This window comes from Taudactylus pleione, unplaced genomic scaffold (assembly GCF_031769625.1).
Source record: "Taudactylus pleione unplaced genomic scaffold, aTauple2 ptg000632l, whole genome shotgun sequence".
NCBI lineage: Eukaryota > Metazoa > Chordata > Amphibia > Anura > Myobatrachidae > Taudactylus > Taudactylus pleione.
Window position 1 is genome coordinate 1,263,172 of NW_028285034.1, and position 210,517 is coordinate 1,473,688.

A 210,517-nucleotide genomic window follows, 5' to 3' on the forward strand; every position below is an offset into this window, starting at 1 on the left:
AGTGATGTGTCAGTGAGGACAGGGCTGCATGTGACAGGGGCAGTGACATGATGTGAGGAGGGGAATGGAGGCAGCAGGAAGCCACAAACTGAGAGTTATATAGTGGGAGGAGCAGGGTACCCAGCAGCACAGAGTATATCAGGAGATGAGTGATGTGTGAGGACAGGGCTGCATGTGACAGGGGCAGTGACATGATGTGATGAGGGGAATGGAAGCAGCAGGAAGTCACAGACTGAGAGTTATATAGTGGGAGGAGCAGGGTCCCCAGCAGCACAGAGTATATCAGGAGATGAGTGATGTGTTAGTGAGGACAGGGCTGCATGTGACAGGGGCTGTGACATGATGTGAGGAGGGGAATGGAGGCAGCAGGAAGCCACAAACTGAGAGTTATATAGTGGGAGGAGCATGGTCCCCAGCAGCACAGAGTATATCAGGAGATGAATGATGTGTTAGTGAGAACAGGACTGCATGTGACAGGGGCAGTGACATGATGTGAGGAGGGGAATGGGGGCAGCAGGAAGCCACAGGCTGAGAGTTATATAGTGGGAGGAGCAGGGTCCCCAGCAGCACAGAGTATATCAGGAGATGAGTGATGTGTTAGTGAGGACAGGGATGCATGTGACAGGGGCAGTGACATGATGTGAGGAGGGGAAAGGAGGCAGCAGGAAGCCACAGACTGAGAGTTATATAGTGGGAGGAGCAGGGTCCCCAGCAGCACAGAGTATATCAGGAGATGAGTGATGTGTCAGTGAGGACAGGGCTGCATGTGACAGGGGCAGTGACATGATGTGAGGAGGGGAATGGAGGCAGCAGGAAGCCACAAACTGAGAGTTATATAGTGGGAGGAGCAGGGTCCCCAGCAGCACAGAGTATATCAGGAGATGAGTGATGTGTCAGTGAGGACAGGGCTGCATGTGACAGGGGCAGTGACATGATGTGAGGAGGGGAATGGAAGCAGGAGGAAGTCACAGACTGAGAGTTATATAGTGGGAGGAGCAGGGTCCCCAGCAGCACAGAGTATATCAGGAGATGAGTGATGTGTCAATGAGGACAGGGCTGCATGTGACAGGGTCAGTGACATGATGTGAGGAGGGGAATGGAAGCAGCCGGAAGCCACAGACTGAGAGTTATATAGTGGGAGGAGCAGGGTCCCCAGCAGCACAGAGTATATCAGGAGATGAGTGATGTGTCAGTGAGGACAGGGCTGCATGTGACAGGGGCAGTGACATGATGTGAGGAGGGGAATGGAGGCAGCAGGAAGCCACAAACTGAGAGTTATATAGTGGGAGGAGCAGGGTCCCCAGCAGCACAGAGTATATCAGGAGATGAGTGATGTGTCAGTGAGGACAGGGCTGCATGTGACAGGGGCAGTGACATGATGTGAGGAGGGGAATGGAAGCAGGAGGAAGTCACAGACTGAGAGTTATATAGTGGGAGGAGCAGGGTCCCCAGCAGCACAGAGTATATCAGGAGATGAGTGATGTGTCAGTGAGGACAGGGCTGCATGTGACAGGGTCAGTGACATGATGTGAGGAGGGGAATGGAAGCAGCAGGAAGCCACAGACTGAGAGTTATATAGTGGGAGGAGCAGGGTCCCAGCAGCACTGAGCAGTGTTCTGAGGCTTTTGTATCACTGCGGCAGATAATCATTCTAGGTGGGAGATTTATGAAATCTTGGGGATAATGTACCAATCAATCAGCTTGTAACTGTCATTTTTCTAGCAAAGCCTTGAAAATGCTAGTTGGAAGCTGATTTGTTGATACATTGAGAGGTATTCAATGACATACGAAAAGTCGGAACATTTTCTCCTGTCCGACTTTTCGCCTCATTCGCCTGTTTCAGACGCGAAATCATTCCATGCACATCCTCGCTTTTTGCCTAATTCAATTGCAAAACAGGCGAAAATGGAACAGGCGAAAAGTACTGAAAGAATTGGGGAAATCAGTCTGTACCCCAGAAAAAGATACACTAACATAGGAAATCAATATAGATATAGATGTGTACTAATAGCCCTAATAACATAGGAAATCAGTATAGATGTGTACTAATAGCCCTAATAAAACTATTTTGGGTACTTAAGTTGTGTAAATTGCTTGCTATTAGCGTCCTTGTAAAAGTGGTGAAGAATGGCATTAAGCTGTATTTTGTGGTGAAATAAGTAGTCCAGGCAAATTTGGGGCACTTGACAATGGGTGCAAGTATGTTTTTATGTCTCTAAAGTGAACTTTTTAAAAACATGAAAAATCCACCTGCTACATGCACCTGCAATCCCAAAAACACCTGACCCATCCTTGGGGACCCCCAAGAAGTCTATTTCGCTAGTTTTTATGCTCGTCCCCCACTTTTTGCATTTTTACACCAAAAATGACATGTCTATCTTGGGGTGTTCTTAGTTTTTTTTTTTTTTTTTGCAGATTTGTCTTTTGGGGGGCTGTCCCAAGGTTTCTGAGTCGTTTCACCACGTTTGCACCCCAAAATAAAGATTTTGCACTTCTTTTCACCTGCTATTGATTGGAGAACCTTTTTTGAAAAATTCAATGCATCGAGTGTCCGCTTAGGCAAAATTTTCTCATAAAAACAGGCAAAAAAAGGCTTTTCGCCTCTAATTGAATATGGCCCTTTATCTCTCACTTTTTTATCTCTCTCCAAGATCTGATAACTCTCCCTTTCTATAAAAGAGGCTTTATACATCCAATATATGATATACTGTAAATGTACTTCTTTGTGTCATCTTGATGTGTTACAAGATGTGGAGACATAAAAAACAACGGTGTCACATTGTAAGCTTCTCATTCTGTGTATACTGTATCATATACTATTATTAAATAACTAAAATAGATCTTACATTAAGCAGCGTAGGAAGCTGGTATGTCACATGCACTATAGTAGTAATAAATGACTGTATATATTATATATATACTCTGTACTGCCAGTCTCCCTACATCTCTCTCACTGCTCAGACCTGTTCTTTATACTAGGTATCTCCCATCCCCCTGTACATGGCCGTTCTCAGGGACTCCTGTCAGACAGTATCACCCCCTGCACAAAATCCCTGGGTATTCCTAATACAATCCATATTATTATAGGATCCCTGGGTCTCCCCAGCACAATCCATATTACTATAGGATCCCTGGGTTTCTCCGACACCGTCATCTCATGCCTGGATCCAGCAGACTGAGCTTGTGGGTGAGTAGGGAGGGGGTCCCTGTGGTTGCTGCAGTGATACAGAGCTATGTATTATAGTATCACAGACCAGGAATAGACAGGAAGCCATCAGGCTGAATTCTCTACACTCGCTTTGTTGATTAAATATTCACAATGAAAGTGATGGGGACAGGGGGTGTTACTCAATCCAGGGCTGTATATTACATAGGGATGTAGCTGTATATTATATAGGAGTGCCTCTGTTTATTATATGGGGATGTCTCTGTATATTATATGGGGGAGTTGCTATATATTATATAGGGGTGCCTCTCTATATTATATTGCTGTATATCTGTATATTATATGGAGGTGACTCTGTATATTATGTTGAAGAGGTTTCTGTATCATATATCTCTATATTACGTGGGAGAGGTTTCTGAATTTTATATAGCGGTGTCTGTATATTACAGTATATGGGGATAACTCTGTATGTATATTATATAGGATGTACCTTAATATTTTATAGGGATGTCTCTGTATATTATATAGGGGTGTCTGTTTATTATATAGGGTGTCTGTTTTTTTATGGAGGACGCTTATATATTACATAGGAGTCTATCTATATTAAATGGGGGTGTCTGTATACTATATAGGGTTGTCTTTGTATATTATATAGTGGATGTAATAGTGTGCCGTAGTCAGGTATGCTTTCCTGGCACCACAGTGTAATAGCGTGCTGTACTCAGGTACGCTTTCCTGACACCTCAGTGTAATAGTGTGCTGTAGTTAGGTAAGTCTTCCTGCACCGCAGTGTAATAGTGTGCTATAGTCATGCTTTCCTGACACCTCAATGTAATAGTGTGCTGTAGTTAGGTACGCTTTCCTGGCACCTCCGTGTAATAGTGTGCTGTAGTCAGGTACACTTTCCTGGCACCGCAGTGTAATAGTGTGCTGTAGTCAGGTAAGCTTTCCTGGCACCTCAGTGTAATAGTGTGCTGTAGTCAGGTACGCTTTCCTGGCACCTCAGTGTAATAGTGTGCTGTAGTTAGGTACGCTTTCCTGGCACCTCAGTGTAATAGTGTGCTGTAATTAGGTACGCTTTCCTGGCACCTCAGTGTAATAGTGTGCTGTAGTCAGGTACACTTTCATGGCACCTCAGTGTAATAGTGTGCTGTAGTCGGGTACGCTTTCCTGGCACCTCAGTGTAATAGTGTGCTGTAGTCAGGTACGCTTTCCTGGCACAACAGTGTAATAGTGTGCTGCAGTCAGGTAAGTCTTCCTGCACCGCAGTGTAATAGTGTGCTGTAGTCGGGTACGCTTTCCTGGCACCTCAGTGTAATAGTGTGCTGTAGTCGGGTAAGCTTTCCTGACACCTCAGTGTAATAGTGTGCTGTAGTTAGGTACGCTTCCCTGGCACCTCAGTGTAATAGTGTGCTGTAGTCAGGTACGCTTTCCTGGCACCTCAGTGTAATAGTGTGCTGTAATTAGGTACTCTTTCCTGGCACCTCAGTGTAATAGTGTGCTGTATTCAGGTAAGCTTTCCTGGCACCTCAGTGTAAAAGTGTGCTGTAGTCAGGTACGCTTTCCTGGCACCTCAGTGTAATAGTGTGCTGTAGTCAGGTACGCTTTCCTGGCACCTCAGTGTAATAGTGTGCTGTAGTCAGGTACGCTTTCCTGGCACCACAGTGTAATAGTGTGCTGTAGTCGGGTACGCTTTCCTGACACCTCAGTGTAATAGTGTGCTGCAGTCAGGTAAGTCTTCCTGCACCGCAGTGTAATAGTGTGCTGTAGTCAGGTACGCTTTCCTGGTACCTCAGTGTAATAGTGTGCTGTAGTCAGGTACGCTTTCCTGGCACCTCAGTGTAATAGTGTACTGTAGTCAGGTATGCTTTCCTGGTACCTCAGTGTAATAGTGTGCTGTAGTCAGGTACGCTTTCCTGACACCTCAGTGTAATAGTGTGCTGTAGTCAGGTACGCTTTCCTGGCACTGCAGTGTAATAGTGTGCTGTAGTCAGGTACACTTTCCTGGCACCGCAGTGTAATAGTGTACTGTAGTCAGGTACACTATCCTGGCACCTCAGTGTAATAGTGTGCTGTAGTCAGGTACGCTTTCCTGGCACAGCAGTGTAATAGTGTGCTGTAGTCAGGAACACTTTCCTGGCACCTCAGTGTAATAGAGTGCTGTAGTCAGGTATGCTTTCCTGGCACCTCAGTGTAATATTGTGCTGTAGCCAGGTATGCTTTCCTGGCACCACAGTGTAACAGTGTGCTGTAGTTAGGTACGCTTTCCTGGCACAACAGTGTAACAGTGTGCTGTTGTTAGGTACGCTTTCATGGCACCGCAGTGTAATAGTGTGCTGTAGTCAGGTAGGCTTTCCTGGCACCTCAGTGTAATAGTGTGCTGTAGTTAGGTACGATTTCCTGGCACCTTAATGTAATAGTGTGCTGTACTCAGGTACGCTTTCCTGGCACCTCGGTGTAATAGTGTACTGTAGTCAGGTACGCTTTCCTGGCACCTCAGTGTAATAGTGTGCTGTAGTCGGGTATGCTTTCCTGGCACCTCAGTGTAACAGTGTGCTGTAGTCAGGCACGCTTTCCTGGCACCACAGTATAATAGTGTGCTGTAGTCAGGTATGCTTTCCTGGGACCTCAGTGTAATAGTGTGCTGTAGTCAGGTACGCTTTCCTGGCACCTCAGTGTAATAGTGTGCTGTAGTCAGGTACGCTTTCCTGGCACCTCAGTGTATTAGTGTGCTATAGTCATGCTTTCCTGGCACCTCAGTGTAATAGTGTGCTGTAGTTGAGAATGCTTTCTTGGCACCTCAATGTAATAGTGTGCTATAGTCATGCTTTCCTGGCACCTCAGTGTAATAGTGTGCTGTAGTCAGGTAAGCTTTCCTGGCACCTCAGTGTAATAGTGTGCTGTAGTCAGGTACGCTTTCCTGGCACCACAGTGTAATAGTGTGCTGTAGTCAGGTAAGCTTTCCTGGCACCTCAGTGTAATAGTGTGCTGTAGTCAGGTACGCTTTCCTGGCACCTCAGTGTAATACTGTGCTGTAGTTGAGAACGCTTTCTTGGCACCTCAGTGTAATAGTGTGCTGTAGTCAGGTACGCTTTCCTGGCACCTCATTATAATAGTGTGCTGTAGCCAGGTACGCTTTCCTGGCACCACAGTGTAATAGTGTGCTGTAGTCGGGTATGCTTTCCTGGCACCTCAGTGTAATAGTGTGCTGTAGTCAGGTATGCTTTCCAGGCACCTCAGTGTAATAGTGTGCTGTAGTCAGGTACGCTTTCCTGGCACCTCAGTGTAATAGTGTGCTGTAGTCAGGTACGCTTTCCTGGCACCTCAGTGTAATAGTGTGCTGTAGTCAGGTACGCTTTCCTGACACCTCAGTGTAATAGTGTGCTGTAGTCAGGTATGCTTTCCTGGCACCTCATTATAATAGTGTGCTGTAGTCAGGTACGCTTTCCTGACACCTCAGTGTAATAGTGTGCTGTAGTCAGGTACGCTTTCCTGGCACCTCAGTGTAATAGTGTGCTGTAGTCAGGTATGCTTTTCCTGGCACCTCAGTGTAATAGTGTGCTGTAGTCAGGTAAGCTATCCTGGCACCGCAGTGTAATAGTGTGCTGTAGTCAGGTACGCTTTCCTGGCACCTCAGTGTAATAGTGTGCTGTAGTCAGGTACGCTTTCCTGGCACCTCAGTGTAATAGTGTGCTGTAGTTGAGAACGCTTTCTTGGCACCTCAGTGTAATAGTGTGCTGTAGTCAGGTACACTATCCTGGCACCTCAGTGTAATAGTGTGCTGTAGTCAGGTACGCTTTCCTGGCACCTCAGTGTAATAGTGTGCTGTAGTCAGGTACACTTTCCTGGCACCTCAGTGTAATAGTGTGCTGTAGTCAGGTACGCTTTCCTGGCACCTCAGTGTAATAGTGTGCTATAGTCAGGTACGCTTTCCTGGCACCTCAGTGTAATAGTGTGCTGTAGTCAGGTACGCTTTCCTGACACCTCAGTGTAATAGTGTGCTGTAGTCAGGTATGCTTTCCTGGCACCTCATTATAATAGTGTGCTGTAGTCAGGTATGCTTTCCTGACACCTCAGTGTAATAGTGTGCTGTAGTCAGGTACGCTTTCCTGGCACCTCAGTGTAATAGTGTGCTGTAGTCAGGTACGCTTTCCTGGCACCTCAGTGTAATAGTGTGCTGTAGTCAGGTACGCTTTCCTGACACCTCAGTGTAATAGTGTGCTGTAGTCAGGTATGGTTTCCTGGCACCTCATTATAATAGTGTGCTATAGTCATGCTTTCCTGGCACCTCAGTGTAATAGTGTGCTGTAGTCAGGTAAGCTTTCCTGGCACCTCAGTGTAATAGTGTGCTGTAGTCAGGTACGCTTTCCTGGCACCACAGTGTAATAGTGTGCTGTAGTCAGGTAAGCTTTCCTGGCACCTCAGTGTAATAGTGTGCTGTAGTCAGGTACGCTTTCCTGGCACCTCAGTGCAATAGTGTGCTGTAGTTGAGAACGCTTTCTTGGCACCTCAGTGTAATAGTGTGCTGTAGTCAGGTACGCTTTCCTGGCACCTCATTATAATAGTGTGCTGTAGTCAGGTACGCTTTCCTGGCACCACAGTGTAATAGTGTGCTGTAGTCGGGTATGCTTTCCTGGCACCTCAGTGTAATAGTGTGCTGTAGTCAGGTATGCTTTCCTGGCACCTAAGTGTAATAGTGTGCTGTAGTCAGGTACGCTTTCCTGGCACCTCAGTGTAATAGTGTGCTGAAGTCAGGTACGCTTTCCTGGCACCTCAGTGTAATAGTGTGTTGTAGTCAGGTACGCTTTCCTGACACCTCAGTGTAATAGTGTGCTGTAGTCAGGTATGCTTTCCTGGCACCTCATTATAATAGTGTGCTGTAGTCAGGTACGCTTTCCTGACACCTCAGTGTAATAGTGTGCTGTAGTCAGGTACGCTTTCCTGGCACCTCAGTGTAATAGTGTGCTGTAGTCAGGTATGCTTTTCCTGGCACCTCAGTGTAATAGTGTGCTGTAGTCATGTAAGCTTTCCTGGCACCGCAGTGTAATAGTGTGCTGTAGTCAGGTACGCTTTCCTGGCACCTCAGTGTAATAGTGTGCTGTAGTCAGGTACGCTTTCCTGGCACCTCAGTGTAATAGTGTGCTGCAGTTGAGAACGCTTTCTTGGCACCTCAGTGTAATAGTGTGCTGTAGTCAGGTACGCTTTCCTGGCACCTCATTATAATAGTGTGCTGTAGTCAGGTACGCTTTCCAGGCACCACAGTGTAATAGTGTGCTGTAGTCAGGTATGCTTTCCTGGCACCTCAGTGTAATAGTGTGCTGTAGTCAGGTACACTTTCCTGGCACCTCAGTGTAATAGAGTGCTGTAGTCAGGTACGCTTTCCTGGCACCTCAGTGTAATAGTGTGCTGTAGTCAAGTACGCTTTCCTGGCACCTCAGTGTAATAGTGTGCTGTAGTCAGGTACGCTTTCCTGACACCTCAGTGTAATAGTGTGCTGTAGTCAGGTATGCTTTCCTGGCACCTCATTATAATAGTGTGCTGTAGTCAGGTACGCTTTCCAGGCACTGCAACGTAATAGTGTGCTGTAGTCAGGTAACCTTTCCTGCACTGCAGTGTAATAGTGTGCTGTAGTCAGGTACGCTTTCCTGGCACCTCAGTGTAATAGTGTGCTGTAGTCAGGTACGCTTTCCTGGCACCTCATTATAATAGTGTGCTGTAGTCAGGTACGCTTTCCTGGCACCACAGTGTAATAGAGTGCTGTAGTCAGGTACGCTTTCCTGGCACCTCAGTGTAATAGTGTGCTGTAGTCAGGTACGCTTTCCTGGCACCTCATTATAATAGTGTGCTGTAGTCAGGTACACTTTCCTGGCACCTCAGTGTAATAGAGTGCTGTAGTCAGGTACGCTTTCCTGGCACCTCAGTGTAATAGTGTGCTGTAGTCAAGTACGCTTTCCTGGCACCTCAGTGTAATAGTGTGCTGTAGTCAGGTACGCTTTCCTGACACCTCAGTGTAATAGTGTGCTGTAGTCAGGTATGCTTTCCTGGCACCTCATTATAATAGTGTGCTGTAGTCAGGTACGCTTTCCTGACACCTCAGTGTAATAGTGTGCTGTAGTCAGGTACGCTTTCCTGGCACCTCAGTGTAATAGTGTGCTGTAGTCAGGTATGCTTTTCCTGGCACCTCAGTGTAATAGTGTGCTGTAGTCAGGTACGCTTTCCTGCCCCACAGTGTAATAGTGTGCTGTAGTCAGGTACACTTTCCTGGCACCGCAGTGTAATAGTGTGCTGTAGTCAGGTATGCTTTCCTGGCACCTCAGTGTAATAGTGTGCTGTAGTCAGGTACGCTTTCCTGGCACCTCATTATAATAGTGTGCTGTAGTTAGGTACGCTTTCCTGGCACCGCTGTGTAATAGTGTGCTCTAGTCAGGTACGCTTTTCCAGGCATCTCAGTGTAGTAGTGTGCTGTAGTCAGGTACTCTTTTCCTGGCATCTCAGTGTAATAGTGTGCTGTAGTCAGGTATGCTTTCCTGGCACTGCAGTGTAATAGTGTGCCGTAGTCAGGTACACTTTCCTGGCACCGCAGTGTAATAGTGTGCTGTAGTTCGGTACACTTTCCTGGCACCGCAGTGTAATAGTGTGCTGTAGTTGAGAACGCTTTCTTTGCACCTCAGTGTAATAGTGTGCTGTAGTCAGGTACACTTTCCTGACACCTCAGTGTAATAGTGTGGTGTAGTCAGGTACGCTTTCCTGGCACCTCAGTGTAATAGTGTGCTGTAGTCAGGTACGCTTTCCTGGCACCTCAGTGTAATAGTGTGCTGTAGTCAGGTACGCTTTCCTGACACCTCAGTGTAATAGTGTGCTGTAGTCAGGTATGCTTTCCTGGCACCTCATTATAATAGTGTGCTGTAGTCAGGTACGCTTTCCTGACACCTCAGTGTAATAGTGTGCTGTAGTCAGGTACGCTTTCCTGGCACCTCAGTGTAATAGTGTGCTGTAGTCAGGTACGCTTTTCCTGGCACCTCAGTGTAATAGTGTGCTGTAGTCAGGTATGCTTTCCTGGCACCTCAATGTAATAGTGTGCTGTAGTCAGGTACGCTTTGCTGGCACCTCAGTGTAATAGTGTGCTGTAGTCAGGTACACTTTCCTGGCACCGCAGTGTAATAGTGTGCTGTAGTCAGGTACACTTTCCTGGCACCGCAGTGTAATAGTGTGCTGTAGTCAGGTATGCTTTCCTGGCACCTCAGTGTAATAGTGTGCTGTAGTAAGGTACGCTTTCCTGGCACCTCATTATAATAGTGTGCTGTAGTTAGGTACGCTTTCCTGGCACCGCAGTGTAATAGTGTGCTGTAGTCAGGTACGCTTTTCCTGGCATCTCAGTGTAATAGTGTGCTGTAGTCAGGTACCCTTTCCTGGCACCTCTGTGTAATAGTGTGCTGTAGTCAGGTACTCTTTTCCTGGCATCTCAGTGTAATAGTGTGCTGTTGTCAGGTACGCTTTCCTGGCACCTCAATGTAATAGTGTGCTGTAGTCAGGTACGCTTTCCTGGCACCTCATTATAATAGTGTGCTGTAGTCAGGTACGCTTTCCTGGCACCTCATTATAATAGTGTGCTGTAGTTAGGTACGCTTTCCTGGCACCGCAGTGTAATAGTGTGCTGTAGTCAGGTACACTTTCCTGGCACCGCAGTGTAATAGTGTGCCGTAGTCAGGTACCCTTTCCTGGCACCGCAGTGTAATAGTGTGCTGTAGTTCGGTACACTTTCCTGGCACCGCAGTGTAATAGTGTGCTGTAGTCAGGTATGCTTTCCTGGCACCTCAGTGTAATAGTGTGTTGTAGTCAGGTACACTTTCCTGGCACCTCAGTGTAATAGTGTGCTGTAGTCAGGTAACCTTTCCTGCACTGCAGTGTAATAGTGTGCTGCAGTCAGGTACGCTTTCCTGGCACCACAGTATAATAGTGTGCTGTAGTCAGTTAAGCTTTCCTGCATTGCAGTGTAATAGTGTGCTGTAGTCAGGTATGCTTTCCTGGCACCACAGTATAATAGTGTGCTGTAGTCAGGTACGCTTTCCAGGCACCGCAACGTAATAGTGTGCTGTAGTCAGGTACGCTTTCCTGCACTGCAGTGTAATAGTGTGCTGTAGTCAGGTATGCTTTCCTGGCACCTCAGTGTAATAGTGTGCTGTAGTCAGGTACGCTTTCCTTCCCCACAGTGTAATAGTGTGCTGTAGTCAGGTACGCTTTCCTGGCACCACAGTATAATAGTGTGCTGTAGTCAGGTAAGCTTTCCTGCACTGCAGTATAATAGTGTGCTGTAGTCAGGTACGCTTTCCTGGCACCTCAGTGTAACAGTGTGCTGTAGTCAGGTACACTTTCCTGGCACCTCAGTGTAATAGTGTGCTGTAGTCAGGTACGCTTTCCTGGCACCTCAGTGTAATAGTGTGCTGTAGTCAGGTACGCTTTCCTGGCACCTCAGTGTAATAGTGTGCTGTAGTCAGGTACGCTTTCTTGACACCTCAGTGTAATAGTGTGCTGTAGTCAGGTATGCTTTCCTGGCACCTCATTATAATAGTGTGCTGTAGTCAGGTACGCTTTCCTGACACCTCAGTGTAATAGTGTGCTGTAGTCAGGTACGCTTTCCTGGCACCTCATTATAATAGTGTGCTGTAGTCAGGTACGCTTTCCTGGCACCACAGTGTAATAGTGTGCTGTAGTCGGGTATGCTTTCCTGGCACCTCAGTGTAATAGTGTGCTGTAGTCAGGTACACTTTCCTGGCACCTCAGTGTAATAGTGTGCTGTAGTCAGGTACGCTTTCCTGGCACCTCAGTGTAATTTTGTGCTGTAGTCAGGTACGCTTTCCTGGCACCTCAGTGTAATAGTGTGCTGTAGTCAGGTACGCTTTCCTGACACCTCAGTGTAATAGTGTGCTGTAGTCAGGTATGCTTTCCTGGCACCTCAATGTAATAGTGTGCTGTAGTCAGGTACGCTTTTCTGGCACCGCAGTGTAATAGTGTGCTGTAGTCAGGTAGACTTTCCTGGCACCTCAGTGTAATAGTGTGCTGTAGTCAGGTACGCTTTCCTGGCACCTCCGTGTAATAGTGTGCTGTAGTCAGGTACGCTTTCCTGACACCTCACTGTAATAGTGTGCTGTAGTCAGGTATGGTTTCCTGGCATCTCATTATAATAGTGTGCTATTGTCATGCTTTCCTGGCACCTCAGTGTAATAGTGTGCTGTAGTCAGGTAAGCTTTCCTGGCACCTCAGTGTAATAGTGTGCTGTAGTCAGGTACGCTTTCCTGGCACCACAGTGTAATAGTGTGCTGTAGTCAGGTAAGCTTTCCTGGCACCTCAGTGTAATAGTGTGCTGTAGTTGAGAACGCTTTCTTTGCACCTCAGTGTAATAGTGTGCTGTAGTCAGGTACGCTTTCCTGGCACCTCATTATAATAGTGTGCTGTAGTCAGGTACGCTTTCCTGGCACCACAGTGTAATAGTGTGCTGTAGTCGGGTATGCTTTCCTGGCACCTCAGTGTAATAGTGTGCTGTAGTCAGGTACACTTTCCTGGCACCTCAGTGTAATAGTGTGCTGTAGTCAGGTACGCTTTCCTGGCACCTCAGTGTAATAGTGTGCTGTAGTCAGGTACGCTTTCCTGGCACCTCAGTGTAATAGTGTGCTGTAGTCAGGTACGCTTTCCTGACACCTCAGTGTAATAGTGTGCTGTAGTCAGGTATGCTTTCCTGGCACCTCATTATAATAGTGTGCTGTAGTCAGGTACGCTTTCCTGACACCTCAGTGTAATAGTGTGCTGTAGTCAGGTATGCTTTCCTGGCACCTCAGTGTAATAGTGTGCTGTAGTCAGGTACGCTTTTCCTGGCACCTCAGTGTAATAGTGTGCTGTAGTCAGGTATGCTTTCCTGGCACCTCAATGTAATAGTGTGCTGTAGTCAGGTACGCTTTGCTGGCACCTCAGTGTAATAGTGTGCTGTAGTCAGGTACACTTTCCTGGCACCTCAGTGTAATAGTGTGCTGTAGTCAGGTATGCTTTCCTGGCACCTCAGTGTAATAGTGTGCTGTAGTCAGGTACGCTTTCCTGGCACCTCAGTATAATAGTGTGCTGTAGTTAGGTACGCTTTCCTGGCACCGCAGTGTAATAGTGTGCTGTAGTCAGGTACACTTTTCCTGGCATCTCAGTGTAGTAGTGTGCTGTAGTCAGGTACTCTTTTCCTGGCATCTCAGTGTAATAGTGTGCTGTAGTCAGGTATGCTTTCCTGGCACTGCAGTGTAATAGTGTGCCGTAGTCAGGTACACTTTCCTGGCACCGCAGTGTAATAGTGTGCTGTAGTTAGGTACACTTTCCTGGCACCGCAGTGTAATAGTGTGCTGTAGTCAGGTATGCTTTCCTGGCACCTCAGTGTAATAGTGTGTTGTAGTCAGGTACACTTTCCTGGCACCTCAGTGTAATAGTGTGCTGTAGTCAGGTACGCTTTCCTGCACTGCAGTGTAATAGTGTGCTGCAGTCAGGTACGCTTTCCTGGCACCACAGTATAATAGTGTGCTGTAGTCAGTTAAGCTTTCCTGCACTGCAGTGTAATAGTGTGCTGTAGTCAGGTACGCTTTCCTGGCACCACAGTATAATAGTGTGCTGTAGTCAGGTACGCTTTCCAGGCACCGCAACGTAATAGTGTGCTGTAGTCAGGTAAGCTTTCCTGCACTGCAGTGTAATAGTGTGCTGTAGTCAGGTATGCTTTCCTGGCACCTCAGTGTAATAGTGTGCTGTAGTCAGGTACGCTTTCCTGCCCCACAGTGTAATAGTGTGCTCTAGTCAGGTACGCTTTCCAGGCACCACAGTGTAATAGTGTGCTGTAGTCAGGTAAGCTTTCCTGCACTGCAGTATAATAGTGTGCTGTAGTCAGGTACGCTTTCCTGGCACCTCAGTGTAACAGTGTGCTGTAGTCAGGTACGCTTTCCTGCCCCACAGTGTAATAGTGTGCTGTAGTCAGGTACGCTTTCCTGGCACCTCAGTGTAATAGTGTGCTGTAGTCAGGTACGCTTTCCTGGCACCTCATTATAATAGTGTGCTGTAGTCAGGTACGCTTTCCTGGCACCACAGTGTAATAGTGTGCTGTAGTCGGGTATGCTTTCCTAGCACCTCAGTGTAATAGTGTGCTGTATTCAGGTACGCTTTCCTGGCACCTCAGTGTAATAGTGTGCTGTAGTCAGGTACGCTTTCCTGGCACTTCAGTGTAATAGTGTGCTGTAGTCAGGTACGCTTTCCTGACACCTCAGTGTAATAGTGTGCTGTAGTCAGGTATGCTTTCCTGGCACCTCATTATAATAGTGTGCTGTAGTCAGGTACGCTTTCCTGACACCTCAGTGTAATAGTGTGCTGTAGTCAGGTACGCTTTCCTGGCACCTCAGTGTAATAGTGTGCTGTAGTCAGGTATGCTTTTCCTGGAACCTCAGTGTAATAGTGTGCTGTAGTCAGGTAAGCTTTCCTGGCACCGCAGTGTAATAGTGTGCTGTAGTCAGGTACGCTTTCCTGGCACCTCAGTGTAATAGTGTGCTGTAGTCAGGTACACTTTCCTGGCACCTCAGTGTAATAGTGTGCTGTAGTTGAGAACGCTGTCTTGGCACCTCAGTGTAATAGTGTGCTGTAGTCAGGTACGCTTTCCTGGCTCCTCATTATAATAGTGTGCTGTAGTCAGGTACGCTTTCCTGGCACCACAGTGTAATAGTGTGCTGTAGTCGGGTATGCTTTCCTGGCACCTCAGTGTAATAGTGTGCTGTAGTCAGGTACACTTTCCTGGCACCTCAGTGTAATAGTGTGCTGTAGTCAGGTACGCTTTCCTGGCACCTCAGTGTAATAGTGTGCTGTAGTCAGGTACGCTTTCCTGGCACCTCAGTGTAATAGTGTGCTGTAGTCAGGTACGCTTTCCTGACACCTCAGTGTAATAGTGTGCTGTAGTCAGGTATGCTTTCCTGGCACCTCATTATAATAGTGTGCTGTAGTCAGCTACGCTTTCCTGCCATCTCAGTGTAATAGTGTGCTGTAGTCAGGTACGCTTTCCTGGCACCTCAGTGTAATAGTGTGCTGTAGTCAGGTACGCTTTTCCTGGCACCTCAGTGTAATAGTGTGCTGCAGTCAGGTATGCTTTCCTGGCACCTCCATGTAATAGTGTGCTGTAGTCAGGTACGCTTTGCTGGCACCTCAGTGTAATAGTGTGCTGTAGTCAGGTACACTTTCCTGGCACCGCAGTGTAATAGTGTGCTGTAGTCAGGCACACTTTCCTGGCACCGCAGTGTAATAGTGTGCTGTAGTCAGGTATGCTTTCCTGGCACCTCAGTGTAATAGTGTGCTGTAGTAAGGTACGCTTTCCTGGCACCTCATTATAATAGTGTGCTGTAGTTAGGTACGCTTTCCTGGCACCGCAGTGTAATAGTGTGCTGTAGTCAGGTACGCTTTTTCTGGCATCTCAATGTAATAGTGTGCTGTAGTCAGGTACGCTTTCCTGGCACCTCTGTGTAATAGTGTGCTGTAGTCAGGTACTCTTTTCCTGGCATCTCAGTGTAATAGTGTGCTGTTGTCAGGTACGCTTTCCTGGCACCTCAATGTAATAGTGTGCTGTAGTCAGGTACGCTTTCCTGGAACCTCAGTGTACTAGTGTGCTGTAATTAGGTACGCTTTCCTGGCACCTCAGTGTAATAGTGTGCTGTAGTCAGGTAAGCTTTCCTGGCACCGCAGTGTAATAGTGTGCTGTAGTCAGGTACACTTTCCTGGCACTGCAGTGTAATAGTGTGCTGTAGTCAGGTACACTTTCCTGGCACCGCAGTGTAATAGTGTGCTGTAGTCAGGTATGCTTTCCTGGCACCTCAGTGTAATAGTGTGCTTTAGTCAGGTACGCTTTCCTGGCACCTCATTATAATAGTGTGCTGTAGTTAGGTACGCTTTCCTGGCACCGCAGTGTAATAGTGTGCTGTAGTCAGGTACGCTTTTCCTGGCATCTCAGTGTAGTAGTGTGCTGTAGTCAGGTACTCTTTTCCTGGCATCTCAGTGTAATAGTGTGCTGTAGTCAGGTATGCTTTCCTGGCACTGCAGTGTAATAGTGTGCCGTAGTCAGGTACACTTTCCTGGCACCGCAGTGTAATAGTGTGCTGTAGTTAGGTACTCTTTCCTGGCACCGCAGTGTAATAGTGTGCTGTAGTCAGGTATGCTTTCCTGGCACCTCAGTGTAATAGTGTGTTGTAGTCAGGTACACTTTCCTTGCACCTCAGTGTAATAGTGTGCTGTAGTCAGGTAAGCTTTCCTGCACTGCAGTGTAATAGTGTGCTGCAGTCAGGTACACTTTCCTGGCACCACAGTATAATAGTGTGCTGTAGTCAGGTACACTTTCCTGGCACCTCAGTGTAATAGTGTGCTGTAGTCAGGTACACTTTCCTGGTACCTCAGTGTAATAGTGTGCTGTAGTTGAGAATGCTGTCTTGGCACCTCAGTGTAATAGTGTGCTGTAGTCAGGTACGCTTTCCTGGCTCCTCATTATAATAGTGTGCTGTAGTCAGGTACGCTTTCCTGGCACCACAGTGTAATAGTGTGCTGTAGTCGGGTATGCTTTCCTGGCACCTCAGTGTAATAGTGTGCTGTAGTCAGGTACACTTTCCTGGCACCTCAGTGTAATAGTGTGCTGTAGTCAGGTACGCTTTCCTGGCACCTCAGTGTAATAGTGTGCTGTAGTCAGGTACGCTTTCCTGGCACCTCAGTGCAATAGTGTGCTGTAGTCAGGTACGCTTTCCTGACACCTCAGTGTAATAGTGTGCTGTAGTCAGGTATGCTTTCCTGGCACCTCATTATAATAGTGTGCTGTAGTCAGCTACGCTTTCCTGACACCTCAGTGTAATAGTGTGCTGTAGTCAGGTACACTTTCCTGGCACCTCAGTGTAATAGTGTGCTGTAGTCAGGTACGCTTTTCCTGGCACCTCAGTGTAATAGTGTGCTGCAGTCAGGTATGCTTTCCTGGCACCTCAATGTAATAGTGTGCTGTAGTCAGGTACGCTTTGCTGGCACCTCAGTGTAATAGTGTGCTGTAGTCAGGTACACTTTCCTGGCACCGCAGTGTAATAGTGTGCTGTAGTCAGGTACACTTTCCTGGCACCGCAGTGTAATAGTGTGCTGTAGTCAGGTATGCTTTCCTGGCACCTCAGTGTAATAGTGTGCTGTAGTCAGGTAAGCTTTCCTGCACTGCAGTATAATAGTGTGCTGTAGTCAGGTACGCTTTCCTGGCACCTCAGTGTAACAGTGTGCTGTAGTCAGGTACGCTTTCCTGCCCCACAGTGTAATAGTGTGCTGTAGTCAGGTACACTTTCCTGGCACCTCAGTGTAATAGTGTGCTGTAGTCAGGTACGCTTTCCTGGCACCTCATTATAATAGTGTGCTGTAGTCAGGTACGCTTTCCTGGCATCACAGTGTAATAGTGTGCTGTAGTCGGGTATGCTTTCCTAGCACCTCAGTGTAATAGTGTGCTGTAGTCAGGTATGCTTTCCTGGCACCTCAGTGTAATAGTGTGCTGTAGTAAGGTACGCTTTCCTGGCACCTCAGTGTAATAGTGTGCTGTAGTCAGGTACGCTTTCCTCACACCTCAGTGTAATAGTGTGCTGTAGTCAGGTATGCTTTCCTGGCACCTCAATGTAATAGTGTGCTGTAGTCAGGTACGCTTTTCTGGCACCGCAGTGTAATAGTGTGCTGTAGTCAGGTACACTTTCCTGGCACCTCAGTGTAATAGTGTGCTGTAGTCAGGTACGCTTTCTTGGCACCTCAGTGTAATAGTGTGCTGTAGTCAGGTACGCTTTCCTGACACCTCACTGTAATAGTGTGCTGTAGTCAGGTATGGTTTCCTGGCACCTCATTATAATAGTGTGCTATAGTCATGCTTTCCTGGCACCTCAGTGTAATAGTGTGCTGTAGTCAGGTACGTTTTCCTGGCACCTCAGTGTAATAGTGTGCTGTAGTCAGGTACGCTTTCCTGACACCTCAGTGTAATAGTGTGCTGTAGTCAGGTATGCTTTCCTGGCACCTCATTATAATAGTGTGCTGTAGTCAGGTACGCTTTCCTGACACCTCAGTGTAATAGTGTGCTGTAGTCAGGTACGCTTTCCTGGCACCTCAGTGTAATAGTGTGCTGTAGTCAGGTATGCTTTTCCTGGCACCTCAGTGTAATAGTGTGCTGTAGTCAGGTAAGCTTTCCTGGCACCGCAGTGTAATAGTGTGCTGTTGTCAGGTACGCTTTCCTGGCACCTCAGTGTAATAGTGTGCTGTAGTTGAGAACGCTTTCTTGGCACCTCAGTGTAATAGTGTGCTGTTGTCAGGTACGCTTTCCTGGCACCTCATTATAATAGTGTGCTGTAGTCAGGTACGCTTTCCTGGCACCACAGTGTAATAGTGTGCTGTAGTCGGGTATGCTTTCCTGGCACCTCAGTGTAATAGTGTGCTGTAGTCAGGTACACTTTCCTGGCACCTCAGTGTAATAGTGTGCTGTAGTCAGGTACGCTTTCCTGGCACCTCAGTGTAATAGTGTGCTGTAGTCAGGTACGCTTTCCTGGCACCTCAGTGTAATAGTGTGCTGTAGTCAGGTACGCTTTCCTGACACCTCAGTGTAATAGTGTGCTGTAGTCAGGTATGCTTTCCTGGCACCTCATTATAATAGTGTGCTGTAGTCAGGTATGCTTTCCTGACACCTCAGTGTAATAGTGTGCTGTAGTCAGGTACGCTTTCCTGGCACCTCAGTGTAATAGTGTGCTGTAGTCAGGTACGCTTTTCCTGGCACCTCAGTGTAATAGTGTGCTGTAGTCAGGTATGCTTTCCTGGCACCTCAATGTAATAGTGTGCTGTAGTCAGGTACGCTTTGCTGGCACCTCAGTGTAATAGTGTGCTGTAGTCAGGTACACTTTCCTGGCACCGCAGTGTAATAGTGTGCTGTAGTCAGGTACACTTTCCTGGCACCGCAGTGTAATAGTGTGCTGTAGTCAGGTATGCTTTTCTGGCACCTCAGTGTAATAGTGTGCTGTAGTAAGGTACGCTTTCCTGGCACCTCATTATAATAGTGTGCTGTAGTTAGGTACGCTTTCCTGGCACCGCAGTGTAATAGTGTGCTGTAGTCAGGTACGCTTTTCCTGGCATCTCAGTGTAATAGTGTGCTGTAGTCAGGTACGCTTTCCTGGCACCTCTGTGTCATAGTGTGCTGTAGTCAGGTACTCTTTTCCTGGCATCTCAGTGTAATAGTGTGCTGTTGTCAGGTACGCTTTCCTGGCACCTCAATGTAATAGTGTGCTGTAGTCAGGTACGCTTTCCTGGAACCTCAGTGTACTAGTGTGCTGTAATTAGGTACGCTTTCCTGGCACCTCAGTGTAATAGTGTGCTGTAGTCAGGTAAGCTTTCCTGGCACCGCAGTGTAATAGTGTGCTGTAGTCAGGTACACTTTCCTGGCACTGCAGTGTAATAGTGTGCTGTAGTCAGGTACACTTTCCTGGCACCGCAGTGTAATAGTGTGCTGTAGTCAGGTATGCTTTCCTGGCACCTCAGTGTAATAGTGTGCTGTAGTCAGGTACGCTTTCCTGGCACCTCAGTATAATAGTGTGCTGTAGTTAGGTACGCTTTCCTGGCACCGCAGTGTAATAGTGTGCTGTAGTCAGGTACACTTTTCCTGGCATCTCAGTGTAATAGTGTGCTGTAGTCAGGTATGCTTTCCTGGCACTGCAGTGTAATAGTGTGCCGTAGTCAGGTACACTTTCCTGGCACCGCAGTGTAATAGTGTGCTGTAGTTAGGTACACTTTCCTGGCACCGCAGTGTAATAGTGTGCTGTAGTCAGGTATGCTTTCCTGGCACCTCAGTGTAATAGTGTGTTGTAGTCAGGTACACTTTCCTGGCACCTCAGTGTAATAGTGTGCTGTAGTCAGGTACGCTTTCCTGCACTGCAGTGTAATAGTGTGCTGCAGTCAGGTACGCTTTCATGGCACCACAGTATAATAGTGTGCTGTAGTCAGTTAAGCTTTCCTGCACTGCAGTGTAATAGTGTGCTGTAGTCAGGTACGCTTTCCTGGCACCACAGTATAATAGTGTGCTGTAGTCAGGTACGCTTTCCAGGCACCGCAACGTAATAGTGTGCTGTAGTCAGGTAAGCTTTCCTGCACTGCAGTGTAATAGTGTGCTGTAGTCAGGTATGCTTTCCTGGCACCTCAGTGTAATAGTGTGCTGTAGTCAGGTACGCTTTCCTGCCCCACAGTGTAATAGTGTGCTCTAGTCAGGTATGCTTTCCAGGCACCACAGTGTAATAGTGTGCTGTAGTCAGGTAAGCTTTCCTGCACTGCAGTATAATAGTGTGCTGTAGTCAGGTACGCTTTCCTGGCACCTCAGTGTAACAGTGTGCTGTAGTCAGGTACGCTTTCCTGCCCCACAGTGTAATAGTGTGCTGTAGTCAGGTACGCTTTCCTGGCACCTCAGTGTAATAGTGTGCTGTAGTCAGGTACGCTTTCCTGGCACCTCATTATAATAGTGTGCTGTAGTCAGGTACGCTTTCCTGGCACCACAGTGTAATAGTGTGCTGTAGTCGGGTATGCTTTCCTAGCACCTCAGTGTAATAGTGTGCTGTAGTGAGGTACGCTTTCCTGGCACCTCAGTGTAATAGTGTGCTGTAGTCAGGTACGCTTTCCTGGCACCTCAGTGTAATAGTGTGCTGTAGTCAGGTACGCTTTCCTGACACCTCAGTGTAATAGTGTGCTGTAGTCAGGTACGCTTTCCTGGCACCTCAGTGTAATAGTGTGCTGTAGTCAGGTATGCTTTTCCTGGAACCTCAGTGTAATAGTGTGCTGTAGTCAGGTAAGCTTTCCTGGCACTGCAGTGTAATAGTGTGCTGTAGTCAGGTACGCTTTCCTGGCACCTCAGTGTAATAGTGTGCTGTAGTCAGGTACACTTTCCTGGCACCTCAGTGTAATAGTGTGCTGTAGTTGAGAACGCTGTCTTGGCACCTCAGTGTAATAGTGTGCTGTAGTCAGGTACGCTTTCCTGGCTCCTCATTATAATAGTGTGCTGTAGTCAGGTACGCTTTCCTGGCACCACAGTGTAATAGTGTGCTGTAGTCGGGTATGCTTTCCTGGCACCTCAGTGTAATAGTGTGCTGTAGTCAGGTACACTTTCCTGGCACCTCAGTGTAATAGTGTGCTGTAGTCAGGTACGCTTTCCTGGCACCTCAGTGTAATAGTGTGCTGTAGTCAGGTACGCTTTCCTGGCACCTCAGTGTAATAGTGTGCTGTAGTCAGGTATGCTTTCCTGACACCTCAGTGTAATAGTGTGCTGTAGTCAGGTATGCTTTCCTGGCACCTCATTATAATAGTGTGCTGTAGTCAGCTACGCTTTCCTGACACCTCAGTGTAATAGTGTGCTGTAGTCAGGTACGCTTTCCTGGCACCTCAGTGTAATAGTGTGCTGTAGTCAGGTACGCTTTTCCTGGCACCTCAGTGTAATAGTGTGCTGCAGTCAGGTATGCTTTCCTGGCACCTCAATGTAATAGTGTGCTGTAGTCAGGTACGCTTTGCTGGCACCTCAGTGTAATAGTGTGCTGTAGTCAGGTACACTTTCCTGGCACCGCAGTGTAATAGTGTGCTGTAGTCAGGTACACTTTCCTGGCACCGCAGTGTAATAGTGTGCTGTAGTCAGGTATGCTTTCCTGGCACCTCAGTGTAATAGTGTGCTGTAGTAAGGTACGCTTTCCTGGCACCTCATTATAATAGTGTGCTGTAGTTAGGTACGCTTTCCTGGCACCGCAGTGTAATAGTGTGCTGTAGTCAGGTACGCTTTTCCTGGCATCTCAGTGTAATAGTGTGCTGTAGTCAGGTACGCTTTCCTGGCACCTCTGTGTAATAGTGTGCTGTAGTCAGGTACTCTTTTCCTGGTATCTCAGTGTAATAGTGTGCTGTTGTCAGGTACGCTATCCTGGCACCTCAATGTAATAGTGTGCTGTAGTCAGGTACGCTTTCCTGGAACCTCAGTGTACTAGTGTGCTGTAATTAGGTACGCTTTCCTGGCACCTCAGTGTAATAGTGTGCTGTAGTCAGGTAAGCTTTCCTGGCACCGCAGTGTAATAGTGTGCTGTAGTCAGGTACACTTTCCTGGCACTGCAGTGTAATAGTGTGCTGTAGTCAGGTACACTTTCCTGGCACCGCAGTGTAATAGTGTGCTGTAGTCAGGTACGCTTTCCTGGCACCTCAGTGTAATAGTGTGCTGTAGTCAGGTACGCTTTCCTGCCCCACAGTGTAATAGTGTGCTGTAGTCAGGTACGCTTTCCTGGCACCACAGTGTAATAGTGTGCTGTAGTCGGGTATGCTTTCCTAGCACCTCAGTGTAATAGTGTGCTGTAGTCAGGTACGCTTTCCTGGCACCTCAGTGTAATAGTGTGCTGTAGTCAGGTACGCTTTCCTGGCACCTCAGTGTAATAGTGTGCTGTAGTCAGGTATGCTTTTCCTGGAACCTCAGTGTAATAGTGTGCTGTAGTCAGGTAAGCTTTCCTGGCACCGCAGTGTAATAGTGTGCTGTAGTCAGGTACGCTTTCCTGGCACCTCAGTGTAATAGTGTGCTGTAGTCAGGTACACTTTCCTGGCACCTCAGTGTAATAGTGTGCTGTAGTTGAGAACGCTGTCTTGGCACCTCAGTGTAATAGTGTGCTGTAGTCAGGTACGCTTTCCTGGCTCCTCATTATAATAGTGTGCTGTAGTCAGGTACGCTTTCCTGGCACCACAGTGTAATAGTGTGCTGTAGTCAGGTACTCTTTTCCTGGCATCTCAGTGTAATAGTGTGCTGTAGTCAGGTATGCTTTCCTGGCACTGCAGTGTAATAGTGTGCCGTAGTCAGGTACACTTTCCTGGCACCGCAGTGTAATAGTGTGCTGTAGTTAGGTACTCTTTCCTGGCACCGCAGTGTAATAGTGTGCTGTAGTCAGGTATGCTTTCCTGGCACCTCAGTGTAATAGTGTGTTGTAGTCAGGTACACTTTCCTGGCACCTCAGTGTAATAGTGTGCTGTAGTCAGGTAAGCTTTCCTGCACTGCAGTGTAATAGTGTGCTGCAGTCAGGTACACTTTCCTGGCACCTCAGTGTAATAGTGTGCTGTAGTCCGGTACGCTTTCCTGCCCCACACAGTAATAGTGTGCTGTAGTCAGGTACACTTTCCTGGCACCTCAGTGTAATAGTGTGCTGTAGTCAGGTACGCTTTCCTGGCACCTCATTATAATAGTGTGCTGTACTCAGGTACGCTTTTCTGGCACCACAGTGTAATAGTGTGCTGTAGTCGGGTATGCTTTCCTGGCATCTCAGTGTAATAGTGTGCTGTAGTCAGGTACGCTTTCCTGGCACCTCAGTGTAATAGTGTGCTGTAGTCAGGTACGCTTTCCTGGCACCTCAGTGTAATAGTGTGCTGTAGTCAGGTACGCTTTCCTGACACCTCAGTGTAATAGTGTGCTGTAGTCAGGTACGCTTTCCTGGCACCTCAGTGTAATAGTGTGCTGTAGTTGAGAACGCTTTCTTGGCACCTCAGTGTAATAGTGTGCTGTAGTCAGGTACGCTTTCCTGGCACCTCATTATAATAGTGTGCTGTAGTCAGGTACGCTTTCCTGGCACCACAGTGTAATAGTGTGCTGTAGTCGGGTATGCTTTCCTGGCACCTCAGTGTAATAGTGTGCTGTAGTCAGGTACACTTTCCTGGCACCTCAGTGTAATAGTGTGCTGTAGTCAGGTACGCTTTCCTGGCACCTCAGTGTAATAGTATGCTGTAGTCAGGTACGCTTTGCTGGCACCTCAGTGTAATAGTGTGCTGTAGTCAGGTATGCTTTCCTGACACCTCAGTGTAATAGTGTGCTGTAGTCAGGTATGCTTTCCTGGCACCTCATTATAATAGTGTGCTGTAGTCAGGTACGCTTTCCTGACACCTCAGTGTAATAGTGTGCTGTAGTCAGGTACGCTTTCCTGGCACCTCAGTGTAATAGTGTGCTGTAGTAAGGTACGCTTTTCCTGGCACCTCAGTGTAATAGTGTGCTGTAGTCAGGTATGCTTTCCTGGCACCTCAATGTAATAGTGTGCTGTAGTCAGGTACGCTTTTCTGGCACTGCAGTGTAATAGTGTGCTGTAGTCAGGTACACTTTCCTGGCACCGCAGTGTAATAGTGTGCTGTAGTCAGGTACACTTTCCTGGCACCGCAGTGTAATAGTGTGCTGTAGTCAGGTATGCTTTCCTGGCACCTCAGTGTAATAGTGTGCTGTAGTCAGGTACGCTTTCCTGGCACCGCAGTGTAATAGTGTGCTGTAGTCAGGTATGCTTTCCTGGCACCTCAGTGTAATAGTGTGCTGTAGTAAGGTACGCTTTCCTGGCACCTCATTATAATAGTGTGCTGTAGTTAGGTACGCTTTCCTGGCACCGCAGTGTAATAGTGTGCTGTAGTCAGGTACGCTTTTCCTGGCATCTCAGTGTAATAGTGTGCTGTAGTCAGGTACGCTTTCCTGGCACCTCTGTGTAATAGTGTGCTGTAGTCAGGTACTCTTTTCCTGGCATCTCAGTGTAATAGTGTGCTGTTGTCAGGTACGCTATCCTGGCACCTCAATGTAATAGTGTGCTGTAGTCAGGTACGCTTTCCTGGAACCTCAGTGTACTAGTGTGCTGTAATTAGGTACGCTTTCCTGGCACCTCAGTGTAATAGTGTGCTGTAGTCAGGTAAGCTTTCCTGGCACCGCAGTGTAATAGTGTGCTGTAGTCAGGTACACTTTCCTGGCACTGCAGTGTAATAGTGTGCTGTAGTCAGGTACACTTTCCTGGCACCGCAGTGTAATAGTGTGCTGTAGTCAGGTACGCTTTCCTGGCACCTCAGTGTAATAGTGTGCTGTAGTCAGGTACGCTTTCCTGCCCCACAGTGTAATAGTGTGCTGTAGTCAGGTACGCTTTCCTGGCACCACAGTGTAATAGTGTGCTGTAGTCGGGTATGCTTTCCTAGCACCTCAGTGTAATAGTGTGCTGTAGTCAGGTACGCTTTCCTGGCACCTCAGTGTAATAGTGTGCTGTAGTCAGGTACGCTTTCCTGGCACCTCAGTGTAATAGTGTGCTGTAGTCAGGTATGCTTTTCCTGGAACCTCAGTGTAATAGTGTGCTGTAGTCAGGTAAGCTTTCCTGGCACCGCAGTGTAATAGTGTGCTGTAGTCAGGTACGCTTTCCTGGCACCTCAGTGTAATAGTGTGCTGTAGTCAGGTACACTTTCCTGGCACCTCAGTGTAATAGTGTGCTGTAGTTGAGAACGCTGTCTTGGCACCTCAGTGTAATAGTGTGCTGTAGTCAGGTACGCTTTCCTGGCTCCTCATTATAATAGTGTGCTGTAGTCAGGTACGCTTTCCTGGCACCACAGTGTAATAGTGTGCTGTAGTCAGGTACGCTTTTCCTGGCATCTCAGTGTAGTAGTGTGCTGTAGTCAGGTACTCTTTTCCTGGCATCTCAGTGTAATAGTGTGCTGTAGTCAGGTATGCTTTCCTGGCACTGCAGTGTAATAGTGTGCCGTAGTCAGGTACACTTTCCTGGCACCGCAGTGTAATAGTGTGCTGTAGTTAGGTACTCTTTCCTGGCACCTCAGTGTAATAGTGTGCTGTAGTCAGGTACGCTTTCCTGGCACCTCAGTGTAATAGTGTGCTGTAGTCAGGTACGCTTTCCTGACACCTCAGTGTAATAGTGTGCTGTAGTCAGGTATGCTTTCCTGGCACCTCATTATAATAGTGTGCTGTAGTCAGCTACGCTTTCCTGACACCTCAGTGTAATAGTGTGCTGCAGTCAGGTATGCTTTCCTGGCACCTCAATGTAATAGTGTGCTGTAGTCAGGTACGCTTTCCTGGCACCGCAGTGTAATAGTGTGCTGTAGTCAGGTACGCTTTCCTGGCACCTCAGTGTAATAGTGTGCTGTAGTCAGGTACACTTTCCTGGCACCTCAGTGTAATAGTGTGCTGTAGTTGAGAACGCTGTCTTGGCACCTCAGTGTAATAGTGTGCTGTAGTCAGGTACGCTTTCCTGGCTCCTCATTATAATAGTGTGCTGTAGTCAGGTACGCTTTCCTGGCACCACAGTGTAATAGTGTGCTGTAGTCAGGTATGCTTTTCCTGGCATCTCAGTGTAGTAGTGTGCTGTAGTCAGGTACTCTTTTCCTGGCATCTCAGTGTAATAGTGTGCTGTAGTCAGGTATGCTTTCCTGGCACTGCAGTGTAATAGTGTGCCGTAGTCAGGTACACTTTCCTGGCACCGCAGTGTAATAGTGTGCTGTAGTTAGGTACTCTTTCCTGGCACCGCAGTGTAATAGTGTGCTGTAGTCAGGTATGCTTTCCTGGCACCTCAGTGTAATAGTGTGTTGTAGTCAGGTACACTTTCCTGGCACCTCAGTGTAATAGTGTGCTGTAGTCAGGTAAGCTTTCCTGCACTGCAGTGTAATAGTGTGCTGCAGTCAGGTACACTTTCCTGGCACCTCAGTGTAATAGTGTGCTGTAGTCCGGTACGCTTTCCTGCCCCACACAGTAATAGTGTGCTGTAGTCAGGTACGCTTTCCTGGCACCTCAGTGTAATAGTGTGCTGTAGTCAGGTACGCTTTCCTGGCACCTCATTATAATAGTGTGCTGTACTCAGGTACGCTTTCCTGGCACCACAGTGTAATAGTGTGCTGTAGTCGGGTATGCTTTCCTGGCATCTCAGTGTAATAGTGTGCTGTAGTCAGGTACGCTTTCCTGGCACCTCAGTGTAATAGTGTGCTGTAGTCAGGTACGCTTTCCTGGCACCTCAGTGTAATAGTGTGCTGTAGTCAGGTACGCTTTCCTGACACCTCAGTGTAATAGTGTGCTGTAGTCAGGTACGCTTTCCTGGCACCTCAGTGTAATAGTGTGCTGTAGTTGAGAACGCTTTCTTGGCACCTCAGTGTAATAGTGTGCTGTAGTCAGGTACGCTTTCCTGGCACCTCATTATAATAGTGTGCTGTAGTCAGGTACGCTTTCCTGGCACCACAGTGTAATAGTGTGCTGTAGTCGGGTATGCTTTCCTGGCACCTCAGTGTAATAGTGTGCTGTAGTCAGGTACACTTTCCTGGCACCTCAGTGTAATAGTGTGCTGTAGTCAGGTACGCTTTCCTGGCACCTCAGTGTAATAGTATGCTGTAGTCAGGTACGCTTTGCTGGCACCTCAGTGTAATAGTGTGCTGTAGTCAGGTATGCTTTCCTGACACCTCAGTGTAATAGTGTGCTGTAGTCAGGTATGCTTTCCTGGCACCTCATTATAATAGTGTGCTGTAGTCAGGTACGCTTTCCTGACACCTCAGTGTAATAGTGTGCTGTAGTCAGGTACGCTTTCCTGGCACCTCAGTGTAATAGTGTGCTGTAGTAAGGTACGCTTTTCCTGGCACCTCAGTGTAATAGTGTGCTGTAGTCAGGTATGCTTTCCTGGCACCTCAATGTAATAGTGTGCTGTAGTCAGGTACGCTTTTCTGGCACCGCAGTGTAATAGTGTGCTGTAGTCAGGTACACTTTCCTGGCACCGCAGTGTAATAGTGTGCTGTAGTCAGGTACACTTTCCTGGCACCGCAGTGTAATAGTGTGCTGTAGTCAGGTATGCTTTCCTGGCACCTCAGTGTAATAGTGTGCTGTAGTCAGGTACGCTTTCCTGGCATCTCAGTGTAATAGTGTGCTGTTGTCAGGTACGCTTTCCTGGCACCTCATTGTAATAGTGTGCTGTAGTCAGGTACGCTTTCCTGGCACCTCAGTGTACTAGTGTGCTGTAATCAGGTACGCTTTCCTGGCACCTCAGTGTAATAGTGTGCTGTAGTCAGGTATGCTTTCCTGGCACCGCAGTGTAATAGTGTGCTGTAGTCAGGTACACTTTCCTGGTACCGTAGTGTAATAGTGTGCTATAGTCAGGTATGCTTTCCTGGCACCACAGTGTAATAGTGTGCTGTAGTCAGGTACACTTTCCTGGCACCTCGGTGTAATAGTGTGCTGTAATCAGGTACACTTTCCTGGCACCGCAGTGTAATAGTGTGCTGTAGTCAGGTATGCTTTCCTGGCACCTCAGTGTAATAGTGTGCTGTAGTCAGGTACGCTTTCCTGGCACCTCATTATAATAGTGTGCTGTAGTTAGGTACGCTTTCCTGGCACCACAGTGTAATAGTGTGCTGTAGTCAGGTACGCTTTTCCTGGCATCTCAGTGTAGTAGTGTGCTGTAGTCAGGTACTCTTTTCCTGGCATCCCAGTGTAATAGTGTGCTGTAGTCAGGTACGCTTTCCTGGCACTGCAGTGTAATAGTGTGCCATAGTCAGGTACACTTTCCTGGCACCGCAGTGTAATAGTGTGCTGTAGTTAGGTACACTTTCCTGGCACCGCAGTGTAATAGTGTGCTGTAGTCAGGTATGTTTTCCTGGCATCTCAGTGTAATAGTGTGTTGTAGTCAGGTACACTTTCCTGGCACCGCAGTGTAATAGTGTGCTGTAGTCAGGTAAGCTTTCCTGCACTGCAGTGTAATAGTGTGCTGCAGTCAGGTACGCTTTCCTGGCACCACAGTTTAATAGTGTGCTGTAGTCAGTTAAGCTTTCCTGCACTGCAGTGTAATAGTGTGCTGTAGTCAGGTACGCTTTCCTGGCACCACAGTATTATAGTGTGCTGTAGTCAGGTACGCTTTCCTGGCACCGCAACGTAATAGTGTGCTGTAGTCAGGTAAGCTTTCCTGCACTGCAGTGTAATAGTGTGCTGTAGTCAGGTACGCTTTCCTTGCACCTCAGTGTAATAGTGTGCTGTAGTCAGGTACGCTTTCCTGCCCCACAGTGTAATAGTGTGCTGTAGTCAGGTACGCTTTCCTGGCACCACAGTGTAATAGTGTGCTGTAGTCAGGTACGCTTTCCTGCCCCACAGTGTAATAGTGTGCTGTAGTCAGGTTCGCTTTCCTGGCACCTCAGTGTAATAGTGTGCTGTAGTCGGGTACGCTTTCCTGGTACCTCAGTTTAATAGTGTGCTGTTGTCAGGCACGCTTTCCTGGTACCTCAGTGTAATAGTGTGCTGTAGTCAGTTACGCTTTCCTGGCACCTCAGTGTAATAGTGTACTGTAGTCAGGTATGCTTTCCTGGTACCTCAGTGTAATAGTGTGCTGTAGTCAGGTACGCTTTCTTGGCTACTCAGTATAATAGTGAGCAGTGAATATAATTTATTGACTAAAATGCCTGGTTTGCATTAGAGATGTGCGGTTCGGTTTTCAGAGAAACCGGCAGGAGTCCTCTTTTTACACAAGATGCCACCTGCAGCTTTTGCATATATTAGCATGTACGCAGCGAATGTTGCTAAAGAATTCACAGCAGTTTTAAAGGTGTTTTCAAAAGTTAGGAGAAGGATATCATAGTTGCCTACCCTTCTGCATCCCGCGGGAGACTCCTGGATCACTGTCTAGTTTTCTGTGGCCACGGATTGTAAGTTAAAAATCCTAGTTTCTTCACTGCTGCTCAACGCAGCCTGTTATGGGACCACCAAGGAGTTGCTGAGCAAAGACAGTGATTTCCTGCAGTCACTGCGACTGCTATTGTTGCTTAGACGACTCTGCTGTCCTTGCTCATCATTCCCTTGGTAGTGCCCCAGCAGGATGATCACAGTGTCTTCTTATCTCTTATATCTGTTTGGGGCCCATGTATTAATGATTGCATTTGCTATGGGAATTACTGCCCATGATCGCATTGGAAGATGCGATCATAACGCCGGGATATATCACCCGCTACATGCAGGGACAGGCATCATGAAAGCAGCCCATCCCTGCGCTGTGCCTGGAGTACAGCCGGCCAGTGCACATGCATGGACCCCATTGCCGGGGGAGGGTTCCACGGGACCCACTCACAGTAAGTTTTGCGGTGTGTAGCCGACTGGCTACAATGGGATAACGCCATCTTCAGATGGAGTTAGCTGCTGGGTTCAGACCCATTCGCAAGCAGCTGCTCGCTCGTATGCGGCTGATGTTATACATTTGCACATGCGTATGCATCGCAGTGCGCATGCGTGAACTAGTTTGAGCGATCGGTAGGTGCTCGCTTGCCAGCAAAGACAGTGGAATGAGTGACAGGAGAGGCCAGTTGTGGGTGGTAACAGGGTCAGGCCAGTAGTAACGGGAGAGTGGAGGTGGGAACGCAGGCATGCCTGAGTGTTTTAACGCCATTTCAGAGTCGTGTATAATTAACAGGCAGCGTCATAGTACATGTCACCTGGTTGATTTTTACACAGAACTGCTCGCAGTGCTTGCGGTAGGGTACAGTCAGCCACAAGCGTTGCGGTCGGATCCGACGGTTCCCGATGTACCGATGGTTGTATATACTTCCTGAAGATGATGTACGCTAGTGGGTGGGCGTCTATAAACAGTAAGTGATCGCTCGCCAAGACATAGTGGGCGTGCTTATGCCTTGCCGTGCTATCGTACAATGGAAAAAACAGAAATGATGTCTTACAGATAACCTGAAGATCTCAGTTCCCACCCGGCGCTCCCTAAATCATAAATATTGGTGAAAAGGTATATAAATAAATGGTATGATATTGAAGATCGCAATGCAGTTCAAACCAACAGTGGGTCTCTGTTACTACAAACAGCGCTGCACACCTTACTGTCAGTTACTAGTCTGACACACACATAGCGCTGCATACCTTACTGTCAGTTACTAGTCTGACACACACACACAGCGCTGCACACCTTACTGTCAGTTACTAGTCTGACACACACACAGCGCTGCATACCTTACTGTCAGTTACTAGTCTGACACACACACACAGCGCTGCATACCGTACTGTCAGTTACTAGTCTGGCACACACACACAGCGCTGCATACCGTACTGTCAGTTACTAGTCTGACACACACACAGCGCTGCATACCTTAATGTCAGTTACTAGTCTGACACACACACACAGCACTGCATACCTTAATGTCAGTTACTAGTCTGACACACACACACAGCGCTGCATACCTTACTGTCAGTTACTAGTCTGACACACACACACAGCGCTGCATACCTTACTGTCAGTTACTAGTCTGACACACACACAGCGCTGCATACCTTACTGTCAGTTACTAGTCTGATACACAGACAGCTCTGCATACCTTACTGTCAGTTACTAGTCTGACACACACACAGCGCTGCATACCTTACTGTCAGTTACTAGTCTGATACACAGACAGCTCTGCATACCATAATGTCAGTTACTAGTCTGACACACACACACAGCGCTGCATACCTTACTGTCAGTTACTAGTCTGAAACACACACACAGCGCTGCATACCTTACTGTCAGTTACTAGTCTGACACACACACAGCGCTGCATACCTTACTGTCAGTTACTAGTCTGACACACACACAGCGCTGCATACCTTACTGTCAGTTACTAGTCTGACACACACACACAGCGCTGCATGCCTTACTGTCAGTTACTAGTCTGACGCACACACAGCGCTGCATACCTTACTGTCAGTTACTAGTCTGATACACAAACAGCGCTGCATAACTTACTGTCAGTTACTAGTCTGACACACACACACAGCGCTGCATACCTTACTATCAGTTACTAGTCTGACACATACACACAGCGCTGCATACCTTACTGTCAGTTACTAGTCTGACACACACACACAGCGCTGCATACCTTACTGTCAGTTACTAGTCTGACACACACACACAGCGCTGCATACCTTACTGTCAGTTACTAGTCGGACACACACACACAGCGCTGCATACCTTACTGTCAGTTATGAGTCTGACACACACACACAGCGCTGCATACCTTACTGTCAGTTACTAGTCTGACACACACACACAGCGCTGCATACCTTACTGTCAGTTACTAGTCTGACACACACACAGTGCTGCATACCTTACTGTCAGTTACTAGTCTGATACACACACACAGCGCTGCATACCCTACTGTCAGTTACTAGTCTGACACACTCACAGCGCTGCATACCTTACTGTCAGTTACTAGTCTGACACACACACACAGCGCTGCATACCTTACTGTCAGTTACTAGTCTGACACACACACACAGCGCTGCATACCTTACTGTGAGTTACTAGTCTGACACACACACACAGCGCTGCATACCTTACTGTGAGTTACTAGTCTGACAAACACACAGCGCTGCATACCTTAATGTCAGTTACTAGTCTGACACACACACACAGCGCTGCATATCTTACTGTCAGATACTAGTCTGACACACACACAGCGCTGCATACCTTACTGTCAGTTACTAGTCTGACACACACACACAGCGCTGCATACCTTACTGTCAGTTACTAGTCTGACACACACACACACAGCGCTGCATACCTTACTGTCAGTTACTAGTCTGACACAGACACACAGCGCTGCATACCTTACTGTCAGTTACTAGTCTGACACACACACACAGCGCTGCATACCTTACTGTCAGTTACTTGTCTGACACACACACAGCGCTGCATACCTTACTGTCAGTTACTAGTTTGACACACACACAGCGCTGCATACCTTACTGTCAGTTACTAGTCTGACACACACACACAGCGCTGCATACCTTACTGTCAGTTACTAGTCTGACACACACACAGCGCTGCATATCTTACTGTCAGTTACTAGTCTGACACACACACACAGCGCTGCATACCTTACTGTCAGTTACTAGTCTGACACACACACACAGCGCTGCATACCTTACTGTCAGTTACTAGTCTGACACACACACACAGCGCTGCATTCCTTACTGTCAGTTACTAGTCTAACACACACACACAGCGCTGCATACCTTAATGTCAGTTACTAGTCTGACACACACACACAGCGCTGCATACCTTACTGTCAGTTACTAGTCTGACACACACACAGCGCTGCATACCTTACTGTCAGTTACTAGTCTGACAAACACACACAGCGCTGCATACCTTACTGTCAGTTACTAGTCTGACACACACACACACAGGGCTGCATACCTTACTGTCAGTTACTAGTCTGACACACACACAGCGCTGCATACCTTACTGTCAGTTACTAGTCTGACACACACACACAGCGCTGCATACCTTACTGTCAGTTACTAGTCTGACACACACACAGCGCTGCATACCTTACTATCAGTTACTAGTCTGACACACACACAGCGCTGCATACCTTACTGTCAGTTACTAGTCTGACACACACACACAGCGCTGCTTACCTTACTGTCAGTTACTAGTCTGACACACACACACAGCGCTGCATACCTTAATGTCAGTTACTAGTCTGACACACACACACAGCGCTGCATACCTTAACGTCAGTTACTAGTCTGACACACACACACAGCGCTGCATACCTTACTGTCAGTTACTAGTCTGACACACACACACAGCGCTGCATACCTTACTGTCAGTTACTAGTCTGACACACACACTGCGCTGCATACCTTACTGTCAGTTACTAGTCTGACACACACACAGCGCTGCATACCTTACTGTCAGTTACTAGTCTGACACACACAAACAGCGCTGCATACCTTACTGTCAGTTACTAGTCTGACACACACACAGCGCTGCATACCTTACTGTCAGTTACTAGTCTGACACACACACACACAGCGCTGCATACCTTACTGTCAGTTACTAAACTGACACACACACATAGCGCTGCATACCTTACTGTCAGTTACTAGTCTGACACACACACACAGCGCTGCATACCTTACTGTCAGTTACTAGTCTGACACACACACAGCGCTGCATACCTTACTGTCAGTTACTAGTCTGACACACACACAGCGCTGCATACCTTACTGTCAGTTACTAGTCTGACACACACACAGCGCTGCATACCTTACTGTCAGTTACTAGTCTGACACACACACATAGCGCTGCATACCTTACTGTCAGTTACTAGTCTGACACACACACAGCGCTGCATATCTTACTGTCAGTTACTAGTCTGACACACACACAGCGCTGCATACCTTACTGTCAGTTACTAGTCTGACACACACACACAGCGCTGCATACCTTAATGTCAGTTACTAGTCTGACACACACACACAGTGCTGCATACCTTACTGTCAGATACTAGTATGACACACACACACAGCGCTGCATACCTTACTGTCAGTTACTAGTCTGACACACACACACAGTGCTGCATACCTTACTGTCAGTTACTAGTCTGACACACACACACAGTGCTGCATACCTTACTGTCAGTTACTAGTCTGACACACACACAGCGCTGCATACCTTACTGTCAGTTACTAGTCTGACACACACACAGCGCTGCATACCTTACTGTCAGTTACTAGTCTGACACACACACAGCGCTGCATACCTTACTGTCAGTTACTAGTCTGACACACACACACAGCGCTGCATACCTTACTGTCAGTTACTAGTCTGACACACACACACAGCGCTGCATATCTTACTGTCAGATACTAGTATGACACACACACAGCGCTGCATACCTTACTGTCAGTTACTAGTCTTACACACACACACAGCGCTGCATACCTTACTGTCAGTTACTAGTCTGACACACACACAGCGCTGCATACCTTACTGTCAGTTACTAGTCTGACACACACACAGCGCTGCATACCTTACTGTCAGTTACTAGTCTGACACACACACACAGCGCTGCATACCTTACTGTCAGTTACTAGTCTGACACACACACACAGCGCTGCATACCTTACTGTCAGTTACTAGTCTGACACACACACAGCGCTGCATACCTCACTGTCAGTTACTAGTCTGACACACACAAACAGCGCTGCATACCTTACTGTCAGTTACTAGTCTGACACACACACACAGCGCTGCATACCTTACTCTTAGTTACTAGTCTGACACACACACACAGCGCTGCATACCATAATGTCAGTTACTAGTCTGACACACACACAGCGCTGCATACCTTACTGTCAGTTACTAGTCTGACACACACACACAGCGCTGCATACCTTACTGTCAGTTACTAGTCTGACACACACACACACAGCGCTGCATACCTTACTGTCAGTTACTAGTCTGACACACACACATAGCGCTGCATATCTTACTGTCAGTTACTAGTCTGACACACACACAGCGCTGCATACCTTACTGTCAGTTACTAGTCTGAAACACATACACACACCGCTGCATACCTTACTGTCAGTTACTAGTTTGACACACACACAGCGCTGCATACCTTACTGTCAGTTACTAGTCTGACACACACACACAGCGCTGCATACCTTACTGTCAGTTACTAGTCTGACACACACACAGCGCTGCATACCTTACTGTCAGTTACTAGTTTGACACACACACACAGCGCTGCATACCTTACTGTCAGTTACTAGTCTGACACACACACAGCGCTGCATACCTTACTGTCAGTTACAAGTCTGACACACACACACAGCGCTGCATACCTTAATGTCAGTTACTAGTCTGACACACACACACAGCGCTGCATACCTTACTGTCAGTTACTAGTCAGACACACACACACAGCGCTGCATACCTTACTGTCAGTTACTAGTCTGACACACACATACAGCGCTGCATACCTTACTGTCAGTTACTAGTCTGACACACTCACACAGCGCTGCATACCTTACTGTCAGTTACTAGTCTGACACACACACACAGCGCTGCATACCTTACTGTCAGTTACTAGTCTGACACACACACAGCGCTGCATACCTTACTGTCAGTTACTAGTCTGACACACTCACACAGCGCTGCATACCTTACTGTCAGTTACTAGTCTGACACACACATACAGCGCTGCATACCTTACTGTCAGTTACTAGTCTGACACACACACACAGCGCTGCATACCTTACTGTCAGTTACTTGTCTGACACACACACAGCGCTGCATACCTTACTGTCAGTTACTAGTTTGACACACACACAGCGCTGCATACCTTACTGTCAGTTACTAGTCTGACACACACACACAGCGCTGCATACCTTACTGTCAGTTACTAGTCTGACACACACACAGCGCTGCATATCTTACTGTCAGTTACCAATCTGACACACACACACAGCGCTGCATACCTTACTGTCAGTTACTAGTCTGACACACACACACAGCGCTGCATACCTTACTGTCAGTTACTAGTCTGACACACACACACAGCGCTGCATTCCTTACTGTCAGTTACTAGTCTGACACACACACACAGCGCTGCATACCTTAATGTCAGTTACTAGTCTGACACACACACACAGCGCTGCATACCTTACTGTCAGTTACTAGTCTGACACACACACAGCGCTGCATACCTTACTGTCAGTTACTAGTCTGACAAACACACACAGCGCTGCATACCTTACTGTCAGTTACTAGTCTGACACACACACACACAGGGCTGCATACCTTACTGTCAGTTACTAGTCTGACACACACACAGCGCTGCATACCTTACTGTCAGTTACTAGTCTGACACACACACACAGCGCTGCATACCTTACTATCAGTTACTAGTCTGACACACACACAGCGCTGCATACCTTACTGTCAGTTACTAGTCTGACACACACACACAGCGCTGCTTACCTTACTGTCAGTTACTAGTCTGACACACACACACAGCGCTGCATACCTTAATGTCAGTTACTAGTCTGACACACACACACAGCGCTGCATACCTTAACGTCAGTTACTAGTCTGACACACACACACAGCGCTGCATACCTTACTGTCAGTTACTAGTCTGACACACACACACAGCGCTGCATACCTTACTGTCAGTTACTAGTCTGACACACACACTGCGCTGCATACCTTACTGTCAGTTACTAGTCTGACACACACACAGCGCTGCATACCTTACTGTCAGTTACTAGTCTGACACACACAAACAGCGCTGCATACCTTACTGTCAGTTACTAGTCTGACACACACACACAGCGCTGCATACCTTACTGTCAGTTACTAGTCTGACACACACACACACACACAGCGCTGCATACCTTACTGTCAGTTACTAAACTGACACACACACATAGCGCTGCATACCTTACTGTCAGTTACTAGTCTGACACACACACACAGCGCTGCATACCTTACTGTCAGTTACTAGTATGACACACACACAGCGCTGCATACCTTACTGTCAGTTACTAGTCTGACACACACACAGCGCTGCATACCTTACTGTCAGTTACTAGTCTGACACACACACAGCGCTGCATACCTTACTGTCAGTTACTAGTCTGACACACACACACAGCGCTGCATACCTTACTGTCAGTTACTAGTCTGACACACACACAGCGCTGCATATCTTACTGTCAGTTACTAGTCTGACACACACACAGCGCTGCATACCTTACTGTCAGTTACTAGTCTGACACACACACACAGCGCTGCATACCTTAATGTCAGTTACTAGTCTGACACACACACACAGTGCTGCATACCTTACTGTCAGATACTAGTATGACACACACACACAGCGCTGCATACCTTACTGTCAGTTACTAGTCTGACACACACACACAGTGCTGCATACCTTACTGTCAGTTACTAGTCTGACACACACACACAGTGCTGCATACCTTACTGTCAGTTACTAGTCTGACACACACACAGCGCTGCATACCTTATTGTCAGTTACTAGTCTGACACACACACAGCGCTGCATACCTTACTGTCAGTTACTAGTCTGACACACACACAGCGCTGCATACCTTACTGTCAGTTACTAGTCTGACACACACACACAGCGCTGCATACCTTACTGTCAGTTACTAGTCTGACACACACACACAGCGCTGCATATCTTACTGTCAGATACTAGTATGACACACACACAGCGCTGCATACCTTACTGTCAGTTACTAGTCTTACACACACACACAGCGCTGCATACCTTACTGTCAGTTACTAGTCTGACACACACACAGCGCTGCATACCTTACTGTCAGTTACTAGTCTGACACACACACAGCGCTGCATACCTTACTGTCAGTTACTAGTCTGACACACACACACAGCGCTGCATACCTTACTGTCAGTTAGTAGTCTGACACACACACACAGCGCTGCATACCTTACTGTCAGTTACTAGTCTGACACACACAAACAGCGCTGCATACCTTACTGTCAGTTACTAGTCTGACACACACACACAGCGCTGCATACCTTACTGTTAGTTACTAGTCTGACACACACACAGAGCGCTGCATACCATAATGTCAGTTACTAGTCTGACACACACACAGCGCTGCATACCTTACTGTCAGTTACTAGTCTGACACACACACACACAGCGCTGCATACCTTACTGTCAGTTACTAGTCTGACACACACACATAGCGCTGCATATCTTACTGTCAGTTACTAGTCTGACACACACACAGCGCTGCATACCTCACTGTCAGTTACTAGTCTGACACACACAAACAGCGCTGCATACCTTACTGTCAGTTACTAGTCTGACACACACACACAGCGCTGCATACCTTACTGTTAGTTACTAGTCTGACACACACACAGAGCGCTGCATACCATAATGTCAGTTACTAGTCTGACACACACACAGCGCTGCATACCTTACTGTCAGTTACTAGTCTGACACACACACACACAGCGCTGCATACCTTACTGTCAGTTACTAGTCTGACACACACACATAGCGCTGCATATCTTACTGTCAGTTACTAGTCTGACACACACACAGCGCTGCATACCTTACTGTCAGTTACTAGTCTGACACACACACAGCGCTGCATACCTTACTGTCAGTTACTAGTCTGACACACACACACACCGCTGCATACCTTACTGTCAGTTACTAGTCTGACACACACACAGCGCTGCATACCTTACTGTCAATTACTAGTCTGACACACACACACAGCACTGCATACCTTACTGTCAGTTACTAGTCTGACACACACACAGCGCTGCATACCTTACTGTCAGTTACTAGTCTGACACACACACACAGCGCTGCATACCTTACTGTCAGTTACTAGTCTGACACACACACAGCGCTGCATACCTTACTGTCAGTTACTAGTCTGACACACACATAGTGCTGCATACCTTACTGTCAGTTACTAGTCTGACACACACACACAGCGCTGCATACCTTAATGTCAGTTACTAGTCTGACACACACACACAGCGCTGCATACCTTACTGTCAGTTACTAGTCTGACACACACACACAGCGCTGCATACCTTACTGTCAGTTACTAGTCTGACACACACACAGCGCTGCATACCTTACTGTCAGTTACAAGTCTGACACACACACACAGCGCTGCATACCTTAATGTCAGTTACTAGTTTGACACACACACACAGCGCTGCATACCTTACTGTCAGTTACTAGTCAGACACACACACACAGCGCTGCATACCTTACTGTCAGTTACTAGTCTGACACACACATACAGCGCTGCATACCTTACTGTCAGTTACTAGTCTGACACACTCACACAGCGCTGCATACCTTACTGTCAGTTACTAGTCTGACACACACACACAGCGCTGCATACCTTACTGTCAGTTACTAGTCTGACACACACACAGCGCTGCATACCTTACTGTCAGTTACTAGTCTGACACACTCACACAGCGCTGCATACCTTACTGTCAGTTACTAGTCTGACACACACATACAGCGCTGCATACCTTACTGTCAGTTACTAGTCTGACACACACACAGCGCTGCATACCTTACTGTCAGTTACTAGTCTGACACACACACACAGCGCTGCATACCTTACTGTCAGTTACTAGTCTGACACACACACAGCGCTGCATACCTTACTGTCAGTTACTAGTCTGACACACACATAGTGCTGCATACCTTACTGTCAGTTACTAGTCTGACACACACACACAGCGCTGCATACCTTAATGTCAGTTACTAGTCTGACACACACACACAGCGCTGCATACCTTACTGTCAGTTACTAGTCTGACACACACACACAGCGCTGCATACCTTACTGTCAGTTACTAGTCTGACACACACACAGCGCTGCATACCTTACTGTCAGTTACAAGTCTGACACACACACACAGCGCTGCATACCTTAATGTCAGTTACTAGTTTGACACACACACACAGCGCTGCATACCTTACTGTCAGTTACTAGTCAGACACACACACACAGCGCTGCATACCTTACTGTCAGTTACTAGTCTGACACACACATACAGCGCTGCATACCTTACTGTCAGTTACTAGTCTGACACACTCACACAGCGCTGCATACCTTACTGTCAGTTACTAGTCTGACACACACACACAGCGCTGCATACCTTACTGTCAGTTACTAGTCTGACACACACACAGCGCTGCATACCTTACTGTCAGTTACTAGTCTGACACACTCACACAGCGCTGCATACCTTACTGTCAGTTACTAGTCTGACACACACATACAGCGCTGCATACCTTACTGTCAGTTACTAGTCTGACACACACACACAGCGCTGCATACCTTACTGTCAGTTACTAGTCTGACACACACATAGCGCTGCATACCTTACTGTCAGTTACTAGTCTGATACACAGACAGCGCTGCATACCTTACTGTCAGTTACTAGTCTGACACACACACACAGCGCTGCATATCATAATGTCAGTTACTAGTCTGACACACACACACAGCGCTGCATATCTTACTGTCAGTTACTAGTCTGAAACACACACACAGCGCTGCATACCTTACTGTCAGTTACTAGTCTGACACACACACACAGCGCTGCATACCTTACTGTCAGTTACTAGTCTGACACACACACACAGCGCTGCATACCTTACTGTCAGTTACTAGTCTGACACACACACACAGCGCTGCATACGTTACTGTCAGTTACTAGTCTGACACACACACAGCGCTGCATACCTTACTATCAGTTACTAGTCTGACACACACACAGCGCTGCATACCTTACTGTCAGTTACTAGTCTGACACACACACACACAGCGCTGCTTACCTTACTGTCAGTTACTAGTCTGACACACACACACAGCGCTGCATACCTTACTGTCAGTTACTAGTCTGACACACACACACACAGCGCTGCATACCTTACTGTCAGTTACTAGTCTGACACACACACAGCGCTGCATACCTTACTGTCAGTTACAAGTCTGACACACACACACAGCGCTGCATACCTTAATGTCAGTTACTAGATTGACACACACACACAGCGCTGCACACCTTACTGTCAGTTACTAGTCAGACACACACACACAGCGCTGCATACCTTACTGTCAGTTACTAGTCTGACACACACATACAACGCTGCATACCTTACTGTCAGTTACTAGTCTGACACACTCACACAGCGCTGCATACCTTACTGTCAGTTACTAGTCTGACACACACACACAGCGCTGCATACCTTACTGTCAGTTACTAGTCTGACACACACACAGCGCTGCATACCTTACTGTCAGTTACTAGTCTGACACACTCACACAGCGCTGCATACCTTACTGTCAGTTACTAGTCTGACACACACATACAGCGCTGCATACCTTACTGTCAGTTACTAGTCTGACACACACACACAGCGCTGCATACCTTACTGTCAGTTACTAGTCTGACACACACATAGCGCTGCATACCTTACTGTCAGTTACTAGTCTGATACACAGACAGCGCTGCATACCTTACTGTCAGTTACTAGTCTGACACACACACACAGCGCTGCATATCATAATGTCAGTTACTAGTCTGACACACACACACAGCGCTGCATATCTTACTGTCAGTTACTAGTCTGAAACACACACACAGCGCTGCATACCTTACTGTCAGTTACTAGTCTGACACACACACACAGCGCTGCATACCTTACTGTCAGTTACTAGTCTGACACACACACACAGCGCTGCATACCTTACTGTCAGTTACTAGTCTGACACACACACACAGCGCTGCATACCTTACTGTCAGTTACTAGTCTGACACACACACAGCGCTGCATACCTTACTATCAGTTACTAGTCTGACACACACACAGCGCTGCATACCTTACTGTCAGTTACTAGTCTGACACACACACACACAGCGCTGCTTACCTTACTGTCAGTTACTAGTCTGACACACACACACAGCGCTGCATACCTTAATGTCAGTTACTAGTCTGACACACACACAGCGCTGCATACCTTACTGTCAGTTACTAGTCTGACACACACACACACAGCTCTGCATACCTTACTGTCAGTTACTAGTCTGACACACACACACAGCGCTGCATACCTTACTGTCAGTTACTAGTCTGACACACACACAGCACTGCATACCTTACTGTCAGTTACTAGTCTGACACACACACAGCGCTGCATACCTTACTGTCAGTTACTAGTCTGACACACACACACAGCGCTGCATACCTTACTGTCAGTTACTAGTCTGACACACACACACAGCGCTGCATAACTTACTGTCAGTTACTAGTCTGACACACAGATATAGCGCTGCATACCTTACTGTCAGTTACTAGTCTGACACACACACACAGCGCTGCATACCTTACTGTCAGTTACTAGTCTGACACACACACAGCGCTGCATACCTTACTGTCAGTTACTAGTCTGACACACACACAGCGCTGCATACCTTACTGTCAGTTACTAGTCTGACACACACACAGCACTGCATACCTTACTGTCAGTTACTAGTCTGACACACACACACAGCGCTGCATACCTTACTGTCAGTTACTAGTCTGACACACACACAGCGCTGCATACCTTACTGTCAGTTACTAGTCTGACACACACACACAGCGCTGCATACCTTACTGTCAGTTACTAGTCTGACACACACACAGCGCTGCATACCTTACTGTCAGTTACTAGTCTGACACACACACAGCGCTGCATACCTTACTGTCAGTTACTAGTCTGACACACACACACAGCGCTGCATACCTTACTGTCAGTTACTAGTCTGACACACACACAGCGCTGCATACCTCACTGTCAGTTACTAGTCTGACACACACACAGCGCTGCATACGTCACTGTCAGTTACTAGTCTGACACACACAAACAGCGCTGCATACCTTACTGTCAGTTACTAGTCTGACACACACACACAGCGCTGCATACCTTACTGTTGGTTACTAGTCTGACACACACACACAGCGCTGCATACCATAATGTCAGTTACTAGTCTGACACACACACAGCGCTGCATACCATAATGTCAGTTACTAGTCTGACACACACACAGCGCTGCATACCTTACTGTCAGTTACTACTCTGACACACACACACACAGCGCTGCATACCTTACTGTCAGTTACTAGTCTGACACACACACACAGCGCTGCATACCTTACTGTCAGTTACTAGTCTGACACACACACAGCGCTGCATACCTTACTGTCAGTTACTAGTCTGACACACACACAGCGCTGCATACCTTACTGTCAGTTACTAGTCTGACACACACACAGCGCTGCATACCTTACTGTCAGTTACTAGTCTGACACACACACACAGCGCTGCATACCTTACTGTCAGTTACTAGTCTGACACACACACACAGCGCTGCATACCTTACTGTTAGATACTAGTCTGACACACACACACAGCGCTGTACACCTTACTGTCAGTTACTAGTCTGACACACACACACAGCGCTGCATACCTTACTGTCAGTTACTAGTCTGACACACACACAGCGCTGCATACCTTACTGTCAGTTACTAGTCTGACACACACACAGCGCTGCATACCTTACTGTCAGTTACTAGTCTGACACACACACACAGCGCTGCATATCTTAATGCCAGTTACTAGTCTGACACACACACACAGCGCTGCATACCTTAATGTCAGTTACTAGTCTGACACACACACACACAGCGCTGCATACCTTACTGTCAGTTACTAGTCTGACACACACATACAGCGCTGCATACCTTACTGTCAGTTACTAGTCTGACACACACACACAGCGCTGCATACCTTACTGTCAGTTACTAGTCTGACACACACACAGCGCTGCATACCTTACTGTCAGTTACTAGTCTGACACACTCACACAGCGCTGCATACCTTACTGTCAGTTACTAGTCTGACACACACATACAGCGCTGCATACCTTACTGTCAGTTACTAGTCTGACACACACACACAGCGCTGCATACCTTACTGTCAGTTACTAGTCTGACACACACATAGCGCTGCATACCTTACTGTCAGTTACTAGTCTGATACACAGACAGCGCTGCATACCTTACTGTCAGTTACTAGTCTGACACACACACACAGCGCTGCATATCATAATGTCAGTTACTAGTCTGACACACACACACAGCGCTGCATATCTTACTGTCAGTTACTAGTCTGAAACACACACACAGCGCTGCATACCTTACTGTCAGTTACTAGTCTGACACACACACACAGCGCTGCATACCTTACTGTCAGTTACTAGTCTGACACACACACACAGCGCTGCATACCTTACTGTCAGTTACTAGTCTGACACACACACACAGCGCTGCATACCTTACTGTCAGTTACTAGTCTGACACACACACAGCGCTGCATACCTTACTATCAGTTACTAGTCTGACACACACACAGCGCTGCATACCTTACTGTCAGTTACTAGTCTGACACACACACACACAGCGCTGCTTACCTTACTGTCAGTTACTAGTCTGACACACACACACAGCGCTGCATACCTTACTGTCAGTTACTAGTCTGACACACACACAGCGCTGCATACCTTACTGTCAGTTACTAGTCTGACACACACACACACAGCTCTGCATACCTTACTGTCAGTTACTAGTCTGACACACACACACAGCGCTGCATACCTTACTGTCAGTTACTAGTCTGACACACACACAGCACTGCATACCTTACTGTCAGTTACTAGTCTGACACACACACAGCGCTGCATACCTTACTGTCAGTTACTAGTCTGACACACACACACAGCGCTGCATACCTTACTGTCAGTTACTAGTCTGACACACACACACAGCGCTGCATAACTTACTGTCAGTTACTAGTCTGACACACAGATATAGCGCTGCATACCTTACTGTCAGTTACTAGTCTGACACACACACACAGCGCTGCATACCTTACTGTCAGTTACTAGTCTGACACACACACAGCGCTGCATACCTTACTGTCAGTTACTAGTCTGACACACACACAGCGCTGCATACCTTACTGTCAGTTACTAGTCTGACACACACACAGCACTGCATACCTTACTGTCAGTTACTAGTCTGACACACACACACAGCGCTGCATACCTTACTGTCAGTTACTAGTCTGACACACACACAGCGCTGCATACCTTACTGTCAGTTACTAGTCTGACACACACACACAGCGCTGCATACCTTACTGTCAGTTACTAGTCTGACACACACACAGCGCTGCATACCTTACTGTCAGTTACTAGTCTGACACACACACAGCGCTGCATACCTTACTGTCAGTTACTAGTCTGACACACACACACAGCGCTGCATACCTTACTGTCAGTTACTAGTCTGACACACACACAGCGCTGCATACCTCACTGTCAGTTACTAGTCTGACACACACACAGCGCTGCATACGTCACTGTCAGTTACTAGTCTGACACACACAAACAGCGCTGCATACCTTACTGTCAGTTACTAGTCTGACACACACACACAGCGCTGCATACCTTACTGTTAGTTACTAGTCTGACACACACACACAGCGCTGCATACCATAATGTCAGTTACTAGTCTGACACACACACAGCGCTGCATACCATAATGTCAGTTACTAGTCTGACACACACACAGCGCTGCATACCTTACTGTCAGTTACTACTCTGACACACACACACACAGCGCTGCATACCTTACTGTCAGTTACTAGTCTGACACACACACACAGCGCTGCATACCTTACTGTCAGTTACTAGTCTGACACACACACAGCGCTGCATACCTTACTGTCAGTTACTAGTCTGACACACACACAGCGCTGCATACCTTACTGTCAGTTACTAGTCTGACACACACACAGCGCTGCATACCTTACTGTCAGTTACTAGTCTGACACACACACACAGCGCTGCATACCTTACTGTCAGTTACTAGTCTGACACACACACACAGCGCTGCATACCTTACTGTTAGATACTAGTCTGACACACACACACAGCGCTGTACACCTTACTGTCAGTTACTAGTCTGACACACACACACAGCGCTGCATACCTTACTGTCAGTTACTAGTCTGACACACACACAGCGCTGCATACCTTACTGTCAGTTACTAGTCTGACACACACACAGCGCTGCATACCTTACTGTCAGTTACTAGTCTGACACACACACACAGCGCTGCATATCTTAATGCCAGTTACTAGTCTGACACACACACACAGCGCTGCATACCTTAATGTCAGTTACTAGTCTGACACACACACACACAGCGCTGCATACCTTACTGTCAGTTACTAGTCTGACACACACATACAGCGCTGCATACCTTACTGTCAGTTACTAGTCTGACACACACACACAGCGCTGCATACCTTACTGTCAGTTACTAGTCTGACACACACACACACAGCGCTGCATACCTTACTGTCAGTTACTAGTCTGACACACACATACAGCGCTGCATACCTTACTGTCAGTTACTAGTCTGACACACACACACAGCGCTGCATACCTTACTGTCAGTTACTAGTCTGACACACACACAGCGCTGCATACCTTACTGTCAGTTACTAGTCTGACACACACACACAGCGCTGCATACCTTACTGTCAGTTACTAGTCTGACACACACACACAGCGCTGCATACCTTACTGTCAGTTACTAGTCTGACACACACACACAGCGCTGCATACCTTACTGTCAGTTACTAGTCTGACACACACACAGCGCTGCATACCTTACTGTCAGTTACTAGTCTGATACACAGACAGCTCTGCATACCTTACTGTCAGTTACTAGTCTGACACACACACAGCGCTGCATACCTTACTGTCAGTTACTAGTCTGATACACAGACAGCTCTGCATACCATAATGTCAGTTACTAGTCTGACACACACACACAGCGCTGCATACCTTACTGTCAGTTACTTGTCTGAAACACACACACAGCGCTGCATACCTTACTGTCAGTTACTAGTCTGACACACACACACAGCGCTGCATACCTTACTGTCAGTTACTAGTCTGACACACACACAGCGCTGCATACCTTACTGTCAGTTACTAGTCTGACACACTCACAGCACTGCATACCTTACTGTCAGTTACTAGTCTGACACACTCACACAGCGCTGCATACCTTACTGTCAGTTACTAGTTTGACACACACACAGCGCTGCTTACCTTACTGTCAGTTACTAGTCTGACACACACACAGCGCTGCATACCTTACTGTCAGTTACTAGTCTGACACACACACACAGCGCTGCATACCTTACTGTGAGTTACTAGTCTGACAAACACACAGCGCTGCATACCTTAATGTCAGTTACTAGTCTGACACACACACACAGCGCTGCATATCTTACTGTCAGTTACTAGTCTGACACACACACAGCGCTGCATACCTTACTGTCAGTTACTAGTCTGACACACACACACACAGCGCTGCATACCTTACTGTCAGTTACTAGTCTGACACACACACACACAGCGCTACATACCGTACTGTCAGTTACTAGTCTGACACACACACACAGCGCTGCATACCTTACTGTCAGTTACTAGTCTGACACACACACACAGCGCTGCACACCTTAATGTCAGTTACTAGTCTGACACACACACACAGCGCTGCATACCTTACTGTCAGTTACTAGTCTGACACACACACAGCGCTGCATACCTTACTGTCAGTTGCTAGTCTGACACACACACACAGCGCTGCATACCTTACTGTCAGTTACTAGTCTGACACACACACAGCGCTGCACACCTTACTGTCAGTTACTAGTCTGACACACACACACAGCGCTGCATACCTTACTGTCAGTTACAAGTCTGACACACACACACAGCGCTGCATACCTTACTGTCAGTTACTAGTCTGACACACACACAGCGCTGCATACCTTACTGTCAGTTACTAGTCTGACACACACACAGCGCTGTATACCTTACTGTCAGTTGCTAGTCTGACACACACACACACAGCGCTGCATACCTTACTGTCAGTTACTAGTCTGACACACACACAGCGCTGCATACCTTACTGTCAGTTACTAGTCTGACACACACACAGCGCTGCATACCTTACTGTCAGTTACTAGTCTGACACAATAGAAGAATAGGTTGCGCTGCTGCTGCTAGATAATTGGCTTGATTGATCCATGTGACAAACTTCTCTGAATCACAAAACATTTATTACACATAATAAAATAGACATATTGACAAATATAATATCTCTATAGAGAATAAATTCCAACAAATTAGTTGCAAATACTGTGACAGCTTAATATAACTGGAATGTATGTATCAATGTTAGGATACAGTTTGATTCAATTGCTCACCGCTCAGTCTTTCAACTGAGTTGTATCCAATGAGTTCATTGAAAGAACAGCATGTAGGCTGATATTTGCAATAATAAAAAGCTCTTAATATTGAATAAAAACTTTTGAATAGAGTCACCAAAAATCCACTGAGGCGACTCTTCCCACAATGGAATATAAAAATACCAATCTCCCTTCAGTGGAATGTCCGGCTTCACACGTATATCTGTGTCTGGCTAGGATCTGTGGTGCACCAGTGATGTTATGGGTAGATATGTAGCACTCGATTTGATAGACAATCACTGAAATGGTGTCCACGTAGTGACAACTAGTTTGGTAATGGTCAACTCTAGATGGCAAGGCAGAGTGGCGGCTGTGTGTAGGGCACGTACCTGACCGACACTGTGGTCTGGCAGTGGTCTTGTGTCCTCACTAGTGATGCGGATGATACCGCTTGTACTCACGGCCAGAGTAACAGCTGATTTGGATTGTGTAATAGCAGGGCAGGGTAGCGGCTGTGAGCAGCGTACGCACCTGACTGATGGTGCGGTCTGGTAAAGGTCTTGTGGTCCGCTGATGACGTGATTGCTGCCGCTCTCTTTACCGTCCTGGCTCCGAGCTGATTGAGCTCTGGGTGAGACAATGCAGTATTACAGGTAACAATCTATACCTCAGAGTAACTGATGTGAGGGATAAGTATGATGCAGTATTACAGATAACAATCTATTGCTCAGAGTAGCTCATGTGAGGGATAAGTGTGATGTAGTATTACAGGTAACAGTCTATTCCTCAGAGTAGCTCATGTGTGGGATAATTGTGATGTAGTATTACAGGTAACAATCTATTGCTCAGAGTAACTGATGTGAGGGATAAGTGTGATGCAGTATTACAGGTAACAGTCTATTCCTCAGAGTAGCTCATGTGTGGGATAAGTGTGATGTAGTATTACAGGTAACAATCTATTGCTCAGAGTAGCTCATGTGTGGGATAAGTGTGATGCAGTATTACAGGTAACAGTCTATTCCTCAGAGTAACTGATGTGAGGGATAAGTATGATGCAGTATTACAGATAACAATCTATTCCTCAGAGTAGCTCATGTGAGGGATAAGTGTGATGTAGTATTACAGGTAACAGTCTATTCCTCAGAGTAGCTCATGTGTGGGATAATTGTGATGTAGTATTACAGGTAACAATCTATTGCTCAGAGTAACTGATGTGAGGGATAAGTGTGATGCAGTATTACAGGTAACAGTCTATTCCTCAGAGTAGCTCATGTGTGGGATAAGTGTGATGTAGTATTACAGGTAACAATCTATTGCTCAGAGTAGCTCATGTGTGGGATAAGTGTGATGCAGTATTACAGGTAACAGTCTATTCCTCAGGGTAGCTCATGTGTGGGATAAGTGTGATGCAGTATTACAGGTAACAATCTATTCATCAGAGTAACTGATGTGTGGGATAAGTATGATGTAGTATTACAGGTAACAATCTATTCCTCAGAGTAGCTCATGTGTGGGATAAGTGTGATGCAGTATTACAGGTAACAGTCTATTCCTCAGAGTAACTGATGTGACGGATAAGTGTCATGTAGTATTACAGGTAACAATCTATTCCTCAGAGTAGCTCATGTGTGGGATAAGTGTGATGCAGTATTACAGGTAACAGTCTACTCCTCAGAGTAGCTCATGTGTGGGATAAGTGTGATGCAGTATTACAGGTAACAATCTATTGCTCAGAGTAACTGATGTGAGGGATAAGTGTGATGCAGTATTACAGGTAACAATCTATTCCTCAGAGAAACTGATGTGAGGGATAAGTATGATGCAGTATTACAGGTAACAGTCTATTCCTCAGAGTAATTGATGTGAGGGATAAATATGATGCAGTATTACAGGTAACAATCTATTCCTCAGAGTAACTCATCTGTGGGATAAGTGTGATACAGTATTACAGTTAACAATCTATTCCTCAGAGTAGCTCATGTGTGGGATAAGTGTGATGCAGTATTACAGGTAACAATCTATTCCTCAGAGTAGTTCATGTGTGGGATAAGTGTGATGTAGTATTACAGGTAACAGTCTATTCCTCAGAGTAACTCATCTGTGGGATAAGTGTGATGCAGTATTACAGGTAACAATCTATTCTTCAGAGTAGCTCATGTGTGGGATAAGTGTGATGCAGTATTACAGGTAACAGTCTATTCCTCAGAGTAGCTCATCTGTGGGATAAGTGTGATGCAGTATTACAGGTAACAATCTATTCCTCAGAGTAGTTCATGTGTGGGATAAGTGTGATGCAGAATAACAGGTAACAATCTATTCCTCAGAGTAGCTCATGTGTGGGATAAGTGTGATGCAGTATTACAGGTAACAATCTATTCCTCAGAGTAGTTCATGTGTGGGATAAGTGTGATGCAGAATTACAGGTAACAATCTATTCCTCAGAGTAGCTCATGTGTGGGATAAGTGTGATGCAGAATTACAGGTAAAAATCTATTCCTCAGAGTAGCTCATGTGTGGGATTAGTATGATGCAGTATTACAGGTAACAGTCTATTCCTCAGAGTAACTCATGTGAGGGATAAGTGTGATGCAGAATTACAGGTAACAATCTATTCCTCAGAGTAGCTCATGTGTGGGATAAGTGTGATGCAGTATTACAGGTAACAATCTATTCCTCAGAGTAGCTCATGTGTGGGATAAGTGTGATGCAGTATTACAGTTAACAATCTATTCCTCAGAGTAGCTCATGTGAGGGATAAGTGTGATGCAGTATTACAGGTAACAATCTATTCCTCAGAGTAGCTCATGTGTGGAATTAGTGTGATGCAGTATTACAGGTAACAATCTATTCCTCAGAGTAGCTCATGTGTGGGATAAGTATGATGTAGTATTACAGGTAACAGTCTATTCCTCAGAGTAGCTCATGTGTGGGATAAGGGTGATGCAGTATTACAGGTAACAGTCTATTCCTCAGAGTAGCTCATGTGAGGGATAAGTGTGATGCAGAATTACAGGTAACAATCTATTCCTCAGAGTAGCTCATGTGTGGGATAAGTGTGATGCAGTATTACAGGTAACAATCTATTCCTCAGAGTAGCTCATGTGTGGGATAAGTGTGATGCAGTATTACAGGTAACAATCTATTCCTCAGAGTAGTTCATGTGTGGGATAAGTGTGATGTAGTATTACAGGTAACAGTCTATTCCTCAGAGTAACTAATCTGTGGGATAAGTGTGATGCAGTATTACAGGTAACAATCTATTCTTCAGAGTAGCTCATGTGTGGGATAAGTGTGATGCAGTATTACAGGTAACAGTCTATTCCTCAGAGTAACTCATCTGTGGGATAAGTGTGATGCAGTATTACAGGTAACAATCTATTCCTCAGAGTAGTTCATGTGTGGGATAAGTGTGATGCAGAATAACAGGTAACAATCTATTCCTCAGAGTAGCTCATGTGTGGGATAAGTGTGATGCAGAATTACAGGTAAAAATCTATTCCTCAGAGTAGCTCATGTGTGGGATTAGTATGATGCAGTATTACAGGTAACAGTCTATTCCTCAGAGTAACTCATGTGAGGGATAAGTGTGATGCAGAATTACAGGTAACAATCTATTCCTCAGAGTAGCTCATGTGTGGGATAAGTGTGATGCAGTATTACAGGTAACAATCTATTCCTCAGAGTAGCTCATGTGTGGGATAAGTGTGATGCAGTATTACAGTTAACAATCTATTCCTCAGAGTAGCTCATGTGAGGGATAAGTGTGATGCAGTATTACAGGTAACAATCTATTCCTCAGAGTAGCTCATGTGTGGAATTAGTGTGATGCAGTATTACAGGTAACAATCTATTCCTCAGAGTAGCTCATGTGTGGGATAAGTATGATGTAGTATTACAGGTAACAGTCTATTCCTCAGAGTAGCTCATGTGTGGGATAAGGGTGATGCAGAATTACAGGTAACAGTCTATTCCTCAGAGTAACTGATGTGAGGGATAAGTATGATGCAGTATTACAGGTAACAATCTATTCCTCAGAGTAGCTCATGTGAGGGATAAGTGTGATGCAGTATTACAGGTAACAATCTATTTCTCAGAGTAGCTCATGTGAGGGATAACTGTGATGTAGTATTACAGGTAACAATCTATTCCTCAGAGTAGCTCATGTGTGGGATAAGTGTGATGCAGTATTACAGGTAACAATCTATTCCTCAGAGTAGCTCATGTGAGGGATAAGTGAGATGTAGTATTACAGGTAACAGTCTATTCCTCAGAGTAGCTCATGTGTAGGATAAGTGTGATGCAGCATTACAGGTAACAGTCTATTCCTCAGAGTAGCTCATGTGTGGGATAAGTGTGATGCAGTATTACAGGTAACAGTCTATTCCTCAGAGTAGCTCATGTGTGGGATAAGTATGATGTAGTATTACAGGTAACAGTCTATTCCTCAGAGTAACTCGTGTGGGATAAGTGTGATGCAGTATTACAGGTAACAATCTATTCCTCAGAGTAGCTCATGTGTAGAATAAGTGTGATGCAGTATTACAGATAACAATCTATTCCTCAGAGTAGCTCATGTGTGGAATAAGTGTGATGCAGAATTACAGGTAACAATCTATTCCTCAGAGTAGCTCATGTGAGGGATAAGTGTGATGTAGTATTACAGGTAACAGTCTATTCCTCAGAGTAGCTCATGTGTGGGATAAGTGTGATGTAGTATTACAGGTAACAGTCTATTCCTCAGAGTAGCTCATGTGTGGGATAAGTGTGATGTAGTATTACAGGTAACAATCTATTGCTCAGAGTAGCTCATGTGTGGGATAAGTGTGATGCAGTATTACAGGTAACAGTCTATTCCTCAGAGTAGCTCATGTGTGGGATTAGTGTGATGCAGTATTACAGGTAACAGTCTATTCCTCAGAGTAGCTCATGTGTGGGATAAGTGTGATGCAGTATTACAGGTAACAGTCTATTCCTCACAGTAGCTCATGTGTGGGACTGGTGTGATGCAGTATTACAGATAACAATCTATTCCTCAGAGTAGCTCATGTGAGGGATAAGTGTGATGTAGTATTACAGATTACAATCTATTCCTCAGAGTAGCTCATGTGAGGGATAAGTGTGATGCAGAATTACAGGTAACAATCTATTCCTCAGAGTAGCTCATGTGAGGGATAAGTATGATGCAGAATTACAAGTAACAATCTATACCTCAGAGTAGCTCATGTGTGAGATAACAATGATGTAGTATTACAGGTAACAGTCTATTCCTCAGAGTAGCTCATGTGTGGGATAAGTGTGATGCAGTATTACAGGTAACAGTCTATTCCTCAGAGTAACTGATGTGACGGATAAGTGTCATGTAGTATTACAGGTAACAATCTATTCCTCAGAGTAGCTCATGTGTGGGATAAGTGTGATGCAGTATTACAGGTAACAGTCTATTCCTCAGAGTAACTGATGTGACGGATAAGTGTCATGTAGTATTACAGGTAACAATCTATTCCTCAGAGTAGCTCATGTGTGGGATAAGTATGATGCAGTATTACAGGTAACAGTCTATTCCTCAGAGTAGCTCATGTGTGGGATAAGTGTGATGCAGTATTACAGGTAACAGTCTATTCCTCAGAGTAGCTCATGTGTGGGATAAGGGTGATGTAGTATTACAGGTAACAATCTATTCCTCAGAGTAGCTCATGTGTGGGATAAGTGTGATGCAGTATTACAGGTAACAGTCTATTCCTCAGAGTAACTGATGTGTGGGATAAGTATGATGCAGTATTACAGGTAACAGTCTATTCCTCAGAGTAACTGATGTGAGGGATAAGTGTGATGCAGTATTACAGGTAACAATCTATTCCTCAGAGAAACTCATGTGTGGGATTAGTGTGATGCAGTATTACAGATAACAATCTATTCCTTAGAGTAGCTCATGTGTGGGATAAGTATGATTTAGTATTACAGGTAACAGTCTATTCCTCAGAGTAGCTCATGTGTGGGATAAGTATGATGCAGTATTACAGGTAACAGTCTATTCCTCAGAGTAGCTCATGTGAGGGATAAGTGTGATGCAGTGTTACAGGTAACAATCTATTCCTCAGAGTAACTCATGTGTGGGATAAGTGTGATGTAGTATTACAGGTAACAGTGTGGGATAATTGTTATGCAGTATTACAGGTAACAATCTATTCCTCAGAGTAGCTCATGTGTGGGATAAGTGTGATGCAGTATTACAGGTAGCAATCTATTCCTCAGAGTAGCTCATGTGAGGGATAAGTGTGATGTAGTATTACAGTTAACAGTCTATTCCTCAGAGTAGCTCATGTGTGGGATAAGGGTGATGCAGTATTACAGGTAACAGTCTATTCCTCAGAGTAGCTCATGTGTGGGATAAGTATGATGTAGTATTACAGGTAACAATCTATTCCTCAGAGTAGGAATGAGGGATAAGTGTGAGGGATAAGTGTGATGCAGAATTACAGGTAACAGTCTATTCCTCAGAGTAGTTCATGTGTGGGATAAGGGTGATGCAGTATTACAGGTAACAATCTATTCCTCAGAGTAGCTCATGTGAGGGATAAGTGTGATGCAGTATTACAGGTAACAGTCTATTCCTCAGAGTAGCTCATGTGTGGGATAAGGGTGATGCAGTATTACAGGTAACAATCTATTCCTCAGAGTATCTCATGTGTGGGATAAGTGTGATGTAGTATTACAGGTAACAGTCTATTCCTCAGAGTAGCTCATGTGTGGGAAAAGTATGATGTAGTATTACAGGTAACAATCTATTCCTCAGAGTAGCTCATATGTTGGATAAGCGTGATGTAGTATTACAGGTAACAGTGTGGGATAAGTGTGATGCAGTTTTACAGGTAACAGTCTATTCCTCAGAGTAGCTCATGTGTGGGATAAGTGTGATGTAGTATTACAGGTAACAGTCTATTCCTCAGAGTAGCTCATGTGTGGGATAAGTGTGATGCAGTATTACAGGTAACAGTCTATTCCTCAGAGTAGCTCATGTGTGGGATAAGGGTGATGTAGTATTACAGGTAACAGTCTATTCCTCAGAGTAGCTCATGTGTGGGATAAGTGTGATGCAGTATTACAGGTAACAGTCTATTCCTCAGAGTAGCTCATGTGTGGGACAAGTGTAATGCAGTATTACAGGTAACAGTCTATTCCTCAAAGTAGCTCATGTGTTGGATAAGTGTGATGCAGTATTACAGGTAACAGTCTATTCCTCAGAGTAGCTCATGTGAGGGAAAAGTGTGATGCAGTATTACAGGTAACAGTCTATTCCTCAGAGTAGATCATGTGTGGGATAAGGGTGATGTAGTATTACAGGTAACAGTCTATTCCTCAGAGTAGCTCATGTGTGGGATAAGTGTCATGCAGTATTACAGGTAACAATCTATTCCTCAGAGTAGCTCATGTGTGGGATAAGTGTCATGCAGTATTACAGGTAACAATCTATTCCTCAGAGTAGCTCATGTGTGGGATAAGGGTGATGCAGTATTACAGGTAACAGTCTATTTCTCAGAGTAGCTCGTGTGAGGGATAATTGTGATGCAGTATTACAGGTAACAATCTATTCCTCAGAGTAGCTCATGTGAGGGATAAGTGTGGTGCAGTATTACAGGTAACAGTCTATTCCTCAGAGTAACTGATGTGTGGGATAAGTGTGATGCAGTATTACAGGTAACAATCTATTCCTCAGAGTAGCTCATGTGTGGGATAATTGTGATGTAGTATTACAGGTAACAGTCTATTCCTCAGAGTAGCTCATGTGTGGGATAAGTGTGATGTAGTATTACAGGTAACAGTCTATTCCTCAGAGTAGCTCATGTGTGGGATAAGTGTGAAGTAATATTACAGGTAACAATCTATTCCTCAGAGTAGCTCATGTGTGGGATAATTGTGATGTAGTATTACAGGTAACAGTCTATTCCTCAGAGTAGCTCATGTGTGGGATAAGTGTGATGCAGTATTACAGGTAACAGTCTATTCCTCAGAGTAGCTCATGTGTGGGATAATTGTGATGTAGTATTACAAGTAACAGTCTATTCCTCAGAGAAGCTCATGTGAGGGATAAGTGTGATGCAGTATTACAGGTAACAATCTATTCCTCAGAGTAGCTCATGTGTGGGATAAGTGTGATGCAGTATTACAGGTAACAGTCTATTCCTCAGAGTAGCTCATGTGAGGGATAAGTGTGATGCAGTATTACAGGTAACAATCTATTCCTCAGAGTAGCTCATGTGAGGGATAAGTGTGATGTAGTATTACAGGTAACAATCTATTCCTCAGAGTAACTGATGTGAGGGATAAGTGTGATGTAGTATTACAGGTAACAATTTATTCCTCAGAGTAACTGATGTGAGGGATAAGTGTGATGTAGTATTACAGGTAACAATCTATTCCTCAGAGTAACTGATGTGAGGGATAAGTGTGATGCAGTATTACAGGTAACAGTCTATTCCTCAGAGTAACTGATGTGACGGATAAGTGTCATGTAGTATTACAGGTAACAATCTATTCCTCAGAGTAGCTCATGTGTGGGATAAGTATGATGCAGTATTACAGGTAACAGTCTATTCCTCAGAGTAGCTCATGTGTGGGATAAGTGTGATGCAGTATTACAGGTAACAGTCTATTCCTCAGAGTAGCTCATGTGTGGGATAAGGGTGATGTAGTATTACAGGTAACAATCTATTCCTCAGAGTAGCTCATGTGTGGGATAAGTGTGATGCAGTATTACAGGTAACAGTCTATTCCTCAGAGTAACTGATGTGTGGGATAAGTATGATGCAGTATTACAGGTAACAGTCTATTCCTCAGAGTAACTGATGTGAGGGATAAGTGTGATGCAGTATTACAGGTAACAATCTATTCCTCAGAGAAACTCATGTGTGGGATTAGTGTGATGCAGTATTACAGATAACAATCTATTCCTTAGAGTAGCTCATGTGTGGGATAAGTATGATTTAGTATTACAGGTAACAGTCTATTCCTCAGAGTAGCTCATGTGTGGGATAAGTATGATGCAGTATTACAGGTAACAGTCTATTCCTCAGAGTAGCTCATGTGAGGGATAAGTGTGATGCAGTGTTACAGGTAACAATCTATTCCTCAGAGTAACTCATGTGTGGGATAAGTGTGATGTAGTATTACAGGTAACAGTGTGGGATAATTGTTATGCAGTATTACAGGTAACAATCTATTCCTCAGAGTAGCTCATGTGTGGGATAAGTGTGATGCAGTATTACAGGTAGCAATCTATTCCTCAGAGTAGCTCATGTGAGGGATAAGTGTGATGTAGTATTACAGTTAACAGTCTATTCCTCAGAGTAGCTCATGTGTGGGATAAGGGTGATGCAGTATTACAGGTAACAGTCTATTCCTCAGAGTAGCTCATGTGTGGGATAAGTATGATGTAGTATTACAGGTAACAATCTATTCCTCAGAGTAGGAATGAGGGATAAGTGTGAGGGATAAGTGTGATGCAGAATTACAGGTAACAGTCTATTCCTCAGAGTAGTTCATGTGTGGGATAAGGGTGATGCAGTATTACAGGTAACAATCTATTCCTCAGAGTAGCTCATGTGAGGGATAAGTGTGATGCAGTATTACAGGTAACAGTCTATTCCTCAGAGTAGCTCATGTGTGGGATAAGGGTGATGCAGTATTACAGGTAACAATCTATTCCTCAGAGTATCTCATGTGTGGGATAAGTGTGATGTAGTATTACAGGTAACAGTCTATTCCTCAGAGTAGCTCATGTGTGGGAAAAGTATGATGTAGTATTACAGGTAACAATCTATTCCTCAGAGTAGCTCATATGTTGGATAAGCGTGATGTAGTATTACAGGTAACAGTGTGGGATAAGTGTGATGCAGTTTTACAGGTAACAGTCTATTCCTCAGAGTAGCTCATGTGTGGGATAAGTGTGATGTAGTATTACAGGTAACAGTCTATTCCTCAGAGTAGCTCATGTGTGGGATAAGTGTGATGCAGTATTACAGGTAACAGTCTATTCCTCAGAGTAGCTCATGTGTGGGATAAGGGTGATGTAGTATTACAGGTAACAGTCTATTCCTCAGAGTAGCTCATGTGTGGGATAAGTGTGATGCAGTATTACAGGTAACAGTCTATTCCTCAGAGTAGCTCATGTGTGGGACAAGTGTAATGCAGTATTACAGGTAACAGTCTATTCCTCAAAGTAGCTCATGTGTTGGATAAGTGTGATGCAGTATTACAGGTAACAGTCTATTCCTCAGAGTAGCTCATGTGAGGGAAAAGTGTGATGCAGTATTACAGGTAACAGTCTATTCCTCAGAGTAGATCATGTGTGGGATAAGGGTGATGTAGTATTACAGGTAACAGTCTATTCCTCAGAGTAGCTCATGTGTGGGATAAGTGTCATGCAGTATTACAGGTAACAATCTATTCCTCAGAGTAGCTCATGTGTGGGATAAGTGTCATGCAGTATTACAGGTAACAATCTATTCCTCAGAGTAGCTCATGTGTGGGATAAGGGTGATGCAGTATTACAGGTAACAGTCTATTTCTCAGAGTAGCTCGTGTGAGGGATAATTGTGATGCAGTATTACAGGTAACAATCTATTCCTCAGAGTAGCTCATGTGAGGGATAAGTGTGGTGCAGTATTACAGGTAACAGTCTATTCCTCAGAGTAACTGATGTGTGGGATAAGTGTGATGCAGTATTACAGGTAACAATCTATTCCTCAGAGTAGCTCATGTGTGGGATAATTGTGATGTAGTATTACAGGTAACAGTCTATTCCTCAGAGTAGCTCATGTGTGGGATAAGTGTGATGTAGTATTACAGGTAACAGTCTATTCCTCAGAGTAGCTCATGTGTGGGATAAGTGTGAAGTAATATTACAGGTAACAATCTATTCCTCAGAGTAGCTCATGTGTGGGATAATTGTGATGTAGTATTACAGGTAACAGTCTATTCCTCAGAGTAGCTCATGTGTGGGATAAGTGTGATGCAGTATTACAGGTAACAGTCTATTCCTCAGAGTAGCTCATGTGTGGGATAATTGTGATGTAGTATTACAAGTAACAGTCTATTCCTCAGAGAAGCTCATGTGAGGGATAAGTGTGATGCAGTATTACAGGTAACAATCTATTCCTCAGAGTAGCTCATGTGTGGGATAAGTGTGATGCAGTATTACAGGTAACAGTCTATTCCTCAGAGTAGCTCATGTGAGGGATAAGTGTGATGCAGTATTACAGGTAACAATCTATTCCTCAGAGTAGCTCATGTGAGGGATAAGTGTGATGTAGTATTACAGGTAACAATCTATTCCTCAGAGTAACTGATGTGAGGGATAAGTGTGATGTAGTATTACAGGTAACAATTTATTCCTCAGAGTAACTGATGTGAGGGATAAGTGTGATGTAGTATTACAGGTAACAATCTATTCCTCAGAGTAACTGATGTGAGGGATAAGTGTGATGTAGTATTACAGGTAACAATCTATTCCTCAGAGTAACTGATGTGAGGGATAAGTGTGATGTAGTATTACAGGTAACAATCTATTCCTCAAAGTAGCTCATGTGTGGGATAATTGTGATGTAGTATTACAGGTAACAATCTATTCCTCAGAGTAGCTCATGTGTGGGATAAGTGTGATGCAGTATTACAGGTAACAATCTATTTCTCAGAGTAGCTCATGTGTGGGATAAGTGTGATGCAGTATTACAGGTAACAGTCTATTCCTCAGAGTAGCTCATGTGAGGGATAAGTCTGATGCAGTATTACAGGTATCAATCTATTCCTCAGAGTAGCTCATGTGTGGGATAAGTGTGATGCAGTATTACAGGTAACAATCTATTCCTCAGAGTAGCTCATGTGAGGGATAAGTGTGATGCAGTATTACAGGTAACAATCTATTCCTCAGAGTAGCTCATGTGTGGGATAAGTGTGATGCAGTATTACAGGTAACAGTCTATTCCTCAGAGTAACTGATGTGAGGGATAAGTGTGATGCAGTATTACAGGTAACAATCTATTCCTCAGAGTAGCTCATGTGTGGGATAAGTGTGATGCAGTATTACAGGTAACAGTCTATTCCTCAAAGTAGCTCATGTGAGGGATAAGTGTGATGCAGTATTACAGGTAACAATCTATTCCTCAGAGTAGCTCATGTGAGGGATAAGTGTGATGCAGTATTACAGGTAACAATCTATTCCTCAGAGTAGCTCATGTGTGGGATAAGTGTGATGCAGTATTACAGGTAACAATCTATTCCTCAGAGTAGCTCATGTGTGGGATAAGTGTGATGCAGTATTACAGGTAACAGTCTATTCCTCAGAGTAGCTCATGTGTGGGATAAGTGTGATGCAGTATTACAGGTAACAGTCTATTCCTCAGAGTAGCTCATGTGTGGGATAAGTATGATGTAGTATTACAGGTAACAGTCTATTCCTCAGAGTAACTCGTGTGGGATAAGTGTGATGCAGTATTACAGGTAACAATCTATTCCTCAGAGTAGCTCATGTGTAGGATAAGTGTGATGCAGTATTACAGATAACAATCTATTCCTCAGAGTAGCTCATGTGTGGAATAAGTGTGATGCAGAATTACAGGTAACAATCTATTCCTCAGAGTAGCTCATGTGAGGGATAAGTGTGATGTAGTATTACAGGTAACAGTCTATTCCTCAGAGTAGCTCATGTGTGGGATAAGTGTGATGTAGTATTACAGGTAACAGTCTATTCCTCAGAGTAGCTCATGTGTGGGATAAGTGTGATGTAGTATTACAGGTAACAGTCTATTCCTCAGAGTAGCTCATGTGTGGGATAAGTGTGATGCAGTATTACAGGTAACAGTCTATTCCTCAGAGTAGCTCATGTGTGGGATTAGTGTGATGCAGTATTACAGGTAACAGTCTATTCCTCAGAGTAGCTCATGTGTGGGATAAGTGTGATGCAGTATTACAGGTAACAGTCTATTCCTCACAGTAGCTCATGTGTGGGACTGGTGTGATGCAGTATTACAGATAACAATCTATTCCTCAGAGTAGCTCATGTGAGGGATAAGTGTGATGCAGAATTACAGGTAACAATCTATTCCTCAGAGTAGGAATGAGGGATAAGTGTGAGGGATAAGTGTGATGCAGAATTACAGGTAACAGTCTATTCCTCAGAGTAGTTCATGTGTGGGATAAGGGTGATGCAGTATTACAGGTAACAATCTATTCCTCAGAGTAGCTCATGTGAGGGATAAGTGTGATGCAGTATTACAGGTAACAGTCTATTCCTCAGAGTAGCTCATGTGTGGGATAAGGGTGATGCAGTATTACAGGTAACAATCTATTCCTCAGAGTATCTCATGTGTGGGATAAGTGTGATGTAGTATTACAGGTAACAGTCTATTCCTCAGAGTAGCTCATGTGTGGGAAAAGTATGATGTAGTATTACAGGTAACAATCTATTCCTCAGAGTAGCTCATATGTTGGATAAGCGTGATGTAGTATTACAGGTAACAGTGTGGGATAAGTGTGATGCAGTTTTACAGGTAACAGTCTATTCCTCAGAGTAGCTCATGTGTGGGATAAGTGTGATGTAGTATTACAGGTAACAGTCTATTCGTCAGAGTAGCTCATGTGTGGGATAAGTGTGATGCAGTATTACAGGTAACAGTCTATTCCTCAGAGTAGCTCATGTGTGGGATAAGGGTGATGTAGTATTACAGGTAACAGTCTATTCCTCAGAGTAGCTCATGTGTGGGATAAGTGTGATGCAGTATTACAGGTAACAGTCTATTCCTCAGAGTAGCTCATGTGTGGGACAAGTGTAATGCAGTATTACAGGTAACAGTCTATTCCTCAAAGTAGCTCATGTGTTGGATAAGTGTGATGCAGTATTACAGGTAACAGTCTATTCCTCAGAGTAGCTCATGTGAGGGAAAAGTGTGATGCAGTATTACAGGTAACAGTCTATTCCTCAGAGTAGATCATGTGTGGGATAAGGGTGATGTAGTATTACAGGTAACAGTCTATTCCTCAGAGTAGCTCATGTGTGGGATAAGTGTCATGCAGTATTACAGGTAACAATCTATTCCTCAGAGTAGCTCATGTGTGGGATAAGTGTCATGCAGTATTACAGGTAACAATCTATTCCTCAGAGTAGCTCATGTGTGGGATAAGGGTGATGCAGTATTACAGGTAACAGTCTATTTCTCAGAGTAGCTCGTGTGAGGGATAATTGTGATGCAGTATTACAGGTAACAATCTATTCCTCAGAGTAGCTCATGGTAGGGATAAGTGTGATGCAGTATTACAGGTAACAGTCTATTCCTCAGAGTAGCTCATGTGTGGGATAAGTGTGATGCAGTATTACAGGTAACAATCTATTCCTCAGAGTAGCTCATGTGAGGGATAAGTGTGATGCAGTATTACAGGTAACAATCTATTCCTCAGAGTAGCTCATGTGAGGGATAAGTGTGGTGCAGTATTACAGGTAACAGTCTATTCCTCAGAGTAACTGATGTGTGGGATAAGTGTGATGCAGTATTACAGGTAACAATCTATTCCTCAGAGTAGCTCATGTGTGGGATAATTGTGATGTAGTATTACAGGTAACAGTCTATTCCTCAGAGTAGCTCATGTGTGGGATAAGTGTGATGTAGTATTACAGGTAACAGTCTATTCCTCAGAGTAGCTCATGTGTGGGATAAGTGTGAAGTAGTATTACAGGTAACAATCTATTCCTCAGAGTAGCTCATGTGTGGGATAATTGTGATGTAGTATTACAGGTAACAGTCTATTCCTCAGAGTAGCTCATGTGTGGGATAAGTGTGATGCAGTATTACAGGTAACAGTCTATTCCTCAGAGTAGCTCATGTGTGGGATAATTGTGATGTAGTATTACAAGTAACAGTCTATTCCTCAGAGTAGCTCATGTGAGGGATAAGTGTGATGCAGTATTACAGGTAACAATCTATTCCTCAGAGTAGCTCATGTGTGGGATAAGTGTGATGCAGTATTACAGGTAACAGTCTATTCCTCAGAGTAGCTCATGTGAGGGATAAGTGTGATGCAGTATTACAGGTAACAATCTATTCCTCAGAGTAGCTCATGTGAGGGATAAGTGTGATGTAGTATTACAGGTAACAATCTATTCCTCAGAGTAACTGATGTGAGGGATAAGTGTGATGTAGTATTACAGGTAACAATTTATTCCTCAGAGTAACTGATGTGAGGGATAAGTGTGATGTAGTATTACAGGTAACAATCTATTCCTCAGAGTAACTGATGTGAGGGATAAGTGTGATGTAGTATTACAGGTAACAATCTATTCCTCAGAGTAACTGATGTGAGGGATAAGTGTGATGTAGTATTACAGGTAACAATCTATTCCTCAAAGTAGCTCATGTGTGGGATAATTGTGATGTAGTATTACAGGTAACAATCTATTCCTCAGAGTAGCTCATGTGTGGGATAAGTGTGATGCAGTATTACAGGTAACAATCTATTTCTCAGAGTAGCTCATGTGTGGGATAAGTGTGATGCAGTATTACAGGTAACAGTCTATTCCTCAGAGTAGCTCATGTGAGGGATAAGTCTGATGCAGTATTACAGGTATCAATCTATTCCTCAGAGTAGCTCATGTGTGGGATAAGTGTGATGCAGTATTACAGGTAACAATCTATTCCTCAGAGTAGCTCATGTGAGGGATAAGTGTGATGCAGTATTACAGGTAACAATCTATTCCTCAGAGTAGCTCATGTGTGGGATAAGTGTGATGCAGTATTACAGGTAACAGTCTATTCCTCAGAGTAACTGATGTGAGGGATAAGTGTGATGCAGTATTACAGGTAACAATCTATTCCTCAGAGTAGCTCATGTGTGGGATAAGTGTGATGCAGTATTACAGGTAACAGTCTATTCCTCAAAGTAGCTCATGTGAGGGATAAGTGTGATGCAGTATTACAGGTAACAATCTATTCCTCAGAGTAGCTCATGTGAGGGATAAGTGTGATGCAGTATTACAGGTAACAATCTATTCCTCAGAGTAGCTCATGTGTGGGATAAGTGTGATGCAGTATTACAGGTAACAATCTATTCCTCAGAGTAGCTCATGTGTGGGATAAGTGTGATGCAGTATTACAGGTAACAGTCTATTCCTCAGAGTAGCTCATGTGTGGGATAAGTGTGATGCAGTATTACAGGTAACAGTCTATTCCTCAGAGTAGCTCATGTGTGGGATAAGTATGATGTAGTATTACAGGTAACAGTCTATTCCTCAGAGTAACTCGTGTGGGATAAGTGTGATGCAGTATTACAGGTAACAATCTATTCCTCAGAGTAGCTCATGTGTAGGATAAGTGTGATGCAGTATTACAGATAACAATCTATTCCTCAGAGTAGCTCATGTGTGGAATAAGTGTGATGCAGAATTACAGGTAACAATCTATTCCTCAGAGTAGCTCATGTGAGGGATAAGTGTGATGTAGTATTACAGGTAACAGTCTATTCCTCAGAGTAGCTCATGTGTGGGATAAGTGTGATGTAGTATTACAGGTAACAGTCTATTCCTCAGAGTAGCTCATGTGTGGGATAAGTGTGATGTAGTATTACAGGTAACAGTCTATTCCTCAGAGTAGCTCATGTGTGGGATAAGTGTGATGCAGTATTACAGGTAACAGTCTATTCCTCAGAGTAGCTCATGTGTGGGATTAGTGTGATGCAGTATTACAGGTAACAGTCTATTCCTCAGAGTAGCTCATGTGTGGGATAAGTGTGATGCAGTATTACAGGTAACAGTCTATTCCTCACAGTAGCTCATGTGTGGGACTGGTGTGATGCAGTATTACAGATAACAATCTATTCCTCAGAGTAGCTCATGTGAGGGATAAGTGTGATGCAGAATTACAGGTAACAATCTATTCCTCAGAGTAGCTCATGTGAGGGATAAGTATGATGCAGAATTACAGGTAACAATCTATACCTCAGAGTAGCTCATGTGTGGGATAACTATGATGTAGTATTACAGGTAACAGTCTATTCCTCAGAGTAGCTCATGTGTGGGATAAGTGTGATGCAGTATTACAGGTAACAGTCTATTCCTCAGAGTAACTGATGTGACGGATAAGTGTCATGTAGTAATACAGGTAACAATCTATTCCTCAGAGTAGCTCATGTGTGGGATAAGTGTGATGCAGTATTACAGGTAACAGTCTATTCCTCAGAGTAACTGATGTGACGGATAAGTGTCATGTAGTATTACAGGTAACAATCTATTCCTCAGAGTAGCTCATGTGTGGGATAAGTATGATGCAGTATTACAGGTAACAGTCTATTCCTCAGAGTAGCTCATGTGTGGGATAAGTGTGATGCAGTATTACAGGTAACAGTCTATTCCTCAGAGTAGCTCATGTGTGGGATAAGGGTGATGTAGTATTACAGGAAACAATCTATTCCTCAGAGTAGCTCATGTGTGGGATAAGTGTGATGCAGTATTACAGGTAACAGTCTATTCCACAGAGTAACTGATGTGTGGGATAAGTATGATGCAGTATTACAGGTAACAGTCTATTCCTCAGAGTAACTGATGTGAGGGATAAGTGTGATGCAGTATTACAGGTAACAATCTATTCCTCAGAGAAACTCCTGTGTGGGATTAGTGTGATGCAGTATTACAGATAACAATCTATTCCTTAGAGTAGCTCATGTGTGGGATAAGTATGATTTAGTATTACAGGTAACAGTCTATTCCTCAGAGTAGCTCATGTGTGGGATAAGTATGATGCAGTATTACAGGTAACAGTCTATTCCTCAGAGTAGCTCATGTAAGGGATAAGTGTGATGCAGTGTTACAGGTAACAATCTATTCCTCAGAGTAGCTCATGTGTGGGATAAGTGTGATGTAGTATTACAGGTAACAGTGTGGGATAAGTGTTATGCAGTATTACAGGTAACAATCTATTCCTCAGAGTAGCTCATGTGTGGGATAAGTGTGATGCAGTATTACAGGTAGCAATCTATTCCTCAGAGTAGCTCATGTGAGGGATAAGTGTGATGTAGTATTACAGTTAACAGTCTATTCCTCAGAGTAGCTCATGTGTGGGATAAGGGTGATGCAGTATTACAGGTAACAATCTATTCCTCAGAGTAGCTCATGTGTGGGATAAGTATGATGTAGTATTACAGGTAACAATCTATTCCTCAGAGTAGGAATGAGGGATAAGTGTGAGGGATAAGTGTGATGCATAATTACAGGTAACAGTCTATTCCTCAGAGTAGTTCATGTGTGGGATAAGGGTGATGCAGTATTACAGGTAACAATCTATTCCTCAGAGTAGCTCATGTGAGGGATAAGTGTGATGCAGTATTACAGGTAACAGTCTATTCCTCAGAGTAGCTCATGTGTGGGATAAGGGTGATGCAGTATTACAGGTAACAATCTATTCCTCAGAGTATCTCATGTGTGGGATAAGTGTGATGTAGTATTACAGGTAACAGTCTATTCCTCAGAGTAGCTCATGTGTGGGAAAAGTATGATGTAGTATTACAGGTAACAATCTATTCCTCAGAGTAGCTCATATGTTGGATAAGCGTGATGTAGTATTACAGGTAACAGTGTGGGATAAGTGTGATGCAGTTTTACAGGTAACAGTCTATTCCTCAGAGTAGCTCATGTGTGGGATAAGTGTGATGTAGTATTACAGGTAACAGTCTATTCCTCAGAGTAGCTCATGTGTGGGATAAGTGTGATGCAGTATTACAGGTAACAGTCTATTCCTCAGAGTAGCTCATGTGTGGGATAAGGGTGATGTAGTATTACAGGTAACAGTCTATTCCTCAGAGTAGCTCATGTGTGGGATAAGTGTGATGCAGTATTACAGGTAACAGTCTATTCCTCAGAGTAGCTCATGTGTGGGACAAGTGTAATGCAGTATTACAGGTAACAGTCTATTCCTCAAAGTAGCTCATGTGTTGGATAAGTGTGATGCAGTATTACAGGTAACAGTCTATTCCTCAGAGTAGCTCATGTGAGGGAAAAGTGTGATGCAGTATTACAGGTAACAGTCTATTCCTCAGAGTAGCTCATGTGTGGGATAAGGTTGATGTAGTATTACAGGTAACAGTCTATTCCTCAGAGTAGCTCATGTGTGGGATAAGTGTCATGCAGTATTACAGGTAACAATCTATTCCTCAGAGTAGCTCATGTGTGGGATAAGTGTCATGCAGTATTACAGGTAACAATCTATTCCTCAGAGTAGCTCATGTGTGGGATAAGGGTGATGCAGTATTACAGGTAACAGTCTATTTCTCAGAGTAGCTCGTGTGAGGGATAATTGTGATGCAGTATTACAGGTAACAATCTATTCCTCAGAGTAGCTCATGGTAGGGATAAGTGTGATGCAGTATTACAGGTAACAGTCTATTCCTCAGAGTAGCTCATGTGTGGGATAAGTGTGATGCAGTATTACAGGTAACAATCTATTCCTCAGAGTAGCTCATGTGAGGGATAAGTGTGATGCAGTATTACAGGTAACAATCTATTCCTCAGAGTAGCTCATGTGAGGGATAAGTGTGGTGCAGTATTACAGGTAACAGTCTATTCCTCAGAGTAACTGATGTGTGGGATAAGTGTGATGTAGTATTACAGGTAACAATCTATTCCTCAGAGTAGCTCATGTGTGGGATAATTGTGATGTAGTATTACAGGTAACAGTCTATTCCTCAGAGTAGCTCATGTGTGGGATAAGTGTGATGTAGTATTACAGGTAACAGTCTATTCCTCAGAGTAGCTCATGTGTGGGATAAGTGTGAAGTAGTATTACAGGTAACAATCTATTCCTCAGAGTAGCTCATGTGTGGGATAATTGTGATGTAGTATTACAGGTAACAGTCTATTCCTCAGAGTAGCTCATGTGTGGGATAAGTGTGATGCAGTATTACAGGTAACAGTCTATTCCTCAGAGTAGCTCATGTGTGGGATAATTGTGATGTAGTATTACAAGTAACAGTCTATTCCTCAGAGTAGCTCATGTGAGGGATAAGTGTGATGCAGTATTACAGGTAACAATCTATTCCTCAGAGTAGCTCATGTGTGGGATAAGTGTGATGCAGTATTACAGGTAACAGTCTATTCCTCAGAGTAGCTCATGTGAGGGATAAGTGTGATGCAGTATTACAGGTAACAATCTATTCCTCAGAGTAGCTCATGTGAGGGATAAGTGTGATGCAGTATTACAGGTAACAATCTATTCCTCAGAGTAACTGATGTGAGGGATTAGTGTGATGTAGTATTACAGGTAACAATCTATTCCTCAGAGTAACTGATGTGAGGGATAAGTGTGATGTAGTATTACAGGTAACAATCTATTCCTCAGAGTAACTGATGTGAGGGATAAGTGTGATGTAGTATTACAGGTAACAATCTATTCCTCAGAGTAACTGATGTGAGGGATAAGTGTGATGTAGTATTACAGGTAACAATCTATTCCTCAAAGTAGCTCATGTTTGGGATAATTGTGATGTAGTATTACAGGTAACAATCTATTCCTCAAAGTAGCTCATGTTTGGGATAATTGTGATGTAGTATTACAGGTAACAATCTATTCCTCAGAGTAGCTCATGTGTGGGATAAGTGTGATGCAGTATTACAGGTAACAATCTATTTCTCAGAGTAGCTCATGTGAGGGATAAGTGTGATGTAGTATTACAGGTAACAGTCTATTCCTCAGAGTAGCTCATGTGAGGGATAAGTGTGATGCAGTATTACAGGTATCAATCTATTCCTCAGAGTAGCTCATGTGTGGGATAAGTGTGATGCAGTATTACAGGTAACAATCTATTCCTCAGAGTAGCTCATGTGAGGGATAAGTGTGATGCAGTATTACAGGTAACAATCTATTCCTCAGAGTAGCTCATGTGTGGGATAAGTGTGATGCAGTATTACAGGTAACAGTCTATTCCTCAGAGTAACTGATGTGAGGGATAAGTGTGATGCAGTATTACAGATAACAATCTATTCCTCAGAGTAGCTCATGTGTGGGATAAGTGTGATGCAGTATTACAGGTAACAGTCTATTCCTCAGAGTAGCTCATGTGTGGGATAAGTGTGATGCAGTATTACAGGTAACAATCTATTCCTCAGAGTAGCTCATGTGTGGGATAAGTGTGATGCAGTATTACAGGTAACAATCTATTCCTCAGAGTAGCTCATGTGTGGGATAAGTGTGATGCAGTATTACAGGTAACAATCTATTCCTCAGAGTAGCTCATGTGAGGGATAATTGTGATGTAGTATTACAGGTAACAATCTATTCCTCAGAGTAGCTCATGTGTGGGATAAGTGTGATGCAGTATTACAGGTAACAGTCTATTCCTCAGAGTAGTTCATGTGTGGGATAAGTGTGATGCAGTATTACAGGTAACAATCTATTCCTCAGAGTAGCTCATGTGTGGGATAAGTGTGATGCAGTATTACAGGTAACAATCTATTCCTCAGAGTAACTGATGTGAGGGATAAGTGTGATGCAGTATTACAGGTAACAATCTATTCCTCAGAGTAGCTCATGTGTGGGATAAGTGTGATGCAGTATTACAGGTAACAATCTATTCCTCAGAGTAGCTCATGTGTGGGATAAGTGTGATGCAGTATTACAGGTAACAATCTATTCCTCAGAGTAACTGATGTGAGGGATAAGTGTGATGCAGTATTACAGGTAACAATCTATTCCTCAGAGTAGCTCATGTGTGGGATAAGTGTGATGCAGTATTACAGGTAACAATCTATTCCTCAGAGTAGCTCATGTGTGGGATAAGTGTGATGTAGTATTACAGGTAACAATCTATTCCTCAGAGTAGCTCATGTGAGGGATAAGTGTGATGTAGTATTACAGGTAACAATCTATTCCTCGGATTGGAGTTAGTGGGGTTTAATTAGAGTATCTGGTGCATACTTCCCAAAAATCGGGTGCAGCTCCAGGCACCCTGGAAGAGTTGGCAAGTAGCCCGGAATGGCGGCCGCCCCCAATCACAGCAAAAGTGGGCGGTCCAGTGACGCGAGTCGTGCCGAATCGCGTCATCGTAGCCCACGCCGGCTGCTTTATAATGCTGTCAATATCGGCATTATAAAGCAGGGGGTGGGGCTGCGATGACACAATCGTGCCGGCAGGTCCCCGCTCTGTTCATGAGTCTCCCTTCTGCACCGACCTGGCAGTCCCCTCCCAGAAGGGGGTTCCAGAAAGTGTCTGTAATGATGTGGAGGATGCTATAAACATACTATAAATAAACATACTATAATCATACTATAAACATACTATAATCATGCTTTAAACATACTATAATCATACTATAAACATACTATAATCATACTATAAATAAACATGCTATTATCATACTGTAAACATACTATAATCATACTATAAACATACTATAATCATATTATAAACATACTATTATCATACTATAAAAATACTCTCTAAGCATGTATACTGTATGCCCCATGTATCACATGTATAATGTATATAGGCAGCTCCCCATGTATCACATGTATACTGTATATAGGCAGCTCTCCATGTATCACTTGTATACTGTATAGGCAGCTCCCCATGTATCACATGTATAATGTATATAGGTAGATCCCCGTGTATCACATGTATAATGTATATAGGCAGAGCCCCATGTATCACATGTATAATGTATATAGGTAGATCCCCATGTATCACATGTATAATGTATATAGGTAGATCCCAATGTATCACATGTATAATGTATATAGGCAGCTCCCCATGTATCACATGTATAATGTATATAGGCAGCTCCCCATGTATCACATGTATACTGTATATAGGCAGCTCCCTATGTATCACATGTATAATGTATATAGGTAGATCCCCATATATCACATGTATAATATATATATAGGCAGATCCCCATGTATCACATGTATAATGTATACAGGTAGATCCCCATGTATCACATGTATACTGTATATAGGCAGATCCCCATGTATCACATGTATAATGTATATAGGTAGATCCCCATGTATCACATGTATAATGTATACAGGCAGCTAACCAAGTATCACATGTATACTGTATATAGGTAGATCCCCATGTATCACATGTATAATGTATATAGGTAGATCCCCGTGTATCACATGTATAATGTCTATAGGCAGAGCCCCATGTATCACATGTATAATGTATATAGGTAGATCCCCATGTATCACATGTATAATGTATATAGGTAGATCCCAATGTATCACATGTATAATGTATATAGGCAGCTCCCCATGTATCACATGTATAAAGTATATAGGTAGATCCCCATGTATCACATGTATAATGTATATAGGTAGATCCCAATGTATCACATGTATAATGTATATAGGCAGCTCCCCATGTATCACATGTATACTGTATACAGGCAGCTCCCTATGTATCACATGTATAATGTATATAGGTAGATCCCCATGTATCACATGTATAATATATATAGGCAGATCCCCATGTATCACATGTATAATGTATACAGGTAGATCCCCATGTATCACATGTATACTGTATATAGGCAGATCCCCATGTATCACATGTATAATGTATATAGGTAGATCCCCATGTATCACATGTATAATGTATACAGGCAGCTAACCAAGTATCACATGTTTACTGTATATAGGTAGATCCCCATGTATTACATGTATAATATATATAGGAAGATCCCCATGTATCACATGTATACTGTATATAGGGCCTGATTCAGACCCACTCGCGAGCGGCTGTCCGCTCGCTAGTGGGTCGATGTTATGGACTGAGCATGCGCACGACGGAGGGAGCTCCGTCGTGCGCATGCGCCAGACGCGACGAGCGAAGGAAAGTCCTTCGCTCGTTGTGTCCGATCAAAGGGGGCGTGCTGTCAATGTTGATTGACAGCACGCCCCCTTTGGTGGGCGTGCCGGGGGCGTGCCACCCTGACGGGGGCGTTCCCACGGGAACGCCTCCCGTCAGAAGCCGGCCCACCGACATCACTAGTGATGTCAGTGGGAGTGATTTTGGCTCTGATAGAGCCAATATCACTCCGGAGCTTGCTGTTGAAAACCTCAACCGCAGGCTCCGGCTCGCAAATTCGATGGTCGCGATGGTCTCTACCATCGCGACCATCACAATGCACGCTCGTATAGCCTGTGGGTGGTGACAAACAGCTATACCAGCGTCCAGGAGGACGCTCCATGAAAATGGAGCCCGGCCCGCATTCAGAGCGTGCGCTCTGCTCAGAGCGTACGGCTCTGAATGAGGGCCATAGTCAGCTCACCATGCATCACATGTATACTGTATATAGGCAGCGCCCCAAGTGTCACATGTATACTGTATATAGGCAGCTCCCCATGTATCACATGTATAATGTATATAGGCAGCACCCCATGTATCACATTTATACTGTATATAGGTAGATCCCCATGTATCACATGTATAATGTATATAGGCAGCTCCCCATGTATCACATGTATACTGTATATAGGCAGATCCCCATGTATCACATGTATACTGTATATAGGCAGCTCCCCATGTATCACATGTATACTGTATATAGGCAGAGCCCCATGTATCACATGTATACTGTATATAGGCAGCTCCCTATGTATCACATATATAATGTATATAGGTAGATCCCCGTGTATCACATGTATAATGTATATAGGAAGATCCCCATGTATCACATGTATAATGTATATAGGCCCTGATTCAGAGCCAGATGCTCTGACCAGAGCGCTCGCTCTGAATCAGGGCCCATCTCCATAATTATGGAGCGTCCTCCTGGACTCTCATATAGCTGTGGGTCACCACTCACAGCCTATACGAGCGTGCAGGATGATGGTCGCGATGGTCTTGACCATCGTGACCATCGCCAGTGCGAGCCGGAGCCTGCGGTTGAGTTTCTCAACCGCAAGTCCAGGAGTGATTTTGGCTCTATCAGAGAAAAATCACTCCCACTGACATCACTAGTGATGTCAGTGGGGCCGGCTTCTGACGGTAGGCGTTCCCTTGGGAACGCCTCCGTCTGGCAGGCACGCCCCCGGCACGCCCACCAAAGGGGACGTCCTGTCAATCAACATCGACAGCACGCCCCCTTTGATCAGACACTACGAGCGAAGGAAAGTCCTTCGCTCGTCGCATCTCGCGCATGCGCACCATCGACCCACTTGCGAGCGGACAGCCGCTCGCGAGTGGGTCTGAATCAGGCCCATAGGCAGATCCCCATTTATCACATGTATACTGTATATAGGCAGCTCCCCATGTATCACATGTATACTGTATATAGGCAGCTCCCCATGTATCACATGTATACTGTATATAGGCAGATCCCCAAGTATCACATGTATACTGTATATAGGCAGCTCCCCATGTATCACATGTATAATGTATATAGGTAGATCCCCATGTATCACATGTATAATGTATATAGGCAGCTCCCCATGTATCACATGTATACTGTATATAGGCAGCTCCCCATGTATCACATGTATAATGTATATAGGCAGATTCCCATGTATCACATGTATATTGTATATAGGCAGATTTCCCCATGTATCACATGTATAATATATATAGGCAGATCCCCATGTATCACATGTATAATGTATATAGGCAGCTCCCCATGTATCACATGTACAATGTATATAGGCAGATCCCCATGTATCACATGTATAATGTATATAGGCAGCTCCCCATGTATCACATGTATACTGTATATAGGCAGCTCCCCATGTATCACATGTATAATGTATATAGGCAGATTCCCATGTATCACATGTATATTGTATATAGGCAGATTTCCCCATGTATCACATGTATAATATATATAGGCAGATCCCCATGTATCACATGTATAATGTATATAGGCAGCTCCCCATGTATCACATGTATACTGTATATAGGCAGATCCCCATGTATCACATGTATACTGTATATAGGCATATCCCCATGTATCACATGTATAATATATATAGGCAGATCCCCATGTATCACATGTATAATGTATATAGGCAGATCCCCATGTATCACATGTATACTGTATATAGGCAGCTCCCCATGTATCACATGTATAATGTATATAGGTAGATCCCCATGTATCACATGTATAATGTATATAGGCAGATTCCCATGTATCGCATGTATACTGTATGTAGGCAGCTCCCCATGTATCACATGTATACAGTATATAGGCAGCTCCCCATGTATCACATGTATAATGTATATAGGCAGCTCCCCATGTATCACATGTATAATGTATATAGGCAGATTCCGATGTATCACATGTATAATGTATATAGGCAGATTCCGATGTATCACATGTATAATGTATATAGGCAGATCCCCATGTATCACATGTATACTGTATATAGGCAGCTCCCCATGTATCACATGTATAATGTATATAGGTAGATCCCCATGTATCACATGTATAATGTATATAGGCAGATTCCCATGTATCGCATGTATACTGTATGTAGGCAGCTCCCCATGTATCACATGTATACAGTATATAGGCAGCTCCCCATGTATCACATGTATAATGTATATAGGCAGCTCCCCATGTATCACATGTATAATGTATATAGGCAGCTCCCCATGTATCACATGTATAATGTATATAGGCAGATTCCGATGTATCACATGTATAATGTATATAGGCAGATCCCCATGTATCACATGTATACTGTATATAGGCAGCTCCCCATGTATCACATGTATAATATATATAGTCAGCTCCCCATGTATCACATGTATACTGTATATAGGCAGCTCCCCATGTATCACATGTATAATGTATATAGTCAGCTCCCCATGTATCACATGTATACTGTATATAGGCAGATCCCCATGTATAACATGTATACTGTATATAGGCAGATCCCCATGTATCACATGTATAATGTTTATAGGCAGCTCCCCATGTATCACATGTATAATGTATATTGGCAGATCCCCATGTATCACATGTATACTGTATATAGGCAGATCCCCATGTATCACATGTATAATGTATATTGGCAGCTCCCCATGTATCACATGTATACTGTATGTAGGCAGCTCCCCATGTATCACATGTATAATGTATATAGGCAGATCCTCATGTATCACATGTATAATATATATAGGCAGCTCCCCATGTATCACATGTATAATATATATAGGCAGATCCCCATGTATCACATGTATAATATATATTGGCAGATCCCCATGTATCACATGTATAATGTATAGGCAGCTCCCCATGTATCACATGTATAATATATATACGCAGCTCCCCATGTATCAGATGTATAATGTATATAGGCAGCTCCCCATGTATCACATGTATACTGTATATAGGCAGATCCGCATGCATCACATGTATACTATATATAGGCAGCTCCCCATGTATCACATGTACAATGTATATAGGCAGCTCCCCATGTATCACATGTATAATGTATATAGGCAGCTCCCTATGTATCACATGTATAATGTATATAGGCAGATCCCCATGTATCACATGTATAATGTATATAGGCAGATCCCCATGTATCACATGTATAATGTATAGTCAGCTCCCCATGTATCACATGTATAATATATATAGGCAGATCCCCATGTATCACATATATACTGTATATAGGTAGCTCCCCATGTATCACATGTATACTGTATATAGGCAGCTCCCCATGTATCACATGTATACTGTATATAGGCAGATCCCCATGTATCACATGTATACTCTATATAGACAGCTCCCCATGTATCACATGTACAATATATATAGGCAGATCCCCATGTATAATGTATAGGCAGCTTCCCATGTATCACATATATAATTTATAGGCATATATCCCATGTATGACATGTATAATCATATAATGTATATAGGGAGACCCTCATGTATCACATGTATAATGTATATAGGCAGATCCTCGTGTATCACATGTATAATGTATAGGCAGCTTCCCATGTATCACATATATAATTTATAGGCATATATCCCATGTATCACATGTATACTGTATATAGGCAGCTCCCCATGTATCACATGTATAATATATAATGGCAGCTTCCCATGTATCACATATATAATTTATAGGCATATATCCCATGTATACATGTATATTGTATATAGGCAGATTTCCCCCATGAGGCAGGGAGACAAGGAGACCCCAGCTGGGGAGGCTGCAGTTTCCTGCCTGGGTGCTGGAGTTCTCACAGCTCCCAGTAAGTGCGGAGAGTGGGGAAGGGAAACTGGATAGGAGGCAGCAACTGATCTCACAGACTAAAAATAATCCGGTCACAGATTACTGTTCTCCATGTTACCGAGACCCCCAGAGACAGCCACCTGGAGCCTGGGCCCCACAAGGTAAGAGTGTGTTACTCTGTCTCCTGGGGGCCACATGGCACCAGCAGAGACTGCAGGATAAATGTTCTCTGATCAGTAACAGGGAGCCATGTGTCTGTATTATTCAGCTCTCTTATTTACCTACCCCCTCTACAGTCCCCATACTCTGCCCCTCTACAGTCCCTATACTCTGCCCCTCTATATTCCCCATATTCTGCCCCTCTATAGTCCCCATACGCTGCCCCTCTATAGTCCCCATACGCTGCCCCTCTATAGTCCCCATATTCTGCCCCTCTATAGTCCCCATACTCTGCCCCTCTACAGTCCCCATATTCTGCCCCTCTACAGTCCCCATATTCTGCCCCTCTGCAGTCCCCATATTCTGCCCCTCTATAGTCCCCATACTCTGCCCCTCTACAGTCCCCATATTCTGCCCCTGTATAGTCCCCAAACTCTGCCCCTGTATAGTCCCCATATTCTGCCCCTCTATAGTCCCCATACTCTGCCCCTCTATTGCCCCCATACTCTGCCCTTCTATAGTCCCCATACTCTGCCCCTCTATAGTCCCCATACTCTGCCCCTCTATTGCCCCCATACTCTGCCCCTCTATAGTCCCCATATTCTGCCCCTCTATAGTCCCCATACTCTGCCCCTCTACAGTCCCCATATTCTGCCCATCTGTAGTCCCCATTTTCTTCCCCTCTATAGTCCCCATACACTGCCACTCTATTGCCCCATACTCTGCCCCTCTATTGCCCCCATACTTTGCCCCTCTATTGCCCCCATTCTCTGCCCCTCTACAGCCCCCATAATCTGCCCCTCTATTGCCCCCATACTCTGCCCCTCTACAGTCCCCATATTCTGCCCCTACACAGTCCCCAAATTCTGCCCCTCTATAGTCCCCATACTCTGCCCCTCTATAGTCCCCATGCCCTGCTGTATACCATGTCTGCCTGTATATATATAGATAGATATACATCAAACATACAGATCTCCTATATACCTGCCAATTTCTAGCCCCCAAACTCTGCTTCACATCTTCCTGTCTGTATTGCATTATATTTCCTCTATATTGCATTATACTGTATCTGCTGTACATTGTATCCTCCTGCACTGGGTCACACGTTATATACATTGTATCCTCCTGCACTGGGTCACACGTTATATACATTGTATCCTCCTGCACTGGGACACACGTTATATACATTGTATCCTCCTGCACTGGGTCACACGTTATATACATTGTATCCTCCTGCACTGGGTCACACGTTATATACATTGTATCCTCCTTCACTGGGTCACACGTTATATACATTGTATCCTCCTGCACTGGGTCACACGTTATATACATTGTACCTTACTTGCTGCTGTCCTGAGAGCGTATTATCAGCTACTGGCCCATTATCATTGAAGTTACAGAAGTTGTTACACTGTAGCACTGATTGGGGAGATGTTACTGTCTATGAGCTGCAGCTGCTAAATGCTGGGAATGTGGAATATTCCGTTACATTCTGTCCTTAGGGTGACACATCCAGGACAGGTCTGTGTAAGGGAGCTGGTCACTGAGAGCCTGTCCTTATGGTGACACGTCCAGGACAGGCCTGTGTAAGGGAGCTGGTCAGTGAGAGTCTGTCCTTATGGTGACACGTCCAGGACAGGTCTGTGTAAGGGAGCTGGTCACTGAGAGCCTGTCCTTATGGTGACACGTCCAGGACAGGTCTGTGTAAGAGAGCTGGTCAGGGAGAGCCTGTCCTTATGGTGACACGTCCAGGACAGGTCTGTGTAAGGGAGCTGGTCACTGAGAGCCTGTCCTTATGGTGACACGTCCAGGACAGGTCTGTGTAAGGGAGCTGGTCACTGAGAGCCTGTCCTTAGGGTGACACATCCAGGACAGGTCTGTGTAGGAGCTGGTCAGTGAGAGCCTGTCCTTAGGGTGACACATCCAGGACAGGTCTGTGTAAGGGAGCTGGTCACTGATAGTCTGTCCTTATAGTGACACGTCCAGGACAGGTCTGTGTAAGGGAGCTGGTCACTGAGAGCCTGTCCTTAGGGTGACACATCCAGGACAGGTCTGTGTAGGAGCTGGTCAGTGAGAGCCTGTCCTTAGGGTGACACATCCCGGACAGGTCTGTGTAAGGGAGCAGGTCACTGATAGTCTGTCCTTAGGGTGACACAACCAGGACAGGTCTGTGTAAGGGAGCTGGTCACTTAGAGCCTGTCCTTATAGTGACACGTCCAGGACAGGTCTGTGTAAGGGAGCTGGTCAGTGAGAGCCTGTCCTTAGGGTGACACATCCAGGACTGGTCTGTGTAAGGGAGCTGGTCAGTGAGAGCCTGTCCTTAGGGTGACACATCCAGGACAGGTCTGTGTAAGGGAGCTGGTCACTGAGAGCCTGTCCTTATGGTGACACGTCCAGGACAGGTCTGTGTAATGGAGATGGTCAGTGAGAGTCTGTCCTTATGGAGACACGTCCAGGACAGGTCTGTGTAAGGGAGCTGGTCAGTGAGAGTCTGTTCTTAGGTCCTTAGGGTGACACATCCAGGACAGGTCTGTGTAAGGGAGCTGGTCACTGAGAGTCTGTCCTTAGGGTGACACATCCAGGACAGGTCTGTATAAGGGAGCTGGTCAGTGAGAGTCTGTCCTTAGGGTGACACATCCAGGACAGGCCTGTGTAAGGGAGCTGGTCAGTGAGAGCCTGTCCTTAGGGTCACACATCCAGGACAGTTCTGTGTAAGGTAGCTGGTCACTGAGAGCCTGTCCTTAGGGTGACACACCCAGTACAGGTCTGTGTAGGAGCTGGTCAGTGAGAGTCTATCCTATGGTAACACATCCAGGACAGGTCTGTGTAAGGGAGATGGTCAGTGAGAGTCTGTCCTTAGGGTGACACGTCCAGGACAGGTCTGTGTAAGGGAGCTGGTCACTGAGAGCCTGTCCTTAGGGTGACACATCCAGGACAGGTCTGTGTAAGGGAGCTGGTCACTGAGAGCCTGTCCTTAGGGTGACACATCAGGGACAGGTCTGTGTAAGGCAGCTGGTCAGTAAGATCCTGTCCTTAGCATGACACATCCAGGACAGATCTGTGTAACGGAGCTGGTCAGTGAGAGCCTGTCCTTAGGGTGACACATCCAGGATAGGACTGTGTAAGGCAGCTGGTCAGTAAGAGCCTGTCCTTAGAGTGACACATCCAGGACAGGTCTGTGTAACGGAGCTGGTCAGTGAGAGCCTGTCCTTAGGGTGACACATCCAGGACAGGTCTGTGTAAGGGAGCTGGTCACTGAGAGCCTGTCCTTAGGGTGACACATCCAGGACAGGTCTGTATAGGAGCTGGTCAGTGAGAGTCTATCCTTATGGTAACACATCCAGGACAGGTCTGTGTAAGGGAGATGGTCAGTGAGTGTCTGTCCTTAGGGTGACACGTCCAGGACAGGTCTGTGTAAGGGAGCTGGTCACTGAGAGCCTGTCCTTAGGGTGACACATCAGGGTCAGGTCTGTGTAAGGGAGATGGTCAGTGAGAGTCTGTCCTTAGAGTGACACGTCCAGGACAGGTCTGTGTAAGGGAGCTGGTCACTGAGAGCCTGTCCTTAGGGTGACACATCAGGGACAGGTCTGTGTAAGGGATCTGGTCAGTAAGAGCCTGTCCTTAGGGTGACACACCCAGTACAGGTCTGTGTAAGGGAGAAGGTCAGTGAGAGTCTGTCCTTAGGGTGACACATCCAGGACAGATCTGTGTATGGGAGCTGGTCACTGAGAGCCTGTCCTTAGGGTGACACATCCAGGACAGGTCTGTGTAAGGGAGCTGGTCACTGAGAGTCTGTCCTTATGGTAACACATCCAGGACAGGTCAGTGTAAGGGAGCTGGTCACTGAGAGTCTGTCCTTAGGGTGATACATGCAGGACAGGTCAGTGTAAGGGAGCTGGTCACTGAGAGCCTGTCGTTAGGGTGACACATCCCGGACAGGTCTGTGTAGGAGCTGGTCAGTGAGAACCTGTCCTTAGAGTGACACATCCATGACAGGTCTGTGTAAGGGATCTGGTCACTGAGAGTCTGTCCTTAGGGTGACACATACAGGAGAGGTCAGTGTAATAGTGTTACCGTATGAGGTGGGGGAAGGGTCGGTCTTGTTGCCATGACGCCGTAGCTGCTGTGTACGGCCATATTGTTACCGTGTGAGGTGGGGGAAGGGTGTGTCTTGCTGCTGTGTACGGCCATAGTGTTACCGTATAAGGTGGGGGAAGGGTGTGTCTTGCTGCTGTGTACGGCCATAGTGTTACCGTATGAGGTGGGGGAAGGGTGTGTCTTGCTGCTGTGTACGGCCATAGTGTTACCGTATGAGGTGGGGGAAGGGTGTGTCCTGCTGCTGTGTACGGCCATATTGTTACCGTGTGAGGTGGGGGAAGGGTGTGCCTTGCTGTTGTGTACGGCCATAGTGTTACCGTATGAGGTGGGGGAAGGGTGTGACTTGCTTCTGTGTACGGCCATAGTGTTACCGTGTGAGGTGGGGGAAGGGTGTGTCTTGCTGCTGTGTACGGCCATAGTGTTACCATATGAGGTGGGGGAAGGGTGTGACTTGCTTCTGTGTACGGCCATAGTGTTACCGTGTGAGGTGGGGGAAGGGTGTGACTTGCTCCTGTGTACGGCCATAGTGTTACCGTGTGAGGTGGGGGAAGGGTGTGTCTTGCTGCTGTGTACGGCCAAAGTGTTACCATATGAGGTGGGGGAAGGGTGTGACTTGCTCCTGTGTACGGCCATAGTGTTACCATATGAGGTGGGGGAAGGGTGTGACTTGCTTCTGTGTACGGCCATAGTGTTACCATATGAGGTGGGGGAAGGGTGTGACTTGCTTCTGTGTACGGCCATAGTGTTACCGTGTGAGGTGGGGGAAGGGTGTGACTTGCTTCTGTGTACGGCCATAGTGTTACCGTGTGAGGTGGGGGAAGGGTGTGACTTGCTCCTGTGTACGGCCATAGTGTTACCATATGAGGTGGGGGAAGGGTGTGACTTGCTGCTGTGTACGGCCATAGTGTTACCATATGAGGTGGGGGAAGGGTGTGACTTGCTTCTGTGTACGGCCATAGTGTTACCGTGTGAGGTGGGGGAAGGGTGTGTCTTGCTGCTGTGTACGGCCATAGTGTTACCATATGAGGTGGGGGAAGGGTGTGACTTGCTTCTGTGTACGGCCATAGTGTTACCGTGTGAGGTGGAGGAAGGGTGTGACTTGCTCCTGTGTACGGCCATAGTGTTACCATATGAGGTGGGGGAAGGGTGTGACTTGCTCCTGTGTACGGCCATAGTGTTACCATATGAGGTGGGGGAAGGGTGTGACTTGCTCCTGTTTACGGCCATAGTATTACCATATGAGGTGGGGGAAGGGTGTGACTTGCTCCTGTGTATGGCCATAGTGTTACCATATGAGGTGGGGGAAGGGTGTGACTTGCTCCTGTGTACGGCCATAGTGTTACCATATGAGGTGGGGGAAGGGTGTGACTTACTGCTGTGTACGGCCATAGTGTTACCATATGAGGTGGGGGAAGGGTCTGACTTGCTCCTGTGTACAGCCATAGTGTTACCATATGAGGTGGGGGAAGGTTGTGACTTGCTTCTGTGTACGGCCGTAGTTTTACCGTGTGAGGTGGGGGAAGGGTGTGACTTGCTCCTGTGTACGGCCATAGTGTTACTGTATGAGGTGGGGGAAGGGTGTGACTTGCTCCTGTGTACGGCCATAGTGTTACCGCATGAGGCGGGGAATGGGTGTGACTTACTGCCATGACGCCATATCTCCTGTGTACGGCCATAGTGTTACAGTATGAGGTGGGGGAAGGGTGTGACTTGCTCCTGTGTACGGCCATGGTGTTAGCGTGTGAGGTGGGGGAATGGTGTGACTTGCTGCTGTGTACGGCCATAGTGTTACCATATGAGGTGGGGGAAGGGTGTGACTTACTGCTGTGTACGGCCATAGTGTTACAGTATGAGGTGGGGAATGGGTGTGACTTACTGCCATGACGCCATAGCTCCTGTGTACGGCCATATTGTTACCATATGAGGTGGGGGAAGGGTGTGCCTTACTGCTGTGTACGGCCATAGTGTTACCATATGAGGTGGGGGAAGGGTGTGACTTGCTTCTGTGTACGGCCATAGTGTTACCGTGTGAGGTGGGGAAGGGTGTGACTTGCTCTTGTGTACGGCCATAGTGTTACCGTGTGAGGTGGGGGAAGGGTGTGACTTGCTCCTGTGTAAGGCCATAGTGTTACCGTGTGAGGTGGGGTAAGGGTGTGACTTGCTTCTGTGTACGGCCATAGTGTTACCGCATGAGGCGGGGAATGGGTGTGACTTACTGCCATGACGCCATAGCTCCTGTGCACGGCCATAGTGTTACCGTGTGAGGTGGGGGAAGGGTGTGACTTGCTGCTGTTTACGGCCATATTGTTACCGTGTGAGGTGGGGGAAGGGTGTGACTTGCTGCTGTGTACGGCCATAGTGTTACCGTATGAGGTGGGGGAAGGGTGTGACTTGCTCCTGTGTACGGCCATAGTGTTACCGCATGAGGCGGGGAATGGGTGAGACTTACTGCCATGACGCCATAGCTCCTGTGTACGGTCATAGTGTTACAGTATGAGGTGGGGGAAGGGTGTGACTTACTGCAGAATCGCCATAGCTGCTGTGTACGGCCATAGTGTTACCGTATGAGGTGGGGGAAGGGTGTGACTTACTGCTGTGTACGGCCATAGTGTTACCATATGAGGTGGGGGAAGGGTCTGACTTGCTCCTGTGTACAGCCATAGTGTTACCATATGAGGTGGGGGAAGGTTGTGACTTGCTTCTGTGTACGGCCGTAGTTTTACCGTGTGAGGTGGGGGAAGGGTGTGACTTGCTCCTGTGTACGGCCATAGTGTTACTGTATGAGGTGGGGGAAGGGTGTGACTTGCTCCTGTGTACGGCCATAGTGTTACCGCATGAGGCGGGGAATGGGTGTGACTTACTGCCATGACGCCATAGCTCCTGTGTACGGCCATAGTGTTACAGTATGAGGTGGGGGAAGGGTGTGACTTGCTCCTGTGTACGGCCATGGTGTTACCGTGTGAGGTGGGGGAATGGTGTGACTTGCTGCTGTGTACGGCCATAGTGTTACCATATGAGGTGGGGGAAGGGTGTGACTTACTGCTGTGTACGGCCATAGTGTTACAGTATGAGGTGGGGAATGGGTGTGACTTACTGCCATGACGCCATAGCTCCTGTGTACGGCCATATTGTTACCATATGAGGTGGGGGAAGGGTGTGCCTTACTGCTGTGTACGGCCATAGTGTTACCATATGAGGTGGGGGAAGGGTGTGACTTGCTTCTGTGTACGGCCATAGTGTTACCGTGTGAGGTGGGGAAGGGTGTGACTTGCTCCTGTGTACGGCCATAGTGTTACCGTGTGAGGTGGGGGAAGGGTGTGACTTGCTCCTGTGTAAGGCCATAGTGTTACCGTGTGAGCTGGGGTAAGGGTGTGACTTGCTTCTGTGTACGGCCATAGTGTTACCGCATGAGGCGGGGAATGGGTGTGACTTACTGCCATGATGCCATAGCTCCTGTGCACGGCCATAGTGTTACCGTGTGAGGTGGGGGAAGGGTGTGACTTGCTGCTGTTTACGGCCATATTGTTACCGTGTGAGGTGGGGGAAGGGTGTGACTTGCTGCTGTGTACGGCCATAGTGTTACCGTATGAGGTGGGGGAAGGGTGTGACTTGCTCCTGTGTACGGCCATAGTGTTACCGCATGAGGCGGGGAATGGGTGAGACTTACTGCCATGACGCCATAGCTCCTGTGTACGGTCATAGTGTTACAGTATGAGGTGGGGGAAGGGTGTGACTTACTGCAGAATCGCCATAGCTGCTGTGTACGGCCATAGTGTTACCGTATGAGGTGGGGGAAGGGTGTGACTTACTGCAGAATCGCCATAGCTGCTGTGTACGGCCATAGTGTTACAGTATGAGGTGGGGAATGGGTGTGACTTACTGCAGAATCGCCATAGCTGCTGTGTACGGTCATAATGTTACAGTATGAGGTGGGGGAAGGGTGTGACTTACTGCCACAACGCCATAGCTGCTGTGTACGGCCATAGTGTTACCGCATGAGGCGGGGAATGGGTGTGACTTACTGCAGAATCGCCATAGCTCCTGTGTACGGCCATAGTGTTACCGTGTGAGGTGGGGGAAGGGTGTGACTTACTGCAGAATCGCCATAGCTCCTGTGTACGGCCATAGTGTTACCGTGTGAGGTGGGGAATGGGTGTGACTTACTGCAGAATCGCCATAGCTGCTGTGTACGGCCATAGTGTTACCGCATGAGGCGAGGAATGGGTGTGACTTGCTGCAGCAATGCCATAGCTCCTGTGTACGGCCATAGTGTTACCGTGTGAGGTGGGGGAAGGGTGTGACTTGCTGCAGAATCGCCATAGCTGCTGTGTACGGCCATAGTGTTACCCTGTGAGGTGGGGGAAGGGTGTGACTTACTGCAGAATCGCCATAGCTCCTGTGTACGGCCATAGTGTTACCGTGTGAGGTGGGGGAAGGGTGTGACTTACTGCTGTGTACGGCCATAGTGTTACCATATGAGGTGGGGGAAGGGTGTGACTTGCTTCTGTGTACGGCCATAGTGTTACCGTGTGAGGTGGGGGAAGGGTGTGACTTGCTCCTGTGTACGGCCATAGTGTTACCATATGAGGTGGGGGAAGGGTGTGACTTGCTCCTGTGTACGGCCATGGTGTTACCGTGTGAGGTGGGGGAATGGTGTGACTTGCTGCTGTGTACGGCCATAGTGTTACCATATGAGGTGGGGGAAGGGTGTGTCTTACTGCTGTGTACGGCCATAGTGTTACCGTGTGAGGTGGGGGAAGGGTGTGACTTGCTCCTGTGTACGGCCATAGTGTTACCATATGAGGTGGGGGAAGGGTGTGACTTGCTTCTGTGTACGGCCATAGTGTTACCGTGTGAGGTGGGGGAAGGGTGTGACTTGCTCCTGTGTACGGCCATAGTGTTACAGTATGAGGTGGGGAATGGGTGTGACTTACTGCCATGACGCCATAGCTCCTGTGTACGGCCATAGTGTTACCATATGAGGTGGGGGAAGGGTGTGACTTACTGCTGTGTACGGCCATAGTGTTACCATATGAGGTGGGGGAAGGGTGTGACTTACTGCTGTGTACGGCCATAGTGTTACCATATGAGGTGGGGGAAGGGTGTGACTTGCTTCTGTGTACGGCCATAGTGTTACCGTGTGAGGTGGGGGAAGGGTGTGACTTGCTCCTGTGTACGGCCATAGTGTTACCGTGTGAGGTGGGGGAAGGGTGTGACTTGCTCCTGTGTACGGCCATAGTGTTACCGTGTGAGGTGGGGTAAGGGTGTGACTTGATTCTGTGTACGGCCATAGTGTTACCGTGTGAGGTGGGGGAAGGGTGTGACTTGCTCCTGTGTATGGCCATAGTGTTACAGTATGAGGTGGGGGAAGGGTGTGACTTACTGCCACGACGCCATAGCTCCTGTGTACGGCCATAGTGTTACCGCGTGAGGAGGGGAATGGGTGTGACTTACTGCAGAATCGCCATAGCTGCTGTGTACGGCCATAGTGTTACCGTGTGAGGTGGGGGAAGGGTGTGACTTACTGCAGAATTGCCATAGCTGCTGTGTACGGCCATAGTGTTACCGTGTGAGGTGGGGGAAGGGTGTGACTTACTGCTGTGTACGGCCATAGTGTTACCGTGTGAGGTGGGGGAAGGGTGTGACTTGCTCCTGTGTACGGCCATAGTGTTACCGTGTGAGGTGGGGGAAGGGTGTGACTTGCTTCTGTGTACGGCCATAGTGTTACCGTGTGAGGTGGGGGAAGGGTGTGACTTGCTCCTGTGTACGGCCATAGTGTTACCATATGAGGTGGGGGAAGGGTGTGACTTGCTCCTGTGTACGGCCATAGTGTTACCGTGTGAGGTGGGGGAAGGGTGTGACTTGCTCCTGTGTACGGCCATAGTGTTACCATATGAGGTGGGGGAAGGGTGTGACTTACTGCTGTGTACGGCCATAGTGTTACCGTGTGAGGTGGGGGAAGGGTGTGACTTGCTCCTGTGTACGGCCATAGTGTTACCATATGAGGTGGGGGAAGGGTGTGACTTGCTTCTGTGTACGGCCATAGTGTTACCGTGTGAGGTGGGGGAAGGGTGTGACTTGCTCCTGTGTATGGCCATAGTGTTACCATATGAGGTGGGGGAAGGGTGTGACTTGCTCCTGTGTACGGCCATAGTGTTACAGTATGAGGTGGGGAATGGGTGTGACTTACTGCCATGACGCCATAGCTCCTGTGTACGTCCATAGTGTTACCATATGAGGTGGGGGAAGGGTGTGACTTGCTTCTGTGTACGGCCATAGTGTTACCGTGTGAGGTGGGGGAAGGGTGTGACTTGCTTCTGTGTACGGCCATAGTGTTACCGTGTGAGGTGGGGGAAGGGTGTGACTTGCTCCTGTGTACGGCCATAGTGTTACAGTATGAGGTGGGGGAATGGGTGTGACTTACTGCAGAATCGCCATAGCTGCTGTGTACGGCCATAGTGTTACCGCATGAGGCGGGGAATGGGTGTGACTTGATGCAGAATCGCCATAGCTCCTGTGTACGGCCATAGTGTTACCGCATGAGGCGGGGAATGGGTGTGACTTGCTGCAGCAACGCCATAGCTCCTGTGTATGGCTGTTAGTAAGCTCTCTTGTCTGTGTGGGAAGGACGCTGCTGCTGCTGTTGTTGCTGATGACGGTGGCCTTGGGAATTTATCATCTAACTGTAAACTTGCGGTAGATAATCTTAACAGAACTGACCAGGAGGTAAATTTACTAAGAGGCGGGTTTACAAAAGGTGTCCCCTAGCAGCAACCAATCAGATTCTGGCTACATACTAGAAAATGATGGCCAGAATTCGATGCTTGCTATGGGAAATACATGCACTTTTGTAAACCCGCACCTTTAGTAAATGTACCCCATGAGCTGAAAACAGCAGGCATAGCGTTCCATTTACCATTTACAGACCACAGAGCACAATTTGGTGTTTGGGGCCACAGCTTACTATGGCCCTGATTCAGGCCCGCTCGCAGCTGCTGGCCGCTCGCTGGGTCTGTGGGCATTTTTTTTTTTTTTACTCCGGCCGCTCGCAAAGCTGTGGGAGACCACCCACAGCTTGTGCGAGTGGCCAGGAGACCATTGCGATAATCATGACCATCGGGCTTGCGACGAGACCCCGCGGTAGGGTCTAGTCTTCTGCAAGGCCGAGTGGACTCCCTGCTGTAATAGAGCAGGAAGTCCATTCCTGACATCAGTAGTGATATCAGTTTGGCCGCCCAACAAACGGCAGGCGTTCGTCCAGTCACCTCCCCTACCTGCCCACAAATCGTGGCGAGCTATCACTCACCATGGACAGCCGCCCCGTCTTGTTGCGAGCCCAGTAGCGACTGAACTTCAGTCGCTCAGCGTGGCTCACGCACGTGCATGCAGGGCCGGATTAAGGCCCATATGGGCCTGGAGCTGAAAATGTTCAAGGCCTATACTGAGAAGGGGAATACCTGTGATTGGCGCTGTGTGGGTGTGGTCAGAGTCACCTTGGTGTATACACCCCCTGCACTATGAGACACAATGTCTCCCTAACTACATAGAAATAGAAAAATTGCATAATATTTTTTAGGGGGAAAACTGGAAAAATTATTTCTGGCCAGTTAGGCAGCTGGTAATCATGCTGTCATGTTGATGGGCCTATTTTTATGTGGAGGCCTGTAGCTCCATCCGCCCCATTGTTAATCAGGCCCTGCGTGCATGCCGGACGCGGTGCATGTGCAGTGAGCAAACATCGGCCCGCTTGCGAGCGGCTCTGAATGAGCTTCTATATCCCCCGGTGGGAGGGGTCAGTTTAGCCCCAAATTGTCTTTCAGTTCCAGGAAACAAGAAGATGTCAGCTAAATCAGTGTTTGTGCCAGCAGTGGGACTGGACCGGTCCCTCAGGATCTGGAGATGTATTTGCTGCAGCAACAATCAGATTAGTTGGTGCTATAATAATGAAGCTGCGTCTGTAATGTGAATTTTTTTTTTAAAGTTGCTTTTAATTAGTTTTAAGCACTTGGGCAGGAAATTCTGAGGCCCTAGTGGACCTGTGTCCAATCGGTGGTAGGCCTCAGACCTTAGAGATGACAGGGACCACAAAGAGCTCATCAGGAGTAAGACGGGGGTCTAGGTGGGTTGTGTCTCGCTCCACATCTAGAGTATTTGAGGTTTCAGCAATGGATAATGTCTGACGTTCCTATATTCTGCCTAGCGTAGACCACAGCAGATAAGAAGCCCACCTGGCTCGGCTGAGAGCTACCCCCCACCTCGCATTAATCATTCTGATCTGTTATATATAACTGGCTTTCACATTAAATATTTGAGCCACTTTTCTGGGATACATATAAATATTAAGTATCTCCTGAATGTATTATGGAGGGATCTCTGATGTCTGCTGTGGTCCCTTCATACCTGATAGCAGCTGCAAAGCATCCCGGAGCTTGTCCCCCACAGCTAATGCCATCTGAAGATGGCATTGTGCCACTGTAACCTATGGGCTACACCTGGTAAAATGTAGCGGGAGAGGGTCCCTGTCCCTGCCTGCGCTATTTCATACATCTGGGCGGTATAATCGCATCCTGCAATCCGTTTTGGCCACTAATATTGCGCACATATCGCATTGCGAATGCGATTATTGATAAATGTGCCCCACAGTAATGTCTCTAGGAGGCTTTATTTTATCCCTAAGACGATACAGATGAGTTGACCTAATTTGCTGTAATATTTTGGATACACCTTCGGGGCCCAATGTGGCCATTTCTGGTCCATCTTAAACCCTGAGCATCCACAATGATATAATTTAGAAAGTTGTTGTTCTACAATCTTCATAGCAAATTACTTCCAGAAATGTGGGAGGATCATGGACTAAACGCAGCAGGGAGTCTCCCATCCCATCGATCGCTATAGACGTCCGCTATGAGCAGAGAACCAGGACAATTACCAGAAGTATAAACACAGAAATATCATCACTAATCCGCTCCTGACATTTACTCCTCCAATTAATACATTACATGCAATGAGAGGGAAAGCAAAGCTGCAACCGGAGCGTCGCCAAGAGGAGATTACTGTACATCAGCGACACCGTATTTCACTTGGATGAATGAGCTCAGCTGCGCGGTCTCTAAACAAAATAAATCTCAGTTTGTTCAATGGAGATTTTATCATCTGAATGGAAAATCTAACTGCACGTGGCTATGTAACAGCGGCTTCTGCTGCCATATATAAGGCAACGTGGAAATTCACAGGACTATTAGCTATATTACATTACTTATTATATAACACAAAAACGATCCATTGCCCTGACTCAAAAAATATTCATCTTAATGATTTAACGCTCCGCAGTGTCTAAACATAAATCCTCATTGTCATTATCCTCAGACGTTCCACAGACGCTTGCTCAGCGCACTATGACGTATACTTCTCGCACTATAAGATATACTTCTCGCACTATGACGTATACTTCTCGCACTATGACGTATACTTCTCGCAATATAACGTATACTTCTCGCACTATAACGTATACTTCTCGCACTATGACGTAAACTTCTCACACTATGACGTATACTTCTCGCACTATGATGTGTACTTCTCGCACTATAACATATACTTCTCGCACTATGACGTATACTTCTCGCACTATAACATATACTTCTCGCACTATGACGTATACTTCTCGCACTATAACATATACTTCTCACACTATGACGTATACTTCTCGCACTATGACGTATACTTCTCGCACTATAACATATACTTCTCGCACTATGACGTATACTTCTCGCACTATAACGTATACTTCTCGCACTAAGATGTATACTTCTCACACTATGAGGTATACTTCTCACACTATGATGTATACTTCTCGCACTATGACGTATACTTCTCGCACTATAAGATATACTTCTCGCACTATGACGTATACTTCTCGCACTATGACGTATACTTCTCGCAATATAACGTATACTTCTCGCACTATAACGTATACTTCTCGCACTATGACATAAACTTCTCACACTATGAGGTATACTTCTCACACTATGACGTATACTTCTCGCACTATGATGTGTACTTCTCGCACTATAACATATACTTCTCGCACTATGACGTATACTTCTCGCACTATGACGTATACTTCTCGCACTATAACATATACTTCTCGCACTATGACGTATACTTCTCGCACTATGACGTATACTTCTCGCACTAAGATGTATACTTCTCACACTATGAGGTATACTTCTCACACTATGATGTATACTTCTCGCACTATGACGTGTACTTCTCGCACTATAACATATACTTCTCGTACTATGACGTATACTTCTCGCACTATAACATATACTTCTCGCACTATGACTTATACTTCCCGCACTATAACATATACTTCTCGCACTATGACGTATACTTCTCGCACTATAACGTATACTTCTCGCACTATGATATATACTTCTCGCACTATGATGTGTACTTCTCGCACTATGATGTATACTTCTCGCACTATAACATATACTTCTCGCACTATAACATATACTTCTCGCACTATGACGTATACTTCTCGCACTATGACGTGTACTTCTCGCACTATGACGTATACTTCTCGCACTATGACGTATACTTCTCGCACTATAATGTATACGTCTCGCACTATAACGTATACTTCTCGCACTATAACATATACTTATCGCACTATGACGTGTACTTCTCGCACTATGACGTATACTTCTTGCACTATGACGTATACTTCTCGCACTATGACGTATACTTCTCGCACTATGACGTATACTTCTCGCACTATAATGTATACGTCTCGCACTATAACGTATACTTCTCGCACTATAACATATACTTCTCGCACTATGACGTATACTTCTCGCACTATGACATATACTTCTCGCACTATGGGCCGTATTCAATTAGTTTTGCCTCGGTGAAAAAGTTCCGCCTACTCGACTTTTCGCCTACATCGCGTATTTTGGACACGAAACCTTATCGTGCGTATCCCCACTTTTTGCTCTATTCAATTACTAACCAGGCAAAAACGGCAAGCGGCGAATGCAGAACAGGCGGAACGTACCGTCAGAATAGGGGAAATCAGTCTGAACCCCCCAAATAAATGCACTAACATTGGGGATGAATGTAGAAGTGTCCAATAGCCCTAATAAAACTATTTGGGGTACTGAAGTTGTTTCAAGTCCTTATTATTAGCGTATTAAAGTGGTGAAGAATGGCATTAAGCTGTGTTTTTTGGTGTAAATAAGTAGTCCTGTCAGATTTGGGGAACATGATAATGGGGGCTAGAATATTTTACATTCTCTAAAGTGAAGTATAAAAAAATGTGAAAAACGCACCTGTCACATACACCTGTAATCCTAAACCCCTGACCCCTCCTTGCAGACCCCTAAGAAGTCTATTTCACTAGTTTTTATGCTTGCCCCCCCACTTTGTACTTTTCGCCCCCAAAATGAAAGTACTTTTGGGGTGTACTTATGTTTTTTTTCACTGATTTTTTGACACAGTTGTCCTTTAGGGGGGCTGTCCCGAGGGTTCCAAGAGGTTTCCCCACGTTTTCACCCCAAAATAAAAATGTTGCGCTTTTTTTCTCCTGCTATTCAGAATCTTTTTCACATATTACATTGCACTGACTTTCCGCGTAGAGATAAGTTCCGACCACACGAAAAGCCGCGATTTGCGATACCTTTTATGCGGAAAATGGCTTTTCGCTTCTAATTGAATACGTCCTTATGACGTATACTCATACATGCCTACCCTCCCGGTTTTCGCGGGAGGCTCCCGATTTTTCGGCATTTCTCCTGCATTCTGCCCACTTCCTAGTGAAGTGGGCAGAATTAGGAGAATACCCGCGGCAATCGCGGGTTTCCGTGAAGGGGGCGGGGCTTAAGCTGTGATTCTGCATGAATCAGCATTTGGGGCTTAATGCCGTGAATCGTCAAGCCCCGCCCCCGTCGGCCCCCTGCTGCTTCTCTTACCCGGGCTTCTACCGGGAAGAGAATATTAAAGGTAGGCAACCCTGCATATACTTCTCACTTCATCATTTTATTTGGAATTTAGAAAACTGTAAAAGACCTTTAAGTAGAGATTTTCCCAGAATGAAGAGTTCAGACCACAGATAGATACTTAGGGGCCCATTTATCACCGATCACTAACTCAATGCGATCTGAGGGCCTGATTCAGACCCGGTCGCAAGCGCTGTGCGCTCGCAACCAGGTCGATGGTGGGCCAGTGCGCATGCGTACGACGGAGCCGGCTCCATCGTGCGCATGCGCGAGACCCGGATAGCGACGGGCACTCCGTCGCTCCGGGTCTTGTACCAAAGGGGGCATGCTGTCGATGTTGAGTGACAGCACGCCCCCTTTGGTGGGCGGGCCGGGGGAGTGGCTGCCCAATCGGAGGGGTTCCCATGTGAACGCCTCCGTTTGGGGGCGGCCCCACTGACATCACTCGTGATGTCAGTGGGAGAGATTTCGGCAAGCCGAAATCTCTCTGGGGCTTGCGGCCACGAGACCCTACCACAAGGGTCTCGTCGCAAGCCCTATAGCGAGCCCTATAGTGAGCAAGACCATCGCGACCATCTTCCTGGTCGCTCGCTATAGCCGTGGGTGGTCCCCCACAGCTAGGCGAGCGGCCAGGAGGCCGTTCTAAAAAAAAGACCGGCCCTGATTCAGAGCGAGCGCTCTGTCAGAGTATCCGGCTCTGAATCAGGCCCTCAGATTGTTTTTAGTGCCCATGATCACATTGCAGGATGCGATAATAGCGCCAGGATATATGTAAAAGCACCCACAGGGACAGGGGCTCGGAGAGGGTGCCCGTTCCTGGAATGTGCTGGGAGTGAAGTGACCGCCTCAGTGGTGCCTAACTTGAAATTAGGTAAGTACAGGTATGCAGCAGCTGCTGTCGTAAATAGAGGATAAATCTGCTGTGGTCCCTCCATAATACATCTGGGGGATACGAAATATTTGCGGATATTCCCTGAAAACAGGTGTTTTCGGGGAATATGCCACAAATATTGAATGATAAATGAGCTCCTTATTAATGTAACATTGCTGATTTCCTTCCAGCATTTATAGCTACAATATAATGTGTCTCTCTTCCCATTCCCAGCAGTGAGTTCCTCCCCGGAGAAATGAGCCTCTCGTTCTGTGGTAACAACACGAAAACTTCGTACAATGTGAATAACGGGGTGCTGAACAATATCTGCTTCCTGGACGCCCTCAACCTGGTCCCCCACGTCTTCCTGCTCTTTATAACCTTCCCAATTCTATTTATAGGTGAGTGGCCTGGCCCTGATATACAGGACAATAGGGATCAGTGTAAGATGTCTTCAGCCCCTGCACCCTGTAATGTAAGCACCATGATCCCCAATCTTGTGGCTGGTTTGAGGTGGGAGCCACCTGTGACAGGGTCTGTCTATAATACCTGTGCTGTATTATTCACACATGGGAACTGTCCTGTGGCTTACCCCCAATATTTAGGGACCGTTCCAAAAGGGCAAGAGCAAATATGTGCGAGTGAGGGGTGAGATCTGGGTTGGGGGGGGCATGAATTGTATGTTGTTACAACGTCAACTCACCCTCTTCGCTCCTAATTTTATTGAGCCCTGAAAGTCACCACCTTTATACACGCTAATATAATGAAAGAGCGAGTCCGCTGGGGTCACCTCCAGCCTCCTGTCCTGCTGGTGACTCCAGGGTGTCTATAACGTAATGGCATAGCGCTCTGCAACAGGTACAGATGTGTCAGTACAAAAACTGAGCAGTAATCTACTGCGATTCCTATTAGAAAGATATATATAAATATACACTTAGATCCTGCAGAAAGTAATTATTGTCTAGTTAAGACCATATCAGCTGTAGCGGCTGCTGCCCTTAGCGTGTAGCGGATGCTGCCCCTAGCGTGTAGCTGATGCTACCCCTAGCGTGTAGCGGATGCTGCCCTTAGCGTGTAGCGGATGCTGCCCTTAGCGTGTAGCAGCTGCTGCCCTTAGCGTGTAGCGGATTCTGCCCTTAGCGTGCAGTGGCTGTGGTATTTTGTTCCCGGCTGCTCCGCGAATAGTCTAAGTGGGTAGTAGCAAGAGCCGGAACAGTGGCTGGAACCAAATTTAGGCTGGAGGCTGACGTCAACGCGTTTCGTCCCTTGAACAACCTTTGTACAGATGTGCCATGTCTGTGTGCATCGCTCTACGCCATGCCGCGCACTGCGTTCACACCATGCAATCCTATGGAGTCATGGGTGCAAACACAGCGCACGTACCCGTTTGCGAGTGCGCAACTTGCGCCATGCATGGTGCTATTTGCTGCACAAGCGGCAAAGATGCAAGAGGACACATTTGTACCAAGAATAACGTCTCACATAGGGGCCTATCCATTAGCAGATAAATTTGAACGATGAACGATTTATCGTTCAGTCGTTCAATTTATCTGCCAATGGATAGGCTCTGAACGATAAAAATGCGCACTTCCGCGGCCGACAAATTGGGTCTTTTGTCTCTCCAACATGTTGGTCAATTATCGTTTATCGCTGACAGATATTAGAAATATCTGTCGCGGTGAACGACGAACGATTTTTTAATGAAAGTGAATAGAAACATCATCATTACCTGTTTATTGGTTAGTAGCCCCTGATGGGTGGGTTACACGCTCATCATTACCTGTTTATTGGTTAGTAGCCCCTGATGGGTGGGTTACACGCTCATCATTACCTGTTTATTGGTTAGTATCCCCTGATGGGTGGGTTACACGCTCATCATTACCTGTTTATTGGTTAGTATCCCCTGTGGGTGGGTTACATGCTCATCATTATCTGTTTATTGGTTAGTAGCCCCTGATGGGTGGGTTACACGCTCATCATTACCTGTTTATTGGTTAGTATCCCCTGTGGGTGGGTTACACGCTCATCATTACCTGTTTATTGGTTAGTATCCCCTGTGGGTGGGTTACATGCTCATCATTACCTGTTTATTGATTAGTAGCCCCTGTGGGTGGGTTACATGCTCATCATTACCTGTTTATTGGTTAGTATCCCCTGATGGGTGGGTTACACGCTCATCATTACCTGTTTATTGGTTAGTATCCCCTGATGGGTGGGTTACACGCTCATCATTACCTGTTTATTGGTTAGTAGCCCCTGATGGGTGGGTTACATGCTCATCATTACCTGTTTATTGGTTAGTAGCCCCTGATGGGTGGGTTACACGCTCATCATTACCTGTTTATTGATTAGTAGCCCCTGATGGGTGGGTTACATGCTCATCATTACCTGTTTATTGGTTAGTATCCCCTGATGGGTGGGTTACGCACTCATCATTACCTGTTTATTGGTTAGTATCCCCTGATGGGTGGGTTACACGCTCATCATTACCTGTTTATTGGTTAGTAGCCCCTGATGGGTGGGTTACACGCTCATCATTACCTGTTTATTGGTTAGTAGCCCCTGATGGGTGGGTTACATGCTCATCATTACCTGTTTATTGGTTAGTAGCCCCTGATGGGTGGGTTACACGCTCATCATTACCTGTTTATTGGTTAGTAGCCCCTGATGGGTGGGTTACATGCTCATCATTACCTGTTTATTGGTTAGTAGCCCCTGATGGGTGGGTCTGATGCGTCTTTATTCCTGATTGGTGGATAATTTACCTTTCCTAATTCTCCTGTATGGCGCAGGATGGGGAAGTCAGAGTTCCAAGGTCCAAATTCATCACAACACCTGGCTGCACTTCCCCGGGCACAACCTGCGATGGCTGCTGACCTTTGTGCTCCTGTTTGTCCACGTGTGCGAGATCGCAGAGGGCATAGTGTCAGACAGGTGAGTCCACGCCAATCCCACGTGCTACACGCAACACACTCATTTTTATTACTTACTTCATATAACACATGTTCTATTGGGACAAACATGTTGCATAAACAGATATATATGTACTGTATAATATAGGGGCGTATCTAAAATGGGTGCAGGTGTATGATGGACACGGGCCCCTGAGTCCAGTCAGGCTCACACCACACACCCTGCACACACCCATATAATTATTATACCTACCTCTCCGGAGTCCTGCGTCAGCTGGTACTTCTGACTTTACTCACCAGGAAAATGGCACGGCGGCCATATTGTCTGTGATTTGCGCATGCGCAGTAGTGATGTCCCCAGGAATAAGGCGCGGGTAGGGGCGTTTCACTTTCAACAGAGGAGGGGGCCCGTGTGCAGTCTCCATCACAGACCATCTCCTCCCAGTCTGGTGGCTGCAGTGCACTGAACGCAGCGCAGCCAGCGCCACACTGATAGACTCTGGGCACTAGAGTGTGCCCAGAGTCTATAGCACATGCGCAGGGCACAGGGAAAATGGCCACAGCGGCCATTTCCCTGTATTGCACATGCGCAAAACGACTGGAAAAAGGTCGCTGCAGCCATTTTCCAGGCATTTTTACAGCACTGACATCTGAAAATCACAAAGGACAGTTCTCCTGGTACGAGCTGTCTTTTGCGATAGAGGGACTTCCAGGTTTATGTCCCAGAAGTCCTTCTGGCGCCCTTCCGCACATGCGTAGAAGGAAGCGCGCACCGAAGGGTGGGGGGCTGGGAGGGATCTGATTGGATCCCTCTCAGGGGGCACCCTGAAAATAAGTCCATAGGCTTCTGTTGGGTAACACCATCTAAAGATAGCGTCACCCACCGAGTTGAAGTACCGGAATGCATCGTATTCTGGTGCTTAGTACACATGAGAAATGGGGTTAAACCTCCGAAAACTGCATTTTTTTACCATATTTTAGAGCTTAGTACATGGATCAAGCGTCCCACCACTTACCGCATGAATTCCACCACTTACCGCATGAATCCCACCACTTACCGCATGCATAGCACCACTTACCGCATGCATCCCGCCACTTACCGCATGTGTCCCGCCAATTACCGCATGAATCCCACCACTTACCGCATGTGTCCCGCCACTTACCGCATGAATCCCACCACTTACCGCATGCATAGCGCCACTTACCGCATTCATAGCGCCATTTACCGCATGAATCCCGCCACTTTCCGCATGCATCCTGCCACTTACCGCATGCATCCCCCACTTACCGCATGCGTCCCTCCACTTACCACATGTGTCCCGCCACTTACAGCATGTGTCCCTCCACTTACCGCATGCATAGCGCCACTTACCGCATGAACCCCGCCACTTACCGCATGCATCCCGCCACTTACCGCATGTGTCCCGCCACTTACCGCATGCGTCCCGCCACTTACCGCATGCATAGGCCACTTACCGCATGAACCCCGCCACTTACTGCATGCATCCCGCCACTTACCGCATGCATAGCGTCATTTATTATTATACTGCATGAAGATTTGGCATTACGTAAGGGACAACCCTTCTGCTTAGCGTATTTTCTCAGCTGCGATCTCTTTAGCGCCCGTCTTTGACTCAGGCCGTCAGTTTTACAATCTATAAAACTTTGAAATAACTATTATAATGAAGCTATTAGTTATTAATAGGATGTACTAATGAAATGTAATAATGGGAATGTTTAGCTATATAGTGACGAGTGTGTGTCTGTGTCTTATATGTTATTTGTAGGGAAATGGATTCCCGACATCTCCACCTGTTCATGCCGGCGATTGTCGGATTTATCGCAGCGACAACTTCCATAATCTATTACCATAATATCGAGACATCAAACTTCCCCAAACTGTTATTAGGTAAGACAGTGCGTATGTTACATATACTGTAATGTCAGCAGCGTGCCGGGAATAACAGATGTCACATGGCCGGGGCGGCCAAGAAGTCCGACAGCAGCGGCTGATGACCCAATCTTCGGCAATGTGTTGCCGCAGCAACTGTACAGCTGATGAGGTGATCTTTATTGCCGCATGGTCACGTGGTGACAAAATTTGCAACTACATTTTTTTGGTTTTCAGTAAATGTCTAGCGCATCCCGGGAGGTATCTGATGCCCAAACGTCTCATCATTACCAACCTTATAACCAGAGTGCTTCTTGTAACAGCCCTGTATATATATATATATATATATATATATATATATGATATATCCTACAGTTTACTGCAGGACATTAATGAGGCAGTTTTCTCCCCCGAGGTCGGAATCTCTCCAATGTCCGTGGTATTTGGAACCGTTTCGCGCCCATATTGTAGGGAACAGGCTTCTCGGCATAACGCGGACTCTCCGCGATCAGTTTGTGACGTTCTCTGTATCATTATCTGATTTACACCCTTGTGTCTCTTTCCCAGCTCTCTTCCTGTACTGGGTATTGGCCTTTATATCCAAAACCATTAAGCTGGTGAAATATTGTGAAATGGGAATTGGTGTGAATCAGTTACGGTTCTGCATCACCGGGACGATGGTCACCCTGTACGGCCTCCTAATGGCGGTGGAGATTAACGTCATTAGAGTTCGGGTACGTTACCGCTTTCTGCACACTGCCCAGCCGTACGCTGGGGGTCATCTCATGTATTTTCCTTCTCTTCTTCCAGAAATATGTGTTTTCCGTTAGCCCCCAGAAAGTGAAACCCCCCGAGGATCTCCAAGACCTGGGTGTGAGGTTCCTGCAGCCATTCGTCAACCTACTTTCCAAATCAACGTACTGGTGGATGAACAGTCTCATCGTCTCCGCGCAGAAGAGACCCATCGACTTAAAGACTATTGGAAAATTACCCATCGCGATGAGGGCCCTCACCAACTACGTCTGCCTGAAAAATGCGTATCAGGAGCAGAAGGTAAAGAACATTAATAGGCATATTGTGTGTAAGGCTGAGGATGTACTGATCCTCGTTGGTGCCAACCCTATGCCCAATGCATGAATGGCGTTATCACTAGTGGCAACAGATGAAGGTTTCCTGATCCTCATCCTGAGGTGGATTTTATAGAACAGAAAAATAGAAAAAAATTTGGAATGCATAAAGTTTTAAACCACACAGGTAGGTGCCCACCTGGGGGCAAGGAAGGTGCAGCCAAGGCTCCCGTGATGGTGTGGATGTGCCCCTTTAACTGCAGAGCATATACCCAGTGCCACGGTATTACCAACATGGCCACGTCCCTGCACACTAGCCCATGTCCCCAATAGTACCAGGACCCGAAAAGTCTCTTGACGGCCCTGCCTAAGTTTAGGCCATGATTGCGATTGTAATACAGAAAAGGTCTATCGAGACCAGTGATACTAGTGATAGGCAGCCTTCAGAGGCTGCACAGAAGCCCACTGACCTTCAGGAGGGCCGTACATTACCCTTCATATCAGTGATAAGTTACAACAATACATGTATTTAAAGAAAGAGACACCTATCTATAAGAGCGTACCATGAGGTGTACATTAAACAAGTGTGAGAAACTATAGCAAACACATCTGACAATAAAGCAGGTAGGAGCTAGGACCTGCTGACCAGGCCTCGGAGGGCTCGGTGGGACCCTAGGACCGCCTGTTGCTCCTCAATGATCTAGTGATGTTTCTGCTCGGATCCACCTGCCCAGCGTCACAGTATCCCTAAATATAGCTTTCACGATGTTGTCACCGTGCTAGAAAGAGGCCCCGGCTTGTAGTACAGTAACCAGACCACGTGTAGGAGGAGACGGTTCTGCAGACAGTGACAGCATGATCCCAGGCGCAGAGGGTTAAGTGCATTATTTGTATCGCAGCCACTGGGAACGGTTGTGTCTTAAATACTGATATTTGGCAGGCGCTGCTTTTTTCCATTGTGAGGTGAAGGCACTTTTGTAATCTGTGTTTTAAACAAGTCCCTGGTTCTCAGCCAATCAGATTGGTGCGGAGTCCATCACGCTCGGCCAGTACAGACGGGCACTTACTCTGAGACCAGTTCTGTCCAGGCTCCAGCAAACACTAAACTTTGCCCTGACTTTAGCAATGTTTCACGCCAGCTCGCAGTGCAGAAATCACACGGTGTTAATTATAAGACGACGAAGCGTTGATGGCGAATAACCTATATCGTCTGCTCTTTTTACTTTATTCTCTATAAGGAATAGTTTTATTCCTTTATTGTGTTATTCTCACATTTATCTGCTGGATGTTTGTGCCAAGTGTATAATAACTTTTCACCTGGTCAACATCTGTGTTTCATTCATATCGAACCTCCTCTTCTAAGCGCTGCAAATTATATTATTAACATGTATCTATATAGCGCCAACATATACCGTCGTGCTGCACAATTGGGAACAAAACAGCGACAGGAATATAACAGACAGAGAGGATCCTGCGCCCAGACGCACAGTCACATGACTAGAGCTCCCTGTCATCCCTAACATATCATTACATGATGGGTACTCCAAAAACAGGCCACGCCCACTTTCTAAGCTCTTATTTATACAGATGTGTCCATATACACCTTTGCTCAAATAGCGCCAAATAACCCCGTTTAGTGCGCCACGGACTTCGTGATTTAGTAGAGCACCTTTTTCCTTATATATACTGTACATGCATCTTATTCACATCACTAATGCAACCAAAGTACAATGCAATGGTAAACCGATTAGTGGTGCCTTGTTACGACGCTGAGCGCTATCATTTCATGTACTTCTGTGTGCGGCTAATTTGCAAATCTGGATAAAAAAGGCAAAGGACAGAGGGCCTGATTCAGACCCACTCGCAAGCGGCTGTCCGCTCGCAAGTGGGTCGATGGTGTGCTCTGCGCATGCGCACGACGGCGGGAGCTCCGTCGTGCGCATGCGCCAGACGCGACGAGCGAAGGACTTTCCTTCGCTCGTTGTGTCTGATCGAAGGGGGCGTGCTGTCGATGTTGATTGACAGCACGCCCCCTTTGGTGGGCGTGCCGGGGGCGTGCCTCCCTGACGGGGGCGTTCCCACGGGAGCGCCTACCGTCAGAAGCCGGCCCCACTGACATCACTAGTGATGTCAGTGGGAGTGATTTTGGCTCTGATAGAGCCAAAATCAATCCGGGGCTTGCGGTTGAAAACCTCAACCGCAGGCTCCGGCTCGCAGTTTCGATGGTCGCGATGGTCAAGACCATCGCGGCCATCAAACTGCACGCTCGTATAGGCTGTGGGTGGTGACCCACAGCTATACGAGCGTCCAGGAGGACGCTCCATAGTTATGGAGGGCGGCCCTCATTCAGAGCGTGCGGTCTGCTCAGAGCGTCTGGCTCTGAATGAGGGCCAGAGTTCCGATATGAGCAGCCGCGCCATGCCTCGCCTTGCGTATCGTAATGCTCGCTCTGCGACAAAAGTACTAATCTAGTGTCTCTGGCACAACGTGGGTGATGTTGTATGCTGCTATGATAAGAATAAGATGATAAATTTAGGAAAAGTATGAGTCACTACACAGCGAGCAACAACTAAGTCTCAGCAACTAAGTCTCAGCAACTAAGTCTCAGCAACTAAGTCTCAACAACTAAGTCTCAGCAACTAAGTCTCAACAACTAAGTCTCAGCAACTAAGTCTCAGCAACTAAGTCTCAGCAACTAAGTCTCAGCTACTAAGTCTCAACAACTAAGTCTCAACAACTAAGTCTCAGCAACTAAGTCTCAACAACTAAGTCTCAACAACTAAGTCTCAGCAACTAAGTCTCAGCAACTAAGTCTCAGCAACTAAGTCTCAACAACTAAGTCTCAACAACTAAGTCTCAGCAACTAAGTCTCAGCAACTAAGTCTCAGCAACTAAGTCTCAACAACTAAGTCTCAGCAACTAAGTCTCAGCAACTAAGTCTCAGCAACTAAGTCTCAACAACTAAGTCTCAGCAACTGAGTCTCAGCAACTAAGTCTCTGCAACTAAGTCTCAGCAACTAAGTCTCAACAACTAAGTCTCAACAACTAAGTCTCAGCAACTAAGTCTCAACAACTAAGTCTCAACAACTAAGTCTCAACAACTAAGTCTCAGCAACTAAGTCTCAACAACTAAGTCTCAACAACTAAGTCTCAGCTACTAAGTCTCAACAACTAAGTCTCAGCTACTAAGTCTCAGCAACTAAGTCTCAACAACTAAGTCTCAGCAACTAAGTCTCAACAACTAAGTCTCAACAACTAAGTCTCAGCAACTAAGTCTCAACAACTAAGTCTCAGCTACTAAGTCTCAGCAACTAAGTCTCAGCAACTAAGTCTCAACAACTAAGTCTCAACAACTAAGTCTCAGCAACTAAGTCTCAACAACTAAGTCTCAGCAACTAAGTCTCAACAACTAAGTCTCAACAACTAAGTCTCAGCAACTAAGTCTCAACAGCTAAGTCTCAGCAACTAAGTCTCAACAACTAAGTCTCAACAACTAAGTCTCAGCAACTAAGTCTCAGCAACTAAGTCTCAACAACTAAGTCTCAGCAACTAAGTCTCAGCAACTAAGTCTCAACAACTAAGTCTCAACAACTAAGTCTCAGCAACTAAGTCTCAGCAACTAAGTCTCAACAACTAAGTCTCAACAACTAAGTCTCAGCAACTAAGTCTCAGCAACTAAGTCTCAACAACTAAGTCTCAGCAACTAAGTCTCAACAACTAAGTCTCAGCAACTAAGTCTCAGCAACTAAGTCTCAGCAACTAAGTCTCAACAACTAAGTCTCAACAACTAAGTCTCAGCAACTAAGTCTCAACAACTAAGTCTCAGCAACTAAGTCTCAACAACTAAGTCTCAACAACTAAGTCTCAGCAACTAAGTCTCAACAGCTAAGTCTCAGCAACTAAGTCTCAACAACTAAGTCTCAACAACTAAGTCTCAGCAACTAAGTCTCAGCAACTAAGTCTCAACAACTAAGTCTCAGCAATTAAGTCTCAGCAACTAAGTCTCAGCAACTAAGTCTCAACAACTAAGTCTCAACAACTAAGTCTCAGCAACTAAGTCTCAACAACTAAGTCTCAGCAACTAAGTCTCAGCAACTAAGTCTCAGCAACTAAGTCTCAACAACTAAGTCTCAGCAACTAAGTCTCAGCAACTAAGTCTCAGCAACTAAGTCTCAACAACTAAGTCTCAACAACTGTCTCAGCAACTAAGTCTCAGCAACTAAGTCTCAACAACTAAGTCTCAGCAACTAAGTCTCAGCAACTAAGTCTCAACAACTAAGTCTCAGCAACTAAGTCTCAGCAACTAAGTCTCAACAACTTAGGGCCTGATTCAGAGCCGTTCGCTATTTGCGGTCGTTCGTTCAAAAACAAGGGGTGGCTATTCAAATGATCCGTTCGCAAATTGCAGTCTGTTCCCACCTCTAAGTCTGAACAAGCGAGCAAAACATATGCTCGTTTATTTGTTAAAAACGCCCCCTGGCCGCTCGCACCATACGTCATGTCCACTATTAGATTAATCGAGTACATCGACCAGCGTATGAACTGCTCGCTATTCTTGTGGTTGGTTTTTGCTACCACAATCTTGCGAGCAGTTCTGGCTATAAAATAACCCAGTGACGTGGTCAATGACGCTGCTGTTTTAATTATGCACACCCATAAAACGCCCGTTTTGACCTTTAAGCACGCCTGCGTTCTGATCTCCACTCCCCGTTTTCAAGCACCTTCCCCTGTTACCACCCATATACGCCTCATTCTGTCACTCAAAATAGCAGGCATTCGCTATATTGCGAGCACATGAATTTCGGCCGCACTGACTGGTTCGCGCATGCGTATAACGATCCGTACGCATGCGCAGATGTGCGAACATCGCTCGGAACGAGCGTACTGCCGCTAGCGAGTGGCTCTGAATGAGGGCCTAAGGGCCTGATTCAGAGCCGTTCGCTATTTGCGGTCGTTCGTTCAAAAACAAGGGGTGGCTATTCAAATGATCCGTTCGCAAATTGCAGTCTGTTCACACCTCTAAGTCTGAACGAGCGAGCAAAACATACGCTCGTTTATTTGTTAAAAACGCCCCCTGGCCGCTCGCACCATACGTCATGTCCGCTATTTATTAGATTAATCGAGTACATCGACCAGCGTATGAACTGCTCGCTATTCTTGTGGTTGGTTTTTGCTACCACAATCTTGCGAGCAGTTCTGGCTATAAAATAACCCAGTGACGTGGTCAATGACGCTGCTGTATTAATTATGCACTCCCTTAAATCGCCCGTTTTGACCTTTAAGCACGCCTGCGAACGGATTTCCACTCCCCGTTTTCAAGCACCTTCCCCTGTTACCACCCACATACGCCTCATTCTGTCACTCAAAATAGCAGGTATTCGCTATATTGCGAGCACATGAATTTCGGCCGCACTGACTGGTTCGCGCATGCGTATAACGATCCGTACGCATGCGCAGATGTGCGAACATCGCTCGGAATGAGCGTACTGCCGCTAGCGAGTGGCTCTGAATGAGGGCCTAAGTCTCAGCAACTAAGTCTCAACATCTAAAGGTGCGTACACACTGGGCGATTAAAGTGGACGACTGAACGATAATGATATCGTTATCGTTCAGTCGTCCACTTTATCGTCCATTTTTAACATCAAAACGATGAACGATAACGACGATGCACGTTCCCGCGGGTCGTTCGTCATTATCGTTCATCGTTCATCAAGTAAACATGGAGGCCAACCTGACGATTTCGTCAGGTTGCTGCATGTTGGGGAATGGGGGAGAGAGCCCGGCGCTGAACGATATCGTTAATTATATCGTTCAGCGGGTGTGCTCAATGTCATGAACGACATTGAGCACACCCTGCCGGGGACACACTAGACGATATCGCTCAGGGAGCATATCGTCTAGTGTGTATGCACCTTAAGTCTCAGCAATCGTCTTGCGCCATGTGGTGCAAAAACACCGTGGTGACTTTACAGAAGTCACGGCACAGGTAGAAAGGAGAACACACCGGCCAATACTGTATAGTCTTTGGGGAATGTGCACAATGTAACGTCATATACATACAATAATATCATACAAAGGGCCTCATTTATTAATGAGTACTATGACATTCAGTGATAAAACTCGTTGCGTATGATAAATGGTGGTGATCCAGCCAATCAGCTCCCAACTGTCATTTTTCAAACAGCTGACAGTTGGGAGCTGATTGGCTGGAGCACCATTATCATACGCAGCGAGTTTTATCCCTCATTGTGAATGATAAAACTCATTAATAAATGAGGCCCAAAACTGGAATATATGTAACATGCTAAATTGTCCTATTGCGTATTTACAGAGGAAGTAGGCAACCTGTAGCTCTCCGCTGTTATGGAACTACAAGTCCCAGCCTGTTGCAAACCTCTGGAGACTTAAGGCCCCTACACACTGGAACGACAAATCGTTCATATCGTCCAGTGTGTATGCTTTATCGCGATGCGTGCTCCCGCCGGTTTTTGGTCACATCTTCAGATCTTCCCTACATGCAGAAAGATCTGTCAATCTCGTTAACTATTCGCGGCATATCCTGCAGTGTGTATGCACTACCGAACGACAAATGAAACTGTATGTCGTTCCAACCAGACATTTGACAGGCATTCTCTTGACACAGATGCATGGACAGATCCGTGCGTGCATCTGTGTTAAAAAAAATGCTTGTCTAGGTAAAATAAAATAAAAATATAAATGACGTGGGGTCGCCCCCTAAAAGCACAATCAGCCCCGGACTTTTCAGAGCCAGTCCTGGTTGTGAAAAGACAGGGGACAAAAGACGTAGGGGTCCCCTGTATTTAGCACAACCAGCACTGGGCTCAGCGAGCCGGTCCTGGTTTTGGAAATAAAGGGGACAAAATGAGTAGGGGTCCCCTGTATTTTCCATAACCAGCACCTGACTCTTTCTAGCGTGGGTGTAGTGCGCAATGCCAAAGCATTACGCCTGACTTAGTCAGCCCAGGCCAAGTATCCCTAGGGAGGTGGGTACCCCCCAATAAAGGGGTCCGCCTCCCAGGGCACCCCTGGCCTGGGCTCATAGCCAAGGGCAATCCCCAGCACCCCTGGGTGGTGGGTGCCGGGTTAAAATTGTAAAGTGTAGTGTAAAAAATAGATGTAAAAATTTATTGGGGGGTCCCCACCTCCCCAGGGATCCCTGGCCTGGGCTGCTAGTGGTCAGGCATAATGCTTTGGCCGGGGAACCCGGAGAAGAGGGTTCCCCTGGCATTGCGCATTACACCCCTGCTAGAAAGAGTCAGGTGCTGGTTATGGAAAATGCAGGGGACTCCTACTCATTTTGTCCCCTATATTTACAAAAGCAGGACTGGCTCACTGAGCCCAGTGCTGGTTGTACTACATATAGGGGACCCCTATGTCTTTTGTCCCCTGTATTTTCACAACCAGGACTGGCTCAGAAAAGCCCGGTGTTGGTTGTGTTTTTAGGGAGCGACTCCACGTAAACTAATTTTATTATTTTATTTTACACTTTTTACACAGACGCATGCATGGATCTCACTGATCTGTGCATGCATCTGTGTCTCATAGTACAGCCCATTATTTACATTTTTATGAAATCTTAAAGATGGTCGTCAGGTGTTTGGGATATCAAATGATATAATGTTAATGATCTGACGATTTGGAAATCGTTAACAACAAAGAGTATATCGTTGGATCGTTAGTAAATTGCACAGTGTCTATGCACTTTATCGTTTGTCAAGGAGTTCCGGGGAGTTGAAGGGAAATCGTTAACGATATTGGATCGTCTGCAAATCGTTTAATGTGTACCCAGCTTTAAAATGAAACTACAGCGATTTTCTTTGTCAGTTAATTATCACAAAATAATTATGGAAATGTGCCTCATTATGATGACACCATTCAGCCAATAAGATTTTTATTGAGTTATTCCCAATCTTCCATACAGAAAAAGGTGATTGATCAGCCGCACAAGACCCCCTCTATCTGGATGGCCATATACAAAGCGTTTGGGCGACCGATCCTGCTCAGCAGCACATTTCGCTATCTGGCCGATCTGCTGGGGTTTGCTGGTCCTCTCTGTATCTCAGGGATAGTCCAGCATCTTGGGGTCACCAACAACACCACGCAGGAAACAGTAAGTCCTCTGCGTGCTTTCATGTTTTATGGTCTCTGTCTAGGGAAGGAAGTGATTGACGCGTTTCTGTCTCTCTGTAACGTGATGGGAACATTTGATTATATTGAACGTGCCATCGTGAATGGTCATTGTCTGTTAAAAACCCTACTACTGGCCGTCATTTCGTGAACGATAGCAAGTAAATATTATGATGTTATATTGAAGACCAGCCTGGTACAAGATCCCATGAACCCGACATTTGGATATTTTAGGGTTTGAGGTTTTAAAATTAAAGTGCACCTGTAAATTAAGTCCTATGTACAGGATGTCTTTTGGTGGTCTGAACCAATATATTATACATAAGATAAGAGGTGCGAGGCTCTCAGCCTATCATCTCAGTAAAAACCAGTGACATCACTGAGACATCTGAGGCTACCAACCTACCATTTCACTATGCACTGGTGAGCAAGTGGGGAAGTGATGTCACTAGTTGACAATGAATTGAAAGGCTGAAAACCTCACACCTCAAGGATGTCACTGGTTCTAACCTAATGCTTCAGTGATGTTACTGGTTCCTAGTGTATTGATAGGCTGAGAACCTCACACCTCATATGTCAGTGAAGTCACTGGTTGCTAGTAAATTGATAGGCAGAGAACCTCACAACTCACTGATGTCACTGGTTCCTAGTGAATTGGTAGGCTGAGAACCTCACAACTCAGTGATGTCACTGGTTTCTAGTGAATTGGTAGGCTGAGAACCTCACAACTCACTGATGTCATTGGTTTCTAGTGAATTGGTAGGCTGAGAACCTCACAACTCAGTGATGTCACTGGTTCCTAGTGAATTGGTAGGCGGAGAACCTCACAACTCAATGATGTCACTGGTTCCTAGTAAATTGATAGGCTGAGAACCTCACAATTCAGTGATATCACTGGTTCCTAGTAAATTGGTAGGCTGAGAACCTCACAACTCAGAGATGTCACTGGTAGTGAATTGATGTGTTCTATTGTCATGAATATTGGTTCGGCCAGTAAAATGATGGTCTGCGATCTGTGCATTATTGCTCTTTATCTGCTTGTGTTCTGTCATACTTTACTCTTATGTTATTCATTCTTCCCCTTTTCTAGAACGCTACAAATACTTTCCTGAACGTACATTTCCTCTCTTCAAATCAATTTCTGGAAAACTATTATGTGTTGGCCGTTCTATTATTCTTGGCCCTAATCCTCCAGAGGACGTTCCTGCAAGCTTCATACTACGTCACCATAGAGACTGGGATTAACCTCCGCGGAGCATTGCTGGTACCCAATGAGCTCCCTGATTGCTAGTACATGATTTGCTTACACTTGGAGGAATTGATCCGGCGCTGATAATTGGAGTGTGGATATTGGATGACGTTGTGTCCTTCTCGCTTTCAGGCCATGATCTATAACAAGATACTGAAGCTCTCCACCTCCAACATGTCCATGGGAGAGATGACCTTGGGGCAGATTAATAATTTGGTGGCCATCGAGACCAACCAGCTGATGTGGTTCCTGTTCCTGTGTCCCAATCTGTGGGCTATGCCTGTGCAGGTACAGCATCCAAGTAAGGGAATCTTTGTTTAATACGGTCGGACGTTATTCCTAATCCGACCCGGAGCGTCACACAAATGAGAATTGATGCTTTAGGTGGTTATGTTTCTACCACGTTGCAGAAGTTTGTGGCCAACAGTTATTATTACTCCCTTGGTCATACGTGCATTTACTCATGTGGGCTACAGAATTATATTTACCCAACATTTATGCTATAATATTGCTGCATAGAGAGTGCAGTGTGACATATACCTGTGATGTTATCTCTATCTACATTCCTGCTTCAATGTTTTTTCTCTTATTTCCTGAGTTATAAGTTATTGTCCCTTACTGACCCTGCTGTATGGGGGCTACGGACTGTAAGGCATCTGGTTCAGTTTGTCCCGTTATACAACCCTATTATATCCTTGTTATCCTACAGGGAGGAGGAAGGATAAGTACTGATCTTTAGTAACCTAATCCTAATCAAATCAATTTCTGGAAAACTATGGGTGGTTTATGTGTACATGAGTCATGTACTTTTATCAGGATACGTTCAGTATCTGGGGAGGTTAGGTTTAGGGTGTGGGGAGGGGGAGGTTAGGTTTAGGGTGTGGGGAGGGGGAGGTTAGGTTTAGGGTGTGGGGAGGGGGAGATTAGGTTTAGGCACTAGGGGGAGAAGGTTAGGTTCAGGCACCAGGGAGGGAGGGTTTGGGGAGGGAGAGGGCGAGGATAGCTACAGACGGGTGTCTGTATCCTAACCCTGTCGGGATTTTGACCGCTGGGATGCCATACCCATCCCCTTATATCACATATGGAACATTGAACCTTCCTAGTAAATACGCCCATTGCGCGTCTTCCTGTCTGATATCAGCAATGTGCCGGCACTTTTTCTGACACAATAAAGAACGTAACTACATTGTCTCTTTCAGATCATAATGGGCGTTATCCTCCTGTACAAGCTGCTGGGCGGCAGTGCCTTGGTGGGTGCCGCGGTCATTCTGCTGCTGGCGCCCGTGCAATACTTCATTGCCACAAAACTTGCAGAAGTTCAGAAAAATACCCTGGTAAGTGAGGGCCCCGGGGCCCTGGGATGTGGGTGCTGGTTAGCGGGCACCTACATGAGGATTAGCCCTACTGCCCTGTCACCATAGTCCTTGTCCTGGATCTGTCTGTGTAGCTTTATTATTATATATTATTTTCCTTTATTTGTAGTGTCCCACAAGCTGTACAGTGTCACCCGTGTACCATATATTGTTGTAGTGTCACCCGTGTACCATACATTGTTGTAGTGTCACCTGTGTACCATATATTGTTGCAGTGTCACCCGTGTACCATATATTGTTGTAGTGTCACCCGTATACCATATATTGTAGTGTCACCTGTGTACCATATATTGTTGCAGTGTCACCCGTGTATCATATATTGTTGCAGTGTCACCCGTGTACCATATATTGTTGTAGTGTCACCCGTATACCATATATTGTCGTGTCACCTGTGTACCATATATTGTTGTAGTGTCACCCATGTATCATATATTGTTGTAGTGTCACCCGTGTATCATATATTGTTGCAGTGTCACCCGTGTACCATATATTGTTGCAGTGTCACCCGTGTACCATATATTGTTGTAGTGTCACCCGTATACCATATATTGTAGTGTCACCTGTGTACCATATATTGTTGTAGTGTCACCCGTGTATCATATATTGTTGTAGTGTCACCCGTGTATCATATATTGTTGCAGTGTCACTCGTGTACCATATATTGTTGTAGTGTCACCTGTGTACCATAAATTGTTGTAGTGTCACCCGTGTACCATATATTGTTGCAGTGTCACTCGTGTACCATATATTGTTGTAGTGTCACCCGTATACCATATATTGTAGTGTCTCCCATGTATCATATATTGTGGTAGTGTCACCCGTGTATCATATATTGTTGCAGTGTCACCCGTATACCATATATTGTAGTATCACTAGTGTATAATATATTGTTGCAGTGTCACTCGTGTACCATATATTGTAGTGTCACCCGTGTACCATATATTGTTGTAGTGTCACCCGTGTATCATATATTGTTGCAGTGTCACCCGTGTACCATATATTGTTGTAGTGTCACCCGTGTACCATATATTGTAGTGTCACCCGTGTACCATACATGGTTGTAGTGTTACCCGTGCACCATACATTTTTGTAGTGTCATCTGTGTACCAAATATTGTTGTAGTGTCACCCGTGTACCATATATTGTTGCAGTGTCACTCGTGTACCATATATTGTTGTAGTGTCACCCGTATACCATATATTGTAGTGTCACCCATGTACCATATATTGTTGTAGTGTCACCCGTGTATCATATATTGTTGCAGTGTCACCCGTGTACCATATATTGTTGTAGTGTCACCAGTGTATAATATATTGTTGTAGTGTCACTCGTGTACCATATATTGTTGTAGTGTCACCCGTATACCATATATTGTAGTGTCACCCGTGTACCATATATTGTTGTAGTGTCACCCGTGTATCATATATTGTTGCAGTGTCACCCGTGTATCATATATTGTTGTAGTGTCACCCGTATACCATATATTGTAGTGTCACCCGTGTACCATATATTGTTGCAGTGTCACCCGTGTATCATATATTGTTGTAGTGTCACCCGTATACCATATATTGTAGTGTCACCCGTGTACCATATATTGTTGTAGTGTCCAAGTCTATACAAAAACGCCATTTACAAACTGCAAAAATGTGGACGTGCAATGTGTCTGTACCGTAAAATGGAAGAGGAATAAGTTGTGGTGGTCTCCTGGTAGTCAGGTTCCTATCCAAGCACCCCACAAGCTGGGCACAGGTGTCTCCGGGGTAGCACTTGGCATTACGTCCAGTCTCAGTACGGCCCTGCTTCTCCGTGTGCTCAGGCAGAATTACTTGCCCATAGCTCCCAACAATTTCTTTATTGGAACATGGATGCGCCCCCTTGTGCAAATGCATTACGTTAGGGCAGGACATCAGGCCCCGGAGGAGCGCTGTGTGCTTCTTCCCTATACTTATCTCCTCCCCCCTGGCGACGGCTCTTCATCACTGCTGGTCGCTGATTCAGAGATGTATGCAGCGACTGTGCTACAATATGCTAAATCCGAGGTGTACAGTATATAGATGCCCCCTGGCGGCTTTTGTGATCTGGGGCCTTAGCCCACTTACCGTGTCTGGTGGTGCTACATCAGTGTGCTCCCTGCTTCTATTCATTACTTCAACATCGGATATAAACATCAGAACAGCAACATGGGTGCAGCCATCTTGGAGTCTGTCAGCTGATTCACTGACCCTCTCTCTGCAGCAGCGGCGCTCAGCTGATTTACAGCACCAATCAGCAGGCACCACTCCCTATTTAAACCCACTGCCCATTTCACTTCTCCAGCGCCACAGCGAGATACGGCCATGGCTCCAGTCCCTACTGTTCCTACTCTCTCCTAGCTACTTCTGTGCTTCCATACGTTGTACCCAGTCTCCGCTATCCTTCCATTGCCTGGCCTTTCCAGTCCTCTGGTACTCGCATTGGTACTACAGATACCTGGGCTTGTCCTTTACTTCTGGGATTCCAAAAGTGCTGTTGTCACCTGCTGCGGCCAGGATCACCGGTCATGTTACACCGGTCAGTCAGCGGCAGGTGTCCCGTTCTAGGTATAGGCAGCTGGGGCTGGTCATGTGTCTCAACTGGTTTCTTTATCCCTATTAAATCTGTTTTTTTTTTCACTTTATTGCAATAATTTGAGCACTTCTACCAAATGTGTCATTGACAAGGTTTGACCCCGAACTACCCAACTCTTCACACCAGCCATTGCGACCCTTTGTGCCCCCAATGGCGCTGCCATCTTGACTCGCAAATCCATAAAATTCACATTTAAACTGTGTGAAATTGGGCAAAGGTTGTCCCACGGTGACACAGAAGCACATTTGTCCTGAAGTCTTTTACACTTTGGTGGTTTGTAACTGAGCATTAATGTGTTATGTAACGTCATTGTTCATTCCTGCTATCGTGGTTGTTTTTCTGTCATCGAAGGATTATTCCACGGAGCGGCTTAAGAAAACAAACGAGATCTTGAAAGGAATTAAGTTGTTGAAGCTGTACGCCTGGGAGAATATATTCTGCGCCAGCGTGGAGGAGACCCGGATGAAGGAACTGACTAGTCTGAAGACATTTGCGCTTCACACCTCCCTCTCCAGTGAGTTGTGGCTCCTTTATTCTCATTCTAGAGTCATATTCATTCATTGTAAGTGGAAATGAGATGTAGGTTTGTATAAAGATATATATAACTTACTGCATATAGCAGAAGGAGGAAGGGTTACATGTGGGAGGGGTCTCAGTGAAGCTATGTCCAGCCCATTGAATGAATGGTCTCGTAGGCTGAATTGATGTGCAGGGTGCAGGAGAGAACTGTAGGGCAGCTATAACATAGGTCTGTATACAGAGATATATAACTTACTGCATATAACAGAAGGAGGAAGGGTGAGATGTAGGAGGGGTCTCGGTGAAGAGTAGGACAAACTATGACCAGCTCGTTAAACGGATGGTGTTGTAGGCTGAATTGATGTGCAGGGTACAGGAGAGAACTGTATGTCAGCTATAACATAGGTTTGTATACAGATATATATAACTTACTGCATATAACAGTAGGAGGAAGGTTAGATGTGGGGGGGGGTCTCAGTGAATAGTAGGACAAACTATGACCAGCCCATTAAACGGATGGTCTCGTAGGCTGAATTGATGTGCAGGGTACAGGAGAGAACTGTATGTCCGCTATAACATAGGTTTGTATACTGATATATATAACTTACTGCATATAACAGTAAGAGGAAGGGTTAGATGTGGGGGGGGGGTCTCAGTGAATAGTAGGACAAACTATGACCAGCCCATTAAACGGATGGTCTCGTGGGCTGAATAGATGTGCAGGGTACAGGAGAGAACTGTATGTCAGCTATAACATAGGTTTGTATACAGATATATATAACTTACTGCATATAACAGTAGGAGGAGGGGTTAGATGTGGGGGGGGTCTCAGTGAATAGTAGGACAAACTATGACCAGCCCATTGAACGGATGGTCTCGTAGGCTGAATTGATGTGCAGGGTACAGGAGAGAGCTGTACGGCAGCTATAACATAGGATTTGGGATATTTACATGTTTTCTAGTAAACTTTTATTTGAGTCTGATTAATATTACTGGCAGCAAAAGTGTTCTTCAGTTTGTCCTGTAGAAATGAGAAAATCATCCCCTAATAAGTGTACGTTTTATTTTGCAGTATTTATGAACGCAGCGATACCGATCGCAGCAGTGCTGGCAGTAAGAACATCCTCTTATTCACTTACAATGGTTTCATGTGTTTTGTGTTGTCAGAAATGTCCCTTTGACTATAATTACAGCTTACATCTAAATCCACCACACAGAACACAGATTGTAAGAAATATATATATATATATATATATATATATATATATATATATATATATATATATATATACACATATACAGTATATTTTGGTCAGTTACCTGGGCATCAGGGTACAATCAGTATATTTCCCTGCGTGTCTCCAATCTCTAGAGTAAGAGATTCTGTATTATTGAACAAAAACAAAACCAATCAATAAAGTGTCCACATATTATAAGGAGCAAATACCATAGAGTGTACCTGGGTCATTGTGTGGTTGTGGTCTCCCCCAAGGATACAACTTCTATATTTAATATTAATTCATCACTAAACAGCTGACGGTGTCTCACATTTTGATCTTAGTCACATTAAACTTAATGCTGGTAATTGTATTCTAATATATTAGCTATAATACGTTATGTGTAGTATTAAAAGGTCATTTATGTTGAAAGTCCAGACTCTTTTGTAAAACACTTAAAATGGCAGCTAGACCTCCAGAGATATATATCAGATGATTTCCCCACCAGCCCCATAGAATAAGTGACGCCTGTGATATACGTCTAGATGCCCAATAAGTACCAATAATGACCACCAGGCTGCCCACTTGCTTCTTCAGGTGAGTGGGGTCAGGGGAGAGAGCACCTTGGAATACAGACCTGTTATAATAAAGCGCTATGTAACAATGTTCCGTAGTCCCCTATGAATGTGAGATTGTGTTTCCTCGACGCGTTTCATGACTTTTCTTTCCCTGCAGACATTTGTGACCCATGAATACGTAGAGAGCAAAACGCTGACCCCGGCCAACGCCTTTGCGTCTCTGTCGCTATTCCACATCCTGGTGACTCCGCTCTTCCTGCTGTCCACCGTCGTCAGATTTGCAGTGAAAGCTCTAGTCAGGTGCGGCAATAAAGGAACATTATATATTATTTCTATTTATATTATTCATATTCAGACGATCCATGGAGTGCGCTCATGGGCGATGTGAGTGTGAGGGGTCTTCTCTGCGCCGGCACCAGACGGTTTAATGCTTGTATAGAAACATCAGCGTTGTTCCATTGTATTCTATGGTCGGCACATTACATCATCATTATATTCCCACTCCCTCTATCTGCTGAGGTCACCTAAGGCGCTGTTCCTGGACGCCAGCTCCTCTCTCTCTGCTCATTCAGCCTCCACAACCTCCTCATTGTAACTAACCTCACAATATGTCCATAATAATAACCACTGTCCCATGTCTTCTTCCACTCCGGCCTCAGCTTTAATCCCAACATCCAGAACCAGACTAAAGTTTATGGGGGCCCCAGGATAACTAACTTGTGGGGGCCCCAGAGCAGAGCAACTAACATGTGGGGGCCCCTACCGATAACAATGTTATTAGATAGTATAATGTGTCACAAATATGTTGAACACACTTTAGTGCCTCCAGTTCTTATTATGCCACACAGAACCCACAGTTCACATTATACCACAGTGCTCCCCACGCTGGTGATGTAGCTTTGTGTGGGGACCCAAAAGTGTTTGGGCATAGGCGTATTTATAATAGGTGCAGGGTGTACTTATAGTACACTTACCTTGTGCGTTAATACACCCTTGTGCGAGGGGTTCCTGGGTGACTGCTCCGGCAACCTGTTGTTATTCCAGCACTGCCTACTGTACATCCAGAGCTTTGCATTATATTATCACCATTTGCGGTTACCCCCCGGGATAACCCGCAATATTTAATGATAAATGGGTCCCTATGACTCCAATCTCTGTTCCAAGGGCCTGATGCAGACCCCCTCGCGAGCGAAGGACACTCACAAGCGGGTCGATGGTGGCTGAATGCGCATGTGCACGGCGGAGGGAGCTCCGTCGTGCACATGCGCGAGACCCGGCGAGCGACGAGGAATTCGTCGCTCGGGGTCTCGCACCAAAGACGGACGTGCTGTCTATGGTGAGTGACAGCACGCCCCCTTTGGTGGGCGTGCCGGGGGCGTGGCTGCCAGACGGAGGTGTTCCCATGGGAACGCCTACCGTCTGGGTCCGGCCCCAATGACATCACTAGTGATGTCAGTGGGAGTGATTTCGGCTCTGATAGAGCCAAAATCACTCCAGGGCTTGCGGTCACCAAGACCCTACCGCAGGGTCTCGTCGCAAGCCATCATCATGGACGCTCGCATAGCTGTGGGTGGTAACCCAGAGCTATGCGAGCGTCCAAGAGGCCGCTCCATTTTTAGGGAGGACAGCCCTGATTCAGAGTGAGCGCTCTGGTCAGAGCGTTCGGCTCTGAATCAGGCCCCAAATCCCACCAGCTCCTGTTGTCTCCAATTGCCCTCTCCATCTAGACTGTAAGCTCCCATGGTCAGGGTCCTCTCTGTCCTCTGCCCCTTTTACATCAACCTCGTCTGTATTTGTTGGTTTAATCTATGATTTATATTTGTGTGTGATGTGTACGGCGGATTGTATGACACGGCGGGGGTCTGTGCTGCCTCATAATAACTAAACCGTAATTAGGATCGCAAGACAAAGAAAGTATCTCTCAGTCCTCCTATGGAGACTTGGCGCCTGATTCAGAGACGGGCGCTAATGCGATCACATTGCGAATACATACGCAACGCCGCAGGGAAAAATATGGTAATGTCTGCAAAGATCACCCCCCGAGCATAGAGATGCCCCCTGCTGCCTTCTCACCTGCGTGCGACGACGCATACACCCATAAATATCGGTAACATCGGAGTACATCGGCGGCCATCTTACCCTTGCGGCAGGTTTGACCTGCCGCAGCCATGGAAGCTCTTCTGACATGCAGGGCTGCATAGGCAACCACAGCGGCTAATTTATGCACGCCCATGTAACGGCGTTTACAAGCACGGCACGCCTGCGTTTCTCTGACCACTCCCCGTTAACACCCACAAACGCTGACAGCCTGTCACTCACTCTGCGATGGATTCCTATGTGCGTTTGTGATCGCAGTGCGGCTTAAATGCATGCGCGAAGGCAAATAATCGCTCGATCTGCGTGACAATTGCATTAGCGTCCATCTCTGAATAAGGCCCTCAGTCATGACCTAAATAAAAAAATTCATGAAATTCATATATTTTTTTTTTATTGGAGGTGATATACAGTATATATATTTTATGCAGTAGATTTTTTGAAGCCTATTCACAATTTATTTGCCCCTTTTTGTTTATTTGAGCCCCACCAGTCAGATGTCTAATTGTCGCTTCGGATTCTTCCTTTCCAGCGTCCAGAAGCTGAACGAATTCTTCACCAGTGACGAGATCCGGGACGACACCATGAGAAATGGAGAATCCCCCCGCCTGTTCGATGCCTGCAGGAAACATCCCGGAATTGTACGTGTCACTACGGATTGATAATACACATGTCGTACTTCAGAGTGTTATGTCTGCGCTGCTGTTTAAATATTTAGTTCTGCCGGTTTCCAAGTGCTAATGATAAAAGACTCCGGGGGAACAAATTCACCATCTTAGACACTTGTATTTATTTTCCAAAAGCAAAGTTGTCATAATAAATGGTGTGAAGCAGCGCGTTATAATCCGACACCTGTGACATCATCACTGCCGTGTCACATATAACGAAACACTGGAAGGAATTATAAGTGGGTGGTGAAGAAACAGCCGGTCTGTGTATTATTGTACTTTGGGCCTGATTCAGACCCTGTCGTAAGCTGCGATCGCTCGCTAGGGGCGATTATTTCACATCTGCATATGCGTCAAAGTACGCATGCATGAACCAGTCACTGTGCCCGGGAATCGTGCGCTCGTTGTACACAGACTGGACGCTGCTTTGAGTGACAGATTGCGCCGTTTGTGGGTGGTAACAGGGGAAGGAGCTTGTGAACGGGTTAGTGGTGCTGTGAACGCAGGCGTGTCTGAGCGTCAGAACGGAGTTTAATGTCTGTGCATAATTAGTAGCGTCATTATACGCGTCACTTGGTTGTTTTTTAGCCTGTACTGATCGCAGTCCTTGCGGCGGGGTACGGTCTACCTCAAGGGCTGCGTGCAGCCCCGATGGGTCTCGATGTTACCGATTAATCAGACGCTTCCTGGAGATGACGTGTGATAGGAGAGAGAGGTGGGCGGCTTTATACTCCTGCGTATGCTCACTGTCGTCGCCCTCTAAGCTATAGAGGGCGTCATTAAGCCAGGCAGTGCGATCGCGGAATTTGCATACCCAGCCCCTTTTGGCAGCGAGCGTTCGCAGCTTAGCGACCGGGTCTGAATCAGGCCCTTTGCTCCCAAATAAATTATATTGTAGTTAGGAGTAAGACTTGCATGTAAGTCAGCCATGACGCCAGGCAGACGGGGAGCGGTCACTTGAATGCGTACAACTGCGCCCTAATGGCGACTATAGGCATAAAGTTCTGCGCAAGCACTGCGAGTATAATTGCAGCGGACTTGTATACAACTGTGTACAGAACCCAGAGGCTGCATTTTGGTAAACCTGTTGCGCTGCAGGAAGGGGGGGATAGAATTAGCGTTGGGAGGTGTGCGGGGAGGGGTGCGGTGAGGGGTGCGGGGTGGGGGGGAGGTAGAATTAGCGTTGGGAGGGGTGCGGTGATGGGTGCGGGGTAGGGGGGGGAGGTAGAATTAGCGTTGGGAGGGGTGCGGTGATAGGTGCGGTGAGGGGTGCGGGGTGGGGGGGAGGTAGAATTAGCGTTGGGAGGGGTGCGGTGATGGGTGCGGGGTGGGCGGTGCTCCTAGCTTTCCTGTAAATTGCAATGTATAATTGATACGCAGAATTTGTGGTCCACATGCCATGACTTGCCCTGCGTGCAAATCTAGGCTACACACTAGACGATATATTGTCTGGTTACGTGGATCAGGCCGACATATCGGACACATCGTCTAGTGTGTACCCACTATGTGTGCCTCCACTGCCTGGCATAGGGGACGAGGGAGCGACCCAGCTGCCGACACCAGCAAGTTCAGTGGTACCAGTGAGCGTCATAACGGGCAGTCGGTCTCCGGATTGTGCAGTATGTGCCAACCGCCCTATATGTAATCCATCGGGACCATCCGGCGTCATATCGAGGGGGTGGGGTCACCTAATGTGCACCTACCTTAAGGGACATATTTATAAAATGTATTTTGCGGAATAACTGCTGGTTTTCAGTATCTTCACGATGTAAGAAATGGGTACCGCGTCTCGGAGACATCTGCGCCGCTATCACAGAACCCGTGGGGGCTGCTGCATTGTACAATTTACCAAGCAGCGGAGAGCGTAGCTCTGATATCTACTGCCCTGGCGTCAGCCATTGTGGCCTATGGACGACACTCCGCAAAGCTTTCCGGTAATCTCGGCACACACATGCGCTGTCTGGTGACTGCACGGAGCGTCTGGGGTTCACAACCCAGAAGTGACGTGCTTGCGATCACTTTTTACACATCGCAGGGACGGTCTCTCTGTCTGTAGATGGGATTATTGGTATGTGCAAGCGAAACTGAATTACTTATTATTACCACAATATACAGCAATAAGAAGTTATGGTTATCGGCACCAGTTACCGAATATTGGCAGATATGGACCTGATGGGCATAATTTCTTTGTTTGCAATTTTGTCCCTATCATTAACCTTGATTGATGCTAGAGATGGTGATAAAGCTATTTACCATTATTTCCATGCCATGGTATCTGCTCTGATAAGTGGCTGCTATCCCAGCGATTGGTAAAACCGCTCTTAGGGCCTGATTCAGAGCCGGACGCTATTTGCGCTCGCTCGTTCAGAAAAAGGGGCTGGTTATTTAAATTGACCATTCGCTCTTTGCGGTCTGATGACGCCTCTATGTCTGAACGAGCGAACGAAACATGCGGTAGTTATTTTGTAAAAAACGCCCCCTGCCCGCTCGCATTTCTTAGATTAATCGAGTACATCGAAAGGCGAATGTACTGCTCGCTATTCTTGTGGTTGCATTTTCCTACCGCAATCATGCGAGCAGTTCTGGCTAAAAGACACCCAACTGACGTGGTCGATGATGCTGCTGTATTAATTATGCACACCCTTAAAATGCCCGTTTTGACCTTTTGGCACGCCTGCGTTCGGATCTCCACTCCCCGTTTTCAAGCACCTTCCCCTGTTACCACCCACAAACGCCTCACTCTGTCACTCAAATTAGCAGGCATTCGCTATTATGCGAGCACACGAATTTCGACCGCACTGACTGGTTCGCGCATGCGTATTTCAACCCATACGCATGCGCAGATGTGCGGAACGAACGAGCGGCCGCTTATGAGCTGCTCTGAATGAGGTCCTTAGGCCGGGATATTCAAAAGAAAAAAATGCGGTAAAAACCCAGTTTTCGGGGTTTTTACCGCATTTTCATATGTACTAAGGGCCTGATTCAGAGCCGGACACTTTTTAAGAGCGCTCGCTCTGAATCAGGGCATTTTTTTTTTTTTTTTGTTGCGGCCTCCTGGCCACCCACAGCTTTTGCGGGCGGCCAGGTGATGGTCGCGACCATCGGCGATTGCGACGAGACCCTTTTGGTAGGGTCTCGTCCGTTGCAATCCCCAGAGAGCTTCCTGCTCTAACAGAGCAGGAAGCTCTCCACTGACATCACTGGTGATGTCAGTGGTGCCTCCCACAAACGGCAAGCGTTCCTTCGGGAAAGCCTCTGTTTGTGTAGCCAGCCCCCCCGCCCCGCCTACAAAACAGGGCGAGCTGTCGATCAACATTTTGTAGTGAGTCCTGGAGTGAGAGAATTCTCTCTCGCTCTGGGGCTTGTGCATGCGCGCGGTGCACGCCGCGCGTGCGCAGTACCCCACCATCGACCCGCTTGCGAGCGCTATGCGCTCGCGAGCGGGTCTAAATTAGGCCCTTAGCCCCGGCCGCCCAATTTTTGATGAGCTACCGCATCCCGCTACCCCGCCGCCTCGCACCTCTCACTGTCGGGCCCCCCATCACCTCAGCCTCCTGCGTGCAGGCCCGTGCTCCTCCTGGGTCCCCCGCCTCCTTCTCCTCTTCTTCTGGGGAGGAGCCTGGGGCTTCCTACAGAAGCTCCTGGGGCTAGGAGGGGGAAGAGACCCACGGAGACCACCTAACCCAGCGGCAGCAGCTTCACAGAGGGCAGCTCTTATCACAAGAGCACATATGTGATTAGTATCAGTGCGATGACTGGCGGGATGTACAGCGCACGGTTAGTACATCCCGGCCTTACAGTGCTGGTAACAGAAAGGTTACACTGCCGGGTTCTGACTGCGATTCTGCACATGTGAGGTCACTGGGTCAGCTCATGCGCAGAAGAATTGTAAGTAGCGGAGGGATGGGAAGAGGTCCCTCTCCACCATCCTATAGCTCTTTCCACAGGTCAGATCCCACTAATACTGTACCTGCAGCAAATAAAGGGACGCCATCACTAGTGAAACCAAATGAGAACCAGTAATAGCACAACACACCTCCCAATTGTCCCAGTTACCAGGCTGTGAAGGGGGCGGAGTTTATGTAACAAAAATGGGTGTTTCTGGGCGGAGTGGGGCAGCGTCTGGCCGGAGTGGGGCAGCGTCTGGGCGGAGTGGGGCAGCGTCTGGGTGGATCAGGGGTGGGACCACTTGGTATTCTCAGATGTTGGGAGGTGTAGAATTAGTAATTAGAAATATGGAAAATAGAGAATCACCAGCTAAATACAGATATCCTGGGGGCGGAGGGCCCTGCTTATAGTTACTGTCTTCCATCCATCGGCAGCTGACTGACAGCAATATCCTCTCTCCAATAGCATTCAAGAGCCATAAACAGGAAACAGCCCCTGAGGTACCAGCTGGACAAATATGAACAGTCCCCTCGCAGACAGATTCGCTCCCCGGACAGCGAGGAAGCAGCCATCAAGGTTCCTAGTTCCTGATAGCGCCTTGTTACTGATATAATACACACTGACACCTCAGCGTATATCCCAGGTCCAATATACCAGTCATATATAAATGTGTGTGTATATACAGTATTTATACATAACGATATATAGAGTTAGACAGATAGATATGTAGATCAATAGAAATAGATAATTATACAGTATATAAATGATAATATAAGGAATGCAAATAAATCAAGTACAGATATTTACTTTGCACACACACATATTGTACTAACTCTGAGAGGAAACCCAGACACACGTGAGAACAGACAACATCACGCAGACGGAGTCCTGGGGGTGTATTAACGTAGTGTTGGTTTGTAAACTTTACACTTATCTTCCTGTTATACCCGATATTTAAAAGGGCTCTGTTTTTACTAGCGAGACACGGCTGGCAAGACACGGCTAGTGAGACACGGCTAGCAACACACGGCTAGCAACACACAGCTAGCAACACACAGCTAGCGACACACGGCTAGCGAGACACGACTAGCAACACACAGCTAGCGAGACACGACTAGAAACACACAGCTAGTGAGACACGGCTAGTGAGACACGACTAGCAACACACAGCTAGCAACACACAGCTAGCAAGACACGACTAGCAACACACAGCTAGCGAGACATGACTAGCAACACACAGCTAGCGAGACATGACTAGCAACACACAGCTAGTGAGACACGACTAGCAACACACAGCTAGCAACACACAGCTAGCAACACACAGCTAGCGACACACGGCTAGCGAGACACGACTAGTAACACACAGCTAGCGAGACACGACTAGCAACACACAGCTAGTGAGACACGGCTAGTGAGACACGACTAGCAACACACAGCTAGCAACACCCGGCTAGTGAGACATGGCTAGCAAGACACGGCTAGCAACACACAGCAAGTGAGACACGGCTAGCAACACATGGCTAGTGAGACACGGCTGGCGAGACACGGCTAGTGAGACACGGCTAGTGAGACATGGCTAGCAAGACACGGCTAGCGAGACACGACTAGCAACACACAGCTAGCGACACACGGCTAGCGAGACACGGCTAGCAACACACGGCTAGTGAGACACGGCTAGCAAGACACGACTAGCAACACACAGCTAGCAAGACACGACTAGCAACACACAGCTAGCGAGACACGACTAGCAACACACAGCTAGTGAGACACGGCTAGTGAGACATGACTAGCAACACACAGCTAGCAACACACAGCTAGCAAGACACGACTAGCAACACACAGCTAGCGAGACATGGCTAGTGAGACACGGCTAGCAACACATGGCTAGTGTGACATGGCTAGCGAGACACGGCTAGCAACACACAGCTAGCAAGACATGGCTAGTGAGACACGGCTAGCAACACACAGCTAGCGAGACAAGGCTAGTGAGACATGGCTAGCAACACACAGCTAGCAAGACATGGCTAGTGAGACACGGCTAGCAACACATGGCTAGTGTGACACGGCTAGAGAGACACGGCTAGCAACACACAGCTAGCGAGACATGGCTAGCAACACATGGCTAGCAAGACACGGCTAGTGAGACATGGCTAGCAAGACACGGCTAGCGAGACACGACTAGCAACACACAGCTAGCGACACATGGCTAGCGAGACACGGCTAGCAACACACGACTAGCGAGACATGGCTAGCGAGACACGGCTAGCGAGACACGGCTAGTGAGACATGACTAGCAAGACATGACTAGCGTGACACGGCTAGCGAGACACGACTAGCGAGACACGACTAGCGAGACACGGCTAGTGAGACACGACTAGCAACACACAGCTATCGACACATGGCTAGCGAGACACGGCTAGTGAGACACGACTAGCAAGACACGACTAGCGAGACACGGCTAGCAAGACACGGCTAGTGAGACACGGCTAGTGAGACACGGCTAGCAAGACAATGCTAGCGAGATACGGCTAGCGAGACACGGCTAGCGAGACACGACTAGCAACACACAGCTAGCGACACACGGCTAGCGAGACACGGCTAGTGAGACACGACTAGCAAGACACGACTAGCGAGACACGGCTAGCAAGACACGGCTAGTGAGACACGACTAGTGAGACACGACTAGCAAGACACGACTAGCGAGACACGGCTAGTGAGACACGGCTAGCGAGACACGACTAGCAACACACAGCTAGCAAGACACGACTAGCGAGACACGGCTAGTGAGACACGGCTAGCGAGACACGACTAGCAACACACAGCTAGCGAGACATGGCTAGTGAGACACGGCTAGCAACACATGGCTAGTGTTACACGGCTAGCGAGACACGGCTAGTGAGACAGGGCTAGCGAGACATGGCTAGTGAGACATGACTAGCGAGACATGGCTAGCCACACACAGCTAGCGAGACATGGCTAGTGAGACACGGCTACCAACACAAAGCTAGTGTGACACGGCTAGCGAGACACGGCTAGCAACACATGGCTAGCGAGACACGGCTAATGAGACATGGCTAGCGAGACACGACAAGCAACACACAGCTAGCAAGACACGACCAGCGAGACATGGCTAGCAACACACTGCTAGCGAGACATGGCTAGTGAGACACGGCTAGCAACACATGGCTAGTGTGACACGGCTAGCGAGACAGGGCTAGCGAGACACGGCTAGCAACACACAGCTAGCAAGACATGGCTAGTGAGACATGGCTAGCAACACACAGCTAGCGAGACATGGCTACTGAGACACGGCTAGCAACACATGGCTAGTGTGACATGGCTAGCGAGACATGGCTAGCGAGGCATGGCTAGCAACACACAGCTAGCAAGACATGGCTAGTGAGACACGGCTAGCAACACACAGCTAGCGAGACATGGCTAGTGAGACATGGCTAGCAACACACAGCTAGCGAGACATGGCTAGTGAGACACGGCTAGCAACACATGGCTAGTGTGACACGGCTAACGAGACACAGCTAGCAACACACAGCTAGCGAGACATGGCTAGCAACACATGGCTAGTGAGAAACGGCTAGTGAGACATGGCTAGCAACACATGGCTAGTGAGACATGGCTAGCGAGACACGACAAGCAACACACAGCTAGCGAGACACGACTAGCGAGACATGGCTAGCAACACACGGCTAGCGAGACATGGCTAGCAACACATGGCTAGCGAGACACGGCTAGCAACACACGGCTAGTGAGACACGGCTAGCAACACACGGCTAGCGAGACATGGCTAGCGAGACACGGCTAGCGAGACACGGCTAGTGAGACATGACTAGCAAGACATGACTAGCGTGACACGGCTAGCGAGACACGACTAGCGAGACACGACTAGCGAGACACGGCTAGTGAGACACGACTAGCAACACACAGCTATCGACACATGGCTAGCGAGACACGGCTAGTGAGACACGACTAGCAAGACACGACTAGCGAGACATGGCTAGCAAGACACGGCTAGTGAGACACGGCTAGTGAGACACGGCTAGCAAGACAATGCTAGCGAGATACGGCTAGCGAGACACGGCTAGCGAGACACGACTAGCAACACACAGCTAGCGACACACGGCTAGCGAGACACGGCTAGTGAGACACGACTAGCAAGACACGACTAGCGAGACACGGCTAGCAAGACACGGCTAGTGAGACACGACTAGTGAGACACGACTAGCAAGACACGACTAGCGAGACACGGCTAGTGAGACACGGCTAGCGAGACACGACTAGCAACACACAGCTAGCAAGACACGACTAGCGAGACACGGCTAGTGAGACACGGCTAGCGAGACACGACTAGCAACACACAGCTAGCGAGACATGGCTAGTGAGACACGGCTAGCAACACATGGCTAGTGTTACACGGCTAGCGAGACACGGCTAGTGAGACAGGGCTAGCGAGACATGGCTAGTGAGACATGACTAGCGAGACACGGCTAGCAACACACAGCTAGCGAGACATGGCTAGTGAGACACGGCTACCAACACAAAGCTAGTGTGACACGGCTAGCGAGACACGGCTAGCAACACATGGCTAGCGAGACACGGCTAATGAGACATGGCTAGCGAGACACGACAAGCAACACACAGCTAGCGAGACACGACCAGCGAGACATGGCTAGCAACACACTGCTAGCGAGACATGGCTAGTGAGACACGGCTAGCAACACATGGCTAGTGTGACACGGCTAGCGAGACAGGGCTAGCGAGACACGGCTAGCAACACACAGCTAGCAAGACATGGCTAGTGAGACATGGCTAGCAACACACAGCTAGCGAGACATGGCTACTGAGACACGGCTAGCAACACATGGCTAGTGTGACATGGCTAGCGAGACATGGCTAGCGAGGCATGGCTAGCAACACACAGCTAGCAAGACATGGCTAGTGAGACACGGCTAGCAACACACAGCTAGCGAGACATGGCTAGTGAGACATGGCTAGCAACACACAGCTAGCGAGACATGGCTAGTGAGACACGGCTAGCAACACATGGCTAGTGTGACACGGCTAACGAGACACAGCTAGCAACACACAGCTAGCGAGACATGGCTAGCAACACATGGCTAGTGAGAAACGGCTAGTGAGACATGGCTAGCAACACATGGCTAGTGAGACATGGCTAGCGAGACACGACAAGCAACACACAGCTAGCGAGACACGACTAGCGAGACATGGCTAGCAACACACGGCTAGCGAGACATGGCTAGCAACACATGGCTAGCGAGACATGGCTAGCAACACACGGCTAGTGAGACACGGCTAGCAACACACGGCTAGCGAGACACAGCTAGCAACACATGGCTAGCGAGATACGGCTAGCAACACATGGCTAGCGAGATACGACTAGCAACACACGGCTAGCGAGACATGACTAGCAAAACACGGCTAGCGAGACACGGCTAGTGAGACATGACTAGCAACACACAGCTAGAAAGACACGGCTATCGAGACACGGCTAGTGAGACACAACTAGCAAGACACGACTAGCGAGACACGGCTAGTGAGACACGGCTAGCGAGACATGACTAGCAACACACCGCTAGCGAGACATGGCTAGTGAGACACGGCTAGCGAGACATGGCTAGTGAGACAGAGCTAGCGAGACATGGCTAGTGAGACACGACTAGCGAGACATGGCTAGCAACACACAGCTAGCGAGTCATGGCTAGTGAGACACGGCTAGCAGCACATGGCTAGTGTGACACAGCTAGCGAGACACGGCTAGTGAGACATGGCTAGCAACACATGGCTAGTGAGACATGGCTAGCAACACATGGCTAGTGAGACATGGCTAGCGAGACACGACAAGCAACACACAGCTAGCGAGACACGACTAGCGAGACACGGCTAGTGAGACATGGCTAGCAACACATGGCTAGTGAGACATGGCTAGCAACACATGGCTAGTGAGACATGGCTAGCAAGACACAACAAGCAACACACAGCTAGCGAGACATGACTAGCGAGACATGGCTAGCAACACACGGCTAGCGAGACATGGCTAGTGAGACATGGCTAGCAACACATGGCTAGTGTGACACGGCTAGCGAGACACGGCTAGTGAGACAGGGCTAGCGAGACACGGCTAGCAACACACAGCTAGCAAGACATGGCTAGTGAGACATGGCTAGCAACACACAGCTAGCGAGACATGGCTAGCGAGACACAGCTAGCAACACACAGCTAGCGAGACATGGCTAGCAACACACGGCTAGTGAGACACGGCTAGCAACACACGGCTAGCGAGACACAGCTAGCAACACACGGCTAGCGAGACACGGCTAACGAGACACGGCTAAAACACGGCTAGCGAGACACGGCTAGCGAGACACGGCTAGTGAGACACGGCTTGTTAGACATGGCTAATGAGACACGGCTGGCGAGACACGGCTAGTGAGACACGGCTAGCGAGACACGGCTAGCAAGATAAGGCTAGTGACACACAGCTAGCGAGACACGGCTAGCGACACATGACTAGTGAGACACAGCTAGTTAGACACGGCTAGTGAGATACGGCTGGCGAGACACGGCTAGTAAGACACGGCTAGTAAGACACGGCTAGTAAGACACGGCTAGTAAGACATGGCTAGTAAGACACGGCTAGCGAGACACGGCTAGTAAGACACGGCTAGCGAGACACGGGTAGTAAAATACGGCTAGTAAGACATGGCTAGTAAGACACGGCTAGTAAGACACGGCTAGTAACACACGGCTAGCAAGACACGGCTAGTGAGACATGGCTAGCAACACATGGCTAGTGTGACACGGCTAGCGAGACACGGCTAGCGAGACACGGCTAGCAACACACAGCTATCAAGACATGGCTAGTGATACACGGCTAGCAACACACAGCTAGCGAGACATAGCTAGTGAGACATGGCTAGCAACACACAGCTAGCGAGACATGGCTAGTGAGACACGGCTAGCAACACATGGCTAGTGTGACACGGCTAGCGAGACACGGCTAGCAACACACAGCTAGCGAGACATGGCTAGCAACACATGGCTAGCAAGACACGGCTAGTGAGACATGGCTAGCAACACATGGCTAGCGAGACACGGCTAGTGAGACATGGCTAGCGAGACACGACAAGCAACACACAGCTAGCGAGACACGACTAGCGAGACATGGCTAGCAACACACGGCTAGCGAGACACGACTAGCAACACACGGCTAGCGAGACACGGCTAGCAACACACGGCTAGTGAGACATGGCTAGCAACACACGGCTAGCGAGACACAGCTAGCAACACACGGCTAGCGAGATACGGCTAGCAACACATGGCTAGCGAGATACGACTAGCAACACACGGCTAGCGAGACACGACTAGCAAGACACGGCTAGCGAGACACGGCTAGTGAGACTTGACTAGCAACACACAGCTAGAAAGACACGGCTATCGAGACACGGCTAGTGAGACACGACTAGCAAGACACGACTAGCGAGACACGGCTAGTGAGACATGGCTAGCGAGTCACGACTAGCAACACACAGCTAGCGAGACATGGCTAGTGAGACACGGCTAGCGAGACACGGCTAGTGAGACAGGGCTAGAGAGACACGGCTAGTGAGACACGACTAGCGAGACACGGCTAGCTACACACAGCTAGCGAGACATGGCTAGTGAGACACGGCTAGCAGCACATGGCTAGTGTGACACAGCTAGCGAGACACGGCTAGTGAGACATGGCTAGCAACACATGGCTAGTGAGACATGGCTAGCGAGACACGACAAGCAACACACAGCTAGCGAGACACGACTAGTGAGACACGGCTAGTGAGACATGGCTAGCAACACATGGCTAGTGAGACACGGCTAGCAACACATGGCTAGTGTGACACGGCTAGCGAGACACGGCTAGTGAGACAGGGCTAGCGAGACACGGCTAGCAACACACAGCTAGCAAGACATGGTTAGTGAGACATGGCTAGCAACACACAGCTAGCGAGACATGGCTAGCGAGACACGGCTAGCAACACACGGCTAGCGAGACAGGGCTAGCAACACACGGCTTGTGAGACACGGCTAGCAACACACGGCTAGCGAGACACAGCTAGCAACACACTGCTAGCAACACATGGCTAGCGAGATACGACTAGCAACACATGGCTAGCAAGATACGGCTAGCGAGACATGGCTAGCGAGACACGGCTAGTGAGACACGGCTAGTTAGACACGGCTAGTGAGACACGGCTGGCGAGACACAGCTAGTGAGACACGGCTAGCGAGACACGGCTAGCAAGATAAGGCTAGTGAGACACGGCTAGCGAGACCTGGCTAGCAACACATGACTAGTGAGACACAGCTAGTTAGACACGGCTAGTGAGACACGGCTGGCGAGACACGGCTAGCAACACATAGCTAGTAACACACGGCTAGTAAGACACGGCTAGTAAGACACGGCTAGTAAGACATGGCTAGTAAGACACGGCTAGCGAGACACGGCTAGTAAGACACGGCTAGTGAGACACAGGTAGTAAAATACGGCTAGTAAGACACGGCTAGTAAGACACGGCTAGTAAGACACGGCTAGTAACACACGGCTAGCAAGACACGGCATTGCCCTTTTAAATATCAGGCACAAACCGACACTTCGTAAAAAGAAACCCTGATCAGCAATGGGTCCCACTGTGATGCAGCAATGCTAACCACTGTGCCAGAGCTGTGTTGTGTGTATATAAATGGCTGTTTACATGTACAATAAACCTCAGGAGTTTTGCAAAGATCGCAGCAAAGCGCTATAAAAATTTTCCCTGCACAGCACAGAAGTCACTTGTGGCGCTATATATGTATATATGTATATGTATAATAGATTATAATAATATTAGTGATCATTTTGTAGCCTGAACTCATTGTCCGGCTCATGTCTCCATATAACAGTTATGTAGGGTGAGTGATGTTTGGGTCGTGTGACTGCGGCATTGCTCATTGTGACCCTTTGACCCTCCTATAGGTGTGCGGCGGATACTTCTCCTGGGGAACCGGTTTGGCAACTTTATCCAACATCGATATCCATATACCAACAGGTATGGTGTAATGGGATTACAGCGACCCCACGGACGCTTAGCAGCAGTCACTGTATGGCGCACCACACGTAACCCTCATTGTACACGCACCCCCATATATTGTACTAAGAAATAGTTATATTTATATTGTGTAATGCAGACAGTTCACACGCACATATGTGTAGCTTATGTAAGGAGCAAGAAGGATACTCTCTCAGGCACACGCCTGCATGTATGTATGTATGTAGTATTTATGTCCTATGTATGTATGTATGTATGTAGTATGTATGTATGTGTGTATGTAGTATTTATGTATGTATGTGTGTAGTATTTATGTCCTATGTATGTAGTATGTATGTATGTATGTACAGTGGGCGTGAGATTTTTGGGCTTATGCTGAGCTGAAGGCGGGTCGGACGGAATTGCTCACACATTTCATGCACGGTACTAGGGGGGAGATGTAAAAAAGTTTGGAGAGAGATAAAATTGGAGGTAAATAGCACCAACCAATCAGCTTCTATCATTTTTCAAACACAGCCTGTAACGTGACAGTTAGGAGCTGATTGGTTGGTGCTATTTATCTCCAATTTTATCTCTCTCCAAACTTTATTACATCTCCCCCTAAGTGCATATATTTGCCAATATGCACCTTTTACGTGTGGATCGCCTCACTTCAGTACGCTTAGTTTGATATCTGTCGTTATCGTGGCTGCACACTTGGCACCAACACTTTTCTCAGTGCTGAAGATATGCGTGAAAACAGGACAACTCCGCATCGTCCCCAATCCTGGCGACTGGTCTTCTGTGTTACTGCGCTGTTTTGTGAGTGGGCGGTTTTATCATATGCCCGCCATCATCGTTGGGATGAATGTGAATCTTGGTCTGGCCACATCGTTACACAGAATTTTGAGTTACTAAAAGGAGAGGGTCATATGTTGTACATGTCCAGTACACGTGTGCGCCCGTATGTGCGGGAATAACTGAGCCCAATGAGCTTTTTTTAAAAACTCTTCATGATTAATGTATAACGGTTTTTAATGATATGCAGAATACGCTGGCGCTATATAAGTGAATGGTAATAAATGCCGGGATCACCTCACTAAATCCCATTTCTCTTGGCTCCAGGTCAGCTGACCATGGTGGTGGGACAGGTCGGTTGCGGCAAATCCTCGCTTCTTCTCGCCATACTCGGGGAAATGCAGGTGCTGGAAGGACGAGTTTGCTGGAACAAGTAAGTGGAGCAGAAACGGGTTCATTTCATGGCGGCATATTGCCGAAATCAGGTGATAAATTGTCATCTATCCGCTCCACGGTATACAGAGGCCGGATGGCGCTGCGGCCTGTCGTTGTTATATGGGGGTGCTACTCATCAGTAACTAGAGGAAGAATTATAGTGAATGTAGCCGAAGTCTGATTAATTCTAATAGTCAGTAAATGCTGTATATAGCCTCTGACGTACGGTGTGAATCTCATACTGGGAAATTATATATAGGGGTAAATTTACTAAGAATCAAGATAGGTCGAGTTTTTCCTTTTTTAATCTCGATTTGCATCGCCTAAACTCGGGCTTGTTTGTTTTTTTTTGGTTTTGGAAATTTACTAAGAAGCGAGTTTAGCTGAAAGTGAGATTTCCGATAGTGAAGCAAATCGAGATTTCTCTCCCGAGTTAAAAGTGAAGATGAGATTACTGCCCCGAGATTGCAGTGTTTTCCCACTGCAAATCTCGCCCGAGCTAGCAGCCTGCGCATATCAGTGAGATACGTGCTGGCTGCTTGTGTTTTATCTGTAAAAAACGGGTTTGTTTGTTTAAAAAAAAGACATGAGGTCCCCCCCCAAAACACTAACCAGCCCCGGACTTGCCAGCCTGTCCTGGTACCTAAAATTACGGGCAACAAAATGAATAGGGTTCGTCCATACCAGCACCAGGCAGCAGGAACAAGGCTGGTTTTAATTATAGGGGCAAAAAAATTTGGTAGGGGTACCCCTATATTTAAAACCAGCCCTGGACCCTTACTAGCGGGGTCCAGGGCTGGCCCTTTCACCAGGCCACAGCCAGGGGAGCCCTTTCACCAGGCCCCCCAGCTGCAGCATCAGTCCTGACGCTAGTCAACCCAGGCCAGGGATCCCTGGGGAGTTGGGGACCCCCCCAATAAAGGGATCATCCTCTTCAGGGCACCCCTGGCCTAGGCTGATAGCCCGGGGCTATCCCCACCACCCCTGGGTAGTGGGTGGTGGGTTGTTCATTGGCTGGGACCCACGTGGAGGAGCCGCTCATTGGCTAAGTCCACGTGGGTCCCAGCCAATGAACGGCCACTAATGGAAGCCGCCGCTGATTGGCTGGTGGCCAGGAGACTGAACTCAGTAGCAATAGTGTAACACCATGGTGATACATGCTGTTACAGTGTGTCCGCCCACAGAATTGGATATCTGCGGAGAACGTCGCGGGACATAAGGGTGAGTGATGGCTTTTTCTTTCAGGTTATGCGCTCGGATACTTTACGATGGCAAGGGGACGTGAATATCTGGCAGCAGGTAAGTCAGTGTATGTATGTGTGTAATAAAACTTAAAATTTCACGGTGTGTGTAGTGTTATTTACTCATTTCTTTCCCGGTGAACTACAGGTGCCAGCAGGCCCTTAATGCCCCGCATGCTGGTACTTATGGTTCTCCAAGTACCAGCATGTGGAGGAGGCTGGCTGACTGGCACCTGTAGTTCGACTGGAAAGACAATGTTGATTTTTCTAATTTTACACAACACCGACACTATCAACCTTCCACCCACCGCCCAGGGGTGGCGGGGATAGCCCCGGGCTATCAGCCTAGGCCAGCGGTGCTTTGGAGAGGGGTACTCAACACCCCAGGGATCCCTGGCCTGGGCTGACTAGCGGTCAGGGCTGATGCTGCGGCTGGGGGGCCCAGTGAAAGGGCTCCCCTGGATGTGGCATCAGCCCCCCGCTAGTAATTGTCCAGGGCTGGTTTTAAATATAGGGGTACCCTACCAAATTTTTTTGCACCTGTAATTAAAACCAGCCCTGTTCCTGCTGCCTGGTGCTGGTACCTAATTTATGGACAAACCCTATTCATTTTGTTCCCCGTAATTTTAGGGACCAGGACAGGCTGGCAAGTCCGGGGCTGGTTAGTGTTTTGGGGGGGGACCTCACGTCATTTTTTCAACAAATTAAAGAAAAAATAACAAGAAAAAAAAAAAAAAATGATTTCTGCAAAACTCGCTGATCAGGAGGTGAGTGTTTAAAACGTCAATTTGCAGGTATCTCTCCCGAGATTGTAATCTCGATTCTTGGTAAATTTGCGTGATGTATGTTTTTGGTGAAAAGTACTTCACAGTTTGGCCGATGGTGAGAAGATTCCAGTTTGCAAACTCACCCGAGTTTTAAGAGTGAGATGAATGAACTCTCTCACAAACAAACACGAGTTTGCCTTAGTAAATTTGCGAGATGAAAAACATGCCTAAAAACACACGAGATTGTCATCTCGGCCAACCTCGAACCTTAGCAAATTTACCCCATAGAGTTAGATCGGCAGACAGTGTATGTGACTCAGCGAGTATACGCTACAGAATGCTCCGCTCTTCTCCTATCCTCTGCCAGGACTACACACAGTGGCGGAGCCATGCAAGGGTAAGACATGAGTGGGGGCTCGTAGCCATCACGCTCTGGCTCCGTACACCACCAGTAATTCTGCCACTGTCTGTACACTAGGGATGGCCATTGACCATCGATGATTACAAACCATCGATAGTTAGCCACCGATGGTTGATGATTTTGCCATTGATGGCACAGAGCCCCCCGGTGTTTTTTTTCTTCTTCTACCTGGTGCTGGGGCACAGAGCTAATTTCCACCCTTGGCAGTACCCGCAAAGCCCCGCCCCCATATCTGATTGGCTCGCTTACCCATAGAGCAGGGCTGACTAATAGAGTAGGGCTAACCATCGATGGCCAAAGCCATCAATGGTTTCAGGCCGATGGTTACACACCATCAATGTTAAACACCAATTGTACATCCCTACTGCACACACTATTCTGTCAGCACAAGCGCAGTGATACTGAGGCAGGGTGTCAGTGACCATGTGCTGGCCCCACGCATGCTTACAGGGCAGAGCGGGGGATTCCTCATCGCCGAGGCCCTCCAGGGCCAGAGTTATAATGGGGCTGTCAGAGCTCCAGAATGCCGTGGTGGGGGATGGGTGTATTACTGTTATATGGGGGTGGGGGGTATGCATAAATATTGTTATTTGGGGGTGGGGTATGGGTGTATGAATGTTATCTAAATGTGGGGGGTGGGTAGTATGAATATTATCTGAAGGTGGGGAATGAGTCATGTGTATTATTGTTATCAGGGGGAGGGGATGTAATAAAGTACTGTAGGGGCTGGTATGGGAGGTGTAGTGTTGTTATGTGGTGGGAAGAGTAGTATTACCCCCTTATAGTTATTGGGGCAATGTTCCGCCCGTGACTAAAAGCTGTTACCCGTATGGAAACCATATGATCCTTTCTGTACTCCCAGGGTGCTTATAGTTCTTCTTCAGTCCTGGGTTTGGAGGGTCCTCCCTGCTGTCGGTGGTCTGCACACGTTGGTTGCTGGAGGGCTGCTGCAAGGGATGTAGTGATAATGGCGTGCCATCAGTAGCACCACTATCCACCAGCCGCTAGACCTGCCTGAGTTCCCCTTTCCCTAGATGAAATCAGAAACACTTTATTAATGTTGGCACCGCGCTCGGTGTATATAAATGTAAAGGTATTGTGTGCCGGCCGTTCCCGTATACTGCTTCATGTCACCATGATCCAACCATTAGTATGTGACGTTGTGGTGGAAGTGGTCCCGGCTACATTCAGTCAGTCCTAGTCCTGGCTGAGTGGCTCCGTGAAGTCTTCCCCAATTCCTGATTGGCCGCCTGCTCACTTCAAGCACTCGGATTGGTCCAATAGCTCAAGCACTTGTGCTTTTTAAATGTAAATAGTTGAATGTAAGTCAGCGGTGGAGTCGGCTTTTGGCTGTACATAAGGAGCTAATGTTGTTACCTCGTGTAAAATCCACTCTGAGAGCAATATCCATCACTGCTGCTGAGCGCATAAGAGCTGACATTCTAATCCAGCCCTCTGATGTCCTGCCTTGGTCCCAGCATCCTGTCCCAGTCCTCTGCCCGGCAGCCCTGATGTAATGCTGGGTCAGGGGGATCCAGGCCGAGCAGCCAGCAAAGAGGTGCTGCAGCCAGGGGCAGAACTATGTTTCACAATGGAAGCGCCTGCCCCCGGGCATTTCCTCCATCACTCACTATATAATCACCCCACTTAAGTCTGTAACTATGTACCCGGAGTGTACCGTCACGGCAACCCAATACATGGAACTCCTTCCCGGCAACTGACAAGCCACCATAACCATATACTAGTGAGGCACCTCTTCCAGGCACCTGACAAGCCACCATAACAATATACTAGTGAGGCACCTCTTCCCGGCACCTGACAAGCCACCATAACCATATACTAGTGAGGCACCCCTTTCTGGCACCTGACAAGCCACCGTAACCATACACTAGTGAGGCACCTCTTTCTGGCACCTGACAAGCCACCGTAACCATATACTAGTGAGGCACCTCTTTCTGGCACCTGACAAGCCACCGTAACCATATACTAGTGAGGCACCTCTTTCTGGCACCTGACAAGCAACCGTAACTATATAGTAGTGAGGCACCTCTTCCCGGCACCTGACAAGCCACCATAACCATATACTAGTGAGGCACCTCTTTCTGGCACCTGACAAGCCACCATAACCATATACTAGTGAGGCACCTCTTTCTGGCACCTGACAAGCCACCATAACCATATACTAGTGAGGCACCTCTTTCTGGCACCTGACAAGCCACCGGAACCATATACTAGTGAGGCACCTCTTTCTGGCACCTCACAAGCCACCGTAACCATATACTAGTGAGGCACCTCTTTCTGGCACCTGACAAGCCACCATAACCATATACTAGTGAGGCACCTCTTTCTGGCACCTGACAAGCCACCATAACCATATACTAGTGAGGCACCTCTTCCCGGCACCTGACAAGCCACCATAACCATATACTAGTGAGGCACCTCTTTCTGGCACCTGACAAGCCACCATAACCATATACTAGTGAGGCACCTCTTTCTGGCACCTGACAAGCCACCATAACCATATACTAGTAAGGCACCTCTTTCTGGCACCTGACAAGCCACCATAACTATATAGTAGTGAGGCACCTCTTTCTGGCACCTGACAAGCCACCGGAACCATATACTAGTGAGGCACCTCTTTCTGGCACCTCACAAGCCACCGTAACCATATACTAGTGAGGCACCTCTTTCTGGCACCTGACAAGCCACCATAACCATATACTAGTGAGGCACCTCTTTCTGGCACCTGACAAGCCACCATAACCATATACTAGTGAGGCACCTCTTCCCGGCACCTGACAAGCCACCATAACCATATACTAGTGAGGCACCTCTTTCTGGCACCTGACAAGCCACCATAACCATATACTAGTGAGGCACCTCTTTCTGGCACCTGACAAGCCACCATAACCATATACTAGTGAGGCACCTCTTTCTGGCACCTGACAAGCCACCGGAACCATATACTAGTGAGGCACCTCTTTCTGGCACCTCACAAGCCACCGTAACCATATACTAGTGAGGCACCTCTTTCTGGCACCTGACAAGCCACCATAACCATATACTAGTGAGGCACCTCTTTCTGGCACCTGACAAGCCACCATAACCATATACTAGTGAGGCACCTCTTCCCGGCACCTGACAAGCCACCATAACCATATACTAGTGAGGCACCTCTTTCTGGCACCTGACAAGCCACCATAACCATATACTAGTGAGGCACCTCTTTCTGGCACCTGACAAGCCACCATAACCATATACTAGTAAGGCACCTCTTTCTGGCACCTGACAAGCCACCATAACTATATAGTAGTGAGGCAAATCTTCCCGGCACCTGACAAGCCACCATAACCATATAGTAGTGAGGCACCTCTTCGTGGCACCTGACAAGCCACCATAACCATATACTAGTGAGGCACCTCTTCCCGGCACCTGACAAGCCACCATAACCATATACTAGTGAGGCACCTCTTCCCGGCACCTGACAAGCCACCTTAACCATATACTAGTGAGGCACCTCTTCCCGGCACCTGACAAGCCACCATAACCATATACTAGTGAGGCACCTCTTCTCGGCACCTGACAAGCCACCATAACCATATACTAGTGAGGCACCTCTTCCCGGCACCTGACAAGCCACCATAACCATATACTAGTGAGGCATCTCTTCCCGGCACCTGACAAGCCACCATAACTATATACTAGTGAGTCATCTCTTCCCGGCACCTGACAAGCCACCCTAACCATATACTAGTGATGCACCTCTTTCCGGCACCTGACAAGCCACCATAACCATATACTAGTGAGGCACCTCTTCCCGGCACCTGACAAGCCACCATAACCATATACTAGTGAGGCACCTCTTCCCGGCACCTGACAAGCCACCATAACCATATACTAGTGTGGCACCTCTTCCCGGCACCTGACAAGCCACCATAACCATATACTAGTGAGGCATCTCTTCCCGGCACCTGACAAGCCACCATAACTATATACTAGTGAGGCATCTCTTCCTGGCACCGGACAAGCCACCATAACCCTACACTAGTAAGGCACCTCTCTTCCCGGCACCTGACAAGCCACCATAACCATACACTAGTGAGGCATCTCTTCCCAGCACCTGACAAGCCACCATAACCATATACTAGTGAGGCACCTCTTTCTGGCACCTGGCAAGCCACCATAACCATAAACTAGTGAGGTACCACTTCCCGGCACCTGACAAGCCACCATAACCATATACTAGTGAGGCACCTCTTTCCGGCACCTGACAAGCCACCATAACCATATATTAGTGAGGCACCTCTTTCCGGCACCTGACAAGCCACCATAACCATATACTAGTGAGGCACCTCTTCTCGGCACCTGACAAGCCACCATAACCATATACTAGTGAGGCATCTCTTCCCAGCACCTGACAAGCCACCATAACCATATACTAGTGAGGCACCTCTTCCCGGCACCTGACAAGCCACCTTAACCATATACTAGTGAGGCACCTCTTCCCGGCACCTGACAAGCCACCATAACCATATACTAGTGAGGCACCTCTTCTCGGCACCTGACAAGCCACCATAACCATATACTAGTGAGGCACCTCTTCCCGGCACCTGACAAGCCACCATAACCATATACTAGTGAGGCATCTCTTCCCGGCACCTGACAAGCCACCATAACTATATACTAGTGAGTCATCTCTTCCCGGCACCTGACAAGCCACCCTAACCATATACTAGTGATGCACCTCTTTCCGGCACCTGACAAGCCACCATAACCATATACTAGTGAGGCATCTCTTCCCGGCACCTGACAAGCCACCATAACTATATACTAGTGAGGCACCTCTTCCCGCCACCTGACAAGCCACCATAACTATATACTAGTGAGGCACCTCTTCCCGCCACCTGACAAGCCACCATAACCATACACTAGTGAGGCACCTCTTCCCGGCACCTGACAAGCCACCATAACCATACACTAGTGAGGCACCTCTTCCTGGCACCTGACAAGCCACCATAACCATACACTAGTGAGCACCTCTTCCCGGCACCTGACAAGCCACCATAACCATGCACTAGTGAGGCATCTCTTCCCGGCACCTGACAAGCCGCCATAACCAAAAACAAGTGAGGCATCTCTTTCCGGCACCTGACAAGCCACCATAACCATATATTAGTGAGGCACCTCTTTCTGGCACCTGACAAGCCGCCATAACCAAAAACAAGTGAGGCATCTCTTTCCGGCACCTGACAAGCCACCATAACCATATACTAGTGAGGCACCTCTTTCCGGCACCTGACAAGCCACCATAACCATATATTAGTGAGGCACCTCTTTCCGGCACCTGACAAGCCACCATAACCATATACTAGTGAGGCACCTCTTCTCGGCACCTGACAAGCCACCATAACCATATACTAGTGAGGCATCTCTTCCCAGCACCTGACAAGCCACCATAACCATATACTAGTGAGGCACCTCTTCCCGGCACCTGACAAGCCACCTTAACCATATACTAGTGAGGCACCTCTTCCCGGCACCTGACAAGCCACCATAACCATATACTAGTGAGGCACCTCTTCTCGGCACCTGACAAGCCACCATAACCATATACTAGTGAGGCACCTCTTCCCGGCACCTGACAAGCCACCATAACCATATACTAGTGAGGCATCTCTTCCCGGCACCTGACAAGCCACCATAACTATATACTAGTGAGTCATCTCTTCCCGGCACCTGACAAGCCACCCTAACCATATACTAGTGATGCACCTCTTTCCGGCACCTGACAAGCCACCATAACCATATACTAGTGAGGCATCTCTTCCCGGCACCTGACAAGCCACCATAACTATATACTAGTGAGGCACCTCTTCCCGCCACCTGACAAGCCACCATAACTATATACTAGTGAGGCACCTCTTCCCGCCACCTGACAAGCCACCATAACCATACACTAGTGAGGCACCTCTTCCCGGCACCTGACAAGCCACCATAACCATACACTAGTGAGGCACCTCTTCCTGGCACCTGACAAGCCACCATAACCATACACTAGTGAGCACCTCTTCCCGGCACCTGACAAGCCACCATAACCATATACTAGTGAGGCATCTCTTCCCGGCACCTGACAAGCCGCCATAACCAAAAACAAGTGAGGCATCTCTTTCCGGCACCTGACAAGCCACCATAACCATATATTAGTGAGGCACCTCTTTCTGGCACCTGACAAGCCGCCATAACCAAAAACAAGTGAGGCATCTCTTTCCGGCACCTGACAAGCCACCATAACCATATACTAGTGAGGCATCTCTTCCCGGCACCTGACAAGCCACCATAACTATATACTAGTGAGGCACCTCTTCCCGCCACCTGACAAGCCACCATAACTATATACTAGTGAGGCACCTCTTCCCGCCACCTGACAAGCCACCATAACCATACACTAGTGAGGCACCTCTTCCCGGCACCTGACAAGCCACCATAACCATACACTAGTGAGGCACCTCTTCCTGGCACCTGACAAGCCACCATAACCATACACTAGTGAGCACCTCTTCCCGGCACCTGACAAGCCACCATAACCATGCACTAGTGAGGCATCTCTTCCCGGCACCTGACAAGCCGCCATAACCAAAAACAAGTGAGGCATCTCTTTCCGGCACCTGACAAGCCACCATAACCATATATTAGTGAGGCACCTCTTTCTGGCACCTGACAAGCCGCCATAACCAAAAACAAGTGAGGCATCTCTTTCCGGCACCTGACAAGCCACCATAACCATATATTAGTGAGGCATCTCTTTCCGGCACCTGACAAGCCACCATAACCATATACTAGTGAGGCATCTCTTTCCGGCACCTGACAAGCCACCATAACCATATACTAGTGAGGCATCTCTTCCCAGCACCTGACAAGCCACCATAACCATATACTAGTGAGGCACCTCTTCCCGGCACCTGACAAGCCACCTTAACCATATACTAGTGAGGCACCTCTTCCCGGCACCTGACAAGCCACCATAACCATATACTAGTGAGGCACCTCTTCTCGGCACCTGACAAGCCACCATAACCATATACTAGTGAGGCACCTCTTCCCGGCACCTGACAAGCCACCATAACCATATACTAGTGAGGCATCTCTTCCCGGCACCTGACAAGCCACCATAACTATATACTAGTGAGTCATCTCTTCCCGGCACCTGACAAGCCACCCTAACCATATACTAGTGATGCACCTCTTTCCGGCACCTGACAAGCCACCATAACCATATACTAGTGAGGCATCTCTTCCCGGCACCTGACAAGCCACCATAACTATATACTAGTGAGGCACCTCTTCCCGCCACCTGACAAGCCACCATAACTATATACTAGTGAGGCACCTCTTCCCGCCACCTGACAAGCCACCATAACCATACACTAGTGAGGCACCTCTTCCCGGCACCTGACAAGCCACCATAACCATACACTAGTGAGGCACCTCTTCCTGGCACCTGACAAGCCACCATAACCATACACTAGTGAGCACCTCTTCCCGGCACCTGACAAGCCACCATAACCATGCACTAGTGAGGCATCTCTTCCCGGCACCTGACAAGCCGCCATAACCAAAAACAAGTGAGGCATCTCTTTCCGGCACCTGACAAGCCACCATAACCATATATTAGTGAGGCACCTCTTTCTGGCACCTGACAAGCCGCCATAACCAAAAACAAGTGAGGCATCTCTTTCCGGCACCTGACAAGCCACCATAACCATATACTAGTGAGGCACCTCTTTCCGGCACCTAACAAGCCACCATAACCATATATTAGTGAGGCACCTCTTTCCGGCACCTGACAAGCCACCATAACCATATACTAGTGAGGCACCTCTTCTCGGCACCTGACAAGCCACCATAACCATATACTAGTGAGGCATCTCTTCCCAGCACCTGACAAGCCACCATAACCATATACTAGTGAGGCACCTCTTCCCGGCACCTGACAAGCCACCTTAACCATATACTAGTGAGGCACCTCTTCCCGGCACCTGACAAGCCACCATAACCATATACTAGTGAGGCACCTCTTCTCGGCACCTGACAAGCCACCATAACCATATACTAGTGAGGCACCTCTTCCCGGCACCTGACAAGCCACCATAACCATATACTAGTGAGGCATCTCTTCCCGGCACCTGACAAGCCACCATAACTATATACTAGTGAGTCATCTCTTCCCGGCACCTGACAAGCCACCCTAACCATATACTAGTGATGCACCTCTTTCCGGCACCTGACAAGCCACCATAACCATATACTAGTGAGGCATCTCTTCCCGGCACCTGACAAGCCACCATAACTATATACTAGTGAGGCACCTCTTCCCGCCACCTGACAAGCCACCATAACTATATACTAGTGAGGCACCTCTTCCCGCCACCTGACAAGCCACCATAACCATACACTAGTGAGGCACCTCTTCCCGGCACCTGACAAGCCACCATAACCATACACTAGTGAGGCACCTCTTCCTGGCACCTGACAAGCCACCATAACCATACACTAGTGAGCACCTCTTCCCGGCACCTGACAAGCCACCATAACTATATACTAGTGAGTCATCTCTTCCCGGCACCTGACAAGCCACCCTAACCATATACTAGTGATGCACCTCTTTCCGGCACCTGACAAGCCACCATAACCATATACTAGTGAGGCATCTCTTCCCGGCACCTGACAAGCCACCATAACCATATACTAGTGAGGCACCTCTTTCTGGCACCTGACAAGCCACCATAACCATATACTAGTGAGGCACCTCTTTCTGGCACCTGACAAGCCACCGGAACCATATACTAGTGAGGCACCTCTTTCTGGCACCTGACAAGCCACCGTAACCATATACTAGTGAGGCACCTCTTTCTGGCACCTGACAAGCCACCATAACCATACACTAGTGAGCACCTCTTCCCGGCACCTGACAAGCCACCATAACCATACACTAGTGAGGCATCTCTTCCCGGCACCTGACAAGCCACCATAACCATATATTAGTGAGGCACCTCTTTCTGGCACCTGACAAGCCGCCATAACCAAAAACAAGTGAGGCATCTCTTTCCGGCACCTGACAAGCCACCATAACCATATACTAGTGAGGCATCTCTTCCCGGCACCTGACAAGCCACCATAACCATATACTAGTGAGGCACCTCTTCCCGGCACCTGACAAGCCACCATAACCATATACTAGTGAGGCACCTCTTCCCGGCACCTGACAAGCCACCATAACCATATACTAGTGAGGCACCTCTTCCCGGCACCTGACAAGCCACCATAACCATATACTAGTGAGGCATCTCTTCCCGGCACCTGACAAGCCACCTTAACCATACACTAGTGAGGCACCTCTTCCTGGCACCTGACAAGCCACCATAACCATGCACTAGTGGAGGGCTCTGTGTCAGACCATCAGCTGCCGCCTCCATCTATCTATAGCCGGTCCCTGCTCATTGGTGTCGCTGCTCCTCAGCAGCTTCTTATGTCAGTGCGACACGTGCGAAAAAGGGTGTTTTGGGGGGATATCCTGCAAATTATTACTTAATAAATAGGCCTATTAGAAACATAGTCACATATTTGGGGGGGGGCACCAAATGGGCATCTGGGATGAACTTACGCCACTGGCCGCAGCAGCTATAAATTACTCAGAAGAGCAGGAGTTTACAGATGCCGGTTAATGAGCCGACGCACGGCAACTGACACAATACTGGTTTGCCGTTGACCCTCATACTCGGTGAGTGACTGGTGGCCACCTGGCACCGGTTACTGTCTGATACTAGTATTCACTGACAGAGGACAGGATGCATCAATGCATGTGTGGGACGACTTCTGTGTCATAAACCCGTGAGTCCTTCTATCGCACAGGACCGCATACGGCGTTAATAACTGCTCTTATGCGATGTGTCCTGTCCACAGTCACAAGATTAAATGTTATTTATTAGCACAAATCACTCTGGTTTCCGGTAATTATATGTACAGTTTTGTTTGTTTTTATTTGATTTTTTTTCTTCAAGCTGCTAATAATGATTTACTGATTGCTAAGTATCATATTGCTGCCATGGCAACCACTGTCACATGGCAGAGAAACTATTATGTGCCCTTCTTGTCAATATGCATGTTCACATCACAGTCCCCCTGTTCCTCTGTGATCCTGTTCTGTCTCAGAGGTCAGGTCCTGCTTAGGAACGAGCAGGAGTGCCGACATGTAAATGATGGTGGTAAGTGCCGCCATACTGCAAGTGATTTTACACTGAAATGGTGATAGATAGAGACTGCCCCCTGTACAGATCAGACCATCGCATTATGGTATTATAGTGATAGAGACTGCCCCCTGTACACATTACACCATCACATTATAGTCTTATAGTGATAGAGACTGCCCCCTGTACACATTACACCATCGCATTATAGTCTTATAGTGATAGAGACTGCCCCCTGTACACATTACACCATCACATTATAGTCTTATAGTGATAGAGATTGCCCCCAGTACACATTACACCATCACATTATGGTATTATAGTGATAGAGACTGCCCCCAGTACACATTACACCATCACATTATGGTATTATAGTGATAGAGACTGTCCCCAGTACACATTACACCATCACATTATAGTCTTATAGTGATAGAGACTGCCCCCTGTACACATTACACCATCACATTATGGTATTATAGTGATAGAGACTGCCCCCTGTACACATTACACCATCACATTATGGTATTATAGTGATAGAGACTGCCCCCTGTACACATTACACCATCACATTATGGTCTTATAGTGATAGAGACTGCCCCCAGTACACATTACACCATCATATTATGGTCTTATAGTGATAGAGACTGCCCCCTGTACACATTACACCATCACATTAAGGTATTATAGTGATAGAGACTGCCCCCTGTACAGATTACACCATCACATTATGGTATTATAGTGATAGAGACTGCCCCCTGTACACATTACACCATCAAATTATGGTCTTATGGTGATAGAGACTGCCCCCTGTACACATTACACCATCACATTATGGTATTATAGTGATAGAGACTGCCCCCTGTACACATTACACCATCACATTATAGTATTATAGTGATAGAGACTGCCCATGTACACATTACACCATCACATTATGGTCTTATAGTGATAGAGACTGCCCCCAGTACACATTACACCATCACATTATGGTCTTATAGTGATAGAGACTGCCACCAGTACACATTACACCATCACATTATGGTCTTATAGTGATAGAGACTGCCCCCAGTACACATTACACCATCACATTATGGTCTTATAGTGATAGAGACTGCCCCCTGTACACATTACACCATCGCATTATAGTCTTATAGTGATAGAGACTGCCCCCTGTACACATTACACCATCACATTATGGTCTTATAGTGATAGAGACTGCCCCCAGTACACATTACACCATCACATTATGGTCTTATAGTGATAGAGACAGCCCCCTGTACAGATCAGAGCATCACATTATGGTCTTATAGTGATAGAGACTGCCCCCTGTACACATTACACCATCACATTATGGTCTTATAGTGATAGAGACTGCCCCCAGTACACATTACACCATCACATTATGGTCTTATAGTGATAGAGACTGCCCCCTGTACACATTACACCATCGCATTATGGTATTATAGTGATAGAGACTGCCCCCTGTACAGATTACACCATCACATTATGGTATTATAGTGATAGAGACTGCCCCCTGTACACATTACACCATCAAATTATGGTCTTATGGTGATAGAGACTGCCCCCTGTACACATTACACCATCACATTATGGTATTATAGTGATAGAGACTGCCCCCTGTACACATTACACCATCACATTATAGTATTATAGTGATAGAGACTGCCCATGTACACATTACACCATCACATTATGGTCTTATAGTGATAGAGACTGCCACCAGTACACATTACACCATCACATTATGGTCTTATAGTGATAGAGACTGCCCCCAGTACACATTACACCATCACATTATGGTCTTATAGTGATAGAGACTGCCCCCTGTACACATTACACCATCGCATTATAGTCTTATAGTGATAGAGACTGCCCCCTGTACACATTACACCATCACATTATGGTCTTATAGTGATAGAGACTGCCCCCAGTACACATTACACCATCACATTATGGTCTTATAGTGATAGAGACAGCCCCCTGTACAGATCAGAGCATCACATTATGGTCTTATAGTGATAGAGACTGCCCCCTGTACACATTACACCATCACATTATGGTCTTATAGTGATAGAGACTGCCCCCAGTACACATTACACCATCACATTATGGCCTTATAGTGATAGAGACTGCCCCCTGTACACATTACACCATCACATTATAGTCTTATAGTGATAGAGACTGCCCCCTGTACACATTACACCATCACATTATGGTCTTATAGTGATAGAGACTGCCCCCAGTACACATTACACCATCACATTATGGTCTTATAGTGATAGAGACAGCCCCCTGTACAGATCAGAGCATCACATTATGGTCTTATAGTGATAGAGACTGCCCCCTGTACACATTACACCATCACATTATGGTATTATAGTGATAGAGACTGCCCCCTGTACACATTACACCATCACATTATGGTATTATAGTGATAGAGACTGCCCCCTGTACACATTACACCATCACATTATGGTCTTATAGTGATAGAGACTGCCCCCTGTACACATTACACCATCACATTATGGTATTATAGTGATAGAGACTGCCCCCTGTACACATTACACCATCACATTATGGTATTATAGTGATAGAGACTGCCCCCTGTACACATTACACCATCACATTATGGTATTATAGTGATAGAGACTGCCCCCTGTACACATTACACCATCACATTATGGTATTATAGTGATAGAGACTGCCCCCTGTACACATTACACCATCACATTATGGTATTATAGTGATAGAGACTGCCCCCTGTACACATTACACCATCACATTATGGTATTATAGTGATAGAGACTGCCCCCTGTACACATTACACCATCACATTATGGTCTTATAGGGATAGAGACTGCCCCCTGTACAGATCAGAGCATCATATTATGGTATTATAGTGATAGAGACTGCCCCCTGTACAGATTACACCATCACATTATGGTATTATAGTGATAGAGACTGCCCCCAGTACACATTACACCATCACATTATGGTCTTATAGTCGTAGAGACTGCCCCCTGTACAGATCAGAGCATATTATTATGTTTGGTCTCATAGTGAAAATCTATATAATATCAGGTATCTGGATTTTCTAGGTAAAGCTTGGATTGTGCTATGGGCATATGTTACTATAAAACAGCTGGATCTGTAACTATTACTGGCGTGAATATTATACAAGCGGAGATGATATATAACTGGATGTATATTCATGTTTAGCGTCTCACACACGTAATTGTTCTTTGCTGGTAATTTCAGGCTCCCTGACAGTGAATTGGGGACAGATGGACTCTTCAGGTACTGACCTATGACGCAGGTGGCTCCAGGCTCTCTCTCTAATCTCACATCATTGACAGAATCATATTTTGGGGCAATGGTGTAAATGTCTAAATTAATCCATGTTCTAATGACACCATCTAATCATTGGGGGTAGATTTACTAACGCTTCTAAAACAGATAAGTGGTGATGTTGCCCATAGCAACCAGATTCTAGCCATCATTTCTTTATTGCTTTCTAGAAAATGATACACAGAATCTGATTGGTTGCTATAGGCAACATCCCCACTTTAGTTGATAATAGATATACCCCTTGTGACTTAATTAGTACCTCAGTCTTTTGATTTAACCATCTGTGCTCATCCACGGAAATTCTTAAAACCTGGAGCGTTAGGATACTAAACTACCCTATAACAAGTGAAGGGTAAATGAGGGGGTCATACACATATCACAGCCATATACGCATGTTTTAGGCTGTGCATATAGTATAATTAGAGGGGTATTCAATATGAAACGTAAACTTCGCTGTCTAAGTTAACGTTTCATATCGGAGTTTTTACCTGCGTTAAAGTATCGGGCGCGCGCCCGCTGATCCCCGTATTCAATATGAAATTAACGAAAACGGGAGTCTGCGAAGTTGGATTTGCGTAAAGTTACGAATTTTTCCTTAAAAAAATTGTAGGACCCCCCTAAAGTTGTAAAAACATGGGGGAACACTATGGGTACCCCCGTTTTAGCCTTTAAATGAAAGTCGGGGATTTAAATAGCCGCAGGTGTTTTTTCCCGACATTGAAGAAGTGATGCAGAAGTGCACTTAGGTTATTTGTTTTTTTAAGTGGTCCCATCAAATTTGGGGTACATGAAAATGGGTACTAGCATATTTTTAAGTCCCTAAAGTAAGTTTTTAAAAATTCTGCAATTGTGCACCTGCCGCTATAATTCAATTCTAGTATACACCTGCCGCTAATAATCTATTCTAGAATACACCTGCCGCTAATAATCTATTCTAGAATACATCTGCCGCTAATAATCTATTCTAGAATACACCTGCCGCTAATAATCTATTCTAGAATACACCTGCCGCATCCTTGCAGAATAGCCCTGAACCTATTTCCCTATTTTTAAACAATTTTTTCCCTTTTTTTTTTTTCACCCCAATTTTTAAATTAATTTTTTGGGGTGTCCCTATTTTTTTTAAACTTTTTTTGACACAGTTCTTTTTTAAATGTCATTCCCAGGGGTGTAGGATATTTGTATTAAGCCTGCACCCCTAAACCCCAATTCTGCACTTTTTTTCGACACCTCTTCAATGGTGAAAAGTTATCCCCGTTTTTTATCAAAGACTTTTCGAACCTGCGATAAGTCTTTTGAAATTGAATACGGTGTAAAAGTAAAACCTGCGATAATGACGTCATAGGTGCGATATTAACGCAAAAACGATGTTTTCGCTCCCATATTGAATACCCCTATTAGAATGTACAGAATTATGCGTTTTACCGGATGCGTTCCTGCGATTACTTTTATGTATTCTTAAACCATATAAGAGATAGGAGATGTAGGACCCCTGTAAGAGATAGGATATGTAGGACCCCTGTAAGAGATAGGAGATGTAGGACCCCTGTAAGAGATAGGATATGTAGGACCCCTGTAAGAGATAGGAGATGTAGGTCCCCTGTAAGAGGTAGGAGATGTAGGACCCCTGTAAGACATAGGAGATGTAGGTCCTGTGTAAGAGGTAGGAGATGTAGGACCTCTGTAAGAGGTAGGAGATGTAGGACCCCTGTAAGAGATAGGATATGTAGGACCCCTGTAAGAGATAGGATATGTAGGACCCCTGTAAGAGATAGGAGATGTAGGTCCCCTGTAAGAGGTAGGAGATGTAGGTCCCCTGTAAGAGGTAGGAGATGTAGGTCCTGTGTAAGAGGTAGGAGATGTAGGACCTCTGTAAGAGGTAGGAGATGTAGGTCCCCTGTAAAAGGTAGGAGATGTAGGTCCCCTGTAAGAGATAGGAGATGAAGGACCCCTGTAAGAGATAGGAGATGTAGGACCCCTGTAAGATATAGGTGATGTAGGACCCCTGTAAGAGATAGGAGATGTAGGACCCCTGTAAGAGAGAGGAGATGTAGGTCCCCTGTAAGAGATAGGAGATGTAGGACCCCTGTAAGAGAGAGGATATGTAGGACCCCTGTAAGAGATAGGAGATGTGATGTAGGACCCCTGTAAGAGATAGGAGATGTAGGACCCCTGTAAGAGATAGGAGATGTAGGACCCCTGTATGAGATAGGAGATGTAAGTCCCCTGTAAGAGAGAGGACATGTAGGACCCCTGTAAGAGAGAGGAGATGTAGGACCCCTGTAAGAGAGAGGAGATGTAGGACCCCTCTAAGAGAGAGGAGATGTAGGACCCCTGTAAGAGATAGGAGATGTAGGACCCCTGTAAGAGATAGGAGATGTAGGACCCCTGTAAGAGATAGGAGATGTAGGACCCCTGTAAGAGATAGGAGATGTAGGTCCCCTGTAAGACACAGGAGATGTAGGACCCCTGTAAGAGAGAGGATATGTAGGACCCCTGTAAGAGATAGGAGATGTAGGACCCCTGTAAGACATAGGAGATGTAGGACCCCTGTAAGACATAGGAGATGTAGGACCCCTGTAAGAGATAGGAGATGTAGGACCCCTGTAAGACATAGGAGATGTAGGACCCCTGTAAGAGATAGGAGAAGTAGGACCCCTGTAAGAGATAGGAGATGTAGGACCCCTGTAAGAGATAGGAGATGTAGGACTACTGTAAGAGATAGGAGATGTAGGACACCTGTAAGCGATAGGAGATGTAGGACCCCTGTAAGACATAGGAGATGTAGGACCCCTGTAAGAGAGATGAGATGTAGGACCCCTGTATGAGATAGGAGATGTAGGACCCCTGTAAGAGATAGGAGATGTAGGTCCGATGTAAGAGATAGGAGATGTAGGACCCCTGTAAGACATAGGAGATGTAGAACCCCTGTAAGAGATAGGAGATGTAGGTCCCCTGTAAGCGAAAGGAGATGTAGGTCCCCTGTAAGAGATAGGAGATGTAGGTCCCCTGTAAGAGATAGGAGATGTAGGACCCTGTAAGAGATAGGAGATGTAGGTCCCCTGTAAGAGATAGGAGATGTAGGACCCCTGTAAGAGATAGGAGATGTAGGTCCCCTGTAAGAGAGAGGACATGTAGGACCCCTGTAAGAGAGAGGACATGTAGGATCCCTGTAAGAGATAGGAGATGTAGGACTACTGTAAGAGATAGGAGATGTAGGACCCCTGTAAGAGATAGGAGATGTAGGACTAATGTAAGAGATAGGAGATGTAGGACCCCTGTAAGAGACAGGAGATGTAGGATCCCTGTAAGAGAGAGGACATGTAGGACCCCTGTAAGAGATAGGAGATGTAGGACCCCTTTATGAGATAGGAGATGTAAGTCCTCTGTAAGAGAGAGGACATGTAGGACCCCTGTAAGAGATAGGAGATGTATGACCCCTGTAAGAGATAGGAGATGTAGGTCCCCTGTAAGAGACAGGAGATGTAGGACCCCTGTAAGAGAGAGGATATCTAGGACCCCTGTAAGAGAGAGGCTATGTAGGACCCATGTAAGAGATAGGAGATGTAGGACCCCTGTAAGAGATAGGAGATGTAGGACCCCAGTAAGAGAGAGGACATGTAGGACCCCTGTAAGAGATAGGAGATGTAGGACCCCTGTAAGAGAGAGGAGATGTAGGACCCGTGTAAGAGATAGGAGATGTAGGACCCCTGTAAGAGATAGGAGATGTAGGACCCCTGTAAGAGATAGGAGATGTAGGACCCCTGTAAGAGAGAGGAGATGTAGGACCCCTGTAAGAGATAGGAGATGTAGGACCCCTGTAAGACATAAGAGATGTAGGACCTCTGTAAGAGATAGGAGATGTAGGACCCCAGTAAGAGAGAGGACATGTAGGACCCCTGTAAGAGATAGGAGATGTAGGACCCCTGTAAGAGAGAGGAGATGTAGGACCCGTGTAAGAGAGAGGAGATGTAGGACCCCTGTATGAGATAGGAGATGTAGGACCCCTGTAAGACAAAGGAGATGTAGGACCCCTGTAAGAGATAGGAGATGCAGGACCCCTGTAAGAGAGAGGAGATGTAGGACCCCTGTAAGAGATAGGAGATGTAGGTCCCCTGTAAGAGAGAGGAGATCTAGGACCCATCCTATTAACATCAGAAAGCCACAACATTGTTGCAACAATGTAAAAAAAACAATAAACCGTCGCCCTGTCAGCCTTTTAGCCAGCAGTATAAGGGAGGGGACTGAGGGCCTGATTCAGAGCCGGACGATCTGACAGAGCGCTCGCTCTGAATCAGGGCCGGCCTTCTGGTTTTTTAGAGCGGCCTCCTGGCCGCCCGCATAGCTGTGGGTTACCACCCCCAGCTACAGTGAGCGGCCGGGAAGATGGTCGCGATGGTCAAGACCATCGCGAGCATCAGGCTTGCGACGAGACCCTTGTGGTAGGGTCTCGTTGCCGCAAGCCCCAGAGAGATTTCGGCTCTCACAGAGCCGAAAGCTCTCCCACTGACATCACTTGTAATGTCAGTGGGGCCGCTCCCAAACGGAGGCGTTCACATGGGAACGCCTCCGTTTGGGCAGCCACTCCCACGGCCCACCCACCAAAGGGGGCGTGCTGTCACTCAACATCGACAGCACGCCCCCTTCGGTACGAGACCCGGGGCGACGGAGTGCCCGTTGCTATCCGGGTCTCGCGCCTGCGCACGACGGAGCCGGCTACATCGTGCGCAAGCGCACTGGCCTACCATCGACCCGGTTGCGAGCGCACAGCGCTTGCGACCAGGTCTGAATCAGGCCCTAAGTACCTATCGTACCTTAATAGGCTGAATCCAAGCAAATCACTGCTTTACTGATATTTATCTGATTCTAAAAGCTCTTTTACCGTAACTTGCAGCGTGGGCGAATGTGACCCCTCCCATGACGCCGACAGAAGGTATTTCCTACAGTCTATGTCATCCTCGTAATACCTGCTTGATATCTGAGACTTTTCCTCTGTGATTCTCTAACATGTTAGTAAATCTGGATACGTCCAATCATTCCCACAATCCAGTGTCTCTGGTGTGTGCGGTAACTGTGGGTTCCATGTGTTTCTATTAATAATCCTGGGATCCGGGATCCAGTAATCGGATATTTTGTGGTACTCTCATTCCCTGCATCTCCCCCTTGTCAGCCTGCAAACAAAATCCCTGTGTCCTCATTTCCACTAAGTGTGATTCACCTCAGACCTTACAGGAACGCGTTTCGTTGTGTGTGAGATAATTATTAATATGTTTGATATACAGTAACACCAGTCTGGTCTCAGAGACAGTACATGCAGTTGCTGTGAGATTGTTCCTATGAAGCATATCCAAGGTTTGCGATGTCTGTGTGTGATATTTATATTAATACTTTATAACGTTACTGACTTTTCTCTGATTCAGAGATGAACGCAATGGTGATTACGTACGCAGAACAAGCGGTTGTTTACTATTGCGATCGCGTTGCTACCACGGACGCACATTGGAATATATCACACAGTGATTGACAGACTGTCAGCGTCTGGGGGTTTTGGTCAGAAAAACTCAGGTGTACCTGTCCGTTTAAACGCCATTACACGGGCGCGCGGAAATTAGCCACTGCGAGAGCATACGCAGCATGAGAGTCCTCTGCGTGAGAGGAGAGCTGCTGAGTCTGCGGCTGGTCAAACCTGCTGCAAAAGCAAGATGGCCGCCAGTGTGCATCGATGGTACTGATATTTACGCAGGTGTGCGTCGTCGTACGCTGGTAAGAAGGCAGCAGTGGGCATCTTTATACATTACCATATTTTCGAGCTGCATTGCATAGAAAAACGCAGCTGCAATCGCATTAACGTCCCTCTCTGAATCAGACCCTAAGTACAGCCCGTGGGAAGCGGCGTCACGTCTCCCGACCCGTCTGCAATCTGCTGTCTTGAAACGAGAGTAAAGTTTAGAACTCGATGCTGAGGCCGTGACTGTTCCCGCGCTGCCGATGTAAATACCTTTATCTAAATGTAATCGGAGCTGTGCGCATCTCTGCGCCCTGTCTGTAAGTTTAGTTTGATGCCCGCCATTAGTATCAGGCGTAATTACCCTTTCATTTTTTTATTGCATTTCTTCTGAATAAGAGAGTATTTCATGTGTATTTTTTGGGTTTGGTGCATATTTTGCGACCGACTAATTACCAGCTCATCATCTATACAATACCGATGGACATAGGGTCTTATAAATAAATGTCCGAGGCCCCCATCACATCCCATTCAAGGTGAGTATAATACAGAAATTTGTCTGTGCCATGTTGCTGGTGTCATGCCCACGGTGATGGTGGAGAGACTGGGCACACTGGGTACAGTTAGTGTTAGCTACGCTATCTGTGCCATGTCGCTGGTGTCATGCCCATGGTGATGGTTGGTGGAGTCTGGTCACACTGGGTACAGTTAGGGTTAGTTACGCTGTCTGTGCCATGTTGCTGGTGTCATGCCCACGGTGATGTTGGAGAAACTGGTCACACTGGGTACAGTTAGGGTTAGTTACGCTGTCTGTGCCATGTCGTTGGTGTCATGCCCACGGTGATGGTGGAGAGACTGGTCACACTGGGTACAGTTAGTGTTAGTTACGCTATTTGTGCCATGTTGCTGGTGTCATGCCCACGGTGATGGTGGAGAGACTGGTCACACTGGGTACAGTTAGTGTAAGTTACGTTGTCTGTGTCATGTTGCTGGTGTCATGCCCACGGTGATGGTAAAGAGACTGGGCACACTGGGTACAGTTAGTGTTAGTTACGCTATTTGTGCCATGTTGTGGGGTCATGCCCACGTTGATGGTGGAGAGCCTGGTCACACTGGGTACAGTTATGGTTAGTTATGCTGTCTGTGCCATGTTGCTGGTGTCATGCCCATGGTGATGGTGGAGAGACTGGTCACACTGGGTACAGTTAGGGTTAGTTACGTTGTCTGTGCCATGTTGCTGGTGTCATGCCTACGGTGATGGTGGAGAGACTGGGCACACTGGGTACAGTTAGTGTTAGTTACGCTATCTGTGCCATGTTGCTGGTGTCATGCCCGCGGTGATGGTGGAGAGACTGGGCACACTGGGTACAGTTAGTGTTAGTTACGCTGTCTGTGCCATGTCGCTGGTGTCATGCCCACGGTGATGGTGGAGAGACTGGTCACACTGGGTACAGTTAGTGTTAGCTACTCTATCTGCGCCATGTTGCTGGTGTCATGCCCACGGTGATGGTGGAGAGACTGGGCACACTGGGTACAGTTAGTGTTAGCTACGCTATCTATGCCATGTTGCTGGTGTCATGCCCATGGTGATGGTGGACACTGGGCACACTGGGTACAGTTAGAGTTAGCTACGCTGTCTGTGCCATGTTGCTGGCATTGGAGGGTCCCTGGCTCATTCTCACTGTTTTATATTACAGCAAGAACAGGAACTCCGTGGCATACGCAGGGCAGAAGCCGTGGCTGCTCAATGCCACCGTGGAGGAGAACATCACGTTCGGGAGTCCGTTCAACAAGCAAAGGTAGTAACCCGGAACCTCTGCAGACTGATCGCCTCATGTTATTATAAGGACAAGGAGTACCTATGTCTGCAAACCCAGCCTGCTGGGGCCAGATCACTGTTATCATATGTTGCTCCAAAAGTGTTTGCATGTAAAAAATACAAATATTCCTCCATATGCAGCTGTATTATATATCTCAGTATGTGGCAGTATGTACAGTACATGTGTGCCTCGTACACTACTAACCATCACCACTTTTACTTCCCCTAACTGGTGTGAGAACTAGGCTGTGTGATGGCGGGTTACCAGTGCGCTAGGTACTGTAGTTACTCGGTGGTGCAGGAGCGGTTGTCATTGGGTTCCCTCAGTGTAAATGGCAGGAAGCTCTGGGGTTCGGTGCCGGTGCTGTGACGCTCCCCTGCTCTCAGATACGCCTGTTAAGCCATGTTGTACCGTCACCTTGGCGCTGGTAAGCGTGTTGTGCTTTATGGGGAAAGTGACCGCTATGGGTTAAGCTCTTGGCCCTGAATGTGAAAGCTGATCACGTGCGACAACTCGGTGCAAGAGATATGCTACAAAACAGACGCATTACAGCACGTCCCGCTATGCACATCCCGCAGTTCTGTCCACGCTCCCCCATTAGCACTTTGCCTGTGTGATGAGCCCCATTACAGCACGTCCCGCTATGCACATCCCGCAGTTATGCCCACGCTCCCCCCGTTAGCACTTTGCCTGTGTGTGATGAGCCCCATTACAGCACGTCCCGCTATGCACATCCCGCAGTTATGTCCACGCTCCCCCATTAGCACTTTGCCTGTGTGTGATGAGCCCCATTACAGCACGTCCCGCTATACACATCCCGCAGTTCTGTCCACGCTCCCCCCTTAGCACTTTGCCTGTGTGTGATGAGCCCCATTACAGCACGTCCCGCTATGCACATCCCACAGTTATGTCCACGCTCCCCCCTTAGCACTTTGCCTGTGTGTGATGAGCCCCATTACAGCACGTCCCGATATGCACATCCCGCAGTTATGTCCACGCTCCCCCCTTAGCATTTTGCCTGTGTGTGATGAGCCCCATTACAGCACGTCCCGCTATACACATCCCGCAGTTCTGTCCATGCTCCCCCCTTAGCACTTTGCCTGTGTGTGATGAGCCCCATTACAGCGCGTCCCGCTATGCACATCCCGCAGTTCTGTCCACGCTCCCCCCTTAGCACTTTGCCTGTGTGTAATGAGCCCCATTACAGCACGTCCCGCTATACACATCACGCAGTTCTGTCAACGCTCCCCCCTTAGCACTTTGCCTGTGTGTGATGAGCCCCATTACAGCACGTCCCGCTATGCACATCCCGCAGTTATGTACACGCTCCCCCATTAGCACTTTGCCTGTGTGTGATGAGCCCCATTACAGCACGTCCCGCTATGCACATCCCGCAGTTATGTACATGCTCCCCCCTTAGCACTTTGCCTGTGTGTGATGAGCCCCATTACAGCACGTCCCGCTATGCACATCCCGCAGTTATGTACATGCTCCCCCCTTAGCACTTTGCCTGTGTGTGATGAGCCCCATTACAGCGCGTCCCGCTATGCACATCCCGCAGTTCTGTCCACGCTCCCCCCTTAGCACTTTGCCTGTGTGTCATGAGCCCCATTACAGCACGTCCCGCTATACACATCCCGCAGTTCTGTCCACGCTCCCCCCTTAGCACTTTGCCTGTGTGTGATGAGCCCCATTACAGCACGTCCTGCTATGCACATCCTGCAGTTCTGTCCACGCTCCCCCCTTAGCACTTTGCCTGTGTGTGATGATCCCCATTACAGCACGTCCCGCTATGCACATCCCGCAGTTATGTACACGCTCCCCCATTAGCACTTTGCCTGTGTGTGATGAGCCCCATTACAGCACGTCCCGCTATGCACATCCCGCAGTTCTGTCCACGCTCCCCCCTTAGCACTTTGCCTGTGTGTGATGAGCCCCATTACAGCACGTCCCGCTATGCACATCCTGCAGTTCTGTCCACGCTCCCCCATTAGCACTTTGCCTGTGTGTGATGAGCCCCATTACAGCGCGTCCCGCTATACACATCCCGCAGTTATGTACACGCTCCCCCATTAGCACTTTGCCTGTGTGTGATGAGCCCCATTACAGCACGTCCCGCTATGCACATCCCGCAGTTCTGTCCACGCTCCCCCCTTAGCACTTTGCCTGTGTGTGATGAGCCCCATTACAGCACGTCCCGCTATACACATCCCGCAGTTCTGTCCACGCTCCCCCCTTAGCACTTTGCCTGTGTGTGATGAGCCCCATTACAGCACGTCCCGCTATGCACATCCTGCAGTTATGCCCACGCTCCCCCCCTTAGCACTTTGCCTGTGTGTGATGAGCCCCATTACAGCACGTCCCGCTATGCACATCCCGCAGTTATGTACACGCTCCCCCATTAGCACTTTGCCTGTGTGTGATGAGCCCCATTACAGCACATCCCGCTATGCTCATCCTGCAGTTCTGTCCACGCTCCCCCATTAGCACTTTGCCTGTGTGTGATGAGCCCCATTACAGCGCGTCCCGCTATACACATCCCGCAGTTATGTACACGCTCCCCCATTAGCACTTTGCCTGTGTGATGAGCCCCATTACAGCACGTCCCGCTATGCACATCCCGCAGTTCTGTCCACGCTCCCCCCTTAGCACTTTGCCTGTGTGTGATGAGCCCCATTACAGCTCAGTTCCATCATTTCATCATAAATGCAGATGTGTTAGAGATATGTAAAGTCAGTTCTCTCAGCATGTGCAGTGCAAAAAGACGCACGTTCTACTCCATGAACAGGCGCACCTTCAACTCTTAGCGCCAAAGTGTCATCTTACAGCCAGACAAAATGCAACTCTTTCACTTTAGTGACGCTATGTACCTAATTGTACAAGGCTGTTGCTGTATGCGTAATGAAACTAGCGGTTTAGAATGTTATAACGGTGGCAACTAAAGGGGCTCAGGGGCCCATTTATCAATCACGAGGACCCAGAGATTGGAGCAATAAGATCTTATTGGTGGATACATTGTTGCAGTCAGATCTTATTGATCAATAAATTGTTGCATTCAGATCTTATTGGTGAATATATTGTTGCAATCAAATCTTATTGGTGGATATATTGTTGCAATCAGATCTTATTGGTGCATACATTGTTACAATCAGATTGGAGCAGAGGATCTTAAGGGGCCAATCCATTGGGCGACTTGAAAAACTGAAAGACTAGCGTACAGTCCTTCAGGTCGCCTAGGTGCGGTGCCTGCACTGAACGGCGTTCACTGAACGCCATTTAGTGCAGGAGACCGACCCCCTATCTGGGAACATGTGGAATCTGACGATCATCGTCAGGTTGACCAGCATGTTCCACAGATAGTCGGCGTCGGCAAGGACCCAGCGTGCACGCGCATCGCAGGTCCTTGCCGGCTATCCATTAGATGACTTTCTGAACGATGCGTCCAAAACCTCCTGGTTTTGGTCGGATGGGTCGGATGGTTCAAAAAGTCGTCTAATGGATAGGCCCCTTTACTGTTGTATACATGCAGTGTATGCAGACAATGGAGTGACATAGAATAAGGACATATCTGTCATGTATCATGTATGTAAGTACAGACTCCCTCCTTATAATGTGATTACTTTGCACTTTTTGCATCGTCTGTGTTGCTCCTCTTATTGCGCAGGTATAAAGCCGTCACCGATGCTTGTTCACTGCAGCCGGATATTGACCTGTTGCCGTTTGGAGATCAAACAGAAATTGGAGAAAGGGTAAAATGAAGAACTACTATAATAGCAGCGTATACACCAGGGGTGGGGAACCTTGTTTCTGCCGAGGGCCATTTTGATATATATAACATTATTTGCGGGCCCAGTGCAGGCCACGCCCCCTCCACATGATGTCACACGGGAGCGTGGCCACAATCCCCGGTGATTACAGCACTGCCTGGAGCATCCTGAGGATGCTCCGGGGAGCTGTAAGGGCACCGGTGTGACCATCTGAAGCGTCCTAAGGATGCTCCAGGTGACACTGCTGCATAGATTCTAGGCACCCTGCTAGCCAGATGAGGCTAGCAGAAGAAAGCTCCGAGGGCCAGACCAAATGATTCCGAGGGCCTGATATGGCCCCTGGGCAGGAGGTTCCCCATCCCTGGTATAGAGAATGGGGATCACTGCTCCCAGCAGCCTCCTGCTGAGCGTTACATCGCGACTGCTCAGACCATGGCTGAAGAATCTCCCTGTGACATATATTCTGACACAACCAGAATAATTCCCCTGGACATGTTTTATTTTTACACATGGACAGTTTGTAACACTTGTATAACTGCGTAGTACGGGGGGTGTCACTCGCTATTGGCCCCAAAGCAAGTCTGTGTCACATCTCACTAAATTATATCAATGACTTCAAAAGTTACAAGAAAAACTTTGGGGCCAATAGCGAGTGAAACCCCCGGTGCGATTTATGCTCCCAGCCGGCCGTGAAATCTCTGCGTCTCTCTGTCTGTAAATGTTTATGAGCCGCTGTCAGATTTTCCAGCAAATTCACTGCACATCCTGAAATATTGTTCTCCATAAGCTGGGAAAACGTTATCTGTGTGCGCACAGGGGCTAAAAATACGCCTGGTGTCTGCATTCCCCTGCGCCCAGGGAAGAATGGTAAATTGAAGTGTACCAATTGTTTTGATGCTAAAAGCAGGCGCAGCATCAGACCTCTGTCTGTGGTGTGGGGAGTCTGTGGGGGGAGTCTGTGGGGGGAGTCTGTGTGGGGGAATCTGTGTGGGGAGTCTGAGAGGAGTCTGCGTGGGGGAGTCTGCGTGGAGGAGTCTGCGTGGAGGAGTCTGCGTGGAGGAGTCTGTGTGGAGGAGTCTGTGTGAGGGGAGTCTGTGTGAGGGGAGTCTGTGTGAGGGGAGTCTTTGTGGGGAGTCTGAGAGGAGTCTGCGTGGAGGAGTCTGCGTGGAGGAGTCTGCGTGGAGGCGTCTGCGTGGAGGAGTCTGTGTGGAGGAGTCTGTGTGGGAGGAGTCTGTGGGAGGAGTCTGTGGGAGGAGTCTGTGGGGAGGATCTGTGTGGGAAGTCTGTGTGGGAAGTCTGTGTGAGGAGTCTGTGTGGGGGAGTCTGTGTGGGGGAGTCTGTGTGAGGGGAGTGTGTGTGGAGGAGTGTGTGTGGAGGAGTGTGTGTGGAGGAGTGTGTGTGGAGGAGTCTGTGTGAGGAGTCTGTGAGGGGGACTCTGTGAGGGGGACTCTGTGTGGGGGAGTCTGTGTGAGAGGAGTCTGTGAGAGGAGTCTGTATGAGGAGTCTGTGTGAGGAGACTGTGAGGAGGACTCTGTGTGGGGGAGTCTGTGTGGAGGAGTCTGTGTGAGGAGTCTGTGTGAGGAGTCTGTGTGAGGAGTCTGTGGGGGAGTCTGTGTGGGGGAGTCTGTGTGGGGGAGTCTGTGTGAGGAGTCTGTGTGGGGGTGTCTGTGTGAGGAGTCTGTGTGAGGGGAGTCTGTGTGAGGGGAGTCTGTGTGGAGGAGTGTGTGTGGAGGAGTCTGTGAGGGGGACTCTGTGAGGGGGACTCTGTGTGGGGGAGTCTGTGTGAGAGGAGTCTGTGAGAGGAGTCTGTGTGAGGAGTCTGCGTGAGGAGTCTGTGAGGAGGACTCTGTGTGGGGGAGTCTGTGTGGGGGAGTCTGTGTGGAGGAGTCTGTGTGAGGAGTCTGTGTGAGGAGTCTGTGTGGGGGAGTCTGTGTGAGGAGTCTGTGTGAGGGGAGTCTGTGTGGAGGAGTCTGTGTGGAGGAGTGTGTGTGGAGGAGTCTGTGTGAGGAGTCTGTGAGGGGGACTCTGTGAGGGGTACTCTGTGTGGGGGAGTCTGTGTGAGAGGAGTCTGTGAGAGGAGTCTGTGTGAGGAGTCTGCGTGAGGAGTCTGTGAGGAGGACTCTGTGTGGGGGAGTCTGTGTGGGGGAGTCTGTGTGGAGGAGTCTGTGTGAGGAGTCTGTGTGAGGAGTCTGAGGGGGACTCTGTGTGGAGGAGTCTGTGTGGGGGAGTCTGTGTGGGGGAGTCTGTGTGAGGAGTCTGTGTGGGGGAGTCTGTGTGGGGGAGTCTGTGTGGGGGAGTCTGTGTGAGGAGTCTGTGTGAGGAGTCTGTGTGAGAAGTCTGTGTGAGGAGTCTGAGGGGGACTCTGTGTGGAGGAGTCTGTGTGGGGGAGTCTGTGTGAGGAGTCTGTGTGGGGGTGTCTGTGTGGAGGAGTCGGTGCGGAGTCGGTGCGGAGTCTGTAGGGTAAATTCTATTTATCATTAAACATTTGCGGTATATTCCCCCAAAACACTCTTTTTTGGGGGTATCCATAAATATTTAGTATCATCCAGATGTAGTATGGCGGCATCAGAGCAGATATCTCTGATAGGTGTCTATGGGGGATGTGATGCCGTCATATTTACCAAGCGAGCGGTCACTCATGGCACATCACAGAGACGGGCGCCCATTCAGAGCCCCTGTCCCTGCGGGTGCTCTTTCATACATCGCGGTGCTATGATCGTATCCTGTAATGCGATCACGGGCGCTAATATCACACCAAGATCACACTAAATATGTGATCACTGATAAATAGGTCCCATGGAGAGAGGTAAAGTACCAACCAATCAGCTCCTAACTGTCATGTTAAAGGCCGTGTTTGAAAAAATGACCGTTACGGAGCTGATTGGTTAGTACTTTAGCTCTCTGCAGGGCTTAGTACATCTCCCTCTGTGCGTGTATGTGGGGCTCAGTCACATCATCACGCTTATGTTGTTCTATGTGTCTCATCCCTGTGTTCTGTATCTATCAGGGGATTAATTTAAGTGGCGGACAGAGGCAGCGGATATGCGTGGCGCGAGCCCTCTATCAGAACACCAGGATTGTATTCCTGGTAAGACAGTTTATTTGAGTAATATTGTATTATTATTATTATTATTACTATTATTACTATTATTATTATTATTATTACTATTATTACTATTATTACTATTATTATTATTATTTTTACTATTATTACTATTATTATTATTATTACTATTATTACTATTATTATTACTATTATTACTATTATTACTATTATTATTATTATTATTATTATTATTATTACTATTATTACTATTATTATTATTATTACTATTATTATTATTATTATTATTACTATTATTACTATTATTATTATTATTATTATTACTATTATTACTATTATTATTATTATTACTATTATTACTATTATTATTATTATTATTACTATTATTATTACTATTATTATTATTATTATTATTACTTTATTTATTATGTGTTAACCTATGAAATGAAATTCAAAAACTACACTTTGTAATTCTTACATACAGTAAATAAAAGTTTCACATAATTTATAGAAATGAGCCTATTGTGTAATAATGTATCATTTCCATATCACTGTGCCATTCATTACCTATGGGTGTAAGACCTCTACACTGCTAACCACTGTGCCACACTATATATCATGCTGACCACTGTGCACCCCGTGTACTTATATATAATTCTAACCACTGTGCCAACTATATATAATGCTGACCACTGTGCACCCCGTGTACATATATATAATTCTAACCACTGTGCCAACTATATATAATGCTGACCACTGTGCCACCCTATATATAATGCTGACCACTGTGCAAATATTAAATAAAGCATGCAAACATCCCAGGATCCCGCAGATCCCGATCCCAGGATTGGCCTCCCTATATGATACTAACCACTGTGCCACCTATCTGCACCTGAATAAGTTGTCTTTGCAGGACGATCCCTTCTCGGCGCTGGACATACATCTGAGTGATCACCTGATGCAGGAAGGGATCCTGAAGTTCCTGGAAGAGAACAAAAGGACGGTCGTCCTGGTGACGCATAAGCTGCAATATCTGCCGCACGCTGACTGGGTAATAAGGGGACACTTTACACTGATGTCAGAGACATGTACAGCTCATCAGCCGGGCATCTGCTCTGGACCTGGCAGACAGTCAGCGGGGTGGGTACTGCCACTGTCAGCAGAATATTTCTCTCTGCCAGGGTATGGAAAGTCCAGTCTCCCGCCAAGTTAGTGCCACCCCTTCACTTTACTAAACTTCTTCATATTTCACCTAAATACTGCTCGGGTTAGTACTTATTGCGTCATTAAATCACGTGTGAATCTCCGAGCTCGCACTTTACTTATAGTGGGACCAGGACAAGGAAGCAAATGACAAAATAGGCAGCGTGCCCCTTCCCCAAATCATCAACCAGCCTTAGCACTAGACAGCCCAGGCTCGTTTCCATTACAAGAGACCAGAATGTAGGGTAAGTCAGCCCCAGGCTGGTCAGTGCGTGGCCGGTTCCTGACCGGGGGTTCTTGAAAGGCATCTCCTCCCCCTCTTCAGAAGTCACCAGCTTGTCAGTGTGACTAAGTCACCTGTGCTCAAGCATGGATATCCTTAAAACATGGACTGTAATGGTGGAGTTTGAGAACCTCTGCCGTATGTGATAACCCGCAGAGAACAGTGGACTTGGGGAAATTCTGCTTATTATCTGGGCGCGTAGAATAAACTATTTATTTCATGTTATATAGACAGTTTTCTGTGAAATGAGTACAGCAATAATCCGTCCTGTGTGCTGACAAGAGGCGCTGGGTGTGATTTCAGATCATTGCCATGAAAGACGGCTTCGTCCTGAGAGAGGGGACGCTGAAGGATATCCAGAATAATGATAACGAACTCTACGAGCACTGGAAAACTTTGATGAATCGTCAAGACCAGGAGTTAGAGAAGGTAATGTCCAGGCGGCCTGCCCCGCAGTACAATAATTCCTATTACTTGGTGACTATGCCCATATCTCACTGAGGGGCAGATGTACTAAGCGCTGAAGAGTGGAGAGTGATTAACTACCAACCTATCAGCTCCTAACTGTCATTTTTCAAACACAGCCTCTAACATGGTAGTTAGGAGCTGATTGGTTGGTAGTTTATCACTCTCCAATTTATCACTTTCCAGAGCTTAGTACATCTCCCCCTCAAAGTATTACAGGAGAACATGGGCCTAATATGGCGGTAATCTAATCCAGCGACTCTTTTTATGGTCTTATGGTGACGTGTTTATAGATGAATCTCCCCGCAGAACGCTAGGTGTCACTAACCAGTCTCACCGCTGCCCCCTGAGATCTCAGGGTTTATACTGAATATTGGTAATTGTTCCTTAGACTCAGACAATGTGACTCCCCCACAGGACACAGAAGCTGACCAGGCCACGATGGAGAGAAAGACCCTGCGACGCGCCATGTACTCCCGAGAGGCCAAGTCTCACATTGAGGAGGAAGAAGGTACAATGTCCGCATTTTGGGGTCTTAGTGGAGGACAATTCCACACGTTCATGTAATGAACATAAGTTGTGATGGGTCTAACGAGCATCCATGAGGAGATGTCAGAGAGACAGCTGGAGGGGGCCAGGGGAGGAGATCTGGGGTCATCAGTGCAGGGACTGGAGGAGTTCTCCGGGGCAGGGGGTGTAGAGTATAAGGAGCATTGGGCCTTGTCTGGAGACTGGTAGAGGGAGAGGACAGGAGGAGCTGGAGGGAGAAACGGTGGAAGATGAGGGAAGGGCACAGGACAGAAACACAGCACTAAGGCCAATGGAGGGAATGGGACGCACTGATCAACAGGGACAAAAGCTACAGAGAGATCCCGGGAATGGGCATAGAGCAGTGACCCTTACACACACCAGGACTAAGATTACTGGGGACCGTAGGGGCACAGTCTCGATGGAATGAAAGGGACAGAGAAAAGGATAGAAACCTGGTGATAGATGGGAGGAGAGACATCCGGTCATGGTCAGAGAGACAGACGTAGTCCGAGAGACAGACGGGGTCAACAGCTATTGGTCTGATTCATAGACGCTATAGCGCCTGTGCTAAAATGTGCAAAGCCGCAGGGCGCCCACTGCTGCGTCGGATACCCTGTGTGACCATCGGGCATCTGGATAACCCTCAGGTTACCCAGAATTTCCAATGAAATCACATTGCCGGGGCCAGTGAAAGATGCAGCCACTAGCTTTGGCACGCCCAGATAATGGGGCCGACATGCTGCCATTTTTGTGGAGTACTGCCCATCGCCGCCCACAAACGCCAGCAGCATGCCAATCATCCCATCCCCAGACCTGCACATGCTCAATGCGGCTCCTCCGTATATTTGCATAAACATCGATTCACCGTAAATCACCAACAGATTCCAGAGCTTAGTGAAGAGCAAACAACACACAGAACAAATCTGACATCGCTATTCTGTGCTTCTAGGACCCTCTGTTCTTCTCACTATCTATTTATCACTTCATACATATCTCCAGTCTTTGCGATGGCTCCGGACAGAGAGACTTCTGGGTTTAACGGCCATAAGTCCCTCTGACATCCTTCTACACCTGCGCAGACGGCCGTGGGGGGGAGATGGGAGTGATCCGATCATGTCCCTCTCAGGAGACGTGTTCCGAAATGAAGTCCTAGGCTTCTATTGGGTAACGCCACCTGAAGATGGGACAAAGCACTTAGGGCCTGGTTCAGAGCCGGACGCTCTTTGAGAGTGCTCGCTCTGAATCAGGGCGTTCCTGTTTTTTTTAAAGACGGCCTCCTGGCCACTCGCTAAGCTGTGGGTGACCACCCACAGCTTTAGCGAGCGGCCAGATGATGGTCGCAATGGACACAATGTGATAGGGTCTCGTTCCCGCAAGCCCCAGTGAGGTTTCGGCTCTAACAGAGCCAGAAGCTCACCCACTGGCATCATTCATGAAGTCAGTGGGGCCTTCGGGAAAGCCTCCGTTTGGCCAGCCACCCCCCCTGCCCACCTCCAAAACGGGGCAAGCTATCAATCACAATCAACAGCTGACCCGCTTTGGTGCGAGACCTGTAGCGACAAAGCGCTCGTCGCTGGCCAGGTCTCGTGCAAGCCGAAGCCGGCTCCGGCATGCGCATACGCAGTGGGGGACCATCGACCCGCTTGTGAGTGATGTGCGCTCACGAGCAGGTTTGAATCAGGCCCTTAGTACCGTACATATGGGGCACGCTGAAACACAACCAGAAAATTGCATTTACAGGGGTTTTACCGTATTTTCCCTTTTAGTACTTCCTCACATCATGTCACTGCCCCTGTCACATTTATTTTTATTTATTACCAGTTATTTATATAGCGCACACATATTCCGCAGCGCTTTACAGAGAATATTCGGCCAGTCACCTCCATCCCTGCCCCAGTGGAGCTTACAATCTATATTCCCTACCACATGCGCACACACACACATACACACACTAGGGGTAATTTTGTTAGGAGCCAATTAACCTACCAGTATATTTTTGGAGTGTGGGAGGAAACCGGAGTGCTCGGAGGAAACCCACGCAAGCACAGGGAGAATATACAAACTCCACACAGTTAGGGCCGTAGTGGGTGTCGAACCAACGACCTCAGTGCTGTGAGGCAGTAATGCTACCATTACACTGTCACATGCAGCCCTGTCCTCACTAACACATCACTCATCTCCTGATATACTCTGTGCTGCTGGGGACCTTGCTTCTCCCACTATATAACTCAGTCTGCGGCTTTCTGCTGCCTCCATTCCCCTCCTCATATCATGTCACTGCCCCTGTCACATGCAGCCCTGTACTCACTAACACATCACTCATCTCCTGATATACTCTGTGCTGCTGGGGACCCTGTTCCTTCCACTATATAACTCTCAGTCTGCGGCTTCCTGCTGCCTTCGTTCCCCTCCTCACATCATGTCACTGCCCCTGTCACATGCAGCACTGTCCTCACTGACACATCACTCATCTCCTGATATACTCTGTGCTGCTGGGGACCCTGTTCCTCCCACTATATAACTCTCAGTCTGTGGATTCTTGCTGCCTCCATTCCCCTCCTCACATCATGTCACTGCCCCTGTCACATGCAGCCCTGTCCTCACTAACACATCACTCATCTCCTGATATGCTCTGTGCTGCTGGGGACCCTGCTCCTCCCACTATATAACTCTCAGTCTGTGGCTTCCTGCTGCCTCCATTCCCCTCCTCACATAATGTCACTGCCCCTGTCACATGCAGCCCCGTCCTCACTAACACATCACTCATCTCCTGATATACTCTGTGCTGCTGGCGTCCATGCTCCTCCCACTATATAACTCTCAGTCTGTGACTTCCTGCTGCCTCCATTCCCCTCCTCACATCATGTCACTTCCCCTGTCACATGCAGCCCTGTCCTCACTAACACATCACTCACCTCCTGATATACTCTGTGCTGCTGTGGACCCTGCTCCTCCCACTATATAACTCTCAGTCTGTGGCTTCCTGCTGCCTCCATTCCCCTCCTCACATCATGTCACTGCCCCCTGTCACATGCAGCCCTGTCCTCACTAACACATCACTCATCTCCTGATATACTCTGTGCTGCTGGGGTCCATGCTGTCACAGTATACATGTTAATAAGCAGGAGATTAGATAGAGTCCTGTATAAGGTGCTCAGACACTAGTGACAGACAGCCTAGATATGAGACTGCTTGCTGTAACGCTCATGTTGGTGACATCAGGGGGTAAGCAGAGCCCGTACCCCGTCCCCATCCGGCAGAGGCTGCGTTCTCTCTGGTCACTGTCTGTGCTCTCCTCTCACAGAGGAAGAAGAGGAGGAAGACGAGGAAGACAATATGTCTACGGCCATGCGGCTGAGGACCAAGATGCCGTGGAGAACGTGCTGGAGATACCTCACCTCAGGGGGATTCTTCCTGCTCTTCCTGATGGTCTTCTCCAAACTCCTGAAACATTCCGTCATTGTGGCCATTGACTACTGGCTGGTTCACTGGACCTCGAAGTCCCAAAACTTCAGCAGAGGCTCCTCCTCTAACTATACGGTAATGTACCTCCTGGCACCTATAGAACCTCTCCTCAAAACTTCAGCAGAGGCTCCTCGCCTTACTATACGGTAATGTACCTCCTGGCGCCTATAGAACCTCTCCTCAAAACTTCAGCAGAGGCTCCTCGCCTAACTATACGGTAATGTACCTCCTGGCGCCTATAGAACCTCTCCTCAAAACTTCAGCAGAGGCTCCTCGCCTAACTATACGGTAATGTACCTCCTGGCGCCTATAGAACCTCTCCTCTGGGTCAGCAGAGGCTCCTCGCCTAACTATACGGTAATGTACCTCCTGGCGCCTATAGAACCTCTCCTCTGGGTCAGCACTCAGCACATGACTTTATATGTCTGTAAATATGGGTTATTCCTCACGGCTTATTATTCCGTATTAATATTAATGTGTTGCCCGTAATGTTTTATCTGTAACGCTAAAAGGAAACGGCGGCATCGGTAATATGCAAATGCTAGCTTCAGCCATTCGCTCGTGTACTGGCAGCGCCGCAGAGTGTAACCCTGACACGCCCACTTTCAATGTCTGTGCACACTGCCAAACTCGACAAAGGGCCACGATTTGCAGGTCATCGAGGAAGGGGCGGGACTAAAATTATTTGGTCGCATAATTTAAGCCCCATCCCCTACTTGTCGACTGACAATTCCCGGTAATTATCTCCCCATCCAGGATGCAGGAGATGCTCCCACTCTTCCGAGGGTGTGGGGGACTGTCCGAAAAATCAGGCGTCTCCCGCAACTTCCGGGAGAGTAGATAAGTATGTCCTGGGCCCTTCCAAATCTAATCTCTCTGCACATTGTAAATCTGCCCCACCTGCGGCGCATAATAATATAAAAACATATAAAGACATATGATACAGGGATATTCAACTAGCAACTATATGGACCACCCATAATGTACACACTATCTCATCTCAAAAGACAGAGGGGTCTATTTACTAAGCAGTGTTAGGAGACAGAGTGAAAAGTGATAAGAAAGTGATAAGGTGCCAGCCAATCACCTCCCAACTGTCATTTTTCAAACACAGCCTGTGAGATGACAGTTGGGAGCTGATTGGCTGGTACCTTATCACTTTTCACTCTGTCCCCTAGCGATCTGTTTAAAGAAATCCGAGGAGTGCCGCCCGCCTTGCTGTTACTTTTTGGAGGTCACTGCTTCCCCGAGGGCACCCAGGTATCTGTGTTTTCTTCATTGGAGTGCCGGTCAATATTTGGATTATATATATATATATATACTCGGTTCCGTTCGTTTTTTTTTCCCGAATCTTATTGGGTTTCAGCTGTCACGAGTTTTGGATAGCCAATAAGATTCGGTAAAAAAGACCGAACGGAGCCGAGTAGAACCGAGCCTGCACATCCCTAATATATATATATATATATATATATATATATAGATATCCATCAACGTAACTCACTAGGCTGCCTTTCTCCCTCCATAATATTGTGAGATCCTTGTTATTGCTACAGATGATGTTACGCTGTATAAATCCTGCTTACAGCACTAACACAGAGTTACACTAACGCCATCATGTATTACTAGCGCCAGGAAAGTGTTATAATGGATAATGTGCTGCATTCAGGATGAACAGTACCAGACGTATTACGTGACGGGGTTCAGTATCCTCAGCGCCGCCGGGATCATTCTGTGCCTCATCACATCGCTCACCGTGGAATGGCTCGGGCTCACGGCGGCCAGGAATCTGCACGATAACTTACTGAAGAAGATTATCCTGGCGCCAATCAGGTATAATGTCCGGAGTTACACAATCGCCATCTAATAATGACTCCGCACCTGCTCAGGGGACCAATCTGGGCCAATGTGTATATCTTATGTTCTCCAATACGAGGCCTAAATTCATAGGGAGAAAAACACCATCTCCGGCGCTAATTAGACTCACACGAGTATATATACAAAGAGAAAATATGTTGTGTCCTTCAGATGAATATATGAATTAATACAGCAGCAGGAGACTGATTATAAGATGTGATTGCTCAAACAACTAGAGAACAGACATGAAGATAGAAGTATCTCTGCTCTTATCCGAATAATATTGTGAGATGGCAGAAAATATCAGTCAGGACCCCAATACTTGTGTCAAATAATATAAATTCCACATATAAAAATATTTTAGAACATCTGTTACATACAGTATAATTGACTTTATATAAAAGACCAGTTAATCAAAACCTTGAATTAATGAGTGTTTCATCGCTGGGTGTTTGCGGACCTCCGAATGTCAATAATGCTCTATATGTTGCATATACTTAGCTCTACATATCCACCACATGAGCCTGAAGTAATGAAAAGTTCCATAATAATTGTTCACGGACATCCTGAGAATAATAATGTTTAGTGGAGATCTTCCTGGTGCTTAATTAAGTCCATAGATTCTGCCCCTCAGACCATAAAGATTAATCAGGTTTGAACAGTCTGTTTATATACACACCGGTGGTATTCACAGTAATATTGATACTTATTAGCACTTTGGCTGGACAAAATGGCGGATAGTTACCCAGTCAGTTGTGCTCACGGTATACTGCACATTAGGGGGGGGGGGTCCTTATGGTTCCTGTGCTCAGGACCTCTGTCCCCCTGGGGAGTGTCTCCAAATTTTCAGCTGATCTGTTGTGGAAATAGGGCCTGATTCAGGGCACAGCGCTTGCAAGCGGCTCGATGTTTGGCCACTGCGCATGCGCCGCGTCCGGTGTGCGCATGTGCAAGCCCCGACGAGCGACTAAACTTCAGTCGCTACGGGGCTCACTACAAGACGGGGCGGCTGTCGATGGTGAGTGACAGCTCGCCCCGTTTTGTAGGCGGGTAGGGGGGGTGGCTGCACAAACGCAGGCGTTCCCTTAGGAACGCCTGGCGTTTGTGGGAGGACTTACTGACATCACTAGTGATGTCAGTAGTGGACTTCCTACTCTATTAGAGCAAGAAGTCCACTCGGGCTTGCGGAAGCTGAGACCGTACCCCAGGGTCTCGTCGCAACTCCGATGGTCGCGATAATCACAAAGATCTCCAGCCCGCTCGCACAAGCTGTGGGTGGACACCCACAGCTTTGCAATCGGCCTGGAGACAAAAAAAAATGCCCACAGACCCTGCGAGCTGCGAGTGGCAGCGAGCGCGTCTGAATCAGGGCCATAGTCAGCACTGGCTCAGATCACTTAATGCCTGCAGGTAATACACAGTGGCTGTCACTCCTATCAGATTATGCCTGCAGGTAACACACAGCGGCTGTCACTCCTATCAGATTATGCCTGCAGGTAATACACAGTGGCTGTCACTCCTATCAGATTATGCCTGCAGGTAACATACAGCGGCTGTCACTCCTATCAGATTATGCCTGCAGGTAACACACAGCGGCTGTCACTCCTATCAGATTATGCCTGCAGGTAACACACAGCAGCTGTCACTCCTATCAGATTATGCCTGCATGTAACACACATCGGCTGTCACTCCTATCAGATTATGCCTGCATGTAACACACAGCGGCTGTCACTCCTATCAGATTATGCCTGCATGTAACACACAGCAGCTGTCACTCCTATCAGATTATGCCTGCATGTAACACACAGCGGCTGTCACTCCTATCAGATTATGCCTGCATGTAACACACAGCGGCTGTCACTCCTATCTGATTATGCCTGCATGTAACACACAGCGGCTGTCACTCCTATCAGATTATGCCTGCATGTAACACACAGCGGCTGTCACTCCTATCAAATTATGCCTGCAGGTAACACACAGTGGCTGTCACTCCTATCAGATTATGCCTGCAGGTAACACATACAGCGGCTGTTACTCCTATCAGATTATGCCTGCATGTAACACACAGCGACTGTCACTCCTATGAGATTATGCCTGCAGGTAACACACAGCGGCTGTCACTCCTATCAGATTATGCCTGCAGTTAACACATACAGCGGCTGTCACTTCTATCAGATTATGCCTGTAGGTAACACAGCGGCTGTCACTCCTATCAGATTATGCCTGCAGGTAACACACAGCGGCTGTCGCTCCTATCAGATTATGCCTGCAGGTAACACACAGCGGCTGTCGCTCCTATCAGATTATGCCTGCATGTAACACACAGCGGCTGTCACTCCTATCAGATTATGCCTGCAGGTAACACACAGCGGCTGTCACTCCTATCAGATTATGCCTGCAGGTAACACACAGCAGCTGTCACTCCTATCAGATTGTGCCTGCAGGTAACACACAGCGGCTGTCACTCCTATCAGATTATGCCTGCAGGTAACACACAGCGGCTGTCCCTCCTTTCAGCAGAAGAGCATACAGAGTCCAGTATATAATCACACTCAGTTTGGAAATCACCGGAGAGGTATGTATAGTTACAATCACGGTGTCCACAAAACGGGGGTTCAGCTCTGACTAGTTTCGCCCCACAATAGGGGGGCATTATCAAAGAATGTAAGAGAGATAAAGCCCCCCTATTGTCAGTACGGCAGGACCCTCCACCCGGCAGCCTCTGGGGAAATGTAAATTCACCACCCCTCAGTCCCCCAGTGTGTACCTGGCGGCTCGGTGGAGCAGCTGCCGGGGAAATCAAAGACGCAAAGGTTGCGATGTTCAGAACATTCAGTCTGATTAATCGATGACCGATATAGTACAAAAATTGATGGTAATCTTAAGTGTTTACATTTGTTTTTTTTTATATATAAAATTTTGTTAGATAAGTATTAAATAGATGTTCTTGACCTAATTCAATAAAAAAATAAAAATAAATTGCCAGTTAAGTGTTTAATCCTCACCCATCCGATCTCTGTATTTCTCAGGTTCTTTGACACAACGCCGCTGGGGTTAATATTAAATCGCTTTTCTGCCGACACGAACATTATTGATCAGGTGAGGAATATTGTACGTGGGATGAGATGTCTATCTCTGGGGGCGGGAGGTACTAGGGTGCTAATCGTTATATTGACGTTAATAACATTGTATCTGTCTGAATTTTCTGTTCCGCTGCAGCACATCCCGTCCACCCTGGAGTCTCTCACCCGCTCTACGCTCCTCTGCCTCTCCGCGATCGGCGTGATCAGCTACGCCAACCCCTACTTCCTGATTGTCCTCTTACCCCTCAGTGTCGCTTTCTACTTCATCCAGAAATACTTCAGAGTCGCTTCCAAGTGAGTATCACATGACAGCGCCAAACACAGAAGCCGTAACAACGACGGGAAAGTTGTAATATGTAACGATGGAATTGCAGCAAGAGCTCAGCGCCACCACTGAGCGGAGGCGGAGGATGAAGGGAATGGCAGCCGTGCTGCTCCTGTCACTTCTTGGCTGCAGCTTGGGAAGTTGGTCGCTAAGACCAGTTGCTATAGGTTACACCACCTGTTTCTATACCCCTGAGTGTGTCTGTATCGGTCTGGCTTGTGCCTTGCAGGGATCTCCAGGAGCTGGATGACAACACTCAGCTGCCGCTACTGTGCCACTTCTCCGAGACAGCCGAAGGCCTCACCACCATCCGTGCGTTCAGGTGCGTCAGATGATGACCGTATAGGACCTATAGGGTAGTAGATATAGTCAGATGATGTATAGGAGCTATAGGGTAGTAGGCATAGTCAGATGATGTATAGGAGCTATAGGGTAGTAGGCATAGTGAGATGACGATGTGTAGGACCTATAGGGCAATAGGCAGAGTCAGATGATGTATAGGAGCTATAGGGCAATAGGCAGAGACAGATGATGTATAGGAGCTATAGGGTAATAGGCATAGTCAGATGATGATGTATAGGAGCTATAGGGTAATAGGCATAGTGAGATGATGACTGTATAGGACCTATAGGGTAGTAGGCACAGATGATTATGTACAGGAAGTATAGGGTAATAGGCATAGACAGATGATGTATAGGACCTATAGGGTAGTAGATATAGTCAGATGATGTATAGGAGCTATAGGATAATAGGCATAATCAGATGATGATGTATAAGACCTATAGGGTAGTAGGTATAGTCAGATGATGACTGTATAGGAGCTACTTATCTCACAGATCCCAGTATGGAGAAGCTGTTATATTGATCTATACATTGATGTAAAATATAAATAGAATTGTGTCCTTGTGGCTGATGTACGTTCTCTCACCTGCTGTACAGACATGAATCCAGGTTCAAGCAGCGGATGCTGGAACTGACTGACACTAACAACCTGGCCTATTTGTTCTTATCCGCTGCCAACCGATGGCTGGAAGTCAGGACGGTAAGACCGGGCTCCCCCCACAGGACAGCAATGTCTGAGGAACAAGGGGTCCATATTACTCCCTACACATACACTCCCTACTGCTGTATCTCTCCACACATCCATCCGTTCTGTCCTCTCCTCACATCCATCCCCTCTGTCCTCTCCTCACATCCATCCCCTCTGTCCTCTCCTCACATCCATCCCTCTGTCCTCTCCTCACATCCATCCCCTCTGTCCTCTCCTAACATCCATCCGCTCTGTCCTCTCCTCACATCCATCCCCTCTGTCCTCTCCTAACATCCATCCGCTCTGTCCTCTCCTCACATCCATCCCCTCTGTCCTCTCCTCACATCCATCCCCTCTGTCCTCTCGACACATCCATCCCGTCTGTCCTCTCTACACATCCATCCCGTCTGTCCTCTCCACGCATCCATCCCCTCTGTTCTCTCCACACATCCATCCCCTCTGTCCTCTCCTCACATCCATCCCCTCTGTCCTCTCCTAACATCCATCCGCTCTGTCCTCTCCTCACATCCATCCCCTCTGTCCTCTCCTCACATCCATCCCCTCTGTCCTCTCAACACATCCATCCCCTCTGTCCTCTGTACATATCCATCCCCTCTGTCCTCTCCTCATATCCATCCCCTCTGTCCTCTCCACACATCCATCCCCTCTGTCCTCTCCTTACATCCATCCCCTCTGTCCTCTCCTCACATCCATCCCCTCTGTCCTCTCCTCACATCCATCCCCTCTGTACTCTCCTCACATCCATCCCCTCTGTCCTCTCCTCACATCCATCCATTCTGTCCTCTCCTCACATCCATCCCCTCTGTCCTCTCCTCACATCCATCCCCTCTGTCCTCTCCACACATCCATCCCCTCTGTCCTCTCCTCACAACCCCTCTATCCTCTCCTCACATCCATCCCCTCTGTCCTCCGCACATCCATCCCCTCTGTCCTCTCCTCATATCCATCCCCTCTGTCCTCTCCTCACATCCATCCCCTCTGTCCTCTCCTCACATCCATCCCCTCTGTCCACTCCTCACCTCCATCCCCTCTGTCCTCTCCTCACATCCATCCCCTCTGTCCTCTCCTCACCTCCATCCCCTCTGTCCTCTCCTCACATCCATCCCCTCTGTCCTCTCCACACATCCATCCCCTCTGTCCTCCCCTCACATCCATCCCCTCTGTCCTCTCCTCACCTCCATCCCCTCTGTCCTCTCCTCACATCCATCCCCTCGGTCCTCTCCTCACATCCATCCCCTCTGTCCTCTCCTCACATCCCCTCTGTCCTCTCCTCACATCCCCTCTGTCCTCTCCTCACATCCATCCCCTCTGTCCTCTCCTCACATCCCATCTGTCCTCTCCTCACATCCATCCCCTCTGTTCTCTCCTCACATCCATCCCCTCTGTCTCTCCTCACATCCATCCGCTCTGTCCTCTCCTCACATCCATCCCCTCTTTCCTCTCCTCACATCCATCCCCTCTGTCCTCTCCTCACATCCCCTCTGTCCTCTCCTCACATCCATCCCCTCTGTCCTCTCCTCACATCCATCCGCTCTGTCCTCTCCTCACATCCATCCCCTCTTTCCTCTCCTCACATCCATCCCCTCTGTCCTCTCCTCACATCCATCCCCTCTGTCCTCTCCTCACATCCATCCCCTCTGTCCTCTCCTCACCTCCATCCCCTCTGTCCTCTCCTCACATCCATCCCCTCTGTCCTCTCCTCACATCCAATCCCTCTGTCCTCTCCACACATACATCCCCTCTGTCCTCTCCTCACATCCATCCCCTCTGTCCTCTCCTCACCTCCATCCCCTCTGTCCTCTCCACACCTCCATCCCCTCTGTCCTCTCCACACATCCATCCCCTCTGTCCTCTCCTCACATCCATCCCCTCTGTCCTCTCCACACATCCATCCCCTCTGTCCTCTCCTCACATCCATCCCCTCTGTCCTCTCCTCACATCCATCCCCTCTGTCCTCTCCTCACATCCATCCCCTCTGTCCTCTCCTCACATCTATCCCCTCTGTCCTCTCCTCACATCCATCCGCTCTGTCCTTCCCTCACATCCGTCCCCTCTGTCCTCTACACACATCCATCCCCTCTGTCCTCTCCTCACATCCATCCCCTCTGTCCTCTCCACACATCCATCCCCTCTGTCCTCTACACACATCCATCCCCTCTGTCCTCTCCTCACATCCATCCCCTCTGTCCTCTCCTCACATCCATCACCTCTGTCCTCTCCTCACATCCATCACCTCTGTCCTCTCCTCACCTCCATCCCCTCTGTCCTCTCCTCACATCCATCCCCTCTGTCCTCTCCTCACATCCCATCTGTCCTCTCCTCACATCCATCCCCTCTGTTCTCTCCTCACATCCATCCCCTCTGTCTCTCCTCACATCCATCCGCTCTGTCCTCTCCTCACATCCATCCCCTCTTTCCTCTCCTCACATCCATCCCCTCTGTCCTCTCCTCACATCCCCTCTGTCCTCTCCTCACATCCATCCCCTCTGTCCTCTCCTCACATCCATCCGCTCTGTCCTCTCCTCACATCCATCCCCTCTTTCCTCTCCTCACATCCATCCCCTCTGTCCTCTCCTCACATCCATCCCCTCTGTCCTCTCCTCACATCCATCCCCTCTGTCCTCTCCTCACCTCCATCCCCTCTGTCCTCTCCTCACATCCATCCCCTCTGTCCTCTCCTCACATCCAATCCCTCTGTCCTCTCCACACATACATCCCCTCTGTCCTCTCCTCACATCCATCCCCTCTGTCCTCTCCTCACCTCCATCCCCTCTGTCCTCTCCACACCTCCATCCCCTCTGTCCTCTCCACACATCCATCCCCTCTGTCCTCTCCTCACATCCATCCCCTCTGTCCTCTCCACACATCCATCCCCTCTGTCCTCTCCTCACATCCATCCCCTCTGTCCTCTCCTCACATCCATCCCCTCTGTCCTCTCCTCACATCCATCCCCTCTGTCCTCTCCTCACATCTATCCCCTCTGTCCTCTCCTCACATCCATCCGCTCTGTCCTTCCCTCACATCCGTCCCCTCTGTCCTCTACACACATCCATCCCCTCTGTCCTCTCCTCACATCCATCCCCTCTGTCCTCTCCACACATCCATCCCCTCTGTCCTCTACACACATCCATCCCCTCTGTCCTCTCCTCACATCCATCCCCTCTGTCCTCTCCTCACATCCATCACCTCTGTCCTCTCCTCACATCCATCACCTCTGTCCTCTCCTCACCTCCATCCCCTCTGTCCTCTCCTCACCTCCATCACCTCCATCCCCTCTGTCCTCTCCTCACATCCATCCCCTCTGTCCTCTCCACACATCCATCCCCTCTGTCCTCTACACACATCCATCCGCTCTGTCCTCTCCTCACATCCATCCCCTCTGTCCTCTCCTCACCTCCATCCCCTCTGTCCTCTCCTCCATCCGCTCTATCCTCTCCTCACCTCCATCCCCTCTGTCCTCTCCTCACCTCCATCCCCTCTGTCCTCTCCTCACATCCCCTCTGTCCTCTCCTCGCATCCATCCCCTCTGTCCTCTCCTCACCGCCATCCCCTCTGTCCTCTCCTCACATCCATCCCCTCTGTCCTCTCCACACATCCATCCCCTCTGTCCTCTACACACATCCATCCGCTCTGTCCTCTCCTCACATCCATCCCCTCTGTCCTCTCCTCACCTCCATCCCCTCTGTCCTCTCCTCACCTCCATCCGCTCTGTCCTCTCCTCACCTCCATCCTCTCCTCACCTCCATCCCCTCTGTCCTCTCCTCACATCCCCTCTGTCCTCTCCTCACATCCATCCCCTCTGTCCTCTCCTCACCTCCATCCCCTCTGTCCTCTCCTCACATCCCCTCTGTCCTCTCCTCACATCCATCCCCTCTGTCCTCTCCTCACATCCATCCCCTCTGTCCTCTCCTCACCTCCATCCCCTCTGTCCTCTCCTCACATCCATCCCCTCTGTCCTCTCCTCACCTCAATCCCCTCTGTCCTCTCCTCACATCCCCTCTGTCCTCTCCTCACATCCATCCCCTCTGTCCTCTCCTCACATCCATCCCCTCTGTCCTCTCCTCACATCCATCCCCTCTGTCCTCTCCTCACATCCATCCCCTCTGTCCTCTCCTCACATCCAACCCCTCTGTCCTCTCCTCACATCCATCCCCTCTGTCCTCTCCTCACCTCCATCCCCTCTGTCCTCTCCTCACATCCATCCCCTCTGTCCTCTCCTCACCTCCATCCCCTCTGTCCTCTCCTCACATCCCCTCTGTCCTCTCCTCACCTCCATCCCCTCTGTCCTCTCCTCACCTCCATCCCCTCTGTCCTCTCCTCACCTCCATCCCCTCTGTCCTCTCCTCACATCCCCTCTGTCCTCTCCTCACATCCATCCCCTCTGTCCTCTCCTCACATCCATCCCCTCTGTCCTCTCCTCACATCCATCCCCTCTGTCCTCTCCTCACATCCATCCCCTCTGTCCTCTCCTCACATCCATCCGCTCTGTCCTCTCCTCACATCCCCTCTGTCCTCTCCTCACATCCATCCCCTCTGTCCTCTCCTCACATCCCCTCTGTCCTCTCCTCACATCCATCCCCTCTGTCCTCTCCTCACATCCCCTCTGTCCTCTCCTCACATCCATCCCCTCTGTCCTGTCCCCACATCCATCCCCTCTGTCCTCTCCTAACATCCATTGATCTATTCCCTACGCTGCCTCCATCCCCTCCCAGCATAGCAGACATTCCATGCATGCACTTCCCACACGCCAGGCATCTGCTCCCTATGGACCTAAATCAGATTTGGGAATAGAGTAAGATAGAGTATCTCTGGGCCTGATTCATTACAGATCGCCGCTGCGTTTGCGCACACAGACCAACTGCGAAAATATGCTAATATCTGCAATTGCTATGCCGTCGCAGCACAACATAAGGACGCCCACTTCCCTATACACACATCCGCAATACCTTCCAAGTCTGCGAAAACATCGGTACCATCAAGTAACATCGGAGTCTCACACACTTGCCCAAGGTCAGACGTTCAAACGTACTGGCACTTGCTGACCACCTCCCCGTCACCACCTTCAGCCACTAACTTCCTGTCAATCACTCTGCGATTGGTCTGCGCGATGTCAGAGATCGCAGTGGTGCTTTTGCGCACACACACTGCGATGCATTTGCAGGATGCTACAATCGGCCGTCGGAGTGCATAATCGCACTTGCGATCCGTGTTGAATCAGGACCTCCTTACCTGGACACGCCATGCTGCCCTGCAAGGGGGCAATTACATACATTTGTTTTGAATGCAGGGTAAATGCTGGACAGCTTTATATTTCAGATTGAGCACAACCCTCCCAAATCTAATGCTCTGTGCACATGTCACATCTGTCCCCCCCTGCAGTGCAGCGTGGTATTGCCCAAGGTTACAATTACTTACTATATCATACTCTATTCCCAAAGCTGAATCCGGCTCTATGTGACAATACTATTGGCTCCAGCTATCAGGGTGATGCATTTTAAACATTTTATGAAGAATATGTAGAAGAATGTTTTCTTCCAAATGTAGTTATTGCGTCCTGTTAGTGTAACGGAGAAGTGTTACACTGAATTTATTCTGCCCATATGTTTTATTTTCACTACTATTTTCTGCTCACAGCACATTGTATACTGTAGATTCCCTCCATCTATACTATGACACGTGCACATTATATAGATTCCCTCCATCTATACTATGACACGTGCACATTGAGCCAATTACTCTTCTTCCAGCAGTCGCTCAGACATTTGTGTTTCACCCCCTGCAAACTGCTGACCACGTGTTTGTAGAAGATATATATTCTCCTGGGGAAGATTCCAGATGACAGATACTAGGAAACATGTACCCGGCACAGCTCAGACATAACCCAGCCCCAAACCATTACCAGCTACGGTGCCTTAGCACCATATTTCCACTTGTTATGCCATACCATTACCAGCTCTGGTACCTTAGCTCCATATTTCCACCTGCTGCACCATACCATTACCAGCTCTGGTGCCATAGTTCCTAATTCCACCAGCTGAGCCATACCATTACCAGCTCTGGTGCCTTAGGTCCGTATTGCTACCAACTGCGCCATACCATTACCAGCTCTGGTGCCATAGTTCCGTATTTCCACCAGCTGAGCCATACCACACCCAGCTCTGGTGCCTTAGCTCCGTATTTCCACCGGCTGCGCCATACCATTACCAGCTCTGGTGCCTTAGCTCTGTATTTCCACCGGCTGCGCCATACCATTACCAGCTCTGGTGCCTTAGCTCCGAATTTCCACCAGCTGAGCCATACCATTACCAGCTCTGGTGCCTTAGCTCCGAATTTCCACCAGCTGCGCCATACCATTACCCGCTCTGGTGCCTTAGCTCCGTATTTCCACCAGCTGAGCCATACCATTACCAGCTCTGGTGCCTTAGCTCCGTATTTCCACCAGCTGAGCCATACCATTACCAGCCCTGGTGCCTTAGCTCCGTATTTCCACCAGCTGCGCCATACCATTACCAGCTCTGGTGCCATAGTTCCGTATTTCCACCGGCTGCGCCATGCCATTACCAGCTCTGGTGCCTTAGCTCCGTATTTAGCCATGTAGATCTGTTGGTCACCCTGACGCAGTGCAGACGCTCGCCTGTCTGACCTAAATGCCGTCACTGCTAGTACTGGAGATTTTCATGTTTTGTATTTTCTTGCTGTAGTTGTATTGTCTGAATAATATGAGGAATATGTTCTGTAACGTGTCTGACGTGTCCCTGGGGAATGTGAGGGAAGGGACGTGCCTGGACTATCTCTTGCATAACTGCTATTATAAGGATCTGACGTGTACAACATTGCTACACGCAGACCCGATCCTGCTGGGATTATATTCACTTTACAGAATTTAGGTGTTTATTTATCAAGTATTATAAGATTACCAGCATTTTTCGGCAGCTTTCTCATCAACCTATCCACGGTATTTATCAACCTATCCACGGTATTTATCAACCTATCCACGGTATTTATCGTGTTACCCTGCCGGGCCAGCGCTTGGAAAAAGAAACTGTTGTCCCACCGAAGAATGGAACTATGGGAAGTTCAAATCAGAGAGAGAGAGAGATGTCAGGAAGAGGGGACATAGGCCCTCATTCAGAGCCGTTCGCTATTTGCGTTCGTTCGTTCAAAAACAAGGGGTGGCTATTCAAATGATCCGTTCGCACATTGCAGTCTGTTCACACCTCTAAGTCTGAACGAGCGAGCAAAACATACGCTCGTTTATTTGTTAAAAACGCCCCCTGGCCGCTCGCACCATACGTCATGTCCGCTATTTATTAGATTAATCGAGTACATCGAACAGGATCTGAACTGCTCGCTATTCTTGGGGTTGGTTTTTTCAACCGCTATTTTGCGAGCAGTTCTGAGTTAAAAAAAACCAAGTGACGTGGTCAATGACGCTGCTGTTTTAATTATGCACACCCATAAAACGCCCGTTTTGACCTTTAAGCACGCCTGCGTTCTGATCTCCACTCCCCGTTTTCAAGCACCTTCCCCTGTTACCACCCACATACGCTTCATTCTGTCACTCAAAATAGCAGGCACTCGCTATATTGCGTACAAACGATTTTCGCCCGCACTGACTGGTCCGCGCATGCGTACTAAAAACCGTACGCATGCGCAGATGTGCGAACATCGCTCGGAATGAGCGTACTGCCGCTAGCGAGTGGCTCTGAATGAGGGCCATAGTGACCTATTCCGGATGGCCCCTGATGATTAAGTCTCCACCTCGCAGTGAGGGATACTTATCACTGGAGCAATTCAGCATTGCTCTGGTGCGGGGACAGATGCTCCAGACTTACCTTTCGAATCCCCGGCTTCTGCACTTGTGTGACCTGAGTCCACGAATCCACAAAGCCGCTGGGGAGGCAGTGAGGAGGCGGCAGCAGTGGAGGAATCCCCTCGGATACCTCTTCACAACCCCTGACCTCCTTCTCATAGGAAGGAGCGGGCCTCCGTGAACCAGTGCCACCTTCAGATGGCGCTTGTTCTCGCTAGAGAATCTGAAAACTTTTAAGTCCTGATGATGAATGGCCCGTTACACATGCCGAAACGCATATTTTAGGTAACGGAGAGAAAAAGAGAAGATGGGAAAATTAGATAAATTGGAGAGTTTGGAAAAAGAGGGGAGGGATAGAGAGATGGGAGGAAGAGGGGAGGGATAGAGATGGGAGGAAGAGGGGATGGATAGAGATGGGAGGAAGAGGGGATGGATAGAGATGGGAGGAAGAGAAGGGATAGAGATGGGAGGAAGAGGGGAATGGATAGAGATTGGAGGAAGAGGGGAGGGATAGAGATGGGAGGAAGAGGGGAGGGATAGAGATGGGAGGAAGAGGGGAGGGATAGAAATGGGAGGAAGAGAGGAGGGATAGAGATGGGAGGAAGAGGGAGGGATAGAGATGGGAGGAAGGGAAGGGATAGAGATGGGAGGAAGAGGGGAGGGATAGAGATGGGAGGAAGAGGGGAGGGATAGAGATGGGAGGAAGAGGGGATGGATAGAGATGGGAGGAAGAGGGGAGGGATAGAGATGGGAGGAAGAGGGGAGGGATAGAGATGGGGGAAGAATTGAGATAATAGGGGGAAGGGGAGAAAGATGAGAGGGGGAGGGGAAGTAAGAGATATGGATGGAAGAGGGGAAGACAGTGAAGAGAGAGATGGGATGAGGGGGGTGAGAGAGGGAGATGTGGGGAATTTGGGAGAAGAGATATGGGAAGAGGCAGGAAATAAACAGTGTAACACAGGTGCCGCTCAGGTTCTGCCCAGAAATACCTATCTCACAGACAGAGTGATCCATCAAATGCCAACCATTGCTTACGCATGTTACGGTGCTTGCACAGTCGGTGATTGCGCAGTTTATAGACATACGCGATAATCATGTGACTCAGAACCAGGCCCATAGTTTGGTTTAGGGTATAGAAAGGCAAACAGATAGGGATGAAGTGTGTACTATAAGGGCAAGCACTTATTTCCCAGAATCCTTAGCTGGAGGCTCCATTTTCTGCCTGACTGTGGGACACAGAAATTCAGTCCCCAGAATCTCCCCCTGCAGACATCATGATGTATAGGGGGTAAAATGATGATTATCTTCATTTATTACGTCACACAAGCCTGGAAGCATTGGTAGAATCTCCCAGGTAAACCCCTATCCCAGGAGGCCTCTTACTGGGGCCCGGTCCGCTGGCGCTGCCCCACGCACTCCAGCTCGCTGTTGGTGGAGAACACTCCGGATAGCCTGAGGCCTGATCAGAGCACCGATAGGGCCACCTAAACACAGCAGCCCAGGGACGTAACACTTTGGGAATGAGGTTTACATTATATCCTGCCCAGAATCTCCAGTTTGGAGCTATCCTGTAATAGTGATTTTGTGAATTATATGAGGATAATAAGAGGAGACAGAACACTTAGAGAAATCTATACTGAATGGTAACTATACAGCGATAATTGAGGATTGTCTTTTGTGGGTTCTACCACCATTCTGTACGTTTATAACCTTTTCACATGAACCTCTTTGCCTTTCTACCCATAATCCTTTACTGTGTCCCCTCAGGATTACCTGGGAGCCTGCATTGTGCTGACCGCAGCTGTCACCTCCATCACCTCCGGACTCACCTCGGCAGTCGTGGGTCTGGGCCTCACCTACGCTCTGACGGTTTGTGTCCTGCTCGCCCCCACTGTATTGTCCTCAGTGATGATGGAAGATTATGGTTATTATGTGGAGACTGATAATGATTAGACAATACTGTGGGTCACAGATCTACACCTGTCCCAAGGGTCATGAAACCCCATTATAGCCTGTACCAGACCCCAGATGGTCCCCTTACTTCCCATGGATGGGTCTCTGTGTAAGATGCAGACACCATCAAGGGACAACATTTTTGTCCCTTGATCTGGTTCCTGAACCTGGAAATCATTAATAGTATTTCTGAGCCATTCCTCAGTGTTGTTTGAGGGGAATTGGGGGCCAGGGGACTGGGACTGGGGTGCAGCAATTAAATAGACAACAGTACTTATTGTAGTCAAAGTTAAAAATCAACGTAAATATATAAAGACTGGTACAACAAAACATAAACCGCAGCCTGCGCTGTGACATCGTATCACTGTATGAGCCATGCGCAGACGTTACAGTGTGTTACATCTTCCTCACATCCTGCAGGTAACTAATTACCTGAACTGGGTGGTGAGGAACCTGGCGGATCTGGAGGTGCAGATTGGAGCTGTGAAGAAGGTGAACAGTTTCCTGACCATTGAATCGGAGTGCTACGAGGGGACCATGGGTACAGTATCCACTTATATCTATACATTAATACAAATGAAAGTATTTATCAGTAGTATAGTAGTAGTATTAATACCCTGTAGGTATTAGTAGCGTGGATGTATTTTAGTTAAATAATCCTGGATGTGTTCTTCCTTTTATCTGATTTTTAGACATTTTAACTGTACTATTCCTTATCTCACTCTCATCACTACTACTGCTACTGTTTTCTTCCCCCCTAATCCCTCATCTACGCAATGTCTCTCTTCTACCCCCCCTCACTCAGAAGCTACATAATACTTTCCTCTACCACCAGTCCCCATCTCTTTCCTCCCTCCATAGTCTTCTCCACCTTCTCCTCTCCCTCCTTCCTCTCCTCTATCTCCCTTCATCCCATCTAGTACTCTCCACCACATCTCCCATAACTCCTAAGCCCTGCACCCTCCCTTTTCTCCAAGTTACACCTCTTCTTCTCAACCTACACCACACTAAACCTCCACCTTGCCCACCACCTGCTGTCACCCTTCCTCATTCAGAAACCCACCACGTACCCACACTCTCCTTATCCCCTTGCTTTAAATCAATCTCAACCGCACACTACAGCAATCCTTCTCCTGCTCTCTCCTCCCAACTCTATCCATCTCTCCTGTCTCCTCTGGAAAGCCAGTCCTGTCTATAATCAACTGGTGACGGCTTCATATTCAACTCCTTCAATCTCCTAGCCATCACCAAATCCTGGACTTACCCATCTGACACCACTTCTCCTGCAGCTATCTCCTTTGGGAGCCTCACAGTCCCTCACACTCCCTGGCCTGGAGGTTGCCACAGTGTTGGTGTTGGAGTACTTCTATCATCTGGTCACTCCCACCAACTCGTACCTTCTAAATTCTCCACTTCATTATTTGCATTCAATGCTCATATCAGTTGCCTTTTCCAACTTCCTCGAATACCTGACTTTCCTCGCCCCTCTGGCCTTAACTCAAAATTCCATATTAACTTTGCTTCCTGGCTCCTAATCTTCTCTCCTAATCTTCTCTCCTAATCTTCAAATGGGCTCTCAAGACCCCATTCCTCTTCAAAGCTTTCCAGCTGTCATCCTAACCCACTACTCCATGTTCCTTCCTCACAATACAGCCCATCTGTGTCACCCGTTTGTCTGCCCCTCCCCTTTAGAATGTAAGTTCTCACAAGCAGGGCCCTCTTCCCTCACGTGCTTCTCCTTCACTAACTCCTATATTAATTTACAACAGCACCTAACACTTGGTTGCTGACGCCATGCTGCTTATTTAAGTGTTATGCAGCAATGTATATAAAACGTGTATTTATCCTGCATTGTTTTGTACTGTTAATAACTGTTTTTCTTGTGCGCTCATTTGTCTATGTACTATGTAAGGAGCTGCGGAACCCTTGTGGCGCCATATAAATAAAGGATAATAAACTATGCATTCATTCAAATTATTTGTTTTTAGTAGGAAGTATCTGTCCTACATGAGTAATAAAACCATTGATTCCTGGCTCTTGCGGCGACTTCAATCTCGCCAGAAACTTGCTGGAAATTCACCACTTTTCAAAAATCGGAGGCTGTTACATTCCCCCCTGGTCTCTGATGGGGCGTATAATGCTGAGCACAACGATACGGGGATCTGAGATACCATTTAGTCAGCCATATTGTCCGATTTCATTATTTGCAATATGACCGTCGTAAAGTAGTGTGAAAACGCTCATAACAGCGACACATTGTGACTACGACGTCGCTGATTATACCTCACACACCCATCGGGGTGAGCAGTAAAATGAGTGAAGTTACTCTCCCATACTTACCGCGATGTGCGCAGACAATTGACGCGACAGCGCGCTGCAGATAACTTAGAATCTAATGTTATAAAAGCAATAATATAATCTTGTGCCCCGCTATTCCAGATACGCAGCAGGTTCCGGATGACTGGCCGAAGGATGGAGAGATTAAAATAAGTGATTTGTGTGTACGATATGAGAGTAACCTGAAACCGGTGCTGAAGCACGTAAAGGCGTACATTAAGCCGGGGCAGAAGGTACGATGCTCGGTGTATAAGAGATTATCTGGTTATTAGGTAAACCGCACAATGTAAAAAAAAAAATGAAGGTAAAATGAAATCGGAGGAAAAAATGTGCTGTTCAGTGTTACTCTGCTATAAAGTATCTCTTCCTCACTGCTCCAGTTATTATGGTTTGAAGTTTGCGTTCTTTGGGGTCAATCCTATTACGTGCTATGATCTCACATGTGTGAGACATCGCGACAGTGGGCGCACTTTACGGAACGGCACACCGCACCCTTTGCACCTAATTAGATTGACCCCTTTGTCCGAGTTCACAGCTTGCAGTTAAAATTAAAGCCATTAAAATGAAATTAAAACTACATATTATATTGTTTTTACTGTTTATTTTATTTTTTCTATCCAAACAGTGAACATTACTGGTAGGTGCGAGGTCTAAATTCAGATTTGCATAACAATTCTACGTAAAATAATTCTATATTATATAGCCAGCTAAGGGTCGGAAAGTCGCGGCCGGTGAAATGCAGTCGCCGCTGCAATCTTTTCGCCTCATCCGTCTGTACTTTGACAATGTGCGCACCCGCTTTTTGCCCAATTCAATTCCAAAACAGGTGAAAACGCATATGTGCTATGCAGCGAAGGGTGAAACTAGCGATAAGGACAGCTTATATTGGGGAAATCAGTCTACACCCCATAAAAACCTCACTGACCCTGGAAATCAATATAGAAGTGTATTAATAGCCCCTATAAAAGTATTTAGGGTTCTTAAATTGAGTCAAAGGGCTGTTATATGCATATTTGTATAAGTGTGGATAAATTTTATAAAGCAATTTCTATTGTGAAAAATAATTGCTGTAGTTATATTGGGGGTACATTCATTTTATATGGGTATATTTTTGGATCTCTAGAGTGTCTTTTTAAAAAAAAATACCTGCTGCAGCCCCCTGCAATCCTAAAATCCCCTGTCCAATCCATACAGCCCCCCAAATACCTGTCCTAGAACTCTAAACCATTTTCAAACACTATTTACATTTTCACCCCAAAAATGACATTTTTTAGGGGGAATTAAGATTTTTTTTTTTTTTTTTGGGGGGGAGGCTATTTAGTCATTAGGGGGAGTGTCCAAAGGGTTCTGAACCAAATCCCCACATTTTTAGTCAAAAATAGGGATTTTGCTCATCTTTTCTCCTGCCTTTGGGTGGTGAAACTTTTTCGCCTTGTTTTTGCCTATGGAGTTTTTCGCACATACGAAACCAATTAGGTTTCACATATCTGAAGTTCCTGAATTCACCAGGAGAATTTGGCGAGCCCAGACCCCCGGTCATTTGGGTGGCTTTCTCTTACAGATGTGCCGGAGAATGGTTCCTGGAGAATTATATAGATTCAGCTTCATGATAACTTTGCCTGTGAAGTGGTTTCAGATATGAGATTTGTCTTTGTATAATGAAATTTCATCTGATCTGTTACTAGGTTGGAATCTGTGGCCGGACGGGCAGCGGCAAATCTTCCCTATCTCTGGCTTTTTTCCGAATGGTGGATATATTAGATGGTTGGTTGGTATTATTATCTGTACCCGTACTTTCACTCCTGATAGACTGTTAGACAGGTCCCTTATATTCCATTGTCCTGTACAGACAGACGGTTACACTAGTCCCTCAGTAATCTATACACATCCTGCAACATTGCTGCCAATTATAGGAAATTAGCTAAATAGTTGGTTAATAAACCAATAGAAAGCAACAGATTTGCCCGAACCGGCTACAATATTACAGCGCCGAACCTGCGTCGCACAGGCACCTTACAGCCTGTATATATCCCAGGCTTCTATTAAGCTTCCATCATTCTAAATAAAACATATAGTTAAATTAGACTTCATCAACAATATCCTAATTTAGGAGGGTTTTCATCAGGAATGGAATTAATAGGAAATGATTATCCCAGGGTGGAATGCGCTCGATGCTGTGATTATATATATATAATGTCTGCAAAACGCATTGTGTCCTGGGAAATAACGACTGTCATCACTGAATGAGAACAGTAATTGTAGCTACTTAGGTAGAACGTAATTAATATATAGAAATGGCTAAATGATAAACAGTGTATATCATTAAAGGGGCTTCATTAACCCCCCCCCGGCAAATGTTTAACAAAGGGCCTAAATCAGAGCTGTACAGACCTGCAATGCTCACGGTCATCTCAGATGGTTTGATAAGCCGCACTGCGCACGCGCAGATCTCATCCTGCGACATCGCTCGCAGTACCCAAAACGCAGCAGCCTGTTGACAAACTGTATGGGGGGGGGGCTTAGAGGTGGAGACAGGGACCGTTTGCCAAAACGGAGACGCGTCTTCGCACACAGCCCGCAGATGCCGGCAGTACTAGGCGTCTTTTTACACTAGACGCCTCCTGCGACATTATCATTTCACACAGCCGCCGTCGCTATAGGGTCCATCTGTGAATGAGGCCCAGAAATCCTCCGCACATTAGGAACAGTTCCTGAATAGTAACGTCTATAGTGTTTGGAATTTTCTTTTTTCTATTGTGATCATGTCGTTTATTAATATTTTCAGTTAATATTGTCCACGTTTTCTTTTTATATTTATTAAAAGCTAATATAGTATTTATTATTTTACACTTATTAATTACGTTTATTTTGCCCCCAATAAGAACCACCGTTTGCGCCATCTCATTCTGTTTCTGCGTCACAGGTGACTATTTATCTGTTTCTCGCGCAGGTAAAATCGTCATCGATGGAATAGACATTTCCAAACTTCCTCTTCATACGTTGCGCTCCAGACTGTCCATCATTCTCCAGGACCCCGTATTATTCAGCGGCTCAATACGGTAGACGAATATGACTTCTCACGTTATACGGTTCAGATACACACGTCGGCATAAGCCAGCTTCTCCTCTCGCTCCAGCACTTTACGTCACAGGTTTCCAAATGCTTCTTTCCATGTAGCGCATTTAGGCCCTGATTCAGACCCGCTCGCTGCCGCAGGCAGCTCGCAGGGTCTGTGGGCGTTTTATTGATTTTTTTGTCTCCAGGCCGCTCGCAAAGCTGTGGGTGGACTGCGAGCGGGCTGGAGACCGACGCAATTATCGCGACCATCGGGCTTGCGACGAGACCCTGGGGTAGGGTCTTGGCTGCAGCAAGCCCGAGTGAACTTCCTGCTCACTAGTGATGTCAGTAGGTCCTCCCACAAACCCACAGCTTTGCGATCGGCCTGGAGACAAATAAAAAAAAAAAAAACGCCCACAGAACCTGTATCTGCTGCCTGTCGGCCAGTGTGTGCCCGTGAACTGTCGATGAACGTCACCGTTCAACGACATATTGCATTGGCTGTGCTGCAGAGCCGATGGACATATGTCTGCAGACTGCCTGTACACACACACAGCGACAGCTGCGAGGAGGAGGGCGGGACACACCCCCCCGACACGCCCACCGGTGCCAGGTCCCGCCCCCCAGGGCACAAGCAGATGATGATCGTGCAGTGTGTATGAACGACCATCATCTGCAGATATATCTGTATAGTGTGTACCCACCTTATCTCTCAGACAGCTGCGGATAATGTGATAATGTGTAATGTCCTCAGTACTGTGCAGGGGCCCCTGTCACTGGGAGACGCCCGCACACCTGAGCACCTGTCTGGTGCGGCCAGCGCAATGCTCTGCACAATGCTCTGCACACATCACATAGAGAGACGCTACAGTAACACCTCTGTCTCATGTGCAGGCTGAACCTGGACCCGGAATGTAAGTGTACGGACGACCGGCTCTGGGAAGCCCTGGAAATCGCTCAGCTTAAGAACCTGGTGAAGTCTCTGCCAGGAGGGCTCGGTACGTGTCAGGGGGGATTCTCAGCTACACTGACATTTCCATTTAAAGAAATGTAGCTGGAGCCGCAGTTAGAATCTCTCGTGTGAGGAACATCAGACAGGCGGCTCTGCTGAGCGTTTAATGACTCGTCTGTGACACCTGGATTATAGCGTCTGTATAGTTATAGTTCATTGTCTGGGTGTCTGTCTGTCCGTAACACAGCATCGGTCTGTAACATTCTGTCTGTCTGTACCATAGCGTCTGTCTATACCATAGTGTCTGTCTGTCTGTAACACAGCACCTGTCTGTCTATACCATAGTGTCTGTCTGTCTGTAACACAGCACCTGTCTGTCTATACCATAGTGTCTGTCTGTCTGTACCATAGCGTCTGTCTATATCATAGTGTCTGTCTGTCTGTAACACAGCACCTGTCTGTCTATACCATAGTGTCTGTCTGTAACACAGCATCGGTCTGTAACATTCTGTCTGTCTATACCATAGTGTCTGTCTGTCTGTAACACAGCACCTGTCTGTCTATACCATAGTGTCTGTCTGTCTGTAACACAGCACCTGTCTGTCTATACCATAGTGTCTGTCTGTCTGTAACACAGCACCTGTCTGTCTATACCATAGCGTCTGTCTGTCTGTACCATAGCGTCTGTCTGTCTGCATAACGCAACCTTCCCCTCATTGCGCAGACGCCATGGTCACGGAGGGCGGTGAGAATTTCAGCGTGGGACAGAGGCAGCTTTTCTGCTTAGCCCGAGCGTTTGTCCGCAAGAGCAGCATCCTGATAATGGACGAAGCCACCGCGTCGATCGATATGGCCACAGTAAGTTCCTTATTGCTGGATGGATTTTACCATTCTTCCCTGTTACTGCAAATTATTGTTTTTAAAGCAAATATATTAACAGCCACCAAAGTTATAATACATCTAATATTGTAAAATAAATCTCTTCGGAAGATCTAAAATGATATTAATGTTACATGTGATCTATACTCGTTCTCCAGAGCGCTCATTAATACACCCTGTTCTTCTGCGCAGGAGAATATTTTGCAGAAGGTCGTTATGACGGCGTTTGCAGATCGCACTGTTGTAACGATTGCGGTAAGTATGGGGAGTGGGCGACATTAGGTGGCGTGAGGAGTTTTGCATTGAACAAGACGATGATTGCCAGATTCTCATTTGCCAGCTGGGAAACGTATTTAACCTCTGCGCTAGACGGGCAGTGACACGCCACCAAATAATCTGTATCCCTTTTACTCTGACAACAAAATCCTATTCAACAGGGCAGCAAATGGGCAAAGAGCGTAATAACATAGATGAGGAGGGCTTATATCACATTCATGATACAGCGCTTGGCGAAAACATGCCGCGCCGCTCTGTAATACCCCGGCCACTTACATACAACACGTACTCCCCAAAGTATAAAGCGCCTTCACCTTGCCGTGTATATTGCTGGGTGTGACGTGTACGGTGGAACAATAATAACAGCTGTCGGTAACCGTGATATATAAACACCAAAGGCAAAAGGTAACGAGGTAACGATTATTTTATTGATGGATTATGAACAATTAGTAAATCAGTTCTTCATCTATTGCGGAATCTTGTATAACTGATAATGTATCCAGACCGCTGGTGTCTTTCTGCCATATAACCGGAATCTGACCTAACGTTAATAGACACAACAAGCTCAACCCTAACGGCAACTGGCGAGCCAGGGGTTAATGACTCTGTGCCCCGATCTGTTGTGAATATATCACTTGTCACAATGTAACTTAGGTTGTTCTCTCTCTCTCTATTTCACACTGTACCTGCTGGTTACTTACCTGATAACATGACGATAAGTCATTCGCTCTCCCTGTATCCTTTATCTCCCATCTGACCTTCCTTCTCTCTATCTCTTGTGTCTTCTCTTCTCTGCGCTGTAGCACCGAGTGTCCTCCATCTTGGACGCAGGCCTGGTGTTAGTCTTGTCCGAGGGTATATTGATAGAGAGCGATACCGCCACAAACCTCCTCACCAACCCGGATGGTCTCTTTACCTACCTGGTCAAGAGTCACAAGTAGATTGTGTCAGATCTCTCCTGGCCGCCCTCTGGTTGGTACAATGATTAGAGAATATCAGATGCATCGCATACGGGGCCCGATTCAGACCCGCTCGCTAGGCTGCGTTCGCACGTAGCCTGCCGATGTTTGCAATGTGCGCATGCGTATAAGACACAGTGCGTGAACTAGTCCATGCGATCGGGAAGCGTTCGCTCGCAGCGCATAGCCACCTCGCTAGATTGAGTGACAGGACGAGCCGTTTGTGGATGGTGACAGGGGGTGGTCGATGGAAACGGGGGGGTGGTGGTGTGAACGCAGGCGTGTCTGAGCGTCTTAACGCCGTTACAAAGGCGTGCATAATTATTACGCAGCATCAGAATACACGTGACACTGCTGAATTACACACTGAAGCACTCAAAGTGCTTGCGGTAGGGTGCGGTCAGCCACAAGTGCTGCATACGGATCCAATGGTACCCGATGTACCGATGGTTACATACACTTCCTGAGATGACGTGTATTACTAAGGGAAAGTGGGCATCTTAAGACAGGCTGGTGGGCATCTAAATACACACCGCGATCGCACGCCAAGACATAGAGGGCGTGCTAATGCCTTGCCGTGCGTTCGCGGAATTTGCATACTTTGGCTGCGTGCGAACGCATCTAGCGAGCGGGTCTGAATTGAGCCCACAGTCTCTATTCCTATGTAATGTGGGGATACACATTGTGAGTTATTAACAGTGAGACTCCCAATTCTTATCTTACTATGTGCAGCCTATGTACTAAAGGGAGTGTAATGAGCATATGGTTCCGTAGAATGATTTAGGTTTCTGCTCCTCATTAATGGTGTATAACAGAATGGATCCCTGATGGTCGGCTGCCCAATAATGTGTCGGATCGGAGCCGCTGGTCAGGGTGGCAATGTACGCCCTTACACTGAGTGCTTCCTACCAGTGTGCACGTTACTGTGCTCCCCTCACACAGTCATTGCTCATTATACAAACCTGCCAGGAACTGCTGCAGCTCACTTACATATATACAGTCTCCTTTACCGGCCGTTATAGGCAGAATAGTGTCAGATATCCGCAGCCCCAGAATGGGTACACTGGTGGGGGATCCAAAGCCGGACCCCTCCCTGTAAGACACACTTAGAGGTACAGTATGAATTGTATTATCTGAACATCATGAGACACCTGGTTATGTCAGGCAGGGGGAGAGACGTAGATTTGGGCTGTAGAATCATATTTGTCACTTGGCCCTAGCACAGAACGACAGTGTCCTTTTCCAATATGGCCATTCATGTGTCACTCAGTAACTAGGCTGCTTGTAGATTACATGAGGACCTGTCCTAGATACAACTCTCCTTTCATCAGCACAATTAATTTCCCCTCCATACAGCTCTCCTTAGTACAACTCTCCTGTCCTTAATACCTTTATTCTTCCCAAAATATAACCCTCCTCCTCACACCTCACAGAACAACCCTCCTCCCCACAGTACAACCCTCCTCCCCACAGTACAACCCTCCTCCCCTCTGTACAACTCTCCTCCCCTCTGTACAACCCTCCACCCCTATGTACAATCCTCCACCCCTCTGTACAACTCTCCTCCCCTCTGTACAAACCTCCTCCCCACAGTACAACTCTCCTCCCCTCTGTACAACTCTCCTCCCCTCTGTACAACCCTCCACCCCTCTGTACAACCCTCCACCCCTCTGTACAACCCTCCTCCCCTCTGTACAACTCTCCTCCCCTCTGTACAACCCTCCACCCCTCTGTACAACCCTCCACCCCTCTGTACAACTCTCCTCCCCTCTGTACAAACCTCCTCCCCACAGTACAACTCTCCTCCCCTCTGTACAACTCTCCTCCCCTCTGTACAACCCTCCACCCTCTGTACAACCCTCCACCCCTCTGTACAACCCTCCTCCCCACAGTACAACTCTCCTCCCCCCTGTACAACCCTCCTTCCCACAGTACAACTCTCCTCCCCTCTGTACAACTCTCCTCCCCTCTGTACAACCCTCCACCCCTCTGTACAACCCTCCACCCCTCTGTACAACCCTCCTCCCCACAGTACAACTCTCCTCCCCTCTGTATAACCCTCCTCCCCACAGTACAACTCTCCTCCCTAAGGTACAACTCACCTCAACACAGTACAACTGTCCCTTTCCCAACAGTAAATCTAGCCTCCCTGCAACTCTCCTTTCCACAGTTCAACTCTATGCCCCTCAGTATTACTCTCCTCTCCACAGTACAACCCTCCTCCCCTCAGTACTGTGCTCCTTCCTCCCCTGAGTACAACTCTCCTCTCTACAGTACAACTCTTCTCCCCTCAGGACAACCCTCTTCCCCTCTGTACAACTCTCCTTCCTTCCATGAGTACAACTCTTCACAATACAACTCTCCTTCCCAAGGTACAACTCACCTCCGCACAGTACATTGCACATTTCCTCACAGTAAAACTAGCATCCCTACAACTCTCCTTCCCATAGTTCAACTCTCCACCCCAGAGTACAAATCTCTTCCCCTCAGTACAACTGGCCTCTCTACAACTCTCCTCCCCACTTTACAACCCTCCTCTCATCAGTATTACTCTACTCCCCACAGTACAACTCTCCTCTCCTCCATATAACTCATTCCCACAGTACAACCCTCCTCTCCTCCATATAACTCTCATCACCACAGTACAACTCTCCTCACCACAGTACAACTCTCTTCCCCTCAGTATTACTCTCACCCCCTCAGTATTACTCTCCTCCCCAAAGTACAACACTCTTCCCCTCAGTATTACTCGCCTCCCCTCAGTATTACTCGACTCCTCACAGTAAAAGCCTCCTCTCCTCCACATAACTATCCTCCCCACTGTACAACCCTCCTCCCCTCAGTATTACTCTCCTCCCCACAGTACAACCCACCTCCCCTCAGTATTACTCTCCTCCCCACAGTACAACCCTCCTGCCCTCAGTATTACTCTCCTCCCCACAGTACAACCCTCCTCCCCTCAGTATTACTCTCCTCCCCACAGTACAACCCTCCTCCCCTCAGTATTACTCTCCTCCCCACAGTATTACTCTCCTCCCCACAGTACAACCCTCCTCCCCACAGTATTACTCTCCTCCCCACAATACAACCCTCCTCCCTTCAGTATTACTCTCCTCCCCACAGTACAACCCTCCTCCCCTCAGTATTACTCTCCTCTCCACAGTACAACCCTCCTCCCCTCAGTATTACTCTCCTCCCCACAGTACAACCCTCCTCCCCTCAGTATTACTCTCCTCTCTACAGTACAACCCTCCTCCCCTCAGTATTACTCTCCTCCCCACAGTACAACCCTCCTCCCCTCAGTATTACTCTCCTCCACACAGTACATCCCTCCTCCCCTCAGTATTACTCTCCTCCCCACAGTAGAACCCTCCTCCCCTCAGTATTACTCTCCTCCCCACAGTACAACCCTCCTCCCCCCAGTATTACTCTCCTCGCCTCAGGACAACCCTCTTCCCCTCTGTACAAACCTCCACCCCTCTGTACAACCCTCCACCCCTCTGTACAACCCTCCTCCCCTCAGTACAACTCTCCTCCCCTCTGTACAACCCTCCTCCCCACAGTACAACTCTCTTCCCCTCTGTACAACCCTCCACCCCTCTCTACAACCCTCCTCCCCACAGTACAACTCTCCTCCCCTCTGTATAACTCTCCTCCCCACAGTACAACTCTCCTCCCTAAGGTACAACTCACCTCAACACAGTACAACTGTCCCTTTCCCAACAGTAAAACTAGCCTCCCTGCAACTCTCCTTCCCACAGTTCAACTCTATGCCCCTCAGTATTACTCTCCTCTCCACAGTACAACCCTCCTCCCCTCAGTATTACTCTCCTCCCCACAGAACAATCCTCCTCCCCTCTGTACTACTCTCCTTCCTCCCCTGAGTACAACTCTCCTCCCTTCAGTACAACTCATCTCCCCTCAGGACAACCCTCTTCCCCTCTGTACAACTCTCCTTCCTTCCATGAGTACAACTCTTCACAATACAACTCTCCTTCCCAAGGTACAACTCACCTCCACACAGTACATTGCACCTTTCCTCACAGTAAAACTAGCATCCCTACAACTCTCCTTCCCATAGTTCAACTCTCCACCCCAGAGTACAAATCTCTTCCACTCAGTACAAATGGCCTCTCTACAACTCTCCTCCCCACTTTACAACCCTCCTCTCCTCAGTATTACTCTACTCCCCACAGTACAACTCTCCTCTCCTCCATATAACTCATTAGCACAGTACAACTCTCCTCTCCTCCATATAACTCTCATCCCCACAGTACAACTCTCCTCCCCACAGTACAACTCTCTTCCCCACAGTATTACTCTCCTCCCCACAGTACAACACTCTTCAACTCAGTATTACTTGCCTCCCCTCAGTATTACTCGCCTCCTCACAGTAAAAGCCTCCTCTCCTCCATATAACTATCCTCCCCACTGTACAACCCTCCTCCCCTCAGTATTACTCTCCTCCCCACAGTACAACCCTCCTCCCCTCAGTATTACTCTCCTCCCCACAGTACAACCCTCCTCCCCTCAGTATTACTCTCCTCCCCACAGTACAACCCTCCTCCCCACAGTATTACTCTCCTCCCCACAGTATTACTCTCCTCCCCATAGTACAACCCTCCTCCCCACAGTATTACTCTCCTCTACACAGTACAACCCTTCTCCCCTCAGTATTACTCTCCTCCCCACAGTAAAACCCTCCTCCCCTCAGTATTACTCTCCACGCCTCAGGACAACCTTCTTCCCCTCTGTACAACCCTCCACCCCTCTGCACAACCTTCCTCCCCACAGTACAACCCTCCTCCCCTCAGTATTACTCTCCTCCCCACAGTACAACCCTCCTCCCCTCAGTATTACTCTCCTCCCCACAGTACAACCCTCCTCCCCTCAGTATTACTCTCCTCCCCACAGTAAAACCCTCCTCCCCTCAGTATTACTCTCCTCCCCACAGTACAACCCTCCTCCCCACAGTATTACTCTCCTCCCCACAGTACAACCCTCCTCACCTCAGTATTACTCTCCTCCCCACAGTACAACCCTCCTCCCCTCAGTGTTACTCTCCTCCCCACAGTACTCTCCTCCCCACAGTATTACTCTCCTCCCCACAGTACAACCCTCCTCCCCTCAGTATTACTCTCCTCCCCACAGTACAACCCTCCTCCCCGCAGTATTACTCTCCTCCCACAGTACAACCCTCCTCCCCTCAGTATTACTCTCCTCCCCACAGTACAACCCTCCTCCCCACAGTATTACTCTCCTCCCCACAGTACAACCCTCCTCCCCTCAGTATTACTCTTCTCCCCACAGTACAACCCTCCTCCCCTCAGTATTACTCTCCTCCCCACAGTACAACCCTCCTCCCCACAGTATTACTCTCCTCCCCACAGTACAACCCTCCTCCCCACAGTATTACTCTCCTCCCACAGTACAACCCTCCTCCCCTCAGTATTACTCTCCTCCCACAGTACAACCCTCCTCCCCTCAGTATTACTCTCCTCTCCACAGTACAACCCTCCTCCCCTCAGTATTACTCTCCTCTCCACAGTACAACCCTCCTCCCCTCAGTATTACTCTCCTCTCTACAGTACAACCCTCCTCCCCTCAGTATTACTCTCCTCCCCACAGTACAACCCTCCTCCCCTCAGTATTACTCTCCTCCCCACAGTACAACTCTCCTCCCCTCAGTATTACTCTCCTCCCCACAGTACAACCCTCCTCCCCTCAGTATTACTCTCCTCCCCACAGTACAACCCTCCTCCCCTCAGTATTACTCTCCTCCCCACAGTACAACCCTCCTCCCCTCAGTATTACTCTCCTCCCCACAGTACAACCCTCCTCCCCTCAGTATTACTCTCCTCGCCTCAGGACAACCCTCTTCCCCTCTGTACAAACCTACACCCCTCTGTACAACCCTCCACCCCTCTGTACAACCCTCCTCCCCACAGTAAGACTCTCCTCCCCTCTGTACAACCCTCCTCCCCACAGTACAACTCTCCTCCCCTCTGTACAACCCTCCACCCCTCTGTACAACCCTCCTCCCCACAGTACAACTCTCCTCCCCTCTGTATAACCCTCCTCCCCACAGTACATCTCTCCTCCCTAAGGTACAACTCACCTCAACACAGTACAACTGTCCCTTTCCCAACAGTAAAACTAGCCTCCCTGCAACTCTCCTTCCCACAGTTCAACTCTATGCCCCTCAGTATTACTCTCCTCCCCTCAGTACAAACCTCCTCCCCTCAGTATTATGCTCCTCCCCACAGTACAATCCTCCTCCCCTCAGTAGTACTCTCCTTCCTCCCCTGAGTACAACTCTCCTCCCTAAAGTACAACTCTTCTCCCCTCAGGACAACCCTCTTCCCCTCTGTACAACTCTCCTTCCTTCCATGAGTACAACTCTTCACAATTCAACTCTCCTTCCCAAGGTACAACTCACCTCCACACAGTACATTGCACCTTTCCTCACAGTAAAACTAGCATCCCTACAACTCTCCTTCCCATAGTTCAACTCTCCACCCCAGAGTACAAATCTCTTCCCCTCAGTACAAATGGCCTCTCTACAACTCTACTCCCCACTTTACAACCCTCATCTCCTCAGTATTACTCTACTCCCCACAGTACAACTCTCCTCTCCTCCATATAACTCATTCCCACAGTACAACTCTCCTCTCCTCCATATAACTCTCATCCCCACAGTACAACTCTCCACCCCACAGTACAACTCTCTTCCCCTCAGTATTACTCTCCTCCCCACAGTACAACACTCTTCAACTCAGTATTACTTGCCTCCCCTCAGTATTACTCGCCTCCTCACAGTAAAGGCCTCCTCTCCTCCATATAACTATCCACCCCACTGTACAACCCTCCTCCCCTCAGTATTACTCTCCTCCCCACAGTACAACCCTCCTCCCCTCAGTATTAATCTCCTCCCCACAGTACAACCCTCCTCCCCTCAGTATTACTCTCCTCCCCACAGTACAACCCTCCTCCCCACAGTACAACCCTCCTCCCCTCAGTATTACTCTCCTCCCCACAGTATTACTCTCCTCCCCATAGTACAACCCTCCTCCCCACAGTATTACTCTCCTCCCCACAGTACATCCCTCCTCCCCAGTATTACTCTCCTCCCCACAGTACAACCCTTCTCCCCTCAGTATTACTCTCCACGCCTCAGGACAACCTTCTTCCCCTCTGTACAACCCTCCACCCCTCTGTACAACCCTCCTCCCCACAGTACAACCCTCCTCCCCTCAGTATTACTCTCCTCCCCACAGTACAACCCTCCTCCCCTCAGTATTACTCTCCTCCCCACAGTACAACCCTCCTCCCCTCAGTATTACTCTCCTCCCCACAGTAAAACCCTCCTCCCCTCAGTATTACTCTCCTCCCCACAGTACAACCCTCCTCCCCTCAGTATTACTCTCCTCCCCACAGTACAACCCTCCTCCCCTCAGTATTACTCTCCTCCCCACAGTACAACTCTCCTCCCCTCAGTTTTACTCTCCTCCCCACAGTACAACCCTCCTCCCCTCAGTATTACTCTCTTCCCCACAGTACAACCCTCCTCCCCTCAGTATTACTCTCTTCCCCACAGTACAACCCTCCTCCCCTCAGTATTACTCTCCTCCCCACAATATAACTCTCCACATCACAACACATCTCTCATCATTACATTTACTCCCCTGAACACACGGACAGTAAAAAGTTTGACAGTGTCTAGATAGACACCAGATGTTAGACAGTCAATATGTCGACAGGGACAAAAGATCAACTGGGACAAAAGGTCGACATGTAATAAGGTCGACATGGTCAAAAGGTCGACACAAAAAAATGGTCAACAAATTTTTCTAGCCCTAATATTCACCCTTACCCTCCCCTTGGTGCCTAACCCTAACTGTCGGGGTAGGCGTCTGACCCTAACTGTCCCTTCTAGTGCCTAACCCCAATATGTTTTAATTTTTCCCTGTTTGGGGCAATGTGTTTATTTTCCTGTGGGGGCAATGTATTTGCCAGCCACCATGCACAGGAATGACTAACAGCTGGGGAAACAACTGCAGGGGCGGGCGTACGCATGGCTTCAGAGGTAGTCTGGCAGCTCTTAAGACTAAGTTTTTTACTAAGTCAGCTCAGCATGAGTGAGGGGTGATGGGTGCTGGCCAGGTGAGGGGTGATGGGTGCTGCAGCTGTGATCTGTGCTGCTGGGTGAGTGGCACTGTGCTGGGTGAGTGGCACTGTGCTGGATGAGGATTGCTGCGGGTGAATGTGATGGGCATTGCTGTCTGCTGCTATGATCTGTGCTGCTGGGAGTGGGGTGCTGAGGCGGATCTAGTGGCGGTGCTAGGGGGCACAAGCCAAAATCTTGCCTAGGGCATCAAATTGGCAAGGGCCGGCCCTGTACTGAGGTGGACGTGGAGGGTGGCACATTGTATTATAGTAGCCACGTTACTCGGCCACATTTCTTACTGTGTGTTCACGTTCTCCCACAGCACCGGGTACACACCATCCTCACGGCAGACCTGGTGATCGTGATGCGTCGGGGGAACATTCTGGAATATGACACGCCAGAGAGCCTCCTCGCCCAGGAGGACGGGGTCTTTGCTTCCTTTGTTCGAGCCGACATGTGAAGAGTCCTTAGGCCGCATGCAGTATTTTTATAGCTTTTTATAATAAATGAAGTGTTTATATTTTGTATTTAATAAAGCATGGTGATATCAGGGCCGGCGTGACCGGACTTCAGTCCTCTTTATACGTTTGCAGCATTTGTACGGCACATAAGAATAAAGTTTTGCTCACTGATGTTTTCCTCTGATGACTCTCTACCATCTCCACCTAAATAGTATAAAGGACCTGGGGTATTCGCAATGTACAGTAATGCTTTACACGTCCACAGCCTGTCCTATACCCACCGTACTAACGCTTTACACATCCACAGCCCATCCTATGCCCACAGTGATAACGCTTTACACATCCACAGCCCGTCCTATGCCCACCGTGATAACGCTTTACACATCCACAGCCCGTCCTCTGCCCACCATGCTAACGCTTTACACATCCACAGGCCGTCCTCTGCCCACCGTGCTAACGCTTTACACATCCATAGGCCATCCTCTGCCCACCATGCTAACGCTTTACACATCCACAGGCCGTCCTCTGCCCACCATGCTAACACTTTACACATCCACAGGCCGTCCTATGCCCACCATGCTAACGCTTTACACATCCACAGCCCGTCCTCTGCCCACCATGCTAACGCTTTACACATCCACAACCCGTCCTCTGCCCACCATGCTAGCGCTTTACACATCCACAACCCGTCCTATGCCCACCATGCTAGCGCTTTACACATCCACAACCCGTCCTATGCCCACCATGCTAGCGCTTTACACATCCACAGCCCGTCCTCTGCCCACCATGCTAGCGCTTTACACATCCACAGCCCGTCCTCTGCCCACCATGCTAATGCTTTACACATCCACAGCCCGTCCTCTGCCCACCATGCTAACGCTTTACACATCCACAGCCCGTCCTATGCCCACCATGCTAACGCTTTACACATCCACAGCCCGTCCTCTGCCCACCATGCTAACGCTTTACACATCCACAGCCCGTCCTATGCCCACCATGCTAACGCTTTACACATCCACAGCCCGTCCTATGCCCACCATGCTAACGTTTTACACATCCACAGCCCATCCTATGCCCACCATACTAACGCTTTACACATCCACAGCCCGTCTTATACCCATCAAACTAACGATTCAAGTATCTATTTGGAATCTTGCAGAATTATATATGCGCTGGATTAACTTGCTATTAGGTTTGCGTATTGTTTGCACCATGTGACAGGGTCAGTGACATGATGTGAGCAGGGGAATGGGGGCAGCAGCAAGCCACAGACTGAGAGTTATATATTGTGGGAGGAGCAAGGTCACCAGCAGCACAGAGTATATCAGGAGATGAGTGATTTGTTAGTGAGGACAGGGCTGCATGTGACAGAGGCAGTGACATGATGTGAGGAGGGGAATGGAGGCAGCAGGAATCCACAGACTGAGAGTTATATAGTGTGAGGAGCAGGGTCCCCAGCAGCACAGAGTATATCAGGAGATGAGTGATGTGTCAGTGAGGACAGGGCTGCATGTGACAGGAGCAGTGACATGATGTGAGGAGGGGAATGGGGTCAGCAGGAAGTCACAGACTGAGAGTTATATAGTGGGAGGAGCAGGGTCCCCAGCAGCGCAGAGTATATCAGGAGATGAGCAATGTGTTAGTGAGGACAGGGCTGCATGTGACAGGGGCAGTGACAGGATGTGAGGAGGGGAATGGAGGCAGCAGGAAGTCAGACTGAGAGTTATATAGTGGGAGGAGCAGGGTCCCCAGCAGCACAGAGTGTATCAGGAGATGAGTGATGTGTCAGTGAGGACAGGACTGCATGTGACAGGGGCAGTGACATGATGTGAGGAGGGGAATGGAGGCAGCAGGAAGTCACAGACTGAGAGTTATATAGTGGGAGGAGCAGGGACCCCAGCAGCACAGAGTATATCAGGAGATGAGTGATGTGTTAGTGAGGACAGGGCTGCATGTGACAGGGGCAGTTATGCTATTTTATGCTTCATTTTATTTAAAACTTGCAACATAAAATATAAATAAATACATAAAATAGAATAAATATACATAACCAAAAAAACAGGTAACCATAATATTTAATCATATTTAATCCCCACAAAAAGAAAACTAATACAAACAACTGAACCTACCACCTATATACAATCCACTCCCTCCAAGGGAAAACTAAGCAAGGATTTAAAGACACCCCTAAACTATCTACATCACACTCTAGCCTATCTAACTTTACCTACCCTTACCCTTCACCACTATCCAACACCTACAGGTAGATGTATGCAAACCTTTCCATTAAAAACAATCACAACATCAAAAATCTACGGGGGAGTGAAAGCAGAAAAATAACCCATAGCTGGACATAGAAAAGACTGTCTACCACCCACTCAAGGGGGCTTCAAGTGGCCCCAGCGAGACCAGCTGACAGCATCCAGCCTTCCCTTATCCAGATCTATCATCCTCTTCACCTCCACCTCCTCACAAGGGAGGACATTTTTCCTTATGGTAATATGACACTGTGCATTCCATGTGTGCCCCATAAGCCCACTCAGGGTAACTGAAGCCCGAAAGGCACGGGATACCAATGGCCCTTGATACCTCCTACATTAAAGGGACACTCAATCAGGAAATGGTCCATCATCTCCACCCGTGGACACTCCTCCCGTGGGCAACCACGATCATTGGCATTCCTCCACCTGAGGTTCCCTCCAACATAAAGCCAGGCAAAATCATTAAACTTCTGCGGTATCCTCTGGGAATTTAGCAGAGATAAACCGGCTGAAGCGACATAGTCTGGACAGTCCTTCAGTGACAGCCGGACATGGAAGTGGGTCTGCAATTTTTTTTTCCCCTCCAACTCCCTTCTGGAAAAGTTTTTCACTTCACCCACTTCCACACCATATCACCTTCAAGCTCAGGATGACATAGATTGGGAGGTAACCATGCTGAATCCGAAAGCTTTTCACTTGGCCTCCCTATATCCACAAACTGGGGAAGGGAGACACCCACAATCTGAATCCCTCTACCCCCCGAGGGGAAGCATCTAAGAACATACTCCCAACGTTCAGTTTTAAAAAGGCTATTACAAAAAAGATGACAGGGTATACCATGTCTAAATCCCCGTCTTTCCTCGGTCTGTAGGTGATGCCCCTCTTGACTATATTGATCCCATTTCCCCACAACAGCAGGAAGAATAAGGAATTCAATCTTGACCACATAGATTGAGGCAAAAAACACACATAACTGACATATAAAAAACAGGAATCATGTAGGTTTTGCACAGGTCAACCTTTTCCCTCAAAGATAACTTCCATCTTTTCCAGCTCTCTACCTTCCTGGCCGCATCCTCTAGCGTTTTATCCCAATTTTGGGAGGCGTAATCAGCATGGTCAAATTTGATGCCTAGAATTTTGATTTGCTGTCTAACCTAAGGGAAGCTGTCCGGAAGGTAGAACTCATCACCTTTCTCCCCCATCCAAAATACTTCACACTTCTCACGAGTTACCCTGGACCACGAATCTTCAAGAGTGTTCACAGATGAGGAGTTCCACATCATGGGCCTCTGTCTGTGAAGACAGAACCACCGTGACGTCATCCGCATAGGCCACCACCTTCAGCGGGCACTCCATGCCCAGCTGCATCCCCCCCACAATTCCACTCTCTACCCTTCTTATGAAGGAATCGATTGCAAAAACATATAGGAGGTGGCTCAGGGAAAACCCTGACGGACACCAGAACCCACACCAAATGTGGGAGCCACCCAACCGTTCACAAGTAGGAAGCTTTCAGCCTGACGATTAATAGCCTGCAACCAATTCACCACCCGCTCTAGAAGACCATACCATTTCAGTAAAGCCCAAAGGTACTCATGGTTTACCCGGTCAAAGGCCTTAGACTGATCCAATGCCAGTAGGTACTTTCCCCACTTCTCAGCCCTGCACCAGTAAATGGCCTCCCGAACACCAACGACAGCACTAAACGTGATACAACTCTTCACCGTGCAGTGCTGAGAAGGTGAAAGCAACAGCTCAGAAAATTCCGATTTGTCCCATACACTGTTTCTATTACCTTCAATTGTTCCTCCGGTAAAGCAGATTTGTCCAATGCCGGCATCCCCTGTGCCAACAGCTTTCCCTGCATGCATAACCCAGCATCGATAACGCCCTGCACATTCCTAGTACCTATTTCGATTACACCCTGCAAGTCTCTGGAGTGTGTACCCCGAGTCTCCCCAGTTGCAGGTACTATACCTCCCCCTGTAGACCCATTAAGGCTCTCTCCTCAGTGCTTTTCTTTTTTTCCTAAATCTCTTTCCGCCTTAGCTGCGCCAACACGATCTCCATTTCAGCCTTGTACACCACCTCAACCACACATCCTGCACCTCCGTCTCCCACCCCCACAGGTGAAACTGGTTCATACGAGGTGCTAGCAGGTACCCGGGACCGATCACCCGCCGTACCTCCGGCACCCCGCACACTGTCACTCACCTGTGGGATAGCCGGCCTTACGACATCACCCGATTCCTGCCTCGCCTACAGGCAGGATTCTTCCATCACCTACACGGCTATCTCCTCTCGGGGTTCTGCATCTGCCATACTGTTCATCCCCACATCAACCTCACCAGCCACCGCCATTACTGCCACGTCACCGCCATTACTGCCACGTCACCGCCAGCATTAGACATACTAGCGTCTACCACATCTGTCAACTCAGCGCCCGGCAGTGTACCTTCCTGCCGCAACACCGCAAGCCTCTTTTTACCCCTTTCAAGGGTGGCCTCAATAGCCGATACTTCATCTTTCACAGCCGGGCGCTCCCACTTGTAACAAGAATTTCTTCTTTTTTTGCCGCCAGTTTTAAAGACATTTTCTCTAATGTATGAGCTGCATACACGTCCTCTTCCAGCTCAATATCTTCCTCGCTATCAGCAAGGGACTCCATATCACGGACAGCTTCGGTGTCAGCTGGACCCGCTCCCCCCGCCGCTTCACCCCCGCTGCCGCTGCTTCACCTCGGGTTACTTCACTCTGGGGAGCACCCTGCGGAGGTTTGGGGGGAGCTACCCGCAGTCCCAATTGCCCCATCGAAGCCGCAGTAACCACCGCATGCTGGCCAGCAGCCAACAGTACCCTGTGTCCCTTCTGCACGGAGTTCCAGGCTCTGCCCCCCAGGAGGATATGTCCCTCCTGGGGAAGATGCAGGGGAAGCCCCCTCGTCACTGCCACTTCAGCAGCACACAAGCAGTAAGACAGCAATCCTCTCCCCAAGGAGGAGGCTCCCTTACTGGGGAAGCCTGCAAGAAAAGCCCCTGTTTCTCGGCCTCACAGCTCAGCAGCACAGCTCACAGGAAACTCCTCCTCCCAATACACACCTCTCACATGGCAGTGACAGGATGTGCGGAGGGGAATGGAGGCAGCAGGAAGCCACAGACTGAGAGTTATATAGTGGGAGGAGCAGGGTCCCCAGCAGCACAGAGTATATCAGGAGATGAGTGATGTGTTAGTGAGGACAGGGCTGCATGTGACAGGGGCAGTGACATGATGTGAGGAGGGGAATGGGGGCAGCAGGAAGCCACAGACTGAGAGTTATACAGTGGGAGGAGCAGGGTCCCTAGCAGCACAGAGTGTATCAGGAGATGTGTGATGTGTCAGTGAGGACAGGGCTACATGTGACAGGGGCAGTGACATGATGTGAGGAGGGGAATGGAGGCAGCAGGAAGCCACAGACTGAGAGTTATATAGTGGGAGGAGCAGGGTCCCCAGCAGCACAGAGTATATCAGGAGATGAGTAATGTGTTAGTGAGGACAGGGCTGCATGTGACAGGGGCAGTGACATGATGTGAGGAGGGGAATGGAGGCAGCAGGAAGCCACAGACTGAGAGTTATATAGTGGGAGGAGCAGGGTCCCCAGCAGCACAGAGTATATCAGGAGATGTGTGATGTGTCAGTGAGGACAGGGCTACATGTGACAGGGGCAGTGACATGATGTGAGGAGGGGAATGGAGGCAGCAGGAAGCCACAGACTGAGAGTTATATAGTGGGAGTAGCAGGGTCCCCAGCAGCACAGAGTATATCAGGAGATGTGTGATGTGTTAGTGAGGACAGGGCTGCATGTGACAGGGGCAGTGACAGGATGTGTGGAGGGGAATGGAGGCAGCAGGAAGCCACAGACTGAGAGTTATATAGTGGGAGGAGCAGGGTCCCCAGCAGCACAGAGTATATCAGGAGATGTGTGATGTGTCAGTGAGGACAGGGCTACATGTGACAGGGGCAGTGACATGATGTGAGGAGGGGAATGGAGGCAGCAGGAAGCCACAGACTGAGAGTTATATAGTGGGAGGAGCAGGGTCCCCAGCAGCACAGAGTATATCAGGAGATAAGTGATGTGTTAGTGAGGACAGGGCTGCATGTGACGGGCAGTGACATGATGTGAGGAGGGGAATGGGGGCAGCAGGAAGCCACAGACTGAGAGTTATATAGTGGGAGGAGCAAGGTCTCCAGCAGCACAGAGTATATCAGGAGATGAGTGATGTGTTAGTGAGGACAGGGATGCATGTGACAGGGGCAGTTATGCTATTTTTTATTAACCTTTATATATGTAGTGTTGTCATATTACGTAGGACAGTTATTGTTTAATCATGATGTGTATATGTATCCTAAAACTAGAAGCTACCAAGCAGTATTAGAACAGGGAAGTATTACGTGTTATCACTGGTACAAATAATGGCCTCTAGTCATTCGTGCCTACTTTTGAAAAAGCATTTCAGGGAGATTGTGAAAGCAGCATCTATGAGCGCGGCGGTAAAGTGGGCGTGTACTGCTACATGTGAGGGGCATGTCATACATGTGATAGGCGTGTGCTGCTACATCTGAGGGGCGTGTCATACATGTGATAAGCGTGTACTGCTGCATCTGAGGGGCGTGTCATACATGTGATAGGCGTGTACTGCTGCATCTGAGGGGCGTGTCCAGTCAGCACCGTTGGTTCCTACAGTACCTCCTCGTTTTCCAACTAAAATGGTATATTCTAATCTAAGATGAATATGGATGCCCCCTCCTCCTACCCCACGGGTCGTCGTGCCACCGAGATAGATTCCAGTCTATGGCTCATGGGAGTCAATCTCATCGTAGTGTCTCTGCCAATCCCAGTCCTCACACCTCTGTGGGATAAGCCTTTTGAGGGAACCAAGATACCAGTCGCATACACCCATGGGCATCTATAATAAGGCTAATTGGGGAGAGGGATTCTCTGACTATGCCACACTGCCAGTCACATACACCGAGGGGGCATCTATAATAAGGCTAATGGGGGAGAGGGGTCCTCTGACTGTGCCACGCTACCAGTCACATATACCCAGGGGGCATCTATAATGAGACTCCTGGGGAAGATGGGTCCTATGAATGAACCACGCTGCCAGTCACATATACTGAGGGGGCATCTAAATAATGAGGCTACTGAGGGAAAAGCCTCAGGTGACAGGTTTTGTGGGGCAGCAAAGTGAATGGAGTTATGGTAGAAAAGAAATAACCAGTTATATTTATACATTTCTGTCAGTATAGAGCAGTAGACACATCTTACATCCAGCAGTCACATAGAGTATAAGACACGTTGCCCAGGCCAGGTCCAGTATGTATCATCTGTGGCCCATTACCCGCCTGTCCCAATGGTCAGTGGCTGCTGGACGCTGTAAATTTCCACAATAATAAGAGGTCAGAGAAGTGACAGAGGCCACAGGGACAGGACCCAGCTTCCGTGTAATGTTCTGTACAGCTGTGTGCCAGGTGCAGGGCACAGCGGTGTCAGGGCACAGAGCCTGGTCCTGGGTACACAAAGTCTCTTCCTAGGACAGTAATCCCAGCTCCCAGACAAGCACAGAGCCTCCCCCTCACGTCACTACAGGCTGCTCCTGGGATGCTGACTGCAGGAGGGGAGCTCCGAAACTGAGAGCTGGACGGGGAACAGTCCATGTGCAGGCAGATCAACCTACAGGGACAGCCACAACCTACCAGAGACATCAGGGACCTAGGCAGGTGGCACCTGACTACAGGGACTGGCAACTAATACACCAGGGAACAATACAGAGGGCATCTGACTGCAGGGACTGGCTACTGGTATATCAGGGATGGACTAAGACAGTGGATATCTGATGGCAGGGACTGGCTACTGACACATCAAGGACCAAGACAGAGGGCATCTGACTGCAGGGACTGGCTACTGATACATCAAAGACCAATACAGAGGGCATCTGACTGCAGGGACTGGCTACTGACACATCAAGGACCAAGACAGAGGGCATCTGACTGCAGGGACTGGCTACTGACACATCAAGGACCAATACAGAGGGCATCTGACTGCAGGGACTGGCTACTGATACATCAAGGACCAAGACAGAGGGCATCTGACTGCAGGGACT

At 47.5% G+C, this 210,517-nt stretch overlaps 1 protein-coding gene across 7 annotated transcripts; it reads left to right on the forward strand.

Moving 5' to 3' along the window:
- Nucleotides 1–3,134: 3,134 nt before the first annotated feature.
- ABCC9 (ATP binding cassette subfamily C member 9) lies at nucleotides 3,135–202,275 on the forward strand. 7 transcript variants are annotated; one of them, XM_088454786.1, is made up of 41 exons: nucleotides 3,135–3,187; nucleotides 94,295–94,461; nucleotides 96,853–96,994; nucleotides 98,760–98,881; nucleotides 99,431–99,597; nucleotides 99,674–99,916; nucleotides 107,873–108,061; nucleotides 109,169–109,342; nucleotides 109,460–109,615; nucleotides 110,527–110,661; nucleotides 113,659–113,821; nucleotides 114,899–114,939; nucleotides 115,779–115,921; nucleotides 118,248–118,356; nucleotides 122,737–122,847; nucleotides 131,297–131,369; nucleotides 132,474–132,579; nucleotides 148,534–148,572; nucleotides 153,518–153,556; nucleotides 156,046–156,147; nucleotides 159,833–159,917; nucleotides 162,943–163,023; nucleotides 163,913–164,050; nucleotides 164,789–164,914; nucleotides 165,368–165,461; nucleotides 168,786–169,021; nucleotides 170,613–170,776; nucleotides 173,830–173,899; nucleotides 174,020–174,177; nucleotides 174,438–174,530; nucleotides 175,148–175,250; nucleotides 184,840–184,941; nucleotides 185,446–185,566; nucleotides 187,465–187,595; nucleotides 189,048–189,126; nucleotides 190,313–190,421; nucleotides 191,314–191,417; nucleotides 192,096–192,229; nucleotides 192,443–192,505; nucleotides 193,330–193,498; nucleotides 201,975–202,061. In XM_088454786.1, the coding sequence occupies exons 2-40, from the start codon at nucleotides 94,317–94,319 to the stop codon at nucleotides 193,465–193,467; spliced, it is 4,728 nt and encodes a 1,575-aa protein (XP_088310912.1). In that variant the 5' UTR covers nucleotides 3,135–3,187; nucleotides 94,295–94,316; the 3' UTR covers nucleotides 193,468–193,498; nucleotides 201,975–202,061. The 7 variants fall into 7 exon arrangements, with proteins under 7 accessions (XP_088310912.1, XP_088310909.1, XP_088310910.1 ...); XM_088454783.1 differs by lacking the exon at nucleotides 3,135–3,187 and adding an exon at nucleotides 76,991–77,091; XM_088454785.1 differs by lacking the exon at nucleotides 3,135–3,187 and adding an exon at nucleotides 77,004–77,091 and having other exon boundaries at nucleotides 94,298–94,461.
- Nucleotides 202,276–210,517: the final 8,242 nt, after the last annotated feature.

What these genes read in the sequence shown, in the direction of transcription:
- ABCC9 (XM_088454784.1), top strand. Translation starts at nt 77,042, where the DNA reads ATGTTACCGAGACCCCCAGAGACAGCCACCTGGAGCCTGGGCCCCACA. An exon ending in AAACAGAAATTGGAGAAAGG is followed by an intron (nt 159,918 to 162,942) that starts GTAAAATGAAGA and finishes TGTATCTATCAG; the next exon opens with GGGATTAATTTAAGTGGCGG. An exon ending in TACTTCAGAGTCGCTTCCAA is followed by an intron (nt 174,178 to 174,437) that starts GTGAGTATCACA and finishes TGTGCCTTGCAG; the next exon opens with GGATCTCCAGGAGCTGGATG.